A 283,294-nucleotide genomic window follows, 5' to 3' on the forward strand; every position below is an offset into this window, starting at 1 on the left:
GTGCGCTGTGCGGTGGAAGACACAGACCCGACCTGAGCTGCAAGGACAGCCTGCAGCTCAAAAACCTCCGTAAAAATGTCACGTAAACCTGGACACGCTGCTACAGTCACAGACAACACGCATGAAAGTCAAAACAGAACAGCTGTTTAATTGAAAGGTAGTACAGTGTTTGTAATATACGTTTAAATCACATAATAGCTAACCTGCATTTAGCTGAGATGCTAACTGTAAAAAAGAGCCTGAACGGGAAATAACTGCATGTCAGACTCTGTTTGCAAACTGTAGTCGCCATATCAGCTGTGAAAAGTGTCATGCCAGCCTGTTATGTAGTGGAGTTCGCTATTCAGTTGTGCTATCTCTTCTGTAGACGTGATGTCAGCCCTTGCATTCATATATTGCATCTTAATGTAAAGGGTTTCAACATATGCTATAACTCTCTGGCAGACATATCATATGGTGCTAAAATAGTCCGTTGACATGCTGAAATCAGTCATTTTGTTCGCGTTTAAGCTTTTGGCTGCATATTATGGCGCTGACTGTTTGTCCTCCGGTGGGCGTGGTTTTAAGAGTATGACCCTTTTGTCTCTATAGTGAGTTAAAGTCTACTGTCACATCTGTAAACATCTGTTGCATTCACTTGCAGTGTTAGTATGCTTTAAATGTACATTAAAATAAATAGGGGATTGTCTGTCCCATCAGTGTGTTTAATGATGTATCCTGGTATGTACACTTGGAAGACAGATGCGCTTTTATTACTCTCTTGACTGCATCTTTCCTTGATCTGTTCAAGAAAAAAAACGTTTCTGTCATTGTCTTTGTATATCTTTTGTTACTTACTGAGATCAAAACCTGATCATAGTCTGTGTCAATTAATCATACTGTTCCATTTTGCCAGATCAGAACATATTTTGGCAGCCTTTTAAATTCCATTCAGTGCATGATTAGTTGAATACACACATGATAAGGATAGAAAAGTTATAAATAAACAGAACATTGACGTGTGTGTCATCATGTGTCAAATAAGCAGCTTTAGTAGCTATAGATAAAATATATAAAAAGATTGGATTCACTAAACTGAAGAAATTGTTGTAGTAGGGAGTTTGCAGATACACTTGACCTCTAAAAATGGCCTTTGAACCATTTGTTTTGGAATTAGAAGTAGCTATTCCAACCAAAACGCAAACAATCCAAACCTGATTTCTTGTAAATCACATGATTTGGGGGAAGTCTGGCTGGCATGCTGTGACCAATGAGGTGACAGTTACACATTGTGAAACAGAAACAAACACTTTCCATGCTGCAAGCCAAGCAGTGATATAATAATGACTTTTATAAAAATGAAAAACATGCTGTAGTATAAAATACATTCATCAGTCCTCTGTGATCTGATCTGCATGTTGTTAACCTTGTGTTTTAGATAAATATGTTTAGATTACATAGTTTCATCCATATATACATGTACACACTACTAAACCAAGAAGTATGGCACACATCTGTACACATCAGTACACATGCTATCTGACATACACATCAGTATACATGCTATCTGACAGTATGAGGATTTTCTTAGTTTATTTATTGCCAGTTTGTACATTCTACATGAGGAGTGGTGCATATTTCTCAGTTGTCCAAGAAGAAAAAAACAGAGGGAGGGCATTTAGACATTTCATGATTGAGAAATACAGGGGAGGATGACCTACAAAAACCTGAGCTAATCAAAACCCTGTGTCAGTACAGGAAAAGAAGTAGAAGCTGCACAATGAAGTGCTACATCTTTTCGATACTGCTTCTGATCTTGACTGTGGACACGGAGTGTTCAACGAAAAACAGGTAAATGTAGGAATAGCTGCATGAATATACATTATGTAGTAATGAATTGTAAGCAAATAAACTTAAACCAGCAACTTCAATAACTGCTAATAATAAATGTAAGAGAGATTTAAAATATTCTTTCTGTCTTCTAGGATGTGATATCCACATATTAAATAATATATTTGAGTGTCATGTATGTCTCATGATTATTCTGTCGAGGTAATAGATTAGACAGAACATGTCTGTATATGCTTATATGTAAACTTGCTGTTTATGTATAAGCATAGAAGTATATGAATGCAAAAAAAAAAAGCAATGTGAAGGATACAGTAAAGTGCTATTTTTTATCTTTCGGTGCAGATTCTTCATCTCAGCCCCCTCCGTGTTTCATGTGGGTGTTAATGAGAAAGTGTTTGTCCAGATGGGATGGGGTCATGTTAATACTCCTGTTACTCTCTATCTGGAGCATGAGAGCACTGGTAGTGTGGTGTCTAACAAGGTTTCAACTTCGTGTGCCAGTGAAAGTGACATCAAACAGGTGGAGCTCATGGTATGAAAAACTTATGTAATGCGTTATTTTAAAGGTCCCTTAATTATGTACTAATTTCCTGGAAATTTTCAGGGTAATTTGCAGGTATAATGTTTAGGATATTTAACAGAGAGGATGATGCAATTTGGTACAAATTATAAGAAATAAACAAAAAGTGTTAAGTTGGTTTAGTTGGTAAGTGACCACTCATATTTGGGTTCATATGTAATTGTTAATGTGCAAAAATTCTTTATAAATTAGATTCTTAAAGGTGCAATGTTTAGAATTTAGTGGCATTTAGTGGAACGGACTTGGCATAAATGGAATATATGTTTCAATTAGTGTATAATTATTCTGAAAATAAGAATTGTTGTGCTTTTGTTACCCTAAAATGAGCCCTTTATATCTACCATGGATGTATAAAGAGAACTGGATACATCGTGGAAGGCTGGGCCCCGTTCATTCCTATGAAAGGCGCTCAGTGGCGCCACTTCCCCACTATAAAGAAATTACCCAGATGAAAACATATTGCACATGCTCTGCCAGCTGAGACAGCTAACTTCTGGTTTAGCTCAAATTACCAAATTGCACTGCCCTTTCTGTAAAATGTCCTATAACTGTTAAATACCTGTAAATTACTCAGAAAATTTCCAGGAAATTAGTATAAAATTAAAGATCATGCAAAATAAAGTGTAACCAAAGCTTCCTCAGTCATACAAATTTAGACAGGACTGAGATGTCATAAACCAACACTTCTTGTTTGCATCTTTACAGATAGACAACGAAATTATGTCAGAAATCCCTCCACCAAAAAATCTACGCCCCTACCTTATGCTAGTGGCAGAGAGCCTCAATATCAGGTATAAAACAAGGGTCCTGGTATCAAAACGCAGAGGGTATGTCTTCATCCAGACTGATCAGCCAATGTACAACCCAACACAGACAGGTAAAAAGAAAGTGAACGAATGTGAATAGAAGGGTTAACAGTGACTATTTTTTAAAGCCATTTTATGTTGGTTTACTCTTTTTTAGTTAAGTTCAGGATCTTCACTCTTGACCAGACATTAAGGCCGGTCGACGACATTATCCAGATATCAGTGTTTGTGAGTAGATGCATTTTCTGCACACATCTGTAGGCGTTATTTTAATGGTTTAAATCTCACAATTCATGCTTTTATCGTTTCATGATAGAATGCTGCTGGAAACAGAATAATGAAATCCCTTAACACTGCCAAGGGAGGAATACTCACTGGCACATTCCCCATACCTGACGTCTCTAAGTATGTGAAAACAGATTTGCAATAAACGGTGACTAACACAACAGCACAAGCAACTTACATATGATAAAATATGTTTTGTTTACAAAGAATGGGCACATGGAAAATTATAGCACACTATGAAGATGATGAAGCACATCCTGCTTCCAGGGAGTTCAAAGTCCAAAAATTTGGTAAGCTACTAATCTGATGAAAGTATGTTACTTTTTTTAAACTAACAGATAATATTCCTTCCCTTTAAAAACATTTCCATTCTTACACATCCTAGTTTTACCAACTTTTGAGGTGAGCATCACAATGGATGAGAGCTACATTTTATTGAATGCTGAACAGTTGAGTTTCACCATCTCAGCCATGTAAGTGTTGATTAATTTCCCAATAAATCTATTGTTAAAGCAATATTAATCCATTTTTGGCCAGTTGGCAGGGCAGTTGACAAATACACAGCCCTGACATTTCTTTATGAAGTTTGCTTACATTGTCTCCAAGGTTACAGCTAGTTTAATGTTAACATGTTAGCAACCAGTTGTGACATTACATTACTCTCATCTGAGTAATGTTTCTGGCCATATGATGAGCAGACATCCATCAATCTTTGGCCTTTTAGCTCTGGTTTAGTCCACAAACTCTGAACTCAAAAAAGATATTTAGCTGCTAGATGCTAAACTACTGTGATAAACCTCAAAATAGGCAAAGAGTGGCTAGAAGCATTGTGCAGTTGCAGAATGGGGTAATAAATGTGTACAGTAACCCCAATGCAGTGTTTTTCAAGAAGGAAAGCTTAATATTTTGTTCACATATAGTTATGTTGATGTCTTTGAGTTAATTTTCTCTCTCATTACATTTTCAGGCTTTTTTGTCTTTATTTCAGCAGTCATAATGTTACAATGATTTTCTCTAGGTATTCATATGGTGAGACAGTTAGAGGGGCCTACCACTGCCAATTTGGAGTGGTAAAAAAAGGCACAACCGATGGTCAAAAAGAGACACCTATCTTTATCAAGGGACTGGAGTTAACTGATTCGGTGAGAAAAAACAGATATCTATCCAAAATGTATAATGCTGTTAATCCCTAAAGTGTTATAATACTTGAAAAACAACAAAAATGCTGTTTCTTGCAGATCCAGGATGGAATTGCAAAAGTGTCACACAGCACAGCAAAAATAAATCGGCACATCCAAAAACAGCTGAACAAAACCCTCTCTGATTTACAGCGCAGTGGAGCACAACTCTATTTGGGAGTATTTGTCACCAACATACAAAGTAAAGGACACACTGTCACACTATATGGCCTGCCATTGTTAAAGTCAGAAACCTCTGAGAAGGGGAAAAAAAAACATTGAATTATTGATTATTGTTGTTGTTTTTATTTTTCTTTGATCTAAAGTATTGTTATTAGCCTATTATGATGTAATGAAAGAATATACTTTTTAACCTGTATAACTGATTTGGTGTGTTGTATACAGAGTCATATGCTGTGAAGAGTACAGTAGATGTCTCTGTTTCTTGTTATGAGCATCTAGGAGCACGGCGATTACACTATTGATGGTGTTTGTATGTATTGTTTGGTCCAGGTGGTGAAATACAAGAGGCAGAAGTTTCCCTTCCCATCATCTCCCAGCGATACACCATAGATCTCTCTCGAACTCGCTCATATTTCCTTCCTGGATATCCGCTGGATGTTGTGGTAACGAATGACTACACAACTACTGTATGTAAATGACAAACTGAATAATTAGTTTGTGTATAAAAGATTTTATTTGCTGTTATTATAGGCATTCCTGCGTCTCCCTGATGGCTCCCCGGCAGCTGGTGTGCCAGTAAAGATTGATGTACCAAGCTCCTCTGAGGGATCTGGGCAAGGCATCAGTGACCAGGAGGGGGCAGTGTTTTCTATCTTTAATATCATAAATGCAGCTGGTGCAATCACTGTTGAAGTTAGTATCCCTTAATGACTCAGTTAAAAGTGTTAAATTTGCTTTAGTTCAGTTTTAACAGTTTCCACCTCTGGTTCCAATAGGTGTCTGCAGATGGCTTGCAACAGAGGAAAGTAATTCAACAGCAACAGGGTGACAGCCACCTTTATATGACTTTTACCAAGAAGATATACTCTATGAATGACGATCTATCAGTGACATACAACACTGTCAATGCCCCACATACTGGGTACATATACTACATGGTGAGGCATATCTGACTGAATACAACATGTTTTGAGAAAGAGGAGCAACAGTTTGTCACAATTAAACATATTCAATTGTCTCTGTTGAAGGTCTTAAGTCGTGGGATGCTAATAAGAACAGGCACTTTATTACTTGGTAAGTCAGCGAAAGTCAACCTTAGGATAACTGCTGACATGGTGCCATCCTTCCGTCTGATTGGCTACTTCTACAACCAGGGTGGTGACATCATTGCTGACTCTGTGTGGGTAGATGTCAGGGATGAATGCGGGATAAAGGTCAGGGTAAGTAAACACAAGAGATAAGAGTGCAGCCTGAGCAGAGTGCGACAGTAGACAAACAGAACTTTACCGCTATTGACTGTGTGTTTAAAAAGGGTCATTCTGTAAAAAGATGCATCTTATATTGTTTTGCATTTGTTATAAAGTAGGCAGGAAAGGAGGTGTGAGGGCAGACTTAATTAAGTTGACTAAAGCTTTATTAGGCTGCAGGCCAATTATCATTCGCTGTCAACACAAAATATTCACTTCTGTTATGTTTAGGTTAGTTTCAATGACTGAACTGCCTATACTTTTACATGCAAATATTTAGACGTGTTGATTGAATTAACCTTGATCTTGGACAATGGCATTTCAAAATGTCTGTAACATCCTTCACTTTAATTTAGGTGGAATCAAAATCACCATTTGTACCCGGAAAGAAAGCTGAGCTAGAAATTGATTTACACGGTGCGAGAGCGAAAGTCGCTTTGCTGGCAGTTGATAAGGCCTTCTACGCTCTAAAAGCAGACAATAAACTCACAAGCAAACAGGTAACACTTTCACACACTTTCTCTCGCAAGACACACAGGTTGTTTTATTCAACCTATATATTGTAATGTGATGAGTAAATTCCTGTTCTTGTTTACACTTTTCAGGTGTTTTCCTCTATGCAGTCATATGACCTTGGTTGCTCATATGGCGGAGGATTTAACCCAGTATCCATACTCATTGATGCTGGCTTGTCTTTTGTGTCTCAGTCCCAGTCAGCGTCCAGAAAGGGTATGACAGAAGCACAATTGTCCTTTCTTTAAAATGTAAACTGAGAGCAGAACAAATTTATTATCCAGATTCATCTCTATATGTAGAGTCTTGCATTACAGTAACTATAAACAATAACAATAAACAACAACAATAATATTTGTCACATATCCACACTTCAATAATACATATTTACATATGATATATGTAATATTTACATACATACATATACCTCCTTCTTCCTTACGAGTTGACTGAATAATGTTTAATCATTTAGTGTCAAAACTCATTCTAAAAATACCAGGGAAATGCTGAATTAGAACACTTTAAATTTTTATATTTTACAGTATGTATCAGTTTAGATGTGATAAAAAATGAATATTTGTTTTGACACAAGATCATGCAGATATTTTCAGGAAATGGGACATAGGTTATTGCAGTGTGTGTTGAAAGGACATGTTTTAAAGGGTTGGTTCATCCAGATTACCAGAAATATTTTCTCACTGACCTGTAGTGGTATCTAGCCATGCAGACTGTTTTATCCTAAACCAAATTAAAGCAAAACTACATACAACTAGAAGTAAGTAATAAAGATGTGTGCTTTGGCCTTATAGAGGAACTGTAAGGCCAAAACGCATGTATAAAGCTTCATTTGAAAAGTAACATCTTCTAGTATCTGGAAATGTGCTTGTTTAGCATGTGGCTAATCAGTTCAAATATAGCTCAGAAAAGTGTTTTTGGTCCTTGTCTATGATGAGTCATATTTGAATAACAATAACCAGCTTTACACCAGAACTCTGCAAATCACCACATACCTTCTACATCTTGTCAACCACACCTGTATAAAATTCCAGACCTCTAGGCCTAAGGGGAGCCAGGGAGTTTTTAGTTGTGGTGTCACTGGTGTTTCATTATACACAAACATTTACAAAAATGTTTCTTGCCTTGAGCTGAGCTTTTATACTGTTATACGACTTTTCCAGATTTTGTCTGTGATTCACAATCTGCACGACGACAACGTTCTGTGGACCTTCAGCAGGAAATGATGAGCTTAAGTACGACAGAATTCTGGCATCACAATATCAGTCTGAGATCATGTAAAATGCTTCTGATAAGAATATGCTATAAAATATGTCTTTTAATGTCACTTTCAGAATCAAACTTTTCCGATAAAGATTTGCAAGAGTGTTGTGTTCGCGGGTTTTCTCTCATCCCTATGAGACGAACATGTCAAGAAAGAGCAAAGAGGATGTCTCTGGTGGAAGCCAAAACTGAGTGTGCAGATGTGTTTTTAAAATGCTGCCTTGAGGGAGAACGTCTGAGAAAAAAAAAGATCCAAGAGGATGCCCAGAGAGGACTTGGCAGAAGTGAGATGAAATTATCATGTGGATATTTAAAACTTTTTCCCGTTTAAATAGCATTTTGTGGAATGATCATCACAAACCTGTCATTTTTTTTGTTTTTTAGCTTCAAGCACAGTGGACATTGAACAGTTCTTCTTGGACAGCACTGCTCAATACATTCGGAGATTTTTCCCCCCAAGCTTTGGATTCAAAGAATTTGATGTAACAGACAAAAAAACGTAAGAGTTTCTGGTCAAGTGCATCAGTTAAAAGCTATAATATGAATAAACAAAGCATTCGTCAGATATTTTACAAGCAATAAATTCATTTTCTCCTGATTGACAACTCTTTTAGGCATTCTTTTCATCTACCCGATTCCATCACCACATGGGAGATTCAGGTCGCCACTTTATCTTCAACCACTGGTAATAACAGCTTCCCATTTCACAAATGCATCTGAGATATATGATGAAAAAACTTCTCATAATAACTGTGCTTCACTTCATATTTCATTTAGGTTTCTGTGTAGCTCAGCCGACACAGTTCAAAGCATTTAAGCCGGCATTTGTGTCTCTGACACTGCCTTACTCAGTAAAAAAATATGAGCAACTAGCCATTTCACCTGTTATCTACAACTACGGCGATGAAACACTACAGGTAGATATAACCTAATGTTTTGTGGCACTTTAACCAGTGACCACCTACTGGGTAAAAGACTGAAATTCAATTTTTAATGTTGTCTTTCTCTGTGAACACATTTCTGCATTTCTCTAGGTGGCAGTTCACATGGAGCAAAGTGAGGGTCTGTGTTCCCCCGGTTCAGCCACCACTTCATCCTTTGTTAACATTACAGTGGAACCAAGCTCTTCCCAGTTTGTCACTTTCTCTGCTGTCCCCATGATAATCGGTTCAATACCCATCAAAATACGCCTCTATGATATAGAGAATGAGTATGGAATAGATGCAATTGAAAAGCCTTTGAATGTGCGGGTGAGTGACAACAACATTGGTTTATCTGCTTATTGACTATGATGATGCTTTAAAATATCAGTATGAGCATATTTGTGTGCTAGTAATATAAATTTACATCAACATACTTTTTTTCACTCCCATATTTTCATGTGTAATTTGTTTGTAGACAGAAGGAATAGAAAAGAGAGTAGAAAAAACCAAACTGCTCAAATTCGATGGTGAGTTGTGTCACTATTTCTTAATAATACTTAATTCTTCATCATATTTAATTCTTTACTTTGCATTTACCTTTGCTTTAATCAACATACTTCTCTCCATTGTGAAGGGAGGAGCACAAAGACTCTCATTATTGATGGAACTTTACCAGACGAAACAGTCCCCGACTCCAACACCAATATTTTCGTCTCAGTGGAAGGTATATGTGCAGTTAGACACAGATAAGCACTTCACAGACCTTTATAATGACAGCGTCTTAACCTTTCAATGTTCTCACCTGACAGGGGACGGATTTGGCAATTCATATGCAAAGAACCTTCTTTCGCCTGAGACGGTTAACAAATTGATCGAATTGCCTACAGGATGTTTGGAACAGACAATGGTACGAATGTCCCCCACAGCTTTAGCCCTCCGCTACCTTGACCTGTCTGAGCAATGGTTTGAGCTGCCTGCAGGTAGCAGAGATGATGCTCTTCAAAAAATTGAGGAAGGTAGGAGCACATCAAGCAGCTAATTGAATAATGTCTTTGTCATTTGATAAGTAGGTCTATAACTATGTGCCTACATGTCTTTTTTTGCCCTTTTATAGTATTTTCCATAGAATAAATATCTCATTGATATATGGCAGATATCACTGTGTAAGTAATTAGAAAGATTTTGAATTAAATCCCAAATGTAACAGAAAGCCAGTGTTTTAAAGCAAGACTAGATTAAAGCACACAAAAAATGGTTTCTCCTATTGAGAATAAAAAGGGATCCCCAGGCTGTTCCATCCTCTTCTTGTAATGTAATGAACGTTGCACCCTCTATGACTCACTAACAGGGCTGTAGACATTCTTCTTTTAAACAAAGTTAACACTTTTTTTGACAGGTTATATGAGGATTTTAACATTCAAGAGAGGCATATCTTATGGATTATGGCCTCATGTGCAATCTAGTAATTGGTGAGTATTTGTTTAAAGTTGCCTTTTTGATATTTGCTGTAATAATAATGATAAAAAACTTTATTTATATAAAACCTTTTCAAACAGTGTTACACAATTCTTCAAATACAAAATCAGCACTGCAATTAAGTACAAGCTAATAAAAGTACAAAGACTAAAATAACCCAAAATACAATAGAATACAATAAAACACATAAAACAAAGAGGAACTGGAAAACATACAAATTTGGGCAAACATCAATAAAATGCTTTGTTAAAAAGATATGTTTATGTACTGATTCTGCAAGCCTCAGACCTTCAGGCAGGGAGATCCAAAGCTGAGTCACCCTGACTACAAAATCTGCCTGAAGATCTGAAGTTGCGCTCTGGCTCATAAGGGGAGCAGCAGTTCAGCAGTATAAGTAGGAGCAGCTGCATTTTGCACTAACTGAAGACGTGAGATTGTTCCACAGTGAATTGCAAATAGTTAAGAAATAACAATATGAAAGCATGTATGATTGTTATCTTCATACGACCCTCAGCATGAGAGAGGAGAGACCTGATCTTTGAGATGTAAGGTAGTTACAGTGTCTCATATAATAAATTAACTTTTGTCATTTTGAGCATCTTAAATTGTAAATCTGATTTTTCCATCTTCACCACTCTCTTATTTTTCTTTATTTTGTCCTCAGGGTGAATGCTCTTGTTGTCAAACTTTTTTCATTGGTGGCAGAGCGTCAGACAGCGTCTTTTGGACAACAGGGCAGGAGGACTAGGGTTGTACCATTTGAAGAGATCAGACAACCAGTCAGTTACTTGCTCACAGTACAGAACAACGATGGGTCATACAGTGACCCAAAGCCTGTGCTACACAGAGGAGTGATGGTAACCTCTTTTAGGAGCTACTTCGTACATGTTAGAACATGCATATAGAGTATATTAAAACAGTATTTGAGGTGGCAACAAACTGAATGGCATTTATTTGAATGCAGTATTGTCTCTTTGTGTTAATTGTAGAAAAAACACGATGAAAAAGCATCCATGACAGCTTTCATAACTCTTGCACTGCACCGGTCCCTTCAATTCCTGACAGCTGAAGGGAGAAATGATGTGGTGAGATAATATAAAGACTTGCTGTCCTAGGTGACTGTTTTTAGCTTTTGGCACGGCTATGAGACTGAAATATCTCAACAACTTCAACAACTGTTAAACTAGATCGTCATGCAACTGTGTACAGATAATTCATGAGTCCCAGGCTATGTATGCTAATCTACTTGGATACCTGACTTTTCCTTCAGAGCCACCATGAAGTTGACTTTTGTGGTTCTGAGTGAAATGTCTTGAAAATCTTTGGATGGATTGCCACAATATTAGGTATGCAGGTATTTGGTAGGTTTATGACCAAATGCCTGCAAAACTGATGACATTCCCATTAGTCTTGGCTGTACTTTGTGTAATACATCCAGACATTACTGCCAATTAGGAAATGTTAGCATGCCGCTAGCATGGCTGTAGTGTTGTTATTGTTGTAGTTTTATTTGAACATATTTTAATACACTGTTGTCAATGCATAATTTGTAAAGAAGATTAGATTAAAATAATTCACTGACTACATGCATGCTACATGTCCACATGTATTTTCTACCAGGAAGCAAGTATTTCAAGAGCAACAACGTATCTCGTGTCACACTTTGAGGAGCTTCAGAATCCCTATGCTGTGGCCATTACAGCCTACTGCCTCTCAGTGTGCCTGCCAGGAGGAACAGATCTTACATCTTTCTGGATAAGACTTCAAGGAATGGCTACTGAAGGCATGTTCAATCAAAGCAAATAGGAGTGGGTGATATGGTATTTCATGAAAATAATAATAATAATAATAATAATAATTATAATTATAATTTACAACAATATGTAAATGATATATATGATAAATGATAAAGTATATATGATGAATGTATAATCAGTTCTATGGAAAATCAGTTGAGAACTGGTTTATTGATAAAATAACTGGACATAAATGTCTGCTTTTAAGAAATAAAGAGAAATAACTACCTGAGAAAACAACATTTCATCACATTGATGCAACAAGTCCCATTCATTGATTTACAACATCACCTAACACACCCAGAGATATTAAAGTGATAGCTATCATAGTGTAAATCTTTGCCCAATTACATTTTTTTTTTTATCATCTCACTGTCTTTATTATCATATCGCCCAACCCTAAGAGCAAACATACTCATTGTGGTTAAAATGTTAAATTCAACAAATGGATATGTCACAGTATGGTAGTATTTGAAATGTGTGACATTTATTGTCTGTTTCTTACTTATCAGGGAAGAATAGCTGTTATCTGTGGACAGCTGATGCCAGCACAGGGAATCAAGAGAAGGCAGACGCTATCACAGTAGAAACTACAGCCTATGCCCTCTTAACTGCAGTGGCACTTGGCCACACCGAATGGGCAGACAAAGCAGCCTGCTGGTTAACCACCCAAGAAAACTATTTTGGAGGCCGCAGAACAACACAGGTGACTGAGTTGCTAAATTGAGAATTGCTTAAACCCACCAAAAATTCCTGTCTTTGGACATAGCTCATATATATCCTCTGTGTCACACCATACAGTACAGTCCAAATTAACTGTCAGAGTAGAGATGTTAAACTTGGTATTGATGTTTTATTATTGTGTCCAGGATACCGTGATGGCATTGGAAGCCCTCTCTGAGTATGAGTTAAAGAAGTCCTCCAGGCCCGAAGCAAATGTAATAGCAGAGTTCAAAGTTCCAGGAAAGCAAGACAGAATAAATCTTGAGATGACGAATCAGAAGGAGAAGGTGGAAACTAACCTTAAGGTATCAGAGAGCATTTTTAGCATAACACCTGAATACTCCCATAAATATTTAAACTCATTCTTAGATTATTTGTTTTTGGTGTATTTTGTTCCAGAAATTTGAAGGGAACAATGTTTCGGCAGAGTTTACAGGAGAAGGGGATGTCAAGCTAAAAGTAAGTTTGATTAATGTCTCTATGAATGCTGAAAGAGATCCATAATTTACAGTAAATCCCCAATCTCTTTGGCAGGTTGTGAAGGCTTACTACCTACTGGAACCCAACGACAACTGTGACAAGCTGTCTATCAGAGTCACGGTGGAGGGGAAAGTGAAGTACACTGGTGAGCTTTGGTCACTGATAACAACTCAAAACCACATGCAGTGCTGATTAAAGTTACAGTTACATTAACTGCTGTTTTTCCAGCTGAGGTCATAGAAAATTATGAGTATTATGATGACGATGATGTCAATGAGGAGAAAGGCGCACGAGTGCCACGGTCAGCTATTGAATGGTATGATGCTCGCACCCGAAACAGGAGAGATGTTGATAACAGCGCAAATTCAGACAAGAAGGTCACCTACAGAGTCTGCGTCAGGTTAGTTGAATGAGATCTCATTTGCTCCCTATTGTCACTTGTGAGACAATGAGCTTTGCTAGAAAAGGTCACAAATCCCGATTAGTGTCTTTCTCAGCCTGTGTTTTTTATTGTTTTCCTGTGTTTAGTCACAGCCTGGCCCGCAATCTCACAGGAATGGCCATTGCTGACATTACACTTCTGAGTGGATTTGAAGCTGTAGAGGAGGACCTGGACAAGGTTAGTAACTCTCTATACCCTCTCTTCATCACTGTCATTCTCAGCACAAAGTGGGAGGAACTATTTTGGGTGTTGCTGTTTCCTGAAGTAAAAGTCTCATTCATTTTCTCAATATAGGCAATGTGAGGTGACTTTGGACAGACATGAAACTCTCTCAGTTGAATTATCAGTGCAAAAGATTACCAACGGTGTTAGAAAATATCTGGTTCTGGGGTAAAAAGTAGAAGGTACAAGCCTATTTATATCAAAATTGCACTCTCATAGTGCATGTTTAACAAGAAACATCCAATCACAGAGCTCAAAATTCTGTTACAAGGACTGCTAACAGTAAATGAAAGCTACTCTGAAGGAACAACTATGGTCAATGTGTTGCCCAACCACACTGGAAGGCGTTCTGAACAGCCACATGCAGTGGAACACAATAAATGTTAAATATGGGGATAACAGTTCACACTTTTAGATAGATTATCATTTTTGGTAAGTTACAGAAATTATTGGACGCGGGCCCCCTAATTTCCGACAATGAAAAGGTATTGGGGTTGAGAGTTTTTTATTTACTGCTCAGCCCTTTGACAACCACTTATGGTGGTGTATGGTGATGCCTTAAGGATGACTGTTTTGAGAAAAATGATTTTGAAAACTGACTTCTGCTCTATGGCAGTAACCGTTGCTTTTGTGGCAAAGGAACATGTCACCCAGTGCAACGGTGTGGCTCATTGACATGTTTTTAATAGTTTAAATGGAGGTCTGCGGCACAGAGGAATAAGATATATCAGACTTTTTATACACACACAATACTTGTAAGCACTTGTAAGTAGGATCAATTCATTGTTGGTTTGGCTCTGCAAGTGAGATTTGTTGCCAATAAGAAAAGTATAGAAAATCACCAGCCCTATCATTTAAATAACATTGATGATATCATTAAATAAACATATAAAATGGGAATACAGAATGGAGAAGAACATTTCTAGAACCACTTTGCAACTCTATTCTAATATTTTACACCAAAACTATGCTGACAAACAAGTTAATCAGAAGAATGAATTCAAGAACTGTCTTTTCTTCTGCTATCATTTGAAAAAGTTCAATTCTTGTCTCCTCCCAGCTAAAAGACACACCTGAACAATACATCTCTCATTATGAAACCTCCTATGGAAGAGTGCTGCTCTATTTCAATGAGGTAAGGCTGAACTCTGTTTACACACACAAACATTTTCATGTCCAGTACTAAAATATGTCTTCTCTCACTCTAGCTCTTTGAACCAGAGGAATGTATTAGTTTCGATGCTGAACAGAAAGTGCCAATTGGCCTTCTGCAGCCCGCTCCAGCTGTGTTCTATGATTATTATGAACCACGTAAGCTTTTTATTTTTATCTTCTGCATTTTTTGTCAAGGTAGAAGGGTCACCTTTGTTAAAAATTACCAGGAATTTACTGACTATTTGCGGTTTCTTTGCAGAAATAAAGTGCACTGTGTTCTACTCTGCCCCCGCAAGAAGCAAGATGGTCTCCAAACTGTGTTCAGAGGATGTGTGCCAGTGTGCAGAAAGTAGGCCATTATTTTAATATCCATACTATAAAACACCTGTGAATACATTAAGCTTTACCTTTGAGATTTGTTTACTGTATTATGTTCCTCTTTCCTTTAGGACCCTGTCATAAAGTACAAAGTCTATTCAAAGGTCTAAAAAATCGAAGAATCACAAAGAATGACCGTGAAGAACATGCTTGCTTCTTCCCCATAGTTGATTACGGTCAGTGCTGCACAACACAGTATGGCGTAAAAAGCATCTAATATTAACTTGAATAAAAAGATTTCAAATGCATTCTTTCATTAAAGTGACAATATCAGTAAAGCAGTTCAAATGAATGGTTATTTACTGGTTGATTCTTACTTTATTTCAGCATACATAGTTGAAGTTCTCAGTGTTTCTGAGAAGAGTAACTTTGAACTGTACAAAACGAATGTGAAGGAAGTACTCAGATCAAGTAAGTATTGAATACATTCATTTATCTACATTTATGTTTGAATATCATAAACATAATGACTACGCTCTGTCTACCAGAGGGAGATTTGCATGTGACTGAAAATTCTGTTCGAGTGTTCGCTAAGAGGCGTCAGTGTAAAGGACAGTTAGACGTGGGAAAGCAGTATCTCATCATGGGCAAAGATGGCCTCACAACCGACTTGAACGGAGAGTAAGTATACTCACTGATATTAACAGATGTATCATTTTACACAATTTGATTCTCAGCCCGTTCATTCTCTTCCTCTTTTATCATATAGGACACAGTATCTGCTGGAATCAAACACCTGGGTTGAGAAAATAGAATGTGACCAATCTTCTACTAAAAGTGCCTGCAGAGGGTTTAATGCGTTTATATATGAGTACAAGATGGATGGCTGCAGACAGTGAAACAGACTGCCACACACATTTTCATTTCAGTTTCATTTAACATTCATTTTCAGTCATTTTCATTTCAGTGCAACTCAGCTGCCAAAGTTATCCATGAAATGTCAGCATGGGTGTGATCTTTTCTTTTGTTTGTGCTATCTTATCTCTATATTATGATTAAGCTATCATAGTCACAATCATGAAAGCATAGTATAACAACATCCTTAAGTACTGAGACAGTATTGGTAAATCAGAGAGTAGGTGGATGGCTCCACTACAGTCATTTTAAGTGTTACTACTTACAATGTGTAACCATAAATCATTTCTTCATATCCAATACAGCTACCTGCATTTAAATAAAAAAAAATAGATCTGGCAACTGTATCTGTGTGTCTGTTGGTTGCGCCATCGACTAGTTGCATACATGAAGATAATTACTTGAGTTGGAACTGAACACAGCAACAGAGAAAGAAGTATTCACAAGCATCCATTTGCTCTTTCATGTCCTTCCAAATAGTGTGATTCAGTTTGGTGTACTGGTTTGATTTAGCTTTCCCGCTGAATATATTTATTTTACTGTATTTTTTTTCTTTTACTGGCAGTAAAGGACCTGAGAAGGGTCTCTGTGCTCAACACAACCCCCCTCAAAGTTACCCCCCTCCTTGCTTAACATCTGCTAGGTGGAGAAGAAGGGAGAGGGGGAGTGGTTTGGGGTTGGCGCGGTTCATACACATAAAAATGGCAAAGCAGTCTGCAGATAAGACTGGCTCACTCACTCCCAGGGGGGTTACACAGTGATAGGATTTGGATTAATCGTCACCTCATTAGGATAACAGCTGTTGATTCGCTCAAGAGAGCTAATAGGTCTCTTCTCAAGTATGGTCAGCTTAGTAAAATGGCTGCAGAAGATACTCAGTGCAATTATATAATTCAAAAAGTGATTGAGTTGCAGTTGATGCAGAGAAAGGTATTGGGGGAGAGAGGTGGTCGGAGGGAGCAGTGCAGCAGGAGGGGGGGTGGGGTGGGGAGGGGTGGGGGGGTATGGGTGGAAAGGCGAGGAACAAGCAAGGGCTTATGTGCTTATATTATTCTAATCTCTGAGGCCAGTTCCAATGTAAGCAACACAGGAGTACTGACCATCACTTCAATCACAGCCAGATCAATGCCTGCACTGTTTCAACCTTTGCCATTAGACATTTCATTAAATTTGAATCAATAAAGCATAAATAAATACGCAGACTCCAGCATCACACATTTTCATCTCAGGATTACTTAGTGTTAGTAGCCAACACCGACAGCACATTTGAAAAAGTGGTCTTCTTTTTCTGTAGCTTGTCCAAAGTAATCAATGACTTGTCATGACTAAGCAATGCAGACTTGCTTATGATTAGAGTCACAACAAATCATTTGTCAAATTCAATATTTTACACATAACATTTTCTTGATTGGTTGTCTGCGAATTTACAGAGTGTTTGAGCAACACAATACAAATGCAAGTATTCCTTTCAACAAAGACAGATTGAAAGTGTAGACTGAAAGATAGATTTATGCTCTGGTAGATCTGTGGATTGCCACAAGAAATTTACCGCAAATACACATATTGCATGAGTACAGTACATATGCACTTACACTGACACATCAAATATGCTTGAGCAGCAACTGTGAAATTGGCTGGGGAGTTTATGTGACCATGCGTATTTTGTCAGGTGTGCTGTAGCTGTTGAAGGTGTGTCTTTAGCCATTTTTCCAAAGGCCAAGACAGGGTCAGCGGTTTGAGGGTGGTCTATGGCGCAGAGTGGAGTAGAGCGAAGGCGGAGCTGTTCCTGGAGGTCGCCACCAGATGGAAGTACTGATGGAGTGGGACCACCCACTCAGGACTCCATGCTACACTGACAATTGCTCTGTTTTTTGGTTCAATATCAAGGTGACTTGATCTGTTTGTAGGTTTGTAAACCAAAGAAACAACAGGCCAGTTTTAAAGAAATGTCATATTATACTTGAAGGGCACATGATAGAATGTGTGTTTTCCCTGTGAATTACATATTTCTTTCATTTGACTGGTCCTGAATTCGAAGTTAGAGACAGATACAATACATGTCATAATATTCGAGTCTATGTGACATCAGTGTGTGTGTGTGTGTGTGTGTGTATGCATGTGAGTATACCTGCAGAGATACACTATGTATTTGCACACAAAGCATTCGGTGGTACAAATCTGTGTATTTGTGTGATAAAGCTTTTGAATAGATATTTATGCATATGTGGGGTCCCATACTGTTTGTTATGTTGTTTAAGTTGATTGTGGTCTTACTTTTACAGGTTTGTGCATGTGATAATGTTTTATATTTGGCTGGTGTTGCTCAGTTTGCCTTTATTTGGATTGTTAATTGCTCTTCATCTTACACGATATGTGTGGGCTGATTTTCATCATTTTATGTCTCCAAAATGTCTCTTCTTGTCATGTCTCTCTGACCTCCAATTACATCTACAAATGGACTGTTCCACAAGTGGCCCAAGTTTGACATTAATCCACGCCATTACATTCATACACATCGCTCCTTAAACACCTTTTAAACCAAGCAGCTTCAGTCCTCTCCCATTTCCCATCCTAACTCTGCTGGGTCTTCTTTTAAAGAGTCCAAATGCTGACTGGCTCAGTGTTCTGCATCATGTTCACCTGACATTTTGACAGACCTGGAAAAACCATGATAATTACATCATTCATCAAATTATTGTCTGCTCTTCTACTAAGTTTGCCGTAGCGTACTGTAGGTTAGTTGTCTTTCAGTATCAGAACATGGTGTACTTGCCAAGAAAAATGTGTGAGCTTAAAGCATTTTCAACTGAAATATCTAGTGGTAAATATATTTTTAAATTGTGGGTGCTTACATACCCACAGTGTAGCATCTATAGAGTGAGTATATGTAGCTCAATAGAACTGTTTCTTCAGCATTACCCAGAGTTTCACTGCTGTTATGCAACATGGTTTTGCTTGTTCATTGTATTAGTAACTAAAGAATTTGATTACAAGAATATATTTCATCATATATAAATTAGTCAAAACAGTTCTACATCCTTATCTTTTTGGTACACTTTGCAGATTTATTAGAGTCGGGTTTGAAATTAACATTAATGAAGATGAACTGTGGCTTCTTTTGAGCGATTACACCAAAACTGCAGTCTCTATTGTAGAACAACTTCACAGGAATTTAAAGTTCATGCAAAAATAAATAATAATAAAAATGTTAAAGGGCAAGCGGGTTTTAATGACTGACTTTTAACGCTTATAATCAACAAATAGCTTTTCATAAAATACCTGAATTTTACATTATCTTTGGAAATATAAAAAAGCTGCAGTGATTTAAACTTTTGTTTTTGATCTCCTGTAAAATGTCACTTATGCCTGTTTGCTCCGAACCCTTGGTATCCTCGTCTTCATGTGGTTTACAAAAGGTGGGATGGTGGGTGGCCATTTGGTCAGAGATGCAGTGCCTTCACAGAGCATTCCTTAAATCTGGTGGATATTTGGTCACTTACATAACTCCCACGTAGTTACATCTCATTACTTCCAACAAACAGCCGATTCATATAGCGAGAGGTTCCTGTCCCCCAGAGTCAGTGGTGAATACCTGCAGTGTTACTCCTATGTATTCCAGCTGAATCATGATTCTCGGACCAGGGCTGTATTCAATCAGAGACTGTGTCTAGGTGTTAGCAATGTCTGGTAGAAGTCAAATTACAAAAAGCAGACACTGAAATACCTGTCATGAGCCATGCAAAGCTGAAACATGCAAGCAGTATGTTGAGCTATTTTTGTGTTACATGACACTGTATTTTCAGGAGGGAAACTGCTATTTGAACATATTGACTAAAATCTAATCACATCAGATATTAGATTAAACACTAGATTTATTAAAACGGATTCATTATTTATATGTTGAACAAGAAACTCTGACTTATATTGTTAAACCTACCAGCAAGGTCAGTGGAAACAAAACAAAAATATGTTTTCCTCATGTAACAAAATACAGGAAAGTATTTGATCATATTTAATACACAAATTTGTGTGAAAATACCACTCTTTTTGTAAGTCCAGTACAAATATTTTCCATGGTGGTTGAGAGAGTGGGACCACTAGGGGTGGAGGAGAGAGAGGGGGTTGGAGGGGAGGGGGGTCCTTAAGTAGGAGCGGACTTTATCACTCTCCTCCTTTCTAGTGGCGGTCCTTTCTCTCACCTCTTTCCTTCCAGATCATACCCTGCAAGTCTATGTAAGCTTTTTCAATCAAATGGAGGGAGCAACACAAAGAAAGACATAAAGCCAAGAACAAAATCATTATTCTGGTAAGTTCATTTTTTTTGTTATCAGAGTGGCACTCATTTGAATGAATGGACTCCTCATTGATGTCTATTGATTATTGCAGTCAAGATTTGAAGTCAAGATTTTCAAGTACATGTGTAGAAAAAAGGATCATGTTGTTGTTAAGTATTTTAATTGCAGAAAAGAAAAGAAAATCCAAACTGTTGCATTGTGCTACTTTTTGTAAGATGTGAACGTGATATGCAATTGTTAGTGTGCACACATTTTCAACCTGATATTTGGGGGATATAGTTGTACTATAATTTAATATATCCAAGTTTAAATGATTTTTCACTCTAATAAAATTAATATAGTGATAGTATGACAATTGACATTTTAGAAGTAACGGTTGCCTACTTTAATGCAGCCAATTAATCAATTTATCCATGCATACCACATTTAAAACACTGGCTTGATGTGTAGTAAGGCATCTTAATGTGTTTACCTCCTGCATGATTTATTTGATTTTCTACAGATTAAAAGCCAAGGCTGGACATATTTCTATTAGTGGTTTTATGAGTTGTGGGTGCAGAGGATTATGTAACCTTCTGTAGAGTGAAAGACATACAGTGTCCCACAGTTCTATACAGTGAAGCTCTGTTAGCGCTCTGCGTCGTCTCTCCAGCGGACTCTCTAGACTTTCCGCTCAAGTCACCTTCTTCCTTCCTGTGCAAAACCAACTAATTTAGATTTTACTTGGTTTGGCAAGCCACTGAATTAACAGTTATGGCTGATTAGAACACTGCTGCATTTTTCAACTCATATTTGATTGATCTTCATTTTTACAAAAGTATATCAGTAAGAACAGTTTAAATAAAACATGTTTATAATATCATTTTTCATGAACATTTTGTTTCCTTGCAGTGATGCTCAGAGAAAATTGGATCATGAAAGTTCAATAAACAGTGACATATAAAATGAACAAGGTGAAGAATGAAGAATGTGTTGTAAGATCCAAATCCAAAAGAGCATCTTAGAATTGTTTTGATGTGCTCTTATCAATTATTGTGCTCAGTGAACCTTTCTAAATATCAGATCACAGCACATAACTTTAAGAGAACCTAAAGGTTTCACAAGGTCTTATGACTGAAAGGTCATCCGGCTGAGTTTGCAAAATGAATGGAAAAGTAAGTAATGCCTTCATCACTGCTGTCATGTCAATTTTGAGGATGGCACTAAAAATGAAATTGTTCCAGTATCGCTTCTTAGTAAACTGTATAAAGTTGTACAACAGAGCATAAAAGTGTGAATGGAAACTTTGTGAATGAGAAGCTGGCCAGTGCTAAAGAAGAGCATGTATGCTCAGCAAAGCCCTTCTTGGGATTAAAAGTTATAAAATGACTTGGCATAAAGTCTCATGCATTAGACTTATTCATAATTCAGTTCTTTCATTTTTTTTTATTTCTAGGTAAGCCCTGGCAAAATCCTCTTTACAACTGGTTGCTGTAATATAAAGGAAGGAGTTCATCATCTTACAGTAACATACATACAGATCCTCCAAAGGCATTACCATCTCTGGCTACTGCTGCTGGCTCAAAATGTTGTTTACTCTAGGACTTATCCTCCTTCTTGCCCCTTTTCCCTCCTTTCAAACCACGACCAATGAGAGGAGAAACTCTACAGGAAGCGACATGACCAAACCAAATGCCGTTTTCATCCCTTCAAAACCAAAAACCAGCGTCGCTCTAGCCAAACAAACCATTCGCCCCTCCCTAAAGCCAAACACAGTCAATCAGACAGTTTTACCCACTCCAGCTGCCAACCAAAAACCTCCAGCCAACCCTGCAGCAACCACCAAAAGCAAGCCAAGCCCAGCAGTAATTCAAACCACTCCATCGGCACCCGTAAAGATTACTGCAGTCAGTGGCACTGTGACCAACAAAGACAAGCACACAGCCTCAGTTAATCAGACTGTTGTAGCTAAATCTCCTTCAGTAAGCGCTGTGAAGACTACAAAAGACAAGCCTGCCCCCACTGGAGCTCTAAATGTTCAGTCAGCATCCACAAAGTCCGCTTCAGCCAGCAGTGCTAAAACTACCAAAGACAAAATCCAATCCTTGGTCAATCAAACTGTTTCAATGAAATCTCCTTCAACGAGTGATGGGAAGACTGCCAAAGACAAGTCTACCCCCACCATCGTTCAAAATATTCAGTCAACAGCCACGAAGTCTGTTCCTGCCAGTGGAGCTAAAACCATCAAAAACAAGCTCACAGCCTCCATCAATCAGACTGTTGCAGTTAAATCTCCCTCCATCAGTGATGTGAAGAACACCAAAGACAAGCCTGCCCCCGCAGTAGTTCAAACTGCCCTATCAACACCAGTGAAGGCTGCTACAGCTAGTGGTTCTGCAGCTGACAAAGATAAGGTCACAGCCTCTGCCAATCAGACCACTGAAATCAAGGCTCCCACCAGCACCAAGGAAAAACCTGCCCCCGCACAACCAATCAAGGTGGTCATTACTGAAGACTGCGAGTCCAGCAAAACCAAGGAGCAGGAACTGAAGCTGAAGCCTGGCGCTCCTCTGGTGATGACGCACAAGATCAGTTTGTTGCCTGGTGGTTGCACCGGGAGCTGTGAGGCTGAGATGGCTGCGCTGAAAGGACGCGTGGCCCGACTGGAGAGAGAGATGTCATCTCTGAAAGAGAAATGTATGATTTTCTTATGTCAATTCTGTAGTTTCATTCTACATATTTGGGAGTCTTCTGCTTTTTTCATTATATTTGACACAACTCATTAGAGATGTGGTTTTAAAGATTGTGATTCTTTTTTGTTGCTGCCCAGGTCCATGTTCTGCAAGTTGTCCAAATGATTGTAGTGGCAATGGGGAATGTGAGAAGGGGAAATGTGTCTGCCGAAAGGGATTTCTGGGTCCAGACTGCAGTAAGTGCGCCCAAGGAGCAGAGTGTAATAAAAGTAAGTGAGAGTCTTCACTGGTAGACATGGTGGCAGGGAAACAATTTTTTTAAGTGAGAGAAAATGTTGTTTATTTTCCCTTTGATAAATATGTCATTCATACCTTGATCCTACTACTCAATTTCAGAAGCTGCCAAAGGGAAGGTGAACAAAGACAGCAATGTCATCAAGGAAAACATGCAGGAAAAAAGCACCAAAGTAGAGCTCACACTCTTTGAGAAGAAGGACCAGAAGAAGGGGATTCAAGCCAAAGAGACTGAAGGCAAACCCAAAGTAGCCACTATTGCTAAAGCAGGTCTTGTTAAAACACAAGCAAAACTAGATACTTCTGTTAAGAAAATAACTCTAAAAGTTTCTCCAAGTGCCACGAAGACCATTCGCCCCACCATCGGTCAAGTTCTGTTGAAACATGAAGGAAGAAAGCAAGAGGAGGCCCGCAAAGGCAAAACTACGGTCCTGGCCTCTAAAAAGGTTCTCCAAAAAACTGAACTCAAGCTTGTTAAGGAGGGAACTGAGACCAAATCATTTCCTAAATCTGACCAACTGAAAGACGAACCTCAAACTAATATAACCCAGAGTAATGTAAAGAAATCTAATGGCACGGCTAGAATTGTGACCGTTCTCTCCAAGGTTTTGGCAACAAACAAAACCAGAACAGGGAAGGAAAGCATTGAGCAGTCCACACTGGCTGAAAAGAATGTTACTCAATCCTCTGGACAAAAACACATCAAGAAGGTCAAAGTAGATGCTGTAAATGTACAGTCTGTTGATAATAAAAACACAGAAGCTGGCAAAATTGGAAAAGGAAAAGTTACACAGAAAAGTCAGTACGTAGTGAATTCAACCGCTACAGCAACTTCAGATGAGGCTCGAGCTCTGCAGAACAAAACGACTACCCATGTCTCTGGGGTGACCACCAGAAGGCTAGGAGGATCTGGATTAGGTTCTGTGAAAGTTGTGAACATTTCCTCCTACAGCTTCACTGTCACGTGGTCAGCACCACCAGGGATGTTCAAGAACTTCACTGTGATCAGGAGAGAGCCTCGAGCAGAGGGCGATGATGACGAACATGAGGAGTTTGAAGAGGAAGCTCTTGAAGAAGAAAAGGTCTCCACAGCTAAAAACACAACAGAGTTCCAGGTACACAGCGAGAGCACGAACATAACTGCCTTCTCTGGTAAAGCTGTTGGATCAAGAGGTAGAGCTGAGACCAAGAGGATCTCTATGGTGGTCCCTGGCAGCGTACGTTCCATTGAGTTCAGTAACCTTCGGGCAAACACACGTTACGTCCTACACATATATGGTACAGCTGCTGAGAGGAGATCAAAGATTCACAGAGTTATTGCAGCAACAGGTATTTAAAGCAGTACCACATTTATCATTTATGAGCAACACCTGCAGGATGAATTTGTGGATTTGTGAATAACAGAAGCAAATAAAAACTTCCTTTTTTCTCAGGTCCTGAGCCAGCCACAGAGATGGTTTTCAGCAATGTAACAGAGTCATCTATCACTGTGTCCTGGTCCAAACCAAAGACCACATTCACTGGCTTCAGGGTCACATGCACCCACATTATCACAGGTCTGTCAAAAACTGCCTACATATTGCTTCACAGCTCAAAATGATTTTGCTTAAATCACAAATATTATCACAGTGTCAGTCAGTGTGGATATTTAATTAACTGAAGAATTTAAATGTTGTATTCGTCATGTGTCATCCTTCCAGGGGAGAGCCGGTCCATGAGCATTGACTCGAAGCAGTTGCATGTGGTTCTGTCCAACTTGTCTGCTGGAATCTCCTACATGATCACTGTAACCTCTACACATGGTAGAGCACAGAGTGACGCCCTCTCCTCCACCATCACCACAGGTACACAGTTAGTTAAGTTTAGTGTTGGGTACAGCTACACTTTTGCTGCCTTGGCATGTGAAAAAAAGAATAAACACACTATAAATTGTCTCTTGACTGCAGTACCTGCACCTCCAACACATCTTCAAGCCATCAATGTGACAGATACCAGAGCTGTGCTGCAATGGACACCCAGTCTAGGGAAAGTAGACCGCTTCATCATCAGCTATGAGTCCTCCAAGAGTGAGTACTAGATACATTATGCTACTGTTATGACTAATGACAAAGTGCTAATGACTATGCTAAGTGTTTTTAATTCTCCTTCTTGCCACAGCTCCTAATGTGACAGTGACAGTGATGCTGTCTGGAAACTCAGTGGAGCACCAGCTGAGAGGCCTGCAGAGAGGCACCCTGTACACAGTCAAAGTCCTGAGCCAGAAGGACAGTCTCCAGAGTACAGCCATCTCAACTACATTTACTACTGCGAATGGTGAGTAGAGGGGGAACCAGTAAAGTAAGATTGTGCTTGTTTACTTGGTTCCTGCTCTAAGAATTGAATTACCTGTTTGTGATGAGCAGCCCTCAGAGTCTACAGAGTTTAAAGGGGATGTATCATTCACATTTCCAGGTCTATATTTTTATTCTGGAGCTCTATTGGAATATCTCTGCATGATTTACATTGATTTACTCCCTATTTATCTTATACTGGCCCTTTATGCAGCCCCTCAGTTCAGCCTCTGTCTGAAACAGGCTGTTTTAGCTCCCGTCTCTTTAAGGCCCCCTCCCGATGAGCCCACTCTGTTCTGATTGGGTAGCTTCAAGAAGCTGCCCCTCGGCAGACTTCCAGCGATTGCAGAGGCTATGTAAACAAACAGTAGTGGTGGGATTTCACTTCTTTTTTTCGTTCTTTACTCGAAATGGGAACTTCTCAAATACATCTGTACACGTTTGAGCCAAAATCCGATCAGAAATATACAAGTGGACAACACAATCAGCCCATTGAACAACCTTAGCTATAATCTTAGCAAAAAGGCTATGAATCGGATGGCCATTTGTGGGCATGTGCAAACAATCTGACATCGTCACGAGAAGGAAATAGAGGTAATATTGCAAACAAAGTGTTCAGAACAGGCTAAAACCCTAGCTTTTGACTTGCAGAGAGCATTTTTACATATATTCACGTCAAGTTTTGCAACTTGAAAAATAACAGAGCATTACAAAAAGCATGACATGTCCCCTTTAAAGTGTGTAAAACTAAATGTTTTTGCATTTTTGTGTCCCTTAGTGGTTAAAGCCAGTGAGGTGGGTGCTCGCTCTGCACTGATAGTGTGGAAAACCTCCACTGTTGTTTATCACAGTTACAGAGTGATCTACCAGGTGGTAGGAGAAGAGACAAAAGTGAGCAACATTCCTTCATCATCGGCACTTACAAAGAGAGCCCCAACATTTACAAAATTGCCGAGAATAACTCTGTGTGTGTTTATACGTATACATTAGGAGTTGACCCTGGAACCCACCATCACAGAGTATAAGCTGACAGGGCTGTTGCCCATGTCACGCTATATTGTTCTGGTACAAGGCGAGAGAGACGGACACTACACACCTCTTGTCACCTCAGAATTCATCACAGGTAATGTACTTTAAGTAATGCAAACCTTAAGATGAACCCCTATATGAACCCCCTCCTATACCCGCTCTGTCATTATGCTATAAATATTAGTTTATCATTACTCCAATGCTTTTTCTCATCACTTAGGGAAAGTGCGTTTCCCTTTCCCCACTGAGTGCTCTCAGGAGCTGCTGAATGGAGCTCTGCAGTCAGGAGAGGTGGATATCTACCCCCAAGGGAGAGAGGGACAAGCAGTCAGAGTCTACTGTGACATGGAGACTGATGGAGGCGGCTGGACGGTGAGAAACACTGATGTCACTTGAAAGAAACTTTGCACTGAAGTAATGCCTGAATGCATTTAGACAGTAGCCAGTAACCTGTTGTGTGTTTTCTAGGTGTTCCAAAGGAGGATTAATGGTAAGACTGATTTCTACAGAACCTGGAGTGAATACAATGCTGGTTTTGGGAACCTCAGCGAGGAGTTCTGGCTTGGTACGTTGTCATCACATCCGCACCAAATATTATTCAATAAGTCAATCAGTAAATCTAAACTGTGCACTCTTCTTCCCTCTCACCATCAGGAAATGAGCTGCTGCACAACCTGACCAGTATTGGCCCTGTGAGTCTGAGAGTGGATATGCGATCTGGAAATGACACTGCTTATGCTCACTATGCCAACTTCTCCATTGATTCAGAGGAGAAGTATTATACCCTCACAGTGTCCGGCTACACAGGAACAGCAGGTGCAAATTTTGAAAACTGAATAAAAGCTGACTTGAACATGCAGCGAAAGCGTAACAATTCAGACCTCAATGTCATTGTATTTCTCTGTCAGGTGACTCTATGAGGTACCATAATGGTCGCCCGTTCTCAGCTCGGGACAAGGACCCTCATTCTTTGGGGATCCACTGCGCCAAGGCCTACATGGGAGGCTGGTGGTACAAGAACTGCTACAAGACCAACCTCAATGGTCTTTATGGCTCAAACAGTAATAATCAGGTACGATTAATCTCTACTGAACTGAACAGTTTTATCCTCTGTGATACGGCACACTGACAGAAACTTTTCTGTTTGTTCTGATACAGGGAATAGTCTGGATAGACTGGAAAGGTAAAGACTCCTCCATTCCATTCACTGAGATGAAGTTCAGACCATCCAGGTTCTCTCCTGCAACTCATGGCTAAGGATACATCAGCCTCCATGTGCCGTCCACCCTGAAAATCTTACATCTGAGATTTGGAGCTCCAGAAATCCAGAAGAGAGTGGATCCCATTGTTGCTGCATGTCACGTTCCAACTAGAAATGCATGTGCAGTCGTTTTGAGAGCTGTAATAATGAGTGTGTTTCAATTCACCAGGATTTATTCCAGTTTTGTTGTTGTGCTGTTTCTTTAGGAAAAGTACCATCAGAGCTGAGAAATGTTTTTATTGCAACTTTTTGTGTACTGTTCTACTGTTCTGTCTGACCCGTCCATTTCAACGCAATTTTGTTTTGACTCTAATACGCTTTTGTGCACCACCATGGTATGCCACCTCACTACTACTGTAATTAAATATGCACTGTCTCACTCCATTGGAATAAATGTGGCTAACGTGGGTCTGAAGTGTGGCTGTTTTCCTTTTGTAAAAGTGAAATTAAACATCCAAATCCTCTTTCTCTTTCTCTGCAAGATAAAGAAACGCAGGGGTGGATGTGTTATCATGCCCTTCAGCAAGTGTGTGTTGCTTTCATCTCATCATCAGAGATCTTGACCAAAAGAAATATTTAGACATCCTTGAGTTTAGTGAAACACCAACAGCATATCAAGCTTACGTGCTAAGAGGCTGATGAGAAAGCTATAAATGGGATGAGTAGTGTGATAACCAGCTTTCTGAAGTGGGACAGCAACAAGACACAAAATGGCAATGGAAATATCAGTGATCAGTGTGGGAGCTGTACTTTTAGTTGTACTGCTGTTTCTGCTGATTTGCATATATGATCAAAGAGACAAATCCACACAAGGACATCACAAGGGAAGTAGGTCTACAGGTAACTATCTACTTGTTGTTTGTAGATTTATATTTGACCATGTAAGTTGTACAATCAATTATTTTAATTTCATGAAAATACAAATGTTCATAAATAGGACAGTTATCAAACACATTGGAAACTACTACAACACTTTTACTTTATTATGGATCTAATGGATTTCTATAATTTGTAATAACTCTCACTTTGTCTTGCCTTTGTCTTTTCTAACTCTATTTATCCAGTAGTTGAATCTAGACTTCTGCAGTATCTCTATCAGTTTCTTCCCTACTCCTCGTCTCCCTCCCTCCCAGGTCCTCCAAGCCTCTTCCTCATTGGCAATATGATGGAGCTGACACATGATCATCTACCAATTCACCTGACGAATCTGGCACAACGCTATGGAAACATTTACCGGCTTAAATGTGGAAACACTAGTAATCATCATGTTTTAAATTTATGGATTTTACGTAATTTTGTTATGTCACAAATCAAGCTAATGAACACTTTATTGTAGACAGTAGGGTTCAGATTGCCACCATACCAAAACCCAGTGAACATACAAATATATGTTGTGTTTTTTTCAGCCATGGTGGTACTTAATAGTAGTGAAGTCATAAGGGAAGCACTGGTGAAGAAATGGTCTGACTTTGCTGGGAGACCAATTTCATACACAGGTGAATATCTCAAACTTGTTTTGCAATGATAGTAATTATTGTGTGACACTTAAGTCTCTTTCTGACAGGAGATATTGTGTCTGGGGGAGGGCGCTCCATTTCTCTGGGAGACTATAGCGAGGAATGGAGGGCACATCGCCGTCTTGTCCACAGTGCCTTGCAGCGTTGCTGCCAGCAGTCTTTACATGCTGTGATTGAAAGACAAGCAGTGCACCTGCGAAAGGTACAGAACACAAGAAGATCAGATTGTGGACCAATTGTGCCTCACAAAAAAAAATAATGGTCTGTAATGAGATAGCAGAGATCCACACAGCAAACCAAATGTTAGGGTATTACCCAAATGGTCTCATAAACAGATGAAGCATTTAAAAAGATCTATTTACTCTTTAGGTTTTGATGGACTATCAAGGCAGTGCTGTAGATCTCTCAGAGGATTTCACAGTGGCAGCAAGTAATGTGATCACCACTTTGGCTTTTGGAAAAGAAGTGAGTGTCTTTTCTCCCTCTGCTCAGTTTGTATCCTCTAAGGACATGAAAAGAGTATTGGAGAGAAAAAAAACTACTTTCCACAGCAGCTCTCCTTGCGTGATCATGGCAGTGCTTGGTTGCCTGTTTATGTTGGACACTGAGCAAGGTCACTGTTTATGTTGCCCTTTTTAGCAGCATGCATGAGATAAGTGCATTCATAATGTACTAATCTATTACTGGAGAGTGTATTTCATTGGTAAGATGCCTTAAACCATAAACCTGTGTGATTTTTAGTATGACAAGAGTTCTTCAGAACTGCAGCAGTTGCACAACTGTCTGAATGAGATCGTTGGTCTGTGGGGCTCTTCTTGGATTTCTGCTCTGGACTCCTTCCCACTGCTCCGAGTCAGTAAATATATAATATATACCATCCTGACTGTAGATCATAGGGTGTATAGACTAACAAGCATCTTTAGAATGGAAATTCACACATTATGTCATCTGTTCTTTTGAAAGAAATTACCCAATCCTGTGTTTGCCCGTCTCCTTAAAGAGGTGGCCAGGAGAGATGAAATTATAGGAAAACACCTCAACAACTACAAGGTTGGTTAAATCAAGTAATCACAATCCAAAAAATTATACATGACTGAATGTACCTGATTTTTTTTACTATAGTGTCAAAGAGAGAGGAAGAATGAGAAATCATATCAAATAAAGTAATACGATAGCCACCTTTCACATTCAAGTTTGCTTTGTTACCTATACAGTCACAAGACACGAAAACTGAAGACGCCATCACAGGCTCACTCCTCCAGGGCCTTGACAAACATCACAACACAGAACATGGAGCGGTAAGTAATATAATACTGATTACCAGAGGAGATCAGTTTGTTAAACTTATCTGGAGCAGCATATGAATTGGATTTGGATGTGTATGTTTTATCTTCTTTATTTCAACAGATAAGATTTTTTTCTCTAATGGAGCTGAAATTTTGAGAAATATGAACTACAACTGGAAATTTATAATAATTAGTACTGGTGTACTGAAGGACATATCTTCATGCATTTGTCCTCAGCTCCTGACAGATACTCACGTTCACATGGCCACTGTGGACCTTCTCATTGGGGGAACAGAGACCACTGCGGCCTGGCTGAACTGGACTGTAGCTTTCCTCTTGCACAGACCAGAGGCATCATAAAAACACACACATCATCATAAAAATACCATAAAACATTACATTTACCTTCCTTGATGTTTATCTCAGTGTCTCTCTCCTCTCTTACTTCAATCTTCAGGTGCAGACAAGGGTGTATGAGGAGTTGTGTACAGTATTAGAGGGACAAGACCCCAAGTACAGTGACAGACATAAACTTCCTGTCTTGTGTGCTCTGATCAGTGAGGTGCTCAGACTCAGGCCAGTTGCCCCACTGGCGGTGCCACACAGAGCCATCAGAGACAGCAGGTCAGTGACTGGTTATGATTGACAGCATTTAAATGACAGGAGTTCAGACATCACTTGGGCTTTGTTGCATGTTAATATAATACAGACCACCTGACAGATCTGACACAGACCATCTCAGAAGACACATATTTCACTCTACATTAATGTAAAAACCTGGCAGGGGATTTGAACATGGATATAACAATTATTTAAAATATAAATAAATAGAAAAAAAAGCTAACAAAAAGTAAACAGTTAGCATAGGATCCAGGCTGAACTGTGAACTATCCAGAATTATCCCTCTTTATAATACCTCTTTATAATACTGGATTATTGCAAATCAACAACTGAAAAAAAAATTAAATTTAGAAAAAAAATAGAAAATAAATAAATGTATAGATAAAAGTGGCAAAATTGCTAAAAATCTTTCATTTTTATGACAGAAAATCTTTTGAATTTTAAAAAAAAAATGGATCTGGAACTGAAACTAAATACTACACAACAATTATACAGTATATACAGATATATTGCTATATTAAATATATCCTGGGTGCTGTTCAGTGGTGGAAGAAGTACTCAGATGCTTTACTTAAGTAGGAGTAGAAATACCGCAATGTAATTTACACTCAATTTCAAGTAAAAGTTCTACATTCAAAATTGTATGGAAAAAATCTTAATCTGCGTAGTAACCAGTAACCAAGTGGTTACAAGAAGTAAAAAGTGCAATATTGGCCTAAATGTAGGGGAGTTGCATAAAATATAAAGTAGCATGAAATGAAAAATACTGATTTTTTGTTGTTTGTCGCTGTTTGGATCTACCAATAGAGTGTTTGTGCCTAAGAAAAATCACAACATATTACCTAATGACACTGCTTTAACTTGGCACATTTTACTGTGTTCAGTATTGCAGGTTATTTCATCCCTAAAAACACAGTCATCATTCCAAATCTTTTTGGCGCACACCATGACCCTGGAGTTTGGACTGACCCATACAGCTTCAAACCAGGTACTGCTCCAACTGTTGGGTAAAGTGCATTCCTTTCACTTGGCTCAGCAGATCTCAAATAAAGTAGCAACTCTCTCTCTCTCTCTCTCTCTCTTTCAGAGCGCTTTCTGGAAGGAGGGGGAGGCTGCACCCGTGCCCTGATGCCTTTCGGAGGGGGGGCTCGGCTCTGCCTGGGGGAGTCTATTGCCAAAATGGAGCTCTTTCTGTTCACTGCGTACTTGCTGAGAGATTTCCAGTTCATCCCTCCTGAGGATGAGGCCTCTCTGCCCAACCTGAGAGGAGTTGCTAGTGTTGTGCTCAAGATCAACTCCTTCAAAGTTATAGCACGTCCAAGACCGGTGGCCTGATTCCTAAACTAAAGAGGGTGTAATGCTTAATTGTTGCTCAAACATTGTGCTTTTGTGTGTAAATGAATAATCTTTAAGTTTTTACATGTAAAAACAGTTACTGAACACTCACATGTATATTTCTCATCAATACTTCTTCCTATTTGCACATACTGTAAATATTGAATATCATGATTAAAATGATGCATTGATGGTTAATAATAATAACTGAATTCATTGCAATTATTTATTTGCTTATTAAATTATTACATTTCTTTACTAAACTAAAGCTATAAATATTATATATAATATTTGGTTCTCCTATAGTAAGGAAAAGCATTGTTAGAGCTTGTGTTAATTATAAACTTTTATACATGAAAATAAAACATATAGTAATAATTACATTTTGGCCTCAATGTCATGGAGACATGACATGGGAGATGGGAAATTACAAGAATGTACACATACTTCTCTCATAATGAAAAATGAGGAGCACTCAGAAGGAACTTAAAAAAAATGAATGTTGTTCAAATGTAAATCAAATCAATCACCTGGGGCTTGCACAATTTACTGGAAACTGAAACTGGTCAAGTACTAAAATAGAGGGATATCTGTCATTCAGTCTGGCAGCACCACCCAGTGGGCAAATGCTGACTGTATTGAGGGGTTGCTGAAAATGGAACAACTTGGAACAACTTGGATGAACATTCCTCATCACTGCGTTAGACATATGTTTTGGATGTTCATGATCATTTTGCACATCTGAAATAGGAAACGGAAAGAAAAATGTTGCATGAAAACACACACAATGGACAGTACACATGAGGTATTATCTTATATACATAGTGGTCACAGTTGTGAATAAAAGGGTCAGGGTAGAGCTCTGTGTTTGAGGGGAAGAACATGGGCAACTCATATGGGCTGGTCTTAAACTAAATGTGAGTTGCCATTTCCGGTGAAATGTGTGTAAAAAGACTTCTGCAACTGAAAGGATTTAGCAATAAGCAAGAAAATTGTCTATGAGAGGATGAGTTCCTTTTCATTGTTAGGACTCTATGTCCTTTCTTTTACACTGACAGCAGCTGGACTTCAGTCATCTGGTAATTATGAAAATATATTACATATACTATTACCTGTTGAATATTTATGTTTGGATATGGCTTAACTCTGCTCTGTCTGACTTTTTCTAACTGGTGAGGTACTGTTGAAAATCAGTTTTATACTCCAGTATTAATTTATCCAAATGTTTACTTACAATATTAAACTACTAAATAGAACAACGCATTGAACTAAACTGTAAAAACTATATATATATTTCAGTATATCAGTATATTTCAGTATATTTCAGTAACTTTATTGACTCACTTTTCAGTTCTATCTGATCAAGCTCACTTCCTTAAATGTGTTTGAAAGTTTAATGTTTCTTTTTCATCCTCCCCAACAGATGGTCAGTTGGTCATGTTTGCCTTACTAGCAGATAATGTTATTTTGCCATGTGGTATACCCTCCATTAAATCCTGCAGTTCTACTAACTGGAACATGATTGGAGAGTTTAGATCAGTTACTGAGGTGGTGAAGGAGGGAAAGGTGACACGTCCAAACGCCCACAGGCTAATCCTGCTGAGGGACTGCTCTCTACAGATAAATCACCTGGTTAACAATGACGCACGACTTTACACTTGTGAGAGTGGATCATTCAATTCAAGCGTTTCACTTAAGATTCTCAAACGTAAGTACCTCAAAACATACTTTAATAAAAGTTAATAACAACTTCACAGAGGTCACATGATTTTTTTTCCTCATCCACCAGTTAAAGAGAATCCAACTCCTGAGGAGGATAAAATAGAACTTCACTGTTTCCTCGACACGTATAAAGGACATATCCCTTTAAATGACAAAGACATACACATCAAATGGAGTGCTGAGGATAATACACAGATAAGTGGAAATAGATTTCACATTGAAAATCCGTCTAATTCCTTCTCTAAATTGATCATCAGTAAAAAAACGACAGATCATCATCGAAAATGGAAATGCCAAGTAACTCAGAATGACGAAGTTAAAGCCACTATCAGTTACACAACAACAGTAAAAGGTACTAAGCTGTAAATCAAGTGTACATTTGGGTTAATATGTGCAAATTCTAACTGAGTGCTCCCTTTCCCCCAGATGGTATAGAGGAAGTCTTTGCTGCAGTGGGTGAGTCAGTGTCATTCACTTGTACCAACACTTCCTCTCTAGGAGTGGATGGCAGAGTGGAGTGGGCTGTGGGTGAGAGGCCGTTGACAGCTGATACCTCACCTGAGAAGGGCCAAATAAAGGCTTTTCATGTGAATAAAGACTCATCACTGTTAATTAGCGAAGTGAGTGCTTTGTATTCTGGGGTCTATCAGTGTTCAGTGTCCACTGGTGAGCAGACGGTGTTGAACAAAATCAAACTACACACCCTGGATGGTGAGTATTAAAATCCTCTATACAGATGCCAAAACAGAGAATGCATTGTGTTACATTTACTGTGTTACATCTATAAAAACATCTCATGTTTGTCTCAACAGTTACCTCAAAGTATGGGCCAGGAGGAGATAATCTCACCTTGACTTGTGTGCTTACGTGTGCTCAAAAATGTGAAAACGACTTCAATTTAACTTGGTGTGGAAGCAGCCAGAATGGCCTGCAGAGCAGTTTAATGAATGTCAGTAACACCTTAATATCCACACTATTCCTGCCAGTTCTTCCAGTGAGATCAGTTGAAATAGCCTGCTGTGTGCATAGAGAAGGTGCTGTGATGCTATCAAAGACATGGCGCCCTGTTAACCGTACGTATGCATCACGCTGTTACCTTTTTACCTAAATAAAATGTACACATGAGAAAATGCAATGTGTTGCTGAGTAAACTGAGGTGAAATGATAATGATCTCTTATCCACAGCTCTGCAAACACCTGCATGGTTTGCCCTTCCTCTAGGCCTCCTGATGTGTGCAGCTGCTGGAGGACTCTACATGTACATGAAGAGGAAGCACAACAAGGATGCAGGTACTGAATCTGGTTGAGGAACCACACAACTGACCCACAAATGTTTTTGAAAGTCTTGACGAGAATGTTTTCTGTATTTGCAGGAGCTGAACCGTCGAGCATTGAAATGGTAATAATAAAACACCTCAGAGACAAAAATAATGGTGTTGAGAATAACGGTTTAATTTTTGATTTGTGTAATGTACTTTGTCATTTTTCCTCTTCACAGACTCATGTTTATGAGAGCATTCAGGATGAAAATAATGAGGAACTGCTCCCACCAAGACAACCCAGAAGAGAAGCACCCAACAACACTGACAGTTTCTATGATTTATTACAGGCTGTAAACTAGCACTAAATAAACATTTAATTATTTTCTCCATTTCATCATTAATGACTATTAAATTCTATCATGAATACACAAAAATCTGCTTCTTTTTTTTTTTTTTTTTTTTAAAAATTGTTTCTCTAACATTCTCAGTTCTTTATGAGTCATCATAGCACATATATTAATTCATATTGGACTATTGATTTTATTGAAACATTAAATTCTAAACACATTTGATTTAAAATATACAGATTATTAGATATATTAATGAAAACAGGGTAATAAGGCAGAGTCTTTTCAACAGTCTAAGGAAAACAGATGACAACATTTTCCATGTTGCTCAACATGAGTCAGCAAAGTCACTGTTACTATTCTTAGCAAAACTTTACAGGTTTTTAGATGTTACATGTTTTTACATGATGCATAAATGTAAGAATAAAAGTCATTTACACAGTAGGATAAATGCTTTAATTTTATGAAGAATATCTTCTTTTTCTTGAGAAGAATGAAAATTACTTGTAGGTCACTGCAATAAAGGAGATAAAATAGTTACTTGACTATTTGTGAATATGATGAGAATGATAAACTATGATATTTATAGTAGTTGTACAACTTACATGTGAACATGCTCTCATCCAGACATTGTTGGTACGTGCTGTTGACAGATAGGTTTATATGATCTGTGAGATACAGAAGTTAAAAAGTTGTCATTGGTGAACAAAGCAGGAGGGCTGGGCAAAAGAGGCTATTAAAAGAAAAATGTGGTTCTCACCCTCTGAGATCATATCATCCACAGTCTCATAAGTGTCATCAGACTGAATAGGAGCATCTAAAAAACAATAACAAGAGAACTATGCTATAGGTTACAATTACACTTCATTATTCTTAATTTCAAAACTGAAAGTGCTTCTAGGCAGATCACACCTGCTTGGTGCCTCTGTGTTTGCTGCGTGACTCTCTGGATGTTAAATCTGCAGTAAACGAACAGTCCTATCAGTGCAGCAGTTACGGCTATCACAGTGATGACTGAAGCCACGACTGCATTAAATGGTCCACTGCTCTCCTCCTTCATGGATTTCCCTACAATTTCAATAGTTGTCAGTGCAGGAAGTAATTATTTGAACGTTGACCTTAAAGATGAATCTAACAATGATCATCACAATTGACAGATGATTACTGATGCAATTGAATTAGCATATTACATATTTTTAAACAGACCTTGTACAGTCATTGTTGTAGTAACTGGAACCGTTGTGGCCGTGACCACATCTTCCACTTATTAAAGGAAATAAAAAAGGACACAAATGAGTTATATTGCCATTTCTCGCTAGTGATAATACAATAGTTTAAAGTCTTACCCTGGACTTGAAGGTTGATGTCAAAGCAGCGCTGAGTTTGACCAAGCATGTATGTGCATCTGTACCAACGACTGTCACTTTCACTCACAGACTGGATAGATAATGAGCTCTCATTGATCTCAACCCTGTTCAAGAAGAGAGGTACAGGGTTGCCACCTTTCAGTATTGCCCAGGAGATGTTCAGAGGTCTTTGTTGTCCTGATGTTATGTTCACTGGGCAGATCAGGTTAGCAGTTGTATTGGGTGCTGCCTTCACTGCTTTATGAGTTTTGCAGTCTAAAAGAAGAGAGATTAAAAATGTTTAAGTGGGATTCATTTGTAAAAGAGCAAGAATAAGAAATGAAATGTTACCTTTTACTTTTAAAGAAATGTTTTTGACCAGAATACAATCCCAGCCTTTCCAGATTTCACAACTGTACAGCCCCTCATCAGATTTTTTCAGTTTGGTCAGAAGAAGAGACATTTGTCCATTTCCATCAGCTTCCCATTTTACACGATCAGCATCCTGGAATTTGGATGTTATAGGCCTGGCGAGGATAACCTTCATCTGCCTGGAATGTGTTACTTGCTTTGTCCATTTGACTCTGTAGCAGTTCTTTGGATCTATCACACTTGAATTAAAACATGGGAGAAGTGCATCTTCTTCTTGAGAAGCTGACACAGTCACTGGTGAGCTGTCTTTAAAATGACCAGAAATTAAGATTATGATCAGTTTAAGAATAAGAACCAAAGTGCAAACTGTATAAATAGGGTGTTTAGATGGTGTGCAGTTAAGCATTTGATGTAAGAACCAAATGTAAGACAGATAAGTCCAAATTTCTAAATAGATAGCTGAAATATATATATTTTTTTAAAATCACATCATTTATCAAATATACAGTCCAATCACAGTAAGCTGGGAAATACCAAATACTCCTTTGTTCTACTAAGTATTTAAAAATTCAAATACATCAGTACTGTTCATTTAATTGATTGACTCTGGTAAAGAAATTATTCAATGGCCTACTCACCTTTGCACTCTATGACGAATAACAAAACTAATAACTGGAGAACCTGAAGATAAAAACGTGCCATATTCATGTAGAATGTAGCGGAGTGGAGGGACAAAAAAAAATTATTCTCATCTAGACTCCTCTGTCTCCACCTATTCTCAGTTCTCTAAGTCATTTACAAGTCTCATTTTGAAACTTATTGTACAGTTTTTTCTATTTACCTGATTGTATCACCAACACTGCCACCATGTGGTAAGATCTAAACACTACAGCGAGCTGGACTTCGGCCATAAAACCAAATATTACAGTCAAGTTATTTATTACATTTGGATGGGGAAACTGAAAAAGCAGCTCCTCCCTCGTCACCACCACTGAGGTGCCCTTGAGCAAGACCTTTAATCCCCAACTGCTCCAGAGAATGTAACGTAATGAAAATGATTTTCACCCAGTAACATGCATTTTTCTATGTTTCAAGAACAAGTTCTCCTTCTTGCAGTATTCTTCCTTCCTTAATTAAAATGTCAACTTTAAACTGCAGATACATCACTTTTCCACATGGACTGTATCAAAGCTTATATATTTGAATGAACTCATCATGACCATTGCAGAGCAAATATCCTATATGCAAATATCTTTTTATTGGGCAATACAGCAATGTTTTTTTACTGCCCTGTCTTGTGAAATTCAGATGTGAATTTCATGATTTACATCCTCCAATTGACCCTGTTTGCTGCAACCTTAAATATTACACAGGAACCTAACTTATGCTAAATGAAACTTTGTCACTCCACTTCCTCTTGTGGCTCTATTAACAGAAGTGCCACCAGAGCCTTTCACACACTGAGTGCAGCGTTCACAGTCCCACAGCACTGTGCACAGAAATGGACAAGACTGTACAAGGTTAGTTTGACTTTTTTCTGCTATGTCTATTTGTCATTTATCTATCTTTATATTGTCTTATAGCTCATTTAATCACTGTAGTTAATAAAATGTTGTATTTTGTATTCATTGAATGCGTGATTTGTAAGACATCTGTGTATTGGTTGTTGTTGTTTGTTCCTCACAGGCGGTAAAGCTTATGGCCTTCTCAAGTCTCAACAGGAAGAAAAACTGAACTCTATCAATGAAGTAAGTTGAACTGGTGATTGATATGTTAAGCTCACAAGACAGATCAGTGGTATTTGAAATCTGTTTTTCTCTATATAAACTACACCTAAAATAATAATCACAAAATGTCTGTTTTGTTTGGATCATTTCCTTATCACTCCTTTAGGCTTTTCTCTCAGATCCCCAGTATGCAGAAGAGGAAGACCTTGCCTCAAAGCTTGAAATGTTTAAAAGTAAGAATTAAAGGGCTACCAATCACTCCACATTACAATATTTAACAATTAACTATACATTTTTGGATTGGAATTAAACTATTTTCTTGTATTACAGAGAAGTACATGGAGTTTGATCTTAACGACAAAGGAGAGATAGGTAACCGGTCTTACAGCCCTATAGCATTTTTAGCTACAGAGTGAAACTGTTGCTTTGAGTAGTGACTCTTATCAAAGATGTCTTGACAGATTATTGTACATTTCTTACTTTCTTTTTTTCTCTGAACTATATTTTTTTCTTTTTTCTTTTTTAGACATAATGGGGTTAAAACGAATGCTGGAGAAACTTGGGTTGGCCAAGACTCACTTAGAGCTGAAAAAGATGATGTCAGAGGTGGTTGGAGGGACATCAAAAGAAACCATCAGCTACAATGACTTCCTGAATATGATGCTGGGGAAAAGAAATGCAATTCTAAAACTGTGAGTATGATATACTGTGCATAGTCCAGTATAATTTCAGACAAATGGGGAAGACCTAAAATTGTGTCACATGAAGATTAGGATTAAGGGGAGATTAATATAAACCCCCAAATTATTATTATTTGCCTAAAAATGCTTAATTTGTGGTTATGTTGACAGCCTTAGTAAAAAGAAGAAAAAAAAACATGATCAAAATTTAAGTGTGGTACCAAAAATCCACCTGTCTCTGAATTCTTGAAACAGAAGGCGCTAATGTAGACTCCTTTTGAAACTCAAAACAGAAGTACCTCATATTTGTCCGGTGATGTTTCTGTGATGCAAATGCAATGTCTATAGCTTATAAAGCCTTTATAATACAGCTCATGTGTCCTTTTCTTCATTTAAGGATCCTGATGTTCGAAGGCATGGGGAAGGAGCAGGATGAGAAAAGTACTGGACCACCTGGTCGCAAAACCTTTTCAGACCTGCCCTGATTGATCTTTACAGCCCAGCTGGGATTGTTTGTGACTGTACCTTCTTTCTTATGTAAACATAAATTGAATTCTTTAAATTTCATACCTAACAGATTGTAAAATGTGCATATTATCATAAGTAACGATATACATAAAATGTTTGTGCATTTTGTCTTGTGTGATTATGACTACAGAACAGATGTTCCACAGTATTATATGCAACTATATGCTTTGCATCGTATAGTCTACTTACTCTATGTTGTTTTAGCTGCTTAGTTGATGATGTGTGATGTATGAAATTTACATGCGACTGGCCATTATCATGCTAGACAAAATATTGCAACACAAAATATATGTATAAATGTATGCCAACATTTTGCATCATAATACTAAGGCTAACATTCGAACACAACATTTAAAAAGAACAATCACAAATTCTATATATTTATAGTTGTCTTGTAAATTAATAAAACAGTGAATGGAATTAAAATGTATTGTGTCCTTTTTCTAACTAAAATAGGTTTACAGCCACAGTTTACATCATGTCTTTAGCTGCAGTCGTCTACCTCAAAGACCCACCCCTACTCTGCCTCTGATTGGCTCTGACGCTGATGTTTTAACCGAAATCTAACCAATCATGCTCCTCATGCTTAAATCTAACCAATCTAATCAACGAAGGCAACGAGTACTAGCCAATCAGAGGCAGAGTAGGGCGGGTCTTGGCGGAATGCGGGTGGGAAAAAAATAAGGCTGTCATCCAGGGAGCGAGGAACTTACACTTGCCAAGCTTTCTAGTTGATGTATTAGCAAATATAGGTAAAGGTGAGTAAAAGCGACTTTCTGTAAACTGCCATGGGTACACAGGAGACAATACCTACAAATACATATTGCAGTAACAATGATTAATTTCCCTATTAGCTGTAATGTAGCAACGCTCGCAAGAAAGCTAGCGTGTGAATCAGGTGCTAACGCTAACTGTAGTTAACAGCTAGCAGGTTACAGACACATAAGGTAGCTTTATAGATTATTTAAAAAACAAAATAGATATTCTGTTTAAAGTTCGACACATATATTTTATTTTGTTATTGCTGTGATGAGAGAAACTGTCACATATGTGCTTGTAAAGTTTCCAATATTTGAACTGCCGGTTTGTAGCTGTTAGCCAACCAGTGAGGATGTAAAATGACTGTTTTGGTTTGACAGGAGGATGAGCAGCTCAGAGGAGGTGTCCTGGATATCCTGGTTCTGTGGACTGAGAGGGAATGAGTTCTTCTGTGAGGTTAGTCCGCTGGATATTTTTTAAACCTTAATTATAAGTGAAAAGTTAAAAATGTCCACGTAACCTGAGGAAAAACTACAAGAACTGTGCTTTTTCTTTCAATTTTCATCCTGTCAGATGTGCACACCTTGTAATAAGTTGTAGTTGTGTGCCTTTCACAGACTGTTTGACCCTTTGCCCTTTTACAGGACATACAGCCGAATAAAGTCAAACACTATTAGAAAAGCTTATTCCCCTCAGGCTGCATGCTGCCTCATATCTACATTTTATTTTAATTAAAACAGATTATTGCAATCTGGTTTTGATGCACCCATGCACTTTTGATGTTTTGATGTTTTTTATCTCAATGTTTTTGTGCCCTGATCCAGGAGAAACAATGTGTCATCTGAACTGTACTGTTGAAATGAGGAATGAATATTCATGTTGCTCTTTTACGGCCCTTTACTGGTGATGGCCTAAATTGCACATCTCTTCTCTAGTGCACCATGCCAAAAGCATGTTTTAATTTTGATGGACTTGCATTGAAGTTCACACTGCCGTGTGTGCACTTAAAGCAGAAAACCTAAATCACACACAGGTCATCCTTGTTCTAGTGGTAAATAATTATCTGAGTCATTTCGTGGTCTCACATTTAGACGCATTTAGAGGTGCTCACGGCAGCCACCTCCCTGTGGTCTCTGCTACTGAACTGTACCACTGGAGCGCATGAGGCCTTCTCACTCAAAAAGCACCTTAGAGTGACAAGTGAAAGGGAAAACACTGTCTGTTCAATCTTGGCATTAGCATGTAAGGTTAACACTCACCAAATCCAATTCTAATTTTAGCTACTTGCTTTCTTCATTGGCAGCATCTAAGTAATCCTTCTAAGCTCTTGCGTAATGCTTCCGCATCAGTGCGCTGTAGCAATTTGCTGTCGCAACAGTAATTGATGGCATTAATCGCCATTCATTGTCTGGAATCGTGTGTTACAGGTTGATGAGGACTACATACAGGACAAGTTTAACCTGACAGGTTTGAATGAGCAGGTGCCTCACTATCGCCAGGCTCTGGACATGATTCTCGACTTAGAGCCAGGTGAGAATATCTAGAAAGTTAGCAGTTCCCAGAGGAGATCAGATACAGAAATGTCAGTGATTTAACTGCCTGAATTGGTTTCATTTGACAGATGAGGAACTTGAAGATAACCCCAACCAGAGTGACTTGATAGAGCAGGCAGCAGAGATGCTCTACGGACTTATACATGCACGCTACATCCTGACAAACAGAGGCATTGCACAGATGGTACACTATTACTAAACTAAACTTCAAATTCTTTCATGCTCCATGACCAGAATCAATACTAATTTCTAAATTTGTTGATCTCCCTAGTTGGAAAAGTATCAACAAGGGGATTTTGGGTATTGCCCCAGAGTCTATTGTGAAAATCAGCCAATGCTTCCTATTGGTAAGTCTGACTTTTCACATTTTTCACATTAAACAAATCCTCCTTTACATAAGAACCATGCTGCACCTGTGACCTTTGTCAGTGGCTGTGACAACATACTCCCATATCATGTATCTCTTGTCTGTTGTAGGTTTGTCAGACATCCCTGGAGAGGCAATGGTGAAGCTTTATTGCCCAAAATGCATGGATGTGTACACCCCTAAATCCTCCAGACACCACCACACAGATGGAGCCTATTTTGGGACAGGGTTCCCCCACATGCTGTTCATGGTGCACCCAGAGTATCGTCCGAAGCGGCCAGCCAACCAGTTTGTTCCGAGGTGTGTTTGACTTGACACTTTTTTTTTTTTATATAGTTTGTTTTGGTATCTGTACTGAAAACCAGGTATGGCTTTGGCACTAGTATCAAAAGATTTCACACCATATCCAGCTGTTGACCTCAGAAAATTAAAAAGAGCATTCTTTGTGTTCAGGAACTGATTGTTTTTCATGGCTTCTTTCAGGTTATATGGTTTCAAAATTCACCCGATGGCCTATCAACTCCAACTTCAGGCTGCATCAAGTTTCAAGAGCCCAGTCAAGGCAATTCGCTAGAACTCAGCTCTGACAAAGATGGTGGACTCAAAAGACTTTGTTGTTTACTACTTATTTTAAGCAATGGATTATGTTCCCTGTACAGTTCTCCAAACCCACATCTGTGTTTATGGACACTCAGATCCAGCCATTTAGAGAAGCACTGTTACAGTTGAGCAAATTAGCTTGTTTTCTGTATTAAACATGTTATTCCTAAAGGATCGGTCTCCTGAAACGGTGTTTGACCTTAACTGATGTCAATCCATGTATTCATATTATAGCATTGTTTCTCTTAAACAGAAAAATGGCTTTAATTGTAATGATAATAATGAGGTGTATTTTGCTCTGTGGCTTAATTCCAGGTGACTGAATGTAACAGGAAAACTTGCCACCAGCCCCAGACAGGTTTGCCTTATCAGTGATGTGGTCTGTTAATACTTTTTAAAGTAAACATCAAATCACTTTGACATGTGCTGCAGAACAGATGGTGGAATGTGCTTTTGAGTTTCATGCTGAAGGATTTCATTTGATGTGTGTAAATGCAATCAGGTGCTATTTCCAAGAAACAACGAATACTTTATTTTAAGTAGAAAGTTAAAACTTACAGACATATGCTTGATTTCAATTTCAATGGCTCTGTATTTGCTTGATTATTTAGGCACCTGTAACAATATTTTCCCGATAATTCTCTATTTGTAGTTACATCATGTTTACGTTATTGTGTTACAGTCTAGACGGGTTTGGTGATCATTATTTTGTTGATTGAATATGCAGCAACATCGACTATGAAATATGGGAATGACATTAAATATTTATTTCTACCAAAATCTCATTCATACTTTTGTGTGGTTCAAAATATGCACAGCCCACAAGAATGCAAAATAATGCATATTTTATTTTTTCCATAAAAAGACAGGGAAAAGTCACAAAGCAACAATATTTTCCATTTTCTAAAAACTATTTTTCTTCATGTGAAATTCTACATTTTCTTCCAGGAGAGGTTGCTGTTTGATGTCCATGTAGCTACAATACCAATGGCTTCTGTTTGAGATAAAAAAAAAAAAAAGTTTGCTAACAAACATGCTATCTAATAGGAATTCATATATTTTTAAGCATTCTCTCTTCTATGGAAAAGTACACAAGACAGCAAGTGAGAGAGCAATCTACTTCGTCTAGGTGGTAAAAAGGCTTTACAAACTTTGTTGATGATGAATGCAATATTTAACATAGTGACATCTCTAGTGGAAGCCTGGAAACCAGCTTGTGTTGAAACATCACAGTACATCAAATCACATTAAACAGTTCCTACTTTACAAATAAATTACTGTATAGTAGAACATGTAAAAAAGACATTGTGCTCCTATGAGAGAAAAGCCACATATACTGGGACAGCTGCCTTCACCTCTTACACTCATTATTACTGTCACAGACAAGCTTTTATATTTGACCTCACTTGGCTGAACATAAATGTACATTTAAAGTAAGGATGGATATACATATATGAACATTCCTCATACAATCATATGGAGGTCTGTAGTCTTAAAAAGAATATCAAAACCTGAGATAAACAGACCAAAGCTTGTAAAACTTTTATCAACCAAATATATTCAAAGCAATTATGACTATTACGCTATTGAACAAAACATAGGGCTGAGGGAAGCACTCTAGGGTGATATGTAAATTGTTAAAGGTTTGATAGACTTGGTGGACTACAAGAGGAAACGAATAAGAATGATTCAGGGTATCAGGCAAGACAGTTAAGGAGGTCTTAAATAGAGACCTAAAAATTAAGTAAACAGCACAATAGTAACGTACAATTTAATGAGCAGATGGATATGAATAACTTAAAAACCTCAATTTGTACAAATACTATAAAAGCATTAATTCTATAAAATAGAGAAATATTTCAAAATAGATCAATTTTTAATTCAAACTTTACAATAATGTGTAGGCTACTGGTTCTTGGCTGGTTGGGGAAGAAAAAGATTTAGGTTTTTGTACCTGAGCAGTGAACAAAGTCGAACAAGCTGTCCAAATTTAAGCACAGAACATCTCTGTTCACATATTGATGTGAGGTATGTCATTTAATTAAAAAAAATGTCTCTCCTGAATTAAATACACAAGTAAACAAAACAAAACAAAAAAAAAAGAGTTCCCTTGAATGTAGTCTTAACGTTTCCCTAGCAGCACCAAGGGAATAAATGCTGATAATGGTGTCTAAACTAAAACGGAAACAGTGCATTTGTATAAAATGAACAATGTAAAAACCACTAGGAAATTAAAAAGCATTTAAAAGCAAACATAACTGAGATCACTCAACTGAAAATGCTGTTTTTTTAACCAATAAACGTGTATTCACTAAGCTTTTCAAACACCAGGATGAGATTATCACTTGATCAAACTTGAGCACTGTGCAGCCCTCCTCTACCTACAATGAAACAGCTCAACTGAAAAAAAGGAAGAAAACAAAGAGGATCTACTAAGTTTATCTACCAAGTTATTCATAACTTTAGGGGGCAGATTTATGAGATATTTCTTTTTTGGATATGTGTGTGTGCTGATAGAGCTGGCCAGTGTGTGTTGAGTGCTGCACTCTGACAAAGGAATACGGGAAGGTGGAGAGTCAAAGGAATAAATGAGGGTGGTGAATCAGTTACAATGATGATGCTCCGCCATCTTTCCCCTGCAAGACAGACATTATGTGCACTTGTTTTAGTCTTTGGTAAAGTCAAAATTATCATCATCATCATCATCAGTTGACTGGGTGTAAAGGAACAGTTTTACATTATGGAAAATTTGCAGAGTTAGATGACCAAATTGATGCCACGCTGACCTCTGTCAGTTGAATATAAAGCTACAGCCTGCAGATGATTATTTTAGCTTAGCGTGGAGATTGGAAACAAGGGAAACAGCTAGCCTGGTTCCATAATAGAGATATAGTCTGGCACCTAACCTCCCATAAAACCACAACTTCTCAGTTAGATTGTATGGAGTAAAAAAATGAGATATAACACCATAAATAGTGAGCTTTAAAGGTGCTGGTATGCAGATTTTTTTTTACCTTTGACCTAGCTGCTAACACCTTTTTCTAGTCTATATGCTAGGCTAAGCTAACATTAATTAACAGATATGATCAAACTCTTGGCCAGCAAGCGTATTATTACATTTATTATAGCAAGTGTATTTCCAAAATGAACTATTCCTTTACTATTTTGTGTCATGGGCAGAAAGTTTCTAGTACAGAGGGTTTGTACCTTATCTTGGTCGATATCAGAGTCTGCATTTATGACGATTCTCTTCTCCACACGAGTCTCTGAAGAACCACTTTTCACTACCTGTTGGGAGCAGAAAAAAACATAATTGAGAGGCGAATAAATAAAATAAACAGAACATAATGATATAAAGAGAAAGAAGAATGTACTGCTGACCTTTGAGATGTGAGTGGTAGTGGTGGTCACTGTGGTGCCACAAGAGGTTTCTGAGGTAACGGTCTTGGAGCTGGACATAGTTGTGCCATCTTTCTCCTCGACTGTTCCATCAACAGTCTCCTGAGAAACAAAAAAAGAAAAAAAAAAGTTGATTGAATTATCACTTTAGGTAGTGTGACTCTGACCTTCAGCCAGGGAAGGTGCAGTGCTTCCTCATGCTCATTTTGGAGCCCCTAGCCTGGTCCTCCCAGACCTTCTTACTCTATAGTGCTGCCATCTCCACCATGCAAACTGAATGCCTATAGCTGAGACGATCTGGGCTGAGCAGGTGCTGGAGCCCCTACCTTTGAAGACTCATAGGTGAAGGTCTTGGTCGGGACGATAGGGACCTCTGTGGTGGAGATGCCACTGGATAAGGAGTTGGAGACAGCTGAGATGGTGACTGTCTGGGTCTGCACCAGAGGGGGCTGTGGATGGGAGTATAGCCCTATGAGTGGCTGTTTAACCAGACACCTCAAACCTCACAGCAACCATTTTATTTCACACCATGCATGCCTTTCTAAGCCAATCCCTATATGTACTGATTTTCACCACAACAGCCCTTTCAGCTCACCAAATGACTTTTAAGTTAAGATTTTCTGGAACAACAATCATTGCTACTTCCTTTCCCACCACCAACGATTACAAAAGAAAAAGGGAAAACAGAAAATAAGCCACAAGTGGGTTGGACAGAAGATGAAAGTAAAGTAAACGTGCCAGAGAAGAACGAACTAGTGTTACAGTGACCCATCACCGTAGTTGAGAACTTAGCACACCACTGTGCAACACCTCTGCAGCATCCTGAGTTACATTCACACTGTACATACATAAATCACACTGCACTTAATGTGCTACTTTTGCAGATTCACAGACAGTGTTCTGTATGTTATGTTGCTGCAAAGGGGTGAGCAAGTGTGGCGGCCTTGAAATCATACAGAGGCCAAGCAGAGAGAGAATCAGCAACACCCTGAGGGAGTCAGAAGGCTACCTGGAAGCAGCGTATGACCTGCGGACCATCACTCATGAAATAGGAGGCTGGGGAACATCCAACTATCCTCCCAGAGCACTCCGACACTCCAGGATATGATGCTTCTTCTTCCTGGATCTCATCTAAATCTTTACCGGAAAGGTCGAGGGAGGGAGGCAGCTGCGCCATCTCCACCTCCACGATGGGCACCAAGGAGGTCTCAAAAACTACAACCTCTTCCTGATCACATGAATCCTCCTCAACAGGAACATCGTGGGCTTCAACACTATCAGGCTCACTCTTGTGGCTCACAGTGGGACTGGGTATGCCTGAAAAGTCCAAATTGCTGCTGGTTTCCACATGTGCAGCCTTTGCCTCTGAACCATCACACTGCGGACTAATGCACACACTCTAAAAAAGACATAACACAGTCACTATGTGATCACTTCCTACTTATATGATAAATATAGAAAGTATTTACATTGATAAATGTGTATGGATGTGAGTTAAGGTCTGTATAAAGCAGTATCCATTTTATAAGGTACAAAATCTATTGGAAGATACTATGATGAGTGATTTTTAGCTGATGTTATTAGTCTATATGACAGAACTTGGTTACAGACCAATTACATCTTTTCATGGCCACAATCTTCAATCTGTTTTCCAAGCTAATTTCCACTGGACACAAGTTACAGTGAGTAACCAAATAAGATGGATACTGACTACAGGTGTAGCTGCATATTGTATATTCCACCCATGAATATAATTCAGTATGCATCATAATGGAATGGATTCTTTTTTTTGTTTGTTTGAATTTTCTTTCAAGAAGGAGGGATTGCAACAATGACATACGCTCTTGATAGACAGCCATGAGCTAATATATAACAATTTTGTTTAAACAAAATCCAGGCTCCCTGAAAGGAACAAACAATCATATGAACTGTATATGGAATGCCTTTTATTCTTTGGTCAAAAAGTCATGCAACAGGAAGCTCTTGCAGTTGCTACATACTGCTTTGCAAAACACTGGTGAAGGACAAAGAGGTTGGTAAGTATTACAATTAAGCTGCCTCAAGGTCTCCCATCACAGAAATAATATACTGTGACTAAGAGTACGCATAAATTTCACAGTAACCATTTCTAAAGCTTACTTCATGTGGGTTCAGGAACAGGTATATATTTAAAAAAAAAAAAAAGAATCACATCACAGTGATCAGCTTATCCGAAGACAATATCTTAAGACAACTGACAATATAAATTTGCCTCAAATCGTGTATAAAAGCAGGCTCAAAGTGATGCGGGCAGACAGTAAAAACCCACAGATAAAAGTCAGTTGTCAGGTAATATTGGTTCATGTATCTATATTGAGTCCAACAGACATAAAAGAAAATGCAGTAGTGGATTCATTGTCATTTCCAGTCCTAATCAGTCTTTGGAGGACATGTCTGTTTGGTGGCTGGAGAAACCAGGGAAATAGTACTGCAGTAGGAAACAGAAGGAGTGAAGATCTTGTTCCACAGAGGCCAGACAAAAAAAAAGGCAGCTTCTCAAGTGGAGCAGATGATGAGAAATGAAGAATGCTACAGTGATGTTGTAGAGGAGGCGAAGGAAGGAGAGGAGGAGAAGAGAAAAGCTAGAGGTTGATGGGTAGGTGACTAGGTGTGGTCTCCACGGGTCACACTCACACCTGTGTGGGATTTCCACAGGGTCCAGACGGCCCCTCAGCTGCGTTTGGAGTAGAAGTCTAGCAGGGGGCCGCGCGGGAGGCGGATGACAAACTGAGGGGGGAGGAGGAGGAGGAGGAGGAGGAGGAGGAGGAGGAGGGAAGAGAGATGAGAGGGATGAATTTTGAAATTTCTGCAATGACTAGCATTGAACTGAACTTGTAAAAAGCCAGAGTTGGGCAAGAACAGATTTTTTTAAAATGTAAAATTCAGATATAACAGCATGGCACAAGTGTAATTTTTGTCATTCAGAGCATGGAAATATTGGCACATGCATTTTAACATGCATCTTTACATTTATTTCCATGTCCTACATCTCACTTAAGACTGAAAAGACAGAAAGTCATCCACACTTGTAGTATCTTATGTAAACAAGGGATGTACTTTATATTTTATCTTTTTCAAATGGAAATATCTTTGGCAGTTATGGTCAACTGTACGCCTGTATAGCCAGCGTTCATCTACTTTGAGGACATTAAATTGATACAGATGGCCTATAACTACCCACTGCTGTGTTATGTCTGAGTGGTGAAAGTGATTTGATCTGGCTGGAGGTTTCTAGCCCTCAACAAAGCTATGCTCTAAAAACGTAACTAATCTGAAATAACATACGTTTAGCTGTAATACAGGCTCATACTATTAGTAGCATTTGTCTTTTGTCAATAGACCCAAACCAAAGGTCAAGTAGAATGACGAACTGGCTGTTACAATGGAGCTCAAACAGTGCGTGTCCACTCTGCTTGGTAGAAGACATTTGACCAGTGTCATTAAGCTGACATGTAATTGCTTATGTCAGTTTGTACATTTGTTCCGATTCATTTCCTCGCTGCCAGCTCTAAGCTGTCACTTTTGCTTTGCGTTCAGGCTAATGCAGCCTGACAATATGATGGACTTGGAGGCATTAATCTCCATGTGCAAAAGTGGTTTGTGTCCAAGCACTTATGCTGCAGTTACGAGTAAGTCACACCAAAAGGCATGCAAAATGAATCTCCATAGGTTTCTAGTTCACTTTAATGTAATCATTTTAACTGCAACATAACTATTAATACCAGTGATGATGTGATAGTGTTACTCAAATACTGGAATCCTGTGATAGGTATGATGTTGTTAGAGATCATGGGGTAATAACTGCTGATACAACTGTGAATGAGACCTTGTCTCTTCATGGAAAAAATAACCAAGGCTTGGAGAATGCAGCAGCAACAAAAGGGCAAAAGCAGCATGAAAAGAAAATGTGCAAAACAGAAATCATTAAAAGCATAAAGAGGGCTCATCAATGAAGGAGCGATAGAGAAGAGGGGGGAGAGGTAAATTCTGCTCAGTGTGAGAACATGCAAAACCGCAAGGAAGTGGTCATCTCTGGGTCATGCAGTAAAATTTCAACGTCAGGTCTGTCAGTCATGCAACAGGGACATGTCAGGGGTCAGAGGCATCTGATGCACATAAGATGAACCAAAAGAGTTCTCAGAGAGTGGACAACCTGTCCCAAAGATGCCTCACCCACATCAGTCTTTTATGTGAAAATACAAAAGTACAGACCCTATTCAACAAGTCCAACTGCATTCTTCATATACATGCATGTGTCGCATACCACATGCCATTGTCTCGAATAGGTCTGTACATGCACACACAATCCATCACAACTCATTACTGTCAAAGAACGAGGAATGACAACTGGAAGAGCCTGATCCCCTCCTCTGTGTTTTTCTTTCATTTGAATATATCGGTCATGTGAAACAAGAATCTGATCTTGTGCTGAAATTATGCAAAATATAATCCAAATTACACACAATTTCAAGAAAAAATACTTAAACACAAGACATAAACTAGAATATCAGGTTCTTCTGTTCCAATACAAATCCATGCACACTGCTCACACTAGTGCAGTGATGTTTTCCAAACAAATTCAGAGCCATGGAAAACAAATGAGATGATATACTGTATGTATAAATGCAACAAGTCAGTTCAGGAATTGATAATTCTCATAATGTAATTAACATTTGATTTCCTGAACCGACAAACTCAATCAACTAACTTGGTGTCAAGTGGCTGCTGTGGGAGACTTACCCCATCTGCACTGGGCAGAGGCTGACCATTGATACCCAGTGTGCGGAATGGAGAGTGCGTGGACAAACGCTTGTCCCATTCACTGGGTCTGGACTCTGGGACAGATTCCATGAAGTTCCTCTTCAGCTCACTGATACTGGCATGATGCTTGAGCAGGTCCTCATTAGGTTTATCGAAGTCCTGTACACGGAGGAAAGCCGAGAGGGGAAGGACAGAGTGGGGGGAGGGTGCCAGGAAATTTGACGGAAACAAATGGAGCCAGAACATATTAAGGAGAGGATGACAAGGATAGATAGTGAAGGTTGGACAAGAACAGGGAAGACGAGGGAATATATAGAGAGGTTTGTAGTTGGCAGAGAGGGAACAATTAACAGGAGAGGACAAAGAAAAGTAAAAAAAAAGTCAGTTAATGTTGCTTTTCTGCTGCCGTCATGAAATTTGTGCTGAATTATTTCTGATTAACTGAATAAGCAGAAGCAGGGTTAGTGTTTCTAAGAGTATAACATAAATTAGAAGGAGCCAGAGCTTAATTATTCTAGATTATAGCACAATGTGGGTTCTTGATAGATTATCAGTAACTCCTTTTCAAAATGCAAATTAACTGAGACGAGACATTGTTTTATATGGGAAAGATTCAGAGAATATTTAGAGGAGTCAGTTCCATGATTTATCAAAAGTTGATCATTATTTGAAGTTCTGGATGTGTACAAGCTATAAACCAAACAGCACAGCATTATGGTTTTATTTCATAGCATTAGGCTTGCAGTGAAACACATCTTGAAAACAGGCTGCAAATCAAAAGAGCAAGAGAGGTGATGACAGCAGACATGGTAGAAGTTGTCGAAGGATGAAGCCTCAGTGTAAATGGAAACCTGTTCATTTGACACGAATGAACAAAAGCAAAAACAGCAGCACTGATTTGGCAACATTTAGCAGCAAGTTGATCTTTATGGACAACAGCAAGTAATCAACACTCATATTAAGACACATACTACAGGAAATGTTCTAGTAATGAACACCAGTGTTTGTTAACTGTTAATCATGACCTACTGTGGTGCTGAAGAGCAACTTAATGATAAGTGTTTCCCCAAAATGTAATTCCTTTCATACATAACAGCAAAGATGTATGACTGGGTACAATTATTTTCATTTTCATTCCCCTCGTCGTTGATTTGCATATTTGCTGAGAAAGTGCAATGCAGTGCACTATTGGCAAGATAGAAAATGAGACAGAGAGAAGATGGAGGTAGGAAGAGCAAAAGCAGGAACAGGAGAATACTGATGATCTGGAAAAAAATATATTTCATGTAAAAATGGAGCTGGTTGTGAATCCTGACTTAAAAAGCTAACAGTCTAGGAAAGCTCTTGCTGTCCCTCATCATCTTAAACCTCGGGCACATCAACCACATCACAGGGCTGACCAATAGGGACAGTTTTACAGATGCTATAAAGTGCAGCATCCAATCCTAATCCAATACTTATTTGTCTTAAATTCAACAGCGCTCTCCTGAAACAACTGGATTAGCATTATGTTGTGTCACACATACACACACGTAGTAAGTTATCCACACAGCAAATCATATATGCTGATGCAAAAAAAAAAAAAAAGTGAAATATTGCAGCATGCAAGCGTGATATTAAAACCACAGCCAGAGTGCCAAAGAGCAAGAAAACACAGCTAGAGACGGACATCTCCAGAAGGAATACAAACCTCCAACATTAAAAGGCTATGCCTGATATAAATTGAGTCACCCTCAATTTTCTTAGCTCTTTTCTGTGAAAAATGAAAAGAACAAAAAAGTGTGGGTTTCAGTTTCCTGGTGTGTTGGCATCAAACTGCCACACCTTGGACATGCATACTACAAAGTTCACTAAAGTGTTAATACAATAGACAAGAAAGGTTGTGAGGACTCTGCATGCAAAACAGTTTGGGGCCAAGTGACTATAATCCTAACGAAACAAGGAACATAGGTCTCTAGAGAATTGTCTTAATGTTTCTATTCTTATAATGAGTGAAGAAATAAAGAATGGTGGAGTGACAGAAGTGTGATAAAACAACAGTTATCATGCACCATTTAAGTGAAGTGCTTGTAATCCATAATCATGCATGTGCATTCCAGGGTTTACAAATACAGCAAGCAATGAGAAGAAATGAATGCCTTGTAAACCTACAGTTTATACAGCTAAATTGTGTAAAATCTTGAGACAAGCAGTCTCTTCATATTGAAGTTCTATTATTCTATTAAGGCCAGCTTCTGACTCTTCACATATGCTTTCCATTCTTACATTTTCTGTCTGTTAAAATGTACTGTATGTGCCTTGAACCTGATGTGGATTTCACTTAGCCATATGGAAGCACAACGTGAGAAGAGGGTGAAATTAATCTTTCGGAAGGAGCCCTATATTACCAGAATGGAGGTGGAGAAATGGTTATGGAAACATGAACAAGGCTAAGAATCTGACCTTTCGCATTCGCACCACTTCTGTGCTCATCACCTCAGACTGGGAGAAGAGAGGGACACATGTTAGCATCCTCTGCTTGTTGGCTTTAACACTCTTACACAGCTTAGCCATAATGGAAACATGCCTTCTGAGGCCATTGTCTGACACTAACCTGAATTTCCCCATTGATGCTGGTTATCAGTGAAATCTCTTCTTCCCTCTGGTCCCTCCACACTGCTGACTACAGCAGCAAGAGAGACACAGTTCAGAGAATTGCTGCTCAGTAATTTTGTATATTTCATTATTATTGACCATAAAGCATTTACATTAAAAGTTCTTTATAGTTTTATAGCTACCTACAATAAAAATACCCAGACAACTGCTATGAGGACACATCAATCACAAATAATTTGCTGATTATCTCATAATGGCACCAGCTTTTTTTGGGAGAGATGTTTAACATACATATATGAGGCAATATTTTTTGTGTCCATAAAATTACAGATTTTCTGTTGAAAGTACATAGAAAAAAGTTTAAAACACTAATCAGGAAAATTGAATACCTTGATGTCAGTTTTTGAGGGCTCCACAGCTTCTACAGTGACCTCCAGCTTCCTTTCCTCCTTGCGGCTGGTCTTCATTGGAGTGGAGGTCTGGGGCTGGTCAAGAGGGGCCATGGGGATCCCTGCCTCTGCCAGAGCAGCCTGGGAGAAGACTGGAGCACTGACGGGACGGGTGCCCCTCTGTGTGCTCACCACTGGACAAAATACAGACAAAATGCAAATGTGAATGAAGTGAAATCTGTTTTTATCACAGTTGGCGAGATTAGACTGTATGCACATTTGACATGATCTTCACAAGGTAAAATGTACACTGAAACAGTTATCGCATATAAATAGCACACATTAGTTCAAAATGCCACATCTTACTCACAGTCTCAAGCCTCGATGTGATCAGGAAAGTGCAAACATTGCAGGGCAGGAGTATACTGTACCTTAAATGCTTTGTTTATTCTCCTTTAAGAGGACAAACACATGTCCGAGCTTGAGGTATACGAGAAGCAAATCCACAAAGTGGAATGAGAGATAAAGCGCAGCTCAGTTCTTGTTATGATCCGATGGTGGATGCAAAAGCAGATGATGTTAGGCAGCAAAGAGCTAAAAAGCTCAATGTGGTTGACGCGATGAAAGGCCGAGATTAGAAAGCGTTATTTCCTCAATCCGCAAAACACAGTGCAGTCAGAAATCCTTGAATAATGATGAACATGCATTGCCATCAGTGGACACGTTTCCAGTTTATGCTGTAAACGGGCTGAAAAGTCTTAACCTGATGTTAATAAGCGTTTCATGGAGTGAAGAAAGAGTGACCATGTGTGAGCTGCACATCTGCAATTCAACAAAACAAAACAGGCAAAAAAATACCTGTCTCCTTGAGGCCAACATCTAGTAGAACAAACCAATCATCATTGATATGTGTGTGTGTGAGTGGACGTCTTTCTTCCAGGATTCGTCTCTCAAACTGAGGTCTTGTCTCAGAGACAGCAATCCTCTTTCTGGCCTCAGCAGTTGGAGGTCTGACTTCCGCTGGGAATCGGATGCCCTCAGGGACAGCAACTAATGCAAATACACAACCAGTTTCAGGTAATATTGTGGAAATAATACAAAGGACAAAATATTAGGACACCAGCATTTACAGTGAGGTAGAACGATCAATAAAATTGTTGAGCCTTGAGACACAGTAGGTGCACAATAAGCATCGTGTTATAGAATTATTATGCATTGTAAAACAAACTCAAAAAGAAATCCTGAATCCTTTTGACTATACCTGATTTCTTAGGAGCCACATCCAGAAGAATATACCAATCGTCCTCCACCTTTCTCACTGTTACACTGGGTTTCTGCTGTGGCATCTTCTCCTGCTGCCACATCTCCTCCACTACAATTCTCTGCTGTGCTTTCTGCACTACTGTTGGATGCGGTTTCTGCTGTATCATCTTCTCCTGCTGCCACATCTCCTCCACTATAGTAATTTTCTGCTGTGTTCTCTGCTCTATGGCTGCAAACTCTTTAGATGGTCTTACTTCAGGATACATACGGACAGGTTCAGCCACTGGCACTGATGTAGAATACACACAAAGAAATTTCAAATCAACCTCAGCAACTCATGTGAACCTCAAAATATGACCTTCTCAGTCATGACATAATTCAATTGTCTGTCTACAAAAAAAACCCATCAGAATACCTGGTACTTTTGCTGCAACATCTAGTAGCGCAAACCAGTCATCATCCACCTTTCTTGGTTGTGGCGGTTTAATTTCCACAAACTGCACAGGTGGCCTCACGTCTTCCATGATGATTTTTTGTTTTGGTTCAATGGGTGCCACCACATCCATAATACGTTCAACCACAGCAACTAACACAGAAAAATATGTATAAATAAATCGGATGCAGTGGCTGAAAACTGATATAATCATTGATTTTTGACTTATGAGCTATTTCAAAAATTAAAGCAAACAAAAAAGCATCAGGTGCATATGCAGGCCTGCTTATTAGCCACCACTTAAATTAGCCTTTTACCAGAGTATATGGAGACCCTTTGGTAATGAAAGGTACCTGGTGGTATGAAGACAGGCTTTTCTCGAATGATGTCACACAGGACAAACCAATCATCTTCTCTCTCTGGCGGTGGTGCGATTGGGCTTGGTCTCATTTCAGAAAGATGTACCTCTTCTTGCCTGCTCTCCGCACCAATTATCATCTTCTTCCATGTTCTAGTCTCAGTTGTTGTCACCTCAACCTCAAATGTCTCCCTCATCTCCGGAATAATTTCAACAGTGGCAACTGGCACAGAGAGAGTCAAAAGAACTGAGTGACACTAGCTTTTTCATAGCACAAATGTTCAACTTTAAAGCGGAATGAAAAAAGGGACTTCGGTAGCCAAGGGTGCAAATGCATATTAGCTGTATACCTGATGGTTTTATGACTGCCTCCTCACGAACAGCATCTAACAGCACAAACCAGTCATCATCTCTCTCTGGCAGTGGCTGGGAAGGCTGCTGTCTAATCTGTTCAAGATCAACCTGCGGCAGTTTCTGCTCTATGCTTTTCACTTCAATTTCAGGTTGAATATCTGGATAGATTTTAGCTGGTTGTGGCACAGAAACTGAAAACAAACAACAAATGTATACCTCAGTTTGAGCCAAGGTGCAGAAGCCTTATATTTCTACAGGGTAACAATGGAAATTATATTTGAATAGTTTGATGACACACACAGTTCATTTGTAGGATGGATCTAGTTTGGGGTGATGATATGTGTGAAAAGAGAATAGGGAAATGTGAAGGATGTGGGTACCTGGAGGCACAAATGATGTCTCTTTGGGAACAACATCCAGCACCAGAAACCAGTCATCATCTCTTTCTGCGACTGGCTGAGATATTTGCTGCTCAGGGATTATTTGCTTGGGAACCTTCTTTTCCTCTTTCTGCACCATGATCTCTTCAATTACAACCTCCTTCCTGGACTCTACTACTGCTACTGTTTCAACCACAGTAGAAATTCTCTCTTCAGAATAAACCTGGACATACTCAGCCATGGTGACTATTGACAAAGAGAATGAATGAGGATTGTAAGACATTAAAACCAAGAAGCTGACAAAATAAGCATTTAAGTCTTAAGAAAGAGCATGTGGGAGAGTCGGCAATACCTGGTGGCACAAACGATGGTTCTCTAGTGGGAGCATCCAACAGCACAAACCAGTCATCTTCTATTTCTTTCACAGCCTTTGGCAGTGCTATGACTTGCTCTTGCTTTTGTTTTACTTCTCTTTCTTCTACAACATCCTCCACTATTTTCTCTCTCTGTTCAACTGCTGTGATTGCAACCACAGAGACTGGTTCTTCGGGGGACACCTCAACATGTTCTGCAACAGCGACTACAACAAAAGAGATAAAAATCCTCAGACAGTGTACACTGGTCAAGGGCTTTAAGAATAAAAGTGCCAGCAAAAGCTAAGGATAATTGCTTGCTCTGATAAAGCTGTGAATCAGTGCAGGGGATTTTAGCAATACCTGGTGGTACATATGATGTTTCTCTGGGAGGAACATCCAAAAACACAAACCAATCATCATCTCTCTCTTTCACTGGCTGTTGTGGGATTTCTTGCAGATGTCGTGGTGCCTCTTCTATTATCTTTCTCTCTTCAACTACTACTTCCTTAATCTCTTCCTCCGCTGCGGTTCGAACCACAGAGATAAAACTTTCTGCGTGCATCTGGTATTGTTCTTTCAAGGTAACTGATATAAGAAGAAAAAGTTGTTAATACAAGGCAGAAGAAAGCCAAAGTTGTTTTAAAAACAGCATAAGGGATTTTACTAGTACCTGGTGGTACATAAGATGTTTCTCTGGGAACAACATCCACCAACACAAACCAATCATCATCTCTCTCTTTCACTGGCTGTTGTGGGATTTCTTGCAGATGTCTTGGTGCCTCTTCTATTATCTTTCTCTCTTCAACTACTACTTCCTTTATCTCTTCCTCCGCTGCGGTTCGAACCACAGAGATAAAACTTTCTGCGTGCATCTGGTCTTGTTCCTTCAAGGTAACTGATATGAGTAGAAACAGTTGTTAATGCAAGTAGCAAGCATAATACGACTCACTAGAGAGTCAAAGTTGTTTTGAAAAGCAGCACAGGGGATTTTAGCAGTACCTGGTGGAACATAAGACATTTCTCTCGGAACAACATCCAGCGACACAAACCAGTCATCCTCTCTTTCTGTGATGGTGTGTGGTGGTTGGATCTCTGGTATATGTCTTATTTCCTCTTCTCTTATTGTTCTCTCTTCTACCATTACTCCCCCTACATCCTCAACTGTTGTAACCTCAGTCTTTGAGATGAAATACCCTCCTTCATCCACCTCAACACGCTCGACTAAGGTAACTGATGAGAGTAAAGAAACAACAATGTCAATGACAAAAGGCCATTCTCAAGTATATTAATAATATGATAATGGGTGCAAATACAAAGTCAAGCATCTTAAATGCATCATAATGGCATCTCACTGTAGTAAAATGTCAAAAAAGATGTTTTGGGGGTATTTCTGAACCTTTCATATTTGTGTTTCTACCCCTTTTGCACCATTAGGATATCTTCAACTTAATTTTTATGTCAGTTCTATTATCCTTACTTCGACAACAAATCAGTTGTGGAAAAAAGAAATTCTACTGATAGTTTTGGAGAGATTAGTTTCTTTACAAATGGAGGTCTAAAGCTGTTTGTACAATGATATACTGTACCTGGTGGTTTGACAACAGCCTTGTATGGAGGGTGGTCAAAAAGTACGAACCAGATATCCCTATCTTCCACCTGAGATTGATCCTCAGCCTGAAGCCTCTCTGTAACTTCTCCCTCAGTTCTCTCCTCCAGTATTGCTGTCTTATGCCATTTCTTCTCTTTCTCTAGCCTCTCCTCAGATATTACTCCAGACTGTATCTGCATATTTTCCATATCTTCCTGCTGCTGCCATCTATCTTCTACAATTGTCACTCTCTTCTTAGTCCTTCGCTCCACTTTCTGGTATGAAACTACAGAAGTGGTACTGATGACATCTGGAGAGCCAAACTTCTGCTCCACTTCATCTTGCCATTCCTTTTCTATCTGATGTAGCTTGTCTCTCATACTATCATCTAACATGCTCTCATCTGTCACCTCTTTTTTGCTCCACTGCATCACCTTAGTCTCCTCCTCCTCCTCCTCAGGCAACACGTCTTTCAAATACTCCTGCTTTATTTGCTCTTCCAATTCATCCACTCCATCCTCCTTTATTGTCTCAATCCTGCTCACAAACTTTGAGGTACTGATGACAGCTGGAGAGCCAAACTTCTGCTCCACGTCTACTTGCCATTCCTTTTCTATTTGACGTAGCTTGTCTTTCAAACTATCATCTAACAAAGTCTCATCTGTCACCTCTTTTTCACTCTCCTGCTTCACCTTGGTCTCCTCCTCCTCCGCCTCAGGCAACAAGCCTTTTAAAAACACCTCCTTTATTTGGTCTTCCAATTCATCCACTTCATCCTCCTTTTTTGTCTCAATCCTCCTCACAATTTTTGTGGTGCTGATGACATCTGTAGAGCCAAACTTCTGCTCTATCTCGTCTGGCCATTCCTTTTCTATCTGATGTAGCTTGCCTCTCAAACTATCATCTAACAAACTCACACCTATCACCTCTTTTTCACTCTCCTGCTTCACCTTGGTCTCCTCCTCCTCCGCCTCAGGCAACAAGCCTTTTAAAAACACCTCCTTTATTTGGTCTTCCAATTCATCCACTTCATCCTCCTTTTTTGTCTCAATCCTCCTCACAGTTTTTGTGGTGCTGATGACATCTGTAGAGCCAAACTTCTGCTTCACTTCATCTTTCCATTCTTTTTCTATCAGATGTAGCTTTTCTCTCAAACTATCATCTAACAAACTCACCCGCTTTCTTTGCTCTTCCAGTTCATCCACTTCATCCGCCTTTTTTGACACAGATATTTTCACCACTGTTTCTGTTACATCGTCAACTTGTTTGACCTCTTCCTCTATTAACTTAGCTACCTCTTCCTTCCCCAGTTCCTCTTCTATTACTTCCTGGAGTCTCTCTGCCATCTCATCCACTTCTTGGAGCCTTTCCTCTAAATCCCTCACTTCCCTCAGCCTCTTTTCCAAAACATGCGCATCTTTCAGCTTGTCTACCAAGATCACTTTTTCCCGCAGCCTCTCAATGATCTCATGATTAGTCACTTCCTGCTCTACTACATGCATCATCTGCTTATTCTCCTCCTGGAGCTGGAACTGGGCTGGAGGAGAGACTGGGAGGAGCAGAAGTGAAAGTTAAACTATGATGCATGACACAAACTAAAATTTGATTGATAGTGCAGGCTGTGTAAGTGTTTTTTTTACAAGTTGTATTCATATTCTGAAAATGCTTACACACAAAGGAACTCACATGGGCGTTTATCAACACGCTCAAGCAAAGATAGATCGAGGAATCGGTCAAAGTACAGGAACCAATCGTCTTGCATTTTCAGTGATGGTTGCCATAGCCTATCCACAGAGCTAATTTTTGCCAAGCTGAGCTTAGCTGACAACATCAGGGGGAAAAAATGCACTTTTATACCAAATCAGCAAATACACATAAAACTCACACTCAAATTGCAAATGGCTGAAAGCAAGGAAGAATGTGTGGTTTCTATAAAAGCCTTGGCACATAATGCTTATAGAAGCTGCATTCAGAAAGTGCATGCTGGCCACAATAAACTAAAAAAAATTTGACATATTTTTTTAGAAATCAAACTCAGGGTACAAAGGCAAAATACTGCAGGTCTAGAATTATTTAAGGCAAACTGCTTAATCAAGAGAAAATGTGGATAAAGACCAGCGGGTGTCACAAGCGTATATACCTGGCTGCTTCACAAAATCAAAAGGTGGGACAAAGGGAAAAGGAGGGTGTCGATGGAACTCGTTAGACCACTCATCTTCCTTTCTCCACTGCTGCTGCTCATCAGATGCAAGCTCCAGCCATGGCTGACTGACTGTCTGGGTGACAGTTTGAGAGCCAGCCTGCCCAGTTTCCTCCACCATTATTGTGACTGTTCGAACAGACTGCCCCTCCTCCCAGGACTGAACGAATGTCTGCTCAGACTCTCCTCTGGCTGTGAAGAGATGACGAGGTGATGGAAGTTATGTAATGGTTAAGCTGGAGAGATGACGGCCACAGTGAACGCTTCACAGTGCTTCAAGCATGTTTTTTGACCAAGCAAGATGCCAAGCATTTGTACCAGACCATTGTGAGTCCAGTAAGCTGAGGTTAGTACAAAGCTCAATGAAAAGTGACTCTGATCTGGCCATGTAGCACAAATGCTACGTCCTTTGTAACAAGAACCAGATAAAAAAAGGTGAAATTGCCTGTTAGATCTATCCTGTGTTTAAATAACAGTCAACAATAGTCAATGGAGCAATAATGAGTGAGTCAGTCAAGGTGTTGAACACAAAGCTACAAGCGTACAAGCAAATGAAAGCCATTGTGCAACAAACATCAAACAGCAACTTCTGAGAAAGCCAAGAAATGAGGAACAGCAGCCTCAAGACTGGAAATGCCACTAAATGCGGAGTTATGGGTGTGAGGAAACTCCATGTTTTTTCTTTCAGAGTTCAGTGACCAAAGCTACCCTGGGATCATGCCAGGGAAAGTACAAGGTGGGTCTCATTATCCACAAGTCTGAACAGGTCACCGTTCTGAATAGTTAACGATCTGTGCCGCAGCTGAAACACAAGGTTTAAGGGCATGAAAGCAAATGAACCAGAATGGATGGGTATGTTAAATGATGCGATAAGGCCGTTAGCGAGTGACAACAAAATAAAGCGCCGGTGCAGCTCCACACAGTTCCTGGTACCTGTGAATTCAGAGGATGGCTGGGATTTGTCAGAATCCAGTGTAAGTGACGAATCATCAACCTGAGACCCGGTTGATGCTGAGAGTTGTTGCAGGAACTGGAGAGTCTCCTCTCCAGCTGCAGCAGTGAAACAAGCCAAAGAATAGTTTATAGAATCACTTATATTACCAAATACTTGTGTGATACAAAAATGTGGCTTCACACACTTGCACATACCTCCATCTAGGTTACGGGACAGACGCTTGCTTGCTGAGCGTGTGAAGCGAGGGGCTGGGCGGTCAATCATGGAGCTGGCCTGGCGGGTCTGGGCCTGAGTGCGTCCGCTGTACCTGAACTTAGAGCCCAAAACGAGGAAGCGGCGTGACGAGGGAGGCTCAACTGTTGGAACCCTGAGGGACAAACACATTTATTTAATTTTCATCTACACGCCTCTTAATCAATTTGCCAATTTCAAATCAAAATTATAAGTTATATCATATCACATTGTATGACTTTGTATTGCCTACAAGGTGGTATTATTATGTAACAGCAACTTTGCTCTCTGTCTTACTGAGAAGAGAAAACCCTTGAGGTGTAATTCTAAGGTCAGGGCCATGGATATGTAGCTTCTCATCTGTGGTTAAACTGCCAGGGAGCCAATATAGGGATTAAGCTGCAGAGACCAGTTAGCCAATTATCCAAGGGATAGACAAAACCTGGGAATGACCTCTGTTGCCAGGCAGGGAAATGTCATTGAGAGTAGGGCAAGATCAACCTGTTCTTACCTGAAGAAGGTATGGTGTTCAACGCAAACTTTCCACAGCTTCTTTGAGGCTTTGTAGTTTGGCAGTTTGAAGCCAATTGTGCTTTCATACTGCTCTTGCTGTAGGCAAAGAAACAAATATAAAGTAAAAGTCAAACATAATGATGTTACGTTGATCATATTATCCCATTTAATCCAACATAACAAAAGTCAAGGGAATGAGTCCAGTTTAATAAATTCTTCATTTAAGTGCTGTGGGGTTTAGGGGAAAGGACCAGTGGATGCAGTAAGTGGACAGGATGAAGTAAAAGAAAAATTGTCTGATTAAAATAAATGACAGAATGGAAAATGTAAATTTAGATTTACCTCCGATGGCCGGATCTTAATAAAGAAGCTGCTGCGTTTGTAAGAGATCTTGAGGACTTTGGGCCAAGGGAAACGGTTGATTCTCAGCTTGTCCTTGTAAACCATCAAACCACTAGAGCAAACCCCCAGTGTAATGTCGACACCATCAAGATCCTGCATACACATAAAAAAAAAAAGAGGATGAAAAAGTTATAGTACTGCACACCATTGCACACACCCTACACTTACAACAGATGGTCACTAGGAGGCAGACTTTTTCATACTATGATGCGGTAGATTTTGAGGTCATGGGAGTTGGAGTAAATCTCTTCAATTTTTCTGAAAGGGGGCAGACATTAATTTTGTAATTAAAATCTGGAAGCTACTGATGTCAAAAAAAGAAAGAGTGCTGTCACAAAATGATGAAATGCATTTTAAAAATGAAGGGAAATCGATGCATACTTGAACCATGGACCTTGGCATTTTAGAGTATCCATGAAAAACATGCACCGGAATTGCAGTGCAAAGAGCCTGTAATAATACACACTCCATTTCATTAAAAGACTGAGGTAGATATTGTTTGGTTGTATAGTTGTTTGAGGTAGTTCTCCTCCAGTGAAACCAATTAATACTTCACAGATTAATGAGAAACTTTTGAATGTTGACCTTAAAATAACAAAACACTGACCCTTAATTGTGCTAAAAACAAGAATCCATCAATAGCACTGTCTGTAGTTCAGTTCCCTTTTGCATATTGTCAACCTCTCTTGAGCTGGAGGTAATAACTGAGACTTGAGTTAGGAGAAGCTGCATCAGTTAACCCACAGCGCATTAAACCAAACACGCAATGTAATAATTCAAACAAAACCGTACTTTGGCTTGGTGCAGGTCCACTCCATACATGGCGAGTTTCTTGGCGTTTTCCAGAAACAGCATGTCTGCTTGGGCTGGACTCATTGACCTTGCATACACAGAGGAGAGGGGTGAAACATCTTTTCAAAGATATGTTTTGTTGCCATGATAATTTAAAGGACTTTTGCTAAATCATTTATTGAAACAGTTTGATAAACACCAAATATGTACAAGCATCTCACAGTTTGGGTCAGCTGAATACCTGGCTTGGATTACCTGTATGTGCGATGCAGCTCCATGACCTTTTCCTCCAGCTCTTTGCTCTGTCCGGGGGCCAGACTCAGATCTTTAACATAGTCTGTTCCATGGAGTTCTGGGTCATATTCTCCAAGCTCTGACTGGGCTGTGTAGGAGCCCAGCAGGGACAGTGTGACAAAGGAACAGGGAAGAACACCACGCATAATGTCCTGCCTCAGCTGGAGACACAGAAAGTACCTGGAAAAGATGTAAAAACACAAAAATGAGCTCACTTATGAAGCTTGGATGTAAAAACTTAATCCTATTATTGAATAATAGGAGGATGATACAAGATTTCATTGTAGTTAGGGAAGGAACATAAAAGGAATAGGTTAACACTTTGGGAATAAGTTATTAATTTTCTGGCTGAGAGCTAGATGAGAAGATTGATACGACTCTCATCTGTATGCTGAAGCTACAGCCAGCAGGCGATTAGCTTAGCTTAGCACAAAGACAGCAGTGGCAAACAGAAGCTCTAAAGCTCACTCATTGTCACATTATATCTAGCGAATAAGCAGATTTCCCACAAGTATTCCTTCAAGTATAACACTTAAGACATTCACCTGGTGAGGTCTTCAGTAAGCTGTGCTGGATCAGGAGGGTAGAACTTTATGTTGAATGTAAACTCATAGACAGCACCTGAAACCTGTTTCCGGATCTCTTTGGTGGGTTCCAACCATATCTGAGGAAAATGTGGGGAAGAAAATTACAAACCGCTCACAATCAATTTCTTGCCAGTGTCATGCAAAATATCTGCTTATGCTAAAACTACAAGCAAAACACACCAACCTTGGTTGTTGGCGTGTCCCAGTAAGCGAGGCCAAAGTAATCTTTCTCCAGCAGGTTGAGGTGGTCGCACACTTTTGTTAAAAGTTCCTGCGCTGTAGCATGTTTCTAAATGAGAAAGAGAGAAAAAAAACAGACAGAGAAGAGAAATATTCTTTAGTTTTCATAATCATATTAATATTGTGATAGTCATTACACAAACACAAGAGAACATTCTGTAACTTGGACGGTCTCTTACATCAAGCTCACACTCAAACAGAGTGTCGTCCAGTAAGGTGATTTTGCATTGCATGATTTTCTGCTTTTTGGAGCTTTTCGCCTCTTCTGCCTTCTTCTCAGTCTTCTTTTCTTTTGCAGGTTTCTCCTTCTTTGTCTGCTCCTTTGCAACCTTCTCCTCCTCTCCTTTTCCCTCCTTCTCCTGTTGTGCTGGTTCTTCCTCTTTTTTCTCCGTCTCCTCCTTCTTCACCTCAACTAACTCAGGCTCCTTCTTTATCGCAGCTTCTTCCTTGTGTTCCTCCTGAGCTGGCTGGGAGAGTCAACACGAGACAAAGTGTGTTAAATACAGATGAAAAGAAAGTGGGAGGATGTAATATACTTAATTTGGAAATAATGATACAGTTACAGATCTTAGTAAATGTAATGCTATTGTTACTAGCTTGAGATCATTCAGTTCAGGCCAGCATATACTTAATTTGGAAATAATGATACAGTTACAGATCTTAGTAAATGTAATGCTATTGTTACTAGCTTGAGATCATTCAGTTCAGGCCAGCATGGATCATTTTTCTTTTCAATCAAGCTTTCAGTTCAGACCTGCATTGTTACTTTTGCTGAGCAAGCTATCCACCACATGAAAAATTAATTAGAAAGAAAAAAAACATGTTCCTCTACTACAAACCAATCTTGAGCATGCATTTACATGATAGCTTTGTTTTTGGCCTATATCTGCAAAAAGCTGACTGTAATTTCTGGCATCTCACATTGCTTCTTCAGTGTTGATACCTCTGCTATTGACTCTTCTCCTCTGTATGTGTCGTTTTTCCCTGATGTTGCATAACTTAAACCTCTATTCTCCACTGTCACACATTCATTATCAAGTGTAATATTTGTCAGTGTAACACTCACCTGCGTCTCTGCGCTGCTTAGCGAGTGCTGATCAGGAGCTTGTTCAGCCTCTGGCTCAGTTTTAAGCTCTGGTTCTGGAGCAGCAATTGGTGCTTTCACCTGCTCCTCACTTGGTCCCTTCGCCTCCTTCTTTCCTTTGTTCTTCCCTTTCTCTTTTTTCTTCCCTTTTTCCTCTTCTTTCTTCGGCTTTTCTTCTGTCTTTTTCTCCTCTTTCTTTTTTACCTCTTCTTTACCCTTCTCCTCTTCTTTCTTAGTTGTCTCTTCTTCTTTCTTTTTTGTCTCCTCTTCTTTCTTTTTTGTCTTCTCCTCTTTCGTTTTCTCCTCCTCCTTCTTTTTGGCCTTTTCCTCTTCTTTCTTCTTTGCTCTTTCGGCCTCTCTTGCCTTTTCTTCTTCTCTCCTCTTTTCTTTCTCTTCTTCTCTCTTCTTTACCCTTTCTTCTTCCTCTGCTTTCCTCTTGGCCTTTTCCTCTTCCTTCTTTTTTACTTTTTCCTCCTTTTCTTTTTTCTTTGACCCTTTCTTGTCAACTTTTTCCTCCTCTTTACTCTCCTTCTTTGCGGCCTCTGCCCCCTTGTCTTTAGCTTCAGCAGTCTCCTTCTTTTCCTCTTCTTTTGTCTCCAATTTTTCCTCCACCTTTTCTACAGTCTGCTGTGCCTTTGCCTCCTCCTTCTGCTCCTCTTTCTTCTTCACTGGTTCCTCTTCTTTTTTCTCCTCTGTCTTTTTCACTTTCTCACCATCCTTTTCCTCTGCTTTTCTCTTGGCTTCTTTCTTTTTCTTTTTACTGCCCTTCTTCTCTACTTTTTCCTCCTCTTTCTTTTTCTCCTCTTTTTGTTCTACTTTTTCTTCTGTCTTTTTCTCTTCTTTAACCTCTGATTTTACCTCTTCTACTTTAGCCTCCTTCTCTTCGCTTTTCACTTCTTCCGCCTTATCAGCTTTTTCCTCTTTGTCTGCCTTTTCCTCCCTGGCTTTCTCTGCCTCAAACCCCTCTCCCTCAGAGCACTGTGAGCGGCGTTTGAGGAAAGAGGAGAAGAGGCGAGACAGGCCTTTGCCAGCAGAGGTCCGGGTACGAGGCTTCAGCTGCTCCTCCTCTGGGGAGGTAGCTACATCAGCAGCCCCAGGCTCAGAGGCCTGCTCTTGGGCCTTCTTGCTCGACTGCTCCCCCTCTGGCTCAGATGTTGCCGCCTCCGGATTCTGCTTGTTCTCGGGTTCGGGTTCGGCGCCGCTTGCCTTCTGCTTGCCCTCAGTGTCCGCCTCGCTCACTGCACTTGCCTCTGTTGTCATGGTAGCCACTGGGAAGGAGAACAGAAGGGAGTCAGAGATGGAGAAAGGTCACAGTGTTGTACAGAATGTGACAGTGCACAGCGCGGCTATACTTGGAACACAACAAATGAGATTAGGAGCAGTGAACTATCAGCCTGTGTGTAGGAAACGTTACACTTTACTATGCTCTGAATGGCAAGCAAATATAATACATGGACTACACTAGATTGATACAATAATTTACATTTTATTTAATGTGTATGTTTAAGGAATATGACAACAAAAAATTGCCCAAAACATTTTGTTCTGTAAAAGGTACTAGAACAGGCCTACACTTGTTCTGGTCATTTTCTGTTTGCAGTGGTGATACAATAGAAAATACTATTGTTTATCAAGCAAATAAAGTTGTTTGTGTGCATGCTTCATTATTTTCATTTAATAGCAATTTACAATAACATGTTAGTTTCCCACTCTGAGTGGCATGACTGAGACATATTGCATTAAACATGAATCCAACTGCCACCCACAGATTATATTTTAACTCAGACTCACATACTTACACACATACACAAACATCACTTCATCACACAATAGCCTCCCTTGTTGAAGAGTGTGTCTGTGTCTACGTGGAGTTCTGAGGACGAGCTCAAAATGCTGCTTATCACAGACTCATTAAATCTCATGGACACAAAGGAGGCATTCTGCTCTAGAGGTGCCTATTAGCACCGCCCGGATCATCCTCGCCAAAGCATGCCTGGCTCTCCACACCCATCCTGTACAGGTCATCTAAGGCACCTTCTCATACAGATAATTAGAGTTGGGCGATTTATACTATGAGATGATTTAAACTAGTCAACTGTCTTAGATTTGTCTATAACGAGGTTCCTATTCTGTTAATGTTATTTCTGGGTATACCAGGTCATTTTAGGCAACGTTGCAAACCAATAAGCATGACTGCTTTATGGAAATGTGTTTTTTATTATGATTTTTGCATGTATGTGATTTAGCATCTTGATTTGTCAGGTATTTAATTAGCTGGATTAGACAAAAACAAACATTCCTGTCAGGTTATTTTATGCAAGAACAGTGTCTTCATTTATTTTCCAGATAATTTACAATATTATCACCCACTCTTACTCAGGACATTGACTGCAGGTAGCAGCAAACATTTTCACTCCAGTTCCTATCAATCTGACTTAACTTATGGAAGATACCAAGAATGCTGTCAATATGTAACAGTTGAAGCACAAACTAGCTGATTAAAGCACACAACTGACAGAAATAAACTGCCAGCATTATGCAATCCCGCTGCACCTCTGCTAGGTCATATTTATTATTTACATCACAATCAGTTCTAGCCCTCAATGAGACAGATGCGCATCCTGTCTTGACTAGGCCTTGTCTAAACTGGTGACTAATGTTGCTGTGTTTGTCTCTTCCATATGTAGTTCAAGTCCCACCCTTTCTTGTATGGGGTGGGGGAGGGGAAATGCTAGACAGGCAGACAGGCCAATCTTCCAGATGTACAGGGCCGCCCCAAAGGGGGCAGCCTGGCCCTCTATACCATACACTTCCCACTGGCACTACAGGACAGCAGGAGAGGAGGAGGGGGTACGCACACAGACCAAATCCTCTTTAGCCCTCCCATTGTTTGTGTCCAGTGACCAATAACTGTGCTGCACTCTATAACTAATCCTGCCTACCCTTCCCCCCTCAAGACCCCCCATAGGCCTATGCCCTAGGTCACCACATACACACACACACACACACACACACACTGGTATGCATCAGTGCTCACAGGCTCCTTTGGGTCTTTTAATGCTCTGTCATCTCAATTCTGATTGTCAGGAAACAGACATGCTCCTAATGGACCAGCTGAGCTTGTGTCTGCTGCCTCCTCCATTTTGTGTTGCCTATCTAACATCTCTGCTATCAGCCAGCTGAGCAGGACGAACCTGCATCATGACCGATTGAGATAACAGCAGCCCCACCACAGGATCTCTCAATACAGAATCAACCTTAACGTGAAGCATATTTCTTTTTGAAATGAAGCTAATGAGATGAAATACTGCTGTACTGTATGAAAAAAAATCTGCCCTAAATACTACATAATTAGTGTCTCTAATGAGCTAAATTATAGATGAAGTAGGCCACCCTCTAGCAAGACTGAGCTCGCAAAGAGCTGCTGGATCAGGTGCAAACGCCAGGGCTGGGGTTGAATCAGGATTTGATTTAGAGTTTCTGTGACTTTTAATTGAATTTAATGCTCCCACAGGAAGATAATTTGAAATCTGAAGAGATTTGATTTGACTCAGTGAATCTCACTTAGGGGAGAGAGCAATAGAGTTCACATTGTACTTGAATCCAAGTCTCCAACTGCTTAAAAGATATATTCATCCCAAAGCCTTCATATTATTTGCCAGTGATGCTGCAGAGCTGCTACTGCTGTGAGTTGGTGTGTGTATGTGTATAAATATATATGCATATGTATGAAACGAAATGAGACGAGAGGGCTGAATGGGGAAGCTTGCACAGAAAGAGGACGTATAGTATATAAATAGCCCCATATGCTCAAGATGCAGGGGCTCATTAGTCAGCTTTTACAGACAAGCTCACATCTATTTATGCTCTGCACGCAGCACACATATGCACATGTGCATACATGTGTACACAGCCGCAAACATACACAGAATACTAAATTTACGATTATTTAGATACATTTTTTTTATTTTGAGCAACATTACTGCTCCTTCCTTACTAATATTAGCAACTGACTGACAGGTGACATGAGTTCCAAAACAAAACTACCTTGTATGAATACTGGGACGTAAAGAAAGCATGGTTCCTGGGTACTGACAGTAGGCTTAAGGAATTAGAAGGAGTTTGGAGTTAATCAGGCCCCAAGTGACCAAGTGAGATTATCTCTATCTACCTGCCTACAGCATCTATCTCACTGTCTCCCTCCACTCCGATTCCTTCTTATCTGTCTCTCAGTCTGCATCTCTGGGTGTGCATGCATCTGTGTGTGTGTGTGTGTGTGTATATGTGTGTGCACGCAAAAGAGAATAGCTGGCAGAAACACTGTGGCGATCAGCTGTGCTGATTCATGGTTTTATGTGGAGCTCCGCCTACCTGGCTGAAAATCAACATAAAAACGCAAGGCCAATATATCAGTCCTCTGGCCACATGGTGGCTCCTATTAACCTCTCTCAAAGTAAACACAGAAACACATGCCAGCACACACGCTAACACGTGCCGGGATAAACTGTTCGTATGTTCACTTAACGCTAACAAGCTCGCCCAGCAACATCCCAAAATTTACTTCTTTTTAAATAATCCTAAAGTGAAAATAAACAATACTGCATGATTTCAAGATTTTGCAGAGAAATACATCTAGAATGACTCTTGCAACAAATGAAGAACATGATCAGACTTTGAATGACGTATTGCAATCATGGATCCTGTGACACCATATCTTTTAGGTGAGCTGGGTGATACTCAACCCAAAGGTAACAGGCTACAAAAGGTTTATTTTAGTCTAGTCCTGTGCGTAAACCGATCTCAAACTCAGTTCTAAACTAATCAATACACACAGATGGTCTGTCCTCTTGATGCTGTAACATGAACCACCATGGGAAAAGAATGAAGTAGCGTGATTGATTTACTGTGGTTGCCCTGAAAGCAATTCTAAATCCATTTCCAACATCACCTCAACCAAAACCCTTTAAAAGAATAGTATATGTGTACATTAGTGCACATTATGAAAGATGTGTTCTTTATGTGCGACACAAAATACAGATCTGTGTCTAGATGTCATGATTGATTAGTCAAAATAATCAAAATGTGTATTTATCATTATACAATTTACTATATTTTAAAATAATACTGCAATTATTTGTGCAAAATATTATATTATATTATATAAACTTCAACTTTTTTACATGGTCTCTAAGCTAGTTAAATCCTCAGGCTCCCTCATTCATGAAGAAAGGAGCAAGGGACTATGTATGTGTAGTCTGTTTCCTATTTAGTGCTGCTCACACAACAGAGTAGTAGTCTAACTGCACAAATGCATCATAACTCCCAAAAGAGGATTAACACCAGCAAGCTCTTCAGGGACCTTGGTGACCTCACTCTCACACAGCAGAGCCACAAACATCCTTCAGCATCACTTCAGCAGTTCTGTGTTCTCAACACTGCTGATTCAGCAGTACAGGAGACCCCGGGCACCCAGATCTTATCTATATGTCTTTTTTTTTTAACCTTTGTATTTACTCTTATTGCTCAAGCAAGCTCTTGCCAGTTGTACTGCATAAACGCTCCCTCTGTCTCCCCCCTCATCCTTCCGACGTCATATCTGCAGCGCTTCATAAAAGATTATCTGACTATATATATCCAGCAGTATCATCAATGGAGATGAGGCTTATTGGATGAGTTTCTCCTAAGTGCGTTATGGGTTGTACAGGCGTTTGAGCACACAGAAGCAGACACACATTCACATATGAAGCCCTCCAGGGAAGATGGATATTTTTAACCCATGCACACTTCTCTTGGGGTAAAAGCGAGTCACGTCAAGCAGAAAATGAAATCCTAAAGCAGAGCAATCTCTGAAAAAGCATGAAAAAACAATATCTGAACATCTAGGCAGACACATTGTTGGAAATAACAGCACAGCTCACAAGTATTCAAGACCAGGACTCAAGTGTATCTTGTGGGGCAATAACTATTTAACATGGGAAAGATTTAGGGACAAAATAAGGTAATCATGTCACTTCCAGTCAGTTCTTTCTCTTATACATCATACTCACTATAATCACTACACTTTATGTGAAGATGAACCATCCCTAGATAGAAAGCATTAAGATTTAACATTAAGAGCATTAAGATCTATTTTGCTTTTTCCCCATAAAATAAACAATATTATATAAATATATAATATTTCCCCATAAACAAAATAATAATATGTCTTTACACAAAAACAAATATTTTATAAATTTAATTTTACTAAAATATCCAAATTGTGCGATTTCTTTTAGTGGAGTGGTAACTTGAACGCTCATCCTTTTATTTATTTATTTTTCTACAAAAACAACTCACATTTTTAGAAAACATTGCTGCCTCCGCTAATACGGAGCACTTTTGATTTATGGGGACACCGTTAGACTGCTATAATGCAATTTAATTGGGCAAAGAGCCTTTATAATTTTAATTTGCTTCAATAAATCATCGTATAAATACCGCATGTTAATGTATTCTGATACGTAGACTTCAATTTCTAACTTTTTTTTTTCAATTGAACAGCAGAACAGTAATAGGCTGAATCGGACCAACGTGCCAAGGTATTTAAACAATCTGTGTATGAAAATGGCGCCGAATGCACAACAAAACAAATAAACAGTAACTCATCCCCTCCGCCCGAGGTGCATACATCTTAAATTTGGCTTACCTACTCTAGGATAAGCATCAATGGGAAAGCAAGGAGCAAAAAATCCGACAAAATCCTATATTCCGGCCGTTCAGAGGAGAAACAATGTTGCGGAGCGACACATGCTTTGTTGTGCTGAAGGTGTCCGATGCTCGTAAAGGGGCGGAGTCTGATTCTGAAGCTGAGCGGCGAGCAGCACGCCTCACAACCGCATGCCGGAGTGGAGGAGATGGACATAACTTTCATACAGCCTAATACTGATGAGGGCTGCTCCACGCCGCTAAATAGAAGTCTGTTATCATATAATGCAAAATGTAATGTTAAATGCTGCAGCAATCTAAGCCTGAAAAACGCAACAAGACTGTTAAAAACTACTGATAAATGACAGATCACTACCTGTATCAGTGCATATTAACCTTAATCCTACCGACCCGCAGACCACAGATATATACTTTTTGTCATATCTCACATGTGCTTTATTCTATCATTCCAATCTTTCATGACATTGTCAATCAATTGGTTCCTAATGACTTCATTTCATTGTTTCTGTTTTAATTAACGCTTTTTAAATTAAACACCAATGTACTGGGGTCCTGGGGGACACCAGTCAAAAGCACCCCACTTCGTCTATGCAGTTTTAATAGATGGGACTCATTCATGTTTGCCATGGGTTCTAATTTAAAGTATCACATACTATCAGGGAAGGTAGGGACACTCTGTCAGTCATTATAAAGGCTTTGTGGAAAGACTGTACTTGGGATAGAAGCTGCAATTTGTATTAAAGAAAAGTATATATTTATGTTTTACACAATATGCATATTAACTGTAACTTTCCTACAATAATAATAATAATCTGTTTTTTCTTCAGATGACATTAATCACACAACTATAGAAATAGATAGATAGAAATAAGTTAACATTTTGCTGTGAAGGTTGTATCTTACAGTAGTTTGTTCTTGGGGTCCCCAGGGACCCCAGTCAGTAGTCCTTGTATGTTAAATATGTTGGTAGGATGAAAGTTAATACTTACAATGAGTATTAACATTATTCGTCAAATTTATAGAGCTGCAAAGATTTATTGATTCATTGATTGTCATTGGTGTGACCTGTGGACTCCAGGAAATTGTGATGGACATTTTTCACTGTTTTGATGTTTTATAGATCAAAACATTTAGTTGATTAATCAAAACAAAATATCGGAAGAATAATTATTAGTTGCAGCCCTACACATTTTAATTCATACATACACACAGACACTAATCCCCATGCTGGTACATACATTAAGCCTCATTATAAAAATCCCCAACAAGCATGGAGCAGGGTGGGCCAAAGAGTGCAATCATTAACACAATACAATGTCCAGAAACAGCATGGATGCAGAGAGGCAACAGTCATACTACTCAGAGTCTTTTCAGACACCAAGTCAGTGCATTCATCTGCTCAGTATGAGTGTGTCAAGACTACAAATTTGTCCCAATCGAAAGAGGCACAGTTTCAAATGAATTAAAAAAGTCGCACCTAAAAATTTATTATTCAACAGAAACACCCTCAAAATCAAAAATTCAAAAACAAACAAGCACACACCCACACGCACACAAATATGATCATGGGCACACATATACACACAAGCTGTCTTAATGGATCCCTGAATGGTCCCCACCCATCTGCCTGACCCCATTAGGGCCATACGGCTCATAGGCAGAGGGGGGAAGTAAAGGGGTTCATTATTCTCTCATCCACCATCACCTTTGTCTCACAGAGACAAGTTCATGTGGCATACACAGCAGTGTCACATGTCATTTCTGGGCGATTTGCTTGCTATTCATTTAAGAAAAACATCTTACCAGTATAAAGCTGATTCCACAAATCCAATGACTTACATTGTCATAAAGTCCAAAGCAGTTATGAAGAAGCTTGGGAGACGCCAAAGTCAAGAGAAGAAACAGAAAAAAATACCTCTGTAGCAGAGTAACAGTCACTAATCACTGCGTTTTTCTTAGACTTTGGTCACAGTGACGACATATCAGCACTGCCGTGTTCAAACCGGTGGTGTTAAACATTTACTACATCAGGCGTTAACAGGAAGAGATCTGATTAATCCCTGCTGGGTACAAACAGAAAGTACTTATAGATATAGTTAATGTGTGCAGTTTCTATTTCCTCTGCTTTAGTTTGACATGGAATGAGCGCGTCAGAGAGACAGAGGAAGAGCACGGGGGGGGGAAACAAAGACTGTATAAACTACTCGCGTTGCCTCCGGTTGCTTAGGAAACCCTGCCCAACCCTGTGCCTACTGCAAGGAGCAGGTGTTGAGCTGGACCCAGGAGAGTCAGGAGAGACAGAATAGAGAGGGGAGGAGAAGAGGAGCGGCACTCACAGACCCACAGTCCCCTGAGACAATGACAGACTGGAACCACAGACTCTGAGACGACCCACTCCTCACACAGCAGACACACCCGAAAACACTGACGCACACTCCCCTGTCACTTTTCCTCATTTGCTCAAAAGCACAGGCAAACACACACATACGATGGTGCAGTGCATTACTCCAGCTGAGTGCATGGGGGTTATGTTTGTTTGGAACATCTTTATCCCTCTCTGGCTCCATCACTCAGTGATTACATAATGTCCCACACCACTTCCACCCAATTCATCTTTCTGTGATTTTCAATACCGCATCTGGATATACATCATACACACACCAAACAGCCTTCCCTCTGGTATCTTATGTAAAACAACATGTGCAGCTTTGAAAAATTGCTTTAAATATGAATTTTGAGTGCATGTGATGGAGGCACAGTTGCAGGGGTTTGAGTTGTGCTTAGGGTCTGAGCTCTCAAGAGCACTAACGGGATAGATGGTAACAGCCCATCAATATTCATAGTGCACCATTATGTTATAAAGAATTTATGAACCAGGAATGTTCCATGTTTCTGCCCCTTTCTGCCAGCAGACATGTTGCTCCCCTTTTATTCTCTTAGGCCAAGTTTAAATTCACCCACAGCTTGCAGACTTATAACTGCACACTATGATGTCTCTGCAATGGGAACTTAAAATGCATAGACATCATGACATCGACATAATGTTTCCAAGAAAACATGTGTCCTGTGCTATACTCTAGTACAGAGAATAGCACAGGACAGCTCAACATAAAAAAACACTCCTGAATGTCCTGCAATCAGTGAAACTGCTACAAACATTATTTTGCAGCCACAGATATTGCAAAACAATGAGTCGGATTTGAGATGAAATGCTTATATGAATATGTATGTGCTTAGATAGCCTGGATGCCATTTGGGATCTAAGACACTGTACCGAGCCCTGGGGCTCACAGTACATTGAACAAACTGTGTTGGACGTTCTCATCCACTAAGTACATGTAACATTGTGCTGGATCAGCTGATGCTGCTGTGAATGAGTTGTCTTAGTTTGCACTGCCACCTGGTGGACAAACAGTAAACAAGTCAACTTTCTACATGCAGCTGATAATTTGAATGAGAAGTCAATGTTAGACTCTGGTAAAAACTGGCCAAATTTTGGTTTTCCCTAAAATATCCCAAATATATTCAATATTGCATCATGATTACTTTCTTATATCTCAACTACACTGACACTTTTTCCAAAACACTGTGCAGTCTGGGTATAGTATTTGTAATTTGAGTCTTTTAACAAAAACACTTCATGGTAAAAGATCAAATCATTCATGCAACATAAATTATTTGCTGTGAGAGAGAGAGAATCCCCTTCAGTTCTACTCTGCATCAACACCGAGCTGCAGTGCATGCTGGGAGCATGTGTTCTGCTGAGATAAAGATGTGTTTGCTTCCAGATGCCTCAGGGTGACTCGGTCACACTACCCCTCCCAAAACTAGCCTGATGTGGGCACCAGCAGGTCAATAACGGAGGTGTCCCATAATTTCATCTATAAACTTTCATTGGGATTCCAGCTCAATCGATGGCTTGTTACCCTTTTTTCCCAGTGATATGAAGAATTAGTCAAGGTTGAATAAGAAGCTGTGGCTTTTTTTCATTCAAATAAAGGAGGAATCACTGTAGAAGAGGCAACCATGCACATCTACAGTAAATACATGCATGCAGAAGATTCAAAGACTGCAGTCAGATCCCAGGGGAAGTGGCAGAAAATAGAAGTCATTAAGAATTAATAGTCTCTATAAAGACTGATGAGCTATGACTTCATTGAACCGTTTCATAAATATAAATGAAATGCCTCTCTGCAGCTGAGAGCAGGGGTGTTTAATTATACTGCCGTTCTGCATTTTATTTAAACCATATTGTGGTAAATTAGGAGTCATTATGTGTGCCTACTATACATTTGGTGAAGTGAAATAATTGCCACTCTGGATTTACTGTGTGCAAAACATCACCCTCAAAATAAACTTTATATGCAATAATCCCATCAGAGCCTTACTACAACAACAGCTAAAACGCCTTATTTTACCTCTACATACTCTTGCATACAAGTTAAAGTGGTAATTGATACTCACAGCATATCCATGTAGAGGGTCATCGTATAGTGCAGGGACAGTTCCAGACAGTGTGGCCGGGTCAGAAAGAGGGAGAGACAGAGAAAGAGAGTGTCAATTCAGTAAAATACTTATTTTTGCCTTTGTAAATGGCAACACACACAGTCAATGAGATGTACAGAATTCAGGGGAACCTCTACAGTGCATGATAGATGACTTATACAGCATGCTATATCATAAAAAGGCTGCCTGAGCACAACTACTAATTTATCAAATAGCTGAAGGGCCTGTATCCAAACATGAATAGCTGAGAATTGAGACACAGCATATAGTGCTAGAATCCTTTTGAGAACAAGAAAACAGAGGGAAAAACAATGTAATCAGGTTGACCCTAATCACTTGTTTAAGTCAAAATAAGTCTAACAAGTTTTAATCTAATTTCCTCTTCTGTTTTCAGCATCATTTCTAATTCAGCATGCAGCAGACTTGCATTATTTACAAGATTCCTATAGTACTGCAGTTTAGTTTTGACTGTGTTCTCTTGTTTATGATAATGACGACATGTATCTTGCTTTGGTTTAAAAAGTATTTGGGGCCCAGAGGCTCTGGATAACCTCACAACAAACCTTTTGCAGACGCGTCTGCTCATCTCTCATGACACACACAAAAGACTACACAGTGGCTTACCAGTCCTGTTTCTTGTTTTCTATGTGCAGTAGCCTGACAGCACAAATATCCCTGACCTCGTCGTGTTTAACATAAGCTTTCTAAATACGGAGCAGTGAACTCTATCCGAGATGCAGACGCGAGGAATCGGGAAATGAAAACACCTCGCTGGAAAAGCTCTGCAATAAAAAAAAAAAAACAACAGTGTTTGAGTAGGCGAGTCATACCTGAGCAGACAGATGCCTCCTTTGTGCCTTTTCTCCATCTTTAGTTTGATGCCATATAGTTCCGGTGTTTCCCCTCAGAACAAGTTAGAGACTATCGATCAGGTTTCCACACTCAGAGAGGCGGTGACGCAGCTACAATGACGAAGCACTAAAAAGGAGTGATGGGTGGAGATCAGAGGTGGGAACGTTACTCAAAAACCTAATAGATTACTTTTTAGGCTATTTGTAAAAGTAAGGGGCTGTCAGGAGGCGGGCGGGCTGCAGCATAAATCATCCTGACACAAGCCAAGACACTTCTGTTTGTTTATCAGTACAGGTAAGTCAGGTGACAGGTCCAGTTTCTGAAGCACAGTGGGTGACGTCATCCACCCCCCCTCAAAAACTGATGGGGGTGCACTGATGGAGGCGTTTGAGGATACTCTGTTAATGAGGATTGCTAAACCAAATGTCAAGCTCAGGACAAAACAGGTGCAGCTCTCCTGCTGTAGAGCTGTATGTTTACCTGAGCGCTTAGTATCAGGGTCTGTGTATCAGAGGAATATGCGGTCAAAGATTAAGCTTTTATTAAACTATCGGCTCTCTGCCAGTTTAGTGACCGGTCACAGTTTAATATCAGCAAAGTCACAGCCTCCTCCTGTTTGCAGAACCATGACTGCACCATACTAGACTATATGGTCTGCACACGGTTCAAACTTTGCAGGTGGCTCCACACAGGGGCGCTGTTGTGTATGTGTGTGTCTCTGTGTGTGATCAATAATGATCATTAAGGATCAATACCAATGATCAATAATTGTGCTATGATTAGATTCCCAGATTTGATAATTTGCTTAATGTTCCATATTCTAAATAAGGTGTTGTCTCTAAACCATGTAACTAGTTGTTTCTTTGTCTATTTGATGATATATTGTTTTATGACTCAGTATGTTATTATGACTTGTTGAAATGAAGGGGAGGACTTTGTATAAGCCCTTTGGGCCTCCTTCCTCTCCTGCACAATTTAATATAACTTTTTACTGTGTAATATTTTTATTGTATCCTTTGTGCAAATAAAAAATCTAAAATATAATCTAAACTAATCAGTACTTCCTTTGTATAGTAAATAAATATTATATAATAAATATTATAAGTTCATAATGCCGTTTGTGTGACTCTACAAGTAGCAGTGCATCAAGTGTATACGGCCCACACACAAATATTACAGTATGACTCTATTTGCTGACCCTAAAAAGCTATGTAAATATTCTATGTGAAATTCCCAAAGGTGCAGGAGACCTCAGCTGCAGCAGCTGGAGCATCTGTGTCAGTATTATCTAAAACCCAGTGGCCAGTGTTGCCACTGTCTCAGTAGATTACCCAAATATATCTGGCCTTGACACAATAAATATATTCAGGGCTGCAACTAGGGCTGTTGTTTTTTGGTCTATAAAATGACAGAAAATAATGAAAAATGAACTTATTTATTTACTTATATACAATTCCCCAGAGTCTTAGGTGATGTCTTCAGATGTTTTGTTTTGTCTGACCAACAGTCCAAAACCCAAAGACAATCAGTTTAATATCATGTATAACAAAGAAAAGCATTAAATCATCACATTTTGGAAGTTGAAAACAGCAAATTTTGGCAGTTTTGCTTAAAAAAATAGCTGAAACGATTAATTGATTATCAAGATTTTCTGTTGATTGACTAATCTATTACTCAATTAATCATTCATTGCAGCTCTAGCTGCAACTGATGATAATTTTCTATTTTAATACACTATTGTCAATTAATTTATAATTTTCTTGATGAATCTATTAGTTGTTTGGTCTATAAATATCAGAAAATTGTGAAAAATGTTGATCACTGCTTCCCAAAGCCCAAAATGCAACCTAAAATGTCTTGTTTTGTCCTGACCAAAAGTCCACAACCCAAAGATATTCAATTGACTAGAGGACTAAAGAAACCAGAAAATATCCACATTTAAGAAGTTGGAAACAGAGAATTTTGGTATTTTTTCCTCGAAAAATGATTTAAAATGATTAATCGATTGTGAAAATAGTTAATTAATTTTCTGTCGATCGATTAATTGCTTTACTGACTTCTCTTTGAACTTTCTGCTCTTCTAGATATAGCACACAGAGTAGCGTAAATAAGACTAGGGCACCACTTCCATTCAGCTTTCACATGCAGCATATTCTCACACTGAGGAAAACACCCCTCTCTCATTATCACACAGAACAGCCAGGATCCACCCAGTGTGATTAACTTGACTCCAGCCGTCTGTATGCCCGTACATGCAGATAAGAGCAACCGTCATCACCAACACATTCCGTTTCACACATGCGTGCACACCCACACACAACCCTGTTTGTCTCCACTGAAGACATGTACAGTAGGAGACATGTTGCCCCCTGCTGAATGTTTCCATAACTGCGTCATACAGGTATTCTGCAATCATGCAAAGTAGGAAGAAAGGGAAACGAAGAAAAGAGAGATAAACAAATTTGGTCTGTGCACACAAACATCATAATTCAAATTTTATGTTTTTTGGACAATTTTGAAGTCATTCATACTGTTCTTAAAATACTGTAAAATGTTTGTTTGTTTGTTTTTCCACGCGAGCTCATTTAATTAAGGATCTTTTAAAGACTATCTTAATTAGACTAGCCTATAAAGAGTTAAAATAAGTTTTTTAAATGGGGCCATAAGTGAACAATAGAGCTATACTTGGATCAGTCTTCGCTGAGAGGAGTGCAATGTAACCCATTATATTTTTTAACCAGGAAGAAAACAGCAGGTAGGATAACGTCAGCCCTCTGTAGGAATATACTGCGTGCTGCTCGGCGTCGTAAGGCTGAAGTTATGACTTGACTATGGCTGATAAGGGTCCGTTTTTAACTTCATGTATTATTTTCTACCTATCTATCGGGGCGGCTATATTCCAGATTCTTGAGGAGCCAAATTGGGAATCAGCCAAAGTCAAATATCTCCTTCAACAGGAAAACCTTTTGAAGAACCATGCTTGTTTAACAAGAGCTGATCTGGATCAGATTTTGGAGGTACGAACACATCTGTTTGATAACATGACAGAAAATGGCTGTTAAATTTGCGCATTTATCCATCAAGAGTAAGTTACATTATTCTAAGTAACTTAGAGGAGATAATAGACTCCCATTAATTCTTTTGAAGTTGTAGATAAAAGCAATTAAGTCAAATAATTAAAACTGATTTCTGCCCTATATTAGGCTGTATTTCTGTGGTCTTAGTAAATGAGATCCTACACGTCATGAAAGAGTAAAAGAGAAGTTGGTTGCCTTTGCATGTCGGGACACCTCAGAACCAGTTTTTCCTGGTTTGGAGAAGAAAACAATGAAAAAAAAAAAAACAGAGTCGGATTGTGTCACAATGCGAATAACAAATAAAAGTTACTATGTTGAAATGTGATGCTCATATCGATTATGTGCTGAGAAAATTCAGGGGCTTTCTTAATTTAAACACTGTGTTGAGCACGTTCTCTCCAACCACAAATATTTGAATGTTTGTTCAAGGTGTGTCTGCATGGGTCGGACACAGGGTGTGATTTTGATTGAATGAACCATAACATACTCAGTAAGATTGTCCTTAGTATTGTTAAGGAAAAGTAGAAACAGCAGTTTCAGTGGTTTGTGTGAATGTGGTTTTCTCAATACTGATTTTTACTGTGTTTACTCATCCAGATTGTGTCAGAGGCTGCAGGCCAAGGTGTGACCATCACCGGGGACAAAAATCGTAAACCGTGGGATTGGGCAAACTCTGTCATCTTTGCTGCCACTATTGTCACTACTATAGGTTTGTATGAGGCCTACAGTACATGTCACTTACATGAGGTTTTATGTCAACTCATTAAATTCACAATATACTCTTTATGTTTGGGGAACTACTCAGACAACACGACTTCTCTACATTGTAATTTGGCAAATTTATTCAGATCACAAAATGCACTATTCTCCTCTTTTCATGATTAACACAAGAAATATCACATAGATAATTCATCGTATTTATTTAGGTGTGATAGACTATGATAGACCTTCATTAATGCATTTTGCTGAGGCAAAAAGACTAAATCAGAATACTACTTCGTAATATGACATACTTTATAAGGCCAAATGATGTTGTTTTATTCATCTTGGTAGCCTATGAGAATCTGAGAAACCCACAACCCTGATTAATGACTTACTAACATCTGTAACTGCACATTTGATGACTTATGAGAAAATGAAGTCATTATAACAGTGAAATGATTGAGAAAAGAAAAAAGCCAACAGCTCTAAATGGTGATTTTTCATTAATTATTTTGAGCTGGATGCTGTGCAAGTAATCAATGCTAGAGGTGGATACTCACCAGCCAAAGCAAATTTTCAGAACGTGGCAGCCCAAATGTTATTCTTATGGTTTTATTTACCATCTATAAAGCATTATAAATGATTTATTAACTATTTAAAAATGACACCCTATGTATAAAACTTGTGGTGTGCTTTAATATTTCCTCTTGTATTCCATAGGTTACGGTAATGTTGCCCCTAAGACTAGAGGTGGCCGTGTGTTCTGCATTCTGTATGGTCTGTGTGGGATCCCGCTGTGTCTGGTGTGGATAAGTGACCTGGGTTCATTCTTTGGAGATCGGGCCAAACGTCTGTCCCAGGTTCTGATCCGTAAAGGTGTTTCAGTGGTAAGAGTCTTACTTAAAGCTGGAACTAAATCTGAATACTGTATTAAACAGCAGCTCCATGAAGTTATAATATCACGTTTAATTTTATGTTTCTTTTTGCCCTTTTTTTAAATCAGAAAAAGGTCCAGTTTACCTGCACAGCCATATTCCTGTTATGGGGACTGCTGGTGCACCTGGTGATCCCTCCATTTGTTTTCATGTTTATGGAAGGATGGACTTACTTGGAGGGTCTCTACTTTTCTTTCATCACACTCACAACTGTTGGCTTTGGAGATTATGTGGCAGGTAGGTTCAACTTGTGGCATAATGTTACTCTTTTCATCTGATTAAAGGTTTCTCTGAGATTCTTTGTGGGTGTAAACTTTTTGTTTGGTTTAGTCATTTGTTTAAAAAAAAGTCACACTGGTGTACCTACTTTCATTTCAGGTGTGAATCCAAATATCAAATATCCTAGATTGTACAGAGTATTTGCAGAGTTATGGATCTACATGGGCCTGGCCTGGCTGTCTCTGTTCTTCAGCTGGAATGTCCACATGGTAGTGGAGGCTCACAAGGTGTTCAAGAAAAGAAGACACAAGCACAGACCCTTCTATGACCAGGACCAGGATGAGCCTGAAGAGGACAAGCGCAACCCAGATGTGAAGCCAACCGTCATTGATATTTTCAACTTCCTATCTGAGAAGGAGGAAGACTACAGCACTGTCATCAAGGATATTGCAATCACAGCAAAGAAAACAAAGCCTGCAGAAAACATAAATCGCTCAAAGAGCTGCAGTGACATCTTGACCACCAACATCGAGAAGCTGGATCATTCGCCACGGCACAGACGCATGATGAGTATCAGTGAAGTGTTCATGAACAAGAAGGCCAAACAGAATGGCAGTGAAGAAGAGGAGAGGCGTTCTCCGATCCAAGAAAACTGTGGAAACTCTGAATCAGCAGAATGTGTGAGGACGAATAATGAAGAGAACGGGGACAGCTGTGCATTTGATTCAGAAAATGATGGCATTAACTTTACTGTACCTCCCAAAGAAACCACAGAGGAAGAAAGTGTACAGCTTAGCGATGGTGGTGGGACCAGGTTTACAATATCCAAAGTAGCAGAGGGAGATTTGTTAATTGATAAAGATGAAAAAGGATAAAAGATTGTGACTAAAACTTCTTTTACCTTTACCACAATTGTGGAACCAGTCGGGATGAGTTTTGTGTGACAGTATCATTATGTACATACTGCATTTCGTGATAAATACAAGGCTGCACTGTCAGATGGTTTCCTGCCTTACAATGACATTATTTTATCCTTAACTGCTTTCAGTGAGCTGGTTTATGCATCAAGTAAAATTTCTCCTTTTGCAAACGGTCAAGATCGATCAAGATTTTGTTTAATTTTTTTTTTCCTTTTTACAGCATTTTTTTTAAAATTGTGAAAAAAAATTTAATTGTAGATCAATACAGTACAGATCAATACAGAGGTAGTGATCAATACAGAATACACTGACTATTTCAAATTACATAAAAGGGCTTTTTGGAAAACGGTGCCAATAAGCAACTTCTTCTCATGGGAAGCTGCCACAGAGGAGCCCATGATCACACGGCCATTATCCGCGTACACTTGGCTCACCACTGGTTGCTGTGAGTTAATGTTCTTGATCCGGATGACCTGTAGGACACATGAACAAAAAAAAATAAGATCAGGTAAATTCAAATGATAATGTAGATATATAATTTAATTATTACAAAAATACCAACCTCTGAGCCAGGTGGATCTTCAGGGTTAAACACTGACATCTTCATGGCATTTGGATGACAACCCAGCCATATGTCACCTGTTCTGTGCTCCACCTCGATGTTATCACACAGCGACCCGACAGCTACGGACTGATTGGAAACATTATATAAATGAGGGATGAAAAATTTTTCCTCTGGATACAATACTGATACAAAATGAGGGTAGAACATGTCAAAATATTGCTTTTAGATAAAGTTGTGGAAAAGCACAGCATTAGTGATGTTAACTTTTTTTTTTGACATTTTGGGAAATATGCTTATTTGCTTTTTTGCAGAGAGTTACACGGGAAGATTGACACCACTTTCATATCTGTCTGCTACATCCAGCTGCTGATTAGCTTAGCTCAGCATGAAGATCAGCCTATCATCACCTTTACAGCAAATGAACATATCTTGTTTATTTAACCCATACAGCAATTATAGTGCAAAAAACACAATTTATGGTTTTACAGGGAGGTTTCCTGCAAGACAGTAAATTGAGTATTTCTCAAAATCTCAAACTATTCCTTTAATTTCCTTTTTCCTGAGTGCAGAAAATAAGAAAACAATGTATTACCTTAAGATACACTAACTGTTCCCCTTCTTGTCTCTCAAAAACATCTATCTCGTGGTCAATGATATCTGAAACATAAATATACCTGGGAAAAAAAAGCATTTCTGTTTTATTATTTTAGCATTACATGGAAATCATACTGCTTTGGAAATATAAAAACATGCTCATGCACATCATCAGTGACTGCTGAAATGAGCTAAGAACAACCGTTTGTCAGGTGATATGTTGATGCCATTTGAGGACAGAAAGCCATCGGCTGCAACCCTCACTTCCTCTGGACTGTAGTACACCACATCACACCAGGGAAGACCCAACATGAGAGTCAGAAAGTGAAGTGCATCATTGGGAAAGTAATGATCATTTGTGGCGTAGAAGCTCTCTACTCCCACTGCAACAATGTCATTCACACTGAAAGACATGACCGATGAGTTAGATATAAATCATACAGAGATCGTCAAGTGTATAAATTGTATTACTGTGAAGGGTTTATTCTACAGTACATACCTATGGAGAAGGGGGTGGGTGATAGTTTTTAGATGTTCAAGAGTATTCTCCTCAACAAAATGAAAGATCTCTACTTGGCTTTTGTGCTGAGGGTGATTGACAGTGAACAGGTACACAGAGTCATCTGCAAAGGAGTAGCAATGTGTTGTTGTCATTATTCACCTCGTTTATCTTAAGAATATAAAAATCACACACATTTTTCGCCAGAATTGGTTGAACTTCAATTGAAAACTGTCTGTGTTCTGGTCTTACTGTAACTCCATTTCTATTATTATGTTTTACTTAAAAACATATGTTTCATGTTTTTAATGTTCATGTTTATCACTTTCATTTGCTTTTGTCTTATTTGTAATTGCTTGTTTTTGCATGTATTTACTCTCCCTATAAACAAATTTGTAACTTTTGATAAGAAAACTGCTCAAGAGTAGTTAATAACTCATGAAGATAATTGTTTTTTTCTAGTGGCCCACTTCTAAAATGCAAATCTCTGAGGCAGCAGAGTATAATCTGTAAACACTTTATTCTAAAACCACATAAAAAAACATTTTTTTTATTTGAATACACGAATGCAGGTCTCCTCTATTTTTTATTTTATTTTTGAGCTTCTGTTTTACATAAGTAGGCTGGGTTTCCTCACCACCAATCATTTTGAAACTAGTACACATGAGGTTTGCTCGCATATCTGCTGTGGCACAAAATTACCATAATACTGTGTATCTGTAGTGCTTTGTTACAGTTGGTGATGAATACTAGGAAATACTTTGCCAGGTGCTTTCTAATAAATATACAGTATGACGTTGTCACAGCTTGTTTTCCATCCTGTTCTCTGCTCTAATGAATGAACTGCTGTACTCTCTACTATACCATCTGACTTTCTATTGAAGTCTGTCAAAGTTCACAGCAAGCTCCTGGGACCTGTAGATAATGTTGCAGTTGTTCACTAATTCACAGGGGATTATGTTATTTCAGGAAATTAAATCACTTTCTGTGCAATTCATTTGATATGCATTTGATCAGCACTCATCATAGCAGCTACAGTGCATTGAACTTTATTTGACTTACGTGAGTTTAGTGTCATTTTGTGCTTGTTTCACATTTTTTCAGTCTTGTCTGTACTTTTTTTCACAATTTGGTGCAAAACATGAGTTTACAGGTTAGGTATACACACATATTTAATACTGTGTTTCCAGTATTAAAGTGTAAATATACACATAGAAATATACACTAAGAATTAATAATAGACAAAGATCAAATCCATTAATCTCTCTATTCATGAGAGCAGGTATAACTCTTATGTCAGATGGTTAAGGGTCTTCTCATGTCCTAATGAATGACTTGTCTAACAGCTGAATTGAAGAATAAAATATTTTAATTAATTATTTTCTTTGTGTGAAGCTTCTAAGTGTTGTAAGATGTTGCATCTATCAGACAAGACAATGTGTTGGGAACAAAAAAGGATTTGTACCCCACCTGCTTCATCAGTATATACACTAATGCCATGTGGGTTGAAAGTACTGAGGTCAAGCTCTCCTTTGATTTGCAGCTCCACTGGAGTTGGATCTGGGTGTAGCAAGTCCAAAACGTAAATCTTTCCCGGTTCATCAGAGAACGAAGGCATTCCAGGATACTTTAACCCCTAAGTGGAAAACACTGCATGTAAGATGTTGGCACCGATTTTGCTTGAGGAGGTCATTACAGAACCACCTGGTCCAGAATTACATTAAACAGTTTGTAGTAAAAATAAATGTAACACTGTTGACCCATGTTTTAACATAATGTAGAGGATTCTTGAGTGAGCTGTACTGTAATTAAGGTTCATGCAACTTTGCAAAATTCTTATGGCTTTACAATAGACTTATAATGATAATAATAAAAATAATAACATACTGTGCTTAGAAAGGCCAGTCCATCTCTAAGTATTGTGATATCCTCTGCACCATATTCTGTACAAAACAAAATCCAGTTTGTCATTCTTTTCAGTTTTCATTTCACCACCCACTTGGCCCTTGACCTACTGTCAGTTGGCTGGACTTTAAACTCTTCATTTATGACCACATTTGACAAATAGCCAATAACATGTTTAGTTTTACTGAACGTTTTTGACAATGTAAATCCCCAAATTAAGAAACTGCTAAAGATGACATGAACATACTGTAAAGCCAGGAATACCTACCAATGTTCTTTACATAATGACAGTTGAGGTGTTTCAGAGGCACTTCTCTGGTAGCAAGGGTCATTTCCCTGCAGACAACATCAAATATGTATATATCTATAATAACCAGAACCTACAAGTCTACCATATGTTGTAAGTGTGTCACTGATAGAGCTCAGCAACTGATGAACAGTACTTGTACTAGTGCCTATACATGGTCCCATTAGTCAGTATGTTATGCAACAATTGTGAACAGTAGCAGAACTACTACACACGTATATACTGTATAATCTCTAACTTTAAAAAGAATAAGTACTTACTTTAGTTTGAGAAATCTGTGTCCAATGAAAGCTGCAAAAGCAGCAACAACAGTTGCAAACAGTACTTTCTTCATGGCAGCCATTTTTACAAGTCATAGGCTACACAAGGACACTTTCAGAGTGCATTTACACAGCTGCACCACAGATGGCGCTCAAGTGTGTATGCAAAAAGCAGTCACATCTACCCTATGATTAGATTAGGAAAACTGGAAATGGAAAGGGGTGTTCCAAAGTGGCATCTCAATTATTCCAATGAAAACTCCTCACCTCATGACAGATATGGGCTAGCTTTCTCAGTTTTTACTAAGACTCTTAATCACTTTCAATGTCTCAGCATTATTTAAAATATAACCTCAAAATAATGCACAATCAGGAAGTCACATGCATCACATGTAGTCTCTCGTGATCAGGAAAACAAAATATGACTTGTGTGACTTGAGTTATGCAAACCAGTTACATCAAAAAAGTGGTGACATATTTTATTCACTGCTGTTTTGGAGACATCCTACTAAGTATCCACATTGATATCAGGTCATTTTGTGTGCAGTCAAAGCCAGTCTGGGGAAACAGTGCACGGCTTCTTGTGCACATTTGTTAAACCAAACTACACTTTCGTGACTTCTATTATGAAAGCAAGTATGTTTTCATTTAAGCAAATGACTCAACCTTAAACTGGTGTATAAAACTTAACTTCTATAGCACATCGGAGCCAAAGCAGCCAAGTGTCCACACCAGAAGCAGTACGACTCTTTATTGCTTTATTTACATTCAAATACATGGGTTAAATGTGACCAATTTTTTCAAGTTACATGTGCTTCATATGTAAGATTTCACATTTTCAAGTGACCAAGGCAATTATATGAACTTTTTACATGTTTGAAAAATATTACTTTCCAAGTACTTAATCATAGCTGTTCAAGTATTTAGGCAGTTCAGTAACTTCAATGTCTGACACCATTTTCAAATATGCTGCAGTAGCAGGGCTCACTACTATACAAACATGTAAACACCAGTCATCTATCTTCCTCCAGCTCCTCTGGGAGATTCTGTTAAGTACAATAGGATCAAGAATTTTCTCTGCAATAACAGTAACAGTAGTAGTAGTAGTGCTGTAATATCCATGTATATAATCATTCAAATCATAATTTCCCCGCCTGATTTATAGTCTAGCAAAGAAGCACATCATGTTTTCCTTTTCTTGAACCAAACTTGATTAAATATAGATTCTTCTGCTTTCTAAGTATCATATGTTAAAGAGTCACAGCCTACTTCAAATCACAGCATAAGGCTTTATGGAACACTGTGCCAATGAGCAACTTTCCCCCATAAGGAGCTGCTACAGAGGAGCCCATGATCACTTGACCATCGTCAGCGTACACCTGAGTCACCACTGGCTTCTCTGAATGAATGTTCTGGATGTGGATGACCTGGAGGAAACATAAGAACGTGAAATAAATAGGTATAACTAGATGAGTAAATATAAATAGATGGATCAGCTGTTTGGGACAAACCTCTGATCCAGGTGGATCCTTGGGGTCAAACATGAAAGCTTTCCATCCGTTAGGGTGACAGCCTAACCACAGGCCACCAGTTTCAGGGTCAACTTCAACGTTGTCACAGAGTGAACCCACAGCCACGGACTGGTGAAGTTATAGCAGACAAGGTTATAATTATGCATTCATCATCGTTTCTTGATTACAGTTCTGTCGTGACCTGATTTTGCATTTATTTCCTCACTGAATTATATAAGTGTATATTAGTTTTGCAGTGCTTTTCTCACATAAAAGCATTTATGTCTTTAGTGCACTTGCATATTACTGAAAGTTAATTACCTTCACAGGGGCCAATGCATTGTCTTCTTTCCGCTCCAACACATGCACATTGTGGTCAAACAGATCTACCACATATATGTGCCTATAAATGAGAGAGAATATTAAAATGACAAAACTCAGACATTCAGAGCATTAATCTCTGCATGACCGTGATGATCCTTCCTACCTTTTGTCTGGTGAGATATTGATGCCATTTGCAAAGTAATATCCCTCAGAGACCACTTCTACTTTCTCAGGACTGTAGTACACAACATTAGCCCAAGGCTGAGCCAGCAAAGGCTCCACCACAGCTTTAAAGATTTCATGGGAAAAATAGTGATCATTGGTGGCATAGAAGCTATCCACTCCCACGGCAACAATGTCGTTAACACTGAACAGAAAAGAAAAATCTGAATTAGAAAATTATCATAACTATATATAATAATTATATCATGAATTACAATATACATGTGGTTTATGTAAAACAATGTTAACACATGGTATTGTTTTACAAGTAAATCAGTTAATCTCGAGCTGTGGTGGGTACAATTTAAATGATCCCCATACTGTACCTGTGGAGAAGTTCATGTTTTATGGTTTTTTGATGCAGCAGTGAGAGTTCTTCCTCCACAAATTTAAACAACTCTACTTGGCTTTTGTGATGAGGATGATTCACAACAAACAGGTATACTGTGTCATCTGAAAAATGATGAATGATGAATAAAAAAAAAAGCATTGTTAGAAAATATCGGCAACCACACTGGCAACTGTGCATGTGTGTGTTTGCGTGTGTGAAATTAGAGGGACATACATACAAAAAAATGAAATTTTTAAAGATATAATAGGTACAGACTCTAAAATAAGAATATATACCTCAAATCTCATTTGTAGTAGTAGAATTCGCTCAAATTGTCAATATTGGTACATGCATTTTTCACCTCTTACTCTTTCAGCATTGACAGATTAGAAATTAAAGGAACTAATTGTTTATATTTCTCTATACTCACGTCATTAGAAATATACACTAGAAATATAAAGTGACATAGCAATAGATTCTGCAAGACTCTAGCTGCTCCCATTGTGCCCACATCACTGCAGCTGATCACAACAGGTTTGCCCACATGCTCACATACACGCACATGCAAGCACAGTTTCACAAAAACCTCACTCTAAACTGTTTTTAATACTTATGCTGTCAAGTCAACTGTGGTTGATGGTGGAAGCTTTGATTGACTTAAATGTATGCTGATGATATATATGTATGTCTTCATGAATGTCATTAAATTTGGGTCAAAATACAAAACCACTGCAGAGCAACTGGATTAGGGTTTTTGTCCTTATGGCGCTGACTTGGATAGACTTGTGTCATTTGTTATGTTGCTCATACCACTTGGATCGGTGTAAACACTGATGCCATGAGGATTGAATGAGTCCAGATCAAAGTTTCTTGGCATGCGCAGCTCCACTGGTTTGATCCGAGGATCTTGCAGATCAAGGAGGAAGATCTTTCCTGTAACATCGGAGGACGGCATTCCGGGGTACTTCAAACCCTGAGAATATTAAAAAAATATATAGAATTATACAGAAAAACATGAATTATGATTCTATACAAGTAGTAATAAAATTACATCTGATCAGGGACAGTGCCCAGGCTTTAGCCCTGATTCAGTGGTGTATAACCCTTACATAGACTTTCTTCTCTCCACAGCAGCTAAATAACATCATTTGTCACAGAGATGCAGGTAAAATACACTTCAAGAGAAAAGTAGGAAAATCAAACGAACGTTATGCAAAATTCATGATGTGAGTGGGATCAAGGAGAATATGTTGATCTCTTCCAAGATCATTCAGTTCAGACAAATCAAAATAATGTGAAAAACAGGTTAGTTTTCTGCTTACGTTACAACGTTAGGCCACACAGATTAAAGGTGCAGTGTGTAGAATTTAGTGGCATCTAGTGGAACAGACTTATTTATGTTTTAATTAGTGTATAATCACCCGAAAATATGAACTGTTGTGTTTTTGTTACCTTAAAATGAGCCCTTAATATCTACATAGGGAGCGGACCTCTTCCATGGAACCAACCATGTTTCTACAGTAGCCCAGAACAGACAAACCAAACACTGGCTCTAGAGAGGGCTTTTTGCTTTTTTCACAAGTGTCACAGCACTGTAGGTTGTCCTACATGCAGGGAAGGGGAGTGGGGGGAAAGGTGTGTGTGTTTGTGTGTGCAAGGTGGGGTATTCAATAATATATATTGTAGGTGAACAGATGGAAGAGTTTGGCTGTGAGTGTTGCTTCACAAGAGAAATGCCAATATCAATTAAAGGAAATCCCATTGTTATTTTCTAAGTTTGTACATCTGCCTGCTCCACAACTCCAAATACTTACAGCACTGATGAAGGCAAGCCCGTTTGCAAGGATGGTTATATCCTCTGACCCATAATCTGAAAACACGACAGTTTTCATGTTGTCAAATCACCATGATGTCACATTTTAGTTGCATTTTGTCTGAACGTTACTCACCCATGTTTTTGAGTGCAACACAGTTGGGGAGGTGATTCTGGACCAGCTCTCTAGACGCGAGGGTCTTTTTCCTGCAACGTATTAAAAACCGAGGTTATGTTAGGGCAGGTGGCCACAACGAAACTTTGGATTCCTACAGAAAAACTCGAATAAACACCACAAAACAGCGTTATCGCTTCAACCCTGATGAAGTTGCTTTCTAGTTTACCTAAAGTTGAGCACCCTCTCTCCGAACAGCACCGCTAAAACAGCTATTACAAGCGATATTAAGCCCACTGCTCCCATCTTGAAAATCCCGACAAACGAATATCACAAACAGCCTAAAACAACCCGACTACTGCAGACGAGGCGTGCCACAACAGGCGCGAGGGATGATGCCTTCATGACTATCAGAAATATGTAAACAAATGTGTACTGGCATGAATAACGTTACTGTTTTGCATTTTTGTACATTAGTACCTTACCATTTTAAATATGCAAGTACAATCTCGACCAGTAACAGCACTTAAACATGTGATACCTTTTTGTTTGCTATAATTTCCCACATATAAGATGTACCTGAATGCAGCATGATCCCGAATGGCTCCAGTACACAGGAGCCAAGCTTCACCCGGGGCCAAGTTGCACTAATATGCTACAGTTTCAATTGGATGCATTAAAGGTCATGGATTTAGTCTGCTCTAGATAGTGAGTTGGACATTAGTTCAGTTTGTATGTGACTGATGTGATCAGTACATGTTTAGTCCTGGTGGAAGCACAAGCACAACTGTCCTTAAGAGTGAGTCCATGCTGTGAGTGTAAAAAATCGACTTTAACTGCAGAGTTGTGCCATAACTGACCTTTAGCCTCTTGATTGTTTTCATATGTAATGACAGGAGTAATCTCTGAGTGTAATTATAATCTTGGTTGAACCTCTGAGACACCAGCTTCCTCTTTGGCACGGTTTGATTTGTATCCATTTTTTTTCAAGAGTACACTTGATTGTATAGTAGGGTGTAAATGCACTCCCCTCATTTTGGTCAGCACTGACGGGAAAAGGTATGCTTTAAAAATGTGAATCACTACTCTCACTCACACATGGTGTATGTTGTTTTTAGACTCACTGGAGATATGTAAATGTGCACACCTGATGCCACCATAATTCAAAAGACTCTCATTGACATTTCTATGTAGAAAATAATTTGGGGTATCTACCTCTTCTGAGGGGAAAAGGTATATTGCAGACATTGTTCAAGCCAACCCAGATAGCAGAGATTTATATTTATGTGCAGGGGTCCACTTCGATTGCTTAAATCATTTGTTGCAAAAATTAATTCACTATCAGTGTAAATTATCTTGAGGGATGCACTCGCTACGCTACGCGGTTCTGCTTTAAATCCACCCATTAAGAGCCAACCAGTCCGCATGGTGATGGTATACTCAATAACGTGTAGTGCCTGCAAAGCCCTGTTTAAATTGTTTATTTTTGAAGTTGTTTTTCGTAGGTGATGAATCCTCCCAACATAAAACAAAAAGTTACAAAATTGTCTATGTAATCAAAATCATGTGTAAGAGACTTCATAAAAAACATACATGAACACATACATACACATACAGAAGTGAAAGTAACATAAAATTGGCAAACTATTGACCCTGTGATATTCAGCATTGGGTGCATGCAACCTGACAGTAACTGTAGAATATCTACAAAAGTCCAATTAAAGAATGATAGCAACTAACAACTTCAAAACACCAACAACTCCTGCACATTACATTGTGTGCAACCATTGAGTACTGTTTAGGTGGGGCACACCAGATTCCTGACTCTGTTTTGTGAAGTCGTGTAAAGGTTCACAGTGTAATACAGCAGGATCCCCATCAAACAGTTTCAAGCAAGACTGTATATTTGGAACATACAAAATAAATTTTATTATCCATTCTCTTCATGTCTACATCTTATTAGAATTTCTAGACAATGGTATTGTCAAATAACACACCCAAATTAATTCTAATAATCCTGACAGGTGCAACAATACATTTCTGTCAAGTCCAGGTGTCAAAATATAACTGAATGTGAAAAGCAATTTAAATCTTCTTCTTTGTTATTCTCAACATAAAAAGGGGAGCCATGGCCCTGGGCCGCAGTGAGAGCTAGGCAGGACATGGCCATGAGCACACATAAACACAGGTGAGGAAGTGGCTTCAGGGTTGGGCCCCGGTGGCTGCAGGGACTTGTGTGGCCAGAGTGTTGGGGGCAGAGATGACAGGTGATCCAGCAATGTTAGCCAGAGGCTGTGAGGAGGACATTGAGGTGATGCCTAGAGGAGATAGGAGGTTGGTTCATCATTTGGGAATGGTTGTTTATTTTTATTTTTTTACATGTCATCACATTTAGTCAGAGCCTTTCATTCTGAGCGGTGTAACCTACCGGCCATCATACTTGAGGAGCTGACTGGTGTGGAGCTGGCAGCCATCCCTCCAGGAGTGGCCCCCCTTCCCTGATCTTTAACGATGGGATCTAAGAACAGAAGTGGATTTGAACACATCATAAACCAAGTACATGTGTTGACACAATCAAGCCACATCAATTAGTGAGCTCAATTTAGGTCAGAGGCAGTTTACTGAAGCAATAAGTATGAGATGTAGGCAGCATACTAAAAAAAAATGGAGGGAAAAAAGCAAACTTACAGAAGTAGGGATGATCCATGGCCTCTCTGGCCGTGAGGCGGGCTTGATGGTCGTAGCGCAGCAGTTTGTCCAGGAAGTCCAGAGCCTCTGTGCTGACCAGGTGCTGGTTCTCACTGTGCACAAACCTCTCCCACCTTTTACGGGAGTGTCTGAAGAACAAACCAGGAGTTAGATGGATTATAAATATATTCAATACACTTTACGGAGGTCAAACAGCTAGAAAATTTTGACGGCTAATGCATACATCCGTCTGCGTCATGGTCCCACTCTGTCACGGCTGCTGGAGGTATGTCTGGAGCGTTCCTATCTTTACTCACCGGTCTGTTTTGGCCAGAGGAGCCTACATCTCTTAAGTACGAAATTCACTGGTGACTGTATATAAATGTCTGTCTTTATTGACAGTTGATTTAAAATACATTTTGAATAATACATTTTATTTGTTTCTGATTTTTTCTACACACATACACAGCAAAACTATTTTTTTGTGTTGGGGGGGTGGGGGGGTGTGATGGGAAGGAGACAGCCCAGTCAGCCTACATAATGTCCCCTCTTGCTCTCTGTAATCCCGAATTCTGTGTTTTAATGAAACCAGATTCACAATATGGTCGTTCTCCTTTACATATTTTCCCATTTCTCTCATCAGATAATGGAATGAGCTGGAAATTTAAACAAACTGCTGAACTGCAGATAAAATCTTTTTACAATCAGTACAGATTAATAAAAATACAGGTTAATGACAGCAGCTGTGCCGTGAGATCGACTGCATTGATATTTAAAATGAGTGACAGAGAAGATTAAAGGCAACAAAAAGTTGTCATATTCAAGAACAGCCACAAAGCATCTGTTCCCACATCTAAATTAATGTGTATTTATGCTGTCAAAAAAACGTTGATACAACAACTCTACTCTGTATTATAAATGTGGCTGTTGAAACAGACGCTTTTCTTCTGATATGTTTCAGCTGACACTGAAATCGCAACAGAGCCGTGACCGAGCCTGACCGCAGCCGGATGCTGTGTACACTCTGCGTTACCTTCCCAGGATGTCATTGAACCGTGGATCCAATTCAATGTTGTACTTGTCAATGTAGTCGTACAGGTCCTCTGTGCCAAGTACTTTTGCAATTCGCACAAGCTGCAAGTCAGAAAAAGAAAAATTAAGGAATTAAAAGAGTACCATGAGTAATTTTAAAAATCACATGAGTAATGGCAGCTAGATTTTTTTAAGGGTATGGATCAGAGTCTGTTTACAGTGTTCTAGCCAGTTAGATAGTGAGGTTTGTATAATTTAGATCAATTAAAACAGACAAACAAAAATGAGATTACCATAGAGGAATCAAGGAGGGACAAACATCTTTTCAAATTAAGAATGTGCAAGTTTCTTTTTTATAAAAACAAAAAATGAACCGGTGGACATCCCTCTGTCACCATGAGCTCATGTTTCATTCCCTTTAGCCATTTGCAGAAATACCATCAGTGAAATAAACCTATTGTTGCTCTGATCTGTTAAAAGTATCTATGCAATTTCATTTTAAAAAGCAACACTTTAGTTTTATGCTTTAAGTAATACAGTAAAAATGTTTAAATGAATATTTGAGTGTTAAACCAACAGTTGCTAGTGTGTACCAATACAACTAAAACATCACCTTCAACAGTGGTGTAACATACTGTAGGCTTAAAGAGACACAAGCCCAAATGAGCCAAGGAACAAACTGGAAATGCTGTATGGTCAATGCTATAGTTTAGGTCTGGAAAAGCCACAACATAAATGACACCATCCGTGGGAGTGATAAAACCCTACATGTGTTTTACCCATTTTGTATTACATTAGATACACCAAACTGCCAAAAAAGTTAATGAGAAATGTCTTCCCTCCCTCAACAACCACGGTGCTAACTTTGAACAGGACACAAAGTCCCAGGTGCACCAACAGAGTTGTTATGTGGCAACTGTCCAACGTGTGAAGGATGTGGTTTGATTGTGTGTAACTAGCAAAACTTCATATACATGTTAGAAAGTACTTAAAAGTCCAGCACTGTTTTTTTTTTTTAAGCCACAAGATTTGTGACCACCGACACAAAATAGATTAAAAGGCCTGATTCTTCATACCTGATCATAGTTGTCATGACCGTGAAAGAAAGGTTCCTTTCTGAAGATCATGCTGGCCAGCATGCAACCCAAACTCCACATGTCCAAGCTGTAGTCATACATCTACAAATAATGTAGAGAGAGCAAAAGAACTGCAGTTAAACAAGAAAATTCTCTCTTCTTTAATACATATCTTGATTGCATTTTGACCATGTTGCGTTAAGTTGGCACGACTCGCAGAGAAGAGTATAAAGTCCTCACCTGGTAATCTACCAGCAGTTCAGGTCCTTTGAAGTACCGGGATGCCACTCTCACGTTGTATTCTTGGTTTGGGTGGTAGAATTCTGCCAAGCCCCAATCGATTAGGCGGAGCTGGAAGTTAACAATGCATATATTGTAAAAAAAAATGTACTTAGTTGGTGTCACAGAAGGGAAGTCAAAACATAAAAAGTGAATGGAAAAAACAAGTGTGACAATACCTTTCTGTGTTCATGATCAATCATTACATTGTGTGGCTTGACATCTCTGTGCATAATCCCCATACTGTGGCAGTAATCCAGAGCCTAAACAAGAAACAATGTTAAGGGTATGCTTGGACTGTTCAACTATTGCCAACAATGTTTGACAAATATTTACACAACCACTGCAGAGCATAAAATATGTAACAAACAAAAGTATTTGTTTCTTACCTTTAAGATTTCATACATGTAGAACCGTATGTCAAAGTCAGATAGGGTTTGATACAATTGCTGTAAAAAACGAACACATATGCCATTAGATATACTTATTTTGGTATAGCATATTCTGAAAGACAGACGCAAAAAAGCACAGATCCTTACCTTGAAGTCTGTGTTGTTCACATGTTCGAAAACCAGAGCAGGGGTTCGGGACTAGAAAATGAAAAAAAGAAAAAAAAGCATGGAACCTTGTACATTTATATTTCTTGAATTGTTCCTGTGATAATTTCAATTAAAATAAAATAAACATACCACAGGATCCTTGACGATATCTAACAGTGAGATGATATTTGGGCCACCCCTCAGATTCTCCAGGATCTTTATTTCTCTCTTGATTTTCTTTTTCTTCACCGGCTGTGAGGAGAGATACTCTTGTGAGATACACTGAAGTGACGAAACATTATTATTACTTTACACAACTTATACACAACTGCTAGCATATTCAAGCGTCTATCACCATACCTTCAGTATTTTGACGACCACCTTTTCATTGTTTGTGATGTTTATGGCTTCAAACACTTCACTATATTTGCCTCTCCCTAGTTTTCTGACAAGCTGATAGTCGTCCTGGTTCCTATTACAAAAAAAACCAAAACACAAAGCCACAGTTAACAATGCTAAAATGACTTACCCAACAAAGCAAAGCAAAACAAATACAACTAAAGCTCCCAACAATTTCCCTTTGCCTTACCCCCATTCAACAACATGGGACTCATAGTCCCAGTATTCTCGAGGTCTTTGTGTGTTTACATCAGGGTAAACTCGAGAGCGGCTTGGAACAGGGCCAGACATATTCTACACAGGATCTTCTCTAAATCTCCTAAAAAAAGACATGACAAACAATAAATTAAAAAAAAAATTACTCAATATTATACCAGAAAAAAGGCACAATATTAGCATACAACTGAAAAAATGACTCTCTTTCAAAGCATTTTATGTACAAATTTACTTAAGAAAATCATGATATTAAATACAGGTGATACAATCTAAAATAATAAGAGGACACAATACCTGGGAGGTTCCCTCCAGGATGATGGTGACAGATGAATTGGAACAAGAGCAGTTGAGATGCCTCTATGGTAGGTAAGCTACACGGGCACACAGATATTAAAAATACATGATTAAAGCTTACCTTAATCCAACAATTTGCATTAGTTAAACATCGTATGTAGAGGTGAGAAGTTAATCAAAGTTTCTAATACACTTTAAAATGTTTTTTTCCCCACTATTAATCTGAATGGGAGTTTTAAAAAAAAACTAGAACAGCGGTATATGTTAAAAGACGACAGACAGAACTTAACAAAAAACAATGAGTGGTGTGTAGTGTGTCTAAATATGGTGGTGTGTGAAATGGAGAAACCTGAATGGTAAACGGGGGCATCCAACCAGTCTAATCAGGAGGTACAGGGTTCAATACAGTCATCACTGGGGGCTACACCAAGGCAGTATCTCCTTTGGAAAAAAAGCAGAAAGTAGGTTGATTAAAATCAATGCTGTTAATTAAAGCAAACTATGTGAGCTAACGCACGCCAGCCAATTATAGCTTACAAGACTACATTTACTTTGATGTATTTATGTGAAACGTCTCATGACGAATGGTCTCTGCGGTAAAAGAGACTCATTCACTTACAGCCAGTTTGCCCGCTTAATACTTTAATGAAAAGGTGAGTGGACGCACAAACCCTCTGTGGTCCACGGCCTGCACAAGTGCTGGGGAGCTAACAGCTAGCTACCAGGCAAACCGGGCAGCTGCTTTGGGCTGCTAGCTAGTTAGCATTAGCTCGTCAACAGCAGAGGGAAAAGCCGGTTGGAAAAGTCACAAACTAACCCAGCTCGCGAACACATTATGAGGCTGCAGCCACCAGAAATAAATAGTCCGCGTCAAAATAGTCAAATCGTCTTTCTAGTGGTAGTTTTTAATGTACAGCTAAACGAAAAGCTTCGAAAAATATATTTCCTAAAGCTAAAAAAAGTGCTAAGCTAGCAGGCTAAGGGAGTGAATAGCCTGCTGGCTGGCGAGGCAACTGGCTGACAACGCCTTGAAAAAACATCCTACTAACACTGAGATCGGGCAGTAGAAAGGCACCACGATCGCGTTACTTGTTCCCGGCTCTTCCTCACACGTAAAACACTCAACGGTGGCTCCAAACCTACGACGATTCGTGGTAAAAAAAATAATACGATTACCTCTCAGCGTTGTTGGGACGTCAATATGGCGATGCTTGGGATCAAGAGCTTAGTGCGAGCAGCCTTTCCCGCAGAGGGCGCTCTTCTTTTTCTTTTTCATGGAGGAGGAGGAAGGGGGGGACTGATTGAAGACAAACTTTTATCTGCATGCACTGTTATGTCTCATTTATAATCTAATCTCATTTGTATGAACCATAGACTCACTGTTCATTTACACAAGCACTACAGATGCACATTTTAGGACCCCAGATCAAGTTATGATTGTTGATGGCAGATGATTTGGCCTACATACTACTGTACTACCTACATACTAGGCCTTCAGCAGACTAACATATTCATTTTTTGATTCTACTGACCAACATGGAGTGAAATAACAGCCCTAAGTTACTTGTTGAGGAATTCTCTTAACAACTACATGTGACATTGTGGTTCAAATAGTTTAATAAATCATTTCTCTCCTGATTACTGCATTCTTATACTCTTCATTTCAGGATATTTCTACCAGGAGACATTTCTATACACAAATGTCCAGACAATGTGCCCTGTTTGAAAAAAGGTCTTTGTTTAGTCTAAATATAGGGCTCACTGGATAAATAGACAATGGTGAAACAGTAGCAGTTACAGAGAACAATATGTGGTCTATGTAGCATCATTTAAAAGACTACTTTAGTCGAAGAAACAGCCAGGGGCATTTTCCTGAAGTAATCAACCACTGCTAATCAACAAACAAAAGAGAAAAAGACTAATCCTTTTTGTGAGTTTGAGTGTTAAGATTTGTTTTCAGATTGAACTGATATAATGAATTGACCTTTGTAAACTGAGCAGGACCTGTAGCCTAATTGTCGCCCGTTGCCTGCTCATTCAAGGCATGCACTGTTAAACAAACAGAAACAGTCTTTGACTACAACTTAATCTGATACATCATGTCAGAATCTATCATTAAGTGGGGTAAGACCTATTAAAGGTGAAAAAGCAGGCTAAAACCGCAGTACATAAAACCTCAGCTGCACTCCTGCTGCCATACAGTGGACACCGCTGCAGACCAAAGTCAACAATGAAGCTGTAAGTTTTGATATTTTGTTCTTTGAAACATCTGTCATTGAAATTTTTTTTAATTTCCCAGCTGCAAATGATGTCATTATATAAAATCTGATATAAAGATGCATTTCTCAAAAGACCTTGAATTAATTGTGATTTTATTTGTTTCAGCTTCATGTGTTGTCTGATACTTCTTCCATTTGCGACTACAGCCCAAATCAGAGGTAAACCAATCAGGAGAGAGAGAGAGAGAGAGAGAGAGAAAAAAAAAATGTTTTGCGCTTACTTAACATATATAATGTACTTTTAATGTTTCTTGAATAGGGCAACAGGGATAACACTTGTTTTTCTTTCTCTAAAGCCCGCAGAGAAAATGTTTTAAGCTTCCTGAACGGTGAGATTCTAAATGTAATTTTTATATTTTGAAAACTCTATGTTTTTTACATGCTAAACAGTGCTAGCACTGCTGTTTTAGAGATGAATTAAGGCTTTAAAATGTATTTCAGGGAAATAATATCACATAACTTTTTCATTACTGTTGTTATAGATGCACTTGGCACAACTACTGAAAAGACCATATCTGCAAATATCACGGGTCTGTGACTCAAAATGATACAAGTTTTAAAACAAGAAGGTCAAACTATATATTATTGATAGCTACCATTTCATCAGATCCTCAAAGCAATTTCTTATCCCAAAAACATACACCTGAGAAACAAAGACCAGGTCACAAGAGAGACAACAAACACAACAAAGACATGTATGGTGTTTGTGTTGCTTTAATCTTTATGATGTATTGTAGCAAGCACTTCTGACATTATCTGATTGTTATATATACATATACAACCACCCCAGTAATTATCATCATATATTTTCTCATGGCTGCAGCATATAGAAACCCTCCCAGTAAACCTGTGAAAGAGCAAGATTCTGAAGAAGGTATGCAGTAGTTAAGTGATTTCATAGTTTCAATGCAGTTTCCAAATTTTTGTTCACAATCGGTATTACACAAACCACACATCAAAATCAGAACAGCTGTGCCTTCATTGTGCTTTTCATTAGTAGATATGTCAGAGGCAAAATCTACAGAGATTTTTGACACCGATGGAGTCACAGGTATGTGGGCTATCTTTAACACACAACCGTTATTAAATGTTATTCATTTTATTATTATACAAATGAAACAAAGTTTTCTTAATGTTTCAGAACCTGGAGTATCCGATACAAACCTTGAAGGTGAAAGCAGAGGTGCAGTAAGCTAAATTAAAGTTATAATTTGTTGCAATCACAATGTCTGTAACATTAACTTCAATTCTCCCTAGATGCATTCAAAGACCTTGACAGCTACGAGATCACGATTCCTAAAGCTGTAGAGAAAGATAAGGCACAATCAAAGAGGAAAATGGGAGTGGACAAAGACAATATGGGGCAGATGGATATGAGCAGCAAACTGGTTTGGGACTATGGAAGCAGAGGGTACAGTGGACCACAAGGGGCCTTGGTGGAGGTACACCGAGCAAGCAGAGAGCACATTGATCTTATCAGTGAGGAAGGAGTGATGGTGAGTTCTCAAGAGGCTGGAAATTTGCAGAGAAGACAAGTTAGCCATTTTAGTGGAGACCAAGTGACTGACAGCGCCAGTCAAGGCATCGACCTCCAAAGAAAGGCTTCATCAGGAAGAGCTGCTGGGTTGAATGGTATGTTGGCCCCGGGCCGAAGCAGAGAACTGCTGGATCAGGACAGTTTGGAGGACAACAATGGCAGACCTGCTGCAGTCGGCAACAGCAGAGATATAGACTATGATGGTAAGACCAGATTGTACATTAAATCAAACAAAATACACTGTTATAAGAATTATCCTCTTAAACATGAACAATTGATCTTAATATTCCCACAGAAACCAAAGAATTTATTAGCTCTGAAACGTATCCATTAGGTAAGAATTTATTTTTTTCCAATAGTGAAAATTGTAAATAGATTGTGTGATCACTAATGCATGCTTTAACTGCTGTAAAGAAAGACCTTTTCATTTCTTTTCACCCTCTTTCTCCAATGTGCTGTAGCACCTCCACAGCACATGCCCAGTAGCTTCTCTGCTCCAGCCAATATTCAAGCCTCTTGATGATTGAACAACGGTACGTTTCCTCTGCATATGAATCAGACAATCTGCTTCTATCTGTCCACACGACCTGGCTTAGGAAACTCCCTGACATGTTTTTGTGTTTACCACATAATGCACATTTAAGGTCCTTTCAACTTTACTTAATCGATCTAATGTCTTTGTCTTTCATCTATTCTGAATGTAATGTAGGTTAAGGACTGTTTTTTCTGTCTTTTTGTTTTTCTTCCAGATTCTATTTCTTCTTCATTATGAGTCAGTGGCTGCCATCTGTTGACTCATATGAAGCAGACAGGCTTCTTCCAAATGCAGTCACTCCTTGGACTTTTTTAAACGGATTTAGATTTTTAGATTTTTTTTTATGTGACCATGTGAAAAGATCCGAAAAAAAAGATGGAGTGGAAACTATAACTAGAGGAGAAGTTATAGTACAGTACACTGCTACAGTGTTATGTTTGGTACAAAGATTGTGGTATACTACTTTTTCTCACTTAAAACAGAATCTATCCAAGGCTTTGTTGTTTTTAATCTCAATATCTGAACTCTTTGTATACATTGTTGAAATGTGAAAATGTAATTTCCTGAAATAGAAATACAAAAAGACAGAAACAATAAAGAATGCATCCTTTTCCCCACATTCCTGGGTTTTAAACTGCAGTTTAATTCACAATTAATTAAATACAAATATAATACATTCTTCAAGACATCTTAAAATAAAAAACAAAAAACAAGTATTTAAGGCAGAGAACATCACTGTTAGCACAACAGAGTACTCAATGAATAAAATACAAATTCATTAAATACAAACTACACATACTGTATATATTGTATGTTATCACCTACAATGCTGCGTGAGTATATGTGGTGTAGCCCCATTGTGTTATAGCATGGGAAAATAATGCGAGAGGAGACATTGTTGGTATTTTTATAGTTCCACAGATTCATTTCCTAAAGTGCCGAAGTTCACTGTACACGTCTGACTGGACTCCATGTAACTCCTATAAAAAAGTAAAAGCAATTCACAACAAACAATATGTAATTAAAACCTTAAACAACACCACATCCATATTTACTGACTGTCTGTGTGGTGTGTGATAGGATCCCAGGAAGAATAGCCTCTGTTTTGATGACACAAATGGGGACCCTAATACATGAAATGAAATGAGGCTTAAATAATAACATAAGCTTTACCTGATAGGGAGATTCTGTGACCTCTGTTGTCATTTTCTTTGATGATGACGGAAGGTTTCTTTTATCTGTTAAATAATTGAAAAGACATGTCAAATTACTGCCAGATCACACGCCAGTATACTCACAAATTAGCAGTACTAGACAGAAATTTAGTGCTCACCGTTGTGTGAATCCCATTCTCTCCTTCTCTTATGGAGATTTACAAAGCAGAACACAGAAATTGTGATGAAGATGGTCAAGATTATATCACAGGCAATAATGCCCATAACAGACCCCATGTTTATTAGGTAACAGGAACCACATTCTGTAAGAGAGTGAACACATAGAATTGAACCGCAAACCAAAAGACATAACATCATATTTCAGCATCCTACACTTTTAGGAAAACTACCTTGTTGTCCCTCTGCAGACCCTGAAAGACAAAGAGTTGATAAACATCAGAAGTCTACATTTACTTACTTTCATACCATCTCCACTATCATACACTTTCAAAACACATAAAGCATGCCACTCACCAAATAGTGAACCCACAATACAAATAGCGTCAGACATATTCTTGGTGCTGGTTTCTCGTAGAGGAGGAAATGAGAGGTCCTTTTTGTTGTCTTTCAAATGGCTGTATTGTTGCACCCATAAACAAGATGTTAGAAGCCAGCGGTAGGAGGATTCAAAGAGGAAGAGCTGTCCACAAGCGATACTGACAGGGGTGTGAGGGTTGTCAACATGTGATTGTATTGAGGAGGAGGAGGAGAAGGGAGTCCACTGAGACAAGAGGAAGCTGGTGTTTTTTTTTCTTTTCTGTAATGCCACATTCGTGTGGGGGGTCTCACATAATGTAATAAACATGGAATTCTTTCACTCTGTCACATTTGATCAACCAGCACTCAGGTCTTCTTTTTGCCTTTCTAGTTAATTTGAGTCTTAAAATGAACAAGTCCAAGTGATGCCAAGATAAATAGTTGCATAAGGTCAGTTTCACTACACATGCAGTTTCTGATGAAACAAATGCGATTGCCTCTCCGAATAGAGCATTTCCTCATGACCTGTGGTTTAGTGCAGGCGGTTGGCCACACTTACTGCTATAGTCTCAGGAAATGTTCAACCACAGTTTTATCTCTAATGATGCTTACTGTCAGCGAAATGAAAGCACACCTTTATTTGTTTTTGTCAAGGGGACCTTTATATTTCATAATGTTTAAATAACAAAATAATTCAAATTATAAAAATGAAAATAAGTATGCTGAACATACACAAGAACAACTATAATCTTTATGTAACCATGAAAAAACATCACAATGTGCTGCACATTTAAGTGTAAAACTAATTAGAAGAAAACATTTAAGATAAATGGATTCAAATTGCATATTAATTAAGTAGGATGATATGTAAATATTTAAAGTTCTAATTAAAACAAGATGGAAAATCAGAAATAAAATTTAGCAATTTAATGAAGATAAGGTTAAGAGGTGATCTAAAAGAAGATAGCTACTTAGAAAACCTGAATATCTCAGGCAGGTTGCTTTAGAGTCTCCGAGATACCTGGATAGCAAAAACATCAACCCCCATCATTGTCAACAGCCAGAAGACCCATTAAAATGAGCAGTAAATGAATGAATCAGTGTATAAATAATTTTAATTACAAATATCTAACAGCAGCGCTCTGTACAAATGGGAACCTTTTCTTTTTATATATGTTAAAAGACAGGGTGCTGCAAGTATATAAAGGAATATATGATCATTGAAAATCTCAAAAATTATCTATGTTAGCTGGAATCCCGGTATTTCTGGTAAGGCACCCTTTATTAAGGGTTTATATTTTATAAGGGCAATTTTTAGGTTGTAAAAACTCCCTTTGGCTGGTGTTTCTCCTTCTCTAACACAACACTTCATCTTTTTAGCTCTTTACTGAATCAGAACATTTCCTCTAAGGGGCCTCTGACTACTAACCTTCTGGAAACTTTTCTTATTTTAACATATTAGCATTTGTGGTAAAACCCATCATTAATAACTTAGCTCAAAATTGTAGAAGACTTCCTAACTTTATTTTATGGCTTATTAGAAAGAATCATGGCTCTTTTGTGCCATTTATACAGACATGATGTCTTATTAGATTATAAATCTAATAAGACATCATTAATAATCATTTTATTATTAACTTTAATAAGGACTTAACCTTTAAAGACTCACCAGCCATATTTTTCATAAGCTGACAACCAAAAAGTCATTATTAACAGCATATAATTGATCTATAAATTATTTGAAATGGGGGCATTGCACTTACATGGACAATGTCTTAAACCCATACGACACATACAAGATGCCTCTATGTGAGAAAAGCTGTTTAATATCAAACAGGTCAGGTGCAATTGTTGGATTTCATAAAGAGATAAACTGTAATTAGGTGTCATCCACACAGTTAAAGTATACAATAAAAAACATGATTGGTCCCAGAAATGAACCCTGAGGCACTCCACAGATTATAGAAGCTGAAGACAAGAAGCTACAAAACTAAATTCTTCCAAAGAGGAATTAAACCAACAGTTGGTGTCAACGTATACAATGATATAGTGTGTCAAATGCTGCCATTAACAGTAAAATAATAATAGTCCCTTCTGAGCAATTACAAACTCAAGGGGAATTCCACTTGCGCAATCTCCCTGCAACAACTTCCCAATTTTTTGTGAAAGTGAGAAAAGACAGTTTAGCTATAAACCTTCCAATCCCATGGCAGGCCTCTTGAATAAAAAGTCTGCACATGGGCTACTAACATCAAGAGTGTTTCCACTGTACCAGAGTTATCTGGTTAGTGATGAAACAACACAGTGCACTTACAGAGGAGGTAGGTAGATCAGACAGATAATACAGAGATATGGACTTGAGTGTGTGAAGAGCTTTGGCCAACTGTGTGTTTAAAATGGCAGACAGCCTTTTAACCACAGTGTCACCTTATAGAGCAAAACCTAAGATTATCTGCCCCGAATCTATTCAGGTTTCCTGTGTTAGTCACACTGTTCAAATGTCACAAGTAGAGAATCATAGAATAGATAAGACATATTTGTAAGAAAGAAAATTTAAAAAGTTAACAATTTGTGAATCTAATCACACAAAACAAATCCACACATACACATGTGAAACACGCAAGTCAATAGTATTTATTTAACAGTGAAAGAAATGACTTCTGTCAGTGAATCTGAAAGTCCACTCAACATAATTCTCAGCAGATGTGGCAGATGGTGGATGTTTGGTGTTTTATTTATTCTATTAATGTGTTGGGGCTAATAATTCAATTTCATTCACACATGCAATATCCTTATTGTCAACACAGAGCTTTTTCAGATATGACATATACTGTAACACAGTTACAGGTCTTGCTTTAGTTTGTAAAATTACATATATCAACACAGGTTTTGATAAATGCAGTATTTACACATTTTGCTATCAATAGTCAACTGCAGAGGGTGCTGTGGTATAGTTACAGCGCAGACATTTCATGAAAAGATTTCAGAGCATTTTTACTCAAAAAGGTGAATTTGATTCACACACTTCAGTTTGATACACTTCTTCTTTATAAGGTTTTACAGAATAACTTTTAGCAGATATGTAAAGAGAAAGCACAAGTCGTGACTGAACATAAAAGGCTCTTTTATAAGATTTTCTAAAGCTTTTATGTGGGGCAGCAAAACACTTGTAGCTCCAATGAATTCTGTGTAATAACTAAAAGCTGGTAATCAGACAGTTTTTTGCCATAACTCTATGCCTTAGAGTTTATCATATGTATAATGAACTAAGCAGAAATATAATATGTGCAAGATACTCTACTTGTGTTTATTGCAAAACAAATTGAGAAAGTAAAAAGAGTTAAATGACTCTTTTTTAAACATTTTATACTATATTTAAAAAAGCACAATCTACATCACTGAACATATTACATAATGTATCGCACCATTTAGGTCTTGCAGTTCGCCCGAACATTCATATACACCTTGTCAGCTGTGAAGAGATGAGAGAAGAAATGGGAAAAGAGAGAAGTAATCATTATGTTAACAAATGAACATAATAAAGAGCTTGTCAAGGAAGAGATAAAGAAGCAATAACTGCTAAAAATGAAAAAGTAACAACAAGACTTACAAAAAACAACATGAGAGGCAAAAACTTCAAAAATATAGATGTGCAAGGACCTGTACTAAGAAAAGGTTTGGGATTTCTAAGAGGCCTTTAGGAGAGGAAGCACTTATAACCGATAAATTGCTTCATCTTGAATGCCTTACACACAACATTGTAAATGCTACAAAAACATGACTCATTTCAGCCGCATTGCCTCGTTACCGTTTTCTATCTTCTGACGCCGAAAGCTGGCACATCGGTAGGTGACCATGACAATGATAAGGGTCAGCAACACATCTGCACAGATGATGCCTGCTATTGTCCCGGGCTCAATCCTGTAGCAAGACACAGAGTTGTCTGGCAAACAGACAGCGTATGAACAGACACACAGAGGAGAGGAGTGGGATGGAAGATAGAAGACGTGAGCAATAAGACAGGACTGGAAAAAATGATTCATCAGGTGTTGTTGTCTAGCTCTGCATACGTGTTGGTTGTTTTTCGAAACCATATAACGATCATAAAAACTGTGTTTCAGAGTTGTGTGTGTGCTCTTTTTGTTGTACATACCTGTGAGTGCCACAGTCAAGTCTTGGAGAAGGAAAAGAAATAAACGAGAAATACGTCAGAGCTTAAATGTTTGTTTTGACAGTGTGAAGCAGCAGCAACTCTGTCAGTTAAATTTCCGTCTCACAAAGTGTTTGTGGTTTCATTTTCCTGTGTGAGACCACCTCAGTCTCTCTGTAACTGTGTGTGTGCAAGAAGGAGAGAGGAACATTGTACTCACTGCAAAGTAAAAAGAGAACCACGGTGAAGAATTTGTTGTTTACCATATTTCCAAGTCAGTCGACACAGTTATGTACTTACTGAAAGACAGAAAGAGATTCAGTGAGAGATTCAGAAATAATCAGTAAACATCCTCACAATGTGTTATAATTTCATATGCTTCAAACTGTATTGTGTTTGATTTTTTAATGTCAAAGTAAAATCAGCAAAACCGTGTGTGGGTTTGACCTTTTTTAACTGCAGTGCGGAATAAACTATTCCTGTATCTCAATGAGTCATAAGTTGCTGCGTAGGTATTTGAAAAAGTTGATTGATCCTTGAATGATGTCTCTAAAGTCATTAAAGTATTGTAAAAATGATTATTGTCTTTTGGCTGCCTTTAATATGGCAAATTCTATATTCATAGTTGTTTAAAACAACCTCTGCCCCCCCCAGATGTTCTGCTGATTATCTACGCTCTACATACAAAACTATTTGGATGTGATTTGACGGATAAGAGATTTGACAGATTTGACAGACATTAAATGGTTAAAAAAATGGGATGAGTAAGAGAAAGTCAGTGAGAGTTTAAGTCCTCATACCTGCTCTGCTCAGTTGATCTGCTGTCTGGGATCCAAAAGACTCTAGTTTCCCATTAGTTTTCACTTTTGAGGGCTGACGTCAAAATGTCCTTCCTCCTCTGTCACTAATGTGGCTGAAACACTGCCTGTTTGTTTTTGTGTAATTTTTTTTTGTGGGTTGGCAGTTTAATCACTTTTATCTTCAGGATGACGGATGACGATGGTTTAACTGTGACAGATAAGGGTTAGAAAAGAATAGAATATACTTTAATGTTCCAGTGGGAAATGTTGTCGTGTACTTTGCCCTACAGTTCCAAAACAGCAACAAAGAGATACACAATTCACAAAAATAAACCATTACATACGACTATAAAAAAACAACTAAAAGAAGTTGTAACACACAACCATACAACATATGGCTATTGCACAAACACCACACCAGCTGTATCTTTTACCTCCCTAAGATTAAAACATCAACTGAAATTGGCTTAAGTTAGTAGGTCAACACATCTAAATACAAAAAACATTCGATGCGGTTCAATCCACATCATCTATATCTTCTGCCAGAGGGTTTAAATTAGAACTCACAATGGAGAACATGAGCTGATCATCTTGATCACACACTGCTCATAAGTCATCTGGAGGGAGATCATATCGATAGAAAGGCACAGAAGTGGGAGGGTTGTTCAAATGTCACCACTGTGTGCCGTAACTCTTGACTCTGCCGACTCTTTGTGGCCAGGAACCATCATCTGCAAACTGATATTTGATTGAATTTAATACACCCACTTTGGCTCAGCTGTTTATCTACAAATGTAATTCTGCTAGGCAGTCAGCTTATCAACTTGTCAGCTTGAAACCCCCCAAAGGAGCGGCTGAGTTAACTCTGAGACAATACATTTGGTTTCATCTGTGTGGTTCATCGTCAGTTTCATTTAAGGTTAGCTTGTTCTTCCCTTTGGATTGTGAGTCTTTGCACCAGCAGAGGGAGCTGTAAAGCTTCCATAGGCAGCATCTCTCAATCTGATGCCTTTGCCGATAATCACTATCAGAAGTGACTAAGTTTTTCTTGTTATTACATTTCTGCCTTTTCAACCCACAGTTCTTTGCTTGGACCAAAATAGCCTTCCCAAGAAGAAAAGATCATCAAGGTGCAGTCTCTTTGAAAATAATGCAAAGTAGATTGGGAACAAGTTAAAAACCAATCAAAACCATACTGTACCTTTAAACCTTCAGCTATAATATACATATAGTAAACATAAACTGACCAATATTTTATCCTTTACAGTACATATACAGTTTTATATACAGCACTTCCAGAAGAAGATGAGATTTGAATTTAAGATTCAGTTATTAAAGGGTCAATTCATAATAATAATATTACATATAACATAATTAACAAAACACAAAACATAAACATTTTCTCACTTTTTCTCTAAAGGTATCTAGCCATGCAGATACTGTAGTATTGGTTATATTTGCCCAGGTTTTGAGATACTGAGATTTATGCCACCACACCAAAACAATGGACAAGTAAGAAACTTCACTTGTGGTGCCCACAGCTTATTTACATTTAAAGAATTCAACAACAATGTGTCTTTCCAGTAACATGTCCCTGCTACTCTGATAGTCCAGAGTGCTTGCTGTCAACAGTTTTTACAGGAACTATTTCTGTGGTACAAAGTAGCACCTATGAAAACTATATACAGTGTAATGTTTTCTCATATCATGTAAATCTGTAAGTGTGTGGATTATCCAGAATAACAGGCACATTGTCATTTTTCAAAACTGTGAGAACCAAAAACCTAATTCCAGTCACCTCTATTGCACTGGGGTGGTGGCAGAAATGAAAGGGGTGGGTCTCTTCAACTGACTACAAGTCAACAGAAAAGAGCTGTTGTTTTTCACTTCTTTGAAATAAAGAAACTGTGGCTGTCAGAATCTGTCAATTTTAAAACAAACCATTTCACTTTCCATATTTCAAATCAATTTTTGTCTCATCTACCTTGTTTCATTTTTGTTGTAATCCAGTCTCCTTCAATTTACCCTTCACTTCATTAGTATTATTATTTTATCAAAATATGGCTCACTTTGGTCCTTTAGACATTACTACTATGTTTTACAGTATCTTTTTTATTTATTTATTTTTACATTTCTCTATGGTATTAATTTTGTTTGGTTTAGAGCAAAGAGTAATTTAGCACATGTTTGTAGAAATTCATTCATGCGTCACAATATGATGTCATCCTGTTGTCTTTGAGATGAAGGAGAGGTTCCTGTAAGGCTGTGTTTACCGAGAACAATTTACATTATTTTAAAGATACATTCTGTCATCCAGATAAACAAAAACTGTAGCTCAACTATCATAATTCAAGAGACAGGAGTGGATCTGCTCTCACTCCCATATTGATTGAAAAGTTAAGTGATATATGAAATAACAAGTTATGTACAGCTTTCTAAAGCCAAAAATGTTTAGTTTAATTATGGAAAGACTGGAATAAGTGTTGGATTAAAATATATATTTTCACTTATGATCTGGTGATAAACACAAAATACCATTTATCATTAAAGCCAAACTTTTCAGAGAAGTGAATATTTCCCCTGGAGTAAAATAAATGCCTGATTGAACCACAAACTTTTAAAAAATGTATTTTATCTTATTGTGTTTAGTATTATGTTGTTTTATAGTGTTGTTGAAGTCACATCTCTAATCTTTTGTATCTTTGTTTATTACAATACAAAACAATATTGGAGACAGAGATTTAGATTTAGATTTTGCAAACGTGTGACTTCCCAGAGAGAGGGCGTGAACCAGCTGGGGGCGGTCATGGGGAACAACGTGCTCTGTGTGTACAAGCTGCGGTGGTAACACAACAAGACAGACAGACTTGAAGTCAACCCGAACACCACAGATCCCTCCAGCTGCGAAAAACTCACCCTTGTCATTCTTTATCCCGATCTGAACAGACTGGTGACGAGCGGACGACCTGTTGAAGACTTCAAAGCAAAACCGTTTCTGACATGCACTTTGATAAATGTGAGTATGTGCGCTTTTGTTGTCACTCATGTTTCATATTTTCAATTGAGTGCAGCTTTAGGTTGAGAGTAATGATGACATCACAAACTGTTTCACTAGATTCTGAAGTTTCTGAATATTATACAGTGCTGAACTTGTTTTTAACACTCATCAATGGGATGTTGTTTTAGTGGCATTATAATGAAAACTTCGTTAATTTCACACCTTTTCCTACATCTTAAGTACATTTTAAACATTCTGTTTATTACTCTGTTTTGGGTCTTAAAGTTTGAAATTAGCCCTCCAGTTTGATTTAACGTTAGACTGTATGTATTTTCTATTTAATAAGTCCACTTGTGTTAGTTTAACTACATCAGTAATGGTGTAGTACATCCAGTCAGACATTTGAGTCGTAGGCTATGTTCTTGTACAAACCTTCCTCTCGATTTTCGATGAATGAAAACGTAATTCGGGTGAATCCAAGAGTCAGGACATCATTTGGGGAAACCCTGATACACCTCCACCCCTACTCACTTGTTTTCAATTCCCCTTTTTGATTTAATGCCAGACAAGCAAGCTGTGTGACGTGACGACTTCATTTGCTTTGCTTGGCTTTTCTTGTCCATGCCTTTGTGTGACACAGGTCCAAGTGATTACATAGTTTGTCGTGTGTGCGTGTCTCTGTGTTTGGTTTGTTAAACCATAAAATGAGGAAACTGGCTTTGTACTGTGTGTTTCTGTCTCTGAGGACATGAGCCAAAAGAGAAAGGTCGTCGGAATCCCCAACCTCCTACGCACAATGTCTGACTCAATGTCCAGGGGTTTCCACAACCCTTATTTGAATATAGCACAGAGTAGCCCAAAGCAGTGCGGGGGCAGTTAATGTGAACCCAAATATGCGGGCTAATATGTCCTCTTACTTGTAGTTAAAAGCTATTTCCTCAGTTGTAGTTTCTGTCAGCTGATGTGCCACACTAGAGTGTAGGGTGCTGAGCAATTTCTATCATCTGTTAATTTACTTAACCACTATTTAATATAGATTAAGTAGTTACATGTTGCAACATGACATCATCTGTAGCATTTTGTTGTAAAGATCAAATGAGTCAGGATTGAGTAACCTATAGTAACACCTTTTGAACTTGAAAATGAAACTTTGTGTTGCTGACTGATGTCATTATTCTGATAAAGTGACCTTTATTATCTGGTGGGGCACATCACGCACAGCAGCACAAGGGCGTATTGTTTAGGACAGGTTTTCAGCTGGAAGAGAGTAGAAACGAGTAACTGACAGAAAACTAAACTGGCAAGTCCATGAACTCATATTTCTCTCTCACTGGTCCTATTTGCATTTTTTTCTTTTCAGAAGTACACCCTCTTTGTGTTTGCTCTGATGAACATATCTGCCTGCCCCCCTGTGTGGCTTACTACAACAGTCTAGATTTTCAAAGTGAAAAAAAGAAGAAATGACAAAAGAACATGTCCCTCTTCCAGACGTGTAGGTGCAATAGAGAGCACAAGGCAAATACACGTGTTGAGGTGACGTGCCTGTGACACACCAAAGGCAGGAAGATGTGGTTTGCCTTTCTGTGAGCGTAACGGAGTGAGACAGGAAGATGTCATAGAAAATAAGTAGTGGCAATCCCATGCTCAGTTTTTCTGATGAATTGTCTGGTTGACATGGCCTCATGATCTGTGTTCCTAATGGAGGAGGTTTCTCAGAGTTTTATCTTTGTAGACCGGTTCCACAGACAGGGTGGAAACATCATTTTATCTTTTCACGTGTGGGGTGAAGTTTTTTTAAGGAAACAACCTGTGTGGTCAACATCATTGCAGCTGGAAACATCAGAATTCTGTTTTGTAATATTTTTTCCTATTTTTCTCATTTCCTTTACCTGCTTAATGGAAATAGTACTTTTGTATCAACAGGGGGAAAACGTACTCATAGTATAATGGATTTTATATTGATGTGTGTCAAAAGGTGAGCAGAGAAATGCCACCATGGAGAAACTGAGCAGGCATTATCATCTAGCTAGTGACAATTTTAGTGTTATTAAATCACTTTAAGAATATGTTCAGACCTGCGGCATGACTTCAAAGCCATAATCTAAGCATGCACTGTAATTTATATTTCTTATTTTTATGCTCTTAAACTTGCTAGTCTACATTTGTATTTATTGTCAATAAAACAAAGCCTTCTTGATGAGATTCAAATTTGTACATACTCCACTGAGAGTAAATAAGAAACACTGGCAGACACACAGTGGCTGTCCATAATCTATAATCTATTTCCCTATTTGTTATCTTTGTTTGGTGACTTGGACTTATCTTGTAATTCATAACTACAAAAGCAGAGAACCCACTTAATCTGTCTATATATCATTATATCATCTTTTTTTGATGACATAAGTTTTTTTTTAGTCAGCTAGTTGAAGGACAGAAAAAATAATGATTTTTCAGTTAATAATTCCAAATATAAGATGTCACTTTGGCCTCTGGGAAACTGCGACAGGCATATTTCATTATTTTCTGACATCAGACCAAATGAACATGAGTATTTGATTAACTGAAAGAATAATCAACAGATTATTCGAAAAATAATCATTGGTTGCTGTCCTAACTGTCTTACGTTCACACTGGATTGATCTCAGATACCCTTCACATGTGAACAAGACATACGACCAAATAGTCATTCCTACTGGCTTAATTTGTCTTTCACAGCGCCAAAGGAGAAGCCGTGTTGCACTCTGCCCACAGTGAAGAAACTCTTGGAGCAGAAGAGAAGGCGTGAGACATCCTCGGTGCCACCCTCCTCCTCCACAGCCAGCACCAGTCCTGTTCCTCCAACCGCTGTTACAGTAAGACACCAGCATCTCACCGAATGTTATCCGGGAATTACAAAGATGTGATTGTTTTATGATTTTGTTTTTCTATTGCTTTTCCCAGCAGTTGCCAGAACCATCATCAGAACCGTTTACCTGCACAGGTAAGAGCTGCACAGCCTCTCCACAACACTTAAAGGATAAGTCTGGTAATATTCTGTATTTTGCGTATTGCAAACAAATCAAGAAAAGACCAAAACTGACAATGACTTGATCTTAACAAGTAGTGTGTGTGTAGGTAAAGCATGATAGAGTTTGCATTAATATGCCTCATTTTTGCATTCAATGACATGTTTCTTCCTTTTTTTTAGCTTTGTGTTATAACAATGTGAATGGCAAAAGAATTAACATTAAACACAATGTGAGAAACACAAGGAGTGACATAAAACACAAATAGACACACAGCAGAAAACAGACAAGAGTAAAAAGGCAATTCACAAGGAAACATTTAGAAAACACAAAGAAAAAACAATTACAGTGGTAAAATTACTGTATGTTAGAGGAAGGAAATGGAGATCAATCACTTCAGTGTGGTGCTGGATCAGTAGGGGTTTTTGTGGTTGTATGTTTGAGTGTGTGTAGAGTATTCTAGCTATGGTGGTATGTACAAGAAGTTGAAAAAATAAAAAGGGAATGTAAGTAAGAAGATTGGAGATGGAAAAATAACATGTTTCTTCATTATGATGGTCACTGTAGTTTATTTTATATCAAATCTACATTCACAACCCTGCTGCTGGAAATACTCTGTAGCACACCAAATCCACTGCAGGAAATAGTCCCAGACAAATACATTATCTACTTCTGTCTACAGTGGAAATTATTAGGAATTATTTGTGAGCTGTTTTTAGTAGGAAGACATCCTTCAGCGATGAATAACAGTCCATCTTCTCCATTCCAGGTGCATCAAGCAGCTACTCAAACATGGCAGTGGGCTATGAGCAGTGGTCCTCGGTACCAGAATCTGCACTTAGTTACTACCCCAGCCAACCAGGACCCAGCTATGCTGCACCCTTCAGCCACCCAATGGCCTCGGAATACAGCACACAGCAGCAGGTCCAGACCTTTGGAGATACAATGTCTCAGGCATATGTAAGAGAAATCCCTTTGTCACTGTGAAGATGCTGTGGACTTTCAACTAACATGTTGCATTTGTCTGTAAGTCCATAATCATACCTTGATGTTGTTGGCTGCATTATTTTTTTATCAGGAATGCCCGATGCCAGTCGCAGATCAAAGTATGGCTACGTCTTGGTCACTTCTGGGTCCCAGTCAGACCACACAGCTGAGTTTTGGTTCGTCGCTGGATGCCAACAAGCTGGAAGAAGCCAGGATGATGCTCAGAGGGATGGACTACAGCAGAGCCACCGGGCAGGATGAAGATGGAGACACGTGAGTGCTTATTATTGCATGTGTGTGAGTGTGTAGTGAGTTGTTTATATGTGTCAGTATATCTACAAGTGAACCCCAAGGAAAAGAATACAAGTAAATGTAACTAAAGGAAAAATGAGAGGACCAATAGAACACCATAAACTACTGTGAGCTGTTAGTTTTTCAGCATATTTTGTGAGAGATGATTCAAAACAATACACATTTTCTTCCTGTGCTCAATTAAACCACCAATCTTGACATTACCATGTTCTATGAATATGCATGTGAGAACACAATTTATTTACTTCCGTAAGAGTTTCGTTTTTAGTCATAAGTTAAAAGTGAGAGCCACATGTGCAGTTTGGTAATCCTAGAGAGATTAAGAGAAACAAAAGATGTTGATGAGTCAGCCATTCATTCTCAATGATCAGAAACTCAGATAAAATGGAAAGACAAAATCAGCACTGAAAGGGAATCGTGTAAAATTGGTTCTGGGGATTACCACAGTTTTCCAGCCTCTGTTAAAAATAATTTGTTATGTGTTCTTGTTCTGTCAGCATCCTGCACATCTACACTGCCAAAGGGCTCAGGGAGTGTGCCTTTGCTGCGGCAGAGAGGCTGAGGGATTTAGGGAGGCTCGATGCCAAAGAACACAAGGGCAAGGTAGGCAGAAAACCTCTTCAAAATTGTGCAAATTCCTCTTTATGTCAATCGTATTTTTGTCACAAACATTAGCATGGGATTATAATTTCTCAAAATAAAGTTGTATAATCACTGTTCTTGTACAGACTGCCTTACTGGTGGCAGTGACAGCAAACCAGCCGGAGATTGTGCAAGATCTGCTGTCATTTGGAACAGACATCAATGCTTGTGATGTTAAAGGACAAACTGCCCTTCATCTGGCTGCCCACTATGGCTTCCCCGGTGTTCTGCAGGTAAAGCGATATTCGGATTGAATTACTTTGGCATCACTATCACAGTGGGTCTATACTGATCAGACCTAAACAGTGATTCTTTTTTTGCAGGCTATTCTGTCTAGCAGACCTGCTGTCAACCTTGAGGCCCGCAATTTTGAGGGTAAGTTTATGTTATACTGGTTTTAGTATTGTTAGTATTTTAGTATTTAGCACCAGTTGACACCAGTCTTGTCTCCTTCTTTTTTGCTTTAGGTATGACGCCTCTGCACTGTGCAGCCATTTCTCACAGTGTCACCATGAAGGCTTTATTTACCAGCGGGCTGCCAGATGTTAACCTTCAGACCAAGGCTGCGGAGAAGCTCAACTGTGTGCAGATGCTTCTCACTGCAGGGGCGTCTCTGCTCAGCCAGGTGCAGTACAGTTTTCCTACTGTTGGCTGCCATTTGAGCTGCTTTGATAAGTAATAGGCCTAGACTCATAGATGTATAATAGAAATCTAACAGATGGATGGATGACGTCAGTGAGTACAGTAAGTCAGTGATCGGGGACAAAAACATCAAAGTCTAATGCTAAAGTCTGACCTTTCAGTGGATATACAGTACACAGGGGAAGTGCCCAGGTTTAATCTAACCACGATGATGTCATAGTGTGACTATTTCCCCACCCTACTATCTCTTTTGTTTTCTCTTTTTTGTTTGACGCTTGAATGTCTCAGTCTGACTTGTTATGGTTTCATTATGTTTTTTTTCTATCACTTCCAATTCTCAAATTCCAGGAAATCAAAAGTAACAAGACATTGCTGCACTTGGCTGTAAAGGAGGGGAACATTGATCTGGTCCGTTATCTGCTCAGGATTCCCCTGCCTAACATGAAAGACTTTGTCAACATGAAAGTGAGTCCCGCGATGGCATGAAACTCAAAACTGGATTTTGTATATGCATGTGTTTCTGTGTTTATGTATATGTACAAACATACAGTATGCAGTATAAATAGTCTGCATCATGCTGCATCATTTCCCCTTTTTTTCTATAGGCTCACGGTCACACAGCTTTACACATGGCAGCTGGTCTCCATGGTAACCCCCATCAGGAGGAAATCCTGCGGCTGCTGCTGGGCAGAGGAGCTGATCCCAGTATCCGCAACCTGGAGAACGACCAGCCAGCACACCTCCTGCAGAGTGGCCCCCAGGGAGAGCAGGTGAGCTGCCTGTCATTTTAACAGCCATCCAGAGGCGCACTGTTAAGCCTGACATTTCTGTATCCATCAAGAGTTACTCATAGTCAACCTGTTTTTTTCTTTTAAATCCTAGCTCAAGCTTATGCTGAAGAAGCGAAACGCTTCATCTCGTCGACGTATTGTGCCCTTGCAGGACCAGGAATAATTAAAATCACTTGTAATCCCCATTTGGAGGGAATGAGTCCCAAACATGTTTCCTCTGTTGAGAAGGGGATTTACTGTTTATTGTATTGAGGTTTTAGGGAGTCTATGGCCTATATATTGTTAATATATTAATCTCTATAGGTAATTCACATTGGATTAGACAAATGATGTTTTTAACGTATACTGTATGTTAAATTACTTGTGATTTAGTGTCTGTAAAAATGTAGTGCTTTATTTATTTTTCTACACACAGGGCGAAGTATTGATTATAGTATTCATGTTGGTGACACATTTCATTCCAAAATGTGATATCCATCATTGAGCCTTTCACACAAAATGCACATGCTATTGGTAATATACTGGCATGTATTTAAAATGTTGACTAATTGATATCAAAAGGCATCTATTTATACATTAATTTTTGTCAAAATGGATATTTAACATTTTGAAATGAAGGCCTTTAAATGAACAGGTCTCAGGTCATTCATTATCTTCAATTCAAAAAGTAGACTGTGCTGTGGTAGGTGGACTATCACTCGTTTTCCTAATAGGCTACACTCCCAGTTTTATGTTGATTTCTGTGAAATCGTTATTATGACCTCCAGGACCATGTCCCTGAAACCCTTCTTACTGTCTTGTCAAAATCCCCATCATGATAAGTGATCACATTGATACACAGAGTTGGTCTTGACTTCAATCAGCATGTGTTCTTATATTAAGAATACATATGGTGAAAATGAGAGTGCTCTATCATATAACTTAACTTTCTTTCTGTATGCATCATACATCGTATGTAACAAACAGGTACAATTTTCTTTGTGGAAAAAGAAACTTTACTGTGTAAAACTGGTATATATTTGAAACTGATTCTGACCAAAGAATGTTCTTATCACAGACACATTACATGAGTAAGTGCGGTGACAAATCGTATGACAAACTGTACATTTTAGTCATGAGTCATGAATAAAAGTACAATAACACTGATTTTAAAGTTCCATCTGATTGTTTTGATGTTCAGTCCCATTGACATCTGGCTACCGAAATGAGCAGGATGGAAAATACACCATCCCACTAGAAAGTAGTTGTGTCTATGGCAGTTATTTAACAGTCACACTTAAGGAATATTTATTCTTCAAGCCCCATTTCCGTTGACCTTTACATTGATGACAATGAACCTTAGTCACAGGTGAAATGAGACGTGGTTTTGATCGCAATTTGAGTGATAAATGAGGGTTGAGCTGTCTTTGATGTATGTGTCATCTCTTGTATTACACATGTTGTAAATTCCTGTGAAGCACAAAGAACAATCTAAAGTAAACAATATTCTATTTTCTCATTGAAATGCTTCTCATCAAATTGATTTTAACACCTAAGAATAACAACATAGTTCCTAATTCACATATAAGCAAAAACACTGATAAAATCTTGTTGAGTAGACAGGACCTTTATTTGAAACAGTGGTCTCATTGTTTTAGTTTTACAAGTAATAACGCAATTTTAGTACATTTGCGTCATCTGAAAACAAAAGAAAGTTGTTACTAATAAAACCCCAAACCAACACTTATGCATTTTATCCATTGTTATGTATTTCACATTTTCAAATGTTACACATTGCTACAGAACTTTGTCTTTTCATTTCCATCAATGTGTTGTGCTAGCTAATTCATGTTAGCCTATGGTTTAATTTATATAACATTTTCAGCATCTATTGGTTTCTTTGTTATGTTGTCATGCTATTTCTTCAAGCTTTGTTGAAAGTCCCACTCTAATTAATGTAAGAAAAAAAGAGAAATAAAGGCAAAACACAATTATTACAATTGATGAATGCATGCAGTTTTTTGTTGGGACCTGAAGATTTTGTTAGTCCATTAGTACAAAATGTGCAGCTCTATTATTATGTAATCATGCTCTTAACTTGATTGTTTTTCAAGAGTAAAATGTGAGGAATGGACACACAAACTGCTGAACATATCTTTATTAAATCAAGTCTAATGATTGGGAGTGTTTTTGTGTCTTAGACAAGGTTTCACTTTGAGAAATCAGCCCTTACACTACATAAAAATACTGAGCAATCTTTAATACTGAGCTAATATTTAGTGCACTTAAGATTTTCAAATAAATTCAGTGGAACCTCAAATGAAAACAGCTTAAGTTGTTGGGGAACCCTGTTTATTGATCATCCAGCTGGCAGAGGTATATTAGCCAAAACAGGAATGGCCATAAACAACTGGCATGTGTGAATTCGCTGTTGTGGTTCCTGTGATGACCGTCCCTCTCTCTCTTTCAAGCACATATAATATTTTCTATACGGTTTGAGGAGGTACTGTGAAAAGAAAAAAAAATTAAATCAGAGAAAGTTACAATAAGAAAACAAACATGATTGCATTTAATGACCGTTAAAGGTTCACTGCAGTAAAGTAAACTTACCTTCTGTCTTTGGAATTTGGGTACCAGATGAGCTGGAACTACAAACAGAAGAAAGGAAGGAAATAAGTACATATATTTTTTTCAGTTTATCAAGATTAGTTATTAGAAAATATAATAGTGCAGTTTGAAAACTGTGCCCATGAGTTGCATTTGACCAGGTTCCGAAAGCAGTTAAAGCCACAGGGTTCTGAGGGAATTGAGGTTTAAACGTACAGACCATTATGCAAATAGTTTTTTTGTCCTGTTCAAACAGCAGCTCTTTTCTTTCTTCTCGTCTTGCCATACAAGCGGCATGCAATCAGCTGAGAATATTCAGTATACTGCCCGCTCACTACCAACACATGAGGAGTGTGATACTTACATTTAGTAACATTTTTCAGGCGCAATCTCTGACATAAAGAGAACATCAAAACACTATTGGTGTGTCATTAGTTACACAAAGTTCTGGTTAAAACTCTTTCATGTGTTGGAAGTGTGTTTTGGGTTGTGTATGCAGAACAAGGAAGGGGCATTTAGAAAAAAGGCATCAAGGGCAGGGATAAGGAGTGCTGTGGGAAACTCAGTTTTAGTCACAGAGCAATACTGAAAAACATATTTTTCCACACTGGTTGGGTATTTCCTTCCAAAGTCAAATTCATACAGCATGCACAGGCGGATCATCCACTATGCCTTGCACAACTCTTACTTGGATGAGGATTTTACACATTTTGTGAATTTTTTACCTGTTTGAGGAATGATAAATTAGTTACAAAATTAAAGGTGCTTATGTATAAAGCGTGATAAATCCTCTGTATTCAAGGTTTATGTAAAGTAAAGTCTAAACTTACTCAGGGCTATTACAATGCCAGAGACAAACATAATAATAGCAAGGACAACCCCTGTGGTCCGCAATGTCTCATAATCTACAAGAGACAAAACCAAATGGCACTTAAACCACAAACGGATGAACTGGGGTTTATCATGAACTTAAAGCAGACTGTAGTAAAAACAACATACAACATTTTATATATTAAGCATTGTGCTTTTGATTTTTTAAAATTGGCACATTGTGTAAATCTTACCATAATCAAAGTCACTTTGGTCTGGAAACACTGATTCTGTAAAGAAAGAAATGTGTTGAGTTCAGCACAAAGGACAGCAATAAGCTTTATGGGTGTGTGTTCAATTCAGCACCACGGACAGCAGGGTTTGCAGCCCTCCACATCTGCAGGCTTGGCTCCAAACTCCTCGGGAGATTTTTTTTTTTCACTGAGAGGTGCTCAATGCAGCATCTTTGCTCAGCAGAAAAAGATGCACCACAAAAAAGTGGGTTAAGAGCCAGCAGCAGGATACAGAGCTATCAATCATCACAGCAGAAAAGAAAATAAGAAAGCTTGAGTAGTAAAGAGAGTTTGGAGCAACAGTTTCAGGGGCCACACGAAATGACAGCATTGTTTAAGCAATCTAATCTTGATCAGTGAGTTATTTTGCAGATATAAAGCTGTTGCAGGCTGCAGCCTGTGCCAGCTATCAGGGCGTCAATAATGCGGTTTCATGTTGCTGAACCTTCACTCCCAAGTGGCTGAGCCTACAGTTTTTATTTCTTCCCAGCGTTTTCCCTCTGCATCAAAGACAGTTTAAAAACAAGTGCATCCCGATGGTGAGTTTACTGAAGAACTACCAGAGATGTAACATTGAGCAATGCACCTGCACTTTTGGCTCTTGGCACTGTAGCAACAATGCATCCGATCAATTAAGTGCAAAAAGATGGGTATGGAAGTAAAAATAATTCCATAATTGTTTTTGATAATAAAACAATTCATTGTGTGGACACATAATGAATAACTAAACAAGTATAACTCAGAAAATCTGTAGTTTACAACTATGTTACACCCACAAAACATCCTGTAAAAGATGAAAAAACAAACTAACCTGTGGTGGACATTGCTGCACTGTAGAGATGTACAAGAGCTCTGGCTCGTCAAAAACTGAGCTGGTTGCTGGGTTGCAGTAGAGTGGAAATGAAAGGAGGTAGCTCGACAGGACAGAAGGCAGAGCTGCTTTGTCAACCTTCAGTGTAAACTTAGCAGAGACCCTCTGGTGGCGACAGCAAACACTGCATCCACTTATGCGAGTGGTGCAACCCGAGGTACTTCCCCATAGCAGGGAGGGGGGAGGGGGATAGGGAAGAATTGCAAATTTCTGAAAATGCTGTGCACGGTGTTTTTTGCTCCACCATCCCTCACAGTTTCTTACTAACCATGCTGATAATTTTCTATTTTTTGCTTTAGAAATATGGGCTTTGCATGCTCAAAATGCACCAGTTTCTATCTCATGTGTTGGCATTTTTGCAGTGCAATGTTACTGCAACTCCAGGGAGAAAATACAGCCTTCACATGCAGCTTTTACTTTCATGTGGGCTGCCAGAGTCACTATGGTGGAAAATCTACCAGTAAACAGAAGCGAAAACAGATATAGATAAAATTAAGTGTAATTTTTAAAGACATTTCTCCTAGAACTGCATATTGCAGCACATAAATCATTCACTCTCGCTGCTGGTGGTTACTACTGCATGTGTAACTGAACTGTCTGCAGTGTCAGCAGAAGCAGTAGTGCAGTAGTGGGCTGTTCCCTGGCTGACTACAAAGTGGAGACAATATGGAATAATGGTGCATAGACAAAACAAGACAAAAGAAAGATTTTCACGTGTTTTTATTATTGTGCATCAATCTGACAGTCAAAAAAATATAAATTTCAACCACACTATTTCTATCATATAAAGGTGGCAGATTATGTAACAGTTATTGATGATAAAAACATTAAAAAAAGGGGAAAAAAGGAGCACAGTAACATTTTGAGTTTGAAGGAAGCTTCATGAAGAGATTGTCCTCAGCTCTGATCAAGGTATTTGCTGCCACCTAATGGCAACAGTCAGTAATACTGTGGAAAAGAGGGTTGAGAGACTATTTGTTTATTTGCTCTGAAACAATTTCCGTCAGCATCTTATCATCAGCAAAAGATTAACAGATATTTCAAGGTACTTACTGGAAATCCACTGCTCCTTGTCTCTGGATCTAAGCTGTGGAAAAAGATTCAGATTGCTGTTTTGTAAAATTTTGATAGACATTAAACATTCCTATTTATCATCATTTTTGAAGAAAGAAAAATATTTACCCTTTGGAGCACCTGATTCCACATCAGGACCCTTGGACCTGGAGACAATTAACAGTAAAATAATGAGACACTTTTTGCAATTTTACTATTACATGCACAATTAAAAGTGCCTGTACAGCAAAGTGTGTAAAACCTGGACACATTTTCTTTATTTTACATACCAAAATTCTTTTCAGATGAACCGTTTTACAGATAAGGATTATCTTGACTTACCTCGACTTATCACTCTTCGAACAGGTACATTTTCGGGCTGTTTTTGGAAAAAGAAGACAAAAGTTATATGGGCCTAAAATTGGCACTACTTAAGGGACTCATAAAATTTAATAAAAGGATGTATGCAGCTGTAAGGGGCAGCGATGTACTCCTAACCTCCCCTGTAGCACTTACAGAGTAAACAGTAACATACTTCTGCCACTGGATGTTTTGACTAAGAACTTGCTAGAATAGTTGGTATAGCCTGCAAAACAGCAGAGTAATCCCAGACCAGGAAAGTGACCCACATACCCTCAGTGCTAAGAATAAAGCTGTGAGCATCTAGAAAGTTAACACTAATCCTTTATTCACTCGCTTTGACACTGGGAGGCGCCAAAGGATGCCTTTTGGCCGCCAAGGAGTCTTTTTGTATTCCACATGCAGTATTTTAAAGGCCAAATGATAAGCTTCCAGGCTCTGCTTGCTTTTATGTTCCATTTTATGCAGTGCTTTTATGACTTTTCCCTTTTTCTCTTTTATTATCTTTTTCATTCATGCTAATATACACTGTAGGTTTTTTATGTTGACTTCATGGTGTCTTAGCAAGCTAAAGATTTAATGATTTTGCTATTGCATAAACCCCAAATAACAAATACAACAATGAATATTCAAATACAAAAACTACTGTATTTGTGAAATATAAACCTGAGTTAACCAGCAACAAAATGCCTCTTTCCCACAGAGATGTAAGCAGATGTCAATAAGCATAACTGCTAGAAAACATGAATAACTTTGATTAAACTGTTGTCTGCTGTAAATCTGTGTATTATAAATCAATTGTAATCCAATTTATGAGAGATAGTAGGCTCTGTTCCTTTCAATTCTGGCAATGTGACAAGCCTTCGGGTTTACATTTATTGTGCCTTTAAAAGCCAATTAATTAATTCAATTATAATTTCACCAGCCCGTTTATCAGAGTGCAGTTAGGAATCCACTCTATTCTTGATTAAGCGAAACAGAGAGAAAGTGTGGCAGGATGTGTTGGTCCCAATGAATTATTAATTGGTTGGTTTTGGTTACAGAGCTGGGCTAGTACTGGCAGTAACAGCATGTGCTGGCAGGTAGGAGGAGGAAGCTTTGGAAGGACTGTGAGTGAAGAAAAGGGATAAGGTATAAAGGGCAAATTGCTGTGAAAGACAGAGCATGAGCGTTTTGCGTGCTAAGATTGTGCAAGAAACATCAGTGTGCCTCCCTTCAAGTCAAACAGAAACCTGTTTGTTTTGCACCACCTTATGAATTTGGATCACTGTGTGGTTATCTTGCACATATAAGGATCAAAGTGTGGTGACACTGACACTCGGCTGTGTGCTTAAGGTGGTCAAACACTTACTGACAATGAGGGCGATGCCCAAGAGGAACAGTACCACTGCGAAAACTAGGCCACCGATTCTCAGAGATTCGTAATCTGAAATGAAAAAGAAATTACATATTTATATTGCTTGCAGAAGTGCATAATAAATTATGAACTTACAGACTAAACCTGTGTCAAAATCTATCACACAAAGTTCTCAGTTACAAAATATTTTAAATTCAAAAGCCCTCAGGGCCCTTTTGTGATGCCTTTAACCACACTTAGATTCAAAAGCAACATTGCAGAAATATTCTACAGCCCCCTAATGGTCATGTTGGGAGGCCAAAAATTCCTGTGAGCTGCAGTCACCAAAACTGTAAACACCATTTTTTCTGTGTAGATAGCTTTCCCAATAAGGCTGGAAACATGGTGCAGAAGAAATCTGACTTGTAAAATTGTTGAGAATCACAAAAAGGAAGTAAATGTCTGAATGCAGGCAGCAATCAGTGTGGGGCAACATCTGTCTGTTTTATATCTGGTGAGTTATTATGAGCAGGTAATCCTATAGCTTTCCAACTTTAATACTATCTGAGAAAAGTTAAGTAGAGTAGGTAGAGTCACAGTTTTGTTTATGTGGATTTAACAAGTGTTATGTAGCCTAATGAATCAGCGAAATGCCAACTACCTGCAGCCATTAGCATGGCCACAGCAAAGGAACATGAATATTTTTTTCTGAATTAATCAAATAAAGGTCATGTTTTAAAACGAGTTATGGAGAACTTATATGGGTGGAAAATGTTTTTTTTCTTTCTTAGTGCTTTCTTCTACCGTACATCCACCCCTTAAAATGAAACACTGTCTATTTGAGACCCCTTGTCACAGGTTATGGCCTTGGTGTGGAGATGAGTTGCTTTATATCAACTAATAAGTGACTTTTAACTCTCAGGTTGTTTAATTAAAAAAAGCGGTATTATTTTTGTCTTCATTAGATGGCGACAGTGGAGAGATGTCAGGAAATGAGGAACAGAGAGATACAAACAAGTTCCCCAGACAGATTTTACCCAGTTACGCTGCTGTCCACAGTTGCATCCAAGGTTGCTTAATTTGAAGGATTTTTAGAGGCCTGAAGAGATGAAAGCCACCAGTATTTCACAAGAAAAAGGAAAACATTTGAGGAAAGTCAGACAAAAATAAACATAATTTTGAGTAACAGAAATGTTTCTTTTTCTTTATCCCTGTAAATATCTTAGATTTAGACATCCAGGTTGAGAACCATTGCTGATGGGGCATTGATGATGGTTGGAATGGTACAATACGGGAAAAGAGAAAGAAATTGAAGTATAAAAAGTCCACAACTGCTGGTAGGTACTCATAAAATATCACTGCAGATGTTGAGTCATTCTATGCCATTTGGTGCATTGGACAGACTCAAAAACAGGACTACAGCACAGAGGACAGAATTAGAAGTATTAGCAGTGGGACTCTAGAAGCTGGGTCTTGAGGTGAAAGTTTTCCATCCCTTGTGGAAAAAACAAGTGGAAAAAGCAAACTCAACTCGACCTTCCAGATGTTTCCTGTAGCGGGTCGGCCATTAAAAAGACAACGTTCATCTGCTCAAAACTCACCGTAATGAAAAGCACTGTCGTAGTCTGGTAGGAGAGAACAGAGACAGGCCACAAATGAGAAGCAGATTTACTCACTGACACACTTCAGAGAGTACTCGTGAGATGACAGCTATTCAGCAGCTTTAGGGCCAGAGTCACTCATCTAGTCATTAGCCAGTTTGGTTTCAACACCAATTTATATGCAAGCTAAAATGAGTATGCAGCTTATCTTAATTGGACTTTTCTAAGCTTCTGTTCAAATAATACCCACCTTTGTCATCATCTGCTGCTGAAGCTGTGGAGAAAAATGAGCAAAATCATTAGTCTTTATGAGACAGTCACCTGGTGGTGTAAATGCAAGTCAGCAAATGGCTACATTGATGGTAGTGAGGCAAATCAACTCTCAAGAGAGGGCACTCTACCCTCAAAGCCTAACTTGTACTTATGTGAAAGTGTATGTACTGTGTTAGAATAATCTCATAAGGAGTAATACCTTATGAATAATGAATTTGCTACAAAAGTTTCTCACACTCTTGCTGTGTGTTTGTCAAGAAAGGGGAAAATACATGTGCCGCTTGCTTCTTCCATTCCCAAAAGATTAAAATCCATCAACTAAGACATCAGAAAGTCTTCAGAAAAGTTATTGTAATACAAATGTGCATGCAAACTGTATGATTCCACTCTCCATACCTTTGTTTGCCTAAAACATATTCAGTTTATTGCTCTGATCTGTGGTAATCTGCGTCATGTCAGTGACGTGGGAAAGTAGAGACCCCTCTCTGCTCTGTCACGTCTCTCTGTTCCCACGTGGAAAAACATGTTGGCTCTTATCATGTTATGCTCACGTCTTTGAAAACAACATATTGTATTGTTTTTGGTAACAAGCCGCTAACTCAACCGCTATTTCTCCCTGATGTCAAGTGACATCAAGAAAACAACCAGAATATTTAATTTAAGAGACAACTTGACTTGGTATGATCATAAAGAGACAAAGCAGACATTGTTTATATGACCACCGGTGTTTGGCGTAACCATGGAGTCGCAAACTGCAAGGTTTCATAAACACTTTTCTACTTGTGCATCATTAATAAGTTATTTTTACAGCTCTCATTAAAACATTCAACAGGCTGTGAACAGCGTTTTAAATGTCAGCCAAGACTGGTATTTCTGTTTATGTGCAGCCTTTGACAGCTGGTTGTTGAATGCAGTAAAATGGTAACCTATGAAGTCATTTCCATAGACATAAAGTGTAAGTAGACATGAAGTGTAGGTTTGCTTATTCCAATTTATTCCAACATCTCATCAACCTACACTTGGCTGTTAAAAGCTGAGAGATTTTTCTGACACCCAGTTAAAGAATCCTGTCATTGATGGACACTTTGAACTCTTACAGATGAGTATGATACAGTTGAAACCCTGAACTCGATAATATTTTATACAGTCAGTTGCATCCCGGTTAAGTAAGTATTAGAGCGGTGGAGTTTACTTTGATCTCAATAGCAGCCAGTAAATATTAATGTTAGTCTCTTCTATGATGCAAAAAACATCTCGGTAAAATATTGGTGCTGACAAGCAAGAAATAAAGTCTGACTTAAACAGACCTAAGAGTCAGAGAAGATAAAAAAACTTAGTGCCGGCAAATCTGCTTAACATCAAGCTCAACTGATGGCATGCAGGGTGCTCAGAGAAAAGAACCAAGGACCAAGAACTGTAATAACAATGGAAAACTTTGCAGCAGCCTCAAGAAATGATTACTCAAACTGCAGTGTAAGGAAACATCTACACTATTTTGATATGTCATTTTCTCACGGCAAAATACTGACATAAAATGATATAAATGGAAAATATTAAAATGTAAATTATGCTGAAAACAGTACCTCTGCGTGGCTAACAGTAAGACAAGGCATTTTAAACACATTTGACTATAAAGAGCGCATGGCAGGCAACAATACCAAATAAATGAGCAGCGTAAATCAAATGTCCATGCACTGCCAGTGACCACTCTAATGCAGGAAACTTACCTAACATTTCCCTGCCAAATGCTGATCCTGTTATACAGACACATCAGCTTGTTTAGCATGGAGGAGCTTAGAACAAACCCAAACTAAAGCAGCTGTGGAACTACACATTCAATTTGAATAAAAAAGGAAGGGGGGCAGTGTAAAGCTACTGAATGTTTAGTGACAAGATGCTCACCGAGTGCAGGAGCCAGCCAGGAGCTGAATGCCACCAACACCACAAGATCCATTTGTACCTGTGGATAAGAAACAAACAGGCACAAATATTAAGAGCATAATAGTAATAAATGTCCTCATCTGATCATGTAGAAGTGATGTGCTCATATTTTGAGTCATTGTTGTTGCATGAGGGGAATACACTGGACAGGAAGTTGAGGCTTTTTTTTTTTTTTTTAAATGTGATTTCCAGATAAACTTTGTAATTTACTCACTCCCTCCAGACTAAAATAACTCGGAAACTTTAACTGCCCTGCTAACAGAGAGGGGCTTGTTTTCCAAGTCTTCAGCAACTCACCTCTAATACCTCACAGAACGACGAAACAGCCAGCCCAGAAAATGTTTAGGGTGCTTAGTTTTTTGTTTCCTAAAAGAGATCAGAAATGGGAGAACATGCTTTATTTATCATCTTTCTTATGAGCATTAAACTGCACTTTAAAGTGATATTGTTTAAGGGGTACTGAGAAAGGCTGAGACATCCTGACTGTTGATCCTTTGCATAGGTCAAGCTCCAAAAACACTGGATTCTACATTTCTCACAACTGTCAACTGTTTTGTAAATTAATTAATTCTTGTTTTTTAAGAAGAAAATGCAAAAATTATCTGCTTCCAGCTTCTTAATTGTGAATATTTTCTGGTTTCTTTAGTTATCTGTAAGAGTAAACTGAATATCAGTAATTGACATTTTTCACCATTTTCTGACATTTTAACTATGTAAATGTTCAATCAACAAAATAATATAATCAACAGATTAATCCAGTGGTTCTCAAATGGGGTCAGGGCACCCCCAGGGGTCCTTGAGGAGGTTCCGCAGGATCCCCAGCAAAAAGGGTAATCACTTATTTTCACTATAATTCCATCTATAAGTAACACAATGACAGAATGTATGACTATTTTGGTCGTGGATTAAGAGATAATAAAAATAATACTTAGTTGTAGCCCAGTTGACATCATTGGGTTATATTTTTAAACCTTGGAGTGCTCCATCCAGAGCCACAGAAGATATTATGCAACAGTTTATTTCAGGCTGAGTAGTATTGTACTCCTTGTGATGAGTAAACTGAATTTCATGAGTAAAATTGATGAACTGCTCTTTTAATGTAAATTTGAGAGATTTTTTAAATGCCTTGTATTGTTAGTAGGGACACAAAGCTCCATGTTTGGCTAGACACTACATATAAGTATCACTTAATTTATCAGAATGTGTGTCTTAATAGTATGGCCTCCTGATTTTGGGTAAGAGAAGAGGGTCTATTTCAGGCTCAGCACCTCAGAACATGGGCTTGGCGGTACAAGGCAAGGCTGGTGTTGAGTTGCATTTGATATTTGGTCAGTGGGTTTGGAGTCATTGCTGCACCATCTACTTTACACATGGAGCATGAACTTATGACATGACCCTCTTGGGGCTGTTTTTCTGTCTATATAACATCCATGACATTCTTTGAGATTCTCTTACACCCATATGTTTATATATGTTCCACAACCAGACTCCCACTCATGACTCGATGCAGGAGTTGCAGAAGGCCCACAATTTAAGGACACAGCATGGCCAGAGGGCACACTGGTTGCAGTTTTGTTTGTTTCAAAGGCACTTTATGCCAACAATCCCCAAGAAATGACAACAAAAATGTAATGCAGGTACACACAGCTTTAGCTCCACTTGCAGAAAATATAAAGCCATGGAATAAAATGTTTTGCATTGCAAAGATCAAAGCCTACGTTAGCAGAGCCAAAGTTTCCCTCCTTGGCCCAGAGCTCTGATGAGGATTCATGCATGACTGGAGTGGGGGTGTGAACATGGAGCTGGAGTGGAGAGAAATGAACACTTCAGCCCTGGGAGCAGGATTAACAACAAAGGCCTGCCAATCAGGTTTAATCAAACAAATACAGTGTGAGTTATTCTAACAAGAACCAATCCAATAATCTTGTTTGTTAGCCTTCTGAGTGATGTAGAGGTATATAATGGGGATACAGTGAAGGAGCCAATAGAGCAACACTTTAAAAAATTAATTAGCATGGATTATAATAAAGTGGGATTAACATGGACAGTTTTTAATTACATAAAAAAGAGCTTGCTTATGTACAACCTTATAGACAAGCCCATTATAGGTGTATTCACACATATTATTTCTATATATTGCAAGTAAATACTTCAGATTTCAGTTTATGTCTCCCCCAAACATTTATTTTTACGAGGTTGTAGGTTAATTGAGTCTAAAACTGTTTTTAATTAACACTATAAAGAACAAAGATGGGACATGGACCTATTGATAACTGGAAATTAGCCTAATGTGCATGAGACACACAGCAAAATTCAAATTTGTCGAGACTGAATTGATGCAGACAACAGTGGCCAGTTTTTAAATAGCGACTCCTTTTCTAGTTTGTTGGCTGCAGTGTCGCTGCTGGCAGAGTGAAGTGTGACACTAAACTCCATTGAACTTCTCAGATGGCGTAGCGGGATGTCACCACGCCAGCAAAATATAAATGGAAAATTCTTTCACATACTGATCATACATAAGAAGAAAAAACACGTTACTCGTGTGCATTAAAGTTTGTGAAAGCTGCATGGCCGGATTGATGGCTTAGTGTAGCTCATTAAGTGGTCACGTGTTTACACAGGCATTTAGATGGAAGTTGGGGGTTGGAAGCAGTGTTTGAGAAACCGGCTAAAAAAAAAAAAACAATAATAAAACCTCTGCAAGAGGAAACACAATGGCTTGTAAATGTTAGGCTGCAGGTTTAAGGAGTCTGAACTCACATTTCAAACCGCAGTGTAAAAGTATTCCTGGAAATGCATTCATTTCAGAGGAGCGTTAATGTGGACCATTAAATGAACTTACCGTCTATCAGCCTCCTAGAAACTCCTAGACTTTCTCTCCGCCCAGTGAGCTTTGCTAAAGTTTTCTTTCACTTGTAACTGCAGCTAATAAAGCAAAAGTCTCTCTTATGGCTAGCTAAAAATATGAAAAACACTTGTTAGAAAAGAAGTATTCTGTATTGCATTCTGTAGAGACTCTTCTGTCCTTGGTTGCTTCTCTAAGTTAAGGATGTGTGCTCCACTTTGGTCTTGTGTTAGGATTGAGGGAGGGGGAGAGAGAGAGAAAGAGAGAGGGGGGCGGGGTGCTCAACCACTGAAGTTACTCCCAAAAATTACCCTGGGCTGGCCTGCACACAAGGAGAGCTGTAGTGTAGTGCAACACTGTGTGGGAACATTATTCCCATGCAGTTTGGTGCTAGAATTAAAAGTTTAGTTTATTAAATTTATTTATATCAGGCACCATGTACAAAATACATTAATCTCAAAGAGGAAAGATGCTTTGTACCAGATGTAGCCTCTAGCTTATTTCTGTCTGTAGTCCCTGCAAAACATGATTTCAGAGTGAACGGTAAATCATGCCCCTAAATCTAACACAAGCAGCATCGAACAGTGAGCTTGTTGTACTGTGGTGTAATTTACAGGCTTTGGAGAGTGGCTCAGTGTACTGCAACTGAAAGCATAAACACTGGTGTGCTTTCATAGACAGCACAGTCTGTTAGTGAGATACAGTCACCTCTCAGCTATATGAAAACTGTCTTCCCAAGGTCTCTGCCACACCAAACTGCCAGATTCCCCCATCTGTGATATTCCACTAGCAAATACAGAGCTGAGTGGACAAAGCTTTGTTGGCAGCAGGTCCTCTCTCAATTGTGGTGAAGTCAGAACTATGATATATAGGGTGAGGCACTGTTGTGGTATTAGATAGCTAGAAGACATTTGTGGAATTTTGTTATTGCACTGCTTTCTTTTTGTCTTCTACGCCAGGGACCTTTAGTACAGAAAGCCGAGACGTCACATTTACTCTGGATTCTTTCACCAGCTGTGGTAGATGCAGAAGAAACCACACAGACATTAACCATGTAAGAGTCATGCACTTTTAATTTAAATTGACATACAGAAAGTTCTCTGGAGGTTTTGGCAAAGTAGACAGTAAATTTGCTCAGATGCAAACTTGGGCGCACAGTGTAAAGAAAGGCTAATTATTGGTCAGAACAGTAAGGAGAACACATTTTGTAAAACACACATTTTTTAAACTAAGCCCCTATATTAAGAAGGTATAAGACTTGTGACTGTTCCTCAGTCTCAGCTGAGCTTTGTGGAGGGGAGATCACATAATTCCTTCTCCACTAGATGGAGATGTTGGTCAAGAATGAGCTAGATTTTTCTACTACTCCAATGTGAACAATAGAGGACCAGACCACTAGTTAACCAAAACCATTTCAAGAATTAGGAGGAAGTACAGAGGTATATGAATGAGACTAATGGCTGTAAGCATTCAGCTGAAAGACTTCTCGTTCTTCTTCATCCTGGAAAATGGGGGCAAAAAGCATACATGTAAGTGGCATTGTTTCATTTGCAAGGAAAACAAAGTTCAATGTTTTAGCAGGGAACAAGTTTTTACCCGTACAGATGCTTTCTATCACCACAGAAGCAGCATCTCTACAGGCCACTGAAATGAAAAAAAAAGAAAAAACTGCAGTTAAAGGGCACTGGAGCAAAGTAAAGGCATGTTCTCTCGGGCAGAACAGAGATGAGAAGCAACACTTCGGAACATTGCATTTTTAAAGGCATATGTAAACACTCTGGAGCAACACTGATTCTTAGTGGTATTTTGTTGTGTTGTTTAGAGTCTGGTGATGATAAAACGCCTGCAAAAAGACAACTAGATTGCATGAAGAGTGGAAGGGGGGTGCACAAAACTCAATTCTCTAAGGTACTGACTTAAGGCTTGAACACAGAACTAAAGATGAGGGCTGAAATTAATATTGCACCCAGATGAGTCTTAAGTGTCCTTGGATGACAAGCAGTGATTGGATTGCAAGCTTGGTAGCTTTTGATGGCCATGCCCGTCAGCCTCACCTGCTTTTTAATCAGTAATTACCATAGGGGATTCTCTGGCATTTCTTAATTAAATTGGACCAAATGCAATTAAAAACCACACTCTCATTCCTTTAAAAGGGCTCGGTGGAGTCCTTGTTTAGTTCTTGCTGTTACGAGAATAAGCAGTTGAATGGTCATAGCACTGTCCCATCTCTCGCTGATCTGTACTTGATTATTTCAGTGGTCAAATTAAGTTTGTAGTTTGCATAATAAAGGGCAAGATAGAGTTCAAGATTAAAACTTCTTCCATAAGTAGAATTGAAGGTTAAAAGCGTAGACGAGGAGGCAAAGTTGTTAACATCAGGAGTTGGAGAGCAGTGTGATGAGAGCATGTATATCCCATGGTGAAGAAGAGGACTATAATCATCATGGCACTAAATATTGCAACACTTTTCTTCCTATTACATTCCTACAGATGAAATCCTATACCTTTTAAATACTCACCATCTAGAAAAGTCACCAGCGCTCCAGGAGCCAACAACCACAGACACCTCAGTGGTGGTTTTCCCATCTGCTGTTGTCAAATCATCTTTAGAGTTGTTATTGAAGTTGCCACAGGCACCACACATTTTACCGGACAGGCTGCTGTCAATAATGACAGTGACCTCCTTTGAAATTGAGTAGGTGACCCTCACAGCAGATGCCCTCTCGATGATTACAGACCTATCTGATATTTGGACAGACACTTCACTTGTCGCTTTGCTGGGAAGAGATACTTTCCTGCCGTTTATCTGGATAACATAAATAAGGGGAGAGAAGAGGAAAAACAAAACCCTTTAAGACAAAATAAAAGCAGTGAATTAGACAACTAAAAAAGGTGCCAATCAATTTAATCACCAAAAAGTTCATGTTTTAACACTTCTCACCCAGGTCACATGCTGGCTGTTCACAGTGACGGTGGTGTCCTTGAAGAACACATACACAGTGGCAACAGAGGGAGATGCCCCTTTACTGCAGAGCCTGACGTCTACAACTACACGGAACCACAGCTTAGCCGTCTCATCACACAGAGATGCAACTTCAAATGCTCCGAGAGCTGCTATTGCTCCAGACATGCCATCAAAGGAGGTGAAGTGGGCATCATGGCTGACGCTGCAGTGGCCTCGTTTGACTTGGCAGCCTCTGACCCCCTCTCTTATACCACAAACCTCCCCGCTAGCACAGGACAGCTTTTCACATTTCACCATCCCTGAGGCCTGGCACACACACTTGGATGTACAGTCTTTGTCCACAAGCGCCTCGCCCACCTGGAAACGTAAATTGTGTGCTAAAATCATTTGTCTTCCAGGCAAGTGAATAGAATGTGCTGCATCTCTATTATGTGTAAATGCAATGAAAATAGAAAATATTATCATTTTTATATGCTGATGGTGTTTTTTTCATGACTAATTTTCAATTATAGCTCAGTTACAAAATAAAAACTGAACACAGTTTTACCCTCAGATATCTGTCATTGTACACACAACCACAGCTGTCGAAGGGAACACATTGGATGCCATCAAAAACAAAGCCGTCATCACATTGGCATCCCTCAAAGCAGCTTTCAGAACAGGAAACTGGGTTGATAAAGCTGGCACAGGCCCCACCACAGGTGTCAGCACACACCTCATAGTGACTGTGCTGAGGGCAGGAAGCAGCTACAAGAGAGAGAGACATTTGTAAGACTGTGTATGAGCATACCAAGACAATTCTTCAGCTATAAATCACAAAAATACTGTTGTGTGTAACTTACGGCAGAAGGAGCTGCTCCTCCAGGGCTGAATTTGAACTCCTTCATTCTGGCAGGCCAAAACGTAGGCCTGGATGCTGTTACACAGAGTATCTTTGTCGCCATCCGTAGCACAAACATCAAACACACAATGGGACACATATGCTGCTGGGTCAATTTTACTGTGGCAGGCTTTGAACGGCCCATTAGGTGCACTCATGATGCCGCAGAAATCTGGTTTTCCATACAAAGTGGCCTTGGCCTCCTCACAGGTTGGACACTGGCCTCCACAGCCACCACACACATTCCCTGGCAGGTCTACCACCCACGCCTTCCCAAAGTCATCAACGTTCTTTGTTTGTTTGCCACCAGGAAGTATGTAGTCATCACCGGAATTCTTGTTGTAGTTGCCGCAAAGACCACACATCTTGCCTTGGTATGTTGACGGAACAATCACCTCAACATAGTAGACAGTGTCATAGAGGACTGTCAGTCCAAAGTCTGTCCGGACAATTATGTTGCGACCTTCCTGGGTGACTCTGAGACGGCCATTATCCAGGGAGAGAGGAAGGTTCAGAAGTTCATCATTCACCTGGACGGAAGAGGAAGGAGAACAGAATCATTGTGAGCAATTTTTGTGAGGAAATAAATAAAAATTGAATTGCAACCACAAAAGTATTTTGGTTAAAAATAGCTGAACTCACAATGACTGCCCATGGCTTTCTCTGCTGGATGTAAATGATATAACCATAGACTGTCACTGCAACTGACTTGGTAACAGCCACTTTTCCATTCCCATACTTTTCATTCCCCTGGGTAACAGTGAATGATGTCAGCTGGCCTTTGTCATCATCACAAACCTTGGCTAATACATAGACACAGGTACCCTGGAAATCAAACCTCCGTCCATCAAAGGAGATGTAATGGGGGTCACCGGAGGCCACACACTTGCCTTGCCCCTCAGGGTGGCAGCCTTTCACTCCGTTTACAAGCTTACAGATCTCCCCTGGACGGCACTTGGCCTTTTGGCAGGACACAGCACCGTTATCTCCACAGACGCACCGGGCCACACACTCAGTTTCTGGGTAGAAGATGTCTCCTATCCTGTAGTATTGACCATCGTAGGAGCAGCCACAGTCTTTCACAGGCACGCAGGTACCACCACTCAGCAGGTAGCCTTCGTCACATTCACAAGCTTCTGCGCAGGGCCTTTGACATGTGGTAAGGGGGATTAAGCTGGCACAGGTGGCTGGACAACCCGTGGCACACAGGGTATAATGGCTGTTAGCTGGACACACCATTGCTGTGGGATAGAATGAGAAGAGGGAGAGAGGGACAAGATGAAAGAGATTAAAAATATTACATTTCAAGATGAAAACCAAAATTAGACAAAAAATTTAAACTTATATACAAACTCACGACAGAAGGTATCTGTTCTCCAGGAGTGGATGGTGATTCCCAGGCTCTGACAGGCAGAGACATAGACTCCCACAGCATCACAAACTGATCCGTGGTGACCATGATAATGACAGACATCGTACACACAATCTTTAAGGTAAGAAGCAGGATCTATACGGCTGTGACAATCTCTGAAAGGCCCTGCCTTGTCAGTGATAATACCACAGTACTTCTGGGCCTCGTATACTTTCCTCTGGGACTCTGAACAGGCTTGGCACCATGGCCCCTGGCAGACTGATGAACAGCCTGGTACAACGGCCACCTGCCAGCTCTCCCCCAGCTTGGCTCCATTGGGGGCGGCCTGGCCGTTCCGCATGGTCAAGTCATCTTGGGCTTTTCCATTGTAGTTGCCACACAGACCGCACACCGCTTCTTGGTAGTTGCTGGGCAGAGTAACGCTCACCATGCTACGCCAGTCAAAGGTCACAGTGATACCAGCAACTGTCTTCACTACAGCTGTGAAGCCACTGAGAGACACAACCAGCTCATTATTGTAATCCAGCGGCAGCGAAGCAAGTTGCCCATTGAGCTGAAAAGCAGAAAACGAGAGAGGGAGGAATATTTATAGGAGATTATACATTTAATAATTCTGCGGTCCTTGCTAATCCATTCTAATGTGCAGTTAAATCTTAGTTTAATTAAGTCTGCTTGGATCAAAATTTTAATATGGAATTAAATATATATGCAGAAGAGCATGAGGTATGTCAGAATTAGCACAATGCCATAAGGCATTATCATCCAGTAATTTGAATGAGGCTCAGAGTATCTATCCTGTTTTTATTTTTAATACTGTTACTACATGCAGTGTCCCATTTCTTTTTTCTCCAAAAATCTGCATAAAAACAAGTGTCAGATTACTCTTTCAGTCTCTTATCAAATCACACCTATGCTTCACGTTGTCCATATTTATACTTACCAGGACTTTGTTGGGGTATTCTCTGCTGATGGTGAGGGTGATGTCATATATGGAGAATTTGACCGTCCTTGTGTAGGATACTGCCTTGCTTCCCCGGTGGTCATTCTGCACAGTCACCTTGAATGGCACTAGCCCAGGCTGCTGAGAGCACAGTCCAACCAGCTGATATACACATGTGCCCTGGAAGTCAAACCAGTGCCCATCAAAGGTTCGGTAATGTGGGTCACCTGAGGCTGTGCATATGGCGTGACTTATGGGTCGGCAGGCACGCTCCCCATCCACTACGGTGCACCTCTCTTTGGCAGAGCAGGAAGCCTCACGGCATGTCACCATGCCAAGGGTCGTATCACACTCGCAGAGGCGACCGCAAGCCTCATCAGCCCAGAAGCGCTGTCCTGGCTTGTAGTAGCGGCCCTGATAGGAGCAGCCGCATGTTTTAGCAGGCACACAGACACCAGCGCTGAGGACATAACCCTTATCACACACACAGGTCTCCACACAGGCACCTGTGCAGGTCTGCTTTCTATCAGGAAACGGGCAGGATGGCTGGCATGGACTTGCACAGGCTTCATAGTGGCTATGACGCTGACAGTTCATTGCTGGGTAAAAATAAAATTCACAGTCATTAACCAAAAAATAAAAACTTAAACATTTGATTAAAATCTTTGATTTAAATGAATAAATGAGCTTGTCATAAATACTCACGGCAGCCAAACTTTTTCCTCCAGTCCTTAATTATTACCCCTCCCTCACGACACTGCTCACTGTAGGAGGCCAACGCCTGGCACAGCATCTTCTTGTCTCCCTTATTCAAACACACATCATACACACAGCTGTTCATAAAGGACTGGGGGTCCAATTTTCCATGACATTCCTTGAACACACTGTTGGTCTTGGCTGTAAGGGCCCCACAGAAGGCCTCAGTCTCATAGAGCTTGCGATGGTTATCGTCACAGGTAGGACAGTTTTTCTTACACGTGTCCCAGCAAGGATGGTCCTTGTCCTGTTCAGGTGTTTGCCAGCTCTTGCCCCACTCTATTACTGAGGAGACAGCTTTGCCTTCTGGATTGTAGAGCTCATCACCGGCGTTACCGTTGAAGTTTCCACACAGACCACAGACACTGCTGTAGTAGGTGCTGGGCAGCTTAATGAGCAGGTACACGTACCAGTCGTAGGAAACAATTAGGCCAAAGTTTGTCTTCACTACTGCATTGGAACCAGATTGATACACTGACACCTCACCTTCACCCAGTTGTACAGGTAGATTAAGCAGCTCCCCATTCACCTGAAGGACAAAGATCAGGTCATATATATATATATATATATATATATATATATATATATATATATATATATATATATATATACTGTATGTACATACTGAAATATTATGGATCAAACAGATCAGTTAACAAATTCAAATCTTACCGCAACTCGACCAACTTGGTTCTTGCGGATAGTGATGGTGTAACCATAAACAGACACATCTACCTCCCTGACATAGGAAACGGCTGTGTTTCCCCGGTTATCATTCCTCTCAGTGATTGAGAATGGAACTAGACCATCCAGGTTCCCACAGGTCTTTGAGATTATGTATTTGCAGGTGCCCTGGAAGTCATAGCTGTACCCATCAAATGTTTGGTAGTGAGGGTCCCCCCAAGCCCAACAGATGCCTGTGTAGTCAGGGACGCACACAGCTTCCCCCTTCTCAACACGACACTTCTCCTTGACTCGACATTTGGCATCTTTGCAGGGATCTACAGAGGATAAACAAAGGGGCATTTACTCAATTAATACATTAAGAATAGTTAAAATGAGTTAATACAAATATGCAGTATTTGTGTCTTGCCTATGTTGTAGCAAGCCTGGATTCCTTTCTTGACCATGCACTTGGTGCTTTGGGGGCAGGAGTGCTTTTCACAGGCGAGGCCTGTTGCTGCATTACAGGTACATTTTGTTTTACAGTCTTCCTCATACACCACTTCACCAGCCTGGGGACACAGAGCACAATCATTATACAAGGGAAAAGAATACACAGTAGTAATAACAGGTTAAAAGTGTTCAATGTAATTTCATAGTTATTCCACTTTATCAAGAAACACAAATTTAGATAATCTGCTAATTATGTCTCAAGAGAAATTCTCAGTGCATATATTAAATATCAAACTGGCTAATGTCCACCACTGTGGTGGCGGAAAAAGCAGCTTTATTTCCTTCAGCGAGAATGTTGTTATCAACTATCAGCATTAAAACAAATGACAAAATTTAAATTGTGCAAAAATATCTCTCTCCTCTCTTAATATTATTGTATAATAAATGTTTGGTGTTGAGCTGTACCTTGTAAGTTTTTCCATTATCATAACAGCCACACTCAGTATCCTTTACACATGTCTGCCCATTGTATAAGAAGCCAGTATCACATTCACAGCCCTCCATGCAGCTGGGGGAGCATTGGACTATCTCTGTGAGGCCTTGGCAGGCTGCAGAGCAGGCATCTGCGCATGCCTCATAGTGACTGTTGGCTGGGCATTTCATGGCTGAAATAAATTGTCACAAGACAGGGAAAATACATAAGAAACTGTGCTTAGGTGTAATATATTCAGTATTAATATGACAGACAAGAAGAAGAGGTTGATTCAGAGGAAAAAAGTGAATTTCTCTATCACTTACGGCAGAATGAAGGTGTCCTCCAGTTTTTGACATGTGCCTGTGCCTGGTGACAGTTGAAGGTATAAGCTGCTATGCTGTCACACAGCACCTTTTCATCACCGTTGGAAGCACACACATCAAACACACAGTCATTAAAATATGGCTCTGGGTCCAGTACATTATGGCAGTCTGCAAAAGGACCTTTGGGTTCTTTAACAATACCACAGTGAGTGGACTTTGAAAACACAGCCTTCCGAGCTGGGTCACACTTGGGACAGTTATTCCCTTCACAGCCATTTTCACACACCACATTAGGGATGGTGACCTTCCACGATTTTCCAAACGCATTCTCATTGTTGGTGAGCTGACGGTTGGGCATCTGGAAGTCATCTTTTTGGTTACCGTTGAAGTTACCACACAGGCCACAGACCTTACCACGGTAATTACCAGGTACTGTTACTGTAACATGGTAGACCAGGTCATAAGTGACAAACAGTCCGAAATTTGTCTCAATAACATAATGCATGCCTTCTTGATAGACCTGCACTGCTCCATCATTAAGATTCAGGGGAAGGTAGTTAAACACTCCATTTACCTGAAAGAAAGGCACGGGTCTTGTTAAAAGAAAATAACTACTGCTGACAAGAATGTTCAACACATATTTTTTTTAGCTAGTCATACATCTCATCAGTGACAATTCTGCCACTATATGATACAAACAAAAGATTTCAGTGTATTACAAATATGGAGCTTGTGTCTTTGCTCACCAGGACTCCTAACATGTTGTTCCTCATGATTAGAGTTAAGCCGTAAACCTCCACTGCAACCAGCTTGGTGACAGACACTATATTGTTGGTTGTTATCATATCCCACTTAACATTCTCCACGTTAACAGAGAAGGCCGTCAGGTGTGTACCCTCCAGCCCACAGCTCTTGGAGAGTGTGTAGGTGCAGGAGCCCTGGAAATCAAATAATTTGCCGTCGAATGATTTGTAATGCGGGTCACCAGAGGCATGGCACACACCCTTACCAATAGGGAAACAGTGTCGTTTGCCATTCTCCACTTTACACTTCTCATTAGGGCCACACTTGAACTTCTTACACTCAACCTGAGGAAAACAGTTTGGAAAAGTGTTATAAAAGTCCAACAAATGAATTTCCATACAGCGAGTTCACAATGATCATGTATCAAATTATTATTATTTTATTTTATTTTTATTTTTCCACTTTAGTATCCATTACCTCTTCATCCTGTTTGCACTTGCACTCCTCCTCACACTGTCCATCGGGATAAAAGACTTGGCCAATGCGGTAGTACCGGTCTTTATAGAGGCAGCCGCAGTCTGAGAAGGGAACACAGCGATCTCCACTGAGGATGTACCCCTCATCACAGGAACAGCCCTCCTTACAGTGAGCTTGACAACCTTGAGGAGGGGCCAGACTCTGACAAGTGGCAGGACAGGCAGTTGCACAGATTTCATAGTGGCTGTGGACTTGACATTTCACCGCTGTAGACAAGGGACATTAAAGATGATGTGAATTTTAAGTTGCTTTTTTTCTACTGGAAACATTTTAATTTAGAGTACAGATTTAAAATGAAGGCAGAGATTGCGAAACTTCCTGAAAAGGAAGAAAAACACAATGAAATAACTGAAGAATAATAAGAAACTGTACTAAAACTTTTTACACTGTTATAGTAAACAATACTCACTCTGCCTTTTATGTAATTAAAAAAACAATCTATGCATTTCTCACCACAGAACTGATTGGTTCTCCAGCTGTACACCTTGGCCCCTGCATCCTGACAGGCAGTTGTGTATGCTGTAATAGCCTCACACAGCACATCCTTCCGGCCCTTATACAGGCATACATCATAAACACAGTCTTCAAAGTACTCAGCTGGGTCCACCTTAGCATGGCAGTCACGGAACGGCCCTTTGGGGTCCCTCATCAAACCGCAGAAATCTCCTTTTTCATATTGAACCTTCTGGGTGATGTCACAATCAGGGCACACCCCTTTACAGCCCTCAACACAGCCCGGGATCTCAGCCACTCGCCAGCTGGCACCAAAATCTGCTGGTGAGACGGGTTTGTGACCATTCTTAGGAATCAGGTCATCCTGGGGTTTGCCATTGTAGTTGCCACAAAGGCCACAAACAGCTCCCATGTAGGTGTTGGGCAGTGTTACATACACAGCACTTTTCCAGTCGAAGGAGACTTCGAGGCCAAAGTTTGTGTAGACATTGGCGTACCAGCCATGGCTAAGCGCAAACACCTTTCCTCCGTCCAGGGTGACAGGCATGTTGACCAGCTCATTGTTTACCTAGAGGAGGACACAATTATGATATTTATATACTGAAACTGATTATTCAAAATAGCATACAGTAGAATATGACCAAATGATTCACAGGAAAAATTAATCTGTTTATAAACCAGACATTACGCAGGTCATACCATAATCTGGCCCTTGTGTGTCTTAGTAATGACAATGCTGTAGGAGAACACCTTGAGCTCCACTAGCTTGGTGTAGGAAACCACCTTGCTGCCCCGGTGATCATTCTGCACCAGCACCTCAAAGGGCACTAACTCTGGGTTCGTGGAGCAGAGTGCAGCTAGCTGGTACACACATGTGCCCTGGAAGTCAAACTTCTTCTTGTCAAAGGTCTTATAATGGGGGTCACCTGTGGCTCGGCAGGTGTTGTAGATTACTTGGCACTTTCTAATGCCATCAACCACCTGGCACTGCTGCCCTGCCCCACAGCCTTTATCCTGACACTCCACACGCCTGCTTCCAGCAGTACATTTACACAATCGCCCACAGCCCTGGTCAGCCCAGAATGACTCTCCTGCAGGAATGTATCGACCCTCGTAGGTACAGCCACACTGAGCAGCAGGCACACACTGACCTCCGCTCAAAAGAAAGCCTGCATTACAGGTGCAGGTCTCCACACATGGGCACTTGCATTTGGAAGGAGCATTAGGGTCAGAACAAGTGGCTGGGCAGGCATTGCCACAGAGCTCATAGTGGCTGTTGGCGGGACATTTAGCAGCTTTATGGAGAAGAAAGAGAATAGAGTTTGATAAAAAAAAAAAATATATGTATGTTTATTCAGTGATTAATTTTGCTAACATTACTTACGACATCTTGCCATCCCCCTCCAATCTTGAACCTGGATCCCAGCAGCCTGGCAGGCTTGAGTATAAGCTTCCAACGCTCTGCAGAGGAAATGTCGAAGGCCGCCTCCCATGCATACATCATATTTACAGTTCTCCAGGTATGCTTGGGGGTCTATGGTGGCATGGCATTTGCTGAATGGCCCATTTACTACCAGTGAGATGAGCCCACAAAATGCGTCACCCTCCCACTTCTTCATCAGGCTGTGTTCACATCGCTCACACCCACCCTCACAGTCATCTCTACACACAGCACCTTTTACCAGCCCTGGCACCTTCCAGCTGCTTCCAAATGCCACAACCCCACTTGCCTCAGTGCCTGAGGGTGTGTTGAAATCATCATTGGGGTTGCCGTTGAAGTTGCCGCAGAGACCACAAGTCTTACCAGCATAACTGCTGGACAAAGTCACCACAAGATGGTGTTCCCAGTCGTAATTGACACTCAGACCAAAATCAGCCTTAATAACAACAGAGCGGCCGCTCTGAAACATTATCAGTTTGTTGTTGTTCAAAGTTACTGGCAAACCCCACAGAGTGTTGTCAATCTGAGAAAAAAAGAAAACAAGGAAAGACAGTTATTTAGATATTATATAATATCAAGTCATGCATTTTAATATGTTCATAATTTTACACAAAAGAAACGTTTAAATCACAATGTATTGAAGTTAGGATAATATTTAAAATATGAATGTTTGAAAAAATAACCATCTTTCACCAACAGAAATAAGAAGCCTTACCCTTACACGACCTGTCTCAGATCGAACTACAGTGATGGTGACCCCATACACCTTCACCATGACCAGGGCAACATACGACACCCTGAGGCTTCCTCTGTTCTCATTTTGGGCGAGGACCTCAAAGGCTGGGAGATTATCACCCTTTGCACAGTTTTTGGCAATGACGTAGGTGCAGGTACCCATGAAGTTATAGTATCGCCCGTCAAAGGTACGGTAGTGGGGGTCTCCTATGGCCCAGCAGATACCAGGCTTGTCTTTCTTGGGGACACATGAAGGATACCCGCCATTCATTTCACACACCTCATTGGCACTGCAGGTGATACTACTACATGACAAAGAATCACTGCCTGGAAAACCAGAAATACTGCACCGTTAATTCCCACTTGTCATCCCAGTTGCATTTTGTGTAATGTATAATATTTAATTTAATCAATATGTTATCAACAAAATTGGATTGGGGGATGAGAAAGTCTTGAACTGCTACCTGTACCTTACCTGGCTGTATACATTGTCCTGGGGCACCATAACCATTCATCTGGCTGATTCCTAAACTGTAGAGAGCAAAGACAGAACCAGAGCTGGAAACAATGTGTCTGGTGCTGCTAGTGGTTCGTTCGTAGGACATCAACGCCCAAGAGAAATCTGTCCCTGCAACCTTTTTCCACTGGACATCACGGGGCAAGTTGTTACCATCAATATGCATCCCTGCCGTCACACTGGTCTTTGCCACAATCAGGGCTTTGTTTTTAAAGCCCTCTTGAGCCTCCATAGAATAAGAGGAGCAGAAGCGGTCGGTGGGCAGGATGGTAATCAAGAAAGGGTCATAGAAGTTTCTCCAGTTTAGTCTGACACCATTGAAGAGCATGAGGACCTGGATACCATGATCAGCTTGAATGGACAGTGTATCAGGGTCGTGGTATTTGATCTCCATCATCTGCCCCTTGGTCAAATGATAAATATCTTTACGGTTGGCATTCTGGACAGTGATCTGGGTTTGCTGGGAAGCCTGGAGGTAGACACTGTCATATCTATTCTGAAAGCTCAAGGGAGGCACAATAAAGTTGGATCCCCATTTGTTTACTGGTAGCAGCTGCTCGTAAACATGGTTACATTTAGAGAAGCGCCAGGTGCAAGTGTGACCTGTGAAAACAGCAACAGGGTGCTGGGAGGCAACTCTGGTGCCGGAAAGTTCATGCTTGCTTTGTAGCTGAACACTCTCATAGGGCTGGAGATCTATAACTATTGTGCTGTGACTCCCATAGATACGACCCTCGAACTTGATTATGCCTCGTGGACAAATCTGGACTCTGTTCCTCTCTTTTCCATTTGTTACAGAGAACTCTTTATAGGTACCATAGGGGGATCCTTCAGGTGTAAAGATGAAATATTCTGTTCCCCATTCGGTGGTAGGATATACCACAGAGGTGTCTGCTGTATACAGCTTGCAGTTGAAGGAGGTTACAGTCACATCTGCTGAGGATTCAATGCGCACTGTGTTGGTAGACCTCTTACTGCCATACACCTCAACACTAGTGGGGAGATTTATGGTGACCGCTTCTCCAGCTTTAACAGTTTCCTCTTTCTTGAAGTTTAAGGGAGGCACATGCACTGTCACTTTAGAATCGGCCTGAAGAGTGCTGATGTATAACTGGAAGCGAGGACTATCATAGTTTGCAGCATAATTCTGCATGAACGAAAGGGCAAACTCCCTCCCTGCCCATCCAGCACTAGATGGACCTGACAGATGGGGAAGAGCAAGGAAACAGAAAAACACATGTCAAAAGAAGAGAGAGAGAAAAATCTTTCAAGCTACCTAAAATTAAGTAGTCAGGTATAAAACAGGGGTTCACGAAACTTGTAATAAGAAAATATCATATGTCAAAAAAGCGTTAGGAAATGAATGAGACTATTTGTGCCAGGGTAATCAAAGGATTCACAGACTAACACTACAAAACTTGGCTTGAGATGTGTTGGATCGCATGCACAGCACAAAGAGACAATATGACAGCAAAGAGAAACTGACTGAAAAATATCTTCATTTCAGAGTTAAAAAGCCGGGATGAGTGCTAGTCTATAATGGATGGATTGCTTTTTTCCTTGATAACCATTGTGAGAGATTTAGACTGAGGAATAGTCACTTGACTGCTTCTCAGCAGCACTCAATAAGTCACTTGTGCAGACAATATAATTGTATAATGGAAATATTATCAATATCTCTGCCTTTGCTGTGGAAAGAACATTTTTCTGGGCTCAGTCAGGGCCTGGGGGATTTAGATTACACTCCTGTTTCACCCATTCAGTATAATAGTTCCAACTCAATAGCAGTTGAAGGTAAATGCTATTCCCAACAAAAGCAATTTTCAATTTAGATGGCTATCCTTTATGTGCTGCACTCTCAAATTCTTCACCTGTTTAACATTCTGCTTCATCCACCCAAGCACCTGGTATGGCTGCACAACAATGCTCTCAACTGATGGGGTTGACAATCTGGATAAATTGCTTCAAATTAAGCGATCACTTGGCTACATGTCCTGCTGGGGAATACTGAGCCAAGGTTTGAGGAGAGCAGCTGTGATTGATTAATTGAGCTGAGCCACATTCAGTCAGGTTTAATAGTTGTTAATGGTGGGCATGATTTTTGATAGATATTAATGAAATGAAAGATTATGCTGATTTTAACACAAAAGGTTGAACCAACAAAGCCCACATACTGTGTTTGTTCAATTTAACACTGCTTAAAATACATGGACACATCAAATTGAACTGAAAATGCATAACATTCAAGTGGGTCCTTGACAATTGAAATAATAATAGAAAGTGAATTAAAAAAAATTAAAAATCACAAAATATACTTACAGCTGAGTAGAGCCCCCAAAGCACAAAGCAGCAACAGGGTCCCCATGGCTGAAAAAAGAAATTCTTAATCAACTACAGAACTGTTTATAAATGAGTTTGGGTAGTATTAATACATTAATTTAAACAGACAGTTTAATTGATCTCAGAATGAACAGTGCTTACCTGCTAGGAGGCGTATGATGAATTTTTTACAGTTCTATTCTTATATATACAAATACGAACAAAAACACAACCAATCAAAAACCTTGAAGCCCAACAGGTAGGACTTTGAAAAACAATACCCTTCCTCTAAAACAAATAAGGCAGAACTTGGCAGTGACTTATAGGTCCTGCTGCATGTTGACATAAGTGTGAAGTCCAATACCAACTTTACATGCGAGATGAAACATTTATCTTTTGCTTTTATAACACGCCCAGTTAAATGTACTGTAAATCCTGATATTTATTTCCAAGAATTTACTATGACCGTCTTAAGAATTTGTATGAGTGTAGAAGATCAACATTTGTAAGCGTTTGTAATACTATTTGCTGTTTGCTGTTTCTGTATTTGAGAGAAAACAGTCATACCATCTTTAGAAAACTTTTGTTTCCTGGACATTTCATAGATTCAGTCAAAAAAACACAAATTTGGATATCAGCAATACATTTTTATTACTTTTATTTTACTTTACTTTTATTATTATTATTTATTCAACAGGACACAGTTTTATTTTATTATTATTTTTTTTCCAATGCCATTGGAAATGTTAACTACAGGAAGGTATAAGTCAATTATTTGCCCACATTCAGCTGTATTGTATATTCTGGTGTAACCAAATAACATTATCCATTTTAGAGTGGGCAAGGCAAGAATGTGATAAGACCAAAATCACAACTTATCTCATAAGTTAGAAGTTAACAGACCCACCAACAGTTTAGTTTGATAATAGGGCTGGGTTTTGAGGAATACAAAAAAGTATACTCACATTCCTATATAAATGTGCTGAAAAAAACTGCTGGTGCTAAATAACCATTGCATAGTATAATGGTTTGATAAAATGTGACTTGATACCCTCATTGATACTCAGTGCTTTACTTTCAAAACAAAGTGGTTTGTCATGTGTGTCATTTATCAGTTAGGGATAACCTCAATTTCACATTACTTATTGTGCACTGTATTACTAGCATGCACAAATCTCAATTTCTGCCGATATTTTAATTGTATACTTTAAGCCAGTTCATGCTCGTAAGCAAAGGTGTCTCCCTTGTGAAGCTTACAAAATGGGTGGATAATTCCATGGAACTAATAATCAAACCTTAATAAAACTAACATTTCTGTAAAGTGGCAGCAGTTATGCTAAAGGGTGGTTTCTGTTTGTTTTGTGTGCCACCCAAGTATAACAGTAGATAGAGCAGCATTTATTTGAAAGAGAGAAAGTAAATATAACTTGGCCCTCAAGAGTTTGCATTAGATGTTTATAAAATAGTGATTAAAAAACTCAAATATTTAATTGGTGTTCATTTGGTCAGACTTTCAGCCTGGTTTAGTTGTGCACACACATAGACATTGTGGATTTAGATAAAAGGTGTGCCCTCATTGCTATTTTTTTAGGAACTTGATCAACCAGAGATGACCTTGTTTAAAAAAAAAAAAAAGAAAAAAAAAAAAAGGAGTGTAGGCATAAGAGTGCTGCCAGAATTATGTAAAATTTTCTGAAAAGGGCATGTAATCCATGAATGTTCAAATGAGAGACCATACAACATCTTTAAAATATTTTTTGTATTTACAAAATTCAAACAATACACATTACTCAGGATATTCAATGGTCAGTCATCATCCAGTGAAGCCACTGTGAAAAGAGAAACAAAACTTATTCCTGAATCAATTTCTAAGCATTGACACCGGTTAGTGAATGCACATAATGTTGTAGAGAGTTTCACTTACCAGCCTGGAAAGTCTGGGAGAACCCATGACTTGACTGACTTGTGTGAGTGGAGGTCATTAAGGTTTCCACAGAGACCACACAATTTGCCTGAGTACCAGAGAGGTACCTTGACTGTCACCATGGTAACACCAATCTCCATCTCCAACTCTGACTCCATCCCTGCATCTCTCCTCAAGTTCACTGTGACCTCTGACTTGTCCTGGGTCACACCAGATGACAGGGACATCCCTGATGGCAAAATGTGAGGGAGGGACACAACGCGTCCATTCACCTGTGGGGTGCAACAGAGGATTTTTTTTTTTGATTTTTTTTTTTTTATGAAAAATGATTTGAAAATAAAGAAAGGAAAATTTTCAAAATATGTTTCAGTTTGTATGAGTCAGAATCCTAAATTGAATTTTACCTTCACTGTGCCATCCTGGATCACAACTGATGATCCCTGCAGAAGGATTTGAAACACAGTGACAAGTCTGGAGGTGTCCCCATCACAAGGTCCATGGTAAGAGATCAGGTTGAACCACTGCTCACTGGCCTTGTCACAGAGGGTCATCAGACTATAGGATAACTGGGGCTCTAAGCTCAGCTGCTGGCCACTGAGTGTGGAGACCTGCAGGCTGCCTTTGAGCTCACAAACATCAGGTCTGTCATGACAGTCCCAGGAACCATTCCTCAGAGCACACTGCTGCCAAGGGCTGCAGGCTGTGTTCTCACATATTACCCCACCCAAAGGATGGCACCAGCATCTCTGGGTGCAATCCTCAATATACAGTTGCTCATCCATCTAAGAACAGGAGAAAAAGACTCAGAAATTCTGCAGCTGATTTAAAATACTCAATGTGAGCTCTGATTAAAGATAATGACACCACCATCACTCACTCTTGAGAATGTGTATAACTTTCACTGCTTGTATTAAGCTTGTATATTTACCTTGATATATTTATCATGAAGAACACACCCACACTGACTGAAAGGTACACACTCGCCCCCATCAAACACATTTCCCTTCAGGCACTGGCAGCTGTCAGAACAGTCAGCAGCTGAAGAACCAGGCTGCAGCATGGCAGGGCATGAGTTGGAACCGGAGTCAACACACTCACTTGGGCTGCTGCGGTCAGGACACTGGAGAGCTGGTGGTGTGTAAAAAAAAAAAAAAAAAAAAAAAAAAAAAAAAATGAAGTGGATCATCTACTCCTCATTTAAACTGATCAAAATGATTCACTTACAGCAGGGGGTGTTCTTTCTCCATGATCCTATAGTTATTCCTTTAGCCTGGCAGGATGCCGCATATGCTTCCAGTGCTAGACATGCAGCCTCCATATGCCCTGCCCCAGCACAAACTGCTCTGATGCACATATCTCTGTAAATATTGGGCTCCACACCTGTGTTCCAGCAAGGGCTGAATTCAATACTCCTGGCCAACAGGATATCACAGGCCATTATGGCCTCTGAGGGCAAGCTGCACTGATCACATTTTCTCCCACAAGTCTCAGTGCAATGCTGTCCAGGGGCAGCTGCTGCCCAGCTGTTCAAGAACTCTGCAATGCTTTTGGCAAGATGACCATTTCTCAGTTCCAAGTCATCAGACTTGTCTCCATTGAAATTCCCACAGAGGCCCGAAGCTGTGGCGTCATATCCCTGTGGTACAGTTAACCTGATGTACTGTGTGGAGGACAACTCAAGTTTCACCCCAGATACAGTTGTGATAGTCATCCTGTTGCCATCTTGGTATGCTTTAAGTTTACTATTGGCAAAAGGCACAATGTGTTCTTCTCCATTTACCTGAAAGGACAGAGACCAGTTAATTTCATAAAATCTTTATAGCCTTAAAGATTTAAGATATTTGCATATTCCAGAGCTTACTTCTATTTTCCATGGAGTCTTTGGGTCAATGGACACTTCCAGTGAAGGCAAGCGAAACACCAGTCTGCTGATTGAGAAAATAGTGTAATTTCTGTCCTTCTCAAAGCTAAGCAGCAGAGTATAGTCATGCATGGCTTTAGAGGAGAGGTCTGACACTAAATACGTGCAAGCTCCATGATGAGGCAGAACCAAGCCATCAAAAGTGATGTAGCCAAATCCAGCAAACATTTGGCACATTCCGTACTGCAGAGGCCTACACTGGGCAAGGCCATCCTTTACTGAGCAGCTCTCCATTGGGCTACACGGTGAAGGATTGCAGGTCACTTCTCTTTTACAGTTACATTTCTGGCAGTTATTCCCGGAATAGAAGAAGCCAGCAGGGTGATATTCTTCCTCATGCATGCAGCCACAGTCAGAAACCAGTACACAATGGCCATCACTCAGGACATAGCCAGGGTCACACTGGCAACCCTCCTCACAACCTCCACTGCAGTTTGCTGGAGAGGACAGTCCAGCGCATACAACAGGACATCGAGGTCCACACAACTCGTAGTGGCTATTCTTAGGGCACGACATACCTATGGGGAGAAAGAGTCAACAAATCTCACTATACAAGTATCATGTCATATTCTACAAACATACTTCATCCTGCAGAATTGTTTTGTTTCACTACCTAAATTTACCCCCTTCACTGTTAAAATGCTTAACCCTGAACCCACAGACTTCAACATCTACCTTGTGTATCTATCTAGTGCAAATGGTAAAAGACTGTGCAAAGGCACAACATGTTAAATGAGGAATGTGACAATCGAATAATTTAGGACATTCTTTTGCTGTGGCTCCTGAATTGTAGTCAAAATTGTATTGTATCAAATCAGATGTAGTTTTTTGTTTTAAAAACCTCTCATAGGTCAAACAATTGCACAATTTTGGTCTGTGTGTGTGCGTGGTGCAAAGTTTGTATAATTGCTGTCATGCATAAAATTTTCATAAGCCTCAAAGTCAACAAGAGTCATCAAGTATTTGCCAATGGTGTAAGCCTGAACTCACTGACACACATTAGTATTGCACATGTAATATCTTTGAGTCTGAAAAGCAGGGCATTTTACCATAATCAGCTGTGAAGTGTTTTATTTTTCTGTGATAATGCAGCAAATAAAGTTTAACTGATGGGAAAACAGGCAGCCATTTACTCACCACAGAAAGTGTCACTCCTCCAGTGCCTGATGGGCAGCTCAGCTGCTTGGCATGCAGCAGCATATGATGCAATGGAATTGCAGAGTGCTGAGTAGTGTCCCCCATAAGAACAGGAATCTGCCACACAGCTGTGGAAGTATGGCTTGGGACTCAAAACTGAGGCACAGTCTGCAAATGGCCCTAGCTCGTTCAACAATACCCCACAAAAATCACTGCCTCCATAAAGCTTCTGTGCCTCTGCAGGACAGTGCTTCAGTCTGGAAGTACAGCTGGATCTACAGGCCTCTGCTCCCTCAGACCTCCAGCTGTGGGCAAACTCCAGTGTATTTTGGGCATGCTCTTCATTGGACATCATTTGGTCGTCATGAGGGTCAGTGTTGGCATTCCCACAAAGACCAGAGACAGAAGATCCATAACTGCTGGGGAGGATAACCATTACAGTGCCCGTTTTATAGATGATCAGCTGTAATCCCACATCAGTGTGAATGATGAGAGATGAAGGTGTGTGATAGGCATCTATATGGCCTGTTTGGTGAGAGTATGGTAAGTGCTTATACAGTCCATCAACCTGAGTGAAAAGAAACAATACATTAGAATTATATAGTGGTTAATTTTTTTAACGCTATGTTAATAACACCTTGCAAAGTACTCACCAAAACCTTTCCTAGGTCATCTTTTCTCAATACTACATTTAAACCATATATTGAGAGTGTTATGGTAAGGCTATGAAAAAGCCTTTTGTGACAACTTGCATCAGAGATGGTGATATTGAATGGTGTTAGTCCAGTTAGGTTGGAGTTGGTTTGAACTAATGAATAAGCACAGCTGTCTCTAAAGTCAAAATGATGTCCATCAAATGTTGTAAAATGCAGCCCAGTGACAATAGTACAGTTGTGGGGTTTTTCAGGTTGACACACTCTCTTGTGATGTAGTTTCTTGCAGACCATCCCTCTGGGGCACTGGGATGGGCTGCAGTGGGCCTGTCCAGTAGCCGGCCCACAGACGCAGAGTTGACCACAGTTGTCTGGGATCCAGAAAGTTGTGTTTAGGCTGTGGTATTTGCCTCTGGAGTCTGTGCACCCACACTGCTGTGGACGAACACAACCCTCTGGACTCCTGATGAAACCAGGGTTACAGAAGCAGCTCTGAACACACATCTTATTGCAGACGGTGGTGTTAAATTCACAGGATGGAGGACAGGCTGAGCCACAGGTCTTGTAGTGGCTATTTGGCGGACAACTGACAGCTGAAATGATTTATTAGTGCATTATTTCATCACCATAGTCGCAGGAAAACTTTAAAACATTATTTGCACTCTTCAACATGACTACTTACCAAGTGTCACCTCACTGTGGTAGTCATCACTGGTTTCTTCACAAACTATGGAGTAGGAATTTATGGCCAGGTCAAGAGAAAGTTTTGACCCTTCATTATGTATGAGGTCTGTTATACAACTTTCATAGAAGGAGTCTGGATCAACTCGACTGTGACAGTGGGCATATGGACCATTCAGATCCACGAGCACTGCACACAGTCTCTTGTGACTTGAGGCAACCTCAGAAACTGTACCTGCAGCCAAGGTCATTTCATCCAGTTCCTGCTTACAACCAGTACAACAGTTGGGATCCCCATCTAAGAACTGGTAAGCTTGAGCCAGCTCCACACTTGTCTTAATGGGAGGGGAACCAGGTGTAGTTACAGCATATTCATCTTGAGGATTGCTGTTAAAATTTCCACACAGCCCATAGACTTTGCCCTTATAGTGTGAGTTCAGTGTCACAAGAACGGTGGAGTTCCAGTCAAAGACTACATGCATGCCAAAGTCAGTTTTCAGCAGTGCTTTGCTTTCCTTGTATGAGACCTGGATCTTACCCCGTAACAGATTAACAGGAATATAATTTACTTGACCGTTAACCTGGAAATAAAGGGGAAATATATTAGTGACAGGAGCAAAATCTGGTCAGCTCTGTCATTCAGAAACTGACATTAACTTACATGTATGCTGCCCTTTTCACTACCAAGCTTGATGATGAACCCATGAGCTTTTACAGTCACCACCTGTGTGGCAGATGCTCCTGTGCAGTTATTCTTTTTGGACACACTGAAGGGTGTTAGGCCACATGCTGACCCTTTGCTGGCTACAAGCAGATAGGTGCAGGTACCCCCAAAGTCATAGTTTAGCCCATCAAAGGTGTGGTAGTGCTGGCCTCCCCAGGCCCAGCACAGACCCTGATGGCTCTCACAGACGGGCACACCGTTGCTCAAGTAACATATCTCTGATTCATCACATTTTCCCTCACATGGATCTAGGTTTTGCTCTGCTTAAAGAAAAGTACAACAATTTTAGTTTTAACACACTGAAAAGTACGATAAATACAAACAAATCTGTATCTAAAAATATTTTTATTTTAAATGCTCACCATCTTTGTGACAGCCCATGATTCCATCTGAAACTATACAACTGTGCAGTGGAGGACACGAGTGTTGCTTGCAGATAAGAGGAGGCCCACAGGTGCAGTTAACAGTACAGTTTTGTAGAAGTTTGCTCTCAGAGGCCTGAAAATAGAAAACAAATGAAGCAAATAAAATCTGTACTAGTATGCATTTACTGAGTTTACTCAATACTAAAATATTAATTTGAATAAGATTTTTAATTAAAATGTTGCAAATGTTAATAGTCTAATTCAAGTAAAAGACTAGTAAAATTACACTCTTTTCTAATAGGACTGCACACAAGTGTTTAATTCTGTGACCTTAAACCTCCTTCCATCCTGTACACAGCCACACTGCTTTGCTGGTACACAAGCATGACCATCATAAAGGTGTTCAGTATCACACTGGCAACCTTCCTCACAGTCTCTGGGGCACTGCTCTCCCTGGCTAATCTCAGGACACAGGGAGGAGCAAACATTTGTACACTGGTTGTAGTGGCTGAATTGAGGACAATGATAAGCTAAAAAAAAACAAAAAACAAAAAGAATACATGTGACAGTCAATCAGTAAGACATTTTTCTGCATTCAACTTAATTCATTGTAAACTAATGAACCAGGATGTTGGGCTTACCACAGCCTGTGGTGTTCCTCCAGAGGCTAACATTCATTCCTGCCTCCTTGCATGCTGCCTCATAGGTCTGTAGTGCATCACACAGGGCCCAGCTTTGTCCCTCTGCAACACAAAGGTTTTTCATGCAGCGTGAGTAGTATTTATGTGGGCACACTAAATGGTGACAAGAAGCGAATGGTCCCCTCGGCTGGGTGATGAGGCTACAGTACAGGTCAGAGGTGTACTTGGGCACAGGGGACTGGCAGAGTTGGCAGGTGCGGTCACATGTGTCGCTGCAGGATGATTTTGTATCAAACAACTTCCACGATGGCCCAAAGATGTCAGGATCATAGATTACAGTGCCATTTGGCAGCTGCAGGTCATCTGAGGGATTATCATTGTAGTTCCCACAAAGGCCACAGGTCGTCTGGTGGTAAATGTTGGGGATTTTGACCTGTATGTGGTTGCGTAGGTCTGAAATAATCTCAACTGACTGTGGGGTCTTGATGGTGTGCCATCCATTTTTCTGATGTACACTGACATTGTTCTGTATGAATGGGAGGTTCTCATAAACGCCATTTACCTGAAAGAAATAATTCATTTTTAAACATAATACAATACAGTTTGTGTATGCTGTGAAAAATTACTTTGCAGTGCATGCTAAGAAATGACTAAATTATGCTGAAGGCTGTGAAATCACACAAAATACCTGAATTTTTCCAGGAAAATCTGTTGACATCTTAAAAGTCATTTTATTGACTTGCAAGTAGATCTGCCTGCCCTCCCTATGGTTGCCCTGTGCAGCGATCAAAACAGGCTCCACATACAGTTTTTTGATAGAGCATGTCTGTACCAGGGTATAGTTACATGAACCATGGAATTCAAATGCCTGTCCATCAAACGTGGTGTACTGGGATCCGTCAACAGAGCAGCGTGCCACTTTGGCTTTTGGGTGGCAACCTTGAACACCCTTAATAAGCTTACACTCCTCATCCTCCCCACATGAGACATTACGATAAGTCATGTGTCCCCCAGCATGACATAAACTGCTTAGTTCGCATGTAGACACCTCCTGCCCTGCCCTGAGGTATTCTCCATGGTGAAAGCAGCCACAGCTTTCCGGATAGACACAGAGGCTGCCACTGTGAACTAAACCTGCTTCACAGAGGCAGTTCTCCCCAATGTTTGGAGGCATCAGCACAGTGTTATTCTGCCAGCCAAGGCAGAGGTGAACAGGGGCAGAACTCATGCTGTAGCTGGTACTGGAGGGACATGACTGGTCTGTAAAGATACAGAGAGACATCAGTCACTTTAGGCAGGAAGACAAGAAAATGTTAGGGTTGACCAGTGATGCATTAGTACCATCTAGTGGTCCAACAGCAGCTAAGAGGTTGTGGCCTCAATACCAATATGAACACTATGTGATTTATACTTAAATTTTCAACTTGCTATAGATGTACACAGAAAAAAACTGAAGTACCTACAGATATGTCTGCTTTGTATGCAAATAATCTTCATGTGATATATATCAATTCAGCACTCAAACAATGAAATGTTATGTGCTTGTACAGGCTTCTGCAAACTCCATATTTGGAGTGCAATGATGCTGAACTCCAAACAGCACAGTTACAGTTGTAGAGGATATTAATTTAATTCACTTGCACAACAGAGCTGAGAGCACATCAACACTTACAGCAAAATCCAGGGCTCCTCCAGGCATAAACTGTTGCCTTGTGGGAAAGGCAGACAGCAGTGTACTCTGCCAGGGAGTGACACAGTGCAGGCTGGAGACCTCCATGAAGACACAGGTCACTGACGCAGTGCTTGTAAAAGCTGGAGGGGTCCACTTTACCATGACACTGTCTGAATGGTCCATTAACTTCCAGAATCTTCCCGCAAGCCTCCAGGTCAGAGTAGAGGGCCAAATGCTCAGATGAACATTTTGGACAACTTCCTCCTAGACAGCCCTCCACACACCAAGGATTCTGACCACTTCTCCAAGCTTTTCCAAAATGTTCAGGACTGAGACGCTCCTGTGTGCCATTTACGGTGAGGTCATCAGCAGGATCAGAGTTGAAGTTACCACACAGGCCACAAGTAGCATTAGCATATTTACTGGAGAGACTAATGCTGACTATGCCCTCTACGCTGAGACTCAATACAAAGCCTGTGTCTGTGTAGATGTAAGTATGCAGCCCCAAAGAGAAAGCTAGTGCAGTGGGGCTGAGGTGACAGGGCATGTTCTTCTTGATACCATCAACCTGTAGGGGGTGCCAAAACTGCATTTGAAATTCAACACAGGGCAACACATTTTCTAAATTAAATATTTCTCATTAAATTGGGGTTAAATTTTGGAGGCAAGAAATAAACCGCAACAACAGCATACTACTCACCTCTATCTTCTCAGTGTTTTTACTGTTCAGCTCCACAAGCACACCACTCACACTGACCAGGACATGAAGTTCTGACTGTAGGTGTCCATCTACATGAACCTGAATGGCATCAAGGCCTTGCCTCTGTCCACACATGCCCAGTAACTGGTACTGACAGGTGCCATGCAACTCATAGTCATGCTGGTCAAAGGTGACTATGTGATGACTGGTGTACATGCATGTCTGCTGGGGATGCGGCACACAGCTTCTTACTCCATCGTTAAGACCACAGTATTCGTTGGAGCCACAAGAATCCAAATGACACTGTGCCCGGTGGGTGTAAGGGTCACAAATACACTGCTCGGTACAGCTCTCGTCAGCCCAGAAAGTCTGGTTGCTGTGGTAACCATTGTGAGTGCAGCCACACTGGGAGGTGGGGACACACGTGTCACCGTCCAGGACGAACCCTGGGTTGCACTGACATCTCTCCACACAAGCCAGGGTGCAGGGGCTTGAACTGAAGGGGGCCTCACAGGTGGCAGTGCAGGCCGTGCCACAGGACTCATAATGGCTATTCAATGGGCAGGACATAGCTGATAGGAGAAGAGAAGGAGGAGAAGAGAAGAATGATGAATAATATGCATGGAAAACTGCACATATGTTTTATTAGATGCAGCAGTTGGGCTTTTAAGTATAATAAGTGGGACTGGGGCTTATTAAACAGTTATATTTAGGAACATTTTGTGGCGGTTTGAGAGTCTAGTCATGTGTAAAGCATATCTGCACATTAAAATGAAAAACAAGACAGCTGTAGCCAATTAATTATGTGCTAATTTGTAAGACATTTTAAATCACAGAAATAAATTCATGAAATTCGCTTCATGGTAACACAAATTTACTTACGACAGAAGGTGCTATTTCTCCACTCCCCGACCCGGATCTGAGCATTTTGGCAGGCTGCAGCATAGGCCTCCAAGATTGGGCAGAGGGCCTTCTGAGTGTCGTTATTAGAGCACATGTCAAATATACTCACTGCTGTGGAGATGTTACTGTAGTTAACAACTTCCTTGCACAGGTAGAGAGGATTTTGTGGTGACCAAATGTACTCATGCAGGGAGATCCATTGACTGGCTACATTTTTCTCTTGTAGCTGTTTAGCAGAGCAGCGTGAGCATGCATCTCCACAATCTGCTGTACACTGAGCTTCCTGATCAGAAACTCTCCAGCTCCAGCCAAAAGTGATAGAGTCAACTGCTTCACCCTGTGGGGTCTGGAGGTCATCCTCTTTGATGCCATTATTATTTCCACACAGACCACTGACTTTTGTTGTATTAGAGATGGTGATCGTGGCAATATGAGAGCAGTCATACTTAATCTGAATGCCCAGATTAGTATCTACAACAACAAACACACCACTCTGATGAATCTTCACAAGTCCAAACTGTAGAGTTACAGGCAGGAGCTTTTTCTTGCCATTTATCTATGGGAGATCACAGATACATTTTGTATAATTTAGTTTACGATGCATTTCTTATATAAATTAATGATGGTTTATCACTTATAGGTGACAGGCATCTGATCCTGTAATAAAAAAATAATGAGAACAAAGATAGAGCCCTGATGTGACTATGCCTCCAAATTCAAACTTACCCAAACATGGCTGTTTTCCCCTCTGTAGATAGTAAGATTGTCTTTAGCCACTTTGACATGAATAGCTTTCAGAGCTGAAGCCTCACTGGGGGTCCTATCTTTCTGCACTCCAACCCAAAATGTATCATTCTCACTGCTGTCATTCAATGCATGGATCAGAGTGTAGGTACAGTTTCCTTGGAATTCAAACACTTGTCCATCAAAAGTGTAGAAGTGGGCGCCTCCCAGTACCCAACACTTGGTTTGGAGAGGTTGGTTCTGGTCACAAGTCTCTTTATTCTGACATTTTTCAAAATCAGCTGAAAAGAAAAAATAAGGGAGAAAAAAAAAGATCGATCAGAACAATGGCAATTTAGAAGATGTGCAGCTAAAAATACCTGTAGACAATCAGAGTTTAAAACTCAACTTATTCACAAATTAATAAAGTTCATAAATAGATTTCCTGAACTGAATGTGGCTGTCAAACGATGAGTTCAAGTGCAAATACTCTGTCGTCACAGGATGTGGAAAAGTATTTGGATAGCTTTAGTTGTAAATACACATTGTCATTTGTGACATACATTCAAATTTCATAGGCTTTCGTAAGGACAAGTGAAATCATAAAAGTGCATTATTACTTGTGATTGACAAGCAGTGCAATCATGCTGAAGCCCCCAGGCAGACAGGAGATTTTAAGTACATAATTGACTATTCAAATAGGGGTGAGGGGTTAACCTTGTTTTGGGTTAAATGACAGGACACTCAACAAAACTAATCACCTTGTGGTATGCATGAGCTCCAACAGCAAAACAAAATTTGATAATGTAAGACTGACGAGTGTTGCATGGCGGAGTGAACAACAGCTACCCTGTGAGGAAATGTCACACAACCCAGCAGAACCAGCTGGTCCTACCTTTCCCTGAACAGCCCCAGGTATTGTTGAGGGTGCAGCTCTCTTCCTTGGGGCAAGAGGCTGGCTCACAGTGCATGGTAGCAGCGGCAGAGCAGTTACACTGCTCAGAGCATCCTTCAGCCCACGTTATCTCCCCAATCTACAGAGAACAGTGAGTCACTGTGCAAATTACCCAACTGTTTTTTTTTTTTTTTTTTTTTTAAAAACACCAAGCAAACAAAACAACTCAGAATAACACAAAGGCTTAGGATTTCATGATTAGTCATGCCACAGGTACAGGTGAGGCATATACGTGTTTGTCCAAGTCATTAATGAGTCATGTTATTAACAGTACATGGCGTAACAAAGACATGTCACCTGTTTAGCCTGATTTTGGCAACATGTCTGTAACTACACTCGCAATGCAGACATATGTTAATGTGTTACATCACCACACCCTCAGTGAACTAATTGGTTTATCAGAAGTGAAACAAAGCAAATGTTTTCAGGTCAGGTCTCATGTTTAATATTTAGTTTCAACAGATTAGGAAGATTCATACATTAATTGCCGTGATAAAGGGAAAATGTACATAGTTGGTATAAGCTTAAAAAGGATGGGTTCACAGTTTTTCAAGTCTGTCTTAAAACAATTTTTAGGTGCCCAAATGAATATTGAAATAGGTTTTTCTTAGCCATTAGAGGATTCCTTAATAATGTACTTTGATGGCAGCCAAAATCCAAAGTCCTTCTGTGCAAAAATATATTTAAAAGTTTATCTGAAGCTAATATGAAGCTTCAGTCGTACAAATTAGTTGAATCTTTCAACGTTACAGTTTTAGTGCCAAAGTCCCTCTTTTTGTTACTATGCTTCCACCGCAGTTCAACAGGGAAACACTGTCTGAGGAAACACAAAGCAGGAATTTTATGCTAAAAAGGCTGTAAATGTGGCAGATATCCACTTGATATGACTAACTCATTGACTGCTGAAGCCTCATAAGCTTCAGATAAACTTTTAAATGCATTTTTGTACAAAATGACACACTGAATTTTGCCCCCCCCCCATCACTTACATTAAAAGTGCATTTGAATGAATGGTTAGTATGAATAGGAGGAATGATTACAGTGAGGAAAACCTCTTTTAGTGTTCATATGGGCACATAACTGCTGTTTTAAGACAGACCTATCCTTTAATAATGTGCAGCTACTTGCCTCATAGTAGTGCCCATGGTAGAAGCAACCACATTGCTCAGCTTTGACACAGCCATTTCCACTCTGCGTGTATCCAGAGTCACATTGACATCCCTCATAACAGGGCCACGGGCAGAGGATATCGGATAAATTGGCACAGGACTCAGGGCACGCACCAACACATATATTGTAGTGGGAGTATTGAGGGCATGAGAGTGCTGTGGGAGAGAGAAAGGGGTTCATATACTGTACAGAGTCCAGATAGCCTTATATCAATCTGGCAAATTCACTGTATAGTTTGCCAGAGCTCTAGCATGTACTACAACAGAAGCATATGTGCAGTCCTGTATGATTTACACGCACTGGCACACCATGACAGACTAATGTAACATGTACATATAAGAAAGTCAAGAGTGATAATACTCACAGCACTTCTCCCCCCTCCATGGTTTGACCTGAGCTCCTGCCTCCTGGCATGCAAAAGTGTACTCTCTCAACCTATTGCAAAACAATTCTTCATTCCCATTAGACATACACATGTCATTCACACAGTTCTGAAAGAAGGGCTCTGGGTCCACAGTGGAGTGGCAACCACTAAATGATCCTGCAGGAGCAAGCAGCTTGCCACATAGGCTATTAGAGGCAATTTTAGCTGTCATGGTAGAGTTACACACTGAACAGAGATCACATTCTTCAGAGCAGTTTGTTCCAGGTGGTGAAAGTGACCAGGAAGATGCAAAGATGGAAACATGACTTGCTAGGCTGCCATTCAGACTTTGTCTGTCATCTGTAGCAGCAGCACTGACATTTCCACACAAGCCACACATTTTTCTATGGGAGGCAGGAATCACTATTTGTATCAGATTAGGCCCTCCATAAGTGATAACAACCCCAGTGTCTACAACAACTCGAGTCAGTGAGCCAGAATGCAGTATTGCTATGTGATCCAGCTTGATAGGAGGACCCCTCAGAACACCATCAATCTGCAAATTTAAAATGTTAAAATTAAAATTAAGGCACTCTGAACAATGTGTGTTGTAAATTTGTAAATGCTTACCTTTACTTTTCCCAAATGCTCCATCCCCAATGACATGTTCACTCCGTGCATGATAAGGTCCAGCCTACCTTGCTGGATAACAACAGTAGGCTCAGACTCTTCTTTGTCACAAACCTGGGATAGGACGTAACAACAGCTTCCCATATTAAAGTCAAAGCTATGTCCATTATAGCTCCTGAAATGTCTGCCACCCATGACTGTGCATTTAGTAGGTTGTGATGCATGACATGCACGGTGGCCATCTTTGATGGCACATTTTGTTCCATCTGGACATGTGTGATTTGTACATTGCACTTGATTATGGCTCACACATACACAGTGCAGCTGACAGTGTTCATCAGGGTAGAAGTTGTCATGGATTTCATGGTAAACACCATTATAAATGCAGCCACACTCAGAGTTTGGTACACATTCCCCACCACTGTGGAAAAACCCAGCTTTGCAGAAACAGCCTTCTTTGCACTTCACTGCTTGAGGATGTGGGTTTTCTACACAGTTAGACATGTGACTGGAGCACAGGTGGTATTCACTATTAGATGGGCAGGAGAGATCTAAGGAAGCAGAGGAAGGTAAAACCAATTAAGCCGTTTCATTTTAAATATTCCTACACTGTACACATTAATACATTTAAAATAGTGAGATTTCACTATAGTAACTTACAGCAGAAGTCTGAAGCTCTCCATTCATCCATTATTGCTCCCATTTCTTGGCAGATAGCAACATAGCTGGATAGAATCTGACACAGGGTTGTCTGGTTACCATAACAGAGGTCTGAAACACAGTTATCATAGAAATCTTGTGGGTCAGCTGTTTTGTGGCAGCTCTGGAATACTCCCTCTGTGTCCAGTAACCTTCCACAGAAATCTTTTCCCTGATAAAGAGCCATCTCTTCTGGATTGCATCCTGAGGTGTTCATAGGCACATCCACACATTCATGTTCACTGCTGGTTCGCCAGTGTCTGACGGCTTGAGAGATATCAGAGTTGTCCTCGGGCGTCAGGTCATCATATGGATTAGCATTAAAGTTCCCACACAGGCCACAGAGATGACCAGAGTAGATCCTTGGCATTTGGACAGTCAGGATGTCTGAGCTGTATGTCACAACAACGCCAAAGTCAGTCTCTAAACACTTTGACAGTCCAGCCATGTAGAGATTTACTTTGCCTTGGCTTAAAACTGATGGAAGACTCAGAAGCAGACCATTGACCTGAAAGTGAAGTAATGATTACACTCTGAGTTGAGAAAACATCTGCAAGTCTAGATCTGCTATGCAAAATAAATCAACCTACCATAACCCTGTTACTCCAGTCATATGACATCTCAATGGAATAACCAGAGACCACCATTTTAACATGCCGAATGGAAACATTGGTGGCATCCTTCATCTGGTTCTGAACCTCCACACTGAAGTCTGCTAGATCTCCCCATGTGGGACAGTGAGAAGTGAGTAGGTAACTACAGTTTCCATAGACATCAAAGTTACGTCCGTCAAAGGTGGTGTAATGAGGATCTCCTTTAGCTATGCACATCCCAGGCCCATCCTTATAGCAGCCCAGGACTCCATTTAAGACCTTGCATACTTCCCCAGCCTGGCAATGAGACTGAGCACACATAACTGTCTTGGAAGTAGGCTGGCAGACACATTTCTTCTGGCACTGCTTGTCAATCCAGAAGTTCTCCTTGGGGAGATAGTAGGAACCATGGTGAACACAACCGCACTTGCTAGGTGCTACACACTTCCTGCCACTCAGCAGATATCCCCTGTTGCACTGGCACGATTCCACACAGGGCAAAGAGCAATTATGATGGGCCTCTGGGTTAGCGCAGGTAGCAGGGCAGGCAGAACCACAGATCTCATAGTGGCTGTTTTTGGGACATTTCATAGCTATGAAAGCAGAACATACTGTTAGAATTTTTTCAGCAAACAATATTGTTATCACTTAAAAAGAACATGTTTTGAAACTCACAGCACTTTGCAATGGTTCTCCAGTTGTGGACTCTGGCCCCAAGCCTCTGGCAGATGTTGGCATAGGCCATCAAGACCGTGCACATAGATGAGGCAGCTCCACTGACACACAGGTTGTTCACACAACTACGCACAAAGGGCTCAGGATCAATATATGAGTGACAGTCTGCAAAAGGTCCATAACTCCTCTGCAGTAGAGTGCATCCTCTCTTGAAGGAGTTGCCATTAATGCCAGGAAGAGATTTTGTTTGGCTTTGAGTACACACTGGACATGAGACACCACCACTGCAATCCTCAAAACAGGAGCCTTTGTCATCATTCACCACCCATGGGAGGGTAAAATCAACAGTCTGGGTCTCATCAGTGCCATTAGAGGAGCTGTGATTAGCATTTCCACACAGGCCGCACAAGGCTCCATACAGCTCTGGGCCAACTTCAACCTGGAGATGGTGGTTCCAGTCATACTGGAGAACCAGGCCAAAGGACGTTTCTAAGACAACGCTGGTACCGCTTTGATAAAAATTCAAGGACCCATTCCACAGGGTGAAGGGCAGGTTCCTCTTCTGTCCATCAACCTATGAGTTCAAATGCAATAATAGACAGTATACATGAACACATACACAACAGCTGCAAAAAGTATGTTTAATTTAAATTAGGTTCAGTACTCTTACCCTAATATGATTTTTTTCTTCTTTAACTATGGAGATATTAAAACCTTGGATGCTTATCTGCACTGTGTGGATGGTGGAGATAGTGGCACTGTTCATATATGCTCTGGCTATATTAATCTGTAGTGGAACAGAGGCATTTAAGCCTGGACAGGTAGTCTGAACTAAGGTGTAGTTACAGTTTCCCAGTAGGACAAAATCTCTTCCGTCAAAAGTGCGATAGTAAGAGTCACCCCATGCAGAGCATATTTTAGTTTTCAAAGAGCATAGTGGTTTCGCATTTTTGATAGAGCACTTTTGTTTCTGACCACAGTGCGATTCCTCACAAGAAGCTGCATCTGGGGGACACAACAAAAACAATAACACAGAGAAGTTAATTATACATTTTAGATTAGCAATGTAACCAAATGCTTAAAAAAAACAACAACAAAAAACAAAACAAAACATACTTTTCTCACACACTGCTGGATACAATTGTTTGTTCATGGTATTCAGATAGTGTCCCACATCTGTGTAAGGAGAACTGGGCTCTGTATTATCAGGCAGCTGAGCAAAGTTGGGCTCTTGGGAGAATGTAACATTAGACTTAAAATCTCCTGTGTGAGTACTGTTATCTTGCCACTCACTCATATCACCTGAATCAAACATTGGTACAGTCTGGCAGATATCATCTACAGACAGCAGTGCTGTTAGAGTTGAAGAACGCTGTTCATTGTCAAGTCTAAAGTAAATAAGTTGAAGGGGATTGTCACTAGTAATGTGGATTTTATCTGAGGTCACAACTGGGATGATCTTCATAACACTGCCAACAAGAGACACGTTCTTTCGCTCAGTGCTGGTGGTGATGTCCAGATCTGAGTTGATAGTAGCTATTGCCAAGAGGAAACTGGAACTCATTCCTGTGTTTACCCAAGGAGGGATAACATAATCAAACCTCCAGTGAGAGACTGGTTTCAGTTCAGCAAATCCATACAAGCAATCCCCTGGTGTGTGTTTGGAGCAGGTAAAACCCACCACAACACCCACAGCTTCTTGGGAGTTTAACTCTGAGCCAGAGAGACTGGAGTTACTCTGGAGATGAAAACTCTGCAGTGCCCCTAAATGCAACATAAGGACACTTCCCTTGGGGTACACATTGCCTTCAAAGACCACGTCCCCTGAGAGGAATATGTCTGCTGATGTCTCGTGGTCTGAACTGGTGATCACCATCTGGCTGACAGCAGTGTGGTTGGGGAAGTTTGGAGTGATAGGATAGTAGCAGGTCCCCCAGGACGACACATCATGAAGGAGGCTATGCTCACAGCCAGTCTGGGTGCAGAATGAGGCAAGGACTGTAACAGGCCATATAGCGTTCACACTGAGGAGGCAGGAGGAGTGAGCATTGGCCATTCCCACAGATGAGGGCAGGTGAATAGTCTTTGACTGGCTAGCAGAGAGAAAGATGTGTTGCACAAAGCTGCTTTCCAGAACCTTCACAGTGACTGAGGTCCAAACATCAGAGGCTGTGACAGTTACTTGATGGCTAACATTTGCTGTTGGGTCATTATGAGGGGGAAACATCATGAGAAACTTCCTACCAGGACTGGCCCCAGACAGGCCTGCAGAGAGAGAGAGAATATAAAATTGAGTTACTGTTTAATCAATATAAAACGTCTGAACATGCATATAGACTGAACACTAACATGATTATGTTAAAGATGAACTACTCTGAGAGCGGTTGATGATTTTTATGAGTGTAAACAATACACCAGCAGTAAAGTGATTACATCTATCCACTGTGAGCGGAGTTATAAAGTTTCCCAATAGGCGCAGTGAGTCTGCTCGGGTAATAGAGATAAGACTTGTGGTATCAGGTTTCAACCAGCTCAGCAGCCAATGACGAACATCCTAGTTCCTGACTGAGTACACCTGTATTAACGTGCACACTCACTCTGGCAGTTTCCATGATAACAAGAATCTTGGCGTGGGAGCAACAGCATACCAGCAGTGTATAGAGAGAATTCTGAACAACAGCTTATTTAAACGTAAGTAGCCAATATTTTAAATGAATATGGGGTTACTTGCATAAAACTATTGTATTATTTCCTACACATTGATCTATTAGCACAAGCTTATATGATAGCCTGTGGATTGTCACTGCCAATAGTAGTAAAAGCTAAAATAAAACAGAAGCAAAACGATCATACATTTTTCTTTAACTCATAGCAAAAGCATTGTGACAAAAAGACAAACTATTTTTGAGGTGTGTTCCATATTTGAATGCAGTGAGGCCTGCTAATCACCTCCCAATGCAGAGAAAAGAAAGATTTTAAGACACCAATTACTGACCGCAATTCCTTTTTAAAGTGCACAGATTAGTTTTTGTTGTCCCAGGGGCTGAGACATAGCCACACCCCATTCATCACTCAAAACCAGACAAATAGAAGTAGTCAAAGTAGACATAAGAACTGTTGAGATTTGAGTGTTGCAGGTGAGAGAGAAATAACCGAATGGAAATATGCTGCAAATATAGCCAAGTCATTGAGAGGTCAATAATGCCTGAGTGAAGAATGAATTGATTCTGATGTTTGTGCAAACGACCTTTGAATCTAGGGTAAGTACAGCCCAACACGTACAAACAATAGCCTATAAACCACTTACCAAGTCCCAAGAGGCACACCTGGAGCACCAGTACAAACTGCATTACTGCACTTAAAAAAGAAAACTTACATGAATGGAGCAACTACAGTAGCCTATATTGATTCTGTTTTCTCATGCACTCGAGATATTTTTACGCTATTTGCATGCCTGGGAAGACACCAAACAGCAAAATCTACTGATGGGAAAACAGTCTACCAGGCAAATGGCCAATTAGCACACCTGTGGTTGCTAGGCAGACATGAGCCTCTTTATCAGTTCACGTTGACGTCATCGGGCTGCAAATGCCAGCTGAACCTCACTAATTACCACAGCTACAGTGGCACTTATAATTTTGAAATGTATAACTGGATATGGCCAGGTAGCTACGTTTTTTCTATCTCAGGATGCAACTTGTTTATAACTAGTCTGTAAAAAATGCACCAGTCATCGATCATTACTCAGCTTTTCCGGAAATTGTGGCTAGTTACGGCTTATTTCACCGCTTTGTGTTATTCATGACTAACGCTATTGTGTCTTATAGTCGTTTTCAGGAAACTGCCTGTGACAGCGGTTTTGATAACAGAATCAGATAGGTATTTTCCACTGTTGTCAAATTTTGACTGAGATGCAAACATAGAAGGGGCAGTTCAGCGAAAAATGAGGTGGCTGTGAATCCCCTTTGTGGATGAGAATGAATTTGCCCTTAACTTGGCCTGCGCAGCAGCAGTAGACAGCTTTTCCTGTTAACGAGTCGACTCTGCTGAGGCTCGTTTGATCGACTGGTGCACAGCTGCGGTGAGTGCGTCAAGTTTAAGGGCACAGACGACGAGAGACATAGAGAGAGAGACATAAGGATATGATTTCAAAACTTTAATTTCCACAAACGGAGGAGGTGTTGGTAGGTTATTGGTTGATATTTTAAATGTTGCCAGTAATTAGACTGTAAGAAAACAAAACAAAACAAAACATAGCAACAGCATAGACTATTACTAATAGACATATTTGTAGGCTAATGAGCGTCTTCCTGTAGTATGCAGCGCAACTTTTTCATGCTATTTCTGTTTTTCTTGCCTCCTCCGTGGAGTTCAGCAAAGTTCACGGCAGTTGTTTATTACCTGTATCATTGTCATTGAGTGTAACTAAATAAACTCAAGGAGAGGCGTTTCAGCTCTTAACAACAGCAGTCCTGTTTGTCATACAGTGAGCCAGTGTGACAGTAACTTGATTTCATCCATTCAAATGTGCAGATTTCTTCCTTGAGGAAGCTGGTTACAAAAGGTGAGGGAGCTGTAAATTTAAAAAAAAAAAAAAAAGATTTGGCACACTGCAGCAACCTCTTATCTCACTTCCTGTGTGTGTGTGTGTGTATGTGTGGAAGTGTGTGGAAGTGTATAGGGTTGAAATTTCATTCACATGTGCTCTTTAGTGGCACTGTGACCTAAATATTATCTCTTGTGTTTTTTCCGCTGTTATTAATCAAGCTGATTCCCCAAAGGGTGTCAGAGGGTAGGCTGGAGCACCTGATCTTTGTTGAACCATTTACATCTTTTGTTTTAAGTTTTTTTTAAAAACATTTTGTTTTGCTTGTTTCTCAGAGGTATGATGAGGCTGCATTTCAGACTACATTGCAAAAAACCCTCAGTGTGACTGGGATAGGTCTTGTGATAGTGTTGTTAACATAACAAAGAACAACAGCTTTGTCTCCATCTGATAAAAAGTAAACCTGAGGTGTACGTGCCCAGAGTACTGCAGGTCAACACTCTGGTTGTTGCTGTTGTGGTCATGGCAGAGGCTGTGCACCCATCGGATCATGTCTATTCATTCTGGTGTGTGGTTTTATATTTTTACACACACACACACACACACACACACACACACACACACACGTGGAGAGAGAGAGAGAGAGAGAGAGAGAGAGAAAGGGGTGGGGGGCAGGCAAATACAGGATATCTGTCTCCAAGACGGCTATCTTAGTCAAAAGCACTCATATCCTCTTAGTAATACTACAGTGGCCTTACTGGCCTAACACTCAACAAGTCATCCACAAACCACGTTTCTACTGGAAATAACTGCTCACTTTTCAGACTCTTGGGTATCAATGGCGGATTGCTCACTGGTATGCATGGCACCAACCAAGGTATTGTGGGTTTTGCTTTATTTTATTTATTTCATCATTAGTTTCTTTGTTACTTTATTTGTGGTCCAGTAGCATAGCAGAGTATGTTGTGTTAGAGATATGGGGGGAAAAAAAAAGAATTTGCATCAAGCTCACTTAGATAAACAGCTTCTGTAGAGACGGCAGAGTCGAGTAAACATTTCAATAAGAATATTTTCTCTCCTCACTGAACCAGAGTAAGCTACCACTTTTATAAAATTGAATGGCAATGAACAATGACAAAACAGTATAACAATAACAAATGATGCTTTCCTCCCTTTTCTCACTCTTTTTCCTCGTTCTTGCGCTGTTTTTGTTTTGACACATCTTAACAATAATCATGAAAGTTTTTCTTTGCTATCTTCTCTCCCTTTTCTTTCCATTCTCCTTGCTAGCATTTGTTTCCATATGAACTCTCTAGGCTACAGTAATTCTGATATCTGCACACATTAGTGATTGTTATCGCTCGGTGTCAAAGTCTTGTCAGCGGTGCACAATGGTTGAGCAGAGGGCTGTTATCTGTGTGAGCAGATAAGAAAGAGATAGTCAGTGTTTCTACATGTAGTTTTGTTTATGCACTGAACCCCTGTTTGTGTGTGTATTTTATTGATATAGATTGTACTAGGTGTGTTGGAAGGAGTGGAAAATGTCCAAATTAAACCTGGTGAACAAGAATGAGGTGTTCTGTGGGCTGGTCTGGTCAGACAGGTATGAGGTTCAGGGTTAATCATGTCAGCGGAAAACTGCAATGGGGAACATGAAACAAAAACAAGAGATATTCACCCTCAAGCAATATTACAGTATATGCCTTTCTTGCAGCACTGCACTCTTTTATAGATTTGTACATTTACCCTCTATGATCTTTGCATCTCTATCCTGAAGGCAGCTGGCATGTCTGCTTTATAAGCAAGCCGCTGGTTATTATACGTTGCAAATTGGGTCTGGTATTAAAGAGCAAATTCAATTGGCATTCAAATGTACAAGAATATATTACCCAATTTGAAAAATAATACAGGCGTCAGGAGCCATTTTGATACAGAGGCGGTGGACTGGGTTGATAAATATTTCCAAATTGGATCAGCTTATTATTTCACCCAAAGCAAGTCTGAAAAGCAAATTGGATACAGAAGGGGATTTTATTTGCAGCTTCTTAGGTTGTTTGCATTTGGAGATTTACTGCAGCTATTCAAGAGGCCAGAACAGCCCACACTACACTCCCTCTCCAATCAGCCTCAGTTGTGTGATTAATATCTTTTTCCAATATAGTCAACCAAAATAGTTCATGATACTGTTCTGCTAATTTAGCATGAAGATAATCTTGTTGTGGATTGGGTTGCACCCGTCGCTGTGCCGCCCTACAGGGTGGACATTTGTCTTGCATGAAATTTTGTAGACACCAACTACCATGGCAACATTTATTGGATTACAGTATATGCCCTGATTTCCTGATGTCCAGGTATTTTTCAAAACTTAACTGAAAGAATGAACTGATGTTGACTAGTCTTCTATCTTTATTCTAAACACCTGCGTCTTTCTTTTTCACTTCCATTCACCAGATATGGTCATCGGAATGTACTTGCCATACGCGGGGCATAATTCTCTTCCTTTAATTGTAGTAATGAGAAGGGAACTATAAGTGCAAAACTGCCATGTGGGGGTGTATGGTGGATGTTTAGAGGTTTGCTACTGTCCATTAGAGCCCTATTTAATAATATGGTCAACTCAGTTCTTTCCACATAGTCATTAACTATGAAGGAAACAAGGACACAATGGGCATGGGTAACAATGCAGAGGCGCATACAGCATAACATATGGCACAAAGTTTAATAGGAGAGTTCACTCTGTACAACAGTATCAAACACAGCATGAGTGAGTATTGCTTCCTGATCCCATGCAAACATCAATGGCTAAATCTGACCAGCGAGGCTTAATCCGGGACTTCCACTGGAGGAGAGATCAGATTCCCATGTTTTCCCATTTAAAAATATCGTTGCATTGTGTTGGATACAGCTGGGGCTTTGTTTGGCAGGATAAGAACATCCGAGGCCTGTGCCATGAGGAAGTTGTGAGATTTCTTCTTAAGAAACAAACAAAAAAAAAGAAATCATGGCCAAAGTGTATCAGTTGGTATCTGTCCTATGACACATTTGGCAGGTAAGTATTTATTCAGGCTTATACCTTTTTATAAGCCTAGTATTTAGTATTATGTAGAGAGATACAAAAAACAAAACAGAATTGATTGCTTTGATTTGTTTTTCCTTCACCAGTGGGAATCATTGGACTTTTTTTGTTACACAGCACTTGGCATGGCACTCAGGCTTTGCATAGGGAGGGGAAAATGTTGAATGGACACTTGTTGGCAGCTGACTGTGACAGAATTGTCAGTAAAGTGTTTTTTTTTTGCTGAGCACTGTGGGAAATAAGGTTCTCATTTGCTGACCCTCTTACCAGCACCCACTTCAGACTACAATCTAGATACACATGCATACTTTAAAACCGGTCAAAACGGTACAAGGACTGGTTAGTTTGGAATTTGTAGTTTTCCGCTTACTGGTTATACGTGATCCAGAAACTGAAAACACCAGACAAGATACAATAATAGACACTGTTGCTGCTTTCCATCACACTACTTCTAAACCAAAAACACCAAGATTTCACACACATCAATGGCTGAATATTAATAGCAGATATTTTTAACTTTGGTTTCTTTTCCCCCAGCAGCATTTGAAGATGATGCGATTGCTGTTCCTGTGTCTGCTGCTGCCAGCTGCTACTGGTATGTTCTCATCTCTGTGACGCTTTCAGGTGATAAACATCTAATCAGGCTCCATGCATCCCTGTGCCGGCATGTTTTCCTCACCTACTTACGTATGTGTAGTGTCTGTAGTGTGTGCAACAGGATTAATGTATGCACCTACTTTTGAATTATATAGCAACATGACAGTATGATACAGTGATAGAAACAGTGTTCACACATATAAGTATAACATTATATAAAGCCTAACATGTACAGAGAAATGACCAGATTTCACCAAATGTACTTAATACAATGACCAAGTACAGTCGATTTACTGTAGTCCACCTACTTCTTCTTCTATGTAAACATCATCTAAATGTTGCAGTGTTACAGAGCAAAACTATGATGAATAATAGCCTTTTAAAAAACTGTATTGTGAATTAATGTAGTGCCCTACTCTGTACCTCTTTATTACAGCTTTTTCAGAGGAGGGTGAGGGATCAGCAGTTGGAGGTACGTCATGCATCTTTGTCTATAAAATGAAGAAAGACAGGAGCACTTGCCTTTTTTTTTTAAACCTGTGTTTAACTTTTATTAGTTATTCATAAGCTGGGCATTATTCAGTTGCCATGGCGCTATTCAAGACTATCAACAAGTAAACTGTAACAGGTTCTTCCCTAAAGTCAATTTAAAAATATATTTATAATATTTATTAATCAGCTGGGAAACCACATCCATACTCAAAAACAAAGAATATGTTTTATTTGTTTGTTTTTACAGGAATTATCAGACTTATTTTCATTCTCAAGTTTCTACGTGTTCCTGGAACTGTTACTGTCAGTTCCAATATTTCAGCGTCAGCTTAGTGGGTCCTTTAGGCCACGTATTAACACTTGTCAAGGATCACACCAGACATGTTTGTGGACATGAACTAGTGAATTTCATGTCAAAGTGAATAACTTAAAAGCATGCTGTAGATCATAATACAGCATGACTGGACATGAAAATTAATGATGTCACCTTTCCCAGGTGTTTGAATCTCCACATTTCCACTCGCTTTACACATGTACAAAACAGGAGCTGCTTGAAATAAGATGACTCACATTTACGGCTCAATGGTTTTACTTCCTCATTTAGAGTTTCGTTGTTTACTCAAACTGGTCACATTTGTTTTCTTGTTTGCAGTTTTGCTATTACTTATAGTTTTGATCACTCATATATGGTTATGGTTTTCTGTCCACGATATTAATTTTTGACTATAGTTTTTCGTTTCTTTGCTCTCAGACCTTTTTGCCCTAAACTGACTTCATAAAACCCTCAATCAATAATGTTGCTAAAAGATTAAAGGCATGGTCTATATCTTGACTATTTCACAATAGAGAAAATCTTACACTTTTGTACTATTTGCCAAAATGCTCACAACTGAGAAATATGCATTTCTGTGCTGTCTTTACAAGCATCTGTTCTCTCTTTATTTCACAGCTCTGGATGATGATGAGGATTTATTTGATCAAAAGGGTGAGTTTATTACCTCAGTTCCAGAGAATAGATAGGAGGGCAGTTGGACTTTGTAGTTTCTTCTCTCCCACAAACACTGTAATGGCAGCTGTCCAGAGGAGAGTATGTGAAGGTTATGGCCTTTGTAATTATTGTCAGTAAGTTAGCATTGTTATGGCCCCTGTTGGCTTTCCCTCCTCCCAACCATTACACGCTGAATGGAATCAATTAGCTCCCTGGAGGGGCCCTGTGGATTCTGCTGAAAGGCCAATGAACACGTCGACATCAGCCCCATCCTGCTGGTCAGCTAATCAACACTGGCATTCTCATTCTCTCTCCACGCCTCTCTCCGTCACTCCTCATCTTCGCTTTGATAGACGTTTGAATAGAATTACAGATCTGTTCAGACCAGGGCTGCAGCCAGCTGGTTCTTGGAGAAGGAGCCTCTCTGCAAAGACCTACAATTCCACTGATAAAGCGTCAACCTTCTCGATTCCTGTACACACAAGCATGTTTTTTATTGTCCTCAGCTACCTTTTGAATAACTCAAGTGACACAAAGTCAAAACAAGCTAACCAGCAGCCGGCTGTAGCTTCACATTTATCGTACAAACATTCAAGTGGTACTCACCTTCTCATCTTAATCTTGGCAAGAAAGTGAATAACTCTAAGAGCAATCACCATTCAAAAGCCATAATCAGAAGTTCGGCGGCACTGTTGTCTTGAGTCTGTAATAGAAGAGGTGTAGAAGTGTTCTGTGTGGGGAGGGTTGAGATATACATCTGTAATCAGCATAACTCATGTTAACTGTTTTCTTGCTCTCTTACAGTGGATTCAGGGATCCTCACCAAAGGTGATCCTGGCTCAGTTGTAGGTAAAACTACAGGCACAGAAGACACGTCAGGTGAGAGTATTTTAATTATAAGCAGTGATATACAGTAAATGTACTGAAATATTTAAACACATAACAAGTGTTGAGGATTTTATACCATGTAGTTGTGCCTATGTACATTAATAATACCGTACACTGCTATCAACTTAACTCTCTTGGTACTGCTTGTTTAAAACACACCTAACAACCTCTCATATTTTGTCCTTTAGATCAGTTCACCCTGATTGTCACCGTTGTAGGTGTGACTGTGTTGACTCTTTCAGTTGCAGCTGTAGTCAGTAAGTATTCTGTGTTTTGTACATAATTTAGTAAAATGTGAAGTGCCTGTTTCATTCCCACAATTGACAAATGCACTGCTGTAAAGTCCTTCAGTGCTTGAACAGAATCACTGTAGTCTTTGTGTGTGCCTTGTACAACTAATACCTAAGCAAATATGAACTTTTCTCTTGTGTAGCTGTGACATTTTCCATTTTTTTTCTTGCAGCCATTATGTTAGTAAGACGCCACATGCACAATCGGCAGCAAGGGTAAGGTCCAATTTCTTCTCTCTCAAAGTTTAGATTTGATTTCTTTTTAACATTTGATTTATTTATTTGCTTGAAGTTTTCATTTTAGTAGGCTTGGGTTTACTTCATTTTCACACTCAACTAGAGAAACAAATTTATTTTCCTCCTATGGCCTCTGTATGTACTGTATCAGTGTCTTACAGAGAAATGCATGCTCCACTTTACGCTAAGTCAGCCTGCAGGTGACAGAACCAGTCTGGTGGGTAACAGCCTTTCTGCTGCCTTGCCAATTTGCCCTACTTCATCCAACTCAGCAGCATCAAAACCAGAAAAAAAACACTCAGGTGGCAAAAGACAACCAACATCCACCCATCTGAGCCCGTCTGGACTTGTTCAGCAATTAGTATCATAGCCTGAGGCCCTCCACCGCCACCACTGAACACTCCCCACCTCTAACCCTTTCCATCTTAGCCATCAAACAATAGCCTTAAGACAGTGAGTGCTACTGGGTCTGTATGACCCAATGGGGACAGGACCTAACCTGTTCCAGAGCTTGCCTCATGATCCGAGACCTGAGTGTACGGCTACACTCAGGAATAAAACAACCCTGTAAACATGATCCTGGCGTCATGACAACAATCTGCCAACAGCGATCAGACAGCAGAACAGCCTAAACCAGTTAAACAGAGAGACTCTCTCTCTTCGCTCTTTGCCTCCCTTCCACACATTGCTGATTTAACTGCTGTTAGCTCTGGGATGGCTTTCTGCAGAGTAATCAGTTTCCTTTGTTCTAGGGGTGCAGTAATACATGACCTGCAGGTTGTGTCAGAAGGGTTACAGAGTTCAAATTAGTCTCCAGAGATCTTTAAGTAGCAGGAGACCTGCCATTGTGGTGCAGACACCCAAGTCAATCTGAAAGGGTTAAATTCCTCCGCAGGATTACTGGCTGCCTCCCGGGGCTGCAGTCAGCTCTGTCAGTGTTTGGTGCTGACTGATCGCTCTGCTGAAAAGAGGCTTAATCACACAGCAACCTCTGGCTTGTTGGATCAACAGTGCCTTGCCAGGTTTATAAGTCCCACCTGGGGATGAGCTGTGTTTTGAGGTGATGCAGTCACCGTGCACCTGTCAGATCCCTGCAGCATGAAACAGGCGTGTGTTTCCTGGATTCAGACACTAAGGGATGTTTCTTGTGTCTTTCTGCTAAAAAACTGAGAAAGAGCCTAAAAATATCTTGAAGATGACACATTTTTGCCCTGTCTCACCTCATCTGTTTTCCCCCTTTCCCTGTATTCCCTTCCTGTGGCCTTTCCTCCCTTTCTCTTCAGGATTTACTCTGTGCCTACAGAGCAGGACCAGAAAGGGGCGGTCTAGTTCCTGGCAGAGCAGCAGTTCTATAACACGCAGGCAAGAGAGGAGCAATGCACTGGGCTATGTCATCCCCTACTCTTTAACTCAGGACAATTCTTTGCACAACCGCTGACTTCTCACCCTTCACTTTATTGCTCCTCGCTGCTACACAACTTCCTATCAATCCATATGCAATATTTTTTTTTTTTCCTCTGCTGTCATATACTTTTGTCTTTGTCCCACCCGTTTGTACTCCACATACACACAATTTAGCCTGGGACATTTGGAACACATTCAAACCTTCTAATTGGATTCTATTTGAGGAATCCAAATCAAAGCCAGTGAATATGGCTTAAAGCTTCTTTTGTTAAAGGGATAATTTAGCACAGCCAGAACTCCCCCTTTTTTACTACCTGAAACAAGAAATTATTCCCACCAGCTATGCAGTGAAACTGTATTTGCCTTTGATTCGGTACATGTGGAACAGACCCGTCTGTGTGAAATGGTGGCTGAGTGAGACAAACCATGCTAATCCACACTAAGCCAGCCCAGTGCTCACTTCATTCTCCTGTTCACTTGTCTGACATCTTCTGTTCCAGGCCCATTAGGGGTGTCAGGAGGCAGTGGAATAGGAAAATAAAAAACAGTTCCCTATCTTACCTCCAGTGTAAAAAAAAAAAAAAAAAGAAACAAGTGGAAAAAGCCAGTGTGAACACCCTCTTGCAAAGTAGCAAATTAATCGACCACCATGAATGATGATGTTTTTCTTTTCCTCCTCTCTTTTTCATTTTGAAAGGCTTTCACTTTAACATCTTGCAGATTGTAAATAGCTCTTTGACTGCTGTATAGAGTTAGATTAATGCCTCACACACTGGTACAGAAAGGCCGGGTGTGTGATCCTGCGAATCAAATAAAGTGTAGGGGATGATTTGGAAAATATCAACAATGCCTTTGTTTCATTCATACAACACTTCATGGCTTCTCTGTTTTCATTTAAATGTGAAGGAAAGCTTTTATTCCAAGACGCCAAGGCACTGGTTGCCGTATTTGCTCCAATACATGGAGAAGAGCTTTCTGTGGCCAAGTTTAAAGGGGAGGAGGGGTATGATGCTCCTGTTAGGCATGACACTTTTTCACTTGTAGCTTAATGAGAAGCACTTATAATACTGTCAACAAACACTGGAAATGGCAACATGGGGTTAAACACTGGATTTGTCAAAGCAGAATCTCACTTTGCTTTTCCACTAAATCTTGTAGCTAATCTCACCACTGGGAGCAGGGCCTGGCTCCAATCCAGCTCGACTTGAGAGCAAAAACAATTGTATAGTCATGCCCTCATCAGGGTGCACAGTGCCTATAGCTCTGTGCTGAAGAAAATGATGCATCCCAGTTTATTTTAGCACAGAAAGTCAGCAAATGGGATTATTGACTGTGCATATGTTTTACTGGTCATATTTGAGAGCTGTGTGTACAGTATGTGTTTCTCAAAAGCGTAGCATAGCCCAATAAGCCTTCAGTATGTGTCAGCATTTCAAAGGGAGGACAACTAGTCAAAAATTGCAGTAAAAAACATTTCAGTTTTCTATGTGTTTATCTATTCATATTTGCTTATATTCGCCATTTCTATTGGACAAACAAACCACAATGTAGATGAGTCTTCTCTTTGAATGCTTTTCCAAAATGTAGAGAGGAAACCAACTTGTGCAGAAATCTAAGGAGAAACACAGTATTTGGTCCATTGTGCCTCACACAGGTGGCCAAAGTCTACTCCATTATTCCTCCTGTATAGCCTCTCTGCTGTGACACTACTTGTGGAAATGTAATAAATATAGCCGTTGAGCATTTTTTCTTTTTCACCATGATGCATGTGGAAAATGTAATGCTTCTCTTTTTTTTAAAAAAAATGGCTATTTTTTTCTGTCAAAGCATTGTCTGAGCTTACTCCATTGTTATATCTTTAAATTTATAATATATTTTATGTATTTACACATTTACTGAGCTATACATTTGCATTGTTTGTCTTCATGCCAAAATATTGTATTTGGCTAAGTGGTATTTTTATATGGTTGTTAAGTTTAAGGGTTTGATGTCTCTCCAAAGTGTGTGTAAAAAAAAAAAAAATTGGCGAGTGGGAGTCTGTTATTTGCCAAAAATCTTTTATGTAAAATATTTGTATTTTTGTATTTTATTGCAACCAAAAAAATTGGATTTAATGTTAAGTACCTCTGTTCATATGCACTTGTATCCCGATTAAGCCATGTGTCTCATTTGTACCAATGACATCTACAATGTTTTTTTTCATTATATAAAAATTTACAAAATGATATAATACATGGCCATGTATCTCACAAGAAAACAATTGCAGTGGGTGACTATATCCTGTGTATCCCATTATTTTTCATTTCCAAAGCTGCAGTCTTCTTGATATTGTTCTGACAGCAATTACGACAATGAATACTACTGTATATTATGTAGCTGAACTCTGGATTGTGTTGATTTTACCAAATCTGTTGTAAATTTTTCCTGTTTTTCTCTGAGTTTGTTGTCTGCATCATTTTGATGCCATATGGATGCAAAGATAATGCGCCAGTGGATCTTGTTTAATCTAGGGCTTTACTCACTTACAAGCATAGAGCCACTAAGAGGCTTAGACACCCCTTACTAAACATCACGTTTTTGTTGAGATTGAGAGTGTAAAGAGCGTGCAGGAAGAGTAAGTGACCCAGCTTCATTTCTAGATCCTGATTTAAGTATTGTGTGAGTTTGTCAAATGTAGGAACTTATGGGGTTATTCTTCATAACCTTTAATAATAATCTTGGCTGTGAAACACTGCCTATGGCTATGTTATAAGATACAAAGGTCATTTGAAACAAGCCTGCTTCACAGCTGATGGTATGACTAAAATATGAATCATCTCTTCATTGTTTGCCAAGATAAATAATCACTTTACTATTTCAGTGCAGTTTTATCACGTACAGAAAGCAGGTGATGGCATAGCTTTTCACTCGTCAGTAGAATTCATGTTTTCTGTTTATTCAGTGTTTTTCTATGACATTGTTACTAAGCAGCATACAGTCATTCAATCAATTCATATTCACACAAAATGCGTGTTGACTGTGATGAACTCCAGGTTGGTTTTCTGCAACACTTTACTATTATCACTGCACGCATGCTCTCTCCTTATCCTTGGGCCACTTGATATGACCTAGAAAATAAACACAGACCATTAACAAGAATCACACATTATTCAAGCAATCAATTATAATTATCAAACATAATATATACCACAGTAAGGAGAACAAACAATTTGCACTTGTTGTGGTTGGTCTGATACAGTTCTGCCCTACAAATAGCTTAATCAGGATCTTTCTGATCTATTAATCATAAAAGAGATTTTAGTCAGCATTCTGTTGAGCTGTTATATGTCTAAAGTGACTGATTGTTTGCCATATATCATCCTGTAGCCTGTGGTATGAATTACTTAACCCATTCAACTGCAGTTTCCAACAGCATGGTATAAGAACAGCTATCCTTCATGCACAATGGGCTGTAATTTACTGTGGTCAAACATCACTTCTGTCAGTCTTAAATTATCCAGCTGTTGTGCTAATCATACACCTCTCAAAAAACTGCACAAATACAAAATCCGAGCTAGAATTAATGAAATTAAAGATTATGGCCGTAAACATCAGAAGTACTTACTTTGATGACTTCTTGCGACACTTGGGCGGCTTACACACTTTACCACCTACAGTGAGAAATGAAACACAAGAGAGAGAAATGGTTGAATATAATTACTGCAGTTTACAAGAGATCACAAAGGACAAACATGTCTCTCAGAGTTATACTTACAGCTGATGATCATGATGCCCAGGATGAAGAGAATGGCTGCAATGCCCAGTCCAGCCTTGCGCAGGGATTTATAATCTAGACATATAAAACTCATATCAAACACTCAACCATAGATGCAACAAGTAAAAAAAAACAAACAAAAAAAAACAGTCAAGAGGAGCTTCTTACCATAGCTGAAATCTTGGTCCCACTTTGGATCTATAACAGGTAAAAGTAGAAAGAAAAGTACTGAATTAAGTTTGACTGTTGAAGACAGGAAGCCTCTACAGGAAGAAAAAAGACAGAGGATCATCAGGGAACAACAGTCAGAGATGGCATGACAGATCTACTGGCCCCGCTGACATGCTGTTGATGGTGCATCAAAACCCTATCTATGGTAAGCCAGCACAGAACGAGCACACAATATCTTATCTCTTCTTGCATAAGGTACAATCAAGCATTAATCTGCTGGCAAGAGAGGAAGTGAGGTGCTCTATTCTACCAATCCGCCATGGGTTTTGTTTGGAAGACCGGGAATTGTGATACTGTCAGTCTGCCATGAGATAACAATAAAACCGCAATGCCTGTGGCATTTAAGGTAACTGTGGAGTAGGAAAATTTTTAGTTACCCCAGGCAACTGTTTGATGGCTCCCGTTTGTGGTGGTTTTCTTAGCTGTGGATGTGGTGGAGTTCACTGTGGATGTTGGAAAAAGAAACATTAGTTTCCCTGAATTCAATATTCATTAGGTTTAGTATTTGTTACACACAAGTTTATAATGTAAAAACATTATCTTATGTATTGGAACATTTTTTTTGACATACTGAATCCTTATCTTTGCCATGTGAGTCCATACATAACTACTTCTCATTATATTCCAGGTTCATTCCTATATTTAACTAAATTTTTAATTGAATTTCTGAATATTTCAGTGGAATGACTCTCAGGGGACATTCAAGCTGACACTTTTTAAAGCATATCAGCGCTCTGACTCTAGTTCTCTCTCTGGTGTGGTGGAATACAGCAGAAATACTCCTCTGTATATCTCAACAAGGACAGGGAGTTTAACATTTTCTAATGACCTCATAATTAGTTTAAAGCTTTCTGTATTTTTGATGGGAAAGCTTACTGTAAGCCTTTGCTATTGGTGTGAGGGGATGTTATTTATACTGGAGTGCTCATGGTCTATCTACCAGCCAATAGCTCCACCAACTGGGTGCTCAAACATGTCACTGAGAGGGCGAAGATTGTTACCTGGAATGGATGTGGACTTTGTTTGTGAATTTGTTGTTCTCTCACTGGACACTAAATGAACAGAAATATAAAAATCACATCAGCTTAAATTAGAATGATTTAAATCTACATAAAATTATGTTACATACAGCGCTAACATCACACCACACTACCTGTGGAGGGTGTAGTCTCTAATGTGGTGGTGTTGACTTTAACTGGGTTGCTGGTGTTCTGGTTTATGGTTTGTTCAGCAGGGGAAGTTCCCAGGGAGGCAACAACATCTCTGGTGACTCTGGTGTCCATTCTTCTTCCTGTTACACCAAGATGGCAACTGAATTATGAATTACAATGAAACTGAAAGATGTTTGACTTCTTCTAATACGATTAGATAGATAGATAGATAGATAGATAGATAGATAGATAGATAGATAGATAGCTACTCTGTTCTATTACCATCATCTTTGTGACTTTACAGCAAGAGTACCGTGTTTAGGTCCTAACATGAATGATTATGGATGGTAACTGTAAAAAAACAAATTTGCCTGGAGACTCCAAAGGCTGCAAGTGGCATTTCTCAGAATATTCACAAGTATCATACCATTGGGAGTCGGAGCAGTGAGCATCGTTGCGCCTGCCGTACTGCTGCTCACAGTCTCCATTTGATCCACGGGTGTGGGAGTCTGAGCTCTTGACACTGCAGGGAAAAGACACATTTTAATCACCAAGTGCACAGCGAGTTCATAGTGAGGCCTAAATACAGTACACTTTACAGGAAGAACAAAGCACAGTGTTGTTTATTCCAGTGACTTTCTCAAACAAGGCTGTGATGTATTCCTGGCAGAGTCCAGACTTGAGAATGTGCCTGGCCATTGCAGGGGAGAGAGAGGCCTGCAGATGCACTGGGAGTATGTCACAGTAATAGTCTTGTGAGTGGGGCAGTGCGGCACAGCTACAAAGAAGTAGCTCTTACAAAACCTCCAGCTACAACAGAGCTGGATTGTTGTGTGAGACTACAGGACAGTGAGGCCGTTGTCTGTTTACTCACTCAGCACCTTCCAATTAGTGCTGAAGCTCTATAAAAGCTCTACTTTCTGCGGTTAATGCAGTGGTTTCAACTGCTTTAATGAACCTATACTGTAAGAAGGGACTCAGGATAATGTTTCATAGTTAACTCCAATTTTTTTAATTTAAAAATTAAAAAGTGTCAGCCTATATTGTGTATAGATGAAAAAACTCTTTGTATTAAATGCATATGCTCATAATCTAAGGAATTGATTTTAATTATTTATTGTCAGTATTGTTTATTTCAGGATTTATTGTGAGTTTATCCTCATATCTGGACTAAATTAGGTTAGACCCTCAGCCCACACTGAAATATTTGGCTGCTGAATGAAAAGTGTTGCAATTTCTTCTTGTTTGTGTATTGACTAGACCCCCATTACACTATACACTCTGTATTATTAGTTTACACATTACTGTCCTCATGAATATTTACTTATCCTAGTCTTGAATATTTATTACAATCCTTTATGTAAATTCCTCAGCATTTGAAGGAGCATTCCACTGATTTTACACATAATGATCATTGTGAACTGTGAAAACAGTGCTCCTCTGTGGCCCTTCCTTAGGCATCTGGCAGGTAGGGTCTAAAGAAAGATGCTATTGATGTGCTTCATGAGAAATGTAGGATCCAGTGTTTTTGGAGCTTGACACTTGCTGGGGACTAAAAGTTAAGATATCTCAGCCTCTGCTGCATTTTGACCATTCTATTTCATACTTGTCTCTAACAAGTCCTCTAACTTTTAAGAGGGGAAGTATTAAATTGCTTGAGTACCCCTTTAAGTTTCTCATTCCCAAGCTGCAGCATTAAGTGACACAATGCAACTTTTGCAAGAAGGGATAACACATTCTTCCTCTTACAAATGATATGTTGAGGTCACAAGTTATAGAATACACTCTTGCACAATTCATTGCACTCAGGGTTTTTGCTGCTAGTTTTTGCTGCTAGTCTTACTTGGTGTGGTGTGACCACTAGCTTGTGGTGGCTGATGTTAATTAGCTAATTTTAGAAAACTTTAAATAGATATTTCTGTGTAAGTGATATTAGTGAGTCAGTTCACTGGCTTTGTGACTCTTCGCTACCTATACTAATGTAAAGCCACGTTTTAGCATTTACATTTTTTATTATCCTGTTATTATGATTTAAGACCTAAGTGGCTCCTGTTCAGAATAAGGTACTTAGGTCTTACTTTAAATGCTAATCACATGTGACTTCTCAGCAAGCTGATTCAGTACTAATTCAGAATTCTTGGCACTCACCATTTAACGTGACAAAAAGGAGAATGGTCAAGGAAGCAAAATGAATCTGAAAAAAAAAAAAACATATTGTGAGGAGAAGAGGTGAAACAATAGCATAGAAAGAGTAAACCAGGTTGTATCACAGCTAGTGTGAAATTATGTTTCAACTTGTACAGTTTTAACACATGATAAAAACTAAGACCATTTCAGATGAAATCTGCAAAGTCATCCAGAGCCCCTCAGATAGCACAAGTGATTCTATATAAGAAGACAGGTGATATAAATACAGCCACTGTGGTACATCTGTTGCAAAGAATTGGAGCAGATACACAACATCCAAAGAAAATGTCTGCTCATCAGCACACAGAAAGACAATGCCTCTGTAGCCATGGTAATGATTTTTGCAATTGTTTAACCAGGGCACAAGTGCAATGTGAATGTACATACTAAATTGTAAATTAAATGATCTGTTTAGCTGATTGAAACAAGAGAGCAGTCACTCTGGAACATTTTGTACATTGCAGGTCTACTAGACAGGAAGTTGTACTCATTGAGTTTACCACATTGCTAACCCCTCTTCCCTCTAAAGCGCACATGCAACATCACTCACACTCCTCACACAGCATGACAGAAAACAGACTCTTACTCTGAATGTCAAATTGTATAAGACACACACATCATACCCACGGTTTTCTTTTTTTTTCATTTGTCAAATATGAGAGATCGAGGCCGCACATCGTGTATGCAATCCTCCCACACGTCTTGTTGAACTTTGTATCGCTATTGATCAAACTTCACCACATTTTTTAAGTTTGCTACTGTCACCAATTAAAAAATGGCATTGGAGGATGTGTCAAAACAAGTCTTTTTAACATAATGGAAATCCTGTACCAGTATGCAGCTCACTTTGAGTCAGTGGAAAAACATACGCTTTCCTCCCCCTCACAACATAGTGCTCCCAGCTTGAAACAAAACACTATAGACAATCAGAAAGTAAGCAAAAACCTGTCCGACACTGTATTATTTCATAGCAACACAGAGAACAATGCCAAACATACATGCAGACAATTTTCTTTTACACGCAGCAGAGGCAGGTAGAGTGACAGATGGAAGTCTAGGCCAGTGGCTCGGTTTGAATTCACCCCCAGCAGAAAATGAATCTCGATCTTTGACCTATCCTGGTGGCAGCTTGTCCTCCAGGCTCGGAACAGTGTGACAGGTGAGCGTCCGTGGCCGTCATGAGCTGTGACAGCTCAGATTAGCAGGTCATGCCAATCTTCATTTCACTCCAGAGCATATGTCAAGATGAGGCCTGTTTCCCTTGGGCTGTACAGGCGTCTTTCCCTTCCCCTAGCCTGACCTGCCTGCCTGTTTGTCACATCTAGCACTCTCACTCACTCTCCGTCTGTCTGTTCATCCGTTTGTCTGTCATCCTCCATCAATCTCCTTTCAGTCCGCTTCTTCAAAACAACTCCTCAACCCTCTGATATTTAGTCATCCACTCAGGCTATTATGCTTACCTTTGTATCCATTCTGTAAGGTGCCCTGGTCCAGAGATTTGTCCACAGCCTCATCATCTGCGATGCTTTCCTCTGTCTGCCACTATTGAAAGGCTGATGGAGTAACTGCTAACCAACCACACCCATGTGCTCACCATCACTACTTCCTCATCCAACTGTCTGAATTGTGTTTCAGTCTCTCGCTCACCCACTCCTTCTCACAACATGGCCTCCTCCTTCTTGTTGTTTGGCTTCCAGTTTTTCACTCTCACTCACTCTGCTATGACATCTGTCTGCAGTTCAGCATGGTCGTTTCTCTTCCTGCTTTACTTCTATATTTCCAACAGTAAACTACATGTTTCTCTTATTTGTCTGGTCTGGTTTGTTTCAAACAAGGAAGCTCTATCTGTTTGTCTGTCTGTCTGTCTGTCAGTTTGTATGTAAATTATGTTGTAGTTAAGTTATGTATGTATGTATGTATGTATGTATGTATGTGTGTGTGTGTGTGTATATATATATATATATATATATATATATATATATATATATATATATATATATATATACATATATATGTGTGTGTGTGTGTGTGTGTGTGTGTGTGTGTGTGTGTATGTATATATATATATATATATGTGTGTGTATGTATGTATGTATGTATGTATGTAGGTATGTATGTGGGTTTGTCCTTTGTGTATCTCGAGAACCATTCATCTGATCTACTTCATACCTGGAGGGTGGATTGATGGGGAAACGAGGAAGTGCAATGTCGATTTGTGAAGTTGTTTGGATTAGCTGTTCTCCAGAATTATATAAAAATACCTCATAAGTAATGTTGATTTGCTTCTTTTTCTGCCCGTCGAGTCAACGAGCAGAAATACGGACAGCGCCACTCTACCATTGCAACCCACACTGTGGTCGGAGGTGGGATTACATCCATAATGTTAATGACTTGAAAATGTTTAAGAGACTTAAGCTCTACTATTGAACTGTGTAACGTTACTGTGAACGAAACTTGGCATGCACTTTCAAGACTGAGTACTGGATATCTCAGACATGTTCAGAAATATATAAAAATACCTAATTTGCTTCTTCTTCCGCCCGTGGGGTCAACAAGTGGAAATCCGCACAGCACCACTCTACTGTTGCAACCCACACTGTGGCCGGAGGTGGGATTACATCCATAGTGTTAATGACTTGAAAAAGTTTAAGAGACTTAAGCTCCACTGTTGAACTGTGTACTGTGAATGAAACTTGGCATGTAAGACTTAGTGCTGGATATCTCAGGCACGTTCAGAAATATATAAAAATACCTCATAAACGATGTTGCTTCTGCTTCTTCTTCTGCACATGGATTCAACGAGCAGAAATACAGACAGCGCCAATCTGCCATTGCAACCCACACTGTGGTCAGAAGTGGGATCACACCCTTAGTGATGAGACCTACCATAGAGAATGAATTGAAAAAGTTTAGAGAGTTAAGCTCTATTCCTGTTCCTCACATGCGGGAACTTTGTATGTATGTTCAAGACATAGTGCAGGATGTGTCAGGCACGTTTTAAACTGGCACTACAGTTAATCTGATCAACTTCAGCTCAACTCAAAATTGTAGTCACCAGATACCAGTAGCCTGCATGTGAGGCGTTTAGGGATCATGGGTAAATTATAACACCAGCGATAGGCTGCATGTGAGGTATTTAGGGAGCATCGATAAATTGTAGCGTCTACCAATAGTCTACATGAAAGGCGTTTAGGGGACAGGCACAACTCTCTCTAGGTACTGAGAAATCGGCCTGTTCCGAACAGGCACGTTTTGAGTACTAGTCTTGTCTAATTGACTGTCTGTCTCCATGTTTATACTATTATTTCTGTCCACAGGACAATCTGTCATCTCTGTCCTTGTTTCTGTTTCACTACAAGAAATTAATGGTTGTACATGTTAAACGCAATTTTACATGTATAGCTTGCTTCTATTGGTGAATAATTATATTACACCCTCTACCTTGAACACACTGGCACTGAGGATATTCTGTAGCCGTCAAGTACTCTGTATTTTTACTTTAAATACTAACCATTTCAAGTCACCCCTAAAGAAACAAATCTGTTTGTGTAGGGCATTATTAAAAGTTCTCTATCTTGCTAACACCTCAATTATAAAAAAATCTGTAAGACATTGTATATAACCACAGAAAATCATCTGCTCCACATTTATCACATTGAATTGCAATTAAGCAGTAACATTGCCAACTTGTTGAATGAGTGTTTTTGTCAGATTTTTCAATCACTGCTTCAAGACTGCAAGATTTGTGTGTGTGATTGTGACCCAGTGGCATTACACTGAGAAACACAAACCTAAACTGTTACAGCAGACAAAGCCTGCAATTCATTCACACTAGCAGAGGACAGTCTTTGTCCTGAGAGCTGTGGGGACGCTTTCAGATCAGCTTGTTCTCTGTCACATTCTTCATTTCTATGGTTGCTCGAAAGAAATTGTTAACACTTCACACTAAGCATAAAATATTATTTTCTTAGGTTTTCAGATATTAAATATATAAAGAAACTGTTGATTTGTTAAAAGCAGATTCTGTCAAACACTTGACCTTCACACATCACTATGGACACCTCCAGCCAATCACAGAATGAGATTTAGCCACACAAGTAATAAATGCTCTTGTGCACAAATACAATTAATATTCTCTATTCTGCAGAGAGGTCCATCAATCTGTTCATAAATTATTACTTCCTTAATAATTTGCTATTCATTCATTTTTCCATTCTTACTATAACAATTTATTTCTGTATTTTATTTCCCTCCAATTGTACTGCATATGTGTAGATAATATTTTAAAAAACATTTCAGAAATGTACACAGGTACACATTATGTGCTCATTGAAAAGCAATGATCTGTCTAAATACACAGTTTAGTAAACACAATACTGTTTATGAAGTCATTTAAACAAAACACATGTAAAAACCTGTAAAATGTATATAAATGTAATATGGGTTTCTGCTTGGTGTTGTTCTCCAGTGGTGGAAGAAGTATTCAGATCCATTACTTAAGTAAAAGTAATAATACTGCAATATAATGGTTAGAGTCCTGCATTCAAAACTTAAAAGTATGCAAATATAATTAGCACAATGTACTTGAAGTATTAAAAATAACAGTACTCATTATGCAGGCACCTGTCGGTGTTAATATAATTTATTAACATTGATATATTAATATTTGATTATTATTATTTCTGATGCATTAATGTGAAAGCAGCAATTTAACCATGTAGCTGGTCAAGGTGAAGAAAATTTGATGAATTTTACTCACTCTTGAGTAGTTTAATCTAAATCAATGTATCATATTGCATGAGATGATATTTATTTGAATGTTAAATATTTATTTGCAAAGTGCAGTACCTAGAAATTGCAGTTGTCAAATAAATATAGTGGAGTAAAAAACAAAACAAAACAGCATTTCCTTCTGAAAATTAGTTAAATAATGTAACATACAATTGAAATACTCATTTAAGGTGTCTCAAAATTGTCCGTAAGTAAAGTACTTGAATTGAATGTATTTTTTTATGTTCCACCACTGTTGTCCTCCTTTGGTCATTTTGTCACAATGTTTCAGTGGGAGTGTTAAGTGCATTTTAATGAGTGAGCAGAGAGAGATGTGTGAATTCAAATGTGCTTACATACAAAAACAAAAAAATAGATCCAGGTTCAAATGGACCTTGAAAAAAAAATGTTATGTTAAATATGTGCCTTTAGGCAAAAATACCAGGGGCGTATTGTTTGTCTGTAAAAATAAAGCTTACACTATTTTATATAGAGACAAATGTGGACTATATTTCTACAATGTAAAAATGTGATAAAAATGCAAAACTCATCTTTTTCTTGTTTTACTTGTAATCTCTTGGGTCATTAGGCTTTATTAGTAACTCTACTTTACATTTATTAATTTGGCATTTGCTTAAAGCATTGTTCAAATGAGGTACAATACAAGCAATAGAGGATCAAGGAGAAGCGTGCTGCAAAGTTCAGTCCCATGTTCCACCTGAGACAAGGACCACAATGTTGCAGGTACGTGAAGTAACACATAAGTGCATAACTCTTGACAATTTATTTTCTACTTTTTGAGAAAGAGAAGGGCGGAGAGAAAAAGAGGATATTAGGTGAGTAGGTACTGACTGCTGACCTCAGGGTTTCTACAGTATCACTGACAGCGGTACTGTCTCAGTGGAATGACTGCTCTTAAAACTGGGCCGGTTTAAATCAAGTAGATAATTTTGAGAGAGGGGATTTGAGACAGCATGCTCTAGAGCTCTGGGTTGTAAAGTGTGTGATCACAGGCATGATTGTGTGTGAGGTAGCTTGAAAGCCATTGGAGGGAATTGGGATGATTCAAGAGCAGAAGTTTGGAGACATCTTCCTCAGTGAGAGGGGAAAATGCAATAAGTGACACACCCTTAACTGGAACAGACACACTGACATACACCACATGGTTCACAAAACAGAAGGAGGATGCAAAGTCATCAGCTGAGAGAAAGGTGGCTGGTGCAGGAGGCTTTCCAAAGTGGAAAAATACTAATCTGTGGTACAGTTTTATTTTTAGTAAAGTACATATACTATGGCCAGCCATAAAAACCATCTATAATTAAAGAGGATCACATGTTCTTTTAGTTTCATTATGCTGTAGGATCTATCAAAATTAATAATTCATTGTGTTAGTTATCTGTCATGCACTATTGTTGTATTTATTCAGTTGTATTCTTTCATCCACATTGGAGGGCAAATTCCATCCTCATTACTGACAACAGGAGAGCAGATGCACAAAGTGAGTCATAAAAACTGCCTGTAAAATCATGTTCTAATTTGTAAAACCTGTGGTTGCTTTTGATTTGATTTCTATTTAGTTCAAATTGAAAAATATGAATAATGAGCGCAATGATAGGGTTTGCAGAAATTTGAGTTAAAATTGAGTTAGCTCCCCACTGGTAGCACAACCTGTTAAAGTGATAAGAGTTTTACTCAATCTCGTATTTCTTTTTTTCAAAAAAAAAAAAAAAAAAACATCCAGGAGAGGGGTAATAAGGATGTGAAAACAATCCTAGAGCGGAGGTAATTAAAGTCTCTTATTTGTTTCTCTTTTTGACTTAACTGTACACTTATGCAGCCTGTGTGTTCAAGCTCCCTGGAGATTCTTCAGAACACAACATATCAACGTTTGCGTGAGGCAAGCGAAGAAAAATAGGAGTTGACATACAGTATTGAGCTGTCAAACCTTCAGTTTAGCAGATTACCGTTCCTGCCTGAGCTGAAATGATGCATCAAGAACAGACTTTGGTTTGAACACAGCAGTCAGCTTGACAGGAACTTAAACAATTGTTCAGTAATGAGACAAACATACCTTGACAGCTCATGATGGAGAATAGCGAGCCTAATTGAGGGAACGCAGCTCAGTGAAACATAGAGATTTATCTCCAGGCAGCAGGGCCCCATTAAGGAAACAGAATTTTGCAGGTTGGACAAATTTGTGAACAATAACAACCTTGCAAAGATTTTAATATCATCATACTGTAAGTAAACATCTCCATTGCAATCATTCCTTTGAAATGACTTGATGAGTGTTTTACAGTAATAACCCAAAAAAGAGTGATGTTATGTGAACCTAGATGAATCAAATTGTCATCTTCATCAATAAAGAAAACGTGTATTATTGCACACCTACACACCATTATACCTACTTATGAACACTAAATAAAGATTACAGCCTTTTTTCTATATATGTGTGTCTCATTAGACTCTATGAGTTATCTGTATTGCATGTGTGTGCTCATGAGACCGATGTGACGAATCGTGCTTGAGGGAAAAAGCAGAAGTTGGAAGCAGAAACAGGCTGCATGCATAACGGCTCTGTGCAAAGATATTATAAGAGCTCGATCACTATTTGTGTACACTACAAGACAGCAGGAACCTGAAAGAGCCAACTTTGAGGAAGTTTCTGATCTCTGCAGTAAACAATAAAAGAAGTAACATGAATACACAGAAGACACAAACTCTGTTAGTGTAATACAAGAAGACACCATCTATTTTTGCATGTGTTCTGTATGTATTTTCAAGCTGCAGCTAAAAATGTACATCATCAATAGGTATGAATGGGTCATATTATATATATATATCTTGAATGAAGTCAAGAAACAGCCACCTGCACTAGTCTAGACTAACTAGAAATTATATTCATAAAAACATTATGTAGTCTAACATGGTTGTAGGTTGCAGGCTACTAGGCCATCTTCAAGGTTAAACAAGGACAGACCATTTATACAAATGAAATAGTCTTACAACACATCACAATATGATTTGGATAATTTAACCTGGTTAAACAATGTTACACCTAAAGGCTGCTATTCTCAAAACTCACAAGGCCATCTTCAAAGTCGAACAACTGCAACAAAGTACAGACAGGTTGGATGAATAAAATGGCTTCACAACTATGTAATTCCACTCCAACACACAGGTTCTAGTGGTATCTATTAGCACCACTAGCTGATGTAGTTGTAATGTTATACAGGAATGAATAATCACAACTTCAAAAGCAGATTATTTTATTCTACATTATCTCAAATCACGGACTATTTTAATGCACAGCACAGAAGGTGATTTTTGTTCCTCAAGACTTAAAAGGGACATTTTAGTTGAGCACTAGACCGTATTTCCCCTTCGAGTTAACTTGCAGCGGTTATTTACCTTGTATGAGAAAACGAAAGACTAATCATAATAATGAAAACGCAGCGCAGAGCACGGAGTGATGCATCATCATATTTAAAAATAATTCCTTCAAAAGTCTAAAACTGAAACTAAAGCAAAGTATTCTGCAGAAGTCTAAACGAGTATATATATATATATATATATATATATATATATATATATATATAGTCAAGGCACTGAGGCTGTGGAATGACTTGCCTGAAGAAATTAGGCTGGATGAGTCAGTAACATTGTTTTAAATATCTTCTTCGAAAAAAACCCTTTTCGGAAAACTTATCCCGATTTCCTTTTGCTTTTTGCTTTGGTTATTTTGGCCACACTTGCGTCATGGCTGTACTGATGTCATTGTCAGACTGATGAGCTGTTGGTCGGGCCACCACTTTGGTTTTGGATGGATTGAGATGAAATTTTGTGTAAACATTCATGGCCCCCAGCAGATGAATACTGCTGACTTTGGGGATCCCCTGACTTTTCTTCTAGTGCATGAGGTTGACATCTGTGGGTCAGAGTGAAATATCTTGACACCTCTAGGATGTACTGCAATCGAATTTGCCACAAATATTCATGGCCCCTAAAGGATAAATGCTATGAACTTTGATCACCTGACTTCTCATCAAACGTCATTATCAGATCAACATTTTAATTTGTTTATGACCCGATACCATCAACCTCAGTTTTACTTTGTGTTAATTGCAAATTAGCAAATAGCATGGTGCTAACAGGCAGAACTAAAATGGTGAACCAGGTTAAGATTACCTGCTAAACATCAGCATGTTAGCATGCTGCTGTTACTAATTAGCTCAAAGCACCACAGTACAGCCTCACAGAGCCGCTAGCATGGTTGTCAACTATTAAGCCCTTTTCAGATGCCTATTCTGAAAACGGCATTTGGCATGAATGAAAATTGAAAATGTAGTTATTTTAACCCCCTGGTCTCCATTCACCGCACAAGGAAAAACATATCTTTTAAAGTGATCTAATATAAGAAGATCAATCTCCTCAACAACTTAAAACTGGCTCTTTAACAGTGTGCGAGAGATTATGATTGAGATTTTTATTATATATTACATATTATTATATTACAGTGATGCTGCCACAGCCTTTACTTCAATCTGACATCATTCATTTCAGACTTGTACTGTGTTGAAAGTGATATGGAAATGTTACTAGGTCCAAACTAGTTAGATTGCTGTTGTGACTTTTATGTAAAGGTGACCAGGGTGCTTATTCAGACATTTGACCTACATGTTAAATTGCCATCAGATTAACATAAAGGAGTCTGGCTGTTGACTTGTTGTATTTTACTTGAATTATCTTATTTCTTTTATTTTACATTACTGGAATTGATTTTTATCAAATCTATTTTAATCTAATCAATTTGATTAGATTTTGCTTGATTTTATAACTTGTTGATTTTAATTTGCCGCTTTGTGTTAAGCAACCTTGGTTTTGAAAACTGCTATATAAGATTATTATTATTATCATAGAGCCTATGGTGAATGCTTTTCCTTGAACTACAACTTTAATAATAATGAAAACCAAAGAAAGAGAAGAGATTTTTTTTCCCTTTTATTTGTAGCAGTAACCACAGTTGCAGCTTAGCTCACAGTAGCCTTCTCACCCTCTTTTTCTGTCTCTATCTGTCTTTGGCTGCCCACTCTCAGTAAGATGAATTCCCCTCATGGTCTCTCTCTCTCACTGATGTTGTGAGCTAAACTTCAATCCGAGAGAAAACAGGATTAGAGTCAGGCCCAAGATATGGTTTTACCTCCTGAAGACATAACCATGCTAAATACCACTTGGTACAATCCTATTGTAGGGATTCCCATGGACTAACAGTGAGGACTAAAACTCCTTGTAGCAGACAGGGAAGGGACAGGCTACTCTTGTCAGGTCCTCATCTGGATACACGGTGGAAAATGTTAATGTTGGATGGGTCAAAAGGATGATGTCTTCCAGGGTGGCACCGTGAGTCTTCTGCTCCAGTGCCAACCACAGTGATGTCAGTCCATTTTTGTGTCTAACTGACTGATTCATGTCTGTCTGCAGGCCAGGGCAGGGGGAACTGTGGGTAGTGACCATGACTGGGCTCCAAGAAAGAGGGCAAAGGTGAAAGAACAAAACAAGGTCAAGGGAGGGGGGGGATAGAGTAAGGACATAAACAGAGAAAAGAAAGGAGCTGGTGAAAAACAATACTGTCTGTGTTTTAAAGTCTGTGTAAAGGACAATCAGAGATTTCTTTTTAAATCCATCATACATGTTAGAAAATAATTGCTGAAAACATGTGAAAAGACAGTTAACTATGTATTACTGAATTGTGGAGTTAGAGTGTTAAACTGTTTCACCATTTCTGTGTTCAAGATCTTTTGGGCAGGCCTGAAATGGTGGCTCGATGACGTAGATGGGTTACTAGCAAGACCTCTCCCCCTCTATATAAACACTAGAAATATACTTATAGTTAATATTTTACACAAGGTAGTTTTACAAACTTTCATCAGAGACATCTGAGATTCACTTCATACAATCTGCTATCACTGGTCAACGTTAGCACTCAAAGAGCTATTTTAAACCCAGCTGAAGCATCCATTGACGGGTGGAGCTTCAGCTTAAGCACTGGCTGTTCAGCTGGGAAGACAGGTAGAGTCAATGCCAGCAGCTTCGGCTTCAGCACCGGCTGTGTGGCTAGGAGGTCCCTGGCCGGAGGGAGAGCATTTGCTAGGAAGCACTTCACCAAAAAGCAGAGCCAGAGAGGCAACTGCTCCAAGGGTGACGATGACAATGATGAAAATATCATCCATGTTTCTTGCCTTACATCACATTCAAATTTGTCTGGGTGGATAATTACACATTTTTCTGTCGTGTGACAAACTCAAAACACATTTATTATTGCTTTACATGGACTTTAAGAAATTGATATGCAGTACATTAGCATCATTTTGACATTCTTCATTGCATAAGGCTATTGAAGCTTTCAGATAAGTCTTCTTCATATTACTCTGCCTTGCTTATGTTCAGTCTGTCATATCTTACTGTCCATCCACACATTGCCTTTGTGGAAAAATGTTCAATGTACACAGTAAAATTTCAAAGTGAAATAGTGAGTTATAGCGTTTTACATCAAGCACTCCAGCTACATTCTACTCTTCTGACTGGTGCATTTAAGGTTACTTCTAAGTTTCCATTCAAAAAGAATAAAATAAATAACATTGTACAAGATTGTACTGAATATCTGCTATACAAGCCCTGTCAGAAAGTATCTGTTTGTTTCGACCTTCTCATTCTAGACTAATTCGCCTCGCAGTTCAAAGGGAAGATCAGTATCTCTCTGTGGTTGTTGAACATCCATGATCTCCCTCAGTCTCTCAGGATCCTGCTGAGACACAGATTGCAACTCAATTACCACAACATACATGATGAAGCTACCTTTTCTAAACTTTAAAGTTTTTAACTAAACTGTGATATTAACACTTTTTAAATTATTGTATCAAATAGGAGCTCTCACCATAGGCTGGGGTTTTGTTTACAGACCTGAGGGTAGGATGCTGATCTCCAGTCGCTCCTTTGATGAGGCAATCTGTGGTCAAACACGAACAGAGGGGGAGGACGAGAGGAAGGCAGGACATCCTGGTACAGTCCATCTCTCACATCATCATACAAATGGCTGTGAGGGAGGTGGGTGACATCTTAGAACACAAGAGAACAAGGAAATATATCAAAACATGAATATGGACAAAGACATAATATAATTAACACTTTTCTAAAATAACTTTAGTTGAATAATTGCTAATAATGAACATTAAGATAAATCAGAAAATATTCTAATTAGCCTTAGATGCTATTATAAACAAGCACAGATGTAGTTCCTGATTAGGATATCAGGTGTTTACTGTTGACCTGTTTACTGCTTACATATTTCCTCAGGGTGTGGACTGAGAGGAGGCATGTAGTCGCCAGTGGGGTGGTAGTGGGAACTTTCCTGAAGTTTGTGAAACAAAAGCAAGAGATAGCATCAGAATGACTTAAAGTAACTTCAGGTAAATGAGAATTCCAGGTGTCTTATGAATGGTTTTCCCAAATTACACACACGCAAAATGAAAACCCAGACAAATAAAAATGTGTTTTCTGACTGGCCCCTACAAGTATTCAACCATGCAGTTAGTTTTGGTTTTATTTACTTAGCTTGATACATCCATTTCAGATAATTCTGGGGTGGATTTCTGTCTCCTCCCCAGTAAAATTGAGGTGAATAAAACTTGCTGTGAGTAGTTTTAAACGGGAACCATAGAGGATGACAGAACATATAGTCCCTATAAAAATGGTTGTCAGTGAGGTCTGTGGATTATCCAGGGTAATGGGTACATTTTTCATACAAAGAAATGTTGCAGTTGAATGATTTTAAATGTAATTTTCCAGTACTGTGAGGACCACCTGCATTGTTTTGCATCTTAGAGACAGACATCTCAAAACCTGGGTAAATAAAACCAAAACTATTTGTATACAGTTAGATACCAAATGAGGAAATATATTTTTAAAGTTATTTGAACCAACTCTCACAGGTATGTGTTGTTCTAAATCAGGGTTGAGATAAAGCCTGCCTCCAAGGGAATTTGAGGTTTCATTATATTCCATCCTGACAGCACAGTTGCTATCTGTTTTCTTTTACCTCACTCGACGGATTTCTTCAAGGTTCAAATCCTTGTTGGCCTTTTTGAAGTACAAAATGATAATTTCTCTGAGATCGATGTGTATTTTGAATGCTAATGATGCAGTATTGATCTATGTTCCATCTCTGTGAACAGCTAAAGGTTTCATTAGTTTATCTATCCACTTTCCTTGTTATGGATGAATTCTCCACTTCCTCTCCTGCCAGATTCCTTCACCCCCTGTCTAACCTCTTTCCTCCCCTAATCTGTTTACTCAACCTTTTCTGTATCTCTGCATATTTTTCTCAATGTCTCTTTCCCTCATCCTGCTCTTCCCTCTCCTCCTTAGTTCTGTTCTTACCAACGCATAGCTCTCGTAGACATTGCTGTCTGTTTCACATTCAGAGTCGATGAGGAGGGTGCGCAGGGCTGCTTTGTTGACCTTTTCTCTGCTTTCATACTTATTGGAGTTGCTTGCAGTTGACTGACTGGACCTGCATGGAAAAATTAGAATCTGTCATTTGCTTTTACTTTTCTGTGCTTTTGTTACTTTCACATGTTTTGTTTTGTTTTTTTTTTGGGGGGGGGGGGGGGGGGGGGCAGTGATGAACAACAAATTTAGAGCAACTAATATTAATACAAATTTGGCAAAAATTACGCAAAAATGTTTCCTCTTTGTTGCACTACCAGACTACAGATGTAAAAATTAGAAAGGTTTTGATGTGAACTATGAAAATTGAGCTTTCTTCAAGGGCCAAATGTTTTTGCTGGAGGGCCAGATTTGGCCCATGGGCTGCTATTTGCCTACCACTGCTGTACTGTAACTAACAGAGATGCACTCAGGACACTTTGCAACCGTTTTTCCTAAGAGGCTGTTTACACTTGGTTTTAAAATGCGTTTCAGTGATCCGAACACAATTGGGCAGCCGAGACACACTGCTGTTCACACCTGTGTCTACAATGCGTCTCCAAGGTGTCCAGCTGACCACTTGTGTTCAGATTTCGTTACTGCCTATGTCACTTCAAGGTCAAAGAGCCCTGCGCACACTTATTACAGCAGTCTGTTGCCAGACAAGTGCCGGATATGTTTCACATGGGCTAGCTAAGAAATGTTTCCAGACCTGATATACATGTATGGGCTATTCCAACTGTTGAGATTGGCAGGACAAAGTATTTGGCGTTGGTGCGCTGTCACCAAAACAACCACCATGTCCTGCATTGATGACATATTTTCTTGTTATGTCCTTGTCGGTGACGCATCAGGACACATTAGCGTTTACACTACAAAAGATATGTGGTCAAATTCATCCCAGACCACCTTGGCAAGCGGTTTCAGTGATTGAATCACAATGCATCTTGGTTGTCGTTTACACTTGTATTTAGCACTGTCCACTTGTGATCCAATCACTATAAAACACATTATAAAACCAAGTGTAAATGGGGTCTAAAAGTCTTTATAAGAATGCATCTTGTGGTATGCTGCATATCCCTGTTTATTGCAGGACTGTGGTGCAAGTTTGATGACACTGATATAAATGGATATTGACAGAAGCTTGTTTTGCCTGCCTGGCTGTTTTAGTAGCTGGGTCAGCCAATGGATCAGGTCTCAGACTTCTTAGAGTGGATGCGGATGTGTGTCTCTTTATTACTTCTACTGCAGGTAGAAGTTACCTGCAGTAACATAACTTACCCATCCTCTCCGTTCTTCTTTTCATCCAACACACTGCCTTCCCTACCCCCTGCAGGGGGAGCAGACACAGGAGGAAAGACGCTTAATGTGCAGAAATTAGAACTTGAAGAGAGGAGCATCATCTCATAAGCACTGAAATTGATCAGAGCAATAAAAAGGCCAGAAAAAGAGAGTGAATGAAAGACAAGTAAGCTGGGAAAAATCTATGTAAAAAACCAGAGGGCAGAAGAAGGTGAGGAATGAAAAATAAAATACAGAGGGGGGTGTGAACCTGACAGTTAGACTGAAGAAGAAACAGAAAGAGACAGAGGGAGAGATAGACGAAGGACATAAAACTAGCAAATGAGATAAAAGATATGGACGAAACACAGAAGTGACAGCTTTGAGGGATGAATGTGGCGGGAGGTAGAGGCTTAGAGAATGAGCAGAAGGAAAGGAGACAGGATAGACGGATAGAAAGAGGGACATGGAGAAATGAGAAGAGAGTGAGAGGCTGAGCTGACAATTGCATCATGGTTCAGAGTAATTTCTTGAGAGTTTTGTTGAGGAATCAGGGCATTATCATGACAGAAAGTGATGTAGGAAACACTTTCACATCCTCAGATGAAAAGATCATTATGGTCACCTGTTTGGCCTCGCCTCTTTTTCCACCTTAGTCCAAGGAAGCAACCCAGTGAATTCAATACCAGCAGGATACCAAAGACCACTGTAAACACCACTGTCAAATAGGCTGGCAGTGCACCTGGTTCACAAAACATTGGAAATTAGCTCAATGCATAACAATGAAAAATAAAGAGGAAGTAATAAGGACATTTGGGAAGATATGAACTGACTGGGGCAGACCCAACCACTCTCTCAATTGTCTTTATTGATAAAAGACTAGCAGAGGGGGGAAAGTATGGGTGGGCACCATGACAACTGCTACTCTCATAGGGCAAACATTAGCAGCCTTGGAGGTGCATACATTAACATGATTTAGCCAAATGAAGCTAGCTGCTGTGCAAATAGCAATCTCCAACTCCCCTTAAGAGCTTTTTTAGGGAGTTGTGATAAAAGATAGACCTGATGAGTCATCTGTGGGGACGTCTTCTACTTCTTTCCTCTCTGTAGAGAAAGACAAAAACTTAAATGTCACACTTTTAAGCATAAGAAGCTGTATTGATATGGACTGTAACATGGTTGTACAGTACAGTACAATCATGTCACTGTCAGGCTGGGGTTACTCCAAACTGACCCATGGTGGTGATGGTCAGTACTGCATTGTTGTCAGCATAGTCACTCTCTCCCATTGCATTGAGTGCATTGACAGAGAAGTTGTAGGTGGTGACAGGCTGCAGGTCAGTGATAGTGAATGTCGTCGCACTGGGAGGAAAGACGTCCACATACAAAAAGCTGGCTGAGCGCTCCCAAAGGTATCTGTCAACCAAAAGGCACCGTCACATACAATTCTTCGATTATGTCATTATTAAACTAACATCCTCTTATGATGTCTCACCTTATGCGGAATCTTTGTCGCAAACCACCATTAAAGCCGGGGATCCACTCCAGAGTGACAGAGTCATGGCTAACGCTGACCTGGCGAAATGATGAGGGAGGATCTGGGTGATCTAAAGGTTGAACGAGAAGAAGATATGTGGAAAAATCTAATGTTCTCTGTGGCTATTTGAAAAAGCTTTAGTTGCTCAGAAATTGAGATGTGTGTCATGAGATAGTCATGTGTTTATATCCGTTGTTTCTGATTTAACACAAGGCCCTGCTGGCCTACAGGATTGTGTCTCCCTCTCTTCTTTGGAGCTGTTATATATGGACGAAGAGATTATATCAACATTGAGTCCTTTTGACAGAAATAGAAGAGGAAGAAAACGATTTGATTATTTTCACATTTCCCATCGGACACTGCTTTCCAATTCAAGGGGTGCAATCACAATCCCATCATATTGAAATGTAATGCACATGTACCATCTGACTATTTCACGATAAGATGATTTTGTTTGAAAATGAAGTGTTTAATGAAAAAGCATTTACCTCAGGGAAAAATGTTTGATTTGTGGTTGGAGAATTGTTATACGATTTAAGACACATATTTTTAAATACTACAGTATTTTAAGTGTGGAAGATTTCATGAAGAAAATTGGCAATAACTGCTGATGATAAATAATGAAAAACAGGGAGTAAAATTAAATCAGGGAGGGGAGATGATCATCATGGTCAAAACTTGTCAACAAGCCTCCAAAGCCTCTCCTGTTTTTTTTTTTTAAAAATCTCCTCTTAATCAGTTTATACCACGGGCTTCTAAAGAACATGTTTTTGACAGCAACAGTTTTGCATTTTTAACAGTGCATCACTCCTTATTTGCTTTTTCTTTAGATCGTGCTTTGTTGTATGAATGATCAGGAAACATGGGCAGAGCCGATCCCTCTCAGAACAAAGTGGCTGATTTGTCCAATATATCCAACCAAAGTCATGCAATGAAGGATGAAGCCTCTTGATTATTATCAATATTGTGAACAAAGATCAAAGGAGGCTAACCAGGCCTTCAGTCTGACACGAGGCACTGCTTCAGTCAGGGTAGTGAAGAGAAAGTGGATTATTTTGCATGAAAAAAAAAAGAAGGGTGGTTTTGGGGGCAGAGGGAGAGATAGTCAAGGAGAGAAGGGGGAGAGATAGTTGAGCAGCAACACAAGAAGAAGATGCTCTACCCGTCTCTGACTCCAGGCTGCAGCCCAGTTTGCAGAGTAAATAATTCCCACTATCAGCTCCACTCATAAGATTCTAGGGCAAAGAGGTCAACCTTATTTGGATCTCGCCTCCTTCAAATCCAAAAAGCACCATGCTAAGAAAAAAAAACCCCTCTCTTTTCCTCTCGGGCTCTCAAATGATAAGGAAGCATTTAAAATTTATTATCACTGCTTCAGATTAATTATGAATATTCACAGTGCTAAGAAAATTACTGTGGAAAAACAGGGCCAATATTGGATTGTATTTTATGGTTTTTATAATAAACATTAAATGTGTGTCCAATGGTGGCTATGAGCCTTCGCAGGACTGTGTTGATAATAGTGGAGGTGTAAGGATACACTGGTAGCTTGAGGGCAGAAAAGTCTAAGCACACTGGGACAGCTAAGTATATCAGTGCAGCATTATCTGAGAGAGAAGTGAAGTAGTGCTATAGGCTAAATGATAAGGTAGAGATACAGCAGTGGAATACGTTTTTTTTAAGGGCTGACACTCAGGAGCAATAACAGCTCTCTCAAGTTTACAGAATTCTGCATCTTCAATGGCCCTCCCACACTATTGTAATGTTGCTGGAAAAGGCTGATAAACCTTGGACGAGGCAGCATAGACACAATTATTTTGAGATGCTGCCAAATTAGAACCAAAGGAAAAATTTGTGCTCCGCTGCCAAGTACGTGATATGCATAATCCCTACATGTTGTGTGCCCTAACCACTGACTTTGATCGTTCGCCATTAATTTAAAGCTGCATTAGGTGATTTATGACCACTAGGGGGCAGAAAGACTCCAATACATGTGACAGAAACACAGGCTTGATATACTATAGGGTTTTTTAGTTGCTTTAGCAAACAATTACTTACACATCCAGACACAAATCAAAAGGTGTCTGGCTATGTGACAACTGTAAGTAAATCCACACGCCTTTAAGCTTTGGTTTAGTCCTCTAATTCTGTGTTTTTATCTTTAGCATACCTGATGATTTTCTTCACAATCCACTCACCTTTTAGGCTCTCAGCCATTTTGTGCTGGGCAGGTAGCCTACACTCGTAGGCGCGTAGCCAGTAATGGGCCTGGGCGGCACTGGCCCGCCCACATTACTCACTGGCCCACCCAGCCAAGTTTGATCAAAAAATATTTACTTTACATTTACATTTACTTGATTTATTGTTGACTTCATATGCGTGTTGAATTTGTCCTCTGATTAAAACGGAACTGTTGAAATAAATTGTAAGAAGAATGGGTGCTCTGGTTCTGACACACAGTCCTTCCTGAGTTACCTTCAGTCAACTAGCTGCAATGGCTAAACAAAGTTTTTAATGTCTTATTTGAAAAAAGTTGAGGAAGAAGAAACTCCACCACCTCCATCGACTGAGGCCACCAGACTCATCAGCCCACAACGAGGTCAGCCCGGCCGCTTGCTCGCTGGCGATATAGTGCTTACTCCTGATCAGCCTGATGCAGGTTCACCCATAGCCGAGGGAAGTAGGGGTGCTTGGGCTACTGCAGCCTCCAGGTGGCTGGCAGCCTATGGGCCCATTTGTGTTGCAATATTTTTTTCTGTCGTGTGTGAGCTGTCCAGCAAAAACAGACCCTGCTGTAACAGTCATTAAGACATACTGTGTTGCCTAGATATAAGAGAAACAACGTCATCAGACAGTGCAGTGGCATGTATGCTATGAATGGACGCATATTATTGAGCTCCTGTTTTTTCTTTTTGTCTCTCAACTCAAGAGTAACATTTTGGTTACGCGTGGCCTCTGTTTTGTTCATGTATGATAAAATAGTAGCTGCACAATCGGGCTTGGTAAGGATGATGTGAATACTAGTAATAAACAATGAACATGGTGGAAATCCCAGTATCAGTGTGACTGTGAGTTTTTGACTTGTCCTCTTCTATTTCAACCAAGAAACACTGACCAAACTGTCACAATGGATGTAGAAGATAGTGGAGTGGGGAAACGAACCGGGCGTGGGATGTGTGGCTCACAGACCCAGTTGAAACATGCCTGTTAGAATTGTCTCAGGCAGCCCGACTACTAAAAACTGTAGTTATCAACTTGACAGAACAGAGGAAACTCTCCAAAGGAAACAGAATTAAACTTTTAGCTTCTGAAATAAATTTTTAAGACAGCCCTGATGGAGCTCAGAATTTATCAGGAGGACGGCTGCTTTACTCCAAACAATCTCACTGTATGAACCTGGACTGTGTGTATGACCTTTTGGATGTGTAGAAGAACACAGAACATTAATTAAAATTAGATCCTGACTGATCCTGTCGGCGTGTCGGGAGATTTAAATAATCAATGAAGTTACACTGTGCCTCGTGCGTAAATGCGCAAAGCGTCTCTCTCAATGGAGAGACACACTTATTGTTTCTGCTGTGGTGGTATTGCTGCAAGTATTTAATAAACTCAAACATTTTTGAGGGAGGAGGTGTTTAATAATCAGCAACACCCCGGCACCACCAAGTGAAATCATGTTCTCGCAGCTATGTGTTCACCCGCCGATTTATGTGTCATTTATAAACCACATTCACAGCTCAATTTGTATGCATTTCCCTGCACAGCCAAGAATGGAAAATCAAGGTGCTTCTCATCAAAGTGTTATGGACAGTTTTCTTGATTCGAGAATAGAGTGTAAGGATGAAGTTTTCTGTAAAATGTGCAGATTTGTTTTTTTGTGAGATGACTGATACTGAAGCAACAATGGCTGTAGGCTATAATGAATGCACGAGGGATATGTTACATGTGTGATTTTTGTCTAAGTTAACACCTTCTCTGCTGTGTGAATTTATGTTTAGTTGCCACTTTGTGCAATAAAATAGTAATTAACAGTGCTTATCAACAGTGCTGTAGAGCCGATGCACAGCTGGTCTTGCTGGTGCAAATAAACTGTATTTTAGGCTGAGTAGGCTATAAAAGACCACTTTTTGTCCATAGTCTACTGTTGTGTACAGCCTTTATTGTCTGATGCTCGGTTGGTTGAGCATGTTGGATAGGTAAACTGGTCGCTCGTTTTCCAGTTTGTCTATTTGTTCTTTTTTCTTCTTCTAACTTTTCATAAGTTAGTTTTTCTAGAAAAAAGATGGCCCACCCACTTTTGTATTGGCCCACCCAAAATACAGTTTCTGCCTATGCCACTGAGAGTGGTGAGACTCAACCACATAATGCTGGCTAGGAAACCAAAACAATGAGCTAAAAGTGGATAAAAGCGGCTAAAGCTTTGTAGAGCTGCAGAGTTGGATGTTCATTCTCAGAGGCTTTGTATTACTAGTGACCCAATCACATGACAGAGTAATACTACGTATTGTTACAATACAATAACACATTGTTGCTGTGCATGGAAAAACCAGGTGTCACCAAAATTGATGATTTTGAAACTTTCAGATGAACTGAGCGATCAGTGAAAGAAAGCTGAACAAACCATTTAAAAACACACTGAATTATCTGAAAAATGCATTGCCACAAAGCTTAAAACAGGGTTGTTTTTTTAGCTCATGAAAAGCTGATGTTTTGGAGATACGTGTTTTTTTACAGGACTGCAGCAATGGATGTTGTGGGAAGAGAGCTACCTACTGTATACACACACAGAATAATGCAGATGTACACAGATACAGTACTTGTGCTGACGAGCTGGATGTCTAGCTTGTCTTCCCCAAGTGAGTTGCGAGCAGTGCAGCTGAAGACAGCATAGTCCAGAGCTGCGCTCACATTTACCACTCGGACTGTGCTTGTGTGGAAGGCGCCCTCCCTCACAGTCCGCTCCTCATACCTGCAGCACGCACGTATGCACACACACACACACACACAAAGAAAGGGATATAAATCCTAAGCAGACAGACAGCAGGGATTTCGATGTCCTGCAGATTGCACTAAGTCACCCAATTTCACACATCAAAGAAGCATTAAACAGGTATTTGCATAGTGAAAAGCTAAGAATAAAATGCACTAAATCTGGATTTAGTAGTGAAATAGCAAGAAATAGCAAAATAATATATTATATTAGGGTACAACCTAATGTGATTGTGAGGATTCATCTATATAACCAAATGCTGACAGTAGCATCAAAGTTAATAATGAAAATAATAGCAAGAAAAGAATTTCAAATAAAATAATGTCTACTCTCTAACCTGGGGTTTGCAAAGTCCATGAGTGCACCATTTTTTTCCCATGAGAAGTCGACACGAGGAATACCCTCTGCCTGACATACTACTTCAGCTGTAGTTGTGCCATCCCCTCTACTTGCTACCTTCCTCCATTGGGCTCCTTTCTGAAGCTCTGGTTTGACTGCCCAAGACATGATGGACATAGAGGTAACTCATGCAGAAACCAGACACAATACAGGACTAAATGTACACATGTAGTTGTTGACAGGTACAAAAGCATGTGCATTTTCCTACAAATTCTGTTCTGCTCTGACACAGAGAATAAATGATATGAACTCACACTGCACAACCAGCTGCACATCTGCACTGGCAGGGGGTGCTATGCCATTATTGACTATGCACTGGTAAAGTCCAGCATGAGCCCGAGTCACATCATGGATGGTCATGAGGCCTGATTCATCTTCCTGGGTCTCCTCTCCCATCTCCACCTCCTCTTCTCCCTGTGGAATACAGAGTGAGGGTGAATAAGCGGAGGACAGCAGCTATCCCTCAATACACTTTCCCCTCCTCCTAGGTGAGGGCTAGAGCTGGGGGGCTGCGTGAAAGAGCAAAACAGATAGACAGTGAAGGAGAACTGAGCGGGAAACAATCAGGACTTGAGGTGGGGATGAGAAGGGCGTCGGGGGAGCGAGCACTGAGGATAGAGAAGGATAATGCCAAGGGTTGGAGAGCCACGGGGAAAGAGAAAAGGAGGGGCTGTGCAGGTTGAAAGCGGGACACACAGTACTGCCAGGGGGTGGGTTAGACCAGAGAAGGCATCAGTAGATACAGAGACCACGCCACATTGACAAATGTGCCCTTTAGTCACGCAGCAGTAATGAAAGCTATTTTTCTGGATTTGGGCTGAGTGTAGAGCCGGAAGAGGTGGGGTGGAAGGATAGTTAGAGCCAGTGAAATATGGTGCATCTGTGCATTTAGAAAGGCCAGTGGTAAATGGTGAGAACAGATAAAATAATAGAAAGGAAGCCAGATAAAGGAAATATAATTCAGGGGATGACTGTGTTTCTGTGTATGTGAGTGTCTGTCCATGTGGCTCTCACCAGCCATTTCCAAGAGAACATGTCAGGTATAATGGGGTTGGCATCTGCCACACATATCAGGTCTGCTGTTTCCCCCAGGTTCACAAACACAGGGTCTTTCTCTGCCTTAACACTGGGAGCATCTGAGAGTAAGAAAAAGGGACAAGGCTAAAGCAGGGCCAAAGGTTAACATGCCAACCTGGGACACATCATTTACCAACCCATTAAACAGGCATGCTGCATTGCTATAATTACTTTTTAACTCATTTGCCTTTGAACTTGTTCATAACCCCGTCCTAACTGGCCTCTAAGTTCCAGATGCAATGCCATTAACCTCTCTATATGTTAGAGCATTGCAGACGCTTTTGCAACAAACTGAGAAATGGTCATGTCACCCACAAGCCCCACTCCACTGACGGTACATCCCATTTCTGACTTTGATAGACTGGTCAATTCTTCCTCTCTTGATTCTTCCCTTCATCCATCTATCCATCAAATAATTTCTGCTTCGCCATCACATCCTGACTGCTCCTATTCTTGTCTTTATTCGCCTCTACCTCACAAGTTTTTATACTTCCCATGGGTGCCATGTACTTGCAACAATAAGGCCATTAGTGCCTACTTGTCTAAAACTATGTTCACACTTGAAGAACAGTGGTGGGAAACACTTGAGAGACACAGACCTCTGGGTTGGTTGGATCCACTTGTGTTGGCCTGCTAACCAAGACAGACATTGTTAAGTGGGCTACACTGCCACCCATAAAAGCTACTACAATCCTCCATACATAATGAATATCTACAACTGTCAAGCCCAGTCAGATCAGGACGGCAGAATCCATTAGGCTTGTACCATGGGCTTTGGTGAATCGGGCAGACCTACATTTTCAACACTTCCATTATTAAATCATCACTATCGGGGCAGAGGGCCTGGAGCTCCAGGCTGGGCCTGGGGCAGCAGTGGAGGTGCACGGCCTTGCATGGAGGCCTAATGAATGAGGCATGTTTGCTGGGGAGCAGTTGAAAGTCAATATTGTTTGGGCGTGTCTGTGTGTGTGGATGCACTGAAAGTTCCGATACTTAGCAGCTGTAGTCATGTTCAAAAACATGCTGTCAGTGGCCTAAAGACTCAAAGCCAGTGTACAAAATGAAAAATTATTTGCAAGTAAACTTCAGGTTGTTCTCTGTATTTAAAAGGAAGTCAGGCTGCTCAATAGAGATGAATGATGTGTTTGACTTGTGACCCACAGAGCCCCACAGGTGTACCTGCAAATCTGACATGTTAGAACCAATTCTATATTTACTCTCCCAGCTCTCTCTCTGTCTTTTCTATTTTGTCCATTTTTCTTCTGGGACGTGCTCTTAGGTACTTCCCTAGAAATTGTTGTAAACTATCAAACTAGCTAGTAAAGTAAATTGTGAAAAAACAAAACAAAATGACAAATCAAAAAAGATTGTTATTTTTAATATGTGCAAAGTAATCTACAGATATGAGTATTTAGATTTTTTTGTTTTCATGATCACAAAGAACACTACATATACCTTTAACATGAAAGACAAAAACTCTCACAACCTCTGTGTGTTGGTGCAAGGATGCATGTGTCTGCTCATCTGTACTGTGTGTGCAGGTTCTTACACTGGACGTCTAGCTTGATGTAGATTTGGTTGACACCCTCATCATTTGTACACTTAACAGTGTAAACTCCGGCATCCTTCCTTGTCACATTCTTGATCTCCAGCAAGGACTCGTCGGACCAGTCGTAACGTGGACTCTCTTTTAACAAAAACATGGACACACACACACACATACACACACACAGGCAAACCAATGGTAAATTAAGTATTCATTACATGCTCATCAACCGCATGTCCTCTGGCCACTGGTCTCTAAGTGACATCTAATCCTGCATTATTGATTGGGCTGGCTGGATTCCCACATCAAGCCAACAATAGGCTGCGTGAGAAACACTTTCTGTACCCCAGCACTCATAATGAAATAGGTGGATTTCCACATAAAGGATGCAGTTATTCTATGGGGGGGGCTGCGTATGATGGAGCTAACAGAGTTAACAGAGAAAGAGAGTGGGTGCAGCAGGGTGACATCGGCCTGGAGGGGAAGCCAGGTTTAGAACCGTTGTGTTGTATTCAGGGAGACAGCAATCCTCATTTAGACTGCATACATTAGAGCCATAATGAGAATCACATTTGGCAGGGTCCCATGCTGGCTAACCTGCCATGTTTTATTCAGACCCTGAATGGCAGAGCTGAGTGCTTACTTGCTGGCTCAGCTCAACTAGGACCTGGTTTATAGAGCCATCACACAGCCCTGGATCACCTTTGACCAGCTTCTCCCTGCGGTGCAGCCAAACACAGGAGACCTCCTCCGGGTTAGCTGAGACCAGCAGTGGGATGGTTGCCATGTCATCCTCCACCACCTGGACCTGCTTTGGCTGGTCTGGGCTGAACTCTGGTGGGTCTGACAGAGTACACAGCACACAGCACACAAATACAGCTTAGTTGGATTTGCACCAAAAATTCATGAGCACAGGCACAGATACAAAATCAGGCCCACAGAATGACAAGAACCAGCAAGATAGGACACAAACACACACAAAACATGTTGAGCATGAAAACAGAGAGAGACACTAATGAGAGTCAAAACAGTAGAAAGTTGACATCCCACCAATAATTCCAGATCTAACCAACTTCACACACTTAGACGATGGGGGAGTAAGGTAATGCGGGAGGGAGAGGGACAGGCATTAAAACGACGAGTGACAGTACTGTTGTCCAACTGCAGCTCCGCACAAACACACAGTGACATTCCTTCATGCTCATACACAGTACCAAGCTTTGAAGCAGTGGCTGGCTGCTGCCTGTGAAATGGCATCAAAGACAAACATGGCCATGCAGCAAAGCAAATGCACAATTAGGACACACTGCCGCAGAGCTCAACAGACCCACAAATCACAACAAAGGTTTCCAGTAAACAAAAAAAAAAAAACACACACACACACACACACACACATACACATACAATGTGCAAAAGTACACCAGCAAAGCAGCTTACATCCCCACCATTATAGATCATCATTATGCATCGTTTAAGATTTATGCAAACCACATCTCTTGATCACTCGCCAAGAAAAAAAGGAGGGAACAAACAAACCAAGAAAGACAGAAAAAAAGAAACTATTCACCCTCTACTTACACAGCACATTGAGTTTGAAGAATGTGTTGGCCCCCTCAGCTAGCACATGACTGTAGGCCTGGCAAATGACCCTCTGGTTGTGATGCTGTGAACTCAAAGTCAGGGATAGAGAACTGCGCACTGAAACTCCACCAAACTGAGCTTTCTTGGGTGGGTGCTCCACCCCCTGGAACCTAGGACACAAATCCCATTCAGCAAATCCAATCAACAGGGTAGTTTAAGTTCACCAAACAATCATGGATATTTCCACATTTAACAGGATAAACATCATTCGTTCAGAAGTGTTTAGCCCCTATCAACATTTGTCACTGGAACTATTTGCTATGGGCTTTTCCACCCACTGCCTTGCCAAACCTGAGTAGGCCCAGACTCCATGAGATGTTGGCCTTTGGGTTACTGCTTCCAGATAGGCACTCCAGCGTTAGCATCTGGCCCTGACGTACCTCCTCCTGGTTGGCTGTGATTTTCATACTTACTGCTGGAACTTGGGAGCCAAGGAATAAACGAGAAAACACAATCTTGACTAACTGACAATATCAAGATCAAGAGTAGAAAATGTAGCTGAAAATCTGTGCAAATGGGTTTATATCAAACCCATTTATCTGATATTGTGCTTTTTCTCTCAGCCAAGTTAGACTGGAATAAAGGTCAGGCTGTGTTTAGAGCTTCAGTGTAACTCACACTGAACCATGAGCTTAGTATGGGCAGAAATGGTCTTCTTTGCCTCATTTGTGGCGTCACAGCGGTAGGTAGCCATGTTATCACTTGCAGTCAGGACCAGGACCAGCTCTCGAGCCACACCCCTATCAAAGGATGTCTGCTTCAGTGCATCTGTCACCTTCTTCCCATTCTAAAACAGGAAGGAGTTATATTACACATAGAAGTTTATGTACTCTGGGCATGCTAACACACACATACAGATAGACAGGCCTATATGAACTAACCTTGAACCAAGTTAGGCTTCCAGTGGGATTCCCTCCAGTGGAGAAGCAGATGAGATGGACCTTGTTCCCTGAACGAAGGGGGACATCTTGAGGAGGAGCTTCAAGCCATATCTTTTGAGGGGGGTCTATCATAAAAGGATCAACAAAAGTTTGAAAATTTGGTAGAATTCTTTCACAATTTTAGTTGATGTTTAGCAGACCAGTTGTTCGTATTTAGAAACCATCACTGGCATCCGTAAGTTGAAGTCAATACCAGTCATAAAGCCTCTTTTCTTTTTCTAAATCTGGTCGAAAAACATTTCTTCTAACAAAAATATGACAAGGCAGACTGAAAAATAGTTGCTGATTCTGTGTTTGTGATTATATTTGTCAAGTGCTATGTTTGCTTTTTGCATTTGTTGACATTTAGAGTTGTAATTACAATTGACCCCTACTGAAGCACAATTGATGTAGAAAATCAAAAAAAAAAATCACTCCACTCTGATGTTTTATGGTGTTTATGTCTACAAGAAATGCAATCATTTCAAAAAACTACACTCACTTACAGTACACAGTGAGTTTGGTGATCTGGGTCTTAGAGAAGTGTGTGCCCTTGTTGAAAGCCTCACAGGTGAGTTTCAGTCCATCCTCCTCCCGGGAGACTCGGTGGGTCATGTTGGACATGGTTGTCATCCCACCATTGTCTCCCTGCAGACACAAAGCACAGATGACAGCTCAGTCGGGGGACAGAGAGCCTTGGTCTCTGGCATTCTCAATCTTAGGGGAGAGAAAAAAAAAATCACAGAGAAAAACAACCTACACTGGATTGTCTGGCGAATACAGATGGCAAATTAGCTGCTGTAATAACTGATGTTTTGCATGGTCTGAGATAAATAAGCATATTCATCTGACTCACCTCCTTTGCACACTGTTATAAATTGAGCAAAGCATCATTTTGCACCTGCCTGATAGTGGTCATGCCTATGCAGCACATCTGGTTATTAAAGCTATTATTGAGGTGATTACTGTAAAAGCCACAGTTAGAAAGACTAACAAAGACACTGGACAGGAGCGTCAGTCTTCATTAACCTCACACTGTTTCAGATGCATTAAAGCTCACACACAGCACACTGAGTGCCTTGTGTAAGATCAAATGAAAATGCTGCTGCCAGATGAATAAAGAGCTTGTTTAATAATGCTCATCTTTTGTGTCAGCTTTTATTCACTTCTTATTAACATACACAAAAGAGGAGAAGAGCGGCAGAATACTCTTTTTGGAATCGGCTGCTGATTCATTTGCAAAGCTGCAGCAAGCTATTCAGAGACTGCTCGTGGTCATACCATTTGCTTTCATCTATGGAGGTTCACATGGAGTCAAATTTCATATTGAGGATTCTGTTAATTCAGTGGGAGGCTTTTTAATAATTTTTTGTTGATACCCTGAAGGCAAGCTTGACTGAAGGGCAATGCTTTTGCACTTAATCGCTCATGCCTTTTGCCTTGTGTTCACAAAAAAGAAACAAAAATATACCCCTTTTCACTATTCTCTTTATACTGACCAGCATGATCATCAGTTATAAGCCAATGTGTACACTGTCTCCTGCTAAGATTGTTCTTGTCTACCTTCTTGATAGATAGATCTCAGCTTTGTGCAAATTGTGTTCTGTGTTGTCCCACCTCTTCCATAGTGACAGCAGTGGTGTTGAGCTCCTTGTAGCCCAGCCACCAGCGAATCTGGACAGGGGGATTACTGGAGGAGGCGTAGCAGGTCAAACTCAGCTCCTGCCCCTCAATGGCCTTGGAGGAACCTGACAGAGTCACCTCTGCAGGCTCAACTGATGTACACACACACATTCACACGCAAACATACAAAGACAGTGAAGTCAGTAAAAATATCGCCCCATGAATAGTATATTCAACAGCTACCTATTCTGATCACAGTGGCAGCGCAACTATTTTTGGATGTGAAACATAGAGCTATATCAAGGGTGAGGAGGAAAATCACTTTGAGTGGCAACTTGTTTTCTCAGGAGGTTTTCAATGTGGTTTTTAAAGTCTGCTTCCTTTTAACCACAGGGGGAGACAGGGTACAATAGCTGACGGCAAAGTGATGCAGCTGCATAAAGCCTTGGGGGGAATACAAAGACTGGGGACTGAGCTCGCAGACATGGGGGAGGAGGGGTCATGTATGCAGATCTTTGTGCGTATGTGTATCTATCCCACATGACACCAAATGGGTGCATTTGTGCATGCCACACATAAAGACTGTTGAAATTACACAGGTGTCGTGAGGTAAAAGAGGCATATTCATATTACACCAGTGAGACTTATTCTGTGCCCTCCAGCTTCTGCCAGAGCCTAGAGCGCAGTCAGGCAGTCAGCAGCTCATTTTCAACATCCCTGAATGGATGACTGGGAGGCATGGCACCAGGGCCTGTTGGGGGCCTTATGAGGAAAGGAGGGGTAGTGGAGTAACTTCAACCACCTTTACATAGCATGAGCAAGAGATTTCTGCAAGGACCAATCACAGTTTAAAGCATATTTACATAAAATAGATGCATCAGTCAAACAGCATTTAAGGCTTTAACTTACATTGTCTGGCTCTGTAGTGGAAATCAGGCTAGACTCAATGCACCTCATTTATAATCATTGCATAAGGAGAAAATGGGGCTTAATAGATAGTTATGTCACTTCCCAAGAAAAAGTTGGAACTTATAAAAACAAACTTGATGGGAGAATGTGTGCACCTGTACGGAAACTCTGACCCATGCATATGAGCATTTTAGAGACAGGGGAAATTGGCGACGCAGATGGTGAGGTTGTGAATTGAAGCCAGATTGTATAATGATTCCTCTCACACATTTCAATTCACTTAATATCAGATGTTATCATAAACATTCAAGCCAACAATGTTATTTTTGCTTGTGCTAGTAGTGAGTCATAACTATTCTATAAGCACCTTTCAATTAAAAGATATAGAACAACTCAAATCTTAACCAATTACATCTGTGATTTATTATTGAACTATTAATGAAATACTGAGCACAATGTGCTTTCTCACCATCCCAACCCCCAGAGCGCAGAGGATATGGCTGGGTTGCATGGTGCTCACACTTGTGGTCAGTTGTGGACCAGCACAGCACTTCTGAAATGCCAGGATGATGCCAGGATGTGGCAGGTGGCAGGATTCAGGAAAGTCTGGCTTGCCTTTCCCCAATATTAAGTGTGAATATACAGATTTCTTTTCACCTCAATCATATTAACTAACTGATGAAATGATCATCATCAGTTGTAGAAGTCCAAGATAACATCAAATAGCATTAAAGAACTGCAGAACACAGTGCTAATAGATTTTTAATAATATATTCTAATACTGTGCATATATCACCAAGTACAATTTCAGTTTTCATATAGTTTTTGTGTGTAAAATCACTGCCTTGAACATGACTGTGCCGTCAGGCGCACAGAGCGTATTGGAGACACCACAGTGGCTGCCATACAAACTCTGCCTCTCCAGTCACCTACCCCGATCCACTTGTATGCCGGACTTTGGAGTAAATTTAAATGAATACAGTGTATATTGTATTTTACTGTAGATATTAAGTGTGCGTGGTGTCATCAGTCATGTATGTGTCTATATACAGTTGATGCTTAACAAACACCAAGCAGTGATCTTCGGTGTTCCCATGCCTCCACTAGTCCATACCCTGGACTAGTGTGCAACAATGCGCTTCTTGACCTCCATGTCTGACCACTTTGTTTAATTTTTTGAATTCCAGCCATCAGCCTCAAACTTTCTTCTGCTACTGCTGCTGCTGTCCACAGGAACAACATATACATCAATATTCATGAGGGCTTTTGCATTGACTATTTATGGTTAATTGTAGAAGTGTAGAGGGTGGGATATGAGGTTCGTCCATGTGTGCATGTTTTCAAATTGATTGTGATTTATAAAGGGAAAAAATGCATGCGTACGGTTTTATGAATCTGATTATTTTTTGGCGCACGCCATTTTCGGTGTACGTACACTTTTGGTTTGGATCATACGCACTGTTTTATAAATGAGGCCCCTGGGCTATTGAATATTAATTCTGTATTTGTTTTATTGTTGCTGAAACAAACATTTTATATTCAGAGAGAAAAGTATAATCTATTAACCATGGGCGTTGCTGTTGCACAAAGTGTAGGCTTTACTGCCTCAGGATGGTGCATTGAAGCAATTCAGCTAAATTTGCGTAGCAGTATGAAAGAGCATGCAGTGATACTAATCTGGAGGCAGTCGGAAATGTGGGCTGCAGCCATAATAATCATTAGTTTCATTAATGATATTAGCATTAGAATTTTGCTGGGACAGCATAAATTGGTTTTGGAGGTAAGACTCTTATTATATTCCTCTGCCTCATGTCCATATCCTTAATAATCCATTGCTGCGAGTCCTGCCAGGGCTTTGTGTGTGTGAGTGTGCATGTGTATGTGTGTGTTTCAGCGCTGTGCACTATATTAAGCATTATTTTGACTCACAGAACACAGTGATTTTGCGGCTAACAGACAGAGGCGACGGGGACACCAGATTGACACTCTCACAGCACAGCACTGCCTGGTTGTCTGCAGGGGTGATCTTCAGGTTGAGAATACTGCTGGACTTTTGAACCACAATGTCCTCTTCCCATGTCGTGGATAGAACGTCCCCATTCTGACACAAAGATGAACACATCATACACAAAAAGAGAGGCAACATCAAGGCTATGACAAGGATAAGTTTGTATGGTCCCATATGGTGCAGTCAGTGCAGCTCAGAGGGCACTGACAATGGGATACCTACACCGCAAGTTCATTAACTAAAATGACTCATTTTGCCAGACTGACAGTGTGTTACAAAACTTCCTTGGCAGATGGTGCAGATACTTTACCTTGGTCCAGTGGAGAGTGGCTAAGGGGTTTCCACCATGAGACACACACTCCAATGTGAGCATTCTCTCTGCTAGGACTCCCTCTCTTTCCAGACCCACAATAACTGGAGGCAGAGGAGGGACTGCCCAGAAACAAGAAATAAAAATAAAAATGGAGTTGACAAAGGCATAGATGGTGATAGAAAACAGAAGAGAAAAAGGTGAAGGAAGAAAAGGGATGTAGTAACTTGGGGAGGGGAGGGGGGGGGGTGGAGTGACCATCAATAGGATAACATAAAAAAGAAACTGCACTGCGATGAGAACACTCTTGGCAATTGAGTAGGGAGCATCCCTGTTTGTTGAGACAGGGCCAATAAATTGGGCACATTCAACATGACTGTGGGATAAGAGGTCCAGATCTGATGAAAGCATTAAGTATTAAGGGAGCAGTGAGCTGGATCCAGTCCATAAAGCAAAATAACAGATGTTCAAACAGTAATAAGGCAACATGAAATATGAATAAATTACAGCCCCCTTGAATAAAATATATGCAGTAAAATAAATTAGAGGAGGACGGGCCTTTGTTATTGCTGCAATCAGTTTCAGAGAGCAGGCTGCTGACCCTGGGCCAGCGTGACAAATTGCCACCTTGCTAACAATCTGGCTGGCTGAAAATGGCCACCGCGCTGGCTTTGATGGGCTGGCATGCCGAGTAAGACTGCAGCGGTGGTCCCAAGTTCTGCAACATTAGCACTTAGCACAGAGCCCTGTTGTTGTAATACTGAACAGAGAGATAGAGAGGAAGGGAGTAATGCTCACGGTTATTGGTGATTGTTAAATCAGCAGCAGTGGCATCTAATGTGGAGGAGTATAGATAGAGACAACATTAAAGTGTCTAGTCAGCCTGTGGATAATACAGCAGCAGAGCTGGAGGAAGCGCTTGCTGCAGAAAGTGTCAGCAGCCCTGCTCCACTTTAATCAACAACATGATTTAGGCCAGGGAGAAGCAGGTGGGTAGACTCTCAGGGCTAAACAATCAATTACTTCAACTGATCAACAGAGTAGAAAATACTAAACCTACTGTAGTAAACAGAAGCTGCGGTGTGTCACACAACAATAGCTTTCATTGTTTCCTTGCCAAATAAAAGGAAAAAAAACGCTTAATGCAATGAGAGAAAAAGACACAACACGTATGCCAACTTACCTTTGAGTGCTGCAGTAACAGTTTTATTATATAATGTCACAGATTTTGTGATAATAACATGAAAGCAACAGAAACAGCTTCCCCTCCTGCTTCAGTGGATTCTAAATTTAATTTGAGCTGATGAGCATAAAAGTTTCTGGGTTAGTTTTGTAGGATTCATTATTATTAACTGCAGTGGCCTTAGCCTCCCATATTAGTCATTATAATAATGTTTAAAAATATGTAGTACTTGAAGCCTTGCTGATATAATCCATCTCAGTTAGTCTAATGGTTTATGTGTTTTGGATAATATTGGGGAAATAAGACTAAAGGTGTAAATCATTTTAATCTTGCTAAATAAAAAAGTGAATATAAATCAAACTAATAAAATTGCATTATTAGTGTCTGATTTTACTCTGCTAGCCACCACTGTGAACATTCTCATGTACTTTGGGGTGACAAAGAACCTCATGCTTTGGTCATATCAATCTCAGCCCACCAGGGGCAGCCTTGTGAAGTGGGGACAGTCACACTCATGCTGTCTTGAAGTAGGTGTGAGTTTCCCTTCAGGTTGAATGTTTCTCCTTGGACCCCTAACACAGACTGAGCGCACTAGGCCGGTTACCCGTGGGCCTCCCTGAGGCTAGGTTCCTGTGTTGTTGTGTGTTCATGTGTGTATTTGTATGTTTTTTTTTTAAGAGAGGGGGTGTTGATTGTCAGCTCACAGACACGTTGAGACACTCACAGTACACGTTCATGGTCAATGTGGACTCCACAGGCCGGAAAAGGGCGGGGTTCTTGGCATGACATGTCAGCTGCCTCCCATTGTCAGAGCTCAGAGCTGTGACCCTTTGAGAGAAGGAAGAAGGAGAGAAGAAGATAAAAATAAGGTTTATGTTGAGCCATACAAAATGCTCAAAACATCACATCACGGTCATGTCTTGCCACTTGCAAGAACCGTGTAACAATATATTCAAAAACACACTTTGTGATGTACGTTGAAAGACTCATACCATATTGTGTAACACAAGCAGCACAGTGGGTTTATTCTGAGCCTAGTTTACTTTTTCAGTTTATGTCTACTATATCAAATTACAGTACAATGTCAACCGTAACAATCACACATGGCCCACTGCTGTGTACGCTCGGTGTGAATATGAGGAAGGAGCATCAATATTGCTTAAGACCTTGGCTGTTCTGCAATAGAGCTGAACAACGTTGCAGCTCCTCAGGACCAGTGTTATCTCAGGATATGACAAGAGGTTATTATCTTTGACACAGAGGAGACAAGCAGGATTAAAGTAATCTATGGCCCTGTTTAATGTATAGGCACCTGGCGAACCGGTGAGGATCGGATCTGTCTCGCTGCTGGAATGTAATTTTGTGCATTTGACAGAAGCTAATTCAATCGCACAGTGCCAAGTAACAGTTTGCTGTGTGCAGAAATTCATTGTACTCACTAAGACAGAAGGAGAAAATAAGAAACAAAGACCGACTTGGAAAGATTGAGCAGGCTGGTGAGGAGAATAAGTCTGGCGGGGGGGGGGGGGGGGGGGGGGGGGTGAACACATACGTTACTTCAGCATGCGTGTTCAGGAGCTTATCCTTTGAGCCAGACATGGTGAAAGACTCTGCACCTGTCAGCTTGACTCCGTCTAAAAGACACAATGGGGGGAAGACACACAAAAAGGGAGAATGCTGCTTGTAAATTTGTTCCTGTGAAACAGAAACATCAGTGTTATTCTCCTGTGGAATGGTAAGTACTAGAATATGATATAAATAAGTGTATCTGTGTGTGGGTGCATGTGTAACAACACATATAATATCACCACTGCCTCAAACTGTCTTGAAACTTTCTAAATAAATACTAATCAAATGTTGAGATTACATTATCATCAAAGCATAATTACACATCATCAAATTTAATGAAGATCTACATTTCAATAACAAAAAATAAAAAAATAAATATATCTTACACCTACATACAACACAACCCTGTACATAAATTCACACCAACAGAAAGCAATAGAACATCCCTCTCTATTTCAAGAATACACAGTATAATAAGTGTGACAGAGGGAGCACAAGGCAAAAACAGAAAATGGTAAAATTGCAGTTGTTTTTTGTAAACAACTAGGAACTTGTGATACATCCACTCTATATGCATTGTAAAGTCAGTGGAAATTGGAAATTCAAATGTTCAGGCTATTTCTTCCCACACAGACACTGCTCCTCTCAACTCATAAGATTTAAGATTAAAATTTAACATTAGCCTTTATTGTCTCCCTTAGGAAAAATATGTCCTGAGCAGTCAAGATAACCCAGGTGACATAGCAGCATACAGCCTCTCCATATACACACAATATATCTGTATATACGTACACTCAAACTACAGTTAACATTTAGTATCACAGATTCACAAAATATACTGCACACATCAAGAATACTGCATGATGCCCTACACCAAAAATATATAAGGTACAGGTTACCAAACTCTTCAAATGAAAGCATATGAAATAAGAAATCTTTATTGAACTTGCATTTTATCCTCTGCAGTGTTTTTAAGATATTCAGGTTGTGACCAATAGAGCTTCCACAATGTAGGATATCGGAAAAACTATTGACCCGTCAGGCTGACCATTTCTGTCACATTTAGTGCAGCTGAAAGGATGACTCACCTTTATAGAATGTGACTTCAGCCACAGGCTTTGCATCAGGGGCAATACAAGTAACAGTGTACGTCCTCCCTGCCACCCAAGGTGCTGCCATGTCCACCTCAAAGTATGGCTTGGACGGAGGAACTGAATGTGGGAAACAACAGCTCAGTTTCATATTCATCACATCAGTAACCTATTATCCATCATACTAATTTTGTATTCGTGAAAGCTGGCACTATCTTGGATATTAGCTTATGCAATGATATGATAATAAGCACTTGTAACATTTGGGAGTGACTGGGATGTCACGCTGTCAGCTTTTGAGTGATTTACTACAATGAGGTTTGATGTTCTTTTGAGTTAGAATACAAATTGTGGACAAGAAGAGAATACAGAGATGAAATAGTGATGAAACCGATCCAGTGCTAATCTATCATAGCAAACACCAAACACTTCTCCTCTCAGATCACCCCCAAGCTAAATATGTGCTTTCTGGACTGATCAAAGCAGTCCTCACTTCTCCACTGTTCTACTCAACAATCCTTTTATCTGACCATAAATAGGAATTCCAGAAAAAAAACACATAGTTTTTAACACAAGGGACCGAAAATTGTTTGGCAGTAAATTGAGAAATCTGTCACAAACAATCATCAAAGAGATTTCTGCAGATCTGTGAGCCACTCTTTACCAAGACTATCAGTTCAATCATCCACACACTACAGAAACCTCACTATTGTGCCAGCTTTTAGCGGCTGGGTGAGCCTGTACAATTAGAAAACTATGGTCACTGTTAATGTTGTTTTACTTTCATTAGAGATCAAGTGAAAAGGCTGCCTGAGTTCAGACACAGAGTAGGGAGTTTGAAAGCACAGGAAGCATACGTGTGTGTAAATGAAAGAGTCTGGCAAAAAAGTAAAGAGATATGGCAGGAATGAAAGTGAGTGTAAGACAGCCTGTATAGCAGAGCAGGGATGAGAAGATAGTTGCTGCTAAATTCTGAGAAATAAATCCATTGCTAATGTGCAACAGCTGGACAACAAGTAACCAAACCAGCCAACCATCCAGCTCTTCACCTTCTCTGTTGTTGGCACATTAAATTAACTCCTAGCCACTAGGAGGAGCTGTTGCTGTGTGCAGAGTCGCCCATTGGCTCCAGTCTGCTATTGAGACAGATGAGATGTGGCTGCAGCTTCAAACTGATTTAAAAGAAGCAATTGAATCTGTGTGGACTGTGATGGGTTACCCAGAGCACTGCAGAGGCGCGTGCTGCAATAATGAGATGCATTTGTTTGTTTTCCCCCCCTCTTCCCTGAGAAGATGACTGGGCCATGCATCTATTGACAGTCCCTGCACTCTCAATCTACTAAGGCCCACACGATTCACAGAGACGCATCACTTGTTGTGCTCGAGGAGTGTCTGGCAGCCTAACAAATCCTAAAATAAGAATAATGATATGTTCGCAAATGAGTCAGGCAGGTATCAAATTTTTTCCTCGCTCACTCATGCTGGCCCATTCCTCTTATCTCTCATTCACTCCATCATCCCTCTCTTGCAGCCCGAGCCCACCCCCCTCTCCCCACGCTATCCTTCTTGACCACTGCAGTTAAACTGCAGAAGTGCGGGGGAAGGTGTGTTCCAGCTTGGACTGAATTACAGCCCTCTACCCATCACATCCACTCAGGCAAACCATGTGACCTAATCAGCCCAGTCAGGATGATTTGTACAAATGTGATAGCACATGTGGGCAACAACAAAACACACATTCTATTCAATTTACAAGACATGCACTCAGAGCAAAGAACAGACAGCAAACATGCTGTTCTCTTAATTAACTCTTTCTCCCCGTTCTTTGTCTACTTGCCTGTTGGATTTTTTATTTTGTCTCCCTGTCTTTCTCTCTGCTTTCTAGCTCTATCTCTCTTATTAAGGTACATATATGAACACAAAAAGAGATAGGCGTGCAAAGACTTGCTTCTGCTGTTCAGACGAGAAACAGTGAGCCGCAAAATTCGATTCATTAGACAAATACAGAGGGATGGATGGATAAGGCAGATAAGAAGCAGATTAGCAGACACACATCAATATGCATAAGCAGCTCTTTCCACCTATCTTTCTCTCTCATTCACATACAGATGCACCAACCTTCTCTCCTTTGCAAACAAACACCCAAAGATAAACTCAAGTCTACAGTGCATGCAGATTTGCACGCACAAACACACTGACACAGGCGAGCCAATGTGCAGGCAAGCTACATTCATCTCACTTCTTTCTAAAAACAGGCACCAGTGTGTGCACAGTCTAACATGTGATATCAAGCTGATTTTCTGGAAAATATTGGAGAAGGCTCAGAGGATAAAACAGTCTCTAAAAAGCTTATTATACTGAATTAAGAAAATAATGGAGGCCTGGAAGATCAGACGTCTCAACAACAGACAGACACAACTCATTGGTTTTATCTCTGGGAAACCACACATCAGCTGAAACCACTCACGCATGCACATGTACATGCACAAGGATGTGTTTTTATGCTCAAATGTGCATAAAGACACACATTCACTCATACACACACACACACACACACACACACACACACACACACACACACACACACACATATACACATTGTAGGTCTCAGGTGTGTGATCTCTGGCAATAAAAGCTTCTGAAACAGTGCTCTTTTTTCCAGCTTTCCCTTCCTCTCTCCCCCTTCCTGTCTGCCTCTCTTCTGTTCTGGGGGAGAAGTGGAGCAGGTGTCTAGGACAGAAATAAGACCCTCCCACCCAACCCCGCCATCCCCAACTCCATCACCCCTCACTCACCCACCACTCCTGCCTGTCCCATTCCCACTCTCTCTCTTACTTTTGTTTTAGATCCATTACATAACAGTTAAATCCTTATTTGACACCCCTCTCCCAAGTGACCATTTACAAATTTCTGTCACACACTGTCTGAACTGATTGAGTGGTAAATCAATCTTATTGATGGATTCAAAATAGAGTTAAACGCATATGAGAGACAGTTATCACTATAGTGTCTCATTTTACAATTTAGCAGAGCTTCCCCCACTAATTGTTTAGACCCTGACACTGTAATATCAGTCTGTCACTGTAATATGCACACCGTCACACCAGTGTATAACACATCGTCCTCTGATGGGGTTATATCTTGGGCGACTGTCAGAACTTTTTGTGAACGAAGATGAATAAAGTCACCATGTTCTACGTTGCTTGTGCCCCCGTTTATAAGTTGTTCCATTATTCATAACAGGGAATCATAAAATGAAGGCTCATTATATACTCTTCAAGTGCTAAACTCATTAGCTACTGCAAAAAAACCTCACCATAGCCCTGGTTCCTAAAATGTCCTCTAACCTCCAACCAACACTGATAATAAGCTTACACACACGGGTACACTCATGCACACACACATATCTCTATAAGACCCAAGTATGGCAACTGAATGAGTAACACAGTCTAAAACCAGAACACATCAAAAAACTGTTTTGAACATTTGCAGGAGGCATCTGTACAGACATGCAATGCAGTGAGGGAGAGAGTTGTTCATTAATAGGATTAAATGCTAAGGCTAATGGTATAAACCGAGACACAGGATGTGTCAGGTATGTGACGGGCACAGTGCGGGGTAAGTTTTAGCAGAGGAGGGGGTTTCAGTGGAGGGGGTAGAGGTTGTTATTGTCATGGATTACTCACTGCCACTTGATCTGCCTATTGCAGTAATCCCCTATCTAAGCTCTGCAGGAAGGCAAAAACACACAGGAGTTATGTTGCACCAATGGAAATGTCTTGAAAACATCTCTTTGTAAGCCCATGGATGGGGCTTATTGACATTTTTGCCTCCATCTCCGCTATTTACTGCCTGTGGTGATCCATCTTGAATTAGCCAGTCATGATACCACTCCCTCTGACCCAAGAATCCAATTATACGACCAGCGATCTCTGTTTTCTTTTTACATTCCTCCCCTCTCCCCCACTGTATCTCCTCATAAAGAGTTAATCGTGTTTTGATTTGATGCAGGGCTTGATGGGATATGGCCATGGTTGACTGGCCAGGGGTGTGGGGCCTTGGGAGCTGTAGTTCAGTGATGGAGAAATCTGTGGGGAACTCATCAGAGACAGTACTCTTCAAAAGGATGCACAGTTTCCAGTCCCAGTTCAGCACTAACAGGAGATTGAATTCATCAGCTCATTATCAAGCCCCAGATTAAGTCATGTATTTTGAATCAGTTGAGTTGGTGGGGTGGAACAAATGACCATTTAAGACCAAGGCTGCAGAGTACTTTTTAAGTCAGTCCCTTCACTCTTTGTCCTTTGTAACAGTACAGCTGCAACTGTCTGTCTTAAACAGTCAACAGCTGGAAAGTGTTCCCAGGACACTGAACAAAAACACCAGCTGAGATGTGTGTGGAGAGGATTCAGATCTCAACATGTCAGGAACACGGGGCAGCAGTAGGTTTCAGTCATGGTAAATACTAGTACCAGCAGTTCCTGATGCAACACAAATGTATATTCCCACACATTTTGACCTTTTTGACAAAGCCAAAGGCAATCATGTTGACTTTGTGTATGTGGGAGCACATGCAATAGGCATCTCAGAGATAATAAATGTGGGAGTCTAGCCTGCTGTGGCTGCAGGTGTAGGCCTGTTGTAGGACATAAGACTGCTGCAGTGTAGAACAGAACACAGTCATTCAAAGGAGACGTCTGCGGTCTATGCCTCTTCCTATCCCACACCACCCGCAGTCCCTCCCACTGGCCCATTGATGTCAGAAAAACCTGCTTTCTTCCCAGAGAAGAGTGAGGCTGCTAGAATCACCACAACACCCCCCCCCCGCCCCCCAAAAAAAACCCTCTCCATGGTCACCAAAGAGAAAGCCTAAAAGCAAGGGAGAGAGGGAGAAATTGTGCAACGGAGAGAATGGGGCAGGGGATGTAAGCAAATGAACTGTGCCTGGAGAAGAAAGCTTCTTTTAGAGTCCTTTCCTTGCCACATATGGGCTTGAGTGACAACAGGTGGTCTGATATAGTCACACAATTACATCTATTCCAGCCCATGTATGAGAAGGAACTTTTCAATCACTTCTGTTATAATTTATTCCTATGCAAGGGAAAGACATGGATTGCCCTGAGGCTGTCAGAGAAAGCAGGCTATACTGATACTATATATTGTGCAGCTGCTGGTTATACCCATGGACATACTGGAACATGCAGGGATGGAATAGTACTTGTTAAAGAAATAAATACTGTCAAAAAATTAGAAAAAATGGGACTTTTTTCATGGTGCATACATGCTTTAAATGTGATTTGTGCATGAAGGAAACTGCTGAGTTCTACTGTACCAAGGACATATTAAATCTAGTCTCTGAATTCAAGTGTGTGCTGCTTCAAATGACACTGCCTTGTCTTAAGCAAATCAAAGCTCTTTATCAATAGAAATGAATATTTAACAGCTCTTTATATGCTGATTGCTGGTCAAGGGGTCGTGTATGTTGCTGGAGTACTGAGGATGCTTACTCAGTACTCTATACATCATATGTCATTTTGTTGCTTTGCCAAAATAAATGTTTATAAGCCTCCAAGATCCTCTCTGTTCAAAAACTTCATTGTTGTGCTCACTTTGCAAGTTGACCCAGGCTGTACTGGAAATGATTGCTTGACTGCTCTCAGACCGACCCACTTGACATTCATAGGAGGCGTCATCTTCCAGTTGGGCTTTTTCAATCTGAAGATGGTATTGCCCTGAAATAGAGATGGAGAGATGAATTATATCTGTGACACATTATGTTGTGATAAGGATGTGCACACTAAATACATGTGAATGATTAGAATCAGGTTTCTGTAGTTATGTTCACACACTGCTGAATATAGCACTCGCTGCTCAGAGCTGTTGCATGTATATCGATAAGTACCTCCTGCAGGCCCTATTTCTCATCTTTTGATGTCAGTGTGTCTGAATTATAGGCAATTTTCAACTAGTGAAATGGGAAAATTAACAATAAAAGCAATTTGTACAATGACAGTCTGCATTTCAGTTCAATATGGTAATACACCGTACTACTGACTTTTGGGTGTTTGATTAGATTATAAATAGACTATTTTCTTATTTCTGTAGAATGGAAACATCTTCCTTGCTGAGAACCTCCTGCTGCAGGCATTTCTATTGACATGCAAGTGGTTGTCTATACTTATAGCAGAGAAATTCTGTTTCAGAATGAATTTCCAGAACGGTAAATGAAATCCAATCCCAGATTCACAATGCCGACTGAATAAACTGTCTATTAATTGATGCCAGGCAGAGTCCTTCTTTCTGTATCTCTCTTCTGATAGTCTGGCATGCCAACAGGGCTTGATTTGTTTGATGCATTGCCATAACCTGTGGGGATTAGATGATGTTCAGTGTTGGTTCTCCAGTTCCCAATTCTCTGGCTCACAGCCTACTAACATGTGCAAAATAGTATCTTGGTCTGACAACCACCCAGGCCTAAAAAAGCATGTGTCAAGTAAGCTGGCAAGATAATTAACACCAACCAGAAGCAATTTTCACATCTAAGTTATCATTGAGTGCAGAGAGAGAGAGACATTGAAGTTATTAATCATATTCCTCTTTCCTGAAATTACACACAAATAGTGCAATTAAGTTGAGGAGAGTATGCATTTATGGTTGGGGAGATGGCGGATGGCTGCAACACGATTCGTTCATTTGTCCATTGCTATGTATTTATTTCAGCAAGGGCGTTCAAAATTTTGGGATACAGTATATCTACATAGCCATTATGTCTGTTGCAACAGAATATGTTTTGCCCATTGCCTGGCTGGCATGTGTATATTTGCCTTAAAGATGAAAACACTGATATATTATATATTATGTATATATTATTGTTGTTAAATATTGTTACATAATTGAGAAAGGTGATCCTACACAGCACAATGCCTATTGATACGGAAAGTATTAATGGCAATATGTTTTTTTATTTTTCATTTATCCAGTAAATTTATCCAGTAAATTAAATGGTGTTTAATCTCACTGTTTATTTTCTAATGCTTTTAAACATTGGCATGTGTTGAAAACATGAAAGTTATGCAGACGATAGACATTTAATCTGTTTAAACAGCACAGTGTTCCTACAGTCTTCTCTAAGATATAAATATTACTTTTTATGGATAACTTTATGGTGGCCATTCAAAGTAAAAACTAACTAGAGTGTATTGTTGATCTTCATTTGGACAATTAGTTTCCATTATTTAGTCAGACTGTATAATTAATTATTTAAATAAATATAAAGCCAACCTCATCTCCAACGACCTGTTCGAACCATTTCAATCTGGTTTCCGCCCATGGTGCAAAAACAGCCTTCCTCAATGTCACAAACGACCTCCTCCTCTCCTCAGACTCTGATCACCTCAGCATTCTCATCGTCCTCGACCTCACTACAGCTTTCGATACCATTAACCACACCATTCTTGTCTCCCACCTTCAATCCTCCCTCAACATCACCAGTACTGCCCTCTCTTAACTAAAGTCATATGTCACAAAAACAGACAACAGTTCATAAACATCAACAACTGCACCTCCTCCACCACTCCTCTATCCCAAGGTGTTCCCCAGGGCTCAGTGCTTGGTCCTCTCCTGTTCATCCCCTACATGCTCCCCTTTGGTAACATCATTCGTCGTCACGGTCTCCGCTTCCACTGCTATGCTGATGACATCCAGCTTTACATCTCCACTAAATCCATCTCCACTGCAACTCACTTCACTCTGACCAACTGCCTCACTGAAATTAAATCATGGATGCAAGCCAACTTCCTTAAACTAAACTGTGATAAATCAGACATGATAATCATCGGCCCCAAATCCCTCATCAAAACCACTCACAACTTCTGCCTCACCATCTATAACTCCACTCTGTCCCCCTCCCCACACATCTGCAACCTTGGAGTCATTTTCAACAGCAACCTCTCCTTCAAACACCATGTCAAACAAATCACCAGAATTGCTTTTTTCCACCTAAAAAACATAGCTTGTCTCCACCCATCACTCTACTTTTCTGCTGCCGAAACTTTGATCCATGCTTTCACCACATCCAGATTGACTACTGCAACAGCATTCTTTATGGAACATCATCCAAAGTCCTAAATAAACTCCAGTACATCCAGAACTCTGCTGCTTGCCTGCTCACCAACTCCCGCTCCCATGATCACCCCTGTCCTCCAGAACCTCCACTGGCTCCCTGTCCCACAACGGATCCAATGCTCTGCATCTGCTCCTCTGATGCTAACCTCCTGTCTCCACTACTAAGGACCAAGCACTGGACCTGGGTCGACAGAACCTTCTCCATAGCTGCCCCATCCCTCTGGAACTCTGAGAGAACATCTGAGACTGCACCAATCTGTCCATGTTTAAATCACACTCACCTTTTTCAGAACTGCTTTTAATGTGTGATGTTGTGTATCACATGTTTTTAGTGTTTTAGTATTTTCTATGATCATTTTTACTTATGTAAAGTGTCTTTGACTACGCTGAAAAGTGCTCTATAAATAAAATGTATTATTATTATTATTATTATTATTATTATTATTATTATCATTATTTCAGAAAGCTTTTATATTGTCATGTGTTTAGTTGTTATCTATTGTACGAGATACACGCAACATGACAGGTGTGAACCAGCTGAAAGGTCTTTATCACATCTTTTTCTGGCTCTGTTCAGCATTACATAAAGGGCTCATTCAAAGGCAACAAAAACACAACAATTCTTATTTTCAGGCGATTATACCCTAATTAAAACAAACTTATGAATATTATATTCTATTTCTGCCAGGTCTGTTTTGTTAGATTCCACTAAATTCTACACACTGCACCTTGGTGCAAATGGTAAAATTGATATTACCTAGCTATTATTAGTTAAGAAAAATATACACGACTTGCAAGAGTGATGGCATGTGAACACTGTCTTCATGAGTGTTCACTCATAATTAAATTTTGCCTAATTGACAGGCTGCATGCCCTGTACTACAATTATGTTTAACCTTGTGGATCAATCAGTGAAAATGAATTAAGAAAAAACTCACTTAATGCTTTGGTGCCTTGAACAACCAGTTTTATTTGTTCTTCTGTGTGTGTTTGTCTTGACAATTCACATTGTTGAACACAAATGTATGACATCCTAGTTCTGGGCTCATGTCGATACACATTTACATTATTGCCTCAGCTTGGGGAAAGTAAGGGTGCTACATCTACTGTAAGTATATGTTGAAATCAACGCTGGCCTCTCTTGTCTGTGTGAATGTGGAATTTCAGGCTTTTCTAAGCATCAATAAACATCACTGATGGTGACAATCAGTGAAAACTGGTGGAGTATCAAGTGCAGTCAAGTGTCATCTTAAATGATTTTGCTCTTTCTGTGAAGTGTAAAGTGATTGCATACATCAGTCTTTTCTTTTCCTTGTAAAGTGTACCTGCGCTGATGGGTATTTTATTCATGAGTGCATGTTTGAGTGTTTGACAGTTTGCGTGTGTTTGTGGTCCATATATCCATGTGTATATTTTCTTATTTTGTTGTTGTTGATAAAAAAAAAAAAACAGGCAAGTTTTTCTAACCTTTTATCTGCTGTAATGCTTACTGTAATTTGTTCACTTGTAACTAATCAGCCAACAAACAATATTTTGGGGTTAAGTTTGTGAAAACGCTGGGCATTAATAAGCATGAACAATGTATGGATGGGCATCTATGCATCTCTCAGTTATTATATGTTGTTGGTGGTTTCCCATACACTGCAACAGTGAAGTGCGGCTTGTCTAGTTGTGGGCTGATCAGGAACAGATGCTCTTCTCTTACTCGGGATTGCCTTCTAATTGGCTATTACTTTTTATAGACTGTGGTGCAGATTCTGCAACACACTTTATTCCCACCACATTTCACTGATTTGCTGACACTCTGTTGCTTTAATTTCTTTTTTTTTTACGTCTTTACATGTGAGTGACAGTGAGGGGGGGTGTGTGAGAGGCTGTTGACAATCACATCAACGCCTCAGTCCCAGATGCTCCCTGCATAGAGAGCCAGTGTGCAATAAGGTGCCCGTAATATCTATGTTGGTTTATTACAACACTTTGAAGCCACGGCAAAAACATCATCTCATTTACTTTTAGAGTAGCCAACATCAAGCTGTACTGCTGGATGCTTCCTCATCTGACAAGAGCACTTCACAATTAAAACCAGATGAACTATATGTCACAAGAAAATAAAGTATGCTGTAGGATAAATCTAATGTTGACAGCATGTTATTATGTTACTTTCTTTGGTAAATCATCGTGACATTTACCCTTCCACATCTGCTGTCATGGTCTAGCTCTACCTTGACCTATGTTATTTTATTTTACTCCACTCAACTGGATCTTTAGAGTTAATTGTTTATATGAGATTTTTTTTTTCTTTTCCCAACTTGGTAACTGTAAACTTAATACAACTATAGGGAGTTTACTAGTTATGATGACTAATTTTGGCATCTTTTTAATGGCCCTGTTATCAAATAAGTTCATTTATTTAGCTTGGATAAGTCCATCAAATCCCAGTTGGCTATATACTTTATTCCGTCAGTATCCTGTTTACCTCTCTTGGGGTTTCCAATCATGCTGTAGCGTGGAAAGCCTGGCAGGCTTCTCTGAGGTCCCAGGAGGAGGCCATCTTTTACCCACTGCACAGTCCCTGAGGCCCGTAGCACCTCACACCTTAACACAGCTGTGGCTCCCATCCGCACAGTGAGGTTCCTGGGCTCAGACCTGAAGGCCTGCTGTGCCTGCGTGCCTAGAGACATAAAAGGAGAAGGAGGAAAGGAGTTGGAGTGGAATGGTAGAGGAGGGAAGAGATATGATGGTATTTAATTTAAAGAGGTGGAGAAGAACAAGGGCTAAGTATGTGAGAGGAGTGTTATGGAGGAAAAATAAAAGGAGTAGAGGGAGCATGACATAAACATACACCACAGGGATGCAGTCTTGTGGTCTTTTGTCTGAGAAGGCACCCCATTGTGTCTGGCCACATTATTCATCCTGGCATATGTTTTATTGATGGGAAACTGCAGTGATACGGCCCTGAAAATGAGTCAATAAAGTAATTACTGCGAATTAAATCCCCCCTCGGCCATGCAGATAGGATATTGGGGGGAGGAAAAAAGCACGGGGTATCAGAGACCTCGTTTACCTGCAGTTTTTCTTCAATGTCGATGTCCCACTAGCTAATTCCTCCTGGGAAGAGTAATGATTATCACTTTAATCCCCCTTGTTTGTCATAGGTGGGGTTGGCCATCCTTCAACCAGACTCTTAGGTGACATTGGTGCAGTGTGCTTGAGTCAGGAAGGTAACCTTAACGCAGACCACCCATGAGCCTCTAACACTGGGGCTAGGATTATATGATTATTATACATAGGAGTTTATGAATAAATTCAGTTAAAGGCGCCAAATGCAACTGCATACTCCAATTAGTGCCTAATATCTAAGCGCAAATCACGTTTAAACAATACCCCACAGGGGAGCCAGTCTGATTCCACTAGGCTGTTTGAATCTTGACCTTCATTGAAGCAATGACCAAGTTGTTTGTGAAGTGCATGCTCTGTTGCGTCTGACAACATGAGTGAGAGGCAGAGCTCTCAGATCAAGGCTGAACCAGTCACCTCACGTCAAATATGAAGGGCAAGATTGGCCATTACAGAGGATGCATACAAACAACCAAACACAGGAGAACATTTGCATAGAGTTTACATAAATGAATACTCAACGGTGGTCTACAGTGGCTGCTGAAAGAGTATTATGCTGTATTATTCTGTGATAAAAATACTAAATACCATAGTAAAATATAGTGATAAAACTCAGTTTTCATTTTCTGAAGTGAGGGTATGTAACATTTAAATGAAGAAATAATACAGTCTTCCTCCTACAACAAGTTGAATTCATTAGCAATAAATTGCACCCTTGCTCAATTTAGTACATTTAGGGGTTTTGACCAAAAGTCTTAGCATAGCTTCTGGTGGCTAAGCTAAGTTAGCTAATATTAGCAAACTTGTTAGCAAACCATGTACAGTAACTTGTATTACTGAGTCAATATGACTTCATGTCTCTTCTTTTTGTGCTCTTGTTACATTTTATTATGTCACAAATGCATTTCAATGGTTTTATCACAAAAGAAAAACACGAAGTGAACACCTCACAGAGAGACATAAATCTGTGTTGTTTCCTGCTTGTGGCCTTATTCCACCACTCTATTCACTGTCAGTCTGGCTGCCTAAATGACTCAAAAAAAAATTGGGAAATGACGGGAAATTCAATGTACGACTATCATGTGATTATCACTTGCGACCTCTGGCTTTAAAGGAATAGATAGAGCATAAAGACCGGAAGCCAGCTGAACAGCTAATGCTATCCTGGCTCTGTCCCAAAGTTAAAATATACCAACACCTCTAAAGCTCACTAGTTAACATGTCTTGTTTGTTTAATCCATACACAAACAGACAATTTGTAGTCCTCACCAACAACAGAGGGGAGAGGTGACTTCATGGGGTCTTGTCACTAGGAGGTAGCTGGGTAGATGGATACATTGATGTTTGTCAAGAAATACACTACAATCACTGTTACTTTTTCTAAAATGACCATTTGTCATTTTTACCTTTCTGTTTGTGTACGGATATAAAGAGATACAATGTGTTAACAGAACTGATGTGCCAGTAGCTGGAGTTTTAAACTTTGGAGAGAGATGGGCTAGCTGTTTTCCACTGCTTTCAGACTTTATGTTTAGCTAATAGCCTCTTGGCACTAGCCCTATCCTTAACTTACAAGTATAAGGTTGATATCAATCTTCTCATCAGACTCATTTTGATTTGTCATTGCAGAAGTGAAATTATGTTGATGTTTGTTTATTTTCTGTATAAACTACTCAATGACAGAGGTGAAAATAGGACACACCTAGTCTATGAAAACTGTCAAGGTTAACATGCACAGCAGCATACCGCTCACACCAAACAGATTTACCTTCAGCTAAGAAAAGTTGAAATAGGGTCACATCACCTACCGGCCATTTATACAAAAGCACTGGTTCGTTTGACATGTTGTCCACATTAGAGATCAGTGTTTATAGCTGTTCAGAACAGCCACACTTGAAGGCGGCATGAAAAGCAGGCTGTTATAGAGGGGGGCTAGACGCATAATGGTGCACATTTTCAGACATTTATAGTGTTGCTCTCAGTTATACAGTATATATAAAAAGTGACAGAAATAGTCTTGAAAATAATGAAAAAAGAGCTTTAGAGAGAAGTTCAAACCTTTTCTCACCTCCACACAGCGGGCCAATCATTGTGTGAAGTGAGTGTGAATATCAGATTGTCGGTTTCAGAAAGTTACATAAACGGTCAGACACAGCCCCCCAATTCCGACGTTGGCTAGGGGAGTGCGGTTCGGAAACTAATCGACCATCTGAGAAGCAGTTTACTGGCAGGTCAATACCCAGAGACTGAGTTACACTGTTACCAATTGTTCATAGAGGCAATGGTCCCCCAGCAAAAGAGAGAGAAAAAGATGGAGCTTCTGGTTTACTTCTGGACTACGCAATAACAACAGTGGAAGGTAAGAATGATCACAGTTTTAATAGCGGGTCAGTTCACTACTGTGATATGCTAGCTGATGTCTTATTTGCTCAGATAAATATAAAAATAAAAGTTAAAGGAGAAACATACAGTATATAGTAAGCCAATTTATACTGAAATAAACCTGGCATCTCAACCAACATTATCACAATGTAAAGTGTGTATGTATGAGATTAACTAGGTTAGTTTAACTGATTTACAGTGCAGTGACTTTACAGTACATGCATCACTGTAAGCTTTTGTTACTCAAGTAGCCAGTTTGAGAAGGCAAGTCATGCATGTAAACATACAGCATCCATTTGTGAAAATTCAGTTAAGGCTTCAATAAAGTAAAGGTTCCCACTGCTCAGTTGAATGCTGAACACGGATGTGATTTGAAAAGGCCACAGTTACTGTAATGATAGCTCCATGGTGGCATTTGATTCTCTTACCCCAGATGAGACAGAGAAAGGGTAGTGCTGAAGGAGACACAATCCATGCTGACAAGAAGTCCATTTCACCACATCTGACCTCCAACAATCCTGGAACAACCATGAAAATACAAACATATGAAACACATACAAACATAAACTACTATAAACAGGGCGTCTATGCCTCAGGAGGTAGAGCGGGTTGTCCACTAATCAGAAGGTCTCCGGCTCCTCCAGTCTGCATGTTGAAGTGTCCTTGGGCAAGATGTTGAACCCCAAATTGCTCCCGATGGCTGTGCCATTGGTGTGTGAGTGTGTGTCTGAATGGGTGAGCATACAAACATTGGACTTTCTTTTGTCATGGGTGAATTGTATTTCTGTCCACTGTTTTTGCTGATGTGCTTAAAAGTCAAAGCAATGTTAAGAACTGTCTGGCACTTTGTTTTATGGTCACTTATTTTGTGATTCAGTATTGCAAAGTACACCACACAGGTATCCACAAGTGCATCTATGCATATAGGAACAAATTCCATGACAAGGTTTTTATGCTCTTCAGGAAGATTTCTTGGAATGTAGCCTTATGGATGATATGTTAGATGGCCACATATGAACAATACTGGTAACCAGGTTAGCTTAAGTAGCCAGCTAATGTCCTATTCATGCTTTATTTTAAAATACATTTTAAAAGGATTACTTATCTGCATGTCATTGCTATCCAATGAGAAACATGTATCTCTCCACCCATGAGCCTCCACCCTGTAATTACTTCATAATTTTTCAGACAAACTGATGAAAATTCACAAAACTGAAAACACACCTGTTTGTATTAACTCATGAAAAGTTTCTGTTTTACAGATCCACAGGAGGAGATGATGTGTGTGTACATGCTATTTCCATGTCCTCTGCAGGCTATATGTAGTAACAGTGAGAATTGAACCTATGACCTTCTAGCTATGACCTTCTCCTTATTTCTATGAGACCCATGACCAATGATGTACATACAGTACTCTACATCAAATTCACTATAGTTACCATTATAGATATTAGTTTCAGTTAAAGCCATTGCAAGATATGAACCATCCTGATGACTACACATAGAGAAATTGGCCTCAGGCACACAGGAGTAAGTTTTGTTTTGGTTATGTGTATTTTCATGGACTGCATACTATCAGTCACAGTAATCAGTACAAACTGACTGTGAGGGTTAGGCTAGGCTATTTCCTGCTCTCCTCATCAATAACCTTTTATAATCTCCCTCACAATTTCCACTCAAAACTATGCAGCAATGATCAGATCGGACAGATGTGATCAAAGCCGCTCAAAGTTATCTGAGGCAAAGAATCATGTGTGGATCAAAGGCCAATTAAAGGATCACTCTGAAAGCACTTATCACTCTCAAAGTAGGAAGCTTATTTTTTCAGCTCAGTTTTTTAAAAGTCATACCCAGCAAAATCATACTCCCATCTTAGTATCAGTGAGCAGCTCTGGACTTTTACTGTGTCTGCCTTGGGACATGTTCATTATCATTAAACTTAAATCTATACGTATTAAATACAACGGTTAAACATTATAGTTCATGCATCAAAATCTTCCAGATCTTGTGTGTGATCTAGTGTGTGTGTGTGTGTGTGTGTGTGTGTGTGTGTGTGTGTGTGTGTGTGTGTGTGTGTGTGTTTTCAAGGTTTGATTTTTTTGACAACATAGACTATGTTTGCAACACTGTTTACTATTACTTATTACTATTCAGCAGTTAAGTCTCAAATGTTGGAGCTTTCAATCAGATTATAAAATGATAATGTGAATTAATGGAGAACAATAGCTGTCAAAAAATAAATTCAAAGGAATATAAATTGCTGCATGGCAAGACAAGTAAATACTATAAATTATCTAAAAGTTGAAGTAAATAGTGATTCTCTTCTCTAGAAGCATGACAGCACAGGTCATTTCTTCAAATAGCTTAAAACAACCTTTGTTTATAATCAGTTTAAGGAAGGAAACAGTGTGACATTCTTACAGTGTTTGTCTATTCTATTTCTATCTATATCTATTGTTAATGTCTCCTGTATTTATGACCTCTGTCCTTCCCTACACTAAATCAATTTTCTTTGTTTCCTAACATTAACATTGTGATGACAACAGTCTTTCCATAGCTGCGTAAACATAATGCACTTATTTCATAGTTGACTTTGAATAAATAGGTTAGAAACATGCAATCATATTGGCATGGTCCTTTAATAAGGAAAGTCAGTTACATCATTGTGTTTTAAATGATTGCACTACTGGCAGTTTTATAGATATGAATAATGCTGAACTCAAAGTAATAACGCTGAAATTTGATTGTAATTAATATTTTTAAGAATTACATTATTTGTGCTTTTCAGAAAAAAAAAAAAAAACATTTGTTTTTTACAGGTAATTTCCCATGGATAAGTAGAGTATGATCGACATGGCGTGGTCTTATTGCGAATCAATCCCAAGGACAGTTTGAATTTGGATGACTGTAGGCCGTGCTGTGGGTCCGTGCCCACTGCATCAAATACTCTTCCTTATTTGACCTGAAAGAGCCCTCTGTGGATTTTTAGTCAGTTTGTAATCACTTCAATTTATCTGCTGCAGGAGTGGAACAAATAATAGTGATTTACTTAATTGAAAACTAAATATTTTCTCATCTGAATAGACAAAATGAATTGAAGGCAACAGCTCTTTGACGCATCTCCCCTCAGTCGATTAGTTGCACTCCAACAGGCTTTGATAAGAATTAACTCACACTCAATTATTTTTTCGCTCTCAAAACATTTGTGTATTTCAGAGCCCCCAGTATACTCTTTGAACACACAAGGGCAATTACTTCCCTCTTCAATGAATTGTATTTCTTTTGAGGTTAAAAGTGCCCATCTTCTCTTTATCTCTGCCTATTTTAATGCCTTATGTAGGTAAACACAAACACAATCATTATACCCTGTCAAATGTTGACAATGTCTGTCATATGCATTGTCATTTACAGCCATATATCTCCTGATGAGCAGTACCAGATTTCCTTCTTTTGTCTATAGTACGATGAAAAAGCCAGACTTTGGAGCTCAACCAGCAGATATTGCCTGTGAGGAAGAGAAGTGTTTTGCCAACATAGAAAGGTTTCTGCTGGCCTCACGAGTCACCATTTTCAATGGGACTCTTAATGAAAGCAGACATAGCCCACCTGACCTCCCCACATTACTCTTACAAATTCAAACAATGCCTTCATTGCAATATGTGTTTTCTTTGTTGAAAAACCTTGCATGGTGTAGCATTGGTTGAATAACTATAATGTATGTCATTTAACAGTTGCTTAAAATGTAACATTAAATATATACTGGACTGAATGGCAATTTAATTGGTCTTCAAATAAAAGGAAGACCCATATTTTACTACAGCGGCACTCATTGCCACAGATTTTTTTTTTTGACTTTGGTCTTCACCAGCTTCTTACAAATGCAAATTAGAAAGTTTGATTTGAAATTTGATTCGCTTTCAGAGTCAAGGCTGTCGCTCTCCCCGCAAGGGCATTAGAGGTAGCTGAACCATTCAGCGTGACCCCGACAGGTAGACTTTTAATGGCATCTTTCATAATATCATCAAACGACTCAATACACTCAATCCTAGACCAATTTAATGTGAAACCCCATGAAATCAGTCAATGTGCAGAAAATGAAGTTTCAGCCTCCATGCAGCCATCCAATTCAGATGTCGTCCTACATCTTAATACCAACCTAACCTCTTACCAATCTCACCAGTTGCCTGTGGGTCCAATTACTGTAGCTTATAAAAGCTGTGTTGTGAACCATTACTGCTTTAACACTGAATTGCTGATATAGAGGGTTTCTAAAAGATGCAGATTAGATTATCAACGGAATCTAATCACGTGCAAATCATTGATTGTGTGTTAAGACGTGGCATTCTTGTAGCAGTCTGATTAAGACTTGGTTGAATGTGCTGAACACAGACAGAGGAGACTTCAGCCCCAAGGATAGTCAGGCTGAAACATATCAGCTTGATCCAGCAGTTCAGCAGTAGCTTGACAATGTCCAGTACAACTTCAAGGCACTCAGAGAAACCCAAGTTAGGTGTTTGTCTCTGCTCCTTTCAGCTGTGTTCAAGTCTACTGGATACTCTGACTTTGCTACATAGACTCACACACACACACACACACACTCTCCCTAGGAAAAAGTTGAGAGACAGAGAGGCAAAACCTTCTTTCAACCTCCACCAACTCAAACACATCTGCGTGCCTATAGGGTGCAGAGACAGAAAAAGAGCAAGGCGGGCAGACAGACACACAGAGAGGGCGCACTTCTTTCTAAAAAAGCCAAGAATCTTTGAATAGGTGTTCAGATTTGCATGAGAGAGAGAGAGAGAGATGTGCTTACCTGTTGAGTGACGCCAAGGCTCGGGAGCGTCTTTTTGTCTTCCTGATCTACAGATGGCTCTCTGAACACAAGTGAGCAACGGAGATGTTAAAGAATGCCAATGGGACTCCCCCTTCTCTCACTCCTTAGTGTAAGACAGAGGCAAACATATAAAGAAAGAGAGAGAGGCAGTAGGAGAGACTGAAGAATGAAGGGAGAGGCATGTATGAGAAGTCTAGGTGGCGGCGGTTGCAAAGGGGTAACCTGAATGGGAGGATAAATACCAAAAAACACCAACAATGTCACGGCTGCCCAAAAGATTTCAAGAAGTCTATAGTTTTAAGGCTAAATAGTAACAAACTGACCTTTTCAAAAGTTACAGACCCTTTGGTTTCAGTAGAATTTAGTAAATAACTATAAAAGTTGCAATGAGACATAAATGAGAGCAGAACAACATACATGTTGCTTCTTTCTGGGGAGTATTCATGGATCCCATTATTTAGCATTTCACTGTGCTGGGTTGGAAGGAGCAGAGCAGCCCTCAAAGATACAGATGCAACATGGATGTCTTCACAGCTGCTAGTTTGTAACATTTATGCTCATACATAATGAATGGCGTAGAGAGTATCCACATAACTGTATTTCCTATACTGAATACTCCTGGGGTGATGTGTTCCGCTGCAGGGATGGATACAGAGATAGGCCAAAGATTTCACTTTCAGTGGAATACAGTGGTGGAATATTTGATTTTTTTCTGAATATTGCCCCCCACTACCCCACCCCGCTCCTCCTCTTTTGTCAATTATATACTTCCAACTGAATGGTGGCTGGAGAATACCACTATTTGCTCAGTGGAACATGCTGAAAGCTCTCCTAGCAAGACAACTTAAAGGTCATGTTTATTTTCCACGTGCATGTATTTTTCATTTGATCTGCTGATAGTCTACACTTGTTCCATGGCTCTGTATTGACTACATGTACAAGCTATTTACTCCGTATAAACACAAAAGCAGTTATTCTGATGCACCCATTCTTCTACTGTGGGTCAGCCATGCGGTTATGATATACAAACCACCGTCTCTTAGAATGTATTGCTAAGAAACTCTCACATTTGTGCAGCAGACAATAAAGAAAGAATGATAATGACACGCACCCTTATAATGCCACAAATTCAAAGGCTGTAACCTAATTTTGAACATATAGTACTGCACATGTGCCAGTGTCCAGTATCTATTCTGTGCGTAGTGTGTGTGTGTGTCTTTGTGCATGTGTATAGGCAGTGCGAGTGGGTGTGTGTAGCCCAGATGTTAGCAGCTGGGCCATGTAGTCGGAGCCGGCCCCACAGACAGTCATTAAGCCCAGCAGCCCAGGGCTGGAAGGTTAATTCCCCTGCCTGGAGGGGTATGTAGGTGGGAGGCAGGAGGAAAGGAGGGAGGGAGGTGGAGGATGAGGAGGAGAGGCAGCGGGGGGAGCAATGGGAGGCGAGGGGGCTGTGAAGCTCAGCACTCAGTTCACACAAACAGCAATGTCAGCAAGAGTGGAGCCGCTCCACTGCCAGGCGAAGGAAGAGGAGGGAGAGAGCTGGGTCTGACAGAGGTGAGGGAGGGAGGGAGATGGACAGAGAACCTGAAAATGAATGGCGAGTGGAGAAATGCAGGGAAGAGGAGGGAAATACAGTAAGAGGGTAAAAAGAATTCATGTCAGGAGGTTGGACAGGCAGAGGGTGAGACGAAGGGGATGCGAACGAGCAAGGTAATGGAGCGAGAGAAACGGATGGAGGAAGGAGACAGAAAGATACTGTAAAATGGGCTGTGGAGTGATGAATAGAAGACGAGGGAGGAGCAGGGGAAGAGGGGAGATGGGAGGAAGGAAGGCTGACATGAGGAGTTGTTTTGAAAACCAACAGGAAGTCTACTGACTCAGACCAGTGCGGCAGGGAAAGCAAGGAGGAAGATTAATCAAAGAAAGCAATAAGCACTACGGTGGAAAGCAACACAATATGTGGAAGAGGGAAAGATAGGGTCATGTCCAGGAGATTGATTCAGAAAAGTGGAGCAAGAGTGAGATTGCATGTGATATATTCGTGTGTGTGTTTGAGTTCCTGTGCATGTACAGTATTTGTGTGGAATGTGCATGGTTTGGGGGCGTATTTGAATCATTTAGATTGCCATTAGCAACGTGGCAGCTCCCATTCTGTCACTTGTCAAAATAAAGAAAAAAAAAAGCTTAATTATAAAATGCATATGACAGCTTAGAGTCAGAAGCAGAGGAGCTTGGGCGAATATGCGATCCACACCACGAAGAGGATGTAACTAGTTCAGCCCCCACAGTTCTTAGGAAGTGGTTAATTTAATGAAAAAAAGGGGTTCAGTAACCCTTCAAGACTTCTGAGGGCTCCGACAAAGGCCTGAAAAATTGTCTTTGTGCATTGAGCTGGAGAGTATTACATCCACACTCTGAGCCTGGGCATTAACTACAGCCATCTGACCCGATGATCTGATTGGAGCCCCGGCTTCTGTTGCCTGCCACAGTACAGCTGCCATATCAGTGATGCTTCTGTGTTCTAAATCTGTAGACAAGGTCAACATGTTTTTTTTCCCCTACCAATCTGGCTCCCAGTCGACCACAGGAGAAGGAGATTTAACAGACAGCCACAGACTGAGAATACGCATCACCAGAAACCAGAAATGACAATTACAGGCATCACTAAAATAACAGTAGCAAACAAAGATAAGAGGACTTTCAAAAGTCTGACAGCATAGATAGTCGCTTAATCCCCTTCAGCAGCACTTTCTTCAAAAGTCTGTTATAGTGATGAAGTCTGAATAGGGACATGAACCACATCCTCACTGTTGGCAAGTTTGTTTGAAGCTATTCTCAAGTTGGTGTGCCGTGCTTTGGGTGACCTGTAGACCAAGTGATGCTGGAGCATGTGGAAGGACATATATCGGGGTTAAAATGGATTTGGAAAAACCCAATTAAACACACCGACACACTCTTTGCTGTTCCCCTTCAGGCCCCATCCCTGTCTCCCTATGCATGTTGGCAGCAACATGGAGTTCAGAGCTGTGTGTGTGCAAACGTGTGTTTATGTGTCAGGATGGACAGAGAGGCTTGAGACAACCAGCTGTGGTGTCCAGATTGGGGAGGGATTATTTCCCAAATCTCCCCCATTTACCTCAGCTGCCTAACAAGCTCCTACATAACCATGTTAATTCATTGATATTGTGACTTTGATTTCGTTGTAAATAACAACACTATTATCCAATAAAATGGGATCTTTCTGTGTCTAGGTTAAGTATAACAGGAGGCTTACTGGGCCAGTGTGAGAGGGTCTATGTTCAAATCTTCAGATCAAATCTTCATTAGACTAATAAACAGCATTACAGGGATATAATTGGTAATGCTAATTCAACTGTAGTATCATGTAGACATAGAGTAATAATAAATATATATCACTTAGTTGCTGCTAGCACATATGATCACACCAGGGCCAAGGAAGAAGCAAAAGTTTAAAAGTACAAGGCTTCCTTGGGAAAGTGGAACTCTTCATCTAACAGATTCCTGTGTGAAGTCATGAGGTCAGAGGCTGGACAGGATTGCTGAAACAATATTATTAGGTCACTGAGGGAAAAGGAGCAGGGTCAGATAATAAGACTCAATCCGGCTGAGTGAAAATGCATGGGAGGGAAAGTGCTGACGCCTCCCTCGCTCTCGCTCATCCAATTCCCAGCGCTTACTCTGTGCCGCTGATATTCATGCCGAGCTGTCCGTCCACGGCCCACAAACTTTAACGTTCGCCCCCATCTATCACCCCTCTGTGGTGATGGACGAATGGAGAGCAAAGCAGAGAACATGGTGGTGGGTGGGTAAGGAGGGTGGAAGAGACATAAGGGGACAATATTGAAATTTGAGGTCAGAAAAGACAATTGTTATATCCACTCTTGTGTGTCCCATTCATTTATTCATAGATACCTCATCCATGTAAAATAAATACACACAAAAACATATGTGCATGGAGGCACACACACACCCACCCACACACACCCACACACACACCCCCCCACACACACACACACACACACACACACACACACACACACACACACACACACACACACACACACACCACCAGAGCCTCCTATCACAAGCAATTCAATATAAAGATACACAGAGCTCAGGCAATAACCTGATCCTGGTGAGAGATGTTATAGGCTTTGACAGGCGGGGCTGAGCCACACAGCCCAGGCTGTTCTCCCAGTGTCACTAACAAAACAGAAGGATTAGAGGATGAAACTGAGCTAAATCTGGGCAAGCTAAAAATGGGGGCAAAAACAAGGCATAGGGAGAAACAATATTGAACGGATCCAAAGCAAGCCTTTAACAAAAGCTATTAAGCAATAAAAGGCCACTTTAATAACAAAATCCTTGTGTTCTATTATTAATGTTCTGCTGTCCACAAATACACCCACACACCCTGCACATGCACATATACAAATGTGCATGCCCCCCTGCACATCTCTGTACTCCCATCTTCTATGAAAGTATCTCCATAGACCAAATTCATCCTACCATCAACCTTTAACCATCACTCTCACCACTAACTTTAAGTGAGGTCAGCCGTAATATTCCTCCTCACCTCTCCCTCACAGAATTAGTATATACATAAATATATATATATGTATATACATACATACATACATACATACATACATACATACACACACACACACACACACACACACACACACACACACACACACACATATATATATATATATATATATATATATATATACACACACACAATATACAGTATATATCCTTTATCTAACCAGGTAAACATCTCATTGAGATTAAAATGTCTTTTCCAAGAGACCTCGCCAAGACAGCAGCATAAACATTGTTACAACAGTAAACACAAACAATACAAACAGACAAATACAACTGGCACACACTACAAACAAGTGAACACAATATCCAGTTAATATGCAAGACAAGGTCAAGGACAAAAATCCAATTATGATGCATAAACAGGTACAATTTTCTTAAATGATTTCAGTGAAAATGTAGGAGCAATCACATTTACCAAGAGTACTATTTTCTTGATCCTCTAAAATTGACTTAAATTCCCCCATAGTAATCAGCTCTGACAATTGTAGGTCCTTCTGTAAATTATTCCAGGAGGAAGGGGCAGAGAAACAAGATTTATTCCTAAAAAAGAAACTTATTTTAAGTTACAGCTTGGAAACAAGGTTTTCAATGTGTGATTTCAATGACAAGTTCTGATCAATAATAATACCTAAATACCTAATATATTGTTACCATTTTGATTTCAACCCCCTGAGCAGTTGAGATCTTAGGAAGATTAGATGGTAACTATTTGTCATTTGAAAATAGCATGAATTTGGATTTGTCTGCACTTAATACCAACTTAAGTTGAGTCAAATGGGACTGAACAACATCAAAGGCAGACTGCAGGAATTCAAGGGTTGGTATTAGTAGTATTAGTGGTAGGATTAGTATTACCAGAAAGTTGAAGATTTTGCACTTTTTACCTCAGGAGAATGTGATTTTTTACATTTTTTTTTCACAAGAACAGGTCAGGTAATGTTGTCACCTCAACACTGAACCGAAGGCCAAACCATTGTTTAGAGTTATAATAATGGGTTGTGTTGTATCATTTCATTTGTTACAAGGCAAGCGCTCAATTCAGTACACGTTGACTGAACAGGCAATTCAACATTGCAGTGAGTTAACCTGATATTTTCTTACAAATGTGGTGCCACGGTTGTTGAGGTGAGATGTTGTTTGCTGTTTTTATCATCAAGTGCGGATGAGTTTATTATTGTTCAATAAAGTGCTGCTTTTGTTTTGTGTAATATAAGGCTTGGGAGGCCAACAGTAGACTGTTGGAAAAATCAAGAATTTGAAGGTAATTTCCTGAAATAAGTGAAACCTTTTGCAATACCTTACTTACTTTATTTACCAAAATAAAATAACAAGTAGGAATGGTTGGTAGACTCTTATTTGATTATCCCTAGCACAAGTAAAAAAAAAGGTGTGTTCTGGTTCTTACTGTGTACAAGGATGCTTACCTTGAATTCCCATCAGTATACAGCCTTAAACAAACTCAATAAGCCATATACTGCAAAATATTTAACAGTCCCTCCATATCCCTGTAGCTAGGAAAGGAAATGCCTGGCCACCTGCTTCTGTGTCTCATATTTTATCGACTTTAAGCATCACACAAAACTGACCAACCTTTATTTTAGCTGTGCAGGCTGAAAGCTACAAGGTGCAAAAGCCAATAGGCTACTGCAGATTGAACTATACACATTACCTGCTGCAGACAAAACCACTTCATAATATGAGAGGACCAAAACCACAGGGAATTATGGTGAACCAGTGTGGTGTGATGTTACATGTCACATTTTCAAGCTCTATATCCCAAAGAGAAGCCAGTCTAAACGGGTGGGACGAGTCTTAAATATTATAATATTACAATACTTTCTGATGTACTGCAAATGTCTTAAATCATGATACTATCATACCATTTTGAACAGGACTGAAAATTTTGTAGATCCTTTTTAAACAAGCCCCTTGCAAAACTGATCACAGACCACAATGACCTCCCTTCACATATATGGCCTCATTCTGAAAGGCTCTAACTGGTTCTCACAGGGATAGGAGTACAAGAACACACAGCCATTAAAACACACACAATCAGGCCCAAATACACCTCTGCCAACAGATGGGCTTATGGCTTTGTTGAGGTGGAGTTTGCCATCCTGCCCGTCCCATTTTCAGAAAATCTACTTTAATTAACATATCAGAGCTCCCAACGAGGCTAAACCTCTTCTCTGCAAACTGTAATCTGCCCAGTTTGAACTGACCAACCACAGAGCCTACATGATAAGGCTTGCCAACCGAAACACAAGGATAATCCAGTTATACCTGCTTATACAGCGGACAGCTAAAAGCACTGATCTGACAGGCGCTCTCTGCAGTGCCATAGCTCACATTTTGATCTAACCAAAGTGTTTTGATTTACTTATATCATGTGGCTCAATCTCTACAGTAAGTCATTTTAGCCACACTGTGGTATACGCGCCACTTGAACAATAAGATTAAATATATGGACTCCTAGTGCCTTTCTTTTATTCCTCCCATGTGCCTTTTATCACTTAATTTCTACCCATACAACTTCCTCCCACTCTGTCACTCTGTCCTAATCATCTAACTTTTAACCACCCCTACCTCTGAAACACTTCATCCCTCATAAAGTGTATTTATTTCCCTTCTTTCAAGTTAACTCCCAAAACATTCTCCCTCCCTCTACTGCCATCAGTCTGTGTATTTATTATGATCTGAAGGTGTCACTGGAGCAATGGCAGGGTGACTATGGTTCCCTCCACCTGCAGACTCACAACCCCCAGAGAACCGTCAGGGAAAGTTGAACGGGCTAACAGATGGAGGCTATTGTATGAGGGAAGGCGCGGGGTAGAGCGTGGCAGCAGTTGAGAGAGTGTGCGTGTGTGTGCATGTGATTTAAAGTGTGTTTGTGCATGTGTATATGACGTCTACACTTGTTTTTGTGTGTGGGCAAGTATGTTTTGTGTGTGTGCATTTGTGTGTGCGTGCGTGGGGGTGAAGAGGGGGGAGAGCACGGCGGTTTAACACAAGATGTTTGAAATCTGTTGGCCTGACACAACTGCTTGGTTAATAGAGTCTCCTGGAATGTCCTCTATTGCAGTTTTAATGAACCCCAAGCCAAAAGGCCTAATGAAGCGTGCTCCGTTTGCCAAAACAGTCCCTCGGCTTGACCTCCCCTGACCCGCATCACTCCCACGCCACTTGAGGGTGGGTCTCCATGGTGACCGGCCTTAAGAGTCTACAGAGCCAAAGTTGTCAAAGGGACAAAGGCAGGAGCTAAGTTAGAGAAAAGCATGTGGTTAAGACAAAGAACGTCAGCTCATGTGCCTGCATATGTTTAAAAATGGAGGTGGTTTCGCCAGTTTAAGATTTTAAATGTTGCATATTTCCTCTTCCCTTTGTTATCCTGACAAAAAAAGGCCAGTTAGCAAAAAGCTGCTGTTTTCTGGCCAAGAAAACATTTTTCTTAACAAGCTCTTCCCCTTTGTCAGCATCCAAAAAAGATATTCATCTACACACAAACACAAGCGCACGTGCACATACACACACGTTGGTCCTCATTGCAGTTTAACTATTCTTTGTTCAAGCCTAGCAAGAGCCTCATTATTCAATAAGTTAAGACTATAACGCAGGCAGTGTTGTGTGTATTCAAGGGGGATGCTTGTGAGCGTGTGTGTGTATGCGTGTGTGTTAAGTATGAGTTAAGGACTAATAAAGTGCAAGGCACCTAATTAAACAGTCTTTGTTTATGTTCTATAGCAGTGGTATAAACTCAGCAGGCACAATACAGGGTGGTATGCCAGGTCGCTATGCGCTCATTTGAATAACTACAGACAAAAGCAATGTGGAGAGAAGGGGGCAATCAACTTCAAAAGAAATTCTTGCTTAATTGCAAAAGTGTGAGAAAACTAACTAAGACAAAGGAGAATGAGCTGATTAAAGTTGCATTGAACACTGTTTGGAATCTAATACAAGATCTGAGTCTGATCGCTTTAAATAGGTAAATTAAATATATCCTTAGGGGATCCAAATGCGATAGATAAAACCTAATATGATTAAAAGTTTGTATTTCCCATTTCTGATTACATCTTGACAGGTCCTGAAAAGAAAGTGTGAATTCAGTTGAGGCTGAAAATGGACCAAAGATAAACAGTTTCTAGACTGAGTAACTTTTGATTAATGTTTTTGTTTTTTGCCGTGCAGCTGCAAACTGTTGAAGCACAGAGCTATGAAGTATTTCAAAAAGAATAACCAGCATGGACATGCAATGTTTTCCTTCCAGCAGCAAACATATAAAGAAACAAACTGTGCATGGATGGCTGGACTTTTTTAATTATAATGTGAATCAGTCCTGAGACCCCTCCACCAGTCCCCTCACACCACCCCCTTTAAGAAAACACGGTGGAAAACCTGAATGAGCAATCAGTGCTGTTCCGCCTGTGCACATTCCTGAATTCAGTACTCTAATGGTGCCAATCATTATAAGCCTTATTAAAATAAACACAGACTTTATGATATAATAACAAGTAAGCCAGGCTGCATATACTGTCATAATCGACAGAAATTAAAAGTGCCAAGGAACACTACATTACCTCTGTAACCTGTCTCTCTCTCTCTCTCCTCTCCCACACACAAACACATGCGCCCACTTACACACACACACACACACACACACACCGAAATAAAGTAATCAAGGTTATTTAAATGAGTGTGCAGGCTGCATAAACAGTGCAAACGGTAAAGAACATTACAGGCTGAACGTGTCTATGCATTCCTGATCTCTCAAGGTGGTGAGAGGGGGTGTGCTGGGTGGGTGGTTAGGGTCCATTTACAGACAGTTGTAACTAAGTGAAGGTATATGCGTGCTAGGGGACCACACATGGCAAGAAATATGCAGAATATGCTGATTATCACACACATATAAACAATATCAAATACATGCATTGCATACATTTAGTTTATGCTCTGCTACATCAGTGCAGTATTTTTATTTTTTTAATTTGTTTGTGGAGTTGGGATGAATCTACATATTGCACATAGACAGTATTAAAAAAAAGGGGGTGTCAGGGGACGTTGGGGGATATTGGGGGTGGGATTGGAGATTTAGTGTGATTTGCCTGTGTGTGTGAGGAACTGGAGGGGTTTCTGAGTGCTACCAGCTGACATTTCCATGCAATCCAAAGACTAATTGATTAAAGGGTTATGAACATATGTGTATGATGATGCCATTGAGTGTGCATGTGTGCGTGGCAAATATATGCCATATAGCTGAGGGATTGCACCTCAATTACTATGAATGGGGTAACTGTGCTATGTATCAGCACCACCCCTTTGGCACACACACTCTGTGATTCGATCCTCACAGTAAGGCTTGGGTTATTGTTGAGTCCTGAGCAGACATACCAAATATTTGAACATACATAATAATGGAGGCCATTGACATGAGTGCTGTGGGGAAAAATGCGAGAACACTGTGTTTTTTATTAATCCATTTCTACAAAAGTACATTAATCATATTGCTACAAAGTATTTTAGCATCCCGTGATATAGAGAAAGCATAAAACATTTTCAGGGTTAAAAATGACTTTTGGGGAAATCCATACTGTATGTAAGTCAGGCATAAATGCCACCCTGTGTTCTTATTTGCAGCTTGGGTATATTTTAGTCACGTGTAGACAGACAAAAAGATATATAAATAATATATATTACTATATATTATATTTTATCTGTAGAGTTAGAAAGTAACTAAAGATTAGATTAAAGATCGTAACTAAAGAAGCAAATAAAATAGATTTATAGTTAAGATTGATACTACTCTCATATCTGTCTCTCATCCAGGAGATAGTTAGCTTAGCTTATCATTCAGACTGGAAGCTGGGTGAAAAAGCGAGCCTGCCTCTATCCAAAGGTAAGGAAATCTCCCTGTCACCACCTCTAAAGCTCACTAATTAACATGTTATATCCATTTGTTTAAGCTGTACAAAAATGTAAAAGTGTAAAAAAAAAAACAAAAACAAAAAACCCCCCATTTTTGTCACTTTAAGGTTGTCAAGCCACCAGCAGAGACTCCAAGAAGTCACTGCTTTAATTCTTTTTTTTTTAATTTAACCTTCAGACAGAGCTGGGATAGCTGTCTCCTTTGTTTTCAGTTGACTGTAGCTTCAGACCCAGATATGAGAGTGGTACTGATTTTCTCATCCAACTCTTGGCAAAAAAGCGCATAATTTCCCAAAATGTCTAATTATTCCTTTACATGTCTATAGTGTAGTAACTACAAACATCTTGGATCAAAACAAGTTCAGCGCAGCATATTGAGACTGTATTTTAGACACTGTGGATTGATTTGGTGTTATGCAGAACTTCTGTACTAAACTGAGGATTAGGCCTATTTCATAGTGCTGTGTTTTATTATGGTGAGAATGTGCATTTGGGGCTGCTGTTGGATGAATCGACGCTACCAAATTGAACTAATTGCACTGTTGCCTACCCAATGGACCCTGTCCGGGACTCAGGAGAGAAAAGAGCTGAGAGCAGGCGAGTACATTACTGAATCCAACTAATTGCTCACACCTGTGTCTGCCCAGTTGACTCTACTGGGGATTCTAGGGAACGATAAAGAACAAAGCTGGAAACATGGCAGTGGCAACAGGAGTTCAAGTTTACAGATTTGGTTTGTCAAAGGTTTGTTGGTCATAAACAGGGGTGTTTTTAGTCAATCTAATGGAGATAAAATACAGTAGTGTCAGGTTCCACTCAGTAACAGGAGGAGGGTGAATTTGTGCCTTCAGTAGTGTATTTATTGCTCACTTTGGTTCTAAAAGTAAATGTAAGTGACCTGTCACCAGCTCAAATACTCAACCTTATTCACCTGTCTCGTTTCAAAAATTAAAAAAAAACAAAAACAAACTAAAAGACACGAGGTGACTTCAAGGACCAGTGCGTAGGATTTAGTAGTATCTAGTGGTGAGGTTGCAGATTACAATCGACTGAATTTATTTGTTATTTTGTGCATTATGTTACTGCAAAATAGCTTAATTACTTTTCCAAGCTCATGGTTCATTTAATGGTTTTTTCACATGTTTAATTTTCTCTTCACATTTAAAGTGAAGACAATAGAGAGGAGACAAGATAAGGGAAGATACAAGAGAAGAAGTGAGAGAAAAAAATTAAAAGAGAGGGACTGTGCTGAGATAGCTGTTGTCTGACCAGAGGCTTCCTGGGCAGAACAGAGATGATCTCTGAGTCTCACAGCATGAATCCCACACACCCTTCACCACACAAACAGCATGAATCCTATGCACTGCATGCCCGCGCCTTGTGGCTCACACACACACACGTACACCATGTCTCAGACACACACGCACAGACACACACACACAAACACACATAGAATGAAAGACATAGACAAAGCATCACTTCTAGCAAGACCCCAAACTCTGACCAATATGGTATCCACTGTGCTCTCATTATAAACACTAAAGAGTTCATCTTCATCCAGAGGCAAAATAAACTAGACTTAAAAATCCTCTTTATCTCTAGAACTTTTTTTCCATTCAGAGTGGTCATTTTGAGGATAACGCTGTTCCTTATAGTCTACAAAGAAACATAAAACAGCTACACAACTGTAATTTAAAGATGCTGCAGTTCCACGTCAAAATGTCCAAGCAAGCAAAATCTCCCTCTTCATATTCACCAGCTACTTAACTGTGACTTTTCCCGGACAGGAAATGACTGTTATTGCATTCGGCTTCACTTTCCCCTGGCTATAATATACAAAATAAATCTACCTGCGCACACAACTCTCACTGTGTGTAACCATCTGTTCAACTTTGCTATGGCATCTCACTTTTTGTCCTCACTTCAGACTTTATACATACACAGGCACAACACATATCCACTCTGCCTGCTTTCCTTTGTACAACTGTGTGTAATTGTGGACAATGTCTGGGTTTATTGTTGTTTGTGACCCCACCTTCATACACCTCCTGCTCATACCTTGGTAAGGTTAACACATCTCTCAAGGGGTATGATGTACTGTACCTTATGTACAAAATAAAACAAAGAGAACACCATCTGTATGAGTTTGGAATGAAGGGAGGTTTGAGTGTGTGTTTGTGTATATGTGTGTCTGCACATATATCTAAGTTTGAGGGCACAGAGCCATCCCCTTATGGCCCATTGTTTTGGAAAGGTATGACTCTTGCAACCCTCCCCTGGATGTTGGGGGAATAGAGCACAGCCTGGCTAATATTTAACTAATGACTGTGCCTTCCAGACTCGACCGCCCTCCTCTCACCAACTGGCAGACCTGAGCCATCTCTGCAGTGAACGTCACTGAAGTGTGGCTGTGTGAAATAGAATGTGGAGGGATGGGGCTCTGCAGAGTATCAGGGGAGAGGGGAACGGGAGAAAATAACTGTTGGAGAGCCCATAAAGGAGCTGTGAGTGAGGGAGAGATGGATGCACTGTGTTGAGTGGGAGGCCAACAAGTCCAGCAGTCTGAGAGAATGCCATATGCTACCTTGAGGCAGGCGAAGTCTAGCAAAAGGCGAAGAAGAAGCACAGTTAGACAAGAGTGGCTGGTTTCCATCAGCACTGATATTATGTGTCTGGCCTTCACATTTCTCATCAAGGAGCACACTTATCCCCCTCAGTCTGCCTCATGGATAGAGGCTATGCTACTGACAGACACAGAGAGAGGAAACAAGAGAAGGGGCTGAAAGAGGCAGAGGAAGGGAGGGACTGAGATAGGGAGAATGAGTGAAAAGGCATAATTAGATAATGAGGTCTGCGTTTGTCAAGTGGGAGAGACGGAAAACAGAAATCTGTAAGGGCAAAATAACAAAAAGAGTGGAAATTAAGGAGAAGTCAGGGAGACGGGGAGAAATGAAGAGGGCTAGATAGATATAAAAGATGCAGCAGGGCTGATTATTGTTATGGTGCCACCAATGTGGACTGAAGCCCCTGGTGCTGCCAGGCAAATGTAGTATTAGTCACTTCAATAATTAATCACCCTGGGAGCATGTCGTTGCAGCCATGCACTGACCCATTTCTTTAACATTTTTCTCAACAGTAACATACCCACAGAGCCCCTCTTCTACCATACTTTCATTTAGTGAGGTGGGGGTGTAGGCCCAAATCCTCTGGGTCAAGCCTGGTCATTTATTAGCCACTTTTCTCAGGAGAAATAAAAGTAATGTCGCTGCTCTTCTCAAAGGCTGGAAACCATGTGGGGAGACAGAATAGCGGCCTCAGCTGTGGCCCAATGGGCCTTGCTGACTGTCTGTCCTGGTGAAATATGAAGCCCATATGTAGGACGGCCATCTGAAAGAGGGACCCAACAGGGCTCCTTCAGGCTTTGATGCTCATCACCACAAAAGCAGATGGCGGTGTCCTGGTCTTAAAAGTTTTTTTGAAACAACCCCCCTCTTCTTTTATCCAATCCTATCCGGCCTATTAGCCCCCTGCCTGCCATGGTCTAGCAGCCTATGCTTAGCCCCCAGGGGGCTTCCAGAGCTATGGAATGAAGTCAAGCTTCCCCATTGACACAGGTCTCACTGGATAGCTTTGAATAGAAGTCAACCAAGTGAAAAGGCATGTTTTAGAGGACAAAATGGAATAAGGTGTGGGGTGGATCAATACTGCAGGGTTGTTTGGACTTGAAATGCTTTGCTCTCTGTGTGCTCAGACAAAGCAATGCTGACTGCAGGTGGCAAAGAATTTTTCCGGACATTGGGTAAAAAGTAACAAAGACTGTTTAATGGAAGAGATACCTGCATGCATCTATCTGAAAGATTGTGGTCAAAGTGGAGAGATAACCTGCTGTGCATGCCCTATATCTATTCCTCTTCCCTAAAACAGGCAGAATTTGTCACTAAGGTCCAACCCCAACCTGTGTACTCCTCACACCCAAGCAATTTCTTAACCAGAAAGGCAATCAGGGACTTCAAGTCAGACACAATGCAAATAGGTCTGAGAGCCCATCTGTAGTAATCCAACAGTCCCTCCTGCACCAGTCTGCTCTCTGTCTCAGCCTCTCTGTGGCACAAGCCAATTAACTGTTTGATTCAGAGCCGGGGATGAACATCCTAATTGATTACATGGTGATAGTCGATTCAATTATCAATTTAGGCACAAAAAGCTGAGCAGAGACGCAGAGCCCGCAAGTTTGCTGAACGAGTTCTTCAGTTACTTGGCAGCACAAGCACCGTGTATGTTTGTTTAAGCGCAGGGATGAAAAGTAAAGGAGGAAGGCAGGGAAGCAGAGGAAGAGATGTAGGAAAACTGACACTTACTGTAGCTACTGCAGGTTGTTTACTTGCAGTCTCTGACTTACACCTCTCCTCTGCTTCTTCTCTCTCCACAACACAGACATTCTTCGGTGCCTGAAGCGCACAAAGAAACACACACACAGACAGATAGACAGAGACACACACACATATATAAATACACACAAATGCACGAATATTTGCATGAATACAAACACCCAAACACAGGAATATATTATATGGTATATATCAGTATGGACACATTGTATACAGGTGCATTGCATACATACAGTCAAATTTACATATAAAATACTGCCATAAAGACACACAAACATATACACACACACACACACATACACAGGAAATTTATGCATAAATAATTAAAAAAGAGAAACACACTAAGATATTTCCGCTTGCCCACACTCATAGGTGTGAATACATGAGCAAAAAACACCACAAAGATATTCAGGGATTTGCAGCGATTGAATCACATGAAAAAAACCTTTTTTTTCCTCATCATCCCTGTGATTCTGCTTTGTTTACTCTGTCATAGAGAGTTGCTCTGTTCGATCAGGCTGGAGAGGCACTAGGTTGGCTGGTTGTGCTAACGAAGTCTCAATCTGCCGTCTGTCGACAGGGTAATTTCCCAGGATAGCTCTATGTCTCAGTACTCAGTTCCGCTGGTAAAGATAGAAGAAGATCAGCACCTGAACCATTGGAGAGGAGAAACCAAATGGATGGAGTTTGCTACCTCCATCCACTGTCCTCCCTCAAGGTCTCAGCATATCTCTTTCACTAATCCTTTTATGTGGACATGTCCAAATCATTTATGTGTACTGTACATGCTGCTGACTTCCTAACACTGTAGATGATGCTGTAGACAAATTTACAACAAGCACATCGTAAAAACCACCAAGTTGATGTAAACTAGGTACACCCATGCATTTCTTTGTTTACATGTTCAACAATTAACAACAATAATTTCCTTACAGTTATGTCACATGCTGTTGGACAGTTTCATTTTAGTGTATCTAGCAAGTTCATGTAACTTCCACACATGTAAAACCTTAACTATTACTCTGCCAGAGTCATATTTTATAGACTCACTGTTATACCACATACCGTATACTATGTATTAGAAACCAACCTCGACAAGTTCCTTCCTCTGCCTGAAAAAAAAGGATTACGCCAGATGGGAAAGAATGGCAGAGAGAGCCCATCAATGCCAAATTTCATGCAGCTGCAGCAGGAATGATCTGTCAAGGACTGCATGGACACAATTCCCTGTTGATAATGTGCAGCTTATCGTCTTTAAATTTACATATCTGCACAGTTTGGGTTCTTATATAACAAAAAGAAAATCATCAAGTGGTGAGCAAAGAGAAACAAAAACAGTGTTTCTATTCATTACACAGTCTACAAGCCAGGGAGCTACACACAGCTGGAATGACACAAGCTGCAATCGTGGAAGATCACTCTGACACGTGGTAGCACATCAATAACCCAAGAAGCATACTGTGGCCTTCACCCCCCATTGTAACGTCCTGACTGACAGATAAAACCACCTCTCTGTCATTATAGACTCCTGTCAACCACTGATGACTGTTCACACAATGACACATAAGTTCCATCCCTTTTCCATTAGCACAAAATGGTCCAGGAACAATGTGCTTCTCTTGCTGTGCTTGATGGAGACAAGGATGGATGGAGAAGGTCTTTGTGGAGAACATTTTTTTAAAAATGTTGTTGGGAGACAAAAGTGTGCCAAGGGGACTTCTCCATCAATCTGATGGGGTTCGCCCTGGCCCAGCATGGATTTCTAAGGAAGCTGAATGTGTGAATACATTGGTGCACAGCAGGAGGTTGCATGGATATAAGGCACTGTAAGTGGTCCTCCCAGATGGTTGTGTCCCACTGCTGGGTCTGCAGCCTTTATCTATGACAGACAGTAGGTCTTAACATCATCCACACATACTGCCCTGCTCCAAGCCTCGGGCCCACTGGGCTGAAGTTATGAGAGAGGCAGGGTGTTCCAGCGCAGGAACAATTCCCAGCTTCCCTTCAGTCTTTTTTTTTTTTTTTTACTAGAGAAGGAAAAGACCTCAGTGACAGCCACCGCTTAGAAATGCAGGGGACTGAGGATGCTCATTCGGTTTTTTGGCAAGGACTATCTTCCCTAACTGCCACACACAAACACATACCCATGAACGCCTGTACACATAAATGCCCCAGCATGGCTTCTTCCTCCTCTGAGGGATGAAGCTGGTCCAGAGCATCAGCATTGTTGGAGAGGCTTAGTGAAGGAGAGAAGGAAAGTCTACCAGAGGGGGAGTGAGAAAGACTGAGAGAGAAATGGAGAGACAGACACAGAGATGTCAGATGAGACACTGAACCACAGAGCATTCCTAATCGACTTGCTGCCGACTTGCAAATCCAGCATTCTCATCTGGTCTTTGCAAGGTCAACTGTGAGATGTACTGAAACAAACCAAGGGAGACAGAGGGAGACGTTAAGATGGGGAGGACTGGATGAGTAACCGGTGCAGTGAATGACTGTTGTTAAAAAGAGAGAGATGACAGGATCTAGATTTAGAACAGTGTGTCTACTGCTACATGAATTTTAAAAGTTGTCCGCTTTGGTGTCCTCCCCAATGCCACCTTGTTACCACTCAAATCTCCAGGAAGTCATTTTTCAGAGAGGCTGGTGTGTTTCAGTATGTGTTTGTGTGTGTGTGTCATAGTGTATAGGGGTTATTCTTTTATCCTTTGACCCAGATTTGAGGGAGAACTGAACAGAGGACATGAAAGACACGGACCTCCCAGCGGAGCCAGGGTCATGTGCAACCTGAACACAGGCGCACACCGGCACAGCCAGCCAAGTAGAAAATACTATTATGCATACACACAGTCCATGCAGACACACATAGCGCACATGCTCTCAAAAATGCATGCATGCACACACACCTTCAAAAAATTCATATAATTAAGATCACCCAAAACATGGCACCTGACATGGAAAATCTGTCAGACACACCTGCCACAGCTCCCACGACAAGCTTGTACCTTCTCTCCTCCATACACATGCACATTGCATATTAGTTCTAATGAAGGAACATGCAACATCACCTACATGTTGTCACTGATTATTATTGGCAAAACATCCTTTCTCTGCACAATATCACACATGGATATTCACAATTACATGCAAATACTGCAGTCATCCACACCTGTACATTTGTGTTCATATTGACAGTTGCAGCTCAGCATCCATGACAGTTTTTACAAGCACATACATTCACAAAATGTGATCAGCTATAAGCGTGCCATAGGTGAAAGAGAATGATTGCTGTCTTTCCTCTCCATAGATACAGCCATAAGTGTGATATAACAGCCTGTAATGGAAGTTGGCGTGGGTGAAAAGAAATGTGTCTCAGAAAAGGACAAAGATGAGCATGTTTGTGTGTCAAAGAAACCCAGGTGAAAAAAAGTACACTTAAGTTGTACTTAAATTCTATGTACTTATTATACTTTATTCACAGTAAAACATGCACGTACATTCACAAAATATGTTTAGCTGTAAGAATGTCAAAGGTGAAAGAGAATGATTTCTGTCTTTCCTCTCCATAGATAAAGTCCTAAGTGTGATACAACAGCCTGCAATGGGGGTTGGTGTAGGTGAAAAGAAATGCGTCTCACAAAAGGACAAAGGTTAGCATGTCTGTGTGTCAAAGGAACCCAGGTAAAACAAAGTATACTTAAGTTTTGCTTACATTCTATGTGCTTATTATACCTTATTCATGCTATACTAAGTGTATACTAAGTGTGTTACTTTGGAACAACTTTAAATATATTTAGTGTTCTTCAAATTAAGCTCAATTCAAATCCAATGCAAATGTATTCTAGTATATTGTACTTATTGTGTTAAAACAGACCAACTTTAGTGTTATCTTTAGTGTAAATGAAATATACTATTTATTTACTGCATTTAAAATATGTTTTTGTGTTTTATTTCTATTACACTTTGAATACATATTTAGTTAAACATAAATGTATTTTCTGGAGACATTTAATATGATAATAGCTCATCAACAGTTTATAGGCAGTATACTAGAAATGCAGCTTATGTGTAATAAAGAGCAATTTTATATTGGAAAATATGATATTTTAATCATATTTTAAGCATATCTACAGTGTACCTAAGATGGCATGTTGTTTCTTTTGTGACTTAGTGAAAAATACACCCATTATATTTGACGCATACTAAAAATTCCCTGCTAAACACATTCCAAATACATTTATAATTGTGTAAACACCTGATTTCTAGAGACTTTCAGAGCCTATTGTTTGTGCAAGGAACCTATTGTTTTCATAGATATTATTATTCTCCTGCGCCATTGCATTTTTGAGGGGCTTGGGATGCTCATGAAAATTTGGCATGCCAATTTTTGTAAGTTCTGTAGCGATTAGGCTCTTGTGTGGCCAGCGGGCTCCATAGGCCCTCAATGCCTGGCAGGCCATAATTGGAATAAAGTTGCTCTGATATTCACGAAATTTGGTATGCACATTGTTCCCATCATTTTGGACATAGCTTTCATTAGCGCTGCCGAACTTTTTCAAACTCCTCCTAGGGGGTTTATTGGATTAATTTATAACCCTCAGTCTAATGTGACACTGAATTGTGAGGGAATAGTCAATATCTCAATTGATGATGTCATAGGTCATGTGACAACACGCCATTTTAGGTACTTTACAGGTATGGAACTTTTCAAAACTCCTCCTAGAGGATTCAACAGGTCCACCTAAAATTTGGTCAGCGAAATCTCAAGATCTTCACGATGTCAAATTGCAAAGCGTCAAAGAGTTTCCATCAAACACTATTGCTGTGGCAATAGAGAACATTTAGATATTTCGCCATGAAATAGGAAGCTGTTATAACTTGACTTTACATTGTCCAATCTGCCCTAAATTTCACATGCTGCATAAGAGTCCAGCCGACCTCCACTAAATGTATTGCTGCATTAATGACCCACTTGTTTGGCACTGGCATCAGGAAGTGAAGCCTAGGTAACACATAGTACACAGATGTAAACGTCCTCCAATACGTCATCTCCAGCATCACGTACTGCACACAGGAAATAATATTTTACCCATTCACATAGTTTCCAATAATCCTGAAAATTCAGAGCTGTTTCAACCGACCTCCAGTAGCATTACCATGGCTGCTGCTCCCTCCTCAGCCCTGAATATCTTGTAAAGCTCTGAATATAGCACATTTAGTTATTGACGGGCCCATGTGTTGTGTTTACTGCCACAGAAAAGAATAACTCTTTGGGTTATTTGTATAACCATGGTTCTTTGAGTAGCACAACGTCTGTTGTCTCTTATCAGGATTGCTAATGTTAATGCAAATGCTAACAGCAGCTCTGTGTAAGAACCACAAACTGAGGCTATAGTTAGTCAGTGTTCTGATATTTATATTTGGCGGCAGCTGATATGAAAAATTCCTTGGAGTCTTGCCTTCAGACAGTTAGAGTACCTTAGAGAATTCGGACAGAAATTTTGAGCAGAAAAGTAGTTTTTACACATGTATTGTTAGAAAAATCACCTGTATTAACATCATATGCCAACATAGACCTATGTCATTATGTGTACAGTGTAAACAAATGATTTGGTGAGTATTTCCTCCTTAAAATCACATTAATATGTTGTACTAGCTTTATGTGTTAGCTAGGTACACTTACCTCCAAACAGCAGTATTTTTGCAGCCAGCGTTTTCGGTTGTCTGTTTCTGCTTCTACTTGGTAGTGACACCTCCAGTAGGGGTGTGCCATACATTATTTGGCAAAACACAAATAGCTACTTTACTTTAATTTTCTAAAATTAAAAGCGTAAGAAAAACAAATTAGGATTTTTAAGCTTCTTTCCACTTTTATTCGAATACAAATACAAATAATTTTGTTGCCTCAACAAATATAGATACAAATAGAAATACTGGGCTCTCTGCACATCCCTAATCTCCACATAGCCTTCCTCGCTCCTGTGGTGCTGAGGAGACTTGACTTGAAATTCTTCTTCTCTGTATTCTTTACTGTTTAACAATATATCAGTACATTCAACTTTAAGCAAGCCAGCGCCGGGAAAACGGTCATTTGAAGGCAGAAGAAACTGTTTGGGCAATGACTAGTGCCACTGCGAATTGTAACGTGATTGGTCAGAGTTTGGCATGAGTTTGATTTGAAAATAATGATACTGATTGGCTAAATGTAATGGAGACTTTAGCGGTCCCTCTTTTGTGTATAATTATTTTATTAGGTTCCTGGGTTCTGTTTACATGTGGTGCTTTCATTCTGGCACATCTCTTGGTTGAATCTGGCAAGCGGAGGCAGGGGGTGTCATGCCATTATTCTGAAACTACCATAGTTAAATAAACTTCCCACTGGATCGAAAGCCCATTAGTCCAACAGCCCATTATCCCAAAAACAAAGGAAAATATACCCTCTCCCTGGAGTTTTTTTACCCTTAATATCTTAGTGTATTTTGACATGCAAATGCGAAGATACCATTTACAAAATACTTGCTTTTTAGTGCATTTAGTGCATACTAACGCCAACCCTAACCCAAAAGACAGAAGTAGCCTAATTGGAATGCCTAACTATTAATAATGGTTAGGCAACAGTCACCAGCAGTCACTAATCTCCAACAACTCCATAGTGTGTATTTTCGGAGCAATGAACATTTGTTTTCAGGTTAATGGGCCGTTGGATTAATGGGCTTTCAGTCCATTGGGAAGTTTTTTTTTTACTATTTGGGTTTCAGAATAATGGGTGGTCGGACCAACGGCATTGCATCCAATCCCTGCCTCCACCTGCCAGATTGCCAGGAATAATGGGCCCTCAGACCAATGGACAGTCTACAGGCAAGATGGATGCTGCAGAGAATTTCGCAGTTCGCATTAAGATTTTATTATGGTAGGCTAATGTCATAATATCATTATAGTACAGTCCGATAAAATGAGACGGGAGAGAGAAAAATATAACTTACTTTTCTGATGCATAGCTAACTGAAACAAGACCTGGGATGTTCACATAAAAATATAATTTAAAAAATGCTATTTGTACACTTTGTAGAGTCTGGAAATAAAAAAGCTGTTAATACGTATACTGTGAATTAGGGGTGTTGCAATATACCAGTATTGACAATAACCATAATATTTAAAAAATGAAATATTGATTATCATGTTAATGATACACATATGATGATAACATGTAAATAATTCAGTGCCTCTTAAGACCCCCTAATGTTCCGATGGCCCGTCCACAGGCCGTCACACTGTTATGTACACAACTATGCTATGTACACAACTCCTGCTTTTAAGTGGGTACCATGCGACACATCTTTGGAAAGTTAAGAATCTTGTGTTATGATACAATCATAACAGCAGGTACAATCAATACCTCTTTTAGACCAGCAATAAACAATTACAAAATTCATGCTACTCACCTATGAAGCCTCATATTACTCCACTGACTGATACAACTCCGGCAAAAACGGTCTTGTTACATTGACAAAAGTCTAGTCAATCCAATCCAGTAAAATATGTAGTCCAAATCTCGTGTCATAACTCGTGTTAGCATGTAAACATTAGCCACATCTTGGTATCAAAATAGCAGCTGCACTCTGACCTTTTGATTGACACCTTCCTTGACCCAATAGGAGCTTCCATGTCCTGTCCACAGCCTACAATAGCCAATGAGAGTCTGCGCTGAAAGGAGGTGCCTGCCCCTCTTCTTTTGTGTAAAGACCGAGCCAATAGGAACAGATGCCGATGACTGGTGCTTAAACTAGCCAATGAAATTCTGAAAAATGACCATATGCTGCTTTAATGCTTTTTATAAAGCCACAACATGGAAATTATATAAATATAAATAGTTTGCTGTGATTTACTTTTTTATATGAACTCCTTTTTCACCATAGCACTTGTCTTGACTCTTTTATATGCACAAAGTTTAGTTTCAACAGGGGAACAAAGCACTCAAATTTGTTTATATTTCAGTTACTCTGAAGCAGGGGTTATTTGGTGTCTCTAAATGGCCTTTTTTGGAAGACACCTAGACATACCCTTAGAAAAACATGTGCAAAATATTCATTTTCTATGGTATTGTTATTAAATTTGAACTTGGACTGGGTAAGGCTCCATGCTGTGGCCCTATTGTGTATTTCAGCTAATAAGTCACAGCTATAGGTCATCTGCAGGCATCTGTTTGCAAAAAAATATTTCATTATTTTCAAACTTCTTTCAAACTATGTACAGAGAAAGAGAACTCTTATTCATTGGTTTGTTTCCAACCAAAGAATATGAGTGAGAGGAACTGATGAGAGAGACTGAGAAAGAGATAACTCATTAACACATTATTAGAGCAGATAAGATGCCGTAGACAAACATGATAAGTTAAAGATTATGGTCTCTGCATGTGTGTGTGTATGTGTATTTGCTTGCTGATACCTCAAGGAACAGGAAAGGAAAATAGTGAATAGTGGGTCCAAACAGATTGAGAGGAAAATTGCAGGAGCAAAATGGACAGATTTACAGTGGGAAATGGGCAAATTTACAGACAGAAACCTGGATCCACCAGAGACACAATATTGGGCTTTCGCCAGTGTTAAATATGGTCCCTCACCTACAACCAGATGGTTCCTCACTTCTGACCGCCACCACTACACTCGAGTCCCTCTCCCTCTTTCAATTTCTGTCTCTTCAACAGTCTCCTGCCTCTCCTTCAGGGAGGGTAATAGCTAAATGCTGTCATTTCAGCAACTCAACTTAGTGCCGCAACGATTGTGCTGTCACAAAAAAATAGTCTTTACTCTGGATATGAGTGACAGTCTTTGGCCAGGCTCCTACCACTACTCCATGACTACTGAAATCCCTTAAGGTTCTTGTTAGAGATGACAAGTCAGCTTGGAGAAGAAAGCCATTACCAGAGAAGAAAGGTATCAGGCAGCCTCCTGCTGGTATAAATTGAAACCAAATACAATGGCTCTGGGCCAAGGAAGTATTCTGGGAAATCTAATAGTGCCATTTCCTTGACTTGCTGGTAATTTTTATGAAGTTTTCTGTACCTCTTATGAAAAATCTGTTCAAATCTGAGTTTTTCTTTCAGAGTTGAAGAGCATGCTTTTTTTCCCCTCTCATTCAATTAATTCATCTATCAAAGAGAAATGTCCTATAGACATCCTGCTAATATTTCTACAACATCTTATTCTTTTTATTTTCAAACTCATTTTCAGAAATGCCTTGTCACCTACTTTATAATTGCAGGCCTCCTCTTTCCCTCCTCCTTAGTCACAGTGAAGCATGGGAGTTTGGCCACATGGTTCAGGCCTGGGCTACAATACACAAGGACGAGGGGGGATGAGGAAACTAGTGGGGGTTCAGAGGCATAAAAGTTCCTTTCTTCTCCGCCCTTGCCTCTCTCTTTGAGCCAGAACAGAGGGTTGCCACGGCGATGAGGTTGGTCTGTCTCCCACGGCGTGGTCTGGGAAGAGCAGCAGCTTGCTCTGACATTTACTCAGGCTGGAGGAAACAGACATGATAGAGGAGAGAAACACAGACATACACACACATAGAGTGAGAAGAAAGAGGGTGACGCGTTAGCAACTGGCGGCTGCAGAAAGTGGATGGATTAAATGATAACACCTGTAACATCAGAGGGTTGACACACACACAGAATTGGCTGTCACTGCCTTTATCTAAACCTTTTATCTTCTTCTCAATGTCCATTCATCCCCAACTTCTATTCCTGGCCTCCTTTTTCATTTGCTCTCATTTAGACTTTGCCAGCAAGTCAGTAAGCCAACACATATTTCCATTCTAATCATATTCACTGCCAAACTCATGCACACAACCAATGCACAGACATGATCACAAACAAATAGACACAGTTAAGACACACAAATGCACACAAACACACACATACAAAACTATGGCCAGCCTACTGAGAGACCGACTAACAACGATGCCAGACAGTTAGTCAAAACTGGGAAACTTGGCCAGAGATTTTAGTGAACACAGCTCAACAGCTTTTGTTTCCCATTCAGCACAGGAAAAGTTGACCTAGCAAAATTGCGATTGACCTGATTCCTTTCTATTGTGTATCTTTTGATATGTGTGTGCTTGAGTACTTGTGCTGCCATGTCATTGTGTGCATGAGTGGCTTTCCGAGATGTGTTGGGTTTAGATCTTGCGTCTACCAACCAGTTCAGTGTGGAAGATCTCCATGCTGAAAACACCCGTGACGCTTGAAAACCCACAGCAAGTCATAAACGCTTTTATATTTTATCAAAAGCTGTTCAAATGCTGTCTGTTCACGATTAAAAGAGACAACAAGCAGTCATATCAGCAAATACAAGCAAGGAAATAGAGGTAAGAAGGAAATCTCTGATGTGACCTGGGTATAAAAGATAAGCTTGAGTACAACATATTGCCACATTTACAGTAAACATGTAGTGTTTTTCCTCTCAAAGACAACATAACGTGCAACCCTCAGGAAGCAGGGATGCATCACAATATGCCACAATGCAAGTCATGCAAGCTGCTGATAGAAGTGGCAGCATTTTATGAGATACATCCATATGTGCCACTTTAGGGAATGCTAATGCACACTTTTCTCTCTGACAGTGAAATACACAAGGCTGTGAATGAGGTTTGTATTCCATGAAACTGGAGCTCCAATGGAAATGTTCAATTTTAGCCTCCCTCTATTCTTTGGAATGTAAATATAGACACCTTCAATAGGCATATTCTTTGTTACCATCTCCCATATGAACACAGGTGAGAGAAAGAGACAATTCTCCTGACATGTCAACTTTTCCTCTTACTCAGAGTTCTATCCACCCATTTGAAAAGCTCAACAGCAACATTTCTTAAAAATAAGCAATGATAATGCAGAAACCTCATTGTGAACAGTTTGAGAACTACCTTCTACCAGCTGTTCATCCACATGCAGTAGGACAAACCTATCAATAACAAGGTCTGTGGGTTATCATAAGTCACTGTGTCACTGTATTTGGTTTTTAGAAAAGTGTTGAAAAATAAAACACCAGTGTTTCCAGTTTTTGAGCTGTAGGCCCTTCTCTTTACCTACATTTGTCACTCAAAGCCACATTTTGTGATTTTTGACTGCTAGAAAACAGAAAATCGAATGAGAAACAAACTCAGCAATGAGTCTTGATGCACTATATCAGAGCATTGTTCTCTACCTGTTTAATCCATTAATGAATATTGGTCTTACATTTGGCAAAAAACTAACAATATCTTATCAATTAGCCTTCCATCTGCCTGAGTGAACTTTATGTGCATTTGGTGGTTGGTGATCAGAAAACCATGAGTGGAAGTGTGTTAGAAGCTGCTTAGAGCTGCTCAGAGCTGCTCATTAGATGTTGATTCCCAGTGGGTACCGTACTACTGGTGACATGGGGTACTTTAAATCAATGGCAATATAAAAAATATTTATAAACTGTAAGTTGTTACCCCCTATGGCTGCAAGAGGTCATTAAAATGATGTTCAACATGTGTTTGACTATAACAAAAATGACTTCCATCCAGCCTCGAAGGTTTGTTGCCTCTTTTAAACAAACTTACATTAATGATATAATCATGCGGCTAGTACAATTTTATCCAATGGGCAGAAATATGTGTCACTAGAAACTGAATTTTAAGCATTTATATTTGAATTTGAATTACTCAATTTGAATAATTGCAACAAAGTGCAGATTCACAGAATTCCTTTTCAGCCAATCAGCACCTATGTTTTTGACCATTTCCTTCACTCCAATTGATCCATATTGTTACAGTACATGAAAAGGAGTTCTGAGGATCTGCACTGGATTGCTCTTCCTCAACAACCAGATATGTGTCTCAGTAAACTGAAATTGAATTGCAAGAACTGAATTTGAATTGAGAGAGCTTAATTTGAATTGTGAGAACTGAATGTGGAAGTACATAGAGAGCTGAATTTTCAGTGAGGTTCAAACACAGTTTCAGAACAACTGAATTCAATTTCATAATATTAAATTCAATTTCAAGTTTATTTATAATTTGTTTATCAGATTCCGTTTTTCAGTGCAATTATTCAAGTTAAACAATACAAATTCAAATTATGTGATTCAAATTCAGTTTTTTAATGCAATTATTCAAATTGAGCAATTCAAATTCAAATATAAATGACACATATTTTTGCCCATATCCTTTCATCCTTTCACTATGACTATTAGTAATGGATATTTACAAAGTAATTTTTCTGAACAGCTAGCTTCGGATTTTATTATTCATTACTATTAGGTAGAAACTATTATTAAAATAATGAATACATTACCTTTCCAAAGTTAGCAGTAGTCTTTGATTCCCTGTAGTTAGTGAGTGTCTGAATTAAATAGGGGGCAGGAGGGGCCAAAATGACAGCAACAAGTGCAGTGGGACATGAATACTTCATCTCCATGGAAGAAAGGAGAATGGACCTCAATGCAAATTACGTGAATCAGATACAGTTCTCTGTCTGTGTGTCTCAGTCTGCCTCTGTATAAGACATTATGAATTTGCTTGCTGGTTTCTTTCCTGGTGGTTAAATGTGTCTGCGTGGCTGTCCTTGCTGTGTTTTGGTTATATTATGTAGGTTATACTCTGTGCTCTATCTTGTTTGCCTGGAGCTGTTATAGCCGTTATTCACACAGACACAGCCAGTCAGCAGGGACAGAGCTCGCAGTACTTTGAATAATTTGTAATTTCCTCAGTTTTGCATTTATTGGGTGTTCAGTCACCTGTTGATGTGTGGTTTTTGTTACTCAGACAGTGGAGAAAGGGTTGGTTAGTTGCTTGTAAGAATTCCTTCATTCTTGCTTTGTTTTTAAGCTGTGCTGTAACTAGAATATCACATGCCTTGCAGGCCATCTGTTATATGCCAAGCATAGATAAGGGAATGTAAGTCATGCATTGTTTCTTTTTGATGTTACAATGTTAATATAAATCTATTGTCAAAAAATGCATTAATTGAATATTATGTGGTTTGTTGTATTACACCACAATAAAACAGTGCTACAAATCTGAATTTGTTAACAACTTGTGAGATAGTGTCACTCCAAAAACAAAAAAAAAATCTCAATACTATGACCTGTTTACCATTTTATTTTCTAGTGATTCTCTTTCTCTTAATACGTTAAAATTATTTACACCATAGTTTTTTAGATGACTTGCCTGACTTGGCGTCAGTACCATGAAAATAAGTGCTTACATTCAGAGTTAATTTAACTGGAAAGGAAACTTTTTCCTGCACTAAGGGCTTAATTTGTTGTAATTGCTATGTTTTCACAAGAATAAAACCTTTAGTGTGAGCTGTTAGGTCAATTGTGGATGTTATGACAGTTTTGAATGTTACCTGTATTTATAGAAGCAGAAGGAAAAACACACACACAACATCGGCTTTGAAAATAACATCTCTCATGCTTGCAGTCTAATTCCACCTGTTTTTCAATTCAAGACAGTATTCAAATGAGCTGCTTTCTGATCCCCCTGCCATGACATTAGATACCGTGACCCATTATTAGTACACTAAGATTTTATGTCAGAACAAGCACTTTGCCTGACAAATATGCAAACACATATTACCATGCAATTCCAGTTATTCCCAAAGTGGGTGCCAGGGGCCCAGGCAACCCTTGGGAACAGTAAAGACGGACCAGTGGTGCTGTAGGATTACTTGTTCATTTGCATGTTTGTAATGCATCAGTGTTTAACCACATACAGTATAAATTTAATTTGGACTTAATTTTTACATTTTAAACATGTCAAAATGGAAGAAGTAAGCACTAAACATCAAAATTGGTCATATTAATCACCATTGTTAAAATGCACAGTTATGTTACAGCTGGCATAGATGCCTCTCTCTTCACTTGTAGACTCAATGGTCATAGCTTCATTTGTAACACTCTCCCTCTCTTCAGTACATGTGGTCACTCCCACAGTGATGTGGGGATAAAGAGAGACCAAACGATGCTTTGTAGCGGCTTTATCCATCTTTGCGTATGATCTTATCACTTGCTGGAGGCACTTTGCTACAAACCAACGGGGGTCTCGAACTTGCTCCTCTCTGCCACGTGTCCTATCTACCCCTCAGTCTCAGGGGGTCAGTCATTCTGCAGAGGATGAACTCAGGGGAATAGAAGCAGCAGGAGCGAGATGAGCCTGGAGGGGATCTTCTCACCCCGAGACGAGTGATTACTTCGCTGGGACTAAGTTATGCTAATGCATTCATCTCCAAAAGCACCGTGATTATTTAGAGTTTCTCACCAACTGTTTTAGATTTTGCTTGCTTGCTATTTTATGCAAAGATGCTTTTTTTTCCCCAGCACTCCGTTGGCACAGCGCTTGCCGAGCTGAGGGAGATAAGAGGGGAGAAAATTCAGAAGATTGTTGAATTCTTTGCCCTTATTTTAATGTGCCCTTGATGTGTGAATGAATGCAAATCAAAATATGTCTACTTTTTTTCTCCTGAAAGTATCGCATGTTGCAATTTTACAAAATGACAGTGGAGTGGGATAGAGCAGATGATATTGCATACAGTATATCATTTCCTTTATTTCTCTGGCCCTCTAAATTGCTCTATGTTTTATTTAAAAGGTTCCAGCACTTTCATTTTAATCCGGACAAACTTGGTGCTTTTCCCTTCTTCCTCTGCTCAAAAGCTGAACCCCCTGTTGTCCCATTTGGCTAGGTTTGAGGCCATATTCCACCTGGTGCTCTGCATGCCGTTTGCAGTGAGGCGATGTCCTGGCCTGGCTGTGGTGTTCCTGTGAAGCACCGTCAAGGGATATCAGCATAATACCAGACTGAATATGTTAGAGCATATTCCCTCTAATCCTAAACACACTGTAATCAGAGGAGACAGGGCTTCCTACCACTGGGACGGCACAAACACATGCCATTGGTCTGCTGAACTATGCAAAGGTGTGTGGGTGGAGGGGTGAGGAGTTAGAAGCAAGGGTAGAGGAAGTGGAGGTTACAGGGGCCTGAGGAGTTAAAATGCTTTCTAGGCAAAGCTGCACTGAGAGCTGCACTGAGCTGAGAGGAGAGAAAAGGAGGAAATAATGCTATATCAGATGCAAAAGAAGAAGTGAGGAGAAGGTTGTGGTCAAGAAACAGCGGGAGATAGAAGAAGTTGCAGAGAGGTTTAAAAGGATTCCGAAGGTCGCAGGGATTTGCAGAGAATTTGGAAGAGATTTCTGGAAATGAGAGCACTGCCCAGATGCGCTGCAGAAAGAAGCATCTGCAGCATTAATTACAATAGCCCCCCCCCCCCCCCCCCCCCGCCGTACTCCGCCACCTGTTTCCTTTCAATGGCCTCACTATACGTGAGTGAAATCCAGGAATCAACATTCAGCACTATGGCTGATGCAATCACATACAACCTGCATCCTCCTCCCACCCCTCCATCCCCACCCATCCACCCGCATACACACATACACCAATACACACCACCACAAACAATTCCCAGCTGGTATCTTGATGTCTTATCTATTAGGAAGTGAAAGTGAGAAAGCGAGCAAATAAAAGCTCTCTGTCACCTAAGATGTCTTGTCCGTGCGGTTTGTTTCTTCTTTGCCACTGAATTGATGGACAACCGCTTCACTGATGGAGAGATTGTCAGTCCCAAGAGGCCAGAAGCACGTTTGTGGCGTGGCAAGCACATTGCCATGTCAGGGCTGTGTTGTGCCAGTGTTGTGGTTGCAACATATCGCTGCTATCTGAATCCCAAGATTACATCTGCTCAGCTGGAATTGTTTTCATGCTGCTCTCATGGAAGGATGGTGAAATTGTATCACAGATTAAGCTCAACCTATTTCACAACATTCTGGCCTGCGATGAGTTAAAATGTGGGTCGATCTTTACCTTCTAGGGTCTTTGGGTGAGAGAAGGACAGCGTCCATAAAGTAACACAGATTGTAATACAGTGTGTCAAATGTCTCTAAAAGAAAGATCTGCAAAGAGGATTTGTGGTAAAAACGCATGAGATCAACTCTCAATGTCTGCAGATTTCCCTCATAAGACCAAGTGGTAAAGGCCTGGGCTTATCTTAGTAGAGGTGAAAGATTGATGGGGGGATGCAAAAGCAGTACAAGCCTCTTATAATTAAAGATCTCTTCCAGAGAGAGAGAGCACGCTCATGTGATAGACCACACCTCCCTGCTTAACCCTCTTCTGGCCCAAATACTGCTGGGTTTTTCCAACTGATCAATTAAATAATTAAATAATTAAGTGGCAATTTAGAAATTTGCTGGTTAGATGTTGTATCAATGGTATGGATTCCAGAAGTCAAAGTTGCATCTGAAACGTGGCTATTGAAACAGAATTTAGGAACAGAAATTACATCCACCATACTTGTACTCCTGGGTGGTATTCTAGAAAGTGGGTTTAGTGAAAACTCTGAGTTTGTTAGATGAGGGAAACTCAGGGTTTTCAGTTTCAGAAAAATATATAACTAAAACTCTGGGTCAGTTACCATGGTAACTGACTCTGTGAACCTAACCTGCTTGCTGGCAGGTTTTCTTCAACAAACCCTGAGTTTCTTCTGTTTCCTCCTTCTTACAGAGTTTCATTTCCTCATTGATTCAGTCTGTATCAAAGCACATGCATTAGTGGAGGTTTACGATATATCAGAATCAAAATCCTGGTTGGATATTAGTTTGTTACTCAAGGACTATCTAAAGCTACCACTACCGCTTTTCATCAGTCATCTCATTGAACAGCGGTGTTTGCCCTCACATTCAAATATTACACAGTGTGAATTCACCCTCAGCTCAGAATAAAACCTCTGCATGTCCTTCTTTTTGTGAGTGGAAGTTCTTTTTTCTTTAATACCACTCTGACTCTGTGCACACAAGACAGCTGTCAGTTTGTTAGAGCAGTTCCTGCACTGAAATGTTTATTGCACATAATGTGTAATCTCAGTTTAAATTTAAAGAATCAGTATGAAGCATTAGACACATAGGATCAGTGAATAATTATCTCTGTCACTCATGATGTGATTGGTCGCACTGATGGAACATCATTCCTATAACACTGGCGATTATATGTTAATATTTCTGATTGAGCAGGATCAAGCAGCATCACTGAATGCTGTTGAGCCAAGATACAATCTTGCAAATCTTGCCTATTGTATTTTAACCTTGATGCCTTTTCAAGTGAAAATCACCAAACACATTATAACTGGATCAGATTGTGAGCTTACAGTCATGTCTCTATGTCTTTGGTCTATGTATTTTTTGAATCTTTAACTGTATTTTTCATCTTCATTTGCTTCCTCCTGTATTTTGTCCCCATCAGATTAAAGCGGATCAAATATATTTAAAATGTAATGTAGGCTACAGTCTAATACACAGTCAGGTTCCACTTTATCATCATTAAGTAACTGTAAGTCTGGTAAATGATGAATTAATGGGCAATACTGAATAAAACGTATTTGTGTTAACTTATTGACATTTTTCCCTGCTCTGACTCACTCAGGCTCTTTTTTTCACTCAGATAAATGTGCACCATCTGCATACACATGCATTAATATCTCTATGTCCACTGGATTAAAATAGGAGCTCCTTTTATTTACTTGTTGCCATGGTGATTTGTAGTATTGGAGCTCCATTGATGGTGTCTTTTTTAATTCACCATGCACACACTTAACTCAGAGTGAACAAACTCAGAGTTGATTGAACTTACTCTGATCAGCTGTTCTGGAACCAAAAACTCTGAGTTTCCCATTTCAGCCCTCATCAAATCAGAGTTCAGGGTTAAGCTCAGAGTTTGTTAAACCCACTTTCTGGAATACCTGCCTGAAGAATTCACTGTCTTACACATATAAACACACACACACACACACATACACACACACACACACGAACACACACACACACACACACACACACACACACACACACACACGTATACATCCATGCAGGCAGGGAGATGCAGGGTTGGTGAGCTCAAGAAAGAGAAAGATATGTAGAGTGAGATCAACAACAGAAGAGGGAATTTAAGAGTGAAAATAATATCAGCTGTTACAACACTAATGAACACCAACACAGAGGAAGAATAGAGACAGAAAACTATATGTCCTTTTTTTCTCGCTTGACCTCCTGCTGAGATTCAGAGGCTTTAATTCTCCTGCTGATGTTGGGATCCAAGCAGCTACAGTGAATAAACAAGATTACCCATTTGGACATGCTAGTAAATCTTATCATATTGGAGCAGGGAGAAGGGCCGGGAAACAGGACCAAAGCAATAAGGTTGACAGAGGCCAAGATGCAGGCAGCCATGGTTGCTGAACACAATTCCTCCCTCAAACAAATCTTCCTATTTCCTTTTGTGACTTACTGTAGATTTTGTTCTTTGGTCCTGCAGAGACAGTGATGTTTCATATGTTGTGGCAGCAAAGATTATCACTCTTTATAGGCGTGAAGCATGTACTGTATCAAATATGATTCTCTGTCAAATATTAATCACCACCATTTGCAGGAAGGCTTCATTATAGAACCAGTCATTTTTCTTTCCTCCCCTCTCCCATTCATTTCATTCTCATACCACAAAATCTTGAATTTTGAATTAAAGGTTGCTGCTGGGAAAGAAAAAAAAATTCAGAAAGCTGTAAAACCATTGTATTTGTGGGAACGCTCATCAGTTTGAATCGGATTTGGTGCAGATAAAAGGCGGAAGTGTTCCTGAGTCTCTATATGCCCAGATACCAGCCTAATTGTCTTGCTCAACATAAAGCGATACAGTGCAGAAGCCTCTTGTTGTTAAGCGGCCTTGTGCCAGATTTGGTTCTTAGCATGAGGCAAACAGAAGCTGTGCAGCGCGCTGTAGGGCTGGGTGTGATGAAGGTCGGGGGAAGTCAGAGACGGCAGAATGCACCAGGCTCCACCACACACAGAGGCAGCCGGTGGAGCCGAGCCACAGACAGAGTTAGTCAAGGAGTGATTCCTGATCATGAACATTGTGCCTAATCATGATGAATTCTTGAGACTGAGATCACCAGAGGCAGTTTTTTATGGGACAATAACCTGTAAATAAGATGATTACAACAGCAACCATAATGTGGGCGGGGGTGGGGGGTGGGGGGGGCTGTGCAAGGCACACCACTGCGCTAAGCATACATGACAACAACATTGATAAAGGATTTTGAGCTTATGAGAGCAAAAAGATGTGGGACTTGTTACCACAATATATTTGACATGAACATGCAAAAAAAGATGAGGAAAAAAAAACTGTCTGCAACACTCCTCCACACACACACAACCGCACTTGATATAGGGATGACAAAAAAAAGAGAGATTTTTTTTCTTTCTCTGTCTCTGAACAGACGCTGATCTTCTCAAATCCCTGTGTATCTCATGTTAAATCCGTGTAATGTGGATTAAGACCTGTTGAGACATATATATAGTTGTAACACAGGAACAGATTGGGGCAGACTTCTTTGCCAAATGCTTACTTGTTTGCCCTGGAAAAAAATGACATTATTAGCACGGATGGGTGATAGGCTGATACAACGATATGTACACCATCTACCATCAGAGGTTTTGCCATACTGGATACCATAATACTGTTTATATCATAGTAAAGTAATCATAGTAATCATTTTAACTGCATATTGGGCCATTGTGGGCAATGTTGTAAATCAATGACCGTATATGATTTTTGCATCAGTGTGATGAGATACTAAAATACACATTCCTGTCTGGTTAATTTTACCGATTAACTACTTCTCAGTTGATTTTCCAGAAAATTTATTATACACTGATTTATACTGTGAAATAAAATTACATATACCATGATATAGGATTTGCAGATATGCAAGATGTGTATACAAACACACATACACATACAAATACATCACCTTGCCACTTAATCTCTGTTCTGTGCAGCTTGCATCAACTGCTGTCCATTAAGCGAAGCCTTTTTCCCAACATGCCGCCAAATCCTTTTCTTTTTAGCTCATCACTAAAAAAGATACTCCATGATTCCCTACTGAGTCCTGCCGTCAAACAGCCATTTCTTCTTTCTCATTCACTTCAATCATTTATTCTCTCTTTTTATTGCTTAATTACCCCCCTCAAACTCAAGGTTGGGGGACCTACTTCCTTTTTACCTGAACTAGTTCTTTAGCATGCATAATTTCTGAAACCTGTGTTCTTGCTGCTATTATCATATAACTTCCATTCATGATATCATCTCCCGCTGTGAAAATAAAAATAAAACCTCACACTGAATGACAACTAAAGAGACAAAAACAACAACATACTGTCACAGCAAACACAGCAGCAAAGACATGTAAATATTTTCCCTAGCCAGAGAAATTAATAAATAACCAGCTAGCCCTTCCTTACCACGTGTGCTGAACACCTGCTAGATGCTGCGGATTTGCAATGTCCCAACCCGTGATGTTTTCATCCCGCAAATAAATAGCAGCCAGGTGAAAATGGTGTTTTCCCCTGACTCCACCAGTAGACCGGGCTCAACCCACCAAAAGAGCTAGCAGCTGTCGGATGCAAGTGAGCATAAGGCTTGAGAGCTGGTGAAGTAATGAATATACCAGATCGGAGTGACTTTGACTTTCTGAGACCTGCTTGGAATATTTGTATAGATATCGCAACTGTGTTGGTAATTCTTAGTCAGTCCCCCCCACCCTACACACACACACACACACACACCTTACACACCTAGTGCTCCGTGTCTGATACCTTTTGATCCCAGTAGGAGTAGAAGGATGAGTAAAAGAGACACGGTGAGACACATGAGTAGATAGAAATAGATGGAGACTGTTTGAGGGAGAGAGAGAGAAATATTGAGTATGTTTTTTTCTGTATGCATTCATCTTACATATTTGATTGCTCATGAGACAAAGCACTTTATTCCCAGTGACTTGTCTCCTCCATGTCCATCTCCAGTGTCACACATGACCCTCATTACATGTTAGTGCATCATTTAATATTAGTGCATTGCATGTATAACAAGATACTATGTGTGTGTGTGCATATTTGTGTGTGCAGAGGGGTGAATGAATAGAGCTGTTTTGATACAACCACTGATCCAGTCCGTGCAGGGAGAATGACCACTTTAATGAGGTAATATTACCACACCAAATGATGAAAAATTCATGTTACAAGTTGGTGCTGGTGTAGACGGCTCTCAGGAATTTCATTTGCTGTTTGATATTCTTACTTGCCAGCTCAGCAGGCACTATTGTATGATTGGGCCAGAAAAAAAAAAAAAAAAAAAAAACACACTTAGGACTGAAAGCTCAAGCTATTACCGTGAATAGCCTGTAAACACAGCAACACAAGTGGTGTTTATGTGTGTGCCTCTGTACTTTGCTTAGGAGTGCATATATTGTATATGTGTGCGCTTGTTTGTGTATCTGTGGGCAGGAGTGTGTGAAACACAGGGCAGCGCAGGTGAAGGCATGTATACTGAATGCTAAGTGATCATCCTGCCCATCTCATTGGCATTGGAGAGCTTGTACAGCTCTGATAAGTGCATTTATGGAAAAGTCAGCACAGCTTTATCTCGTCATTGCAGGTTAGATCACAGATAAAAGGATTGGACTCCAAAAAGTAAATAAAAAAAATCAAGCCTGAGATAAGACACCAGCTCCTAAGCTATACCAGCCTGCTTCAGACTCACACTGAATAGTGACTGCTCATCAGTATGGCCCCTATCACTAACCCAGGGCTCTGTATGAGGCCCCACTAAGACCGCTGAGGACAGTACAGATAACATTTTCCTCGAGAAACTACTGATGTTAAGATTGTGCTGCTTATAGTTGTCTTGAGCTGATTTTTGAAGTCTTGTGCAAAAGTGTTTCCCCCCAAGGCTAGAGTGGAGCAGTCATCCTGGGTAACATTTTGCTGGTATGTAAATTCAGACAGCTATACCTTCAAAGCATTTAATCCCACTCTACCCTCTCTATTCTTACTGTTTCCATCCACTCAGGTCTCTATTTCTCTTCCTCACCATTCTTTGCATCTGTTTTATTCTGTATCTCTTTGATATATTCCTTCTTCTCATCCACTTCGACACATTCTTCTGAAAACCTTCTTTCTTCCTTTCTAATATCTCCATCCCTTTCTATGCCCCAAACCTCTCTGTCCCTCCTCTCCTCTATGTGTGGAAATAAGGCTCCAGCAGTGGACCCTTAGGGTGATGGTGATGGAATGCATTTGGGGGGCCAGCAGCTTTCTCTCTTCAACCTGCATGCAAAATCATCCCAATGGGGAATCACTGGCTCCTGTTTACAGCACCGAGAGGGGTGCAAGCACCATGGTAACGCCATTGCTCTCCTTAAAACCCTTGGCAGATAGGTCTGCACAATCACCCCCAGTTAAAACGTTTTACTGTTGGATAAAGAAAAAAGCTGAGGAGTAAAAAAAAAAAAAAAAAAATTGGCTGAAAGTATGCTGGCACACATCCAGTCACAGTGGAAGTCTGTTTTTTAATTCCTGTTTCATGTTTCTTGACTTAGAAATTAAATTTATGAGCATAACAGAATGAAAGATGCCTTTATAGTTGCAGAAACACATACTGTACACATAAATCCTACTGGAATTGATTCACACTGTACATTCAGACACTAGACACCCAAAAAGTATAGTCAGCAGTGCAAAAGGCACAACAAAGGGCTCACAACTAAAAATCAAGAATACCCATATGCAGCCATGTACACATGCATACATACTCTCACTCACACACTCACTTACACTCAATTCTGTCAGGAATTGCTTTTCTCTCCCAGGCAGAGTGCTCAAGAGATTAAGCTCAGGGTAATTTATAGTATTTTTAGTGAGACTAAATGCTTTACCCAGATTTCCATTTAAAAAACCAATTTATTGATTTCCACTGTACAATTTTTTTTTTTGCTGAGTGACCCTGACAGTTAAATATTCATAAGCCATTAAAAATAAAAGATGCACATTTTGTACGTTCGACCCGTTGTTATGTACAGCGCAGTCTATAATCTGTTCAATCCGGTATACTGTCCCACTCAGAGGTGAAGCAGGCGGCGTTTTGCAAACAGAAAAACACCATTAGTTTCCCACATGTTCGCCGTTGATTAGAACTGGATGAAAGAGACGGCAATCTCCTCATTTGGCACACAAATATCTTCATAACATTATGCTATTGCTGTTGTTGTTCCAAAAAATTCAGTTTTTCTCTTCAGATATAGAAAATTGCCTTCCATTATAGCATTTAGATAAGATAACTGAAGAGGAATATGAAATGAAACTTTGGAAAGCCATAAAACCTTTAATTAAGATGTGGATAAGTTTGAGAAGAGAGAATTGGAGAGTGCATTTTTTAGCATCCCTTTATGGAGAGCGAGGGAGTAGTAGGCAGTAGGATGTAGAAAGCAAGTGAAACAGAGGGTGGAATTAGAAAGGTGAGCTTTGCTCCCTTCAAAAAAAAAAAGGAAAAAGGGAACATCCAGTGCCTCCAATAATGAGCCTTAACTTGGAATTTTACTTAACAGGTCACTCCATCTGAAGGTGTCAAAAAGAAGGTCCAATTTTGTTTTTTTCTCATTTGCTCAATACTGTCTTATTTAGTTCTTCAATAAGCTTTTCACACGTCTGCCGTCACAGGATTGGGACTCACTGGCTCAGTGTGAGTCCCCCCGTCTTGAGAAATTATGCATTGGCTGCGATGCTCCCTGCTGAATCCCTGCTGGGGCTGAGCGGTGTTCCGGGATACAACCCAAGTCTAATCATCCGATACAAGTTTAAAAGCAGCCATGGGTAGTTTTTCAGTGGCAGGGAGGGGAGACCACCATGAGGGGGGCCTGCAGAGACGCTCTGCAGAGGCAGCAGGCGACTCTATCCAACTTCCCTCGTATGAAGCAGGGCAGGTAATGAAAGGCAGAGACATAGATGAGTGATCTGCCTGCAGGACTCACCAGTCTTGATTAGTACTTGTGTGTTCCTGTGTGTTCAGACAGTGTGTGCAATTGGTTTCTGCAGTCATTAAATCACTAAATCCACATTACATTCGTAGCATTTGCTCAAAATGCTCCTGGAACATTTTGTCCAGTCTTAAATCTTATATACATGATATGACCACTTGTGCATCGTGTGTCACCATATAAATTTGTGCACATAGTTGCACAATCAGGAAACAAATTTGGATCTTCTTTGAATTTATCATCACACAACACCATTGACCATATGAGTGGAAATCAGCTTCTCATTTATCCCCTTAAACATCCAGCGGATGGTATTGTTATTGTGCCTCTGGTTATTATTATAGCTCAACAGCACAAGCATGAGTGTAATAGTGCGAGTGTATTTGTTGCAGTTACCATATAGTCCTTCCAATACCACCTCGACTCAAGAAACTCCAGTGACCTTGGAAATGTATTGCTATACTGTGGGTGTGAAGTGGTTGACATGAGGGTCAGACTCTGCTTTGTCTGTCCTGGATGCAGTGTGTATGCTGGTAACAGGAATTGTCATGTGTTGAGGTTCAGAATGATTTGCCTCGAATTTCAGGATGAACCCGGAATAGGATGCTACAGTATCACTATGTCATGAGAGTGAGCATGTGACACAATAACTGAAAGGCAGCATTTACTGACACACAGCATTCTCAAGGAAAGAAAAAATTCAAACAAACACCCTGAAAAACTTTCACAGATCTTTGCCATCTAAATAACCAACTATCCCCCACCCTCTGACTGCAGTAAAGTAAGATGAGAAGCAGAACACACTTCCCCACTGCTCTTCTATCTCCGATCCTTTTATCCTCTTGTCATTTACTCCTGATCCCTGATTTCTTTTGTAAGCCGACTTCAGTTGGATAACCCTGTAAATGCTTAGAGCTCCAATAAGGTTATCGCTCCTGAATATGCGTAATTACTATCATGGTCACGGATAACGTGGATGTGTTTACATAAATCGGGCAAAAACACAAGGACAGATAAACAATGAAGATATAGGGCAGATGACATACTTCTCAGGATAGCCCACATAGGTTTTAAGCTCATCACTCAAAAACAGATAACTAACAATAACATAGCACTTTGTTTTTGATAGTTACTGTGACTGTAAATTGTTGATGCCTGAAAGACTTCCAGATGAAAATAAATTAAAGCAATACAACCCATTTCTTCTTCTGCTAACCGCTGACTTTGAAACTAAGCGGTAAACACAAACTCTTGCTGTTGAATTATGTTTCTGCATTGTGGTGTTAAGGTGCCCCACATACTGTGGTACACGTGTCCTACAAGGGATGACCAAGAAAGCAGCAGGACCAGACAGTATCAGTGGGCGGGTTCTCAGACTATGTACTAACCAACTAGTGCTGGTGTTCACAATGATATTCAACCTGTCCCTGGCTCAGTCAGCCATACCCATGTGCTTCAAGAAGTCCAAGTTCATTCCTGTGCCCAAGAAAACAAGACCAGCCTGCCTGAATGACTACAGCCCAGTGGCACTCACCTCTGTAGCGAGGAAGTGCTTTGAACAGCTGGTCAAGGATTACATCTGCTCCTCACTACCCAGCACACTGACCCACTGCAGTTTGCCAACCGTCCTGATCGATCAACGGCAGACGCCATAGCACACATCCTCCACACCACCCTGTCTCACCTGGACAAGAAAGGGAGCTATGTGAGATTACTGTTCATTGACTACAGTTTAGTGTTTAACACCATGGTTCCCTCCATTCTCATAACAAAGCTTAAGGACCTGGGATTAAACACCTCACTGTGCATGTGGATCCTGAACTTCCTGACGGGAAGGTGGTGAGGGTAGGCAGACACACCTCTTCACCTCTTAACACCAGAGCACCCCAGGGCTGTGTTTTGAACCCCCTGCTGTACTCCCTGTACACATACGACTACATAGCCACTTTCAACTCCAACACGATCATCAAGTTTGCTGACGACATAGCTGTGGTGGGCCTGATCACAGATAGCAATGAAAAGGCCTACCTGAAGGAAGTAGAGGACCTGACCCACTGGTGTCAGGACAACAACCTACTCCTGAACACCAGCAAGACTAAGGAGCTGATAGTAGACTTTGGGAAGAAGCAGGGAAGGAACTATACCCCCCTTAATATCAACGGGTCCTCGGTGGAAAAAGTGGATAGCTACAAGCACCTTGATGTCCACATCACTAAGGGCCTGACCTGGTCGTTGCATACTGACTGAGAGGTGAGAAAGGCAAGGCAGAGACTGTTTCACCTCAGATGCATGAGGAAATTCCGTGTATCCCCTCCAATACTGAGGAATTTCTACTCCTGCACCATTAACAGTGTCCTGACAGGGAACACTGCCTAGTACAGAACAGCACCGAAACAGGACTGCAAGGCCCTGCAGAATGGTTCCTTCAGCTGAACATACAATAGACAGTGCTCTACCCTGCCTAGAGGATATTTACACCAGGTGCTGCAAGAATAAGGCTAGGAGAATCATTAAGGAGCCCAACTACCTGGATAACAACCTTTTCTCCCTGCTGTCGTCGAGAAGAAGGTACGAGATACACCAGGCCGGCACTGAGAGCCTCAGAAAGAGCTTCTACCCTCGGCCACTAGGATCCTAAATGAGGTCACTGCCTAAACCCCCCCCTCATTCATACACATATATTTATTACTATTCCTGTTCTATTTAAACTCTTTTTAATGCACAAATTAAAGGAACTGGTGGGATTACATTACACTGTGATTGTGCCTTATATGATTACATGTGACAATAAAATTGATTGACTGATTGGAGACTGAAAGAATTGTGACTGACCTTCTTGGGCTGCTTTGTGTTCCCACACATTTCCAGTGCCAGTAGTGCTAGTGGACAGTGAAGGCAACATGCAGCAGGTTAAAGAAAGGCAGTAATGGCAAATTCCTATTTTGTTATCTGACAAAGCCATTTCCAGTGCAAACTTCCTCCTCAAGTGAGTGAGAGACTGTAAACATGACTACTTTAGGTGTATAACGAAGCACCAACACTGCCTGATAATGCACAAAACAGCAATGTAGAATTGTTGTGGTGCGTTCAAAAGTTAAAATCCATCGAGCTCTAAAATAATCTGCGTACAATAGGTATCTACAGTTTGACTACTGCAGCACCTTGACAGTGAAAAATATTCAGCCTTACATTTGTCCACTGCTCAGCTGAAGCGGGCACTTTATTTTACTCTTTTAGTGACTTTTACAGCAGTAGCTCTGACATATGGAGCTGTACTAGGGAGAACTAACAGAAAGTTAATCTGCCCCTGATTCCCATGGCTTGGCCAAACTCCCCCCTTTTAATAAACTAGGTCACAACTAAGCAGAGCCAATCTAGGAGAAGAAAAAGCC

The 283,294-nt window shown here is 39.9% G+C and overlaps 20 protein-coding genes and 1 long non-coding RNA gene across 59 annotated transcripts; 10 read left to right on the forward strand and 11 right to left on the reverse strand.

Moving 5' to 3' along the window:
• The first annotated feature begins 1,737 nt into the window (after positions 1-1,737).
• c4b (complement C4B (Chido/Rodgers blood group)) lies at positions 1,738-16,692 on the forward strand. The gene is made up of 41 exons (XM_067601785.1): positions 1,738-1,830; positions 2,173-2,362; positions 3,116-3,287; positions 3,374-3,444; positions 3,533-3,621; positions 3,709-3,791; positions 3,887-3,974; positions 4,520-4,643; positions 4,740-4,881; positions 5,193-5,305; positions 5,394-5,555; positions 5,639-5,800; positions 5,891-6,082; positions 6,466-6,609; positions 6,715-6,838; positions 7,801-7,872; positions 7,972-8,184; positions 8,285-8,399; positions 8,515-8,585; positions 8,678-8,817; positions 8,935-9,150; positions 9,299-9,350; positions 9,458-9,547; positions 9,633-9,839; positions 10,220-10,292; positions 10,964-11,156; positions 11,289-11,384; positions 11,920-12,082; positions 12,608-12,801; positions 12,965-13,123; positions 13,218-13,277; positions 13,353-13,443; positions 13,527-13,698; positions 13,827-13,917; positions 15,023-15,097; positions 15,171-15,273; positions 15,377-15,466; positions 15,567-15,671; positions 15,823-15,906; positions 15,984-16,116; positions 16,205-16,692. Exons 1-41 carry the CDS (start codon positions 1,760-1,762, stop codon positions 16,332-16,334), a joined length of 5,115 nt encoding a protein of 1,704 aa, XP_067457886.1. The 5' UTR covers positions 1,738-1,759; the 3' UTR covers positions 16,335-16,692.
• A 3,846-nt stretch (positions 16,693-20,538) lies between these two features.
• On the forward strand, positions 20,539-28,639 carry tnxba (tenascin XBa). Its single transcript, XM_067601786.1, has 15 exons — positions 20,539-20,656; positions 22,081-23,321; positions 23,455-23,586; positions 23,714-24,940; positions 25,045-25,167; positions 25,312-25,455; positions 25,558-25,677; positions 25,769-25,924; positions 26,720-26,832; positions 26,932-27,064; positions 27,191-27,342; positions 27,439-27,535; positions 27,625-27,786; positions 27,879-28,042; positions 28,129-28,639. Exons 2-15 carry the CDS (start codon positions 22,211-22,213, stop codon positions 28,225-28,227), a joined length of 3,933 nt encoding a protein of 1,310 aa, XP_067457887.1. The 5' UTR covers positions 20,539-20,656; positions 22,081-22,210; the 3' UTR covers positions 28,228-28,639.
• A 302-nt stretch (positions 28,640-28,941) lies between these two features.
• On the forward strand, positions 28,942-33,081 carry cyp21a2 (cytochrome P450, family 21, subfamily A, polypeptide 2). The gene is made up of 12 exons (XM_067600136.1): positions 28,942-29,059; positions 29,296-29,487; positions 29,638-29,727; positions 29,796-29,950; positions 30,118-30,213; positions 30,490-30,600; positions 30,712-30,798; positions 30,963-31,046; positions 31,272-31,385; positions 31,492-31,658; positions 32,540-32,643; positions 32,743-33,081. Exons 1-12 carry the CDS (start codon positions 28,942-28,944, stop codon positions 32,988-32,990), a joined length of 1,566 nt encoding a protein of 521 aa, XP_067456237.1. The 3' UTR covers positions 32,991-33,081.
• Positions 33,082-33,969: 888 nt separating this feature from the next.
• On the forward strand, positions 33,970-36,363 carry LOC137191583 (uncharacterized). The gene is made up of 8 exons (XM_067601787.1): positions 33,970-34,069; positions 34,414-34,698; positions 34,780-35,064; positions 35,139-35,423; positions 35,525-35,785; positions 35,898-36,002; positions 36,086-36,111; positions 36,211-36,363. Exons 1-8 carry the CDS (start codon positions 33,997-33,999, stop codon positions 36,331-36,333), a joined length of 1,443 nt encoding a protein of 480 aa, XP_067457888.1. The 5' UTR covers positions 33,970-33,996; the 3' UTR covers positions 36,334-36,363.
• A 130-nt stretch (positions 36,364-36,493) lies between these two features.
• LOC137191584 (uncharacterized) lies at positions 36,494-38,790 on the reverse strand. Its single transcript, XM_067601788.1, has 8 exons — positions 38,678-38,790; positions 38,019-38,345; positions 37,668-37,943; positions 37,528-37,584; positions 37,234-37,389; positions 37,082-37,138; positions 36,927-36,989; positions 36,494-36,835 (listed from the first exon to the last, which is right to left on the reverse strand). The coding sequence occupies exons 1-8, from the start codon at positions 38,745-38,747 to the stop codon at positions 36,822-36,824; spliced, it is 1,020 nt and encodes a 339-aa protein (XP_067457889.1). The 5' UTR covers positions 38,748-38,790; the 3' UTR covers positions 36,494-36,821.
• Positions 38,791-39,426: 636 nt separating this feature from the next.
• Positions 39,427-41,400, forward strand: LOC137191585 (allograft inflammatory factor 1-like). Its single transcript, XM_067601789.1, has 6 exons — positions 39,427-39,559; positions 39,726-39,787; positions 39,933-39,999; positions 40,097-40,138; positions 40,293-40,458; positions 40,844-41,400. Exons 1-6 carry the CDS (start codon positions 39,541-39,543, stop codon positions 40,929-40,931), a joined length of 444 nt encoding a protein of 147 aa, XP_067457890.1. The 5' UTR covers positions 39,427-39,540; the 3' UTR covers positions 40,932-41,400.
• Positions 41,401-41,629: 229 nt separating this feature from the next.
• On the forward strand, positions 41,630-45,038 carry LOC137191592 (casein kinase II subunit beta). Its single transcript, XM_067601816.1, has 7 exons — positions 41,630-41,732; positions 42,114-42,189; positions 43,161-43,263; positions 43,355-43,470; positions 43,558-43,633; positions 43,764-43,953; positions 44,137-45,038. Exons 2-7 carry the CDS (start codon positions 42,118-42,120, stop codon positions 44,225-44,227), a joined length of 648 nt encoding a protein of 215 aa, XP_067457917.1. The 5' UTR covers positions 41,630-41,732; positions 42,114-42,117; the 3' UTR covers positions 44,228-45,038.
• A 43-nt stretch (positions 45,039-45,081) lies between these two features.
• LOC137191586 (uncharacterized) lies at positions 45,082-78,879 on the reverse strand. 18 transcript variants are annotated; one of them, XM_067601793.1, is made up of 34 exons: positions 78,636-78,879; positions 67,449-68,734; positions 66,562-66,849; positions 66,327-66,431; positions 66,101-66,219; positions 65,517-65,735; positions 65,262-65,349; positions 64,410-64,562; positions 64,066-64,163; positions 63,518-63,690; positions 63,302-63,418; positions 62,309-62,560; positions 61,855-61,989; positions 60,167-61,717; positions 59,580-59,810; positions 59,251-59,475; positions 58,941-59,165; positions 58,577-58,804; positions 58,225-58,470; positions 57,841-58,035; positions 57,486-57,713; positions 57,115-57,285; positions 56,698-56,988; positions 56,295-56,486; positions 55,437-55,630; positions 55,046-55,114; positions 54,895-54,933; positions 54,143-54,205; positions 52,432-52,611; positions 48,662-49,051; positions 47,979-48,101; positions 47,635-47,754; positions 47,461-47,541; positions 45,082-46,889 (listed from the first exon to the last, which is right to left on the reverse strand). In XM_067601793.1, exons 2-34 carry the CDS (start codon positions 68,724-68,726, stop codon positions 46,860-46,862), a joined length of 8,097 nt encoding a protein of 2,698 aa, XP_067457894.1. In that variant the 5' UTR covers positions 68,727-68,734; positions 78,636-78,879; the 3' UTR covers positions 45,082-46,859. The 18 variants fall into 18 exon arrangements, with proteins under 18 accessions (XP_067457894.1, XP_067457893.1, XP_067457895.1 ...); XM_067601792.1 differs by lacking the exon at positions 78,636-78,879 and adding an exon at positions 75,975-76,121; XM_067601794.1 differs by lacking the exon at positions 78,636-78,879 and adding an exon at positions 76,011-76,105.
• Positions 78,880-82,136: 3,257 nt separating this feature from the next.
• On the forward strand, positions 82,137-87,843 carry LOC137191588 (potassium channel subfamily K member 5-like). The gene is made up of 5 exons (XM_067601810.1): positions 82,137-82,546; positions 83,204-83,315; positions 84,029-84,195; positions 84,312-84,480; positions 84,622-87,843. Exons 1-5 carry the CDS (start codon positions 82,361-82,363, stop codon positions 85,335-85,337), a joined length of 1,350 nt encoding a protein of 449 aa, XP_067457911.1. The 5' UTR covers positions 82,137-82,360; the 3' UTR covers positions 85,338-87,843.
• LOC137191591 (serum paraoxonase/arylesterase 2-like) lies at positions 85,556-89,631 on the reverse strand. The gene is made up of 9 exons (XM_067601815.1): positions 89,513-89,631; positions 89,214-89,281; positions 88,928-88,983; positions 88,511-88,676; positions 87,041-87,164; positions 86,744-86,944; positions 86,540-86,621; positions 85,945-86,073; positions 85,556-85,855 (listed from the first exon to the last, which is right to left on the reverse strand). The coding sequence occupies exons 1-9, from the start codon at positions 89,593-89,595 to the stop codon at positions 85,694-85,696; spliced, it is 1,071 nt and encodes a 356-aa protein (XP_067457916.1). The 5' UTR covers positions 89,596-89,631; the 3' UTR covers positions 85,556-85,693.
• A 617-nt stretch (positions 89,632-90,248) lies between these two features.
• On the reverse strand, positions 90,249-94,209 carry LOC137191590 (serum paraoxonase/arylesterase 2-like). The gene is made up of 9 exons (XM_067601814.1): positions 94,058-94,209; positions 93,850-93,920; positions 93,715-93,770; positions 92,711-92,873; positions 91,896-92,022; positions 91,511-91,714; positions 91,345-91,426; positions 91,024-91,152; positions 90,249-90,939 (listed from the first exon to the last, which is right to left on the reverse strand). The coding sequence occupies exons 1-9, from the start codon at positions 94,132-94,134 to the stop codon at positions 90,778-90,780; spliced, it is 1,071 nt and encodes a 356-aa protein (XP_067457915.1). The 5' UTR covers positions 94,135-94,209; the 3' UTR covers positions 90,249-90,777.
• Positions 94,210-95,293: 1,084 nt separating this feature from the next.
• On the reverse strand, positions 95,294-101,635 carry LOC137191589 (casein kinase II subunit alpha-like). Of its 3 annotated transcripts, none has more exons than XM_067601811.1 (15): positions 101,528-101,635; positions 100,701-100,792; positions 100,352-100,428; positions 100,032-100,160; positions 99,803-99,914; positions 99,593-99,694; positions 99,443-99,493; positions 99,293-99,352; positions 99,083-99,166; positions 98,865-98,975; positions 98,625-98,726; positions 97,550-97,650; positions 96,517-96,665; positions 96,257-96,346; positions 95,294-96,146 (listed from the first exon to the last, which is right to left on the reverse strand). In XM_067601811.1, the coding sequence occupies exons 4-15, from the start codon at positions 100,130-100,132 to the stop codon at positions 96,031-96,033; spliced, it is 1,179 nt and encodes a 392-aa protein (XP_067457912.1). In that variant the 5' UTR covers positions 100,133-100,160; positions 100,352-100,428; positions 100,701-100,792; positions 101,528-101,635; the 3' UTR covers positions 95,294-96,030. The 3 variants fall into 3 exon arrangements, with proteins under 3 accessions (XP_067457912.1, XP_067457913.1, XP_067457914.1); XM_067601812.1 differs by having other exon boundaries at positions 101,401-101,538; XM_067601813.1 differs by lacking the exon at positions 101,528-101,635 and adding an exon at positions 101,169-101,319.
• Positions 101,636-104,280: 2,645 nt separating this feature from the next.
• On the forward strand, positions 104,281-104,993 carry LOC137191595 (uncharacterized). The gene is made up of 4 exons (XR_010930416.1): positions 104,281-104,370; positions 104,463-104,501; positions 104,629-104,700; positions 104,917-104,993. It is a non-coding gene; the product is annotated as an uncharacterized lncRNA (long non-coding RNA).
• Positions 104,994-105,325: 332 nt separating this feature from the next.
• tyrobp (transmembrane immune signaling adaptor TYROBP) lies at positions 105,326-106,956 on the reverse strand. The gene is made up of 5 exons (XM_067601817.1): positions 106,391-106,956; positions 106,267-106,287; positions 106,036-106,179; positions 105,876-105,940; positions 105,326-105,682 (listed from the first exon to the last, which is right to left on the reverse strand). The coding sequence occupies exons 1-5, from the start codon at positions 106,719-106,721 to the stop codon at positions 105,626-105,628; spliced, it is 618 nt and encodes a 205-aa protein (XP_067457918.1). The 5' UTR covers positions 106,722-106,956; the 3' UTR covers positions 105,326-105,625.
• Positions 106,957-109,006: 2,050 nt separating this feature from the next.
• On the reverse strand, positions 109,007-111,539 carry hcst (hematopoietic cell signal transducer). The gene is made up of 5 exons (XM_067601818.1): positions 111,344-111,539; positions 110,764-110,842; positions 110,547-110,567; positions 110,202-110,336; positions 109,007-109,865 (listed from the first exon to the last, which is right to left on the reverse strand). Exons 2-5 carry the CDS (start codon positions 110,807-110,809, stop codon positions 109,822-109,824), a joined length of 246 nt encoding a protein of 81 aa, XP_067457919.1. The 5' UTR covers positions 110,810-110,842; positions 111,344-111,539; the 3' UTR covers positions 109,007-109,821.
• Positions 111,540-114,178: 2,639 nt separating this feature from the next.
• Positions 114,179-122,128, forward strand: LOC137191597 (NF-kappa-B inhibitor delta). 2 transcript variants are annotated; one of them, XM_067601819.1, is made up of 12 exons: positions 114,179-114,359; positions 117,057-117,193; positions 117,282-117,321; positions 118,116-118,306; positions 118,425-118,606; positions 119,143-119,248; positions 119,374-119,520; positions 119,611-119,662; positions 119,755-119,912; positions 120,278-120,394; positions 120,535-120,699; positions 120,812-122,128. In XM_067601819.1, exons 1-12 carry the CDS (start codon positions 114,344-114,346, stop codon positions 120,881-120,883), a joined length of 1,383 nt encoding a protein of 460 aa, XP_067457920.1. In that variant the 5' UTR covers positions 114,179-114,343; the 3' UTR covers positions 120,884-122,128. The 2 variants fall into 2 exon arrangements, with proteins under 2 accessions (XP_067457920.1, XP_067457921.1); XM_067601820.1 differs by having other exon boundaries at positions 117,285-117,321.
• A 3,857-nt stretch (positions 122,129-125,985) lies between these two features.
• LOC137191598 (FXYD domain-containing ion transport regulator 6-like) lies at positions 125,986-134,946 on the reverse strand. Of its 10 annotated transcripts, XM_067601822.1 has the most exons (12): positions 134,687-134,940; positions 133,563-133,646; positions 132,142-132,210; positions 131,806-131,863; positions 131,631-131,657; positions 129,881-129,904; positions 129,631-129,654; positions 128,045-128,119; positions 126,676-126,712; positions 126,463-126,500; positions 126,334-126,367; positions 125,986-126,228 (listed from the first exon to the last, which is right to left on the reverse strand). In XM_067601822.1, exons 4-11 carry the CDS (start codon positions 131,855-131,857, stop codon positions 126,363-126,365), a joined length of 282 nt encoding a protein of 93 aa, XP_067457923.1. In that variant the 5' UTR covers positions 131,858-131,863; positions 132,142-132,210; positions 133,563-133,646; positions 134,687-134,940; the 3' UTR covers positions 125,986-126,228; positions 126,334-126,362. The 10 variants fall into 10 exon arrangements, with proteins under 10 accessions (XP_067457923.1, XP_067457928.1, XP_067457922.1 ...); XM_067601827.1 differs by lacking the exon at positions 131,631-131,657; XM_067601821.1 differs by lacking the exon at positions 133,563-133,646 and having other exon boundaries at positions 134,687-134,939.
• An 804-nt stretch (positions 134,947-135,750) lies between these two features.
• Positions 135,751-171,049, reverse strand: LOC137190674 (IgGFc-binding protein). The gene is made up of 49 exons (XM_067600198.1): positions 170,700-171,049; positions 168,509-169,657; positions 168,063-168,397; positions 167,393-167,966; positions 166,715-167,310; positions 166,086-166,632; positions 165,426-165,976; positions 164,796-165,351; positions 164,390-164,586; positions 163,202-163,340; positions 162,310-162,608; positions 161,563-162,139; positions 160,681-161,252; positions 159,981-160,548; positions 158,997-159,568; positions 158,309-158,870; positions 157,998-158,197; positions 157,665-157,800; positions 157,240-157,565; positions 156,580-157,159; positions 155,898-156,490; positions 155,245-155,812; positions 154,048-154,625; positions 153,411-153,966; positions 153,115-153,314; positions 152,591-152,968; positions 152,187-152,458; positions 150,830-150,852; positions 147,902-149,143; positions 147,407-147,753; positions 146,635-147,214; positions 145,950-146,545; positions 145,251-145,818; positions 144,738-145,003; positions 144,263-144,604; positions 143,517-144,090; positions 143,184-143,383; positions 142,696-142,837; positions 142,275-142,603; positions 141,552-142,131; positions 140,847-141,445; positions 139,892-140,459; positions 139,177-139,775; positions 138,497-139,064; positions 138,202-138,401; positions 137,631-138,011; positions 137,209-137,495; positions 136,286-136,333; positions 135,751-136,190 (listed from the first exon to the last, which is right to left on the reverse strand). Exons 1-48 carry the CDS (start codon positions 170,740-170,742, stop codon positions 136,324-136,326), a joined length of 21,225 nt encoding a protein of 7,074 aa, XP_067456299.1. The 5' UTR covers positions 170,743-171,049; the 3' UTR covers positions 135,751-136,190; positions 136,286-136,323.
• Positions 169,959-182,348, forward strand: si:dkey-262k9.2 (uncharacterized). Of its 7 annotated transcripts, none has more exons than XM_067601835.1 (8): positions 169,959-170,083; positions 175,555-175,609; positions 176,048-176,083; positions 177,053-177,088; positions 177,896-177,970; positions 178,168-178,236; positions 178,443-178,485; positions 179,790-180,504. In XM_067601835.1, exons 2-8 carry the CDS (start codon positions 175,564-175,566, stop codon positions 179,833-179,835), a joined length of 351 nt encoding a protein of 116 aa, XP_067457936.1. In that variant the 5' UTR covers positions 169,959-170,083; positions 175,555-175,563; the 3' UTR covers positions 179,836-180,504. The 7 variants fall into 7 exon arrangements, with proteins under 7 accessions (XP_067457936.1, XP_067457940.1, XP_067457941.1 ...); XM_067601839.1 differs by having other exon boundaries at positions 169,992-170,083; positions 175,552-175,609; XM_067601840.1 differs by lacking the exon at positions 169,959-170,083 and adding an exon at positions 171,198-171,576 and having other exon boundaries at positions 175,552-175,609.
• A 476-nt stretch (positions 182,349-182,824) lies between these two features.
• fxyd5 (FXYD domain containing ion transport regulator 5) lies at positions 182,825-188,968 on the reverse strand. The gene is made up of 10 exons (XM_067601832.1): positions 188,694-188,968; positions 187,195-187,240; positions 185,474-185,569; positions 185,049-185,186; positions 184,897-184,947; positions 184,273-184,338; positions 183,833-183,862; positions 183,665-183,739; positions 183,515-183,560; positions 182,825-183,017 (listed from the first exon to the last, which is right to left on the reverse strand). Exons 1-10 carry the CDS (start codon positions 188,748-188,750, stop codon positions 182,993-182,995), a joined length of 630 nt encoding a protein of 209 aa, XP_067457933.1. The 5' UTR covers positions 188,751-188,968; the 3' UTR covers positions 182,825-182,992.
• A 9,409-nt stretch (positions 188,969-198,377) lies between these two features.
• Positions 198,378-241,167, reverse strand: nphs1 (NPHS1 adhesion molecule, nephrin). Of its 4 annotated transcripts, XM_067601841.1 has the most exons (31): positions 241,008-241,165; positions 236,623-236,712; positions 233,172-233,366; positions 228,181-228,303; positions 222,569-222,691; positions 221,464-221,545; positions 220,636-220,739; positions 219,527-219,562; positions 218,729-218,850; positions 218,340-218,511; positions 215,496-215,653; positions 214,385-214,526; positions 213,840-213,964; positions 213,577-213,745; positions 213,250-213,379; positions 212,896-213,068; positions 212,020-212,160; positions 211,321-211,458; positions 209,709-209,830; positions 208,949-209,108; positions 208,633-208,789; positions 208,123-208,274; positions 203,264-203,375; positions 203,003-203,184; positions 202,831-202,872; positions 202,394-202,510; positions 201,769-201,817; positions 200,440-200,572; positions 199,345-199,411; positions 198,964-199,118; positions 198,378-198,805 (listed from the first exon to the last, which is right to left on the reverse strand). In XM_067601841.1, exons 2-31 carry the CDS (start codon positions 236,684-236,686, stop codon positions 198,716-198,718), a joined length of 3,735 nt encoding a protein of 1,244 aa, XP_067457942.1. In that variant the 5' UTR covers positions 236,687-236,712; positions 241,008-241,165; the 3' UTR covers positions 198,378-198,715. The 4 variants fall into 4 exon arrangements, 3 of the variants coding, with proteins under 3 accessions (XP_067457942.1, XP_067457944.1, XP_067457943.1); XR_010930418.1 differs by lacking the exon at positions 200,440-200,572 and having other exon boundaries at positions 241,008-241,167; XM_067601843.1 differs by lacking the exon at positions 236,623-236,712.
• Positions 241,168-283,294: the final 42,127 nt, after the last annotated feature.

This window comes from Thunnus thynnus, chromosome 10, assembly GCF_963924715.1.
Source record: "Thunnus thynnus chromosome 10, fThuThy2.1, whole genome shotgun sequence".
Classification (NCBI taxonomy): Eukaryota; Metazoa; Chordata; class Actinopteri; order Scombriformes; family Scombridae; genus Thunnus; species Thunnus thynnus.

What these genes read in the sequence shown, in the direction of transcription:
- c4b (XM_067601785.1), top strand. Translation starts at nt 1,760, where the DNA reads ATGAAGTGCTACATCTTTTCGATACTGCTTCTGATCTTGACTGTGGAC. An exon ending in AATGCGGGATAAAGGTCAGG is followed by an intron (nt 6,083 to 6,465) that starts GTAAGTAAACAC and finishes ACTTTAATTTAG; the next exon opens with GTGGAATCAAAATCACCATT. An exon ending in ATAAACTCACAAGCAAACAG is followed by an intron (nt 6,610 to 6,714) that starts GTAACACTTTCA and finishes TACACTTTTCAG; the next exon opens with GTGTTTTCCTCTATGCAGTC.
- tnxba (XM_067601786.1), top strand. Translation starts at nt 22,211, where the DNA reads ATGTTGTTTACTCTAGGACTTATCCTCCTTCTTGCCCCTTTTCCCTCC. An exon ending in CAGCGAGGAGTTCTGGCTTG is followed by an intron (nt 27,536 to 27,624) that starts GTACGTTGTCAT and finishes TCTCACCATCAG; the next exon opens with GAAATGAGCTGCTGCACAAC. An exon ending in CGGCTACACAGGAACAGCAG is followed by an intron (nt 27,787 to 27,878) that starts GTGCAAATTTTG and finishes TTTCTCTGTCAG; the next exon opens with GTGACTCTATGAGGTACCAT.
- cyp21a2 (XM_067600136.1), top strand. Translation starts at nt 28,942, where the DNA reads ATGGCAATGGAAATATCAGTGATCAGTGTGGGAGCTGTACTTTTAGTT. An exon ending in GCTTAAATGTGGAAACACTA is followed by an intron (nt 29,488 to 29,637) that starts GTAATCATCATG and finishes TGTTTTTTTCAG; the next exon opens with CCATGGTGGTACTTAATAGT. An exon ending in CTTTGGCTTTTGGAAAAGAA is followed by an intron (nt 30,214 to 30,489) that starts GTGAGTGTCTTT and finishes TGTGATTTTTAG; the next exon opens with TATGACAAGAGTTCTTCAGA.
- LOC137191583 (XM_067601787.1), top strand. Translation starts at nt 33,997, where the DNA reads ATGAGTTCCTTTTCATTGTTAGGACTCTATGTCCTTTCTTTTACACTG. An exon ending in TTACACAACAACAGTAAAAG is followed by an intron (nt 35,065 to 35,138) that starts GTACTAAGCTGT and finishes CCTTTCCCCCAG; the next exon opens with ATGGTATAGAGGAAGTCTTT. An exon ending in GAAGCACAACAAGGATGCAG is followed by an intron (nt 36,003 to 36,085) that starts GTACTGAATCTG and finishes CTGTATTTGCAG; the next exon opens with GAGCTGAACCGTCGAGCATT.
- LOC137191584 (XM_067601788.1), bottom strand. Translation starts at nt 38,747, where the DNA reads ATGAATATGGCACGTTTTTATCTTCAGGTTCTCCAGTTATTAGTTTTG. An exon ending in ATTCGTCATAGAGTGCAAAG is followed by an intron (nt 38,346 to 38,677) that starts GTGAGTAGGCCA and finishes GTCATTTTAAAG; the next exon opens with ACAGCTCACCAGTGACTGTG. An exon ending in CATTTCTTTAAAAGTAAAAG is followed by an intron (nt 37,944 to 38,018) that starts GTAACATTTCAT and finishes CTCTTCTTTTAG; the next exon opens with ACTGCAAAACTCATAAAGCA.
- LOC137191585 (XM_067601789.1), top strand. An exon ending in AAAGCTTGAAATGTTTAAAA is followed by an intron (nt 40,000 to 40,096) that starts GTAAGAATTAAA and finishes CTTGTATTACAG; the next exon opens with AGAAGTACATGGAGTTTGAT. An exon ending in AGAAATGCAATTCTAAAACT is followed by an intron (nt 40,459 to 40,843) that starts GTGAGTATGATA and finishes TCTTCATTTAAG; the next exon opens with GATCCTGATGTTCGAAGGCA.
- LOC137191592 (XM_067601816.1), top strand. Translation starts at nt 42,118, where the DNA reads ATGAGCAGCTCAGAGGAGGTGTCCTGGATATCCTGGTTCTGTGGACTG. An exon ending in TCAGCCAATGCTTCCTATTG is followed by an intron (nt 43,634 to 43,763) that starts GTAAGTCTGACT and finishes TGTCTGTTGTAG; the next exon opens with GTTTGTCAGACATCCCTGGA. An exon ending in GCCAACCAGTTTGTTCCGAG is followed by an intron (nt 43,954 to 44,136) that starts GTGTGTTTGACT and finishes GGCTTCTTTCAG; the next exon opens with GTTATATGGTTTCAAAATTC.
- LOC137191586 (XM_067601790.1), bottom strand. An exon ending in TGTTGCAGCAAAAGTACCAG is followed by an intron (nt 56,989 to 57,114) that starts GTATTCTGATGG and finishes ATTCTACATCAG; the next exon opens with TGCCAGTGGCTGAACCTGTC. An exon ending in CTCTGCCCAGTGCAGATGGG is followed by an intron (nt 49,052 to 52,431) that starts GTAAGTCTCCCA and finishes TGTCTTTTTTAG; the next exon opens with AGTGTGTGCATTAGTCCGCA.
- LOC137191588 (XM_067601810.1), top strand. Translation starts at nt 82,361, where the DNA reads ATGGCTGATAAGGGTCCGTTTTTAACTTCATGTATTATTTTCTACCTA. An exon ending in ATCTGGATCAGATTTTGGAG is followed by an intron (nt 82,547 to 83,203) that starts GTACGAACACAT and finishes TTACTCATCCAG; the next exon opens with ATTGTGTCAGAGGCTGCAGG. An exon ending in TCCGTAAAGGTGTTTCAGTG is followed by an intron (nt 84,196 to 84,311) that starts GTAAGAGTCTTA and finishes TTTTTAAATCAG; the next exon opens with AAAAAGGTCCAGTTTACCTG.
- LOC137191591 (XM_067601815.1), bottom strand. Translation starts at nt 89,595, where the DNA reads ATGGCTGCCATGAAGAAAGTACTGTTTGCAACTGTTGTTGCTGCTTTT. An exon ending in TGTATATACTGATGAAGCAG is followed by an intron (nt 87,165 to 88,510) that starts GTGGGGTACAAA and finishes ACTCCTTTGCAG; the next exon opens with ATGACTCTGTGTACCTGTTC. An exon ending in AAGATCCACCTGGCTCAGAG is followed by an intron (nt 85,856 to 85,944) that starts GTTGGTATTTTT and finishes TGTGTCCTACAG; the next exon opens with GTCATCCGGATCAAGAACAT.
- LOC137191590 (XM_067601814.1), bottom strand. Translation starts at nt 94,134, where the DNA reads ATGGGAGCAGTGGGCTTAATATCGCTTGTAATAGCTGTTTTAGCGGTG. An exon ending in GAGAGGGTGCTCAACTTTAG is followed by an intron (nt 93,921 to 94,057) that starts GTAAACTAGAAA and finishes AATACGTTGCAG; the next exon opens with GAAAAAGACCCTCGCGTCTA. An exon ending in AGGATCCACCTGGATCAGAG is followed by an intron (nt 90,940 to 91,023) that starts GTTTGTCCCAAA and finishes TGTTTCCTCCAG; the next exon opens with GTCATCCACATCCAGAACAT.
- LOC137191589 (XM_067601811.1), bottom strand. Translation starts at nt 100,132, where the DNA reads ATGTCTGGCCCTGTTCCAAGCCGCTCTCGAGTTTACCCTGATGTAAAC. An exon ending in TGGTCGTCAAAATACTGAAG is followed by an intron (nt 99,695 to 99,802) that starts GTATGGTGATAG and finishes CTCTCCTCACAG; the next exon opens with CCGGTGAAGAAAAAGAAAAT. An exon ending in TGAACAACACAGACTTCAAG is followed by an intron (nt 99,353 to 99,442) that starts GTAAGGATCTGT and finishes CGTTTTTTACAG; the next exon opens with CAATTGTATCAAACCCTATC.
- tyrobp (XM_067601817.1), bottom strand. Translation starts at nt 106,721, where the DNA reads ATGTTTATTACATTATGTGAGACCCCCCACACGAATGTGGCATTACAG. An exon ending in TATTGTGGGTTCACTATTTG is followed by an intron (nt 106,288 to 106,390) that starts GTGAGTGGCATG and finishes TTTGTCTTTCAG; the next exon opens with GGTCTGCAGAGGGACAACAA. An exon ending in GTCTGCAGAGGGACAACAAG is followed by an intron (nt 106,180 to 106,266) that starts GTAGTTTTCCTA and finishes ACTCTCTTACAG; the next exon opens with AATGTGGTTCCTGTTACCTA.
- hcst (XM_067601818.1), bottom strand. Translation starts at nt 110,809, where the DNA reads ATGGTAAACAACAAATTCTTCACCGTGGTTCTCTTTTTACTTTGCA. An exon ending in GGTTCTCTTTTTACTTTGCA is followed by an intron (nt 110,568 to 110,763) that starts GTGAGTACAATG and finishes TCCTTCTCCAAG; the next exon opens with ACTTGACTGTGGCACTCACA. An exon ending in CTTGACTGTGGCACTCACAG is followed by an intron (nt 110,337 to 110,546) that starts GTATGTACAACA and finishes TCTGTTTGCCAG; the next exon opens with ACAACTCTGTGTCTTGCTAC.
- LOC137191597 (XM_067601819.1), top strand. An exon ending in AGAACCGTTTACCTGCACAG is followed by an intron (nt 117,322 to 118,115) that starts GTAAGAGCTGCA and finishes TCTCCATTCCAG; the next exon opens with GTGCATCAAGCAGCTACTCA. An exon ending in GGGCGTCTCTGCTCAGCCAG is followed by an intron (nt 119,913 to 120,277) that starts GTGCAGTACAGT and finishes CTCAAATTCCAG; the next exon opens with GAAATCAAAAGTAACAAGAC.
- LOC137191598 (XM_067601823.1), bottom strand. Translation starts at nt 131,857, where the DNA reads ATGGATCTTGTGGTGTTGGTGGCATTCAGCTCCTGGCTGGCTCCTGCA. An exon ending in CGACAGTGCTTTTCATTACG is followed by an intron (nt 128,120 to 129,630) that starts GTGAGTTTTGAG and finishes TTTTCATTTCAG; the next exon opens with ATTACGAATCTCTGAGAATC. An exon ending in GGGCATCGCCCTCATTGTCA is followed by an intron (nt 126,713 to 128,044) that starts GTAAGTGTTTGA and finishes TTCCAAAAACAG; the next exon opens with CCCGAAAATGTACCTGTTCG.
- LOC137190674 (XM_067600198.1), bottom strand. Translation starts at nt 170,742, where the DNA reads ATGCAGTTTGTACTGGTGCTCCAGGTGTGCCTCTTGGGACTTG. An exon ending in AAAACACTGAGAAGATAGAG is followed by an intron (nt 160,549 to 160,680) that starts GTGAGTAGTATG and finishes CACCCCCTACAG; the next exon opens with GTTGATGGTATCAAGAAGAA. An exon ending in AGGACAATGTATACAGCCAG is followed by an intron (nt 147,754 to 147,901) that starts GTAAGGTACAGG and finishes CTGGTTTTCCAG; the next exon opens with GCAGTGATTCTTTGTCATGT.
- si:dkey-262k9.2 (XM_067601833.1), top strand. Translation starts at nt 172,777, where the DNA reads ATGGCGGATTGCTCACTGGTATGCATGGCACCAACCAAG. An exon ending in TATGCATGGCACCAACCAAG is followed by an intron (nt 172,816 to 175,551) that starts GTATTGTGGGTT and finishes CTTTTCCCCCAG; the next exon opens with CAGCATTTGAAGATGATGCG. An exon ending in AGGCACAGAAGACACGTCAG is followed by an intron (nt 177,971 to 178,167) that starts GTGAGAGTATTT and finishes TTTGTCCTTTAG; the next exon opens with ATCAGTTCACCCTGATTGTC.
- fxyd5 (XM_067601832.1), bottom strand. Translation starts at nt 188,750, where the DNA reads ATGATGAGGCTGTGGACAAATCTCTGGACCAGGGCACCTTACAGAATG. An exon ending in CACTGCTCCGACTCCCAATG is followed by an intron (nt 185,187 to 185,473) that starts GTATGATACTTG and finishes TTGGTGTAACAG; the next exon opens with GAAGAAGAATGGACACCAGA. An exon ending in AGAGACTACACCCTCCACAG is followed by an intron (nt 184,948 to 185,048) that starts GTAGTGTGGTGT and finishes CTGTTCATTTAG; the next exon opens with TGTCCAGTGAGAGAACAACA.
- nphs1 (XM_067601841.1), bottom strand. Translation starts at nt 236,686, where the DNA reads ATGGACTTCTTGTCAGCATGGATTGTGTCTCCTTCAGCACTACCCTTT. An exon ending in CTTCAAACTCAATGTGCTGT is followed by an intron (nt 212,161 to 212,895) that starts GTAAGTAGAGGG and finishes GTACTCTGTCAG; the next exon opens with ACCCACCAGAGTTCAGCCCA. An exon ending in GATCAGCATCCTACCCTCAG is followed by an intron (nt 198,806 to 198,963) that starts GTCTGTAAACAA and finishes GTGTCTCAGCAG; the next exon opens with GATCCTGAGAGACTGAGGGA.